Below are 243,793 nucleotides of genomic sequence, written 5' to 3' on the forward strand. Positions count from 1 at the left end.
TTGGTATTTATATTAAACTATTTTAATTTTCCAAAGACACACACTGAATGTCGTGTCTACTTTAGTTTCCAAAATTTGCATATCTTGAATGTCTGCCTACATAATCTATCTATATATATACATCTTATACGTTTAACCTTTTAAAGGTATAGGGCATGCCTGAACCTATGGAATCATCTTTGCATATTCGAAAACAAGCAAAACAAAATAAAAAGGTTCAGATCTCCCTAGTCGGTTATAAATCGTCACAGTTTCCTTTTTGTGTCATCAAAGTGACGTACTCGAAAGTTTTCATTGAAAATTTTTGGTGGCAGTTTTTGACAAATTGTAGCAATTTATCTCCAAACTGTTAATTTTGAGTTGAAATATTTGAAATGAAGTTTGGGTTAAAGTCCTAAGATGATCATATTAAAGCTTAGAGTGAATGTAAGGCATATTGATTTTTGGCATTTGCTGACGAAATCTGTTGACAAATCTTTAGACAAATTGAAGCAATTTTGCACAACGAATCTTTTACACAAATCACGCCCAACATATGTCACAATTTTGTAAAGGGGCGTGGCAAGTTGTTCCCATTTGTTTGGATTTATCGTCTAGTCGCCATAGTCGTTGTCCCAGTGTTCATCATCAACAGCACAATCATCGCCATTCTCATAGTTGATGCCCCCCAAAACGCTCATCTTTGCCTCCATTCCCTCTAAGGAGTTTTACAAATGCGCAACAATTCACTCAAGTGTAAATAAGGTAAGCAGTGGATTCTCTGCAGGACCTGCCTAGTCGTCATTTAGTTGTTGTTTCTGCCAGTTTCTTTACCTTTTCTGTTAGTTTTTTTGTTTTGTTTTGGTGTGTCATCTCGCCTTGATGGCGTCTCTGTGGCGTTAAAATGACAAAACACCTGCATGGCTACTGTTACAAGGCTAAGACGATAGAGTTCTCTCAGAGCGACTGCTGCGATTGTTGATGTTTTGTTTGCAGATTATTTTAATTAGAGTAAACCAGGATAGTCAATTTTGGCTAGAACAACAAAAACTAAACCATCTCAACCAAAATATTGTAATGAGTTCACAAAGCTGCGTATATTATTAAGAATATATATGTTAATATCAATATTTTTAAATGCATTTCAGACAGAGTTGTATTATTCTGCATTATTAATGGTCGACCGAACAACTTCCCTATACTCAGTACAACAATTTTTTCTTGTTTAATGAATATACTGGCGACATGCCTCGCCTCTTTATATGCACACACATTACTATACAGACAGTCATTCAAGTAGATATATCTCTCTAGGTACCAGCAGCAACAGCAGGTGCATTGTCTCTGTGTGTATGTATGTACCAGTCAGTCTACTCTTTTGGTCCATGGCACGGTGAACGCATTTTGGCGCACACGTGCTTTCATTCTCATTCGAACCTCCTCCGACTGGTATATACAATTGTTAATGTATTTGCCCGGCAACAAGGGGGAAACACAACGTTCTACTCATCGTACAACACCGTTGGGATTCAGAGGCCTCCCCCGTCATCTCACCACACCAAATTCTTTGTTGCTGTTGTTGTTGTTGCTGCTGCTGGCTGTCAACTGTCGCCTTTTGCAATTTTGGTGGACTAGGCGGTAACATGTTGCCACTGGAGAGAGGAAGATAATAAGTCTGGCGTAAATTAGTTTGCCATTTTGAGTTATGAATGCGCATTTCAACGTCCTCCCAGGATCCTTCGAGGTGAGGTAAGAGCAGAGGTGAATGGCAAATGGAATGGTAGCAGGCAGTGAATCACAGTGGATTATAACTTTGACTATGCATTACTCAAGAGCTGCAAAGTTTAGGTTTTAGATAGAAGAAACTGAGTTTACCAGTTAAGGTATCACTTACAGAAGTAAGTAAACTTTCATGGCCGGAAAATTTCTTGTTGAATTTTCATCATTATCATCTTCTCGTCCTTCCCACACCTTTTACTTTATGACCTCTTATCAAATGACTATTTTCAATTTTTTTCTAGGCATTTTTGACCTTTCATTTTTCTTCCTTTTTTTTTTTGTTGAGCAATAAAAATATTTTAATGCAAATTTTTTTTTATGGTAAACCATTAAACCAACAACAAACACCAAAAAGTTTGGTTTCGATGGGACAGTGCCAAAGATTTCAATACCCTTACTTGAAGCTATTAGATATCATGATGTTGATAATTTGATATGTCCTTTCATGGACATTGAAGAGTAATAAATGAATGAGATAATTATAGGTCCACTGATATAGTAGACCAATTTTAGAGAAGCTCACCGAATACTATCGATACATCTAATCTAACCGCATATACATATACACCGATGGATATATCTAAAATACAATCTGATACAATTGTACCTACTCACCTTTCCAAAATGATTAAATTTCTTGGAGTAAAGCGAACTTAAAAATTGATATTTGCCTTTGAAAGAGTATAAAAAGGGTTTCAGGACAATAGACAAAAGAGAACATGGTCTAATTCAGCTCGTACATACACATAAACTAATTGAATATTTTGAGCTGGAATGAGAACATTATCTATGCCTTTTATTGTTGCGAGTTTTCCTTTTGGCTGAGTTTCATTTCCAGGTTCAGGAAAAGTATACGAAAAAATATCCCGAAAAAAAACAAAAAAGGGACGCTGATTTTATTTATTCTCTTCCTTTTCTTGCTTTTTCCCATAACGACTTTTTTTTTTTTTTTTTTTTTTGGTCTCTCCTTCTGGTTTTGCTGTTGTTTTCCTAGTTCCGTTTTCCTTGTTTTTCTTGTTGCTGGTGGTCGTTCGTGTTGCTGGTAATCTGTTTGGGGTATATAATTTTTTCCGGCTCCCGCCCTCCATTTGCTTGTTATGTTATGCCATCATCAAATTGGTAAACGGATTTCACTCACCTTACCACCTCTGGCCATGACAATGTTTTCCCCTCAATTTCAATTTCTCTATCCTTTCTTTTCTTCTAGTAGGATTTCAATATAACTTAAGTCGAGCTTTGCTGGTTTGCATTTTCGTTTACTTCTTTTTTTCTGATTTGTTCTATGTTTCACATTTTTATACCCTTGCAAAAAGGGTATATTAATTTTGGTCAGAAGTGTGCAACGCATAGAACGAAGCATCTCCGACCATACAAAGTATATATATTCTTGATCACCACGACGAGACGAGTTCAACTAGCCATGTCCGTCCGTCCGTCCGTCCGTCCGTCCGTCCGTAGGCTTGTATATACTGCAGGCGTTGTATATCTCGGATTTAGCCGGATCGGACCACTATATCATATAGCTCCCATACAAACCCCAAAGTCACGAACAGTGACTTTTCTCAATAACTTCGTTATTTTCTATGCTATTATCGTGAAACTTAATATTAGAGAGTTTACTACGCCTATAAGCGACTATGCCAAATTTGATCAAGATCGGGTGACTATATCATATAGCTCCCATACAAACGGCCAAGTCACGAACAGTGACTTTCTCAATAACTTCGTTATTTTCTGAGCTATTGTCGGGAAACTTAATATTAGAGAGTTTACTACGCCTTTAGGCGACTATGCCAAATTTGATCAAGATCAGGTGACTATATCATATAGCTCCCATAGGAACGATTGGTCGAAAACAGTGACTTTTGTGAATAACTTCGTTACTTTTAACGCGATTGCTTTTAAATTAAACATTTCTTAATTTAATATATATGTTAATGACTGTGCCGAATTTGATAAAGATCGGGTGACTATATCATATAGCTCCCATAGGAACGATCGGTGGAAAACAGTGACTTTGATCAATATCTTCGTTATTTCCTATGATTGTAGGCCTTTCTTTCTCAAGCTTAAGCCTTTTTAGATAAAACGTTCTTCCACATTGATGGCTAATAGGTAAGGATAGAGTTACCAAAAAAGTTGCAAGGGTATACAAACTTTGACGCGGTCGAAGTTAGACCCGGCCCTCTGGTTTTTTTTTTTTGCATTATTGTTTATTTAGCAATTTGTCGACTTTACATAATACTGTTTTATGCATTTATAATTAGATTGCCTCGCGGCTATCTTTTTAATTAGTTAATGCGAAAACGCCACGAAAAGTCAATAGTCAATTGTGTCACAAACAGTTAAAATCAATAATATAAATTGTCAATAAGATGAGTAAAAATATTTTAAATAAGCCCGCTCGTTCGAGTTTACAAAACAAATTTAAACTTGCCTTAAATTTATTTATTATTTTGTGTAAAAATTAATCCTAAAATGAATTTATTTTATATTAATCGAGAAAAATTGTCAGTAAAAACCAAGTAAAGTTACATGAGCAATCTTACTTAACCAAATACATAAATTGATTAGGTTTATAAGACAAAATTTATTTGTGTAAACCGATTTAAGTGGACCAGAATGCTTTAAGCGGGTCAAAGCATTTTTTTGTTTCCTTAATTCGGTTGGCGTAATTTGATTGTGAAAGTGCATTGGGTAAAAGTTAAAAAAGTTATTCAAAAAGATGAATCTATTTCTGAGTTAAAAAGTTAATATATACCATGATTATGATAATGCAAGGGCCAAGAAATGAATATAAAAATTATATTTACGATTGGAAACTTCGATTAAAAAATCGTAATTCCAAAACAATTCCTTATTGTGAAATTATTTCTTATTTGTAGTTGACAATTTTTACTTATAATGCTGGTAAGTACCTGTTGGAAATTTTCTGTTTAAAATCAATTTTGTGTTCGCCAAAGCCATTTCAATGCTTTAGATTAGAACTAATGGACTAAAATAATTAAGCGGGCTGTCTGAGAGACTGAACGAAAGAGACACCAAGCAGGCATAGAGAGTAAGTACTTGTGGGCTTAGCTAAACAGATGATGTGGCTCTCCAACTCCGCAAACTCAGGCTTCCTTAGTGTGTGTGTGTGTGTGTGTGTGTGTGTGTTCGAAAGTGTGTGTGTGTTGGAGGGTGAATATAGCTACTGCTAAAAGGATATTGTGCGACTTACACTAAGTACAGTGAACCAAACCACAGCCAAGTGCAGCAGCCGCACCATCAGGAGCATGAACAGCAGCGACAATAACAAATGAATGTCTTGTCAGACAGGATGACAATGGTCGAACCATGGGAAAGAGGCCAAGGAGCATCATATTGAGCGTAAAACCTAAAGATTTAGAGGTACATGAACAAAGATGATGCCACTTAGACATATGTCTACAATGAAGAGAACGATGTAGCAAGGGCAAGATTAAAAAAGAAAAAAAGTAGTAGAAGGGGAAAAGCCAGAGCCTGGCCCAGCTCTTGGCTTTCATCTATCATCTTGCCAGCTTTTTGCATGGAAACAAACCGAGAGTAGAGTAAAGCAAAGAGTATAAGAAGATGATGAGAAGAAAAAAAAAAAAGTGAAAAACCAAATTTCCATTGTGCCAAGTGGCTGTTTATGATGTTGCAGCTTCTGTTGCTGCTTTTGGCCGGAAGTTATCAGTTGCCGAAGAAGAGTCAAGAGTCGTAAGAGCAGGAGCATCTAACCTAAAATGTTGTTAGTTTTGTTGGTTATTTTTTGCAATTTCCATTGCCTGTCCTGAAGGCTCTCTCTTGGCCAACAACAAATGGTTTTTCCCTTTTAAATTGTTTGCCATTTTCAATTTTTTTTTTTTTTTTTTGGCTTACTCTACACAAAGAGTCCTGGGAGTTTGGGTAAATGTTTGTTATTCGTATTCTTCAACATTTGCGTGGTTGGTAAAGCAGACCCTTGTCTATTTTTCCATAAGAAATGGTTTCTTTATTGTGATCTGAGAAATTGCAACAGACAAATTATCATTTGGCATTAAAATCTAATTCATAAAGCTTCTTCTTTAACTAAAATATGAAATTGGTTATATCTGGTTTGTGAAGTATTACAAAAATGAAAGAACTTTTGTTATTGATATCATCTTTGTTTTTTATTAATAAAGCTTGTCCAAATTTCTTACTTCATCTCTGAGGAAATAACTGCAGACTAAAGGGTACATTAAGTTCTGTCCGCCAATTTAAAAGAAGGGACCTCCCCTTCTTGTTGATGCTTAAACAAAAATGTTTTCCTTTTGGCCAGAGGCTGAGACCAAAAGCCAATCACCTAGTAACAGCACGAGCAACTCTCTCCTTTTCTCTTTCTTCCATTCTGGCTCTGTCTTGTTCTGGCCTTCTCTTGTTCGCTTTAACAATGTTAATAATCTTATTTTGTGCCTCAATGGAGCTACTATACCCAAGCCCAACAAACCCGCCCGTTCTTTCGTTCTCTTTTTCTATCTCTTTCTCCCTCTCCCTGGATGTTGGGCCTCCTTTGTTCGCATCCAGTAAAATGTATGCATGGCATTTTATTGCATACCTTAAATGCAATTTTTGCTGCACAATTTTTGGCGCTACTTTTTTTGGTACTTTGCCCACTGCTGCCTGCTGTCTCATCTTCCCCGTTGGTTCTGTGATTTTTGTTGTGCCTGAATTTCGTTACCATTTTTATTTTTTGTTTATTTTTGGTTCGAGTCTTTCCCATTTTTATCATGGCATGCAAAGTTGCAGCACTCCCAACCACCCGGTCCCTTTAGCTATGCCCTTCCCCCCTTGGCCTACTGTGGAGCTTTTGTAGCTTTGTGTCTTTGCCATGTCATTTGTTGTTTTTTTTCTACTCTCTTTGGAGTTTCTCTTTAGCCTGGTGCTGGTAAGTAGCAAATGTCGGGACATTTTAAATGATTTCTTGCTTATCTTTTGTTGGAGCTGATTTAAATTGCAACAATTTGTAATTTCTACATGAAATTTTATTCAAAAAGGTCTTTGAAACTGGATCAGAGGATCAGAACGAAATATTTTAAGAGTTTAGTAAAGTTTTTTTCAGTTTTTGTGTTTTTTTCGGAAACTTGCTATCACCTAGAGGTGCCAAAATGGACGGTAAGGACAACTCAGTAATAGCGTTTGTTTTATTCGGATGTAAAAAATTTAAGAAATGTTTCATATTTAAACAATGGTATTTATTTTGTTTTACAGTGTATTTACAGTAATTTGACCAGAAATTGTCAAGTTTTTTTTACTTATTTACAAATTTATTTTGTTGCCATGTCTTGTTTATATCATTTATTTTTGTTTCCTTTACTCAATATATCGTTTATTTGATAGAAAATTCCCTTTTTCGCCCTTTAACTTGTCTGCCCTTTGACTTCTTTGACTACAGTTCTTGTGTGTTGAAGTATGTGCGTGTGTGGATAACTTCGGTTCTGAGCAATTTCGATTAAATTGAAATCCAATTAAATGTAAATAAATACAAGGCAAAAATTTCACTCAGGTGAACTGGACGAAAAAACCGACAAAAAAGAAAGTTAAAATAAATAAACACTCGAGTGTTCGTGGTTTTCTTTTATTTAAAAATTTTGTTAGTCATGAAAGGAAAAGAACGAAACAAGTGGAAGAAAAAATAAAACGACATTAACTAATTTATATACACTTACAGTTCAAACTTCATAAGAAGATTGATTTCAAAATCCAATTATCATGGGCAAATCCCTAATTTAGTCTATAGAGAGTAGATAGTTCAAGGGAAATCTACATCCAAAAAAATGGGTCTTATCATAGTCAACGCTTCTAGATTTCCTTGTGACCAACTAAATTTAAGGCTGTTCCTCTAAATTGCGTTGGTGAGCCACAACTTGACTTTATATACTTTATAGTATGACTTAAACTACTGTTTGAATAGAGTCGAAGTTAAAAATATTACTCAAATGAAAATCTGATTGTCAATCGTCGATATTTTTGATAACATAGTTAGCAAATGTTGTGATACTCTAGTAGTGTATAGAGATGAAGGGTCTAAAGTATCTTGTGTGTACCCTCAATGCAATTAAAGTTCCTTTTGTGCGGCGTCTCCATTTTTATACCCTTGCAAAAAGGGTATATTAATTTTGGTCAGAAGTGTGCAACGCATAGAACGAAGCATCTCCGACCATACAAAGTATATATATTCTTGATCAGCACGACGAGACGAGTTCAACTAGCCATATCCGTCCGTCCGTCCGTCCGTCCGTCCGTCCGTCTGGATCAACGCAAACTCCTCCTAGACCGTAAGAGCTACAGAGCTGATTTTGCACGTAGGCTTGTATATACTGCAGGCGTTGTATATCTCGGATTCAGCCGGATCGGACCACTATATCATATAGCTCCCATACAAACCCCCAAGTCACGAACAGTGACTTTTCTCAATAACTTCGTTATTTTCTATGCTATTATCGTGAAACTTAATATTAGAGAGTTTACTACGCCTATAAGCGACTATGCCAAATTTGATCAAGATCGGGTGACTATATCATATAGCTCCCATACAAACGGCCAAGTCACGAACAGTGACTTTCTCAATAACTTCGTTATTTTCTGAGCTATTGTCGTAAAACTTAATATTAGAGAGTTTACTACGCCTATAAGCGACTATGCCAAATTTGATCAAGATCGGGTGACTATATAGTATAGCTCCCATACAAACGACCAAGTCACTAACAGTGACTTTCTCAATACCTTCGTTATTTTCTGAGCTATTGTCGTGAAACTTAATATTAGAGAGTTTACTACGCCTATAAGCGACTATGCCAAATTTGATCAAGATCAGGTGACTATATCATATAGCTCCCATAGGAACGATCGGTGGAAAACAGTGACTTTGATCAATATCTTCGTTATTTCCTATGATTGTAGGCCTTTCTTTCTCAAGCTTAAGCCTTTTTAGATAAAACGTTCTTCCACATTGATGGCTAATAGGTAAGGATAGAGTTACCAAAAAAGTTGCAAGGGTATACAAACTTTGACGCGGTCGAAGTTAGCCCCGGCCCTCTGGTTTTTTTCTTGTTGTGTCTTCCTCTACTGTTTGCTTATACTTAAGGCGAGCGGCAGCATCAGCAGCAACAGCAAGTTAATCTGTTGCCATGTAACAAACCAGCCACAAAACACACACTAATACAATTTGTTTTTTCCGCAAAAAAAAAGAGAAGAAGAAATATAAAAAGGGAGAGAAAACGATAGAAAGTGGCAAGCATTAAGCAGTTTCGCCTCGTTTTTCATGGCGCTCACAAGATTTTGACTGGACAACGAGAAAAATTATCCTAGGGTATTGCAAATTATTTTGGACATTGAGCTAAATTTAATTAAATACATTTTCATTAATGGTTTGGTGAAAAGTAAAACAAATTAGATTTATCTAAGATATAGGTTGGTCAAAGTAATAATTAAGAGGCTGATGAAACGGCTACATTCGAATGTATTTTTGGATTCTTTTTCTAAATTTAAAACTCTGTGTATCTTATTTTGATTATTTGCCAGTTGCTAGAATAATCCGATACCAGGGTAAATTTGAAAACATCATATTGTCTGTAGTTTCTTATAGATCTTTTGTTTTATTTTTTTAGCTGTTTTTGTTTTTGTTGCTGTTGCTAGTGGCTGGACAAGCGAAATTGCTAACGGAATTAGCACACCAACAACATGCAATGGTCACTCCCGATGCCACTGCTTCTACTTTTGGCCTTATTCCTGGTGCCATTTCTCTTCTATTTTGTTTATTTGTTTGTTTCACGTTACGTTTTTGGCTGATGCTGATGCTGCTGCTCACTGCCTCTGCTTCCACTGGTCCACTGCTATCTTTTACAATTTCATTTGACTGTCCAGTTGTGCCGCCGCGTTTTCTTCCTTTCTTTCCCTGCCTTATTCTATCCGTGCCTATATATCTCTTTCTCTCTCCCTTTTGCCTCCATTATTCGCTGCTTCTATTGCTTTAAATGTAACCTCTGAGCCATTTAAAGTTGTCTTCATGCATATTTAAATGTTATGTGGCCATTGGCTAATAATGCTTTTGATTCTCGTGTGCGAATGGAGTTGCTGTTGGTGGTGGGGGGTGGTCAGGGTGAGCAGTGCTTTGAACAATATGTGCAGATAGCATAATTGATTAGATAGGAAGTGCTTATGAGCATGGTGGAACTGCTGCAATTGTTAAAGGCCCCACGGCAATGCCAACAACAGCAACAAACAGTCGCTTAGTGGGTATAAGATGCTTTTTTTTTTTGCCCGTACTGTTGCAAGGTCTGTGTCCTGTGCGCTGACATTCAACTGAAGGGTCCACAGACATTTTGCTTTAAATGACACTTTTCGTTTTTCTCTATTACATTCTTTGTGTTTAACTATACCCTGGACTCTGCAATAACAAGGTATATTGGCGTGGATGAAGTGAAAAGACCTATTTCAATATCTATTTTTACTTACCAACAAATGCAGGCCATAAAAATATTGTAATTTTTTATTGAAAAGCGAATGATATATTTTCTTTGGTGATGGATCTGAATGGAATATCTTCATCAAACATTATTGAGAAGGTATTATTTAGTCCATGTTATGTTGTAATTCGACTTTTTCTTTCTGTTTTTTAAGTTTTTAGTCTTGTTTTACTGTGTAGTTTGTCTCACATTTCGCGAACTGTTTGTCATTTTACAGTGGCATGACGTACCAAGAACAAACCAACGTAGGAACAGAAGGACAGACAATATATAGGACGAACGGACGGACAGACGGTTGGACAGTGCGACATAGACCGGACCAAGAGATGTAAACTGGTGCGGGGCCAAATAAAAACCGACTGATGTGTAAACGCGGGAGAGACTGTCTCTCACATCAGTTCAGTTGGGTTCAGTTGAAGGCTTTAGCTTTAGCTTCAGCTCGATCCCATTCACTTGTTATGCACACGCTGATGAAAGGCGAACGAGTTGGGTTTTCTTTTTTCTTTTGTTTGTTTTTTTTTTTTTTTTTTTTTTGAGTTTGTTTTTTCTACCATTGCTACCATTGTAGTTGTTGTTGGCAATCAAAAGCATGTTTGGCCAACAGCTGGCATGCGCCAGCCATTCATTCATTTGGCTGAACGTAGAACGTCGTAGCATCCTGACTGGGTTCAGGACAAACCCATGCTAGCAATCATTTTTATTAATTTTTGTGCTGCCTCCCCAGAAAAAAGGGAATTTATGTGTTGCCTTCCAAAAACTGTGTGTAAGCTGATGGATTGTACGGCGGTTGGGGGTCAGGGGGGCAACTGCCACTATGGTCATTAGTTATATGTGGGCAGCTCATAAAATCGTATGCAGATCACTTTTTCTCCAACTAATTGGATATTTTAATTACATTGGGCAATAAAATGAAAGCAAAGTGGGTAGTCACACAGCAAGAGAAAGAAAAAGAAAGAGAGAGAGATAGGGAGATCTAACTAGACAGAAAATGGCCAAATAATAACTGCAAAAATACAAATAAAAATACATGTTAAGGAGAAGTAATTTGCTTGCATAATAACAGTTTTCCCCATCATTTTTGATGTTGTTTTTGCGGTTCCTTTGTCTGTGTCTCTCATTCTATGTGCCACAGTGTGAGTGTGTGTGTGAATGTGTGCTTGTGTTTGTATTGTGGGTGTGGGTCTCATCTGTTTGCATATTTCAGTAGATGGCGGAAAATCAGCTGCTCAAATTCACAGACCAACGGAAAAAGCAATCCAAGAAAAAAGAAGTGAGCAACAGAATGTGATGGCAAGTCGAACACTGATTGCCTTAAAAAACGTTTCCGTGCTTCAAAAGTGATTCTTTCTAAGTTTTGTCTTAAGGTTTATAAAATGATGACCACTTCTTCAATTTATTAGTTTACTAAATTGTTCATTTTACCCAATTCTTCAATTTTTTGTCTTTACAAAAATTTCATGTATTTACCTTCCAATTTAGTCCAAAAACTATTTCTAGCATCCTATTGTCATCTAATAATTAAACAGATACTGCTCCGATAAAAGGTTTTGTTCTCGCAAAATTTGATTCACCCAATAATGTTGTCTTTAAGGCTTAACTCAAACTTAAGAGTAATAAATACCGGTTGTGGTTTTAAATATCAGCCACTCGTGGAATTCAAAACCGTTTTCAAGTAACCGGACTCTTATTCCTAAATACGGTTCACGTTTATTTTCCTACTGTATTCTTTTACAGTTCAGAATAACAAACATTCAAAAAAATCTTCACGTCTCGTTTGGTCTCGTCTCATAAGTCCGCGTGACGTTTGTAATTCCAAAATGTTCAACTGGCGACGTCGGCACCAACGGCGACGGCAAAATGCACATTAAAAAGCACACAACAACAAAAAAAAAAATAAGAAATTCTAGCATATTCTTTGTTGTTGTCAGACAACAAGAAAAATACAAAATAAAAATGGGAAATTTTCGAGGGTTAGTTGAGAAATAGATCCCAAGCAATGACTACTTTTTATAGAAGTTATTTTGCTTAAGATTCAGCAGGGCATCCATCTGAGATTTAATAATATATGTATTCAACCTTTCAAACAACCCTCGATTATATACATAGTCGTTAAAACCAAATGTGCTGATTTCCTTAGTGTTTGGAGGCATATTGTGATGTTTCTTTTGCCTCGTGTCTCTTTTTGCCTCTTTGCTGTTATATTTCCTCCCTTGCCCCATGCCACAACACACACCGAAGCGATAAACTTTTTTGTATGAAAATTAATTTGAGCTTTTCGGCTGTTGTATTTTGTTATGCTTTTAGTCCTAATGGCCATAAGTAGGCACACTGAATCTTTTTTTCTTCCCCCCTCAATTCAGAATTGTATAAAAAGACCAAGGACTGAGTCCTTGGTATGAAGCAGCAACCAAAAATAAAACCAACAGCAGGTGTTGACCAAAAGCAGAAACGGGCAAAAAATGAATATAAAATGAAATCTCCGTTCAAATGGGAGGAACTTCACTGCTCCAAACAGAAACAACTAAAGAAAGAAATAAATAAATAATGTATAAGACGTTAATAATGATCATAAGCTAATATCTGAATCGATTTGGTGTTTGAATGAATCATTTAAAGCTTAATGTATAAAATTCTGTAAATAAATACAGTTTTTGCATTTAAACAAGTGAATATTTTCAAAAGCTTTAAGGAAATCATTTTTTGCTCTGAAAAGTATGCTATATTTTTGGTAATAACTATTATTACAATAATTTCTTAACAAATCTTTTGCCTTTCCCATAAAAAGCCTTTTTATGAAAACTATGAGTTTTTTTTGTTTACCTACATATTTACTAATTAACTTAAGCACAGGGGCTAACTAAAGTTTCTTTTCATAAAACACAACTGAACATATGAAACAAATGAAAGTGGCCAAGTGAAATTGCTGCCTTTCAAGTAAATTAACTTAATTACAAGTGAAATGAAATATGTGCAAAAACTTTGCTAACAATTTGCCGACTTGTTTAGATTGTTGTTTTTGTTGTTGTTGTTGTTGCTATTATTGTTGGTTAAGTTTTCCTCGGCACGTTTTACACTTCAACACAAAAATTCCGTAACGCCCATTACAATTAGGCGGGAAGTGAATTTTCGTAAAACAAAACAGCTGGGCACAAAATTTTAATGAGTGGCAAAATATTCATTCGTGTTCATGTCGAGGGCCGCACAACACACACAATTGTGAGCGAGACACAACCGAAAACCATTAAAAACGTGGCGCATGAAAATTTAACCAAAAAAAAAAAAAAAAACGAGATTCACACAGCACTTAATGTTAATGTAATTTTATTTTAAAGGTTAATTATGCAGCAAGCGGAAATAGTTGAGTGACGCGGCCAACTAATTGAAGTGGAGTTTTTGATTTTATGGTTATGAAGCTGAAAAGTATGCAGTACAATATTATACAGACACTCAAATTTAGTTAATTTTGTGTGCGTATGTATGAGTGTGTGTGTGTGTGTGTATGCAAACCATTAAAATTGTCACGCCTAAATTTAGTCGACTTTGATTTGTCTCCCACTCCCAATTTCATTCATCGCGCCGCCGCTCGGTCTCTGTGTCCCTGTCTCTTCGTACTTTGTATTTGATCTTTTTTTTTTTTGGTATAATTTGATTTTTCCCCCACATACATACTTTTAAGTGCCATTTTTTGTCATCAAAGAAAATGTATAAATAGCTTAGTTAAAAGATTTCTCTTAAATCTTTTCTTTTATTCTCAATGACAATTACATTTCAATAGTCTATAAATTCTCCTTCAATTTCCAATTCCATGCAAAAAAGTTTATAAACAAATAGAAGTTATACCTACCCTAACTTTTGTTTAACTCCCATGAGTGGATAGAGCTCCTGACTTAAAAGATTTTAACATAAAATAATGAAATAAAAGAAAAATTATTTAAATATAACATAAATTATAAATTTATTTCGCTCTTTTATTTTTTATTGTCTACATAAATCATAATTAAATACAAATTTTATTTCATTACAACCCATTTAATGGTTATTTTTGGGTCTTTCCTTGGAGGCGTTGCAAAGAGCTGACTTATTTTCTAGGGCCCATTGATAGAGTATTCAAAATTACCGTTATCATTTTAATCAACCGAAAAAAAGCCTGAAAAATAAAGTAAATAAGTAAATCAAGGTAGCAGTCAGACGGGTGCACACACGAATATACAATCCCACACAAACACACAGAAAATACATACACACATTTACAGGCACACACACAGACAAAACGAAAATTATCTTCAGCTTAAATAAATTTGGCAGAAAATAAAATCATGCACCTGGAGGCTAAGTAAAGTTGCCCAGGCATTTGGCTCATCTTTCAAATTTAATGTCTAATTTAAATGTTGTAAATACCAAAAACAGTGCAGACTTTGTTATGCAAATGACTTGTGGCCCTTCTTTCATTGGCACAGTGGGAGAGAACGACACCCCAAGCTCATCAATGCAGACAGTTGGCCAAATTCGATTACAATTACCTTAAACCGGATGCTAAGGGCTTGTAATAGGAAATTGAATACTGGTTAAAGCCTGTCGCATCAAATTATGAAATATGACAACATTTTATACACCGATTTGAATTCAAAGGCTTTTTGTGTTATTGGTTTTATGAAGAATTTGTCTAGTAACTCAATAATAAACGGTTATTAGTCAATAAATATTAAAAAGTAACAGTAAAATAAAACATTCAGCTCTGTTTAACTTTTTGTAGGAATGATAGGATTGTTTCGTCTATAAAAGGACAATTCCTTATCCTATTCAGATGGCTTAAATCTTTGTGGACACAAATTTTGGATTGCCTCAAATCCAAAATAATTGTAATTGAAAATTAAGTCAAAGATCAGCTGGAATGTTGAATCCTTTTGTAGCGATAAGATCAAGTTTGGAAGTCATATTGATACTAAGGATAAGTCAACTTCTCCATAAGAGAACTTTATTTACATTACTTTATGTACATATGTTCTTTATTATGTACTTTTCTTTTTCAATTGTCACACCAGTCAGATAATATTTAATAAAAACCATACATTTTTCGAGTACACTTATCCCAGTGTGCACCGCCCTGAAAAGAATGAAAATCACACAGTTAACACCATGGCAATGAGGGAACGGGAAAGGTAAGCACGAGACGAATATCTATTTGATGGTCGTAAGGGGGGGAATGTTGAAGTAGAAGACACGGGGAAAGGCGCTTCTGGTGTTCTAGTTTCTATTTGCTGCTGTAAATATCATTAACGTGATTTTAAAGCCAGCTCGTAAAACTGCCAGGACAACGCCCAAAAAAAAAAAAAAACAGAAAAGGAAGAAAGCAACGAGATGAGTGTCGAGTGTCGGAAATTTGCTTTTAATTTTGCAGCAGCGGCCAGCTATGGGCGTGCCCCTTGCTCTAAATGCCTTTTTGGTTAATGCAGCAGGCCAGATTCCCCAGTTTGACCCCTTCCCCATACAACTCCTGCGCATCATCCGCACACCACCTGCCATATATATCAAGCAGAGCTTTAAATTATGGCAGGACAAAGGACATGATTGCTGTTGTTGTTGTTGTCTCTTTTTTTCTGCCTTTGCTTTTGCTTTGTTAGCTAAGAGCAATTGAGTCCTACTTAGGGTAGGGTTAAACAAAACAAAACCAAACAACAGTGTTGGGGGGAGGCGGCGATGGCAGGTTTTTCCCAGATAATAAATTTGGAAAATTATTAAAAGCAGCTAAGATAAATCCTTAAATCTTGAAAATGTTCAGCGTTAAACTGAAACTACAAATTGTTGTTGAGAGAGTTGAAAGAGTGAAGCGAAATGTAATGCATTTTTGTACGAATTTGTAATATTAGAATATTGAACCGATGATGAGTATGAATTATAATTGTTTATTACAACAAAACCTTCACTTACGGATAGTTTGACCTCTTTTTTTACCTTTTTTTGCTACTAAGACGTTCGAAGTATTAGAATCAAGTGCTAAGCTTCATAGTAATTAATCATTCTTGCCAATCACATACAGTTTCAGCAAGTGCAAGTACGTTACCCTTCTTGTCAATCAATTAATCATCATTGAACCGTAAAGTCAAAGTGTTGATATTTCCACTGGAATGGCTTGCACATGAGCACACATACAATCTCTAATAGGGCTCCCCCAGGGGTTATGTAAATTCATCCGATTTCCCACACATAAGCTTAAAACAATTGCAATTGAGATCAGCTTACAGGCAGAAAGTGCCGTGCTTTACCCGATTTTTCTTTGGCTTTTATTTTACATGTATGGCATATGCCATTTTAAATTAATTTTTCCTTTTTTTGGTAGAGGGAGGAAACCTTTTTCTTCATTGCTGGCTATCCAATTTCATTAATGAGCTTTTTTGTGCGCAGCTTATACACAATTGCATTCAATTTGTCAGCCATATTACGGGACAATCCGATAAAGCCAACGGACCACCGAATGACCTACACGACAGGAGAGTACGAGATCCCATTTCATTTCTCACCTTCTTCTGTTGTGACAGTTTTACCCCCCCATATGAAATAAGGAAATAACAACACAAAAAAAGTGGTAAAGGAAAAAAACCAATAACAAATTTTTAAACAAGTGTTAACACTACCTCACGACCTTTTTTACCTTTCCATCGTGTTGCCAGTGCGGCGAAGTCTCATGGAAAAAAATATAAATGAAAACAGAAACATGCGAGAACGTTGCGTGTTAAATGCGGGGAAGTTGGGTAAAATGCAAGTGCATAAAGTGCCAACTGACTGACGGTCACCAGAGCCGGGAATAAGCCTGTGCCTTTTCGGTAGGTAGAGATGATGCTGTTACTGGTCCTGGTGATGGTGATGGTGATGGTGATGGTGCATTGTGGTCAGCTCAGCTCGCACAATCAGTGGTGGGTTGATGGGCTTGCTGGTGTGCTGTTCCGTGGATATCGGGAATGCAATCCGAAGGCCAAAAATGTATGCCAACAGAAGTGCAGCCGAATCGAAGTCAATAATCAAGAGCAGCGGCACAGATAAAAACAGAAAAAAATAAAGGTGGAAAGGAATTCTCAAACCTTCTCTTAGGTATATTAAGTACAAAACAACATAAAAAACATAATGATAAAAGAACAAATTAAATATTTTCTTGTGTAGAAACAGTCTTGAAAACAAGTTACAAGAAATATTATTTTTTGGTTTTTGTATTATTGTATTTCATTGATTTGCAAGTGAAAAACACAAAATATAAATGAAATGTGGTAAAAAAATATTATAATAATTGAACTTTTTAAAATTGGAGCATCATAATTTATTACAAGACAATATAGTTTTTAAAATAAATGGATCATCCTCTCAAAGATCTCATCCTGCCTTATCAACCAACACGTTCTATGGCATTATGATAAAAAATCAATTACTTCAGTCATACGAAACAATCTATTGATAAGAATTTTTAAGAAAATATGAATTTCTTCTAGTTTTAATGTGCCTAAGATATCCATAAATTTAAGAGGTTACATTCTATTTGGTAGCTTAACGAATTCATTCATACAAAAAAATTGAGAAAAAAAAAACGGAAATTGAATGGAAAATGCCTTTGGGAATGCGCATTGGCTAGCATTTTCACTCAATCTCTTATCGCAGTTGCTTTCGATAAAAATTTATGAGTTTTGTTCTGCGAGTGTCTTCCTTTTTCGTTTTTCTCTGTCATTTTCGGAAGTTTACTTTTGCCTGTTTCTCATTCCATTTTCATTTTTTCGGCGTCTCTCTGGTGCTTCTTTCTGAACTCGTGATCTCTTTTTTTTCTTCTCCTTCCTTTTGATTGCTTGCCAGTTGCTTTTGCAACTAATTACTCCGTTATAAATTCGAAAAAGAAATTGAAAACTTTTCATGTGTATATGTGACATCATTTAAAAGATACAACATTTGTTGCGACAGATCTCGAAGGGTGTGGGAAAAGAAACCGAGAAACAGACCGGCTATAACAATTTGATTTACTAGCCTTAAAAAAAAAACAAAAAAGAGCTGCCAAAGTCATTAAATTTAGAAAGAGAACACACACGAAGGGAAAAAAAGTTTTTTTTGCGCAACAGAAATAAAATAATTGTGTAACCCACCCGAAAAAAAAAAAACCGAAAACAAAATATAACAATTGAGTAAGAAAAAAATTGAAGGCGAAAACGCGCGAAATTTATGAGCCATCTTTGCGCAGTAACACGCACGCATATAACGAGCCATAACCAGTACACACACACTCACACACATACATCCACTCTAACCCACACACATAGAGAAAACGCTTTTCTAACAGTACTTTGTTTTAGTTTAGGGCACAATAGCCAACACCAATTGCCATAGCCATAGCCATAGCCATGGCCATAGACCAGGACCAGGCCACACTTCAGTCAATAAAACGCAGGCAACAACATAAAATCGCATGGAACAATGGAAACGTCCTCCTTTTCATTTTGAGACTACACTCAGAGAAATAACAAGCATGCGATTAATTAGTTTGCATTATAGCTAGAAGAAGACATATGGTTGATATTCGATAATCCAATTCGAGCTAACTAGCTATGTATCTTATTAGTTGAAACTTTAAAAGATATGTATGTGTAAGTATGTATTCAGTTCCAATGGAAGCTATCTTTAAGTACTGTGAAAATCGAAGAATTTATTTTCATTTACTTTCCCTTTTATCATTTTAATGAAAAAAAATTCCAAGACTTTTTGTTGCAGTGTCTTTTGTAGGTATTATTGTTTGACCCCCGTAAACTTTTCACCAAGAAACTTTTAGCCCCGGTTTTCCTATCTCTATTTGCAGCACTTAGTTGCAGCTGCAAAGAGTTTGAAGCTAAGATGGAGTTGAAGCTGGATGGCAACCAGTTGAAAGAGCGTAGAGTTTTACTCAGAATCAATCATCAAGTTTAAACGCATTACAGTGAGCGTTAAACGATAAGCAGCTTTGTTGCATTTTACTCCTTTGCCATACTTACTAGATCTATCTAATGCCACACACACTCGAACACACACACACGGGGCCCCACAAGTAGACACATACGTATACACACATAGACACATAAACGATAGTCTCTAGTTTCATTTCCCCTCCCAATCTTCTTCTCTTGTCATCAGCATCTACTTGAGCTCTTTTATTGTTGTACAACCTAAAAACTAAAGCAATAATACGCTTGCCTTGGCTCGTCTTGCAATTTATCTATATATATGTATGTACGTAAAAGAATACAAATATATATATATTTATATATATATATTTACGGATTTACGATGGCAAGAAAGAAGAAGCTGAGTTGTCTTTATTTTCAAGTTATTTTCAAGTTGAGTCGGTTTAATGGGAAAAGTGACTCCTAACTGGGTGTAAAAAAAAATTGCTTTATTGGAATTGTAGAGAAAAGAAAAAACAAAGACACAGATTGAGAGATAGAGAACAAGCAAAATGCATTGATGGATATCGAGATAAAACTAGAGAGAAGAAAAATATTGAAATTAAGAATTAAAAATGTTTAATGCATTTTGAAAAGTAAGTTAAAATAGAATTTATTTTCAAAATAAATCCCTTTCAAAAAGCCACATAAAATGTTTTTTTATGTTTAAAGAAAAGGCAAATATAGGCTTGGAAAAGTTTGATCAGTTTTTAGTTTAGTGCAGACAGTTAAGTGCAGATTCCAAAAGTGAAAACAGAAAAAGAACGACACAAATTGAATCAAACTTTATTTTCAAATATTCAACTAATGAAAATGGTTAACTTTTTATTAGACCTAACTCCAATTTGGTTTCGCGAACGTCCTAATGGTGCAGTGGGCAGTGGGATATGTCGGAAAGGGCGAAGAAGGGTTTATATGGTAAGATATAGTTGTATTCTGATGCCTTTTTGTTGGCGTGTCTGTATGTGGTTAGAAAACTATTTATTTAGTTGGTCATTTTGTTGTTGTTGTTATTTGTTTGTTTATTTGTAATAGACAATACTCTTGGCCCCATTCTGCCACCTACTTCCTCTTATGCCTCCCTTCTCTTCTGCTTTACACAGTTGTAAATGCTACATCTATATATATGTATGTCACCAGAGAGATAAAGGGAGAGAGAGAAAAAGGAAGAGAGTGTGAGACATAAAGGTCGAGGGGAAACGCACATCCGTTAGATCTATAAATTTGCTATGTCTCCACTGTTGTGTTTTGGTGTGTGAAAATGTGAGCGTATTTATTTATTGTTGGCACTAACTCGTACAAAAAAGAGATATAGATACAACATACACATACGTATACATATATGTATATAAATAAATACATACATACATATATAGATGTACTAAAAATGATATAAAAAACGCTGGACAGGAAAACGAACCTTTATACGATGCGTGTGCAATGTGTGTATGTGTATATGTGTTTGTGTGTATAACGATTATTGAAAAGAGTGAGACAGCGAAAAGTAAAACACGAAAAAGCGGATATCAAAGTGCGATTTATTTTTATTAGTTTCGGATGTCCAATGTGTGCGGGAAATTGAGAAATTAGAAAATATTATACAAGGCACTTTCTCTCGCTTTCTCTCACTTTCGAAATTTATATACCAATATTTGTGTATATATACTTTTTATTTTGGATTGTTAACACTCCACCAAAAATGCCAACAGTTGTGATTTATTCTGATGGTCATTAAGTATGAGAAATTTTTCGATTTTACGATTTCCTTCATATCTCAGTATTGACATTTATAATTTTCTATAAGAAATACAATAGAAATGTTCTGATTTAAAGCTGGCAAAAGAATAACTATTCAAGGATTATTTTATGCAAACCCAAATTCACGCACTCAAAAGATAAAAGAAAGTTTTAAATATAATTTTATAAATAGCCTAATAAATAGAATTAATTAAAGCAGATTTAAAAAAATACATTTTTTTAACGAAACTTTAATATGAAAGATTATGTAGATGGATTGCATAATCTCTGCAAGACTAAAAAAAGAATTCATGAAAATTAAAGACAGGAGTGAAAAGTTAAGAAGTACACGAATTTTTTAGCTTTAAAACAAAAAAAGAAATTGAACTATTATTTTTGACACAAAAATTTGAAATAAAACATAGATTTAAATTGCATTTAAATGGTTTTTTTTTCTATTTTCGTACATATTTTAATTGAATTTGAATTTACTGTAGTTTATGTTTCACTATTTGATTTCATTTGATTTGATTCTTGTACAGCTTTTAATTGACTTTTGTCACAAAACACGAAAGCTAATTACAAAACTTGTATTTGTTATTTTTCGATTCGAACATTTGTTTATGCGCTAGTGTGTGTTTGTGTATATGAGTGAGTAAGTGTATACAAGTGATTTAATTAAAAAATAATAAGTCATACACATATAAAACAATTGAAAGTTTACCATAATTAAAACAAACAACAAATCACACGAAATTAAAGTTGTCCCGAAAAAAAGAAGTAAAAAAGGTGAAGAAAAAAGAAACAAATTATATGTATTTATGAATGAAAATAAACTGCAAGTTTATTTCAAATCAACTAAAATAACCCTTTACACAACGGTATTCGTAAATATTTTTTTTTTTTTTTTCAGTTGTTTTTCCCATTCAACATTTAAGTCAAATCATTGCACAGCATCAACATTTTAGGCGTTTTTGAAATTTGGTAAAGCATTTTCATTTTAAATTGAAATTGCAATTAGCAATTGTTGGTTTTAGATTTTCTGCAAAGTTTATGCATTTTGAAGCTAATTACAAAACTCAAATGCAACGAGAGAAAATTGAGAAAAAAAACTATTGCCTATTTATTGGGGCTAACAGTATGTGGGCCAAAAACAGATAGAGTAAGGAACGGAGTGGTATAGTAAATTGTTAAGGGAGGCCTTGGGGCAGGAAGGGACGCTGCCTGAATGTGGCATTCAAATTTATTCAAAACAATTTTATTCAAATCGCAAAAAACTAATTCGGGGCACGTACCAAACGGGAACAACACGCGTTTACCAATAAAAGGCAACGTTTGCCCAGCCCCTAAACCATCTTCTCGCTTCCCTCTTTCATAGTTTGCCAGTAAATTCACATATTTACATTTGCGTGTATGTGTGTGTGTATATACATATTTGCAAAAATAACATACAATAGTTTGTTCCCTTTTGCCTTCATCTGCCTCTCTTGGTCTGCTTTCGTGTAACCCCTCGGGAACATGCCTTTACCAAATTATGCCATTTTATTTGTTGTGTTGTAATTATGTTTAATTTTATTGTCTGGTCCGATTTGTTGTAATGATTTCTGGTAATGCGCTAATTGTTTTGGGCACCATAAACTTGATTTACATATAAAAGTCCATAAATTTTGAGCTTAACATGCAATAAAATAATGAATTTATTTAAAGGATTTTAGTGACAAAAGATTTTCTAGTTTTTTCATTGATGCTAAATAGTTAAAACCGTAATGATAGTTGAAAATAATCTCTTAAAACGATTTTAAAATATCCATTAAAAAACATTAAAAGTCTGTAAAAAAAGATTAAAACAAAGATCGTTGGGATTATTAAGTTTTCAGTCTTCGAAATTAAGGAAAGACTCACTAAAGAAGTCGAATTCACAAATCGAAAATCGCCAACTGAGTCGCGCTCAAGGAAGCCTCGGAATACATGTAAGAGTTTTAAGATTTTTAACATATTTACCACTTAGTTAAGATTGTTGACAGTTCCAGTTCCAAACATTTGGTGTTTGTTAAAAGTCCTTGTAGTTTAATCAAATAAAAAAGCTGTATTGGATTCAGATAGAAGATGGTTTAAAGTACTTTTTAATCATACGTATACTGGGTAAATTCCAATAACCACAGAGCTTGCCAAATAAAGCGAGAATTTTGCCTAGTATTTTCCTCGTTTGATATTTTTTTGTCTCAGTTGCCTTTTCCATACATTTCTACTGCAGTAATTGAAGCTCCTGGGGGTGTGGGTGTGCTGAATACCATCAATATTGGCTAGCGAACACTTTTTTAAATACACAGTTACAGATACAAATACCTACACATGTGTATCCTGTCTCTATCCTGGTACTATTCTAGATATCTGTAACGGCAGTTGGTTCGTTTGTTTATCAATTTGCCAATAGAAAATGTTTGGGTCTGGCCGATAAACCGCAATGTAGAGGAAAAACCATGTCAACTTGTTCCCTGTTCCCATCTCCGACTGTATGTGTGTGTGTGTGTTCGGTGTGCGGCTTTTGCTGAATATGTTCAAATTGAAAATCGATTGTTTTTGGTCTATGTAGTCATACTGGCTTTTGCATATTTTCAACAATTAGAAAAATTTAATTACCAAAAGCGAAACCAAAATAAATTTTGATTGTCATAAATAAGAGAGAAAATCCGATTTTCGATTAAGTATGCATGGAAAAGGCAATTTTACTCTTCTATTATCATCTTTTTTAGCCTGTTTTTTTTTTTTTTTTCTCTTCTGTTGTTTAGCATAATTTAATTATGCAAGAGTCGGCGGCCGCGTGCCAAAACTTATAATATTTCAATTTACTAACTGGCAAATGTTCAACATTGTGAGGGAGTTTTTCAATACTCTTTTTAAACCAAGTACATTGGCTGTCAATATGGAAATGTAGATTTATATATGTAATCACTTAAACAATGTAGAATAATTAGTGCGCAACAATTGAAACACACATTGAAGCATAAGTTTTTGCAATTTATTAAGATATTATCAAAATTTTCCATTCGAAAAGAGTTTAATAGTTCTTTTCCCCTGAGGCTGCTTGAAAAAATAGCTATGTACTTATTAAAAATTATTCAATGGTAGTCGAAATTTGTTTTTGCTTACTTTGTAGAATTCTTAATTGAAGTGTTTCAATGTTCTTGAACTGCTTAACTAACTATAATTTGACTTTTCCTTCCGAAAACTCTTTTCTTTCAATTAGATTAGGGTATTACAAATTTTGGTTAGACAAAAGTTTGCGTCTGAGACCTTGGCTTTTTTTGGCCCATTTGATTTACACAAATTTATTTAGGGCCAAAGTCTAAATACAAAATTCAATTAAAAGTTTTTGGGTTAACAAAGAAAGCAAGTGAAAAAAGAAAAACTAAAGATGGTAGTACATTTAAATTGTTTTTTCAGCCTAAATAGTATCTTCCACTTTACACTTCTTTTTCTCTTATAACTACTTCTTTGCGCCTTTTCACTTTTCATCGTCATCTTCCTCATCATCATCGCAATGCCTAAGAGTTGCTGGCACTTAAAGCAAACGAACGACCAGAAATTATGACTTCCAATAAGGCAATGCGCCAAAAAATACTCAAAAAGCATTCGCCATTTCGACCCACTGCAGTGAATCGTAAGTCAAAGAAAACTGACATCAATTTTCAACTGCATGAATGAATGCACTAATGGCACTTGAAAGTCTCCTTCCTCACGCCCCCCTCTCAGACAAAAACCCCGAAGAAAATAAGACGAAAAAAAAGAAAACGAACTTCGGCAAAAAGGCACTTAAAGAAAATTTAAAGAAAGCTCAAATTATACACGACACTTGAGCAAACAAAAAAAACCTAAAACGAGAATTTAAAAGCAAATAAAATTTACGATCGAAAGTTTAAAACGAAGCATATAAAAATGTGTGACAATAGCAAATTAAAGTTGTGGCTTGGCCAGACAGGATTGGAGGAATATAGCTCATTTATTGCTTCAATCTCAGATTGTGATAAAAACTAAGGCCATAAATGAGGAGCAATAATGTGATTTAAGTAAAAATCTAAAGCAACTTATAATAACTCGTATTTTGTTTTCAGAAGTTTTTGTAGTTAATACAGCAATCATAGGCAAATTTACAGTTGATCTTCAATGTTCTTGCCTTTAGGATCAGATACCCTTAATATACCCTTCATTTAACATATTTAATTGTGTCTAATCATTTTAAATGGCTTTTATGTATGAAATTATATACCTACATATCCATATATCCACATCGATGCAAATTTACTTAACACTAATAAAATAAATAATGTTTGAAAAGCCCATACAAAATAGCAATCTTCTTCCAATTGACTAAAAGCGAAATCAAACTAATAATTAAATTTATTAAATTATGTATGAAAAAATTACTCAATAGAAACTATTGTTTATCTGTACAAAAGTTAAGTTGAAAAAATATATAACCAGTATCCATTATCCAACAAGCAAAACCAAAATGAATATTTTTAGCAAAATAGGGAAAATAAAAGTAGAGAGAGAACAAAATGTGTAAAAATGTAAAAAAAAAAGAATCTGTGAAAATACTGCCCCAAAAATTGTTTACCTAACAATACATTGGAGTGGAAAAAATTTTTGTTGTAACAGCAACATTTTTAGAAACATTTAAACACATAAATATTCATTCATAACGAAACAGGAAATACAGGTAAAACAGAAAAACCGGAAACACATTTTTGTGGTTAATAATCATTTTGTTGTTGGTACAACAAAAAATTTAAAAAAAGGTCTAGCAACAATAAACAGAATGAAAAACATAATGAAAAGTGAATTTAGCCTGTAGTATACAATTTATTAATGCAGAAAAAATCTCAAAAGTTGAAAAAGCAATGTATGAAATGAAATTAAAAGACATTGAATGTTAGATACCCTTTTCACACTTGTTTCTTCAGAGCATTCTTCATTAGCAGAAGTCATTTTTTATATTTACATTTTTTTGTTAACCAGATAAAAAATTTATAAATTAGTGCACTTGGTTCTTTAGGGTTATTAATAACCACATTGAAACAGATTTTATTTATTGGCTATCGTATTTTTATTCTCTAGTCCTTGGCATGGTTTACCATTTTGGAAAGTGTATACAAAAAAAAACCAAATTTTTGTGCTGACAAATTTGCATTTTGGGGAAATGTTTTTAACACCTGTCGAGACCAACAAAATTGTAAAATTTCACATACAAGAACAGATTTTTAGTCCAAAATTTTTGCACATTGTGAGGATGTGTGGATGTTTGTATGTATAAATGAATATGTGTATGTCTTGTCAGCCGGCATTTCCATAAAATATAATTAAAAACAACAAGCAACAAGGAGAGTAAGGTAGAGAAAGATGGAGATTTCTTGCATATTTTGCGGTCCCAGTCTCTATCTCTCATTTCTGTTTGCCCTTCTCACTTTCTCTGTGTTGTCACAATTTATTAAGCTCTGCTTCTACAAAATGCAATTATTGTTGAAATTATTGTGTAAATTCTGTAATAGACAAATTTCTTCTTGTCATCTTTTTCCTTTCTTCCGCATGTGGTATGTTCTTTGTCTGTATTCTGTTTATTCGGATTGCAAATTTTGTCTAATTGCTAAGCATCCACACTTGTTTGGTCAAAACCCAAAACCCATGTGAATAAGTAAAACTGCAAATGAACTTAAGTTTCTGACTAAGTGCCAGACAGCAACAGTAGAATTGTGTGGTGCAGAGGGAAATGGCGGGGCGGCAAACATTTATCTTGACAATTTCGCTTTGGTTGTGATTCAAGTGCCAAAATTCCAAAAATTCACGCTCGATTTGCAGTCAGTTGTGTTCATCTAGCCCCCCTTTTAGTTGTCAAAGAACTATCAGGAACAGCAGCCAGGCAGCCAGCATGCATTCATTGAATGGAATATTCAACTCAATGACCCTACTTGTTAGGCTACTCCTTTCCCTATCCGAAATACACATACTTCATTCATGTCTCATTAGCATGCAGACGAGGGCGTTGTAACGAAGCATAATGTCTTTTCACTTTAAAGAAGAAAACAAATCAAACTATTCTAAATATACATAGTTCTTAGAGTCAAAGTTTAATGAGCTGTTTTAGTTTGTTCTTTGTCATTTTCTATTGAAAATGACTATCTTTATTTATCTTTTCTTTGATTTTTACAGTTTTCATTATGTATTATAGATATGAACTTTATTTTCTATGAAAGAAGCCTGTAATTTAGTAGCTGGAAGTAACCAGCCTAATATCAGGAAGTCCTGTGTTTGATTTGGCAGACAACGAAGGAGTCAAAACACTTCCCATATCAAAAATTTAGGCTCATTTCATTATTTATCGATCTATAAACCTAATGGCCATACTCAAAAGTAGTTGAGAGACTTTATTGAAGACAATTCGACACAGTAGATTCTGGTGCCATAGGTCATCATCATTTATGAGATAATCATGCTAAAGAAGTGTTATCTCGAACGCATACGAAACTAGTAATCCCTTTTATAACTGTTCTAGCTGTAGCCTTGAAACACTTCCCACCCTGGTCCTTGAAGGAACTGGACTGGTGACTAACCAGTTTTATATTGTTAGATAACACTGTTAATGGCCACTACTTGCTAAAACTTTTATCAATTAGCTACAACTTAATATTTATACATATTTGCCCCAAGTTATTTGTGTCAAATTTTAAACTTAAAATATAAATACACATTTAGACAAAAAAAAAAGTATCTTTCATCATTGCTTTGTGCTATCTTAATTAAGAATAAACTTTCATCCAATTCATTGCACTTAAGTCAATAGCCATTACGTATTCATAAGATACAAAAATATTATATAGAAAATGTTTTAAATCATTTCAAGTTGCTTGAAAATACAAATGCAAATTGCATACAAATGCAGTTGCAACAAGAGCAGCAACAGCTAAAGGAGTATTAACTAGAGAAGACATGTCCTGGCCATCTTCTTAGTGCTTAGTTTAATGCATTTCCCTGAGGACAGCAATAACAACAGCAGCAGCAGCAGAAGGAAAACTCTCTTCAGACGATCCCAGCTTACTTCCGGCACATTGCCGACATTTTATTTGCAAATATTTTTCCTCTTTTTTTTTGTTTTTGTTGTTTCTTTAGCACTTTTGCTTGTGTTTATTTTCATTTTTCTGAAGCAAAATGGAGTTGCACATCAGCGGACAGTTGATAAATGGTCATTGCTGGGCTCGGCGGGTGGGCGAAGGATGACAAAGCTAAAAATAGACATTTCTCTCTCTCTGTGAGCCCAGCTCAGCTTGACTTGGATTGAACTTAATTAACTTATTGAGAAGTGACAACCGACAAAAGTAAGAATAGTCAAAGGGATACTGCATAAAATAGTTGCCTATAGTACAAAGAAGTTCTTAATAATCTGTTGTCTAGGCAATTAAGCTTACAATGGAATGGAATAAGTTGGTTGAGGAGATCTGCATTTGACGGGGAAAAGAATCTTTTTAAAAAAAAATTAAAAGTATTAAATGTGTAGTGTGTTCTTATTTGAGTCAAATGTTAAGCATAAGAAGACGAGTCGATGTAGCTATGTCCATCTACATTTATTTTCTATCCGATTACTACTCTATTGCCGTCGGGCTTATATGTATTCTTATTAATCCTGAAATCTTATTATATTTTAATATTTTAATATTAGAAAATTCAGCAACTATGACAATAAAAGGACCAGGTTAAATCTGCTCTAGTTTGCCTTCTTTGCGTTGGAATTAATTACAGCTGACAAATTCCAAACACTTTTAAACCATTGGACACATTGGTTAAATTAAAATTATTCAAGTTTAAATATTTTTAGAGTTTTTATCATCGGTTGGTGTTTGCTCTATAATTATTCCTTCTTTCTCTTTCTCCTTTTTCTGTCTGTCCCATTTTATCACATGCAACTTCCTTTTCCGGCACACATTTAAGCCACGCAATTGCAAGCTAAAATTAAAACTAAACACCTACAGACATAAAAAAAAAAAAAACATAAGAGAGCAAAAAATTTCCCAAGAGGATAAGCAGGATACGAGAGAGAGAGACAGAGAAAGAGAGAGAAGAAAAAAAACCCCATCAAGCATAACTTTCCAGTTCGCACTTGCGGCTAATAAATTGGTGTGAAATTTCCATAGAATAAAAGTAAACGTAAAATAGAAAGCAGCAGCCACAAAAGCAGAGCCACTGAAAGGAGGTAAAATATGTTGTGAAAGTATGAGGGCGTGGCATAGGCAGGAAGCGAGAGGCAACACTCTGTTATGTTTAGGAAGTAGTAAAAATCTCTAATAGAAATGAAGGCTGAGGCCAGTAACCACACAAAAACTAATTTCCCCAAGGCGCAGCAAGGGAAAACAACAACAAATGAAAATGGCGAAAAGTGTCTGATAGACAGTGATAAAAAGAAAAGAGGGGGAGACAAATGTTGACTGTGTTCGGCAACATGTAGAGAATGTTAAACGGTTGTCGATCACAGTGTTAAGAAGATATATGCGCATACATAGAGACAGAATATTTATAGCCAGAGCTTCAAGTCAAAATATCAAAGAATAATGTTAAATTGCCTCTCATTTTTAGATTTCTATTTTTTTAAAACAAAAACTATTCTATTTATTTAAGCCGAAACACTTTAAGCATAATCAAACAAAGAACTCAAGTTCAATGACTTGGCTGGAGAATGAAATGAAAAGAGACATAGAGAGATGTATGAAAGCAAAAAAAAAAAATCCTATAAATAAATATAGCCAAGAACTCTTGCCTCTCCATATTCCCCTTTTGTTGCCGAGACTTGAGTTTGCCAACAAAATTACCCAAAAGCTAAGAGCTAAAAAAAAAAAAAATGCCAAATGTAAGCATAAAATTTAATCTACTTGAGGGGAAGATTTCCATTTTTTTCTGGTATCTAGCGAACGATATCACTCGAGAGAGACAAAAATAAAGAAAAACCAAGTAGGAAGAAAAAAAACAAAAATTGAACAGAAAAAAAGGAAAATTTATTATCATATCGATATGCGTAATAACTTGGCAATAAAAATAAATCTCAGCACAATGCTATAAATATACACAAAACGATGGGGAAACGAAATGAAAATGTAGAAAACATCAGCACAAATGCCTTATAAATAATAAGTCTCGATATATGTTCAGATTGCAGATTGAAGTTGAAGATGGCGAAAGTTAAAATAAACAAATATCAGCGGGGCATACAGACACGAAGACGGACGGTGAGGGAGGGAAAAAGTCGAGAAGGAGGCGGGGAAATGTGTTGAGTGCTGGAAAAATCATGGTTCAATGCTTTGGCAAGTTTATTGAGCTCAAATCTCTCAATTGCCGCTAATATGAATATTGTCGTGCAAAACGGAAATGAACAAATGTTCGAAGGTTTTTTTTCGAATCCTGCCAACACCCTAACAATGGGGTCCATAAACTATGATTATCATTATGCTTGCCTAGAAAATTTTATACAGAATGAGATTTTGTAAGGTCTCAATTGAAGAAAATAGTCTAGACCGATCGATTGAAGCCGATATAGATTTTATCGGTATAACAGAAGAAAACGAAATCTTTCATAAGCATTTCACATTTCAGTGTGAAACAAAAAGGATGAATTACTCTGTTTTCAGGAATTTTAAAATATTTACCCATATATTTTTGTTCTGATATAACTAAGATTTAAATGATAAGTTAGGAATATTACAAACGATCGCTGATATAACTTTTTGTAGTCAATTCTTCGACGTTATTATCAGAAAGCTAAAAAGCCGCACCTTCACTGAGAGCTAAGCATTGGAAGAGTATATAAAATTCGTTGAGTGCCAAAATGCGTAAGGCGTTATGTTTTACTCACAGACTTCTTACTCGCTGCCGCTGCCATTTTTATTCTGCCATTTTTATATGCCCGAAAAAAAGAAAAATGTAGCATGCAAGATTTCATAAGGAAAATAAGCGAATTGGGCATGAGATTGCGAAACGGGAATGGGAATGAAAATGGGTACTGGTATTGGTATTGGGTATTGGGTAAAGCGTAATGTATTTCTTGCTGATTGCTTCTCCAACTTGGTCTATATACATATATTGATGGCTAAAAGGCATTGGGCGGAACTTCAATTTCATTTGATGCAGAAAAATTGCTGCCAATGAAATAAAATCGACGCTTCGTTGACCAGCTCAAAGCTGAGAGCTATCTTACACCTTGTCGAAGAGCAAGTGAGAGACAGATATAAGCAGCTACGAAAAGAGACAAGAAAAGAAAGAGAGAGAACAATTTTTTGATTGCATTTGTTTGCGTTAGATTCAACAATAATAGTACTAATTGGTTAGCAAATTGATTTTTAACATTTAATCAAGTGCCCTTTGTTGCAGAAAATTAAATTGTTAAATTTAATTTAATCATTTGTCATATGGTGTAAATAGAAATCGTATGTTTGTATATGTAAGTTTGTTTTCGTTGTGAGTTTTTGTAATGCATTTTATGGCTCTTATCAAATTTGTGTTTTACTTATTGAGCATATTATGATTATTGTCAACCTCTTTACATTTTTTTTTTGCCTAATAACCCATATTAAAGTAAAAAAGCAATAATATTAGCCATTCGTTGGTAGAACGTAACAACAGTTTCAGTTCTAATGAAATTCTTTGGTAAATTTCAATATCACGAAATAATGTTCATTTCAATTCATTTATTTCACTCATTTAGTTTGTTACTGTTTGGCTCCCTTCGCAAATGAAAGGACGAAGAGTCTTTCAATCTTTCTCTTGTGGTACCATGCACAGTTAGTGGGACACACACACACACACATACAGATAACTTCCTCTCACTTAATATCTGGGCAAACTTTCACTCAATCTTTGTAGAAGTTTCAGCAGAAAGCAGACCAGGAAACCGCAATCGCATGTCACCATGTGTGGAAGTGAATTGTGGCGATAACCGCGGGAAACCGCTCCCCGCCCTATACCCTCAAGAAAAGTCCACCAAAAAGTCATTAAACTTGAATTCACACACACACACACACTCACACGAGAAGTTGCAGAAATATCTGTGTGTGTGTGTGTGTGAGTTTGTGACCATGAAAAAGCAACCAAAAACCGAAAAACTTCAGCGTTTTATAAGCTTGGCCCGTCATTCAATTCAATTTCTTGGCACTAAACAGCTGCCGACAATCTAGTGCATCTGCCAGGAAGCAGGACGAACGATATGAGTCTGGCGTATAAGTTTGTGTATGTATGTGTTTGTGTGTCTGCGTGCAAATGGCGCAACAAATTAGCGAGTAAAAACTTTACGTTCGAGCAATTAAAAAAAAAAAACTATACACACAAACTACTAAATGCTTTTGGCTTGAAATGGAAAGTCCTGCGCAAGCAAAGTAATAACAATTTCCAGTGGTTCAGTTGTGGTTTTTTGGTGGTGTGCTCCTTCTCCAGTCAGCATTGCCTAGCATATTCAATTCCGCGTTGCTCTTAATTTTAATTAGAGCCAATTAAACGGAAATGTGCCAGACTTGCACAAAACAAATTGTCATGTGTTTGCTTTTAACTTAAGCAGAATTCTTTTATTTTTGTTAATGTTATAGTTTTCTCCTTCCTTATTTCGTTTCTTGAAATAATTGCAGCGAAAAAAAATTTCCACTCTCATTTTGTGTTGAGGTCAGCAGGTTAGTTTCAGACTTAACGTGGGTGGCTAGCTGTTGGGGGTAGGGGCTGGTCCTCTTCGCAGACAGAAACAAAGTAGTTTTTGCCAGCAGCTTAAAAGGAATGTAATAAAGACTTAAAATTATATTTAAACAGACTACGAAGTGAAAATACTCTCGAATACTCTTTACAGGAAGAAGAGTGATAGAAATAGAAGGATGAAAGTCTTTTTTTTTTTTTTTTGGTTATAACAGATGGTTTCTATTCCCATAGATGGTTAACAGTTTTGGTTATGTAATGGTTGACATTCTTTAATAGAAGCGACTGCTCTCAGATATAGATGGATTCCAATATTCTAGCTATTTTTTCTAGAGCAACAAAATAGCTTCAAGCCACGGCACGAATTCGCATTTTGTAAAGCGTTGTGTTGGTGTTCCTCCTCTGTCTGTGTGTGTGTTTGTCTATGTTTTATGGCTGCGGTGTAGATGTGTGCGTGATGTTTGTCTCTGTGTGTGTGTCTGTTTGCCTGCAAGTGCACAAAGTTAAATGGTTTTTTTATATACTCACCACCAACTTTCTGTGTGTTTGCCTGTATGCTTGTGTGTGTCTGTGTTTGCGAGTTTCAATGTGTGTATAAAATGACATTTGGTTTTTAGTGCTTTAGTTTTCAGTGTTTATTTCACTTTTTCGGGTTTGTTTTAAATGCACATAGTTTTACTATAATTTACGTTTCTTTATTTTTTAAATATTTCTTTTTGATTTTAATATTGACAGCTTATTTATTTTTGTTTTTCTCCAATTCAATGTACTTATAAAGCTTTCCATGTAAAATTACCTTTTATTTACATTTTATACTTGATAAGATAACTTGAAAGGGTTGAAAGCCAATAAAAATATCGTATAGAATAAGAGTGAATTATATTTACCGAAAATTATTCGATTAATATATACTTGCTTAGATTTTGAAGCCAATTAAAAGAAACGGCTTATCTACTACTGTTGTGATTAATAATATCAATTACTTAAAAGGGATTAATTCCATTCAAGTATTCCGATTAAGTTGTTTAAACCATTTAAAGACTCTATTCCTTTTTCGTGTCTTTCTGTTGTCAGATAACGTCGTCACTCCCTTTTGCTTTTGAGCTGACATATCAAACGATAATAACGATGGTTTAAACGCTGTTTATGACTGTGTAAAATTGGGTTTTTTAAGCGACAATTGACAGCCAACACAAAAGTTGCTCCCTTACCAAAAAGTTGTCAATCAATTGAAGGGAAAAAGATGTGAAAGATGAGCAACAGGGAGACAAGCCAGCCGCCAACATGAAGGTCCTCCCCCTCCTGTTGTGTTGACACTCATCGATAATGATGTCAAGTCACTTAAATGTAACATATGCCACGCCCCAAACCAAATAAAAAGCAGCAGCGACCATAAAAGAAAATGTAACTAAGGAGAATTTCAATTGAAGGTGATTAAAGGCAGAACTTGTTGATCGGAATTAAGAGAAACACATTGAACAGCTGTTGCCCTCTTCTTCTTCGACTGCTTCTGTTCATCTCAGAAGAGACGTGACTGTCAGGCAAATCTATTTGCCATTTACACAATTGGCAACATATGTGCAAACGAAGGAGAAGAGGTCCTTAAGGTAAGGATGAAAACTCACAAAAATGAAGAAGAAGATGAAAAAGAGAGAAACCAATGTCAATTCAATTAAAATGGAGCACTTAATTTTATGCCACATTCAAAAACTCACCTCACTGCCGGTGAAAAGAGCACAAGCGGAAGGAAGCAGCCAGAGTTCAGATAGTGAACATCTGTCCTGAGAAGGGTCCTCAATGGAGTGTGTCTGTATATGTGTGAGTGTGTGTGTGTGGTTGTGTTGTGCATGCGATATGAGTCAATAATATTGTAACAGCTGTCTGTTTGGTTCGGCTCCTTTCCTTCTTTTTGCTTCTCGCTGCCAATTTTAAATGGAAATTTAAATGTTTGAAAACTCACAAAAATGGAGAAAAAGGTGAAAACCCTCGAATATAAAACAGGGGCGTCACAGCTTGAGGGATTTCAATTAAAATTGCCTTTAAATAAACGAATATCTCCCTTGCAAAAAGAAGCAGCGGTTACGCCCGAGAAGACACGCATCGAGAAGGCAAAAAGCAAAAGAATGGAGAAGGCAATGGAAATCGAATGGCAGGTAAAATTGGCTGATAATCAAAAGCAACGTTCTCACTATTTGACAGTTGATTTGGCATATGTTGAAAAGCACGAAAGTTTTCTAGGAAAACAACAGAAAGATAGATAGTCTGCTTCTCTGTTTGGCAGGAGAAATGAACGTGATAAACGAAAAACACAGTCATATTTCTAGGAATTTTTAAATAAATTTAGTTCTTTGACTTGAAAGTATGTCGAATAAATGTGAAGAAAAAGTCAATATTAGCTTTCGTGGCCGTTATAAGAAAGAGATAAATTTGCTGAAGTCTTTAAGTTGTGCTAAAACACAATTGCAGTCAACTTGTGGCACTCGGATTAGTTTACACAAGTTGTAGACTCCTTTCAATAATTTGACTTGGATCAAAGTCCTTAATCGTTTACCTTAGTGAATCCAAAAGCGACATTTTTATGTCCAGAATTTAAATTTTACATTTAAATGGGTGAAATTTGCATGCCAACAAGCCGGCTTCTCATTTGAATTATCTTGTTGTTATAAGATATAAATGGAGGGCAAAAACACCAAACTAACTAAGCTGACAGACTACACACATGCATATTAAAATATACACCAACACATACACACCAACAGACATATACACAGACATATGGTACACACATGTCACTTGGCAGATGGAAGATTGAACAGATTTAACAAGCGACGACGACATAATGCATAACTCTCTAAGCATATTTACAAAATATTGTTTGCATTCTAGTGTTTAGAAAAGGGAATATACCAGAAAACACATACGTGCACACAGATACTCACACACACACACACACATCATTGGGTAGACATTCCTTGGTAGCCGTCCTCGTCACATGTGCAGTTGAGCTCTTGAGAAATTAATTTCAAGTGGAAATATTATAACAGAGGAGGCAAACAGGCAAACAAATATACACAAATATGACCAAAAACGTTCAAGCAAAATGATGAAAGGCAAAATCTTCAGAGAGACACGAGTCTGAAGACAGCTCAGAGGAGTTAAAATTTAGAAAGAGAAGAGAGCGCAACAAGGACAATGGGGACGACAGCTGTGAATACTGCGATAAGCCCCTTTGGACTCAGATGATGTGTAACCGAAAATAAATTCAGTCTTGTAATCAAAAATGTAAATGCAAATATAAAATGACAATCATTGCCCTTAATACTGTAGGCCTCAATTACAAAGGTCATGGGTAAGTCTTTAAAACCAATATAACTGAGTCACTGTCACTTGTTTGAGCTTTAGAAAATCGATTAGCAGAAACCTCTAGCATTAGTTTTAGAATAAAGAAGAATCTCTATCAGCCTTTTTACAGTTCCATTACTTACAGTTTTTTAGGGAAACAGTTTTGAAGTCAATTGGCAAGTACCTACTTGCAGTCTATCTTGATTTAACTTGGAATGTAGACTAACAGTCGAGATTCCTACGAGTCCCTGCCTAAAAAATGAAACCATGGCCAAGGTAAAATTTAGTAAATTTTGCCTATTTTCACTTTATATTTATACAAATGTAGGTATGTCCTTTAAGTGCCAAACGAAATAAAAGCAAAGAAAAATGCTGAACCAAAACTAATTTGTCATAGAGAAAAGAAAATAAATGAAGTTAATCTAAACACTTGGGCTATTTGTGGTTGAATAATTTTTGATATGACCCGCCGGAAGGTGTTTATTAGCAACACGGGAATAATGGGGCGTATAAGTAATATTATAGCATAACTTTGCCTCAAGGCATTACTCATGCTCATAACAAACAAACCAAAGAGCAAGGGAAAAAGCAAAAAAAAAACACTTTGAGCATCTTAAGAGGCCACTAAAAGGCAAAAGTCATAAAAGCAAAGCAAAAAGGAAACGAAAGAGAAGAAAGAATGAGCAAAAATGAATAAGTGAAAATGAAATAAACTACAGCCGAAGAAAGCATAAAAAGGTGCAGCAAAGGAAGTCATTGGGGAGTGGGGCTAAGTGGAATGAGACCAGCCTTAAGTAAAGCAACAATTATGCCTAAGATGGAGACAGAATAAAGATAAAGGAAGAAAGGAAAAGAGCATAGAAGAAAGCTTTAATAGACACTTGGGCACAAAATCAAAAGAAACGACAGGCGAGACACTATAGCAGGACCACGTGACGATTCAAGTGCATCTAAATTAAGCCGACGAGTCATTAATTGCTGCCAATTTATATTCTTCTTTTTATAATTTATAGACTCAAGTCGCTAGCGATGTCTGGGTGAAATTCAAAACATGTAATATTTGCAACAAACTTACTATAAATTAAATTGTTAAACATATTGAACTCTACTTGTAAACAGATAGGTACATTCTGTAATTTCGACAAATTGGCATTGAATACATGGAAAGCAGGCAACTGTAGTAAGGAGTGTTTAACTCTGCTTCAAACCTCATCATATGAGATAATAATTCAAACGAAACATCAGGATTTCGCCAGGTGGTCACAGGTCACTTCAAGATACGCGAAGCAAAATTTCATACTTTGTATATGCACACTTGCGGTTGTCCTTTCAATGCATTATTGATGGGTAGCTTTACAGGGACATTTGCTAATGTGAGATTTAACACGAAACAACATTTAAGTTTTTTAAGAACGGAGAACGTTTTTAAACAATTTTACTTGAATTTTGAAATAAATTTTTGAAAAAAAGGCAGATGTTATTCCATCTTCAATTCAGCTCTTTAGCTTGTTCATTTCGTTGGAAGAAATTTTTGTTATACACCCAATAAATTAATTTTATGTATTGCATATATTTTCTATTGCCAATCAATAAGGCCTAAGAACAATGGGCATATTTGATCTACGTATAATTGCCTTGGAAATATAACCTCAAGCTTGGTGGTTGTTCACACATTAATGCACCTAACTCATCAATATATTATACAGTTGCAAAAGGAGTGGACACATGATATAAAGAGAAAATGAGATGCATAGAGAGAGTGAGAAAGAGAGAGAAAATGAGATAGAGACAGAGGCACATACATATGTGATGATGCCTTGACAATTCAGCATGCAGAAATTTATCAAAACGGGACCACATACAATCTCTATCATTCTCTCCCTCTCTCTTTCACCATTTTGGTTCTAGTAAATTTAGAGAGCAACTAAATTTCAATTAAGAGTTAAATGTAAGGAGTACGAGTACTTAGGCAGCTTATGCTAGAGGGCCAGAAGTATTGGCTACCACGTGGACAATCAATTTGAATTAGATAATGTTCAGAATGAGAATATACGGATATTAATGTGTAATTATGCTAACAAGTCAAAAGGCAAAGCAACAACTGGCCCAACAACTGACTCTACCCAAAAGCAATATGTAAGCTAAATCAGTTTAATTATAAAAGATTAACTTGACGGGTCTTAGTAGCGCATAGTCCATAGACTCAGTCCGTAGACCCTTTTTGAGGGGAGCTTAATTGAAATACAACACAGACACATACCCAAAAGTCAATTCAAATCCAATAACAATGTGTCTATGTGTGTGCAAGTTGTGTGTGTGTGCTGTGTGTGCGTGAGTGCGTTTGAATATGTTTGAATATGTGCGTTTCCAGGGCAGGAAGTTTATTTTCGTAACTAATCCCAAATGATTAACGAAAATGCGCGTCAAAGTGTTGGACTTTCTGGCCAAACCGATGGCCTAAAGGCCACATAATTCAATGGGGCTTAGTTGTTGTTTTGTCAATATGAGCTGAAAAAAATGGCAAGAAAGGTAAGGCAAACATTTGTTCGTTCTCTAGAGATGGACAAGTACGTGTCTATAACTAACACAAGAAAGGTGTGTTTAAATATAGTTAGTTAATAACAAATAATTAAGAAATAGTTACCCATTTTCCACCCTCGCAAAGTTTAATCGGTTTAACGTTTTAACTCTAAAAACAAAAGCTGCATTGATAAATATATTTGGCTTACAGGTCAGTAGATGTAGACTCTTTTAGCACTTAATAACATCAGAGCCAACTAAGCATGCAACTAGACTCTTCGTTGTTATCTTAATCACATGCAAAATCACCATCTAAAAGTTTTCTTCTTTTAACATCTCCACTGTAGAGCCATTAACAATAGCAGGCGGTATCGGACTTTCGACTTTGACATGTTGTGCACGGAATTGTTGTAAAATTTTACCTTAATTCTGCATGAGTTTGTCCAATAGGTATCCTAGGTGTTGTTTTCCAATTCCACATGACGGAAAAAAGAGGCCCACCACGTGGCATTCTCGTAAAACTAAAACTTTGATTGCCATCTCTAGTGAATTGACTAATGGTGGTGACTCTGCTGTATCTATTAATGTGGAATGATGTCTGGTATGCGAGAATCTATCGGCCTTTGTATATTTCTTTGTATATCTATATATATATATATATATATATGTAGGTATGTGTGTGGAATTCAATAAAAATTCTAATGGTTTTCTGATGATAATCTCATGGCTGTGTGAAAATCAAATAGCAAATGGCAAATAGCAAAACCAGCTAAACAGGAAAACATTCAGCACTGTGTTGTGTTGTGTTGCGCTGCGTTGTGTTGCCTGGGCAATATTTGCACATTGAGGATTTTGATATTGGGTTTTGGGTTATTTGGGTTTGCTTTTTGGTTTTGGCTTTCCTGTTTTTCTAGCTAAATATTTGCCACGCTCCTTCACGCTGTCAACTAGGTGAAACTTCGATTGAATTCCTTTATCTGCTTTGTTCTGTTGACTCTTTCACTTCCTCACAATTCCTCTTGCCCTCTATCCATCTATCTGTGTTACTCTGTCTGACTTCAACTTCATGCTTCGTTAACTGTAAATTCCTGCAGCACATATACACCTATTCTATTTTTTTTTTTTTTTTTTTTCTTTCTACATATTTGTTAATACCTATATCCTTTGGCCGTGCTTCAGTCTATATATTAGATTGCCTTTAATCCTATTTTCTTGCATTTGCTGCTTGGTTAGTTTATTTTTTCCACTTCCCATGCTCCCATGCTTTCACTTTATCTGCCCTGTGACATTCTGATTGGCATTGACAGCCTCTTTATGTAGAAGGGTTTTCTTTGTTTTTTTTTTTTGCTATTTCTTTTTTCATTTTTGACCCCTTTGTGTTTTTGTGTGTTGATGTTGTTTTATGGAAAATTGAAAAATAATATCAACAACTTAAGCTTAAAATGTAGACTGAAGCATCCTTTTTCAGGTCTAATGGGGCGTATGTGTAACTTTTAATTTATATTGTGTCTCAAGATTTTCTTTCTCGAAATTTAAACAAATAGCTGCAAGCTTCAGACGTCTAGGAATCCCTTTGACGTGGAGCTCAAGTAAAAATAATATAACAAAGGAACAAAATTGTGTAAAAATGGGAGGAGACACGGTTTTAAGTATGATACAACTTTACTCAAATGTGGTTCCTTGTTAAAGCCCAGAAATAACAAATTATTCGGATTTAGAGGACACAGAATTGTGAAAATTGTCTTTTAAGTCCCAAACCTTAAGCTGGCCTTATTCGTGACTTGAAAGGAAGAATGACTTATTTACTATTCAATACTAGTTTAATGTATAATATTAAATATAGATTCACAAAAAATCTATTTACCAACAATTTACCATTAAACATAAAAGTCAGATATGAAAAAGTTGACAAAAGTTATATATAAAGACAGGAAAATAGTGCTTAGTAAAACTTTTTCATAAGGAAGTTCATTTTGGGATATGTTTGTGAAGAGTTTATAATAAACTCATCTAGCTTTCTCTCTGTCTCCCTCAGTGGCCATATGTCGCCAGACACAAGCAACAAATATTATAGAGGAAACTAAAGATGAAATATTTGGACAACACATGAAAAAAAAAAAAACACACGTAGCAAACATCAAACAAATTGCGGCGGAATCCTTTTTAGTCAAGCTGTTTGCACTGTCTTCCTCTGTTTCTGCATTTCTTTCTTCACCCGCTTGGCTGCTTCCGGTTGGCACAACTTCCGTTTTATCTACTCGAGTGTAGACTACAAAAACAAACAAGAAAAAATTAATTCAAGCAGCAAAAATGGCGCTAAACATTTGGACTTTTACCACATGCAGCTTTTTTAAAGCCAACTCAAACCAAAAATTTGTCAGAGGATATGTCTTAAACAGTGACAGAGGGAAAAAATACTCTCTCATGCTGAGCAAAGACAAAGGGGGCACACATAGATATAGAGGAAAGCGACGAGTGACACTAGAGCCACATGTGTGTCATGAACTCAAACGAGCCTTAAAGGCCAAAATGTTAGATACTCCTAGAGCAAGCGATGGATGATGCCAAAGTTCAATGTCTTTTTTACACACACACACACTCAAACACACACGTCGAAGACATAATTGTCTGCTCGTTTTTGGTAGCACAAGTCACCAAGTAAACGCAATGGCTGTTCATTTCGTGTGAGTTATGACTAGAACATTGAGAAAGGCACATAATTATCATCCCAAACATACATACAAGCATATTAAATATTAAACGTTCCTTGGGGAGCAACAAAATGGATCAACAATTCCCCTAGAAATGTATATATGTAGGAATTCATTAGAATTTAATGAAAATGTTCAAAAAGGCTTGAAAGAGAGAGAAAATTTAGTTATAATCTCTTTGAAATTGAATTCTTGCTCAAAACTTAAAGTAATCAAGTAATTAATATTGTTAAAGAGAAGTTTTGAGTTGTTTGTATTAAGTTTTCTACTCTCGATGTCACTCATTTAATAACTTGTGGGGAAAGTATTTCGGCCTAGCATAATTAGAAAAGGTAACTAAATTAACAATTATTAAAATAAAATTCGGCCAAAAATATAAAATTTTTGTGCGATTTCACAACAGTATCAACAAATTTACACTACTCAAAGTCGAGATTGACGCCAAAGTTTTGACTGCCAAAGACTTTTTGTCGACTTGCCAATAAGGAATAAAAAAACAAGGAAAAAAAAAACCGCTTTATCTAGTCCTAAGCCTCATTTGCATAAAGCCGACTGACTTCTGGCAAAGGTTTTACTAAGAGTAAAAAAAGGGAGACACAAGAAAACAAAATGAAAAAAATTCCCGATTAACTTTATGATGGTTGAGGCACTCAAGTGAACCAGCACATATGACTCTCTTTCTCTTTTGTCTCGCCTCTGCAACTTTTTTCTATGTCAGCCACTTAATTAAGGCCCAAGCCATGCAAATGAAGTAAGCGGAATGACAGAAAAGAAAAAAAAGTAAGCAAAAAAATATCATTTTCTATTAGCAGGCAAACAAATTTAACGCTGCAGCATAATAAAATTGCCTTCCGCTTCAAAATAAGAAAAAAATGGTTCAGATATGGTGAAGGATGTATGGGTGGGTGAGTGGGGGGTAGGTACGCTTTAGGAAGAGGCAACGGATAAAAAGCAATAATGGCAAAAATACTTTTAACCCACAGCAGCAGCAGAAACTGAAGTAAAGTAAGTGAAGTGAAAATCAAGCAAAAATGGGCAAAGTGATTTCCTTTTTTTTCTTATATATTTTTTAGTGGCATCTTTACACCCACACACAGCCATTCACCACCCACACTCATACACGCAAAACGTTTAGTATGGAAATTAAATTTGCATAAATAAATGTCGACATGGGGGAAATGCGGCAATGACAGCAGAAACAGCAGAAGCAGCAGCATTTTCTTCGTCCAGGACAATGACAGGACCACACAGACAACATGTCGAGTGCGAGGAAAACCACAAAAGAAACCTCAAATAAACAAAATAAAATGTATTAAAATATATAAAATGCAATGAAAATTACAAAAGAAAAAAATTTCGAAAAAAAAGGACGACGAAATAGACGTAATAATATACATATATTTAAAGGAGGGCCAAGCAATAAGAGAAAGAAAATAGTTAAATTTGTTGCATAATTATTTACTCCAGAGGAGAAAATTATTAAATAAGAAAATAATTAATTGGTCAAGTCAAATAGATGAAACAAATGTTTTTTTTTTTTGGAAGCATTAAAACAGTAATCTCAAAATTCTTATCCAAATGGTTGACATTAAGTGAATTGGAATAACATTATACACAAAATTTTCAGAAAAGGTTTTGCTTATAGCAAATACATCTTCACTAGTTGACGGTTGATAATTTATAATTAACATTCAATTTCATATCCATTCCGTTTCAATTTACTTTTGCTTTAATTTTGTATCAATTAATTCATTTTCGCTGTTATAATAGTTCACAAACTTCAAGTGCGATTGCCAGATTGATTTCGCATTTACAAATTACACAATTACTCAGATTTCAATTGAGTTGGTACAAAAGCAATTATACGCCATTGTGTGAAAAATCATTGAGCGATCATGATGTTGCACCATTTCTTAATTGCTAGAGCAACAAACCAAAACAAGCAGCGAACCAAACATGTGAGCACATCGGATCGAACAATAAACCAACACAGAGGGGCAAAAAACAATAATTTTGTATGTTAATTAAACACATAAATGACTCTGCAAATTTGCCTCTCATCAAAATTGTATGCAGGCTTTATTAATACTTAATCTGCAGCATCAAGTGCTTGCATGTGTGTGTATGAATGAGTGTTTGCTGGTTCCACACACATATATGTATGTATGTACATGTATATCAAATTTAGATATGAACATGTTTGCTTTAGAGATTTTGCTCTTGCTGAATTATGCATGAGAATTTCGATTTCAACTGCTGTTTCCTTTTTTATTTTGGTAAGCTTATAAAATTGGGTTTTGAGTGGAACTGAATGTCTATGTGACTGTGTGTGGTTTTTTGAAATCGAATCGAATCAAAGAAAGTCAGTTACCAAAATTACACCTGTCCCAGAGCCAGAGACAGAAATAGAAACAGGTGAGGCCTAATCCCAAAGGCACAAATACGCAGGCAAACAAAGACAACAACACTTCAATACCTACACATGTGTATACACCTTTCGTAAATGTATATGTACACATATACGACCGCCGCAGACTCATGCAGTTTGTTATATTTGCTAAATGCTTAGCAGCCAATACCCAAAATGCAATGGAGAATTGAACGAAACACTAAAGGGGGCAATTACAGCGCTGCGACTGTTAAGAGAAGTGTAAGCGAGAGAGGAATCTAAAGGGAAAGGGAAAAGGAATGTGGCACAAAAACAGGGCAAGTGCAAGAGTAGGAGCTAAGGTAATTTTCCCACATCAGCCAAAAGCCATTTACACGAAAATCATTCTGTGCCGCCCCCTAAAACATTACACAATGCTTTTGACTTAAGTTCTGCTAAACGTTTTCATTTTATTTCATTCAATTTCAATTGCTTGTTAGTTAAAGCTTCAGTTTCTGTTTGTGTATTTACCGTATAATCAGATTATATGTCTATTATAATGTTATTAATATTTAATATCTTCAGTTTCAATTCACCCATATTTACCTATGTTTTAATTCTCTTTTCTTTTTATTTTATTAACTTTGAAATTTAATAAATTCTCTTCACTCGAATTTGAACTCAACTGCAATTTACTCTTAAGTTAATTTTTATAAAAATTGAGCGAAATTATTCGACAGAATGTCCTTTAATTGCCTGCAAAATAATTTTAACCACGTTTGCTAAATGGCCAAAAAAGCCAGAGCAACATTTTCGTATTTATGTTGAATATTTTTTTCCTAAAATTGTGGAAATTGCCAAATATTTTTGTCTCTTTCTCATACACCTTAGTCACCCACCTCGTCGGAGTTCCTCTTTGTTGTCGTCTCTCGGCGGTTTCATGTTTTTTGTTTAGTTGTGTCCTCTCCCCAGGGGTGGAGGCTGCAGTTGGAGTTTGGAGCTGGAGCTGGAACTGGAGCTCTTGTTTGTCATTTGTTTGCAGATTTTTGTGTGTAGATTCTGTGGCTTCTTGTGGGCGTTTGTTTAGTTTATTTATTGTCTGCTGCTGGTGCTTCTCCACTACCCTCTCTGCCACACCTCGGCCATCTTTGTGAAAATATGTCAAGGTGTGCAAGCACATGCCACCCACTTCATTTCCGCGTCCAAACCTCCCCCCGGTGAAGGGAGAAACTTTAAGCTTGAATAATGTATTTTGTGGCCTTGTGTCGAGGCGTTAAGGCTCAATTTTTTCCTGACAACATTGTAAATAATGAAGACTTTAAGCTGTGTGAAATTAGCGTTATGTTGATGTTGCTTTTATTTACATTTGTTATTGTTGTTGTTGTTTTATGCTATATGGTATAATGAACTTAATACTCTGGCTTAATGACTGCCTGACAGTGTGTTATTACCCACAAACTCAACGTACGGCAAGAACACAAACAGAACCCAACCACTAAGCAAAAGAAAATACATAAAGGAACTCATTCAATTAAAAGAATTTCTCCATTCCATAATAAATTTTGTTTTTTAATGATAAATTATTTATATTAATAATTGTAATTAACGTTATGTATACAGTCAATTGAATTTAGGTAGAAGAAGCAGACAGGGAATTTAAATTCATTTATATTCTACTGGGTGGGAAATTATTTTACATTCTCCCATAGCCTATTTTTATTCGTCTAAAGAAAAAGAGTTTGTCCAATTTTACATTACTTTCTATTTATCTGATAATAATTAGCCTAACTGGTATATGGTGCGTATACGTGATGCTTGTACAACTTGTACACTTTTTAATCCGGCAGTTCAGGAATTTTATTTCGAACAATTCAAAAATTTTTCAGAATTTGCCACTATTTGATATAGATCTAACAAGAACCACATGTTGCCTCTGTTAGGCATAAACAGATGCTGCTAAGTCCTTCAGGCATTTAACAGTCAAAATTATTTCTCCATTTATGCTAACAAAAAGTAGTTAACATTTCGAATACTTCCCCTGCTTTAGCTAACAGCTGGAGACGCAGCTGTGAAATGTATGTTAACATCGACTTCCACTTAAAGTCCACAAGTTCGCCTCGCCGACCGAGATATGGAAGCCGTTTGAATAGACATTTCCCTTACCGCAAATGTCTCTCGGTGGTGACATGTTAATTTCAGTAAGAACTTATTACAAGTCTAGGAGTCAGTAGATTCTCTTCTCCCTTCTTTTGCTGATTTCTATAGAGAGTAGATGTGGCTTTAATTTTAAGCAAGAGGCCAATTTTAGTGAAATTGGTTTTATTTTAAGGGGCGTGGCGACAAAGAAAGGGAGTGAAAAATAGAAACAGTCTAATGGAAATTTATGGTTTAAAGTTGAACATTTTTTTATTGTGTTAACTAACAAAATTTTTCAATCAATTTTAAATTATCACCAGCAAGCAGAAAGCATAGAAGCCAGAGACGACTCAAACGCACACACACGCACACACACGCACACACACACACACACACACACATGTAAACAGAAGGTGCAAGCAAAATCATTTTTACCATAAAATTTATTGCTTTTGGGTTTTTTCTTACTTTTTTTTCAAATATTTGCCACATCAGACCCATAGCCAGAGTGGTGTTCCCTTTAGCCATAACCTGAGGACTCCAGACTGCCAAACAAAAGAAAAAAAAGGAAAATGAAAAGAAGAGAAAAAAGTGTTTTATAAACCTTCAATTGCTGTCAATTTATTGACAACATGTCGCAGCAGCACCGCCAGCTTCAGGCAACAAACAAAAATGTCAAAAAGAAGAAGAGATGTGAGTTAAAAAGACAAAAAGACTATGACCCAAAAAATTTGTTTGCCAACCTTTAGAAAGAAGGAAGGGGGCAAGACGAGGGAAGGAAAAATATTAAGAAGAAGACGAAAATTCACAAACCCCGCTGACTTTTTCTTTCCTTTTCCGTTTGTCTGCTTTTCTTTTGCTTTCTTTTCACTTTTTTCTTTCGTTGCTTAAGCTTATGTGAGAAATGTGAACAATTTACAATAGAAATTGCTGTGTCTGCATTTGGACAACTCGTCGTATGCGCAATCAGCGAGCGATTGCTAAAAGCATCGCCAGGTGATACAAAGCAACAACCGATGAGGGGTGAGTGAGAGCACAAAGGGATGGAGGCAGGAATCATAACAACAAAAAAATAAGAGATTTTATGTTTTTTCAAAAGTGGAAGTTAAAATGCTCTCAGCATACAACTCAAAAAAGTATACTATACTTAATTTTATATTGCTTTAATTCTTAGAAATATTTTCAGGTATAACTTTTACCAAAGGGGCACGAATTTTGAGAAACTTATTAAATGAGTTCTATGAAAAGCTATATATAATTTGTTACCTTTTTTAACCGTGGTTCAATAGGTTAAAGTACTGCTGCATCAATTTAATAGAAGTAATACAAAAATAACCCAGTTCGGTTGAGTTAGTTCTAATTGGGTATTCATTTTTTCTCTAATTGGGCACATTTTAATTTTTTTTGTTGGGGAAAGGATTTTTAGTTGTATATATGATATTTGGAAGCATAAAGAATACAATCAGAAAACAAATTAACTCAGAAGTGTGTCTCACATAACTAAAAACCAAACACTACTCACAAATACCGAATGTCTCGACTGTGATATTTCATGTACATATACATATACTAAATCTATGTGCAATATCTGATAGTGCCAATAGAAATCACTTTATATAAAGGAACTGGAAAAATATATAAAGTTCTTAGATGCTCGAAGCGTATGGAGACACCCATGAATCTAAAATTATTTTAACTATTACTTTGCGATGATTTTCCTGTGAACGACAAGAAGATTTCAATATGGTTTTCTTGAGAATAGGTTGATAACTTAAATCCCAAACTATTTGCCTGATCTCTCTCTCTCTCCCTCTCTGTTTGTCTGCCTGTGTCTCGGTCCGTGATATGAGGTGAACTCACTTTTATCTAGGGTATATACGCGAAGACAGACAGAAACGAATGTTATATTTTACATTTCAATTGTTTTTTATGATTGCGACCAAAGTGCACACGTACACGTACGAGCTGACAATTCTCTACAATTCCCGATTGTTGTTGTTGTCGGTGCCTCTCTGTTGCTTTTGTTGTTATTTTTGTTGTCTTTCCGTTGTCAATTTGGTTGCCGTGCGTGTAAATTGCACAACAGCTGCCTCGATTGACAGCCGCTACTCATCTCATCTCAACCCATGTGTATGTGTGTGTGTGCGTGTTATCAGCATTTTTCTTGATTTTATGCGACATTGCCTTGAAATTGAAAGTGAAAAATGCTTTTCAGGTGCTTAAGTGATGAAGTGGCAATTGCTTGCTTCTGTTTCCTTTCTTTCCTGCTCTTCTTCTTTTTTTTTCCGTTTTTGATTGCGCATTTCGTTGTTGTTGTTGTTGTTGTTGTTGTGATATTGATTTCCTGTAAATTCTATAATATATATATATATTTGTTTTCGAAACGAACCAAAAAAAAAAAAATACATTTGCGTGCTGTTGCCAACAAAATTTTATGGTATGTGGGTTACGCATGAAATGCATGTAAATTATACAAGACATTCGAATTGGGCCACCTTCGACGCACCAATCAATTCTATTTTTATGCTCCATTTTCACTTGGGTGCTTAAAGCTGAGCCTATACATATGTATCTATGCTTGCCAGAACATCTAATCAAGTTTGCTTCAAGAATCTCAGGGCCTCACACGAAAATGTCATATATGTGTGTATAAAGATTCAAAGTTAACTAATTTATTACTAATGTTTTTATCAATATATTGACTAGCTGCCGTGATTTGTTTACTCTAGATTATGGAGAAGGAAAAGAAAATGATCAGACCATAAAATATATGCAATAAAGCACCATCATCCGTTTTATATCAAACTTTGGACTCGTCCCATTCAACTTTGTTTTAGGCGACTAAATATGAGTTGAGATCGAATGAAAGAGATACAAAATCTTTATGCAAATATCTAAAAAATAAAAGGAGCTTTTTGATTTTTACTACTTTCATATCAATTCAACTTTTGAATAGTTAGGTGATATAATCAACAGAAATACCTAAAGAGCATTTGGAAAAGGCGCAATAAAAATAGAAACAAAGTTAATTTCTCACATCACTTCCATAACTCTCTTATGCTACTTATGCGTTTGCCTCTAATGAAACATCAGCCCCATAAACAGCATAAAAATGCAAATTAAATTCAAAGCGTTCTGGCGAAAGCGGTAAAGAGGAGAAAAGGTGCAACAACAGGCCAATATTTCCCCGAAGTACAGTTACGTCTTCAACACACACACACACACACACACAAAGATAGGGAGAGGGACACAAAAACTACTAAATTAAGGCACATGGCAATAAAACAAGCAAACAGCAGCCCAAGCCCAAACAATTTTACAACTTTAGGCGCGGCGTTCGCTTACATAAAAATAAATTTCTTATTTACATAAAAAGAGAGAAACTTTCCTTTTTTTTGTTTTGTTGCCGCTCAAGAGGCAGACAACAAACAACAATAACAACAGCAACAACAAAAAATAAAATCAAAATACAAAACAAACCGCAAAGACCAAACAAAAATCTTGACGAACGTGGCAAGAGGGCAATGTGGCAAGATGGAGCGACAAGGCAATGAGGCGACGAGCCGGCAACAAACATTAACATCAGCATCAACAACAACAGCAACAATAACAACAACAAGAATAACCACTACATTTGCATATTATACTTATTTTTTTCTTTATTTTTCAACTTTAATTTGTTTGCGAAAAAATGTGAGCAACGTTAAAAAGGCAGAGGCCAAATGGCCAACAACAACAGCAACCACATAAAAACAGCTCCAACGTTGTTGGGGAAAAAAAAAACGTCAAGTATGCAACACGCAAAGTGACTTTTGTTGTTTGTATAAGTTTTTAAGCTGGCTTAGGATATGAGCACAAGATGAAAGGCACTCCAAGTGCTACATAAGGAATGAGAAGTATATTGAAATGATTTAGGAAATCATATAACGAAAGTGAAATACTCTTCTTGGCACTCAGATCTGTCTAAGGGCAGCCTAAAGGATACACCCAAAATAAACTCATTTGAATGTGTTAGTCATTGGAAATTGTTATTTCCTTTTCCGGAAGGCATATCAAACCTTGCCTAAGGGTCTACATTGCAATTGGCAGGCAACAGACAGCAATTGAGCAAAAACTGAGTTAGATTTTGATTGCTAGAATTTAATTCTGCTTTATTTTGAAAATTCCAGTAAAATATTTTAGTCAAGATCATCAAAACGGCAGTCTAAATGGCTTAGAAAAAAAAAACAATCGTTTTTCTTATATTGCGAGAACTTAGGAACAAAACATCAAGCACCACAATTTGTCCTTTATTTAATATCATTTCGAAAAATTTATATATTTTAAACAGTTCTCAAATTGTTTTAAGACAAAATACGCAAATGTCACTGTAATCTTTGGTTTCAGATCAAAACATAAATAAAGCACTATTTATAGTAGTAGGCCAAGAATTTTTGTTTAATTGTTTTTTTGTGCGGTGAAAGATTTTTTCATAAAATTATTCAAGTCATTATGTTAGCTTCGTTAGTATTCTTGTATTTATTATTGTGCTTTTTGCTTTATCTACTCGAATATTTTAATTGGCACTTGGATTAACTATAAATAAAACACTGATTCAAATTAAACAACAAAATTTTGAAAGTCATGAGGAGACGCTAAATGCAAAGGTAAAAAAACATGTATTCAATTTTGCTAACTTTAAGCTTTTAGGATTATTTCAGATAAATTGATTTGGATAAAATCATGTCAATATCAAGCAAACATGTGTTTTAACGCCTTCTCACTTTATATCATAGCATACATTTTTGGGCAAACATTTTTGATAGCAATTTTAAAAGAAAACTATTAGAACTACACAATCATTAAGAACTCACAGTTTTAAATTGCACATTGTTGTTTTCTCTAACAACTATGAAATAAATATACCTCAAGATAACCCGTAGACAACACATACACAGAGTCATATCACAATTGCTATAAATAAACTCCTGTGAAAAGAAGAAAATGCAACAAGAAATATATTTATTTCTAACAAGTGCTGACACACAAAATAAACCCACAAGACGAAAATTGAGATGGGGAAAAGATCTTCCAAAAGGTGGAGGAGAAAATACTGTTGTTTGGCTTGCCTCCGGCTTCCATAGGTAGGTGTAGGTAGGAACAGCATTAGCGCTAACGATGCGTGTATGTAGCATCAACACCGGGCCTATTCCCATTGCAGCATTTGGTCCTGTGTGTTGCCTCTTGATTTGCTTACATTTCGCTCACATACAAATACGTACACACATTTAGAAAGCGAGACAGGGAGCGAAAGAGAAGGCGAAGTAGAGATGAAGCAATTTCTGTCATTTTTTTTTTCTGTTTTGTATAGTCATTTGGGCGGTTTTTTGAATGCTCTTACTTTGAGGATATATTCGCTTTTATACTAAAAATACATAATAATTAAAAAAAAAAATTAAGTTTCCAGATCCTTAAAGTCAGTTAGAGGAATGTCTCTTTTAAATTATATATGATATAATTGATCATTTTTTGTGTAACCAATTTAAATAAATTTTAAAATAATAATTTAAAAAAAAGAAAAAGTTTATTTAAAAAAATTATCTTAAAAAAGGGCAACAAAAACCTTTTCTATTCGGTTGAAGAAAAACTGACTTTCTGAACATACGAGCAAGTATATTTTGTTTTTTGTGTTTTTTTTTTCTACACCGTCGTTGGTTTTTTCGGTAGTGCCCATAAATATTCAGTCATTGTTTTGCTTTATTATTTTTATTGTTATTGTTTCGTTTTTCCCCGCAGTTCTCCCCTCCCCATCAAAAGGCATCTTTGTTTCCGCTTTTGTCCTTTTCTCTTATACATATAAAACACTTCAAAATTTATGTTGATTATTTTTATGGCGCGGTCACCAGGCAATATGTCAATATGCTATGTAACCATGAAGGGAAGGGGCGGAGAGCCAGAGGAGTGTCGGAGGGGGAAACGGTTTTGGTTTACCGTTTAACATGACAAATGGCTACGCCTCTTTGGGTTTAACTTTCAGTGTTTTGTCAATGAATAGAGCGATTTATGCATATGAATTTTTTTCTCCTCGCTTACAGCTCACATTTGAATCGAGAAAAAAACCACTGAAAGTAGAGAGAAATCCTAAAAAATGATAAAATAAGTTTTAAAAATAAACTAATTGTAGCAAAAATATACTACACATTTTTTTTAAGTACTTAAACATTTTTAAATTAAATCACTTAAATTGTAAAAAGTTTAATAAAAGTTGAAATAAAAGTAAATTTCTGTCCTCTTCATCTAATTTTTCTTTTAGTCAGTTTCTAATTAATTTTAAAAGAGATCTCATGACCTTCCTTTAGCAGATAGTTTACCTGATTTGAATACAAAAATATATATACATATAGAAATACAATATGATAATATTTGCACAAGTTCTGCTTAACATTCCTTCTGCTCTGCACTCAAAATTCTAGTTAAGCTGTAAATGCGGCTTTAACCTTTAAACCTGATTTTGGTGAGGCATAAAATAACCTACACACAAACAAACGGAGAAAGATTTCTTGCATCCCTTCGCCCACTCACACAATGAGCTTGAGGTTGAAAATCTGACTCATGTTTAGGCCTACGTAAGCCAAGTACTTACCCCAGCTCTAAGCCTTATGCCATTTCTCTCTCCCTCCCGCTCTCTTCATATGCTGCTACTATTCATCACCTCTTTTCTTCAGGACTTCAAGAAGGCAGTAAAAACTCGTTCGTCTTTTGCTATTTTAGTAGCCGTAGTAGTCGAGGCTATTAATATTTTACTTCTTTCTGCTTGTTGGGTTTTGTTTGTTTGCCTTTCGCTTTTCGCCTGTCGTCTTGCCTTGCCTTGACGCCCTTTTATGACTAAGACGAGAGAGAGAGAGGAGGAGAAGGGAAATGTGTAGGTTGCCTGGAGACGTGCCACATCCGATGTCGATGTTGATGTTGATGTTGTTGTCGTAGTCGTCCTTGCCATTAATACGCTTAACATTTGGGGTAACATGATAAGCTAACAAGTGTGTTTGTCTAGGTTTTTTTCTTCTGACTTGATTTTGACATGATTTCGATTTTTATTTGTGATTTTTATGGCATTGTCCTTTTTGACAACTCGCTTAACTCGCCAGTTTACTGTAAATTGGCCTTTTGTTTGTATTTCACAAACTAATTCATTTCGTTTCATTTAATTGCAGTTTATTAAAAATTTCTCCACTCCTTTCAACCGCACATTGAAAATCAATTAAAACAGGCGACGTCAAATGGCGTATAAAAACCGCCAAAATGTAAAATGCAAAACCAACACAAAATAAAAATATTTGTGAAACACAAAATGGAAAATAGGAAATATTATGTCGACCACAAAAACCATTTGCTGATCGTGTCAATAAAAATATACACCGAATAAGCAAAAACCCAAAAATTAACCAAAAACAAAACGATGACAACCAAAAACAAACAAACCAAACAGTTTTCATTAAAATTTACTGCAACAAAAGCATTAGAAAATTCATCGTATAAAACCATCAAACCATGCAAATACTAGAGTGTTTTCCACTGACCTATTTTTTGTCAAATCTTTTAATGAATTGATAGTTCACAATTAGAAAAATTAATAACAAGTTGCGAAAGACTAACATGCATGTAAATGTATTTTGTTGAGAGACCTAAAAATCTCCAATCTAATTGTAAGTGAATTGACCACTACGTTAGAAAGTGAATGCGAATTTTTTGTTGTTTTAAGTGTCTGCTTTAGACATTTTCTGCTTACTTGTATTGAAAGTTCTTAATTTAATTTGCAGTGAAGCAGACAATGCCTTTTAACAATAATTGGCTTATGTGGTAAAGTGAAATCTGTCAAAACTACATTTCCTACTATGGTTTTTATTTGGCAAATTATTATTTGAGAACATTTTTGGCCCATATAGACTACCCTGCCAAAAGTTTAAGGTCAGCTAAAGAATTACTGTCTTTTTCTTTAAGGATACTTCTGGGTTTCTCATGAAATGCACATAGCGCATCGAAAGAGGTAGATAAGCTGTAGAGCTTACCGTAGGGTAAGATAACTCTAAAGTTGGTCAATAATTAAAGAAAATAATTTACTACCACTATGTAATATCGTAAAGTAACTTCATACGTTTATTTGAAAGAATATTTCTTTTAATGACTTAACAGTGAGCAAATAAATAATAAGTGTTATTAGTTTTATCAAAGAAATTTTATATAAAACTGAACCGTAATCTTCAAACTGTAATATAGTACAAATACAAAGCATTCTATGAATCACCCTGTATGAGGATTACATGCCAACATTTTATGTATATATTCCCTACCGTGTCTTGTTAACAATTTGCTTATTCAATGTTGGCGTTTTTATCCCTTCACTCAGACAAAGTCAAACAAAAAATGCAGAAAAAGCACAAACTTCAAAAAATTCGCGACAAATTTGCATTTGATGCGCGTTCTCTTGGTTGGCATATCCACAGGGTAAAAAATAAATGCAAAAGTAAATAAAACTTTCTGAAAAAACTATATGTAAAAAGATATATGTATATTAGGTAGGGTATATTGAATACAACATGAAGCTTTCAATCGTTTTTTTTTGTTTTGTTTATTATTGTTACAAATTGTAGGGTAAGAAATTGTTGTGGCAAGACATCACATATGGTCCATATTTTAAACTCTTTAAAGCTTTAAATGCATCCACTAACCATGACAGCTGCTTGGACGCCACCTAAAGCAAGACGAAAGACAAAACAGATCCAAAGTCCAAAGAACATGGTAATTAAATAACAAGATTACCTCGAAATACACCATGGATCAAAAATTGATGCTCCATTCATCCAAGCTAGGCAACATGGTAATAGTAACGGAGGAATACAAACTGGGCAGGTGGCAAGAGTCGGAAAACTGACAGTTGGCAGTTGGCAACAGGGAAAATGCAGCACTTTAACTTGCACAAGAATAGATTGTGAATATGACACCAAAACGGGAAAGGAACAAAGAAAAGTAGAAAAAAAACTAAATCCAGATCCATCTGCAACTTATTAATCAGCTTTGAAAACAAGTTAAGCCAAAAAATTTAAAAATTGTTTAAATAAATTGGCCACCAAAATAAAAATACAAGAGAAAACGATGAGAATTGGCTTCAATTTTGCATTTGCATGCTTTATCGATTGGAAAATTAAGGATTAAAATATAACAAAAAAAAAAAAAAAAATAATAAGAGTAAAATTAATGAGTGAAAAAAGAAACTGTATACTATTCATTCATTTTATATGATTGTTTATTTTCCACTTTCATTTTTCATCATTGTTGTTGCTGTTTTGTTGCTCATTTTGTTTTTCTCTGTTGGCAATTTACATAATGCAAATTGCAATTATTTTTAATGCGCTTAAGAGAGGCAAATTCTAAATTGATTTCATTGAACAAGTCTCAAAATTGTTCCTTTTTTTTGTAGTTTACAGTTATATATACTAAATAAAACCAAATAAATCAAAAATTAGCATAATAAATTGATCAATTATAAGACAGACACAAATTGTTATTAATATCTTTCAATTTATTTTGTGTAGAAATAATTTGTTTCTATATGTTTTAATTTAATTGATCATTTTGGTGAATCTATTATTAAATTCAAATGACTCGTTTGATTCAAAAAGAGTAAATTGTGAGCTTTGAAAATTAATTCTTTAATTCAACTTATTTCAATTTATTTAATGGGTCATTGAGTCTTGTGATTAATTATTAAGGATGTACTTTTTAAATGTGCCATTAAGTTTGCATTGAACAGATTTTATATGGCATTTGATTTCTGTTTTCCAATTTATTAAAATAATTTTCTAGAAGACTTATAGAGCGAATTTGTCAGTTAAAAATATTTAACACTTTCAGTTTTTGTTCGAATTTTAAATTGAGTAATTTGATGTTTAAGTTTTAAATTTTATTAGAAATGCAATTCAATTAGAATACATTTGAAATTTTAGTAACACTTTTCAAATTTTCATTGAATTTATGTAACTTTTCCCCCCCCTCACCACCGCTCTATGTCCGCTCCCTGACTTACTGACTACCCTTCGCTTAACTAGAGTCAAACTTTTGACGAAAAACTATGTATTTGTTGTTTGGGGAGGAATGGCAAAGCATGGAATTCTTAACGTGGAGGAGGCGTTGCATGTGGACCGCCTTGCCGCATAAATATTTTAGATTTTACACACCAGCCTAGCAAGGTGAGGGGTGGATTTGTGTGGGTGTAGGGGGCGGAACGAAGCGTGGGAAGCCGTGGGAGGCGCCATTTGATGCTGCATATTTTACCAGCCTAACCAGCAGTAGCAAACGGCTGGCAAGCTGGTTCATCCGGCTGACATTTTGGATTGTTAGTCATTCCACTCACCACCCCATTCCCTCCCCAACGGCAACGTCAACCATCCCGCATCCTGCCCTTCACAAACCCATATCCAGTAGCAGTTTCTGCCTAGTTGGCCAACAAAACTTGGCATGCGGCAACTGCAATGTTGACGCTGATGTTGCACCAAAAAAAACTAAAAAAAAAAAAAAAGGTGGGCGCAATTTTTTTGGATCCTTTCAAAATATTCATGCTTGCCTTCTGCCTGCTGTTACTTTCGCTTTACTTCCATGCAACATCAACATTATGATGGTTGGAGGGGTGGTGGAGTCATAGAGGGCGGCATATTAATTTGTTGCATGCAGCAAAAATTGTTTAATAAATATTTTAATTAAGGTGCAAAGACAAAAGCGAATAGCTAGGTGGATGGTATATTGCAGCAGACAGGTAATATCAACAATTGGGTGAACATGTGTCTCAAAGTGTGCAGTCTGTGTGTGTGTGCGTGTAACACTAATCACAATATTGTGTCAAAGAAAATGAAAAGCTTGAAAAATGAAAGTTTAAGTATGACACAAATAAGAGGTTTTACCCACATAAAAAATGGGACATTTATTTTGTTAAAGCAAATTCTTATAATCTGAAAGATGAGATTAAAATGTCGCATAATTAAAAAGACTTTCTTTACAATTTTATCACAAATTTAATTTCTGAACTTCGGCCACATGCTCAGTAATAATTCCCAAGTGGTTTAAGCATGAAAAACTCGCCTTGACACTGACAATTTTTGCAATCATTTTAAAGAGTTTAAATATTTTAAAGAGAAGAGTTTATAAACTCGTATACCTTAAGTAAAGAACACTTGAATTCCTTTGTCACACCTGAATTCATTTTTGCTTATGCATATTTCATCAATTTGTCTTTAAAGAATTATTTTTAGTGTGGGCTAATCAATCAACTTCTCTCATCTCATCGCAGCTCGATTGTTAATGTCTTATCCAGCCATAACCTGATACAACATTATGTGAAAGGACTCTTTGTATCCTGCCGCCAATATTTTGCCAATCAAAAGGCGGCAAGAGGACAGGAGCAGGAGCAACAGACAGGCAGCATATAATACAAGTTGTAAACAAATAAAGGAAGTTCGAAACCCGACCAAACCTCCGACCCCCCAAGATGCGACCTCCAGTCATATGGTTGCCATTGAGATGAGGAAGACAAGAGTACAGCAAGGAAGCAAGTGAACGGAAGAAAAGGACCTTTTGGCCTGGCAACGGCATCAAGGCATCGAATGCCCAACGGAATCTTGCCAGTGAGGGCAAAAGGAACAACAAAAAACCAACCACAACTTTTCAATAAGCAAGCTTCTCTGTATTGAAAAGCAGTGTTATGCCACGAGATGCATAAACATTTATAAGAATTTCCGGGGCCAACAACATGTTAAACATAATTTTATGGGCATATTCCTCTAGGGTCGAACAGGAATGGGCAAGGGGAAAGTGAAATCAATTTAACTCAAGTTGTTATTGTCCGCTGAGGAAACTTCTATATAATTTTTCAAAAGAATCGCATTTACAAAGATTTTAGTTTTCTTTGGAAAATAAACTTAAAATTTATAGAGAGTTACAAATAATAATTGGTCTTTTGAGTTACATTTGTGTTTACGTGTATATGTATATGTAAGTGTGTGTATGTAATTACTGTGCTTTACTTACTGAACTAAGTTTAAGTACTTGCAGAATTAAAAAGAAATTGATTTACCAAGCAAATTTTTTGTCTAATTTAATTTTAGACATTATTTTATGATAATGGTTATAAACAATATCAGTTACAAACAATATATTTTTAATTTTGATGACTTTATTACCATGTGACTTAACAAAGTTAAGTTAATTCCAACACTTTTTGTTGGCCCAAATATTGTTTAAAGGCATTTCGGTTGAACTCCTAACAACTATTTAACTTTTCAGTTTTTTTTGTAGTTTCAACCTGCCATTCCTTCTGTCCTTTATTCATTTCACTCCCTACTTTGCGAGTCCCTTCTTTTTGGATATGCAAAAAGTTGAGCTATAACATGGCTACCTTTTTACTTTAAAATGCACAAAAACACGTCTACCACCTCGCCGTTGCCATATTCTGACTTGGCCTGGTGCGCTGGCCTGGTCGTAGAGCAAATCCAACGCTTTATGTTTGCGTTAACAACGTGTGCGAAAAATCTGATGGTTACACTAACTTGCGGATTTTGGTGTTGAAAATTATGTGTAAAATGTGTCACAGTTAAGCTTTCCCAGAAACAGCAGCAGCGACATGGGCAGGAACTTCGCATAGTCAGCGACGTGGCGAGTGCTAAATGTCGCCCAAGGCCAGAGAGACCGCTAGACTCCAGAATCAAGCCAGAACCCAAATCAGACCAGTAACCCAAACTCATGCCCATACGCAAACCAAACCAACCCATGAAATGCATGGCATTATCTCTTATGCAACCGGGGTCAGGTCACATTTTCAAGTCATAGTTACATGTCGTCACCTCCTACTCCTCCTCCTCCTCCTCCTCCTCCACCAACTCTTTCTCCCATTCTATATGCAGATGAGGCATAAGAGCGAGTGTTGAAAGCGGGAGAACAATGTGCATTCCGCAAATGAGTTTCTACTTGCAAATATTTTAAAGTTCAGTTTTTGTTAAAATACTTTCCTTGAAAATTTTAGACTAGATGGGAGTTTTTTCGTGTATATAAGGATTAAAGATAGTCAATTTAACGACTAACAATTTAAATTATATTCACTTGGTTTGTAGTGAAGGTTTTTGCATTTAAAGAGTTTATTGGTGAAGAAGGGCAAAGGGAGATATACAAGTGACATATTTTATTCACAAGACATTCCAATAGTACTTTAGTTGTTTCACAAGGTACATTCCAAGAAAGCTCATTGCATACTTTAGGGCCAAAATTGCTATTGATTATAATCATTGTTTAATTATAAATTGTAAACTTTAAGTTTACTTGGGTTGATGCCATTCTACTTAAATTAAAAGATCCTAATCTAATCTAATCTTTTAAACCAGCTTAAACAGATAAGGTATGCTTATATACATATGAATATATTTATTCATGGTCAACATTAACAGTTGTTGTAAAAAGAAAGGAAATGACTTTTATTTAACTTAAAACAAATTTAAAATAATTGATTGACTTAGTGCATGGTATACAGAAATCGGTGCGACTTACTTCATTTAGAAATATTTCAGTTGAACAAATGTGATCTAGAGCCACAGATAAAAGTTAATTGATTGCAAGCAATTTAACAAACCGAAGGAGAAACCAGCAAAAATAAGACAAAGAGATGGGACTAAAGAGAGGCCAGTCAGTCATGTCAAGGATACAAAAATATTTGAGATATTCCCATTTGCATATAACTCACATGAAACATATACAATATGTTATATGTGCTGCCACTTGGACATGTTGCATATTTAATTTTATATGTGTTTTTTTTTCTGTCTCCCCAAACCCCTTACCCCTATTACCCCTTGCAACATTTTTATTAATTTCCGTTTTAAGTCCCTCTATCTCGCTGGTTTTCTTCTCATTCCTGGTCTGCAGCAAGGACACGAGCATGTTGGAAGGGTAGGTACATGGACATAAAAACTTTTTGCTTAAAACAAACAAGTGAACAACGTCACATGTATGTATGATGGACGGTCAGTTACTTGAAAAGGAGTGACGAACCAACAGCAGCAGCAACAACTGAGCTTGACAGTGGGCTTTCCATACACAGAAAACATATGTACATATGTAAATCATCTAAACAGATGTGCACAACATTTTGTTGTTGCTAAATCATGGCAAAATGAAAAACTATTATGTTAAAAAAGAAAAAGAAATAAAATTGTTGACCAATAAAGAAAATTAGAATCATGCGAAAATTAAATCATGGTATTGTGAAAAAATAATAGTAGGTATATTTTTGAGCTTCAGTATGGTTTTTCAGGTGACTACTCATGACTACAGAATAAATTTAAAAAGGTCGAACTTTCTCAAACTCAACGTTTTTCGAGTCAAAGTCAATGAATTAATAATGCAAACGACGTCGGACTAAATGGATCTCCAAGCAGATTCAAATATATAGAAACCCATGCAAATATTTTAAACTTGCTTAAAGAGAAGTTTCGAAACTATCTGCAGTGAGAAATAAGCTTACCCGTTCACCTTAAAATTACTTTTTGACAGCGTACTAGCTAAAACATATTTAAGATATAAAATAGAAATCTTCATCATTTTTGGCTGAAGTACAAATTTAGCTTAAACTAGTTGGGAATTACAACAAGTTCAAAACGCATACATAGTAATGCTTTTGGGGTTTAAATAAACGACCTAGAGCTTAATCATTACCTTAAAATAAGTCTAGGTTAGTGACTACTTTAAGAACAAAGTCTTGTAAATTTTAGATATCTTATGTCAAAAGCGAATTACTTTTCTTATTAAACATAAAATTTTAATCAATCTATTGATAATTGAATAGATTTTGCACTTTCCCTTCCTTTTTGCTCAGTCGCCTGGGATACTCTACAGACAGATGAAAATTAACTTGCTCGCCCTCTCTAAGTTTCCGTTGAGATGAAAAAGCAAAGAAAATGCTTTCTAAAAACCATTTAAAGTTAATCAGATTAATTCATATTCGACTACATTTGCCCTAAATTCCCTTTGGCTGGATATCAAATCACCGACTACTTCTCTCTCCATTTCCTCCTCTTCTGATGATGGCTGACATTTTTGTTTGTATAGCCCCAAAGGGCGAATCGTTACAGATACATACATACATATACATAGATATAAATGTATGTATGCCTAATGTCACCATAACTCAATGCAAAACCTATTGAATCACAACAAATTAACATGCAAGGATATATGTACATATACAAATATACATACACATCTCGGGGAAATCGTTATGGGGCCCACAAGGACACATGTCGCCTGCTGGCATTATCCTCCTTCCTTTGCCCTTCCCCTTCTACTCATCCTCTCGATGTTGCTTCTGTTCTGGTTTGGCATACAAAATAAGCAGCAGCAAATTCGATAACAAATGGTTTGGAATTGAAACAACAACAAAAATGAACGTGAAAAGGACATTCATTCGGGAACAAATGACATATTGTCAAAGGCAGCTATGGAAAAAAAAAAATAAAATAAAACAAAAAAGACAAAGTCAAATCTAGTGTGGCGACTTATTGATACCTTACCACACTTAAAGTTAAAGTTTGAAGTTAAACCAGACAAATATCCAAAATTTCATTCCAAATTCCAAAATTTCTTTGGTATGTGCAGGAGGATTTCACTAATCGATGAAGACTTTATGAAACAAATTTTATAATAGAAATTCGCTGGAATATATTTCAAAGTTACTTGCAAAATTAAATTGGAAAATATCGATAGTGGATCTATAAATAGAATTCACTAGGTCATTGTAAGACTCCGAACCACTTTGACATCCAGCCAAGCATACACAACAGACTCTTCAGACGATTTGGCGACGCAAAGAGATAGAGTCATGGAGTCAGTCAGAAAGAGATAGAAACAAATTCAGATGAACAGATCAAAAATTAGGCCACCCCAAGACTAACTTTCGTTAATGATACTTATTAGTTTATATTTAGATGCCTCAATGATTTGGTGGTTTAGTTATACCCCATTGCAATATGCATACAGGGTATGTTACACTAGCATATGGCATAGACAGACTGTAAGTATTTTTTTTTTTTCGGTCTTGTTTTTTTTTTTTTTGTTTTTTGTTTAAGGCAAATATATTAAAGCGCATACATAAATTAAGTCAAACGACAATAAGAAATCAGAAACAGAGCAAACAGAAACAGATCAATTTCGTATTGGTGGAACAAATGGAACGTAAATGAGTGGAGAATGAAGGATATGCAGAGAATAAGGATAACAAAGACGAATTGATGAAGTCCAAATTAAATGAATTGCTAACTGAATTATCTATCGAATTTGTTTTTCTTCCACAAATGCGAAAAAGCTAATTAAAGTCAATTGGGGGGGAACTTTAATTCAATTTATTTGGCTGCACTTTGATACAGTAAAAATAAGTATGTGGAAATAAATCAGAAAGAAAATGTTTTACGTTGCAATCATTTAATCTAATTGTAATAATTTTCACTATTTTCCTTAAGCCAACAATCTTGGAAACGAGATGCAGTAGCTTACTTATTGATTTACAAATTTATTCAATTAATTTGAATAGTATTCGGTTAAACAGTTTTGAATTCAGTCAACATGAATGATAATCTGTCTTTTCACACACTCAACAAAAACACTTTGAATCAATTGCAATTAATTTACAATTAGCCATTTAACAATTAAATTGTATCTTCAGGCAGTTCATAAATTTCATTATGCGAATGTATTCAATTTATCATTCAGTTACTGTTCTCTCTACATAAACAAGTGTTAATTTTCCCAGAAACATTTGAAAAGACGGTTCTTTGAGGGCGAGGTGAGATGGCTAATGCAGTCGCTTTGCCTTAAATATGACTTAATTTTTTGGTTTATACAACTATATGAAATAAGATGAAAATAGGAGCAACTGCAACAACATGACTTTCGATGTATGCAACTTTTCAAGTTGCCAAAGGAGTGAGTGGAGATGGTAAAATAGTCGCAGAGAATCCTGTGCCGAGAGCATGCAAAAAAGCTGGTAAAAAATCCCCTAGAAATGAAAATCCCTGGCAACATGACCAGCAACACAAACGTGAAAAACTTTATGTTTTTGTTCATGTTATTTTCTCGACTTTTTTTCACTATCTCCCTGTCTCTCTCTCACTCTTTTTCTCTGCTGAAAAACTTTTAAGATTCACAACTGCAACACTTCCAAAAGCTGTATGTATGTGTGTGTCGAAAGTGCCTGCACATCCTGCATATCCTGACTGTTTACCAAATGAGTTTTATACTAGTTTTGCTTAATGCCAGGGGCCTTGCCCCAAAATTTATGCGCCTGGGGGTGGTTTGCGTACAAGCAGGAGAGGCTGACCGGGGCAAAATGGGGGGATTTGGGTGTAATAGACAGATAACTGTTGGCTAATTGTTGTGGCATTTATATGAAGGCAAGCGAAAGAGAGTCAGAAAGAGATAGAGACAGAGAGTGAAGTAGGGAAGGAACAAGAATTGAAGGATCTACGGTTGGTTAAACTTTAAAAGTGAGTCCGTACACTTAATGGTTATTAAATTTTATTAGCTTCATTAGCATTTAAAGTTTAAACGAAAGGCCAAAGATGGCCATAAATGAACTAGTTCCATGCATAACCGATTCCCAATTGACAGTTTAAACTTTTAATTGACCCCAGTGTGTGTGCGCAAAGAGGATTAAAATTCATTGTTTTTCTAAGATAATAAGCTTTCCAACTGTATGCAGTCATATTTAGGCATTAGTTGAGATGAACAATGTTTGTTATAATTTTAAAAATAATTAAAGTAACTTTAGGAAAAGCACCCTCGAAACCAGAGAATCTACAATCTTTTTCTTAGCAAGAAAAAAATTTTAAAAAATTTGGTACGAAACCATCTGGATATTCATTAAAACCTTCTCGCCGAATTGCCTACAAAAAGAAGAAACCAATTATAAAAGTTTCCCGGCCACATCGAAGACTTACAATTTGGGTATATAAAAAAGTGAAGTATTTAGTATAATAATAATTGTTGCTGCTTAAAATATTATCAAATATCAACTGTATCTTATAATGAATAATCAAATTTTCTGTTTTTTTTTTATACCCTTGCAGAGGGTATTATAAAATTGGTCAGATGTTTGTAACGCACAGAAGGAGACGTTTCCGACCCCATAAAGTATATATATTCTTGATCAGCATGAGAAGCTAAGTCGATATAGCCATGTCCGTCTGTCCGTCTGTCCGTCGGTGCGTACGCGTTTTACTCAGCCATCTTAAGAGCTATCGGGATGAAATTTTTTTGGGAGCTTTTTTTACCCGGGTGAGATAAAGTATGAAAATCTTTGGGATCGGACTACTATATCATATAACTCTGGAACAAAAATTTTTGCAAAAATTGGAGTATCCCCATGAAATTTACCAATATAATAGAATTTGATATAAAATCTCAGATCCCAAAATTTGACCCTGATCGGATAAATAGAACACAAGTTACAGTCAATATAAATCGGTTCAATCGCTGCCGGCAGCGCTGCTTGCTGCCTACTACGTCATCATCAAGTCAACAGAGTACATGCATACACACACACACGCAACGCTACATGAACTGTATGTGTATGCGTGCGTTGCTTTGCTTAGGGAACGAGGGAAGAAGAAGAAAAATTGTAGTATAAAGAGTAAAATTGTTTTGTTTGTATATTGACGAATTGAGTTGCAGAAATCAAATTTTGAACATGTAAAATTATTATTGTCAAGGACTGCAAGGGTATATAAACTTCGGCATAGCCGATGTTAGCTTCTTTGATATTTTTAATGTCAAAGGAATGTCGTTAAATTGGGGGACTTGTCATTCCTTTCTTAAATTAATTATCTAACTTAGTTTTCTTTCGCTATTTCCTAAGCCGCAATTTCGAGATAACAATAAACCATCTTACCTTCATATGTCATTTTTTTGGTGGAAACCAAAAAGAGATAAAAGAAGAGTTAGCTGATTCAACCTTGACTGTTGCCTGTCATCGTTTCCGTTTCCGTGTTGGCGCCACCTGACGGCAGCTGTTGTCACTTCACACTGACTGCTCACCTACTGGTGGTGTGTGTGTGTGTAAGTGCGCGATAAAGTTAGACGAGATGGAGCAGGGGCGTAGAAAATAAAATTAAATCCAAAGTTATTATTGGATGAATTGGATAAATGATATGAGTAGCAAAGGACCTAGAAATGGATTATAAACAAATAGTTTTCCAAAACATTAACAAATTTTTGTATATAAAACCCAGACACCTTCATTCCATTCGACCAGAGGAATATACTCAGACCCCTTTTTGGCTGATAGCCTTACGTAATGGATAAAACGTGACTAATGTTGGTTACATTTGCAAATCCTTGTCTCTAATTGCTTAGCATTTCGATTACATATGCGAAAGGTCAATGGGAAGCAGCCAAAAGGGCCTCTTGATGTAAAACCACTTCCAGTGTCAGCCTGAAGTAACAAAATGGAAAATGATAAAACCAAACGTTGAATATGAATTTTGGTTACCTTTTTGGAAACCCTCAAGTTACTAGTTGTGTTTGTCCTCCATAGCTACGCCCATGCTGAAAGATGTGCAAAAAAAGGGGGAGAGGAGTCCTTTTTACGTTTGCGAAATAAATTGCATTTGTTTTGGCCTGGCAGGCGCATTCCATATTTTTATGCTGCTTAACCCTGTGGAGGTCGCATTTCCCTGTCCCCTCTTTTTCAGAGGTTTTCTTTTTTTATTTATTTGCGTGCCAACTCAGTCACGTTCCCCGTCGTGAGCGGGGGCTGGCAGTTGGCAAGGGGCAAGGGTAAAAGAGGGGGCACGGCCAGCGGAAGTCTGCAATCAGCGTTTTATGCATTCCTGCGCAACCAATTCAACAAAAGGTGCATAATTTTTGGAACAAAATTTTGTTGGAATTTTATGCACGAGAGCGTTTCTGGTTTAATTTAACGGTTATTTATATATTTTTTGTGTTGTCCTGTTTCGAAAACTTTTGCCCAAACAAATTGGAATTGCTGCAAAGCAATTGAAAAACAAAAAATACAAAAAAAAATAATATTAAAATGCAAAAATATTTAATTAAAGAAAATTTATGTGAAGTCGTTTTTGTAGCTTTTTAAGATACATTTTTCAATCTTTCTTTGTTTCATTCGCTGTAATTCTCAACTAGTTTTAGCTCTTTAGCACAGTCTGTTGAGGAGTCTCCATAATTTAAAATTATAGAAAAACTAAAAATGTTCTCGAGAAATGTTATTGAGAGTTTTCATTATTCTTATTAAACAATTTTTAGTTACAACTTTTGTTTCGGATTTCACTTTTTTATTTTTTATGTTTTTGTTTTGTGTGTTCATTCTAATTGAATAATGTCTCCATAATTTATTAAACAAATTCTGCCTCATAAAATGCTAATTGTTTATTTTATTTTTGGGTCCTACTTCTTTCCTTTATCCTCTGTTTCATCGGCTCCCCTTTATAAGCCTTGTCCTGCTCCCTTTCTGTCTCTCTAATATTAAACATAATTGCTGTAAATTTTCAAAACAACAATTTGCCATAAATGTTTTCAAGATGTCCTTATCACTCTCCACCTTGTGCCCCCTCGCCGCACTGCCTCTGTGTGTATGAGTGTGTATGTGTGTGTGGTAGCAACCCAAAAACTTGTCTTAACTTTAATTAAGTGGCATTATGTTCAATTAGGCAAAAGTTTCATTTCGAATATGCAAATTAACACAATTTTCTATCTTTCGCTGAGAGTGTGTGTGCGTGTGTGTGTGGGTGGGTGTGGGTGGGTGTAAAGTGCTTCTAACTTCTAAATTTATGCCTTTTAACATGGTTTCACATTTAACGAGTATGAAATATATTGAGGCAAAATCAAAGACTAATAATAAATTTTATATATATTTTATGTGTGTATCTACAAACCTTGTTCCATTTGGCAGTTAACAAAAAGAGGAAATTTGCCTAATTTGTTGGCCACAAGTTTTCCAGGACTTGAAGTTAAAAGCAATTTGTGGTTGGAATACTATTTTAGACGATGAATTACTTGGAAAGTGTGTCATGTAGCCATCAGATTAGTCGGAAAATTAAGCGCCTAAACTGAGATTTAGAATATTTAAAACGATTTCAGATAAAAACATGAAATTATCCTTAAATATAATTATATTCAATTTTTATTAGGTTTTTGAGGATTTGGATCAATATTTCAGCACTTATGACTTTGCAGATCTTGTTTGATTAAAACTCAAATAACTTCAGATAAACTTTACAGAAAAATTTCAAACACATCGAATAGATTACTTCACAAAATACAAATCAGGTATCGAAATTTATAGTTATAGTAAATATTAGCTCTAGTAAGTTCAAAGAATTCTTCTTCCGTTTATTGAGTTTTGCAATTTTTCATATAATTTTAATAGTTAAAATTATCTTTAAACAGAAAGAAATTCATTTAATTCTTTTTATTCCAGTGAGAAAGTTTATTAATAATGATAAAACTAATTAGAGTCCTTTGATTATTACAGACAATGAAATTCCATTAGAAATTCTATTGTCCTAATAGAGAAATTAGTTAATCCGCGGCCTTAATCCTGTACAACATCTCGCACTTCAAAGACAATGCCCTTTCCTTTCTCATTGGCCTCCCTCCTGTGCCAATGATTTTGGTTCTTGGTTTGATGATGATGAAATTCGAAATGTTTAATTGGAATTTGATGGATGGAGGAAGGGAGATTAAGGAGGAGTTCGGGTAGTGAATATTGAAGGGTTTACTCAGACTCTTGTGTGTTTGATAAATGCTTGAACTACCAATGTCCAATACAAATCATAGGCATCCTTGCAATCCTAGGCTGCTACTTGCCTTGCCATATTGTTCAACTAATTGCTGTTTGAAATTTGCCTTCACAAATGGTGAAGGATATGAAATTAATTACACTATAAAGCTAATGTGACAGTAACGGTCTTTGCAGATCTGATTTAATCAAAGTTCGTCCATTTAAGTCAAATAAGTTTTAATTGGGGTCAAACAATTGAGAGAGACTAAATATTTGGATTACATTTTATTGAATTCAATAATCCTCTACGATTAGGGCGGAACCAGCCAAAAGGATTTCATCGGGTGTGGATGCCATCATATCTACTGGCAAATAGCAAATTAGTTTATCCCTCTGCGATCGGGTGTACAGGGGTAATTTCAATTGTTCAGAGCCATTTTTTGTTTCGTTGCTCCAGTTTAGTAATTTCGATTGTAGTTTGTCTTCCTTTGGCTTATCGTTAATAATCCGGTAGGTTATGTAAAACGAAGAAGATTTTTCAACACCATTTTTCGATCCATCAAGCTGTTAATGGAAAAAATGTAAAAACTATGAATAAACTTTTGAAGAACAAAAACAAATACTGACAAACAAAAAACATAATTTCAAATTTGAAGTCTAAGGCCACTTAACCGTTTCGTCGCAGTGGCGCCATGTTCTGCTTTCCAGCACGGTGGCGCCGGTATTTCTTAATGTATGGTCTATCGATAACGATAGACTGTGCACCATTCAACTTGCCAAAATTTACCATCCCTAACTTGTAATATAGTAAATAAACTCTAAAAAATTGAAAATTTAAACAAAAGTGCGGCTTAAATAATAACTAAATAGCAATAAATAGAAGGCGCCAAAATGGAAACACACTTTATGGCCAAAATGGGCAAGGTAAGCGTTGGATTTGAACCAGACGAAAACGAAGGGAAAAGAAAAATTTTTTCGTTTTGATTGACAAGCAGAGGTAGAGGGCAGCAGCAGCAGGCAGAGTCGCCGACTGAGACAGAACAGACAGAAAGAACAGACAAAGACGGCGCCAAGGAAAATTCATACACACACACACGCACACACATGGAGTGCAAAAGTATGAGAAAGAGATAGAGCTAGTGAATGATTGATTGTTGGCTAGATGAGAGGGGTAATTGTGGGTGGGTGAACTTACCTTAAGTGGGGATAACTTTAAAATTTTGGCATTGTCTGCTCCGCCACTGCCGCCAGTTGGGCCATTTGTTGTTGTCCCCAATTCCAATTGCTCCACTGATACACCAAAGGCACGCGCTTGCAACAATTTGAGGCAAGCAAAAAGATTCTCACAATTGTAAACATGCAACAAATTTATCTCGCCGGCGAATTCCAGATGCACTTGCTCCTTAAAACGCTGCTCAGCTGCCTGGGCACGCACCATCAATGCCCGCAGATAATCCACGGCACTATTACTGCTTGGTCCGGGCCAGAGTTTAAGCCAATTGGCCGGAACCTGCATTTGAATTTTATAAGAAACAAGTCGATTAAGTGAAGTTTCCTCTCTTTTTCTTTAAATCTCACGAGCTTAATATAAAGTATATTATGAATCTATACTCATCTAAGTGTTCTAACTATTCTATGATCGAAAAAAATATTATTAAATTTAAACCTGAAACCTAAACTATTCTATGATCGATTAGGTTTCAGGTTTAAATTTAATAATATTTTTAAACCCAATAATGTAGCAGAATTAGTATAACCTTAGTGATGTTTAATTTTGAATGTACTGAAGAGTTCCTTAATTAAATATTTTCTAATGTAATCTTACGATTTAATTCATTAATTCCCCAAAATTTTATTCAATGGAAAACTTTCAATAAGCCGATTCTAATAAAAATTGACAAAATCCGAAAATTTTAAAATTTTCATCATTTTCCGAATTTGGAATAAATTTTTTGCCTAACACCTTAAACTAAACGATTTTTTTAGGTATGTACATATATATGGAATTACTTTTGTCTATTTCCGCTTATTAAACTGTTTATACTTTTAGATCAGTAATCCACTTCCGCTGTTTGTGACTCACCTGCTGATCTGCCAAGTTCTTTAGCGTCTGAGGATCCACATCCTGGGATTCCTTGAGCCAATTATGCATTTGAGACAAAGTCTGATGCACTGTCTTAAATAGATTTGCACCCAAATCAAGTTCGGCCAAGACAAACAAAGACCAGGGCGATGATTCATTTGTCTTCATTAGTTTTGCCTCCTTGGCCGTTTGACTGATGGAACTCGAACCAGCCAGTTTACGCCATAGACTAAGTAATGGTTTAATTTGATGTTCCAACTTTTGTCGCCCATTGACTGAAGATGAAGTAACTTCATCTTTTACGCCTCTGTAATATAGACCTCTTAGTTCTTTGATTACATGACGGGCCACTTCGATTTCCCTTTGTTGTTGCGCCTGATTGGCCAAACCGTACATTTTGGGATCATCGATATCGGGTAATTTATTGATGGAATTGTAATAATCCTGCAATTGTCCACTTGTTGGCAATGTTATGCCCAAACCCATGGGTGACCAGCGAGTGCCGAGAACATCGTGACCACAAAACTGGGTGAGATAATAACGTAAAATCTCTAGATCTCTTGGATTATTTATGCGTCCGCCATAAGCTAAATTTTCGCTCAGACGTTGCAATAAAATCCAATCACATTTCGTTGAGTTCAATTGATTATCGAACCATTTGAGTATACCCAAAGCAGCCTTTAGATCTGCCTCACCAAATTCGTAGTATTTTGACCATCCCTGAGGTATATATTGACGTCTTTGCTGTAATGCTGCTGTCAGTATAAAGAATACTAGACGCATCTTTAGGGTCTTAGTAGATTGCCTGATTTCCGCATCATTTCCATAGTTCTGTAGTAAACGTAAAACAATTTGCTTTAGACCACGGGCTGGTTCATAGCGAACTTTAAGGCACTTATCTACTGAAGCCTCATTAAAGCCCAGAGTCGTCTCGCAGAGTAGAAACAAACGAAATTCTTTTGATTTTTTCATCTCAATCAGTTCCCTTTCCATTTGCTCTAACCATTCGGGTACCAAATGCACATTTTTAACACACAACCAGTGACCCTGAGCGGCAGTCTCTCGGATTGCATTGAGAACTTGCCGTTCACTTCCCTTGCCTATTGCCATTTCTTGATATTTCTGATTGCCAGATTTCTTAAGCTCAATTGTGGGATCATTTTCGGCTTGACTTATCATCAAAATGGGACGATCACAGGAGCTCTGCTGCAGCAGTTGATCCACAGTCGGTTGATGAGTGGCCGCAGACTCTGGTGATATGCCCAAGAGATCGCTGCTAACATTGCGTAATTGTCGTAACATTAAATCGGGTCTAAAAATTTGTGTGATAAGCACACGATGGAAAGATGATGAAATCGCCGCTAAAATAAAAACCAGATTAAATTACTGATGAACTAGTTTGAGGTGGGCAATTGTTTCTACTTACGCAGAACATCATCCGTTTGTTGCTCAATAAAACCACGCCAAATGTAATCCTTATCCAGCTGCAATTGCTGTCGAAGATTTGGCAACTGTTGCAACATTATGGCCAGTTTCAATTGAGCATCGCGACTCATGCAATCTGGCAGCTGTTGGCCAAGATTACCCAGCAGGACACTGCCATCAGCTGTGGCCATAAAATTATTAATAAACAATTCCCATTCCTTAGTTTGAAGCTGCTCTGGATAGGAGTGATGGCATATCCACAAGGATAATGATAATTGACTATCCCTGGGTATTGAACGGGCCAAATTCAAATAGACATTTCGTACTAAGAGAGAGTAAACTTGTTTGTCCTCATTATCCTGGGCCAAGGCTTGCAAAAAGAGTTCAATGAACACCAATGAAGATAACTCGTAACCCTGATTGAGACCTGAATAAAATTTAGCCGCTTTTGAGCACAGGTCCTTGAGCGAACCGAATTGAGCTAGTAAAGACTCCTTCACTTGACCACTCTGATTAAGAGCCGCATCAATTTGCTTACTACTTTCCTTCACCTCATTCAAAGTGGCCAAAAGTATCTCATTCTTAAGGATATCACCCTCCGAATTGGACAATTGTTCTAGCAATTTATCTTGCAATTCCATGCGTTGTTTAAGCAAATCTCCTTCACGTTGCAATACATCAATTCTTTGCTGTTCCAATTTGGGATTTTTTAGGACAATGGCCTGTGACATCAATTGATCGGTTAGACCCGCTGCCGTTATGGTAAATCTCAATTGATTTACTTGACTGGCCAACTCTTTGGGCAAGGCCAGGCGTTGAGATTTACTTATCAAAACCAATTGAAAGTTCTCATGTAGATCAATCAATTTCGATCCCACGGCCATTTGTCGTTTATTGAATTTCATATAGATATGTCCCTGGATCAATTGAGCCAAAGGTGGACGTATTTGATCACAGTCGGTGACTAGGAGTATCTTGCCAAATCGCACTGCCAATTCAAGTTGATAGGCCAAACGATCATTGCCATGTGAACTTAGCTCGCAGGCTCGGTTCTCACTCTTCAGATAAGCCATTAACCAAGTGGTCACCCGCTGACTGGGATCCAGAATTAATGGCACTGGGCAAGAGCCAAAGGGTAATTCCAATATTTGCTTTAACAAGGCGGCACTTTCTATAATCTGTGCATCTCTGGCCAAACCTTGACTCTCCCATATGATTTGTTGCTGATCCGTAATTAAAGATTGACGCAAATTAAAATCATCGATGGGTAATTGAAACTCTTTTGCTAAGCGTTTGAGCGAGGAACTGCAAAAGACAAAATAGTAAATTATAAACTGTGTCAATTTGATAAGTCTATGCTCACCTTCTCTCCTCTAGTCCTCTGCCAGCATAATAGTTAATAGCCAAAGCGATTAGTAAAGTTTTAGCATCGAGCGTCTTATGACCTCTTTTCAGTTCCGTCAATTGCTCGCTCCATGTACGATATTCCTCACTTAGTTTGCCCACCAAAAGTTCAGCTGCCTGCAAGTTATTACTTGCCTCCTGCAATTTCAATTCCAAGACAGCTGCCTCCTGGGTATAGGTTTGCAACTTGGCCGATAACTGTTTCACTCGCTTGTCGACATCATCCAAATTATTGGATAGTTCTTGCATCTCATTTTCAGCCACATTGAGATTATCCTGCAGTTCATTTTGTTCACGTTCCAGCGGCTTAATACTCTGTATGACACGAGCATAACGAACACTGGCTTGAACCCAGGCTGCCAATGGAGCTGCAGCAGCAGAAGCTCGCTTCGCATTACGCGGATCGTAGGAGTCCTTTTTGGCGGCCAAAAGACGCTCTACAGCCTCACAGTTTTCGGGATTAATTCGTGATGGATCCAATGAGCGAATATCCTCTTTAACGCCACGCTTGGCCAGAAATGTCTTCATGCTATTCCAAGAAGTATCCCGTATGCCCATTAAACGGAGCACACCCTCTAGGATATCGCGCACAGTCTCGGGAGGAGCTCGGAGTGAGCGTATCTCAGACAGAGCTTCAGATTTGATTTGACCCACAGCATTACTGGCCTCAGCTAAAATTGGTTCCACTTCGGCCAGTTCCTTTTGTATTTCTCTCTGGCGTAGTTTGAGTTGCTCGCTACTGTCTTGTGTCTGCTGTTTTAGTTCGAGCATATTGGTCTTTTGCTCATTGGCATTTCGCATTGTGGCTGAAATCATTTCTAATGCCTCATTGGCCATTTGTCGCTTCTCGCCCAAAGCTTGCTCTTGAGCAGCTGCATTCGATTTTAAAGTGTCCACCAAAGCATGAGCCGCAGCCAGTTTATCGACTCCCAATTGAAGTTTACCCAAACGTTGATCAATCTCATTTGCTGCTTTGCTGTACATATGAAAATAGCTTAAAATCAATTGATAATACCGTGCTGGCGGCTCTGTATCCTGACCATTTTGAGGCAATTCGTCACTTAGATCATTAAAGTGACTACAAACGGGTACTTTACTCTGTACTCTGTCCATTGAGGATTTCTCGTTGAGTTGTTCAATAAACTGTTTGGGCAACATTAAGAGAGTATCCCTGGATTCCGTACGTATATAGAGAATATCCATTTGACGATGCAAAGCCGGACAGGTGTTGAAATAGTCACCTACTTTCGGGTTAGTCGGATCGAGTATAAGAATAATGTGCAGGTTTTCACGGGCTCCTAAAAGAAAAATCATTATCAGTTTAACAGGTTTTATGACTGGTATTTTTTTTACCAAATTCACTTCTAAATTTCCTTTATCTTGATCGTTTGTACTTACTCTTCATGAAAAAGGCACTCATAGACTCCTGATAGCCCTCCAATTGCGCCGATTGTTTCAAAGTGCTAGCCACTGCCTCTAGATCATCGCCGAATAGTTCCAATATTTCGCTTCCCTCTAGCAATGCCTCAATGGGTTTCAATATATCGGGCACATAGCTTAACCACGTATGTTCAATCAACAAATAGGTCAATTGCTGCTCCAATGCAGCCGTTTGCATTGCCAATTTAAGATCATTGTAGAATTCGCCTAGATTATAGTCCGAACCGCCTTGTAGAGTCGTGACTTTGGCCTGCTGGAGAGTGGCAGCGGCATATATAGCATCCAATTGACGTCCACCAGATCGGGCTAAAATCAACAAATGTGAATCATTCCGGGATAGAATGCGAGCTACTTTAGCCGTATGATGGAGAAGTTCCTCGGTGATTGGGGATGCAATGTTATAGCTTTCCGTATCTAATGAAGTAAAACATTACATAAAAAATATATTATATGATCAATAGTATATATGATAGATTTACTATAGTTGTTGTTTTGTTGTTTTCTATACCCGTTTCTCTTGTAATATGTACTTGCAGTGGATGACCCCCGAAGAGGAGGCACGCCAAAAGTTCATCATGCGGGAACGGGATCGCGAACGTAAACGAATCAAACGCATGAATCCCGAATATCGGCAAATGGAACGTGAACGGGATCGATTTCGCAAACAGACGCCCAGACCAAGTGTAGTTATTGCCAATTAATTTATTCTAAATTTTAACCCTAGAACTATCAACCCATTTTATCCCTCCCCTTCCCTTTTATTCTACACTCGATTCTTGTCTTGAAATAGCTGGAGATAAAGTAGAATCTAGGAACTGTAGAGTTCTGTTGTCTGATAGAATCAAACCACAAAAAACAAGTCAAGTCTGTGCCTTTTTCTAGATTGTTAATTGCAATTGTCAATAGTCACATCTGACAAAGTTTCCTTCCATTAAATTATAATTTTTTGCACTAAACAATCCCTTATGAAGGTCTTTTTTAGGAATTTTCATCATCCTTTATAAATTGAGTCTCCTCATCGATATACATATAATAAAATTTAATTTGAAAACTGATCTGAGTTTGAAAATGAAGCAGAAATTATAGAGATTTAACCTGAAAACAGAATCTAAAATTTACAAGGGTTAAATTATTTTGAAACTCTAACTGACAAACTATATGAAAAATATTTTTAGATGTAGAAAATTCTATTTTAAGAGATACTTTTTGCGGGGTTTTTGACTCATTTTAGTATCGAGATATATAATTAATATACTTACTACAAATTGTAATTTGCCTCTGAACCTCATCGAGCCATTCATCATGATTTAGAGCTTGCAATTGACCCTTCGATTTGGGTGATTTGGGTATAAAATAGATTTTCTAGAAAAGGGTATTAACAAATAAAGATAGAAATCATTTGCCATGCAATTCGAATATATTTATAGTTAGATTACCTCTTTGCCTATATATTTTCGCATAGTTTGCTTTAAGATAGTCTCGAATTGCTGGACATGTTCATGGCATATTAAACGATCCCGAAATATGCTTAACAATTCACTAAACAAGGCCTAAAACAAGTAGAAGAATGGAATGGAAAATTCATTCACTGATTAAAATGACAACTTACCTGATTGAAATCATTGGGGGGTAAAAAACTAGAGCATCCAGGAGCTTCATGATGGATTTAGGATTAAATTGATAGTGGGCTGCTGTCAATGCCGTTGTTGATGTCTGCGAAGTGAATGCGTCCTGCAACTAGATGGGCAAAAGGTTCAAAAGTCAATTAGTATTAGTGAGTGATGGAGGCCAGAGAGTGAGAGAGAGAAAGAGAATGATACCTTCTCGAAGCACTCCATTAGACTTTCGCTAACATGCTGCAAATTGACGACGATGCCGCTTCCACCTCCTCCTCCTCCTGCACCCATTGGTGGCCTAAAATGTTCACTTAGCAATGGCTCTAGGCGGCACTGGACGATGGTTAGCATATCCTTGGTAGTTGGTTGCATCACTCGCACATATTGATTTATGGCCAAATAGCGTGGAGCCAGTTTCAACAGATTTCCGCTAATGGACGCACAAATTTGCAAGCCCGTGACATTAATCCACTCAAGATTTTCCGCATTGTAAAAGCCGCCACGTTGTACCAATTGCAACAGTAGCTCAACAATTTCACAACATCCCCAATTGTCCACATAACATAAATCCAAATTCTTCATAAACAGCACTAAACGTGATTGCTTAGCCCGATATTCTCGACCCCTTAGACCGCTCACAGTGACGCAATGGGAGCGTAGAGCATGCAATATATATCCTGGAGTTAATTGTGTGGAGCAGTTTATGGTCACCAATTGATACCCAGAATGTTCTAGTATAGCCTGCTCCATAAGCAATGTCTTACCCGATCCTGTGGGACCGAGTAGAATAAATGGAGGTGGACTAGCAATACTCTTACTGCCATTTGGTTGAGCTTTCAGTATGGTGTCCATTATATTTAAATAGGACTTTACATAGGCCGTTCTTATCAATTGATTGCCCTTCTCCTCGGATCTTTCAATAACATCCAAGGAGTATTGTTCTAGGGAATTCCGTTGCTCATCAAAATATGTTAATTCTGCTGTGTTAGGTTGAGCTATATAAAGATTAGCATGCTGTAGGATTAGCTGTGCAAAGTCACGATGTCGTTCATTGGGTATATAGCCAAAAAGAGCTCTTAAGGTGCAACCACCGTATTCCTCCAAAGATTGTATGCCATGCACTTGTAAGAGTAGAGACCGTATTAGACTTTCTCGGCTTATTCCGGGTAGTTGGCTATTAATAAAGTTTGAATAGAAAATAGTTATTAAATATAATTTTATTTATTTTCATTATTTTATAGAAATAATTTCTAAAATCTATTCGTATTTCGAAAACTCTTCTGATTTAGACGTTTGATACCTTTGAATTTTAAGGTGACAGATATTATAACTTGGCTTAAGCAATCTTTGACCTATTAGCAACACTGGCCTAAAATGGTTCATTTAAAATATATGTAGTTATATATTATTATATATATTATATTATTATATTTCTTAAACTTAAATTGCACTTCAATATCGTGATTTCCTTTTTAACTACTTCTGCAAAGTAATTTCAAAAACTAAGCAACTGAATCCGATTTTCAAAACACGTATAATAAAGATTGCGTCTAGATAACGTATTAGTTTTGTTTTTAAAAGTCATTATCATATTTTAATATAATTGTAGTTGTACGACTTAAAGCGGTAATTGGAATAACTTAACTGCTTTATTTCTATCCTTCTGCACCATTTTTGCTTGTGTCTTCTTTTCACTTACCCCAATAAATGTTGACCTTCCAACCAATCCAAAGCAAATTGAAAGTTTCCATCCAAATAGCTTTGAATGAGATCACCATATGGTTCTTTACTTAGCTCATGTCTTACAATATCCTGTAGGGGATAGTAATCATAGCTCATATTGACAATGCCCATGCGTGAAATGGTAGCTGGTGAGGCATGACGCACATCGTCCGTTTCAAATATAAAGTTAACGTTACTACCAAATTGTATGCGCCATCCGGAGGGTAATGTTAGCAGTCTGCAAGCAATTTCAAGACAGGAAATGTAGTGAGAAAACATAAGTCAAGCACAAAATACTAGTTTCATTTTGAGTCATAAAAACAAAAAAACCAAATCATCCTCTAATTGCAGCTGATGTCCCCAGAGGAGGAGGCGCGGCACAAATTCATGATGCGGGAACGGGATCGGGAGCGAAAGCGTATCAAACGTCTGAATCCCGAATATAGAAGAATGGAGCGCGAACGCGATCGATTTCGCAAGAAGGCACGACGTGCTAACGTAGCATTTTTCCAATATAATTATTACCCTATATAAATAATACACATAAAAACACATACACAAAACACACAGACCGGTTCTAGGGCATAGGCATAAGTAGCTAGGACTGGATGAGACAGTATTTGACATTTGCTTAATATCGTAGTCCGACCTAATACAAACACCCACCATAATCCGATTTGATTACAAATTGCTTTAATAAGTTTTCCACCCTCCCGGTCTTAAAATATTTCTCGTTGCAGTTAACACCAGAGGAAGAACTGCGCCTAAAGATGATACAACGCGAAAGGGATCGTGAAAGAAAACGAATTAAACGCTTAAATCCCGAATATCGTAGATTAGAGCAAGAACGTGATCGTGATCGAAAAAAGGCCAGAAGAGCGAACGAGGCCTTCCGGCAATTGGAGAAACTACGTGACAAAATACGCAAAGAGCGGAAAAAGGGTCTCTTAGTAACAGATCCCACACAATTGCCGCCGGAATTCGCGGCTATGATACCGCCAGTGCCTAATGTCAAGCCTGAGGTAAGTGGAAAACAATATCGAAAAGGGTAGTTAGGAGGGAACTTAGCCCTCTAGAGTCAGTAGCAAAATTTGCTTATGAAAGATAGTTCGGTAATGTCCTGTGGATAAAAGATAATCGGAACAGACATTGTTTATAGACAACTTTTGAGAACAAGAATTTTATAAATTTGTTAAAAGTATTGCATACTTTAAAGGGCAAAGTTCTCCATTTTGCAGCATAGTATTACTCTTTGTAGATATTTACAAAATTTGGAAGAGCATTTCTCTGAACTTATTTGTTTATTTCAGATTTTAACAACATCTCAAGGACAGCCGCAAACTCAAGATCAGCAGCAGCAACAACAACAGCAGCAATTACAGCAACAACAACCACCACCTACGCTTCATCAAAACCAGCAGCAACAACTTTCAGCCCATCAACCTCCACCCCCGCCTCCCCATGCCACCCATGCACATCAACAACAACAACAGCAGCAGCAGCAACAACAACAGCAGCAACAACAGCAGCGACATCGCTCGTTATCAACGCATCCTTCTATCTCCTCGAGTGCCACACTCACACAACTGACGGCCGCTGCCCAGCACGCAGCACCGCCCACGCACACGCATTTACAGCAGTTGAATAAGTTGCAACAATTATATCCGCCTCGCAGTTTCGCCCACCCCGCCCTGCCTATAGCCGGTGTGACTCTAATGCCCCAATTGTGTCATCCCATATTGCATCAGAATCTAAGTGCCACATTATACGGCGGCCCCCCGCCTAATGGCATTAAGCAGGAATATGGACAACCAGATGTGGCAGTTGCCGCCGCTGCTGCTCAGGCAGCTGCCTTGGCCTCGCTGCGACAACAAGATGAGTCTGAGATGGCTTTAAATTTGGAGCCCGAAATTATCTTACAAACACCGCCCGATGTGGTGGTAAATCCCGCCCAACAGCAACAACAACAGCAGCAGCAGCATCACTACAGTCAGCAGCAACATCATCTGCAACAGCAGCAACAACAGCAGCAGCAACAGCATTGTAACATGTTCCAGCACATGGCTCCTCAGGCTCATATGCAACACATGCGCCCAGCGCCACTGCCACCACCGCCGCCTTCTGTGGCTACTGCAGCACCACCGCCTCCAGCACCACAACAGCCGCCACCGTCACAAATGTAACCCCAGCACCAGCAGAAAACAGACCCTTAACAACCAATAGTTTAAAGAAAACCCAGAAAAGCGATATTAAGATACTCGGCCTTTAGTCCTTAAGCTCAACTAGCCAGCAAACAAAACCTACAAACAATCAAAAAACACACTCAAACACTTAAACAAAATGTTAGCAGTTTTAGAGTTGTGAGTTTATTCATTAAAAACTATACCATAATGTGATTATTATGTCGAATTTATTAAACAACCCATCATGTCCCTACGCAATATAAAATTCAACTCCTTTAAAATGTGAATTATAATTGATTTAAGTGTGTTTTGACTTTAATTTTTCTACTTTTGAACCCGTAAAGGGAAAGAATTGAAAAGAGTGTCTAAATTTTGTCATATTGATAAAATTATTTACAATTATAAAAGTTTACTATTTATTTTATCAATTTTGTTAAAATTTTTAATCAATTTTGTTAAAATTTTTAATCAATTTTGTTAATATTTCAAATTATTTGCTTTGATTTAAACGAATGCAATCCTCTACTGATATTAAGTTGCATAACTTATTGATTGAGTTTTACATTATGTTCAATTTGAAAATCTGTAAAATTATTTTCTAACTTAGTGAAAACTCACAACTCTAAATGAATCAGTATTTTGAAAGTTATCTTAACACGGTGGACTTAGCACAACTTTATATTATTTTTGTAAAAAAAAAGAAAACTTTTTGCTAAGCTCAAATGAATCTATGTATGCTATATCCAAAAAACGAATCAAATGTATGTGAATTCTGTTTAAAGAATGTTTCAACTTTTTTCCAAAGAATTCATCATCCTCTTATAAGTATTATCATAGACAACTTAGTGTCTTTATAACATTACTTTGAAATTTTCAAACTAAAAGTCCACCGTAAGACACGCACAATTACTCACAACACACTCCCATACACATACACACACACACACACACACGCACCAGAAGTTCTTGTTCTGTGTGAATTGTAGGAATAGGAATAACTAAAAGAAAACGCCATTTGTAAAATGTCGTTTTATTGTGTATTAGGTATTATGTTACGTTTACCAATTAAGTGGGCTTCCCCTCATTCTAATTATGATAATTATTATTATATTAATTATAATTGTTTCTCGCATTTCTGTGTTTTTATCCCCCTCGCGTTCCCTTCATGCCCCCTGTGCCCCTTTTATATATACAAATCTGTTTGTACTATGTGTTTTTTTGTTTAGTCTTTGCTAAGTGATAGATAGGATGCACATCCTTACAATATATACGATACGATATATATAATATGATATTTGTAATTGATATATATATATATACATATATATAACTATTAGCCGCAAAAAAAAAGTAAAACATGAAAGAAAACAAAAATAATAATAAATTTAACGAATTTATGCGCTAAAAAAGGAAGAAAAACGAAATATAGAAAGAAAGAAAATTGAAAACTCACTTGTTATCATCTAAAACGGAATTAAGAGCCTCTATCCATTCAGGATCAATGCTGCCATCACACACTATCCACGAGTAAATATGCTCCGGTTCCTGATTGACCACCACAGCGGTATGGGTCAGTACACCATCGACCCATTGTCTGGTATCGGCATCGAGGTGGCCCAATAATTGCCTTCGACTCATGCTCTTTGGACTAATGGTATGGATGCGTAATTGCCAATTGGTTTTAGTTGCCGTTAAAGCCTGTTTCAGCAGGGCCATAATGGTGGATTTGCCGCAACCGGGTGGACCTACGAGCACCACTCCCATGCGTTTCTGTAGCTGCTCGTGCAATTGCAAAGCCTTTTCAATTTGCCTCCCACTGGCACACAGACCAAGTGTTGAAAAGGCCTCCCTTAGCGCCTGCTGGAGCGGCATGGTCTGCGGATTCAATTGAGATTTGTTAACAATTTCGGGAAACACGTTTTCCATAAGCATTTCGAAACGTATCACGTCATGTTGAGCCAATTTCGACATGGTGGATGAGCGTAAACATTGCACCACAATGGACATTTCATCATTGGCGGATTGCTGTCCGTTGGCCACCAAACCTTCGCCGCAGACCAGCAGCACTGTCTTCAGTTCACGTAAACCCCAATCGTAATGACGTTGGGCCGACAGCATCTTGCCACACAAATCGAAGAGCTCCACAATGCGCGAAGATATCTCTGCCGCCGCCTTGAAACCCTCCACGAATAACATGACCCTGGCTATCTCTCCGGGTTCTGGCTGTTGCATCACAATGGGTCGGAATAGCGCTTGTATGTTTCCAGGTAGCTTCTGTCGGCCACCATATTCGGCTCCAGCCGGATTTAGGGTTACAAAAATGCCGCAATGCTGATTAAGTTGAACCTTGGGTGTCGGAAAACAAGCCAAAATTGCAAAATATTAGTAAATATTTATCTAGACAACGTTTTAATCATATTCATCTTTAATTTAAATTAAACTACCATACATCAAATAGTCCATGTGTTGAAATCATAGAACGTTAAGTGATCTAGTAATTTTCCTGAAATTTTTGATACACGTTCAATAAGTTCTAAAGCATTTAAAGCATATGACAACATAAGTCATAGTCCAGAGATTTAAAAAATGATTGTATTGTAGGGTATATAAGTTTCGCAGTATAAAAGGCTGCCAGCATTCCCTACTGTATTTATCTTTTTCAATTTGTCGCACTCACCTTTCGTTCTCCAATTTGTACCCATTCGGTCTTATCCTTCAAGGCACTTTGTATGGGCTGTATAAGCATGGAGATAGATGAGAGGGTGGCCTCCTTTAGCCTATTGAACTCATCGAAACATCCCCAGGCGCCGCAACGTGCCAAGCCGGTTAGGATTAAACTCATCGATTCGGTGTCCACATTCTGTGCCAAAGAACAAAACAATTCCCGGACATAATGATAAATCGCATTTGGCTCCTCCATTCCAAACTGTCGCATCACTCATCTTACCTCATCGCAATTGAAAACCAACACAAGCCGTCCCAGCATTGAGCCCAAAGCCTTGACGCATTCCGTTTTGCCAGTGCCAGCTGGCCCGAAAGGATTACCGCCAAGACCCATGTGCATGGCCTGGGTGAGTATAAGATAACACTTGTGGGTCAACCTTGTGTGGACCAATTTGTTGACCTGACCCAGATACTCGTAGGCATATTCAAATTCCGCATAAACAATGTGAACATAAACCTGATGATCTCCAGCAGCAGCAACACCTTTCCCTGTTCCACGGCCTAGGTAATATCTCAGCTGACTCAGCCAATGCCAGTCAGTTGGATGCATCACATTGTTAGCTTGCAGTTCCTCCACAACTCCCTTGTAATGGACCAAATCGAGAAGCAGTGCCCTAAGCTTTAGGTCCATCAAAGTTTGACCTTTTGCATGTTGCTTCAACTCAGATAGATGGGAAATTTCCGCCTGCAGCTGCTGATGCAATTTATCCAATGACATCGACTTAATGGCCTGTTCCACTTGTCGCGTAAAGTGCAAAGCCCGCGATGTGGCTACTACTTGACTAACATATCGATGGAGTAGAGACTCGCTGAGATTTGAGCTCGAGCCATTGGTATTTGTGTAACACTCATGGATCTGACTACGTAGGGTGTCCTTCACGCAGCTCACCAGCTGATTGAGCCATCGCTGGAGAAATCATAAAGAGTAAAGAATTCTATCTGGATTCCAAGCCTTCCAATCTCACCTCAATGTCACCTGTCATGTCAACTGGTTGGCTTAGTTGAAGCTCATCCCCATCCGAGCTGTTCATTGCCAAGATGCTGTAAAAGTCCTTGCCTTCGTTTTGCCTGATTTTTAGGCTATGACAGCCAGGAAAAAGTTTGCGTATGTGACGCTGAATGATGTCCGCATCCTTGCTGGCCTGACCCAATAACTCCAAAAGATCATCATCGCCAAGAAAATAGAAGCGAGGAAATGAGTTGCGTTTGTCCTAAAATAAAACAGATGGGTTAATGTAGTAACACAACATTCCGATGAGATAATATAAGCTTCTTTAGAAAGCTAAATTTATCACCGTTATATAGCTCATTAGATTCTGCTGACATCTGGCCAATTGGGTTTCCAAGGAATTCACTATGGTCATGATATTGTTAATCTTAAGGAGCGAAGTAACCCGAGAATCTATTTCGATTTCTTTCATGACAAAACGAAAATCCTTATCGATGCGTTTGAAAAGGGCTTGTTCCTGTTGCAAAGTTCCTGAACCAAAAACGGGCTCCAAATATACCCAACTGAAAATATATATATTTTTTTAATATCTTTTGAAGATCTTTTTGAAACTTTCTTTTTACCGCCTCTGAGAATTACTTAGGCTAGTCAGAAGTGTATCCAACTGGTTGAGGCGATTCTCCCAGAGTTCTGCCTGATCGGAGAAACTATCAAAGGCTGCTGAATTTTTGGCAGATTGCAATAACGATTGATTATCGCCGATTTTGTTAAGAACTTCCTGATAGTCCTTGATAAGAGAAATATCCGAGGATCGTTTGATCAATTTAAATTGAGCTGTGACTGACCATTGATCCAGTTCAATAAGGGCTTGTCGAACAATTTGTTCGGAACCAGCCTGACGGACGATATTGCCAATTTCCTGACCAGCCGATTGCAAGACATCTATGTTGCTTAAAATATCCTTTAGGATAATGGCATAGAAGGGTTTGGTTGGCTGATGCAATAATTGAAATATCCTAGCCCAGTGTCGCTCACTGAGAGCATCCGATTGCAGTAGTTGCAGTATGGGCAAAGCCAATTGAAGTCTCTCCACTTGTTGCCTTATGCGTTTCGAGGGTAAATCTATGGAACTATTGATGGAAACCTCCCATTTGCTTATGAACTCATTTAAAACATATGGACGTCGACGAAAAATGGTCCATTCCTCCTGTAGAATGGGTTCAAGTTCCGTAAGAAACATATCATAGATTTGCCATTGCTTAGATTGTTCTTCGATTTTGTTATCAATCTCATCGAAATGTTTAAGCACTTCGATTGGGAAATCCATATTAAATTTACCGCATTCATCCAGAAGCTGGCGTTTCTTCTTGATTAAATTCTGCCAATGTAGGCGACGTTCCTTGAAAATCTCTAAGGAAGCATCCTCATTGGCCTCCAATTCGGCTATGGTTGACTCCCATCTCAGAAGGAACTTTTCAGCCTCATTTTGTAGATTTTGCATTTGAGTTTGTGCTTGATTCTTAATCAAATCCACTTGACGTTGCAGTATGACGGCATGATTCTCCAATAGCGGATGCAGTTGTTCCCACTGTTGCAAGATGCTGGCCAAAGCTGTCACCCGTTCCTTACACCAACCAGCCAAACATGAATCCTTCGCCTTGACTCTCTCCAAAGACTCTGCTATAGTGGGTAAGTCACCCATTATCTTGTCATATTTCATTGATGATTGACTAATGCTACCCTCATCGTCCATAGGAACGTTCTTGAGAAATTTCAGAGCATTCTGTAGAAATTCCTGTATAGCGTCTACATCCGTTAGTATTGAGGCTCTAAGACTATTAGCCAAAGCCTCCCAATAGCGTCGACTGATGAACTCTATGTCACTTCTTAGGGGCAGCACATTGATCACTATGCAATCGATTGATTCCTCGGATTGTTGTAATTTGGCCAATTGTTGACTAAAGTGTTTGCAAGAACGAAAATTTCTATCCCAATCTTCAGCCCGATTCAAGTGTATGCCACATAGCTGTTCCACATCCACACAACCCAACGCAATCCAAGGTAGCCAAATCTTTTTAAACTCCTCCAATTTATCGAATAGTTCATTTGCTCGTCTATATAGAGGACCGAAATGTTGGCGATTCAATGTTACCATGGACTTGAAGAGATTTCCGCTCTGCTCGGAGAGACCATGAAAATTCGATGGTCTATCGATAAACCGCCTCAATTGACTGTAGTATATATCCCGTATCTCTTCTTCGGCAGGACTATAGCATAGTTCCCGGTTCCGTAATACTAATTTTATGTGTATATCTGGTAATTTGTTATTCATATCGAGTAAACCAAGTATATATTGATATTCGAGCACTTTGTACAGCTGATGATCCCAATGCAATTTGAAGGCATCCAAGTTGGTATAACCCTGACGCTCTAAAGTCATTATAAGATCCCGCAAATGTCGGAGCTCATCTTTCCAGATTTGATTTTGTGTAAACAAATCAGTAGACATTAGTTTCATGATCTGGAAAATGATATTGAAAATGCTACAACTAGATACAAAACCTAATTTATTTCTGCTTACCGTTCTCTTGGCCTGTTCATGATAGCCTACTAATAGTGTATTATCTGAGGATAGTTTCGACACGGCCGCTTGCAAGGTATTGACATAACGCTGAACCGAGGTCTCTTCCTGCCAGGCGACGGTTTCACTCTGCACGAGACGCTGTAGTTCCAAAGCATTCTTCAGCATAATAGGCCGCTGGCACGGAATCATGCGATCCCCGATGGTATTGTGAAATGTGGCTATTTGCTGTAAGCGACGGGCATAGCACATATATTTGGCCGCATGAGTGGCGGCAGCACGTAACTCCAACGGAACACTGTAGCCAAGGTTCTCGAATTCGCGCACATCCTGACAGAAGGTAACCAATTTGGGATTGAAAGTGACACGCATTAGTTGCCGGCCTTCCTTCTCAAACTTCACTACAGCCTGATCGTCTCGTAACTTCAGTTCACCGCTCTTCACGGCGGTCGAGCACTGACCTGACCAGATTTCAAAATTAGTACGCAACAAGGATTCAGTCTCCTCTTTGATCTCTTGCACTGCCTTGTTGATCTTGTCGAAACCTTCCCGTCCGCTTATCAAATGGCTAACCTTTTCAATTTCCTGAATTTGATATTGGACCACTTTGAGCCAACGACATTCGTTGCATATAACTGACAAGTGACCAGTATCGGGTTCCATATTCGTATCCGTCATGGCTCTACGTAAATCTTGTAGCAACAAATGCAGTGACTGCAGAAATTGCTCCCGTTCTATGGTCAATAGCTCCAGGACAGCAGGACGTTGTATTAGAGTCTCGTATTTGGAGAATATATAGATAACCTGTCGAGGATTACTCAAATGTTGATGTAACTGGTATTTCAATGCCGATGCAATGCGTTCATCAATTGGTTGCAGCACTTGCTCGAAATGTCCCAAAGCTTTGTGCCACTTGGCCTGACCCAGACTAGTGGTATCGAAAATGTTGAAATCGGTAAATGGTGCTTGCTCCTGAAACATCTCCTGCAGCTCCGAGTCATTTAAAAGTGTGGCTATCTGTTTATACAATTGCTTAATATTTCGTATTTCACTAAGACGCTCTTTAAACTGTTGTCCACGTTTGGGTACATGAGGATCCCCTACCCATGGATGTTTCACATAATTGGGCCAAAAGAGTCGTGTCAATGAATCACATAATTGTATCCATGCATCCACAGTGTCGATACATTGGCTCATCAAATTATTCACATGATACGAATTCAGGCTCCAAATGTCTTCCGCCATGAGTTGAGTTAGACAAGCCTCAAGAAGACGTTTCGCTATAATGTCCAACAGATCGGCCATACGTTGCTGGGGATAATTGTAGGGCAAACGCCACAGTTCATCCAAATTATTATGCGCATGATCGAGGAACTCTTCAATGGTTGTGCTGGGATTATTCCCAGTAGTGCCATCAATGGTGCTGCAATAGTTTTTTAAAGTAGTTTTAAAAAAATTGTATCCTTTTATAAACTTTCTATATTTAGATTTTGTGGTTTGTTTTTAATTTTGAATAACTTACCTAATTTTTTGATCAATTTTCTCCAAGACACTAATAAAGACTTGAGCTGTTTCGCGGTCTAAACGCGAACTAGATTTTTGTCCCAGTTTTTGCTTCCAATATTTTATCTCCTGCTTTAGGCTAGTAATGCCTGAATGCAAGAGAATGGGTATTCAAAAATCCTCAATATATTCACAAGAATATTCAACTTACCACTTTGAGGCAAACCTAGACTAGAACCCAATGAGACATGTAAGTTTTCCAGAAGGCCACTTAGTTCAGGAGTGTATTCATGGCGCTGCAATCAAAGTGGGAGAAAAAGAGAATTAAAACTATGAACAAGAGTGACGGAGAGAGGAGGGTAAAAGAAAATATAATACAATTGACAAAATGGAATTTGCTAGAAGAGAAACAAATTGAATTATGAGCAAAAAAAGAAAGCAAATAGTAAAGCAATTTAAGATGAGAAGTAGCAGGAATTATCCATACATATATGTATATAAGATATACAGAGATATATATCTATGTAGGTAGACTTACACGAGCCGCTGCTTGTGGAGAAAATACACGTGAAACAGAATTGTAAATGGATTTAACCAGGCCACCCTCCAGTGTTAATATGCCCAACAGTGGCTCGGCATCTGCGTTTGCTTCTGCGGATGTTGGATTTATACCGGCTCCGGTTGCACCAGTTGCAGCTCCTTGGCCAATGCCAACCTGCGGCACCTTGTAGAATAGCAAACAGACTTCGTCGTTGGGTATACGATGTTGAAATTTGATTTTGCCATCGCTTTTATTATGCACAGCCGAGATAATCGTATGCTCATCTCGCTCCAGAAATTCCAATATAGTTGCCGTTTGCTCATCCAATTCCGTGCCAGGAATGCGGCCACCAAAATAATCCACTGGTACATACAGAGCACACACAACTTGAGATGGGAATTTTTCATTCGATTATTGCATAGAGAACTTACCAGAAGTATTGATAATGAATTTACTGCGTTGACTCATGTCGAACGACTGCAGAAACTTTCAGTTTCAAGCGAACTAAATAATAACAAAAAAAAACCCAACCAACTATTTGTTGTTCTTTTACGCTAAGGGTTGCCACGGGCAACAACAATCGGGCAGTGTGTTTTGTCTGTTGTCAATTCCATGGGGGTTGCTGATGTTGTTGTTCCTACCTTTTGCACCTGTTGTTGTTATGTTGCCCACACGTGTTTGTTGTTCTACCTTTCATGCATCCCTTGGCAATCCCTCAAATCTCATTTCACTTGCTTGTCTAATGGTCATGCATGCCCAGAGCATGGTTGGGGCGTTATAGTGGGCGTGGAGTGGGGCTGGTGCTGTTAAGCACTAAAAATGCCTCACCAGTTTTATATCATTTGAATGTCCAATAATTGAATTGTACGGGCGTGTTGAAAAGTGGAAAATGATGACAAGTGATGAGGAGGCAAAAGGTGGATGTATGTAGTAAGGAGGATGTTTATGAGACTTTGTCACTGTTTGTAAAGACTCAACTTGGAAAGCATGGAATGGAGTAGAGAAGCATGTTAACAGTCTACTGAAAGATATTTTAATGGGTATAAAAAAGCAGGAAAATATCTTATTTTCTGAGAAAAGTTAAGAGCAACTGACTGGGTTGTTGCCTTAAGTCCCAATTAGAGTCTGCTGTAGATGAGGAAATGTCTAAAACTTATTAGACAATACTGTAGTTTAGCCCTCACCTTAGTGACTTTCTATTTATTATCCATAAGGTGAAATATTTTGCACTTTAAAATCAAGTTAAGAAGAAAAAAAAAAGGGTCAACTTTTACTTTCATTTTAGCTTATAATTTTTAGCTTGATTCTAATCACATTTGCAGAAACTCTCGCAGTTAACCTGCAGGGGGGAATTGAAGTTTTAAAGAACTAAAGTTTTAGCCCACAAAAACTAAGTTAAGCTAACTTGCACCACAAATAACTACTATGAAGTGAGATATTTCAGAGACTGGCAAAGCCCTAAATGAATTTTCCACACAGTCGTCCCTCAGGCCCACTAAAATAGAGAATAAGCCACACAAAAGCGAATTTAATAACCGATGCAGGAGGCAGCATTTGCTTTCTACCTTCACATAAACATTACCACATACTCCACTGCCTCGACAGTCCATTCCAGTTTCCTCCCATTTGAGAAAGACATACGCACATACACACTCACATGCATCAAGCCGTCATCCTGCGCTTATCCTGTCTGCATATGTTTGATGCAAATACCAGTAAAATAGTTTGGCAATTCTTTCCTTCCTTCCTGCTGCCTTCCTTTTGGCCTTGTCTATCCATCTATCCCCTAGGGTCACAAACTTTTATAGGCAAACAAAATGGAAATTTCACTTGCTGTGGTATTTTTTCCCCCCCCCATCTTCTTTGCCTTTTTGTTTTCTATTCGTCTCTTTTAATACCTTGTAGTCTTAAGTTAATAAGGGGTATATAATATTCTTCAAGATGTGCCTGGCCAAAATAACATTCAACAAAATAACAAACAACTAAATTTATCTTATGATTTATAATAACTAAATACCAAGTTATTACAAATGGAATTTATATTTACTTGCTCTATTAGTGATGCAGAGTATCTAATATGTCGATGTAGTGACATTCTGAACGCTTTTTATTATAGTTTTTTTTTTTTCTTTGTTTTTGTTTTGCCAACTGTCAACAGTTAAATAGCACTGCAAATTAACTGCATAATAAAATTTAGCCATTTAGCTGACTCTTTTCCACCACTGAAAGACTTCAACAAAATGCAAAGTTTCCATTTTTTCCATTTGCCACATAAAAAGTGGAAGCTTTGATGTTGCCGACATTTTATTATGGCATGAGAAAAATCTCTCTTATAAATTTAAAAAGAGAAAAACCAATTTGGAAAATTGTGAATAATCATAATAAAATCTTTGACTGGATTTGCTGGAAGATTTGTGAGTTTTTGCTATTGTTTTCGGGCAATCATTTAAAGGTCGAAATCAAATCATAATTTAGCATGGCCATCAAAATGGCCCCAAAAAGTAGGCAACTAAATTAATCTATTTCGCTTTGGGTTGATTTAGCGTAAATAGTAGTTGGCTCAGTTTAGGTTAGTTTAGATGATGGCGATTTATGTATTTATGGCCCTCAACATACTTTCGATAATATTTTATGACGATGAATTCTTTTCTTGGTTTCTCCTTCTTTTTTTTTTTTTGGTTTTGGTTTGGTTGGTTTTATTGCCTAACTGACTTGGCTTGCGGCTCTTGCTGGGGGGTAAAGACAATGACAACTACGCCTTGGCAGTGTGTTTAGAGCTTTGGCCAAAAGAATTTATGGTTTATAGCATTTTGTTTGGTTTTTGTCAAATTACACATACATGTACATTCACACAAACGCACACATTGACACACTCTCACACATGGACAACCTTTTGTTCTCTGCTATTCTATGGGTCTATTCAGGCGTATAAATTCTCTCCAACACATAGGAATTCTATTTTTTTTTCGTCATTTTATATTGAAATTGCTCTTTGAGGGCCTGTCTCATCTTTTGTCTCTCTCTTTCTCTGTGTGTGTGTCTTTGTTTATTTGTTTACGCTTTCGTTCCAATAAAAACATATCAATGTGAAAATTTTTATCACACGACAACCAATAATAATAATAATAACCAAAAGACAACCATAAAATTGGAAATTATATCACAGATTATGTTGCTGAAGGGTGGAGGAGAAAGATAGAAGAAATAAATATAAATTGAAAATAATAACATTGTTGATCTTAAGTGTCGATAAGGAATGATAATAAAACAAGTCAATATGTTAATATTAAGCTGGGGAATTGTCAATGAAGATGAAATATGTATTTAGTTGAAAATTGACCAATTTATATGGTATTTTATATAAAAATCTTAATGTAAAGTAATGTTACTCAAAATAAAGCATTCATAAAAATTGTAGTTTAATCAGGATATTGTTATAAAAAAGGGGGACGTTTCCGACACCCTAAACTATATACATTTTTTATAAGCATAAAAGATCGAGTCGATATAGAAATGTCGGTATATCCGTCTTTCGTGTTAAGTTCACTTCAGCTAAATAAATAAAACTTGAAATTTAAGCTTTTTATTATTTGATTGGGATCAATTTTGCCCTAGAAACCATATATCAAAAATCCTACCATATATAGTATATATATTCTTGATCAGTACGACGAGAAGGCCATGTCCGTCTGTCCTTCCGTTCGTCTAGATCAACGCAAACTCCTCTTAGACCATTAGAGCTAAAGGGATACAAATTCAGTCGAGGTCGAAGTTAGCCCTCTGGTTTAGTTTATAAATTAGATTGAAATTTTTTTATTTTTCATGAAAATGAAATAGAACCTTAATATTGGAATATCAAAGCCCAAGGCAATGAAGTCATCTTTTAAAATTTTAAATTCCCACAGATTTGAAAAAAAAGATTAGTCGAACAATTGAACAATTCTTAATTCTTTAGTAACTATTTAGTTGAGTTAAGTCAATACTCAGGCAATACTTTCGCATTTCACCATAACCATAGCTCACAACAATAAATTCTTCTAAAAACCGAGAGGGACTTGTACATTTTTGTGATTGAACTCAAACCAGAAACAAAAAATTCTTCAGAAACAGAGATAACATCTGACCGTTGTGCTTTTTATGGATAACCTCATCATACAAATGAATCTGTATTTTGAAATGTTTAATGAGATAAGTAGAAATAAAAAGTAAACAAAATTAATAAATAAAGACATTTCCTCAGTCGAATAAGTTTTTGAGTGTGCAAAGGTGGAAAACATTTTTTAAATAAATTAAAGTGAAATTTAGTACCAAAAAAATTATATATAAAACCGGTGACAATCTTTCTCATCTTTTATTTGTGTATCAACTTGATTTTAGCTGTACTTTTTTAATTTCTACATTACCAGTTTCTCATTTATCCATGGTAAATAATCCATAAGATTTGTATTTATTGATGCAACACCTGAACTGCATACCTGAGAACCTCTACTTACAATACCGAACTGCACAAAACGCTGAGACCTATAATAATCGGCAGCATATATTAAAGGACCGCCAGAATCTCCATTGCAAGTATCGTTTCGATCTCCAGATACACAAATTGAATTAAATGGAGCGAACATGCTGCAATTTGTTCGATATGCCTTTATCTCCAAGGGTACTTGGGAATATGTGTTGCTCTCGGTCAAGCCCCAGCCAGCTATTAAAAATTCATTCATAGTTTTGCCTATATTTCTTAGTTCCGGTGATGTTGGCAAACAGATCGGAGTAATGTGCTCTAGAAGAAATTATCGATTAGAGTGATAAGACTTACTTAAATCTATGTCATACCTTTCATTTCCACATTGCGATCTAGTTTCACTAATGCTATGTCATTTTCACCATTACCAGAAATATTAAACGTGTTATGAACCATGATATCTTTAACGCCGAAATTTCTGTGACCTTTCTCAGTCCTATGTCGTTTTCTATAATTTAATTGATCCAAGTGATGTTCACCCAACCGAATTTGTTTAATTCTGTGGAAAAATACATCAATAAATCAAATTTTTCATTGTTTATTACATACGGTCTTTGATCATCGATAACACAATGCGCAGCTGTCAGTATGAATCCTATAAATTATTTTTTAAATGATTGATTATAATTAAGATAAACGGATTGTTGCCTACTTTTTGTTATGAGCGACCCAACACAAAGATTCTTATAGGAGCCAGGATATTCTTCATACATGAGCAATGCCAACCAAGGCCTGGAATGTATTGCGATCTCACGGCCGAAACTACTTTTATAGTCGTAAACGTCACCACAATATTCCGGAAGGTTTAATCCCTTTAGTCTCTCAAACTCTTCGGGGCAGCAAACATGGTCCTATTGAACATTTGTTTAAAATCAGAGCTCTTCAATCTTTATTATACTTACCTTAGTTGGTCTGTGGCAACTGTTGTTTCTCATCAATTCGTGTTTTTGGATTGAATCTAATTTTTCAGATTGTTCCATTAAATTCGGGCAAGAAACCAATGGAGCACAATTGCCTTGTTCATTATCAGAAGTAATACAAGTAGCTCCACCTATACACAGTATTATGAGCTTTTCGATAAGTGTGCATTAAGTATGTTAGGTATATTCTCACTTGATTCTCTCAAATTCGGTGCCGAGATTGCAAATTGAACGAAAAGAAGGAATATCAGCTTTAAGACAACCATTTCGTATAATACTTTAAAAGAGACTGACAAAGACTTGTCGCGTCTGTTCAGAGTAAAGGTTCTGTATTCAAATATTTTGTTTTTGTATAATTTAATCTTATCAATTCAAGCAACAACAAAAACAAATTCTTTTATAGCTTTCAGTGATACGGCGATTGGCATGACGATCTTGGCGCAAGAGAAACCCCTCCATCATATGTTGTTTTTGAAAATTATTTATTATTTTTTTGCTCTCCATTAAATTTTAAATTAACAATTGAAAAGCACATGTTTTTATATTCCATTTTTATGTATTTCTTGACAATTTATTTCTTCTGAAATTAAGGTGATACATAAGTTATTGATAACGTCAGTTATTTTAAACGAATGAAAAAAAAAAATTAATATTAAACTCTACAAAAAAAATATGAGGTTCCAAAATCTCTAGATTCGTCAAAATGTATCCCATTTTTAAAGTTGATAAAATTTTCAAAACTTATACTATTCTTCGCCTCGGAACATAGACCCCATTGCCCCAGTAGATTTTTCCTTTCTTGATCTAAAACTGGATATATTAATCAACTGTAAGGCTAATATCAAGTGCAAACGGAGCCACTTGAAACTAAAATAATCTAAACTGAATTGGCTGCTTGGATATCAATAAAAACTAAGTTTATCAAATAAATTTCCTCCTTTTAAAACGATCCTCAAGCCAGTATGGACATACAAGATTCAAAGATTTGCTTATTCGAAACTCTGTATAACATTTGCATAATGATTCAAGGACTTAGTGAACGAAATTGTTATTTTGCTTGATGTTGCTCTCAATCCTCTGGCCAACAAGGGGATAAAAAAACACAATTTAGTTTGTGCACTAACATTCTAATATTTCTTCGTCTATCCACAACTAAGGTACTCCGCCTTACAAGAAGTATGCAAATCACTGATTGGGATTGATGGGGTATTCCACAACATATCCAAACTTCATCCAAATCGGTGCTTGACATACCTGAAGTTCCCCTTGTTAGACAAAACCAAAACTGAAATTTTTAACAATAGCCTAATATGCCTTTGCGTTATTTCATTTTCTTCCATTAAAAACTTATTGCAAATACAATGAAATCTGATTCACCAAAAAAGCCTATGATAAATTTATATAATTTTTCGTTTTAAAGTGCGGAATGCGATAGATAAATTTATGAAACAGGATATACTTATGTATGTCGGGATGTCCATACTAAATTTGTTTTCAATATTTTTCTTTTCAATTTTTTTCTCTATGTATACTAAGTACTAAGTAAGTTTACTAACTTAATCAAAATTGTCAGCAAATACACATAAAAGTAAACATATTTGAACCCAATATAAAAGATACAATTATTCTTTGAAATATTTAGTTCATTTTTCTGCTTGTCTGGCTTTCAATTAGAAGAAAATTTTGAACCGACAAACCAAAAACTATTCATATTTTTATTTATTTGACTTTTTTTTTCTTTGTATGTACTTACATATATATTTTCCGCATTTCCACTAGCTTTATGCATTTGAATACACATACAAAATCGTTTTATTCAAGTTGTAATAAAATATATATATTAGAATTTATGTGATGGCAAATATGTTTGTCATAAATTCATACGCATTCCTTTCGGCAAGGTGTAGATTAAAATATGTTTACGATTTTTATGACTTTTTGGTTGGCCAACAGAAAAAGCGAGCAAACGAAAATTGAATATTTAATAAACTCACACACACATACACATTTCTCTTCCTCTTAATCTGTATGTTAGTGTATGTGTGTGTGTGTGTGTATATTAAATTGTGTAAATTGTTTATGATATTAATATCCGTTCGTTACTGTAAAAGGGGATTTAGAGATTAGCATTTGACTTGACTTGTTTAAGTTTTCGTAATTGATAATCAATTTGTGAGAAGCAAAACGGAAATTATGACTATTAAAATTTCAAAAAAAAAAAAAAAAATTATGAAATCATTAATAACAATATGTTTTCAACTTTTTGGGGTAGTCAAATTTAATGGCCCAATTCTTCGTGTAACAATTGAAATGTGAAATGTTTCTGGAGGCCCTGTCAAAGGTTAAACGGCAACAAAGCAAAGGGAATATTCGAAAGGCCAAACCACATTGTCAATCAAGGAATGTTTTCGTCCTTGTCCCATACCCACTTAACATCACCCATCTCCTTGGGCTATTTGCTAAAGTTAGTAGCGCAAACACTTGGCCACCAGCACGTGCCATGTTTGGTCTTTGGGTTTCTGGCACCGATGGTAGGGGAAAGGGTGGACAAACCAGGTGGTCATTGGAGCTCAAACCCTCTGTAACCTTCTTCACACAATACCCAAAATTTATGCATTGCAGTTGACTTATTTGAGCGGCTTCCCCAACTGGGAATCCACCTGTACCCATACCCATCTTCCCTCTCCCTCTCTCTTTCATACCAGTGTGTATGTGTGTGTGTGTGTGTGTGTGTGGGTGTGTTGGTGTTCTGTTGATTTGCTTTGATTTCTGTATGCCCCTAAGCTGACCAACTGTGAGTCACAGTTACACTTTGCATTTTGGCTTGTTCGTTTACGCCCCAAGGGTTCCAGAATCTGGCTTTTGGCCTCAGTCCCTTAGTCTCATTAATACTTGCTAATTATGTTTAATTAGTCATTTTGAATGGTTCAATCTGTGAATTTGGCATATTGAGAAGAGAATTTCGGGCAACAGATTTTATAGAAATGATGATTAAGAAGAAGTTGTGACCCGAAAGCAAATTTCCATTGTTTAATGCTTTTATACACACGGTTCTAATGTAACTTAAATTTTGCATTTGAATTTCAATTCTGTATATAAAATTTGAACTTACTTTCATCGTTAATTGTCAAATTAGAATATATTCCTATCTTCATGTCAAATATTCACAATATGCTACATATTATTGCTTAAAGAATAAATACATTGATGTTTTCATTTCTGTATTTTACTTTATTTAATATTGGTACTAAAAATTTTAGTTTCAAAATAGAGTTTTATTAATTTTAAACCTTGGCACACTTTTTTTATTTTTAAGTTTATTTTGTAGTTTCTAAAGTTTTTAAATATTTCGCTTCTTTAAGGTTTGCTTCGCACGAAAGCGTTGATTTTTCCATCCTGTGGTGAAAACTAATCCAAAATCGATTGTTAATTTTGTGATATATGTCAGAATATGTCTACAAGTTTATATACCATCCAAAATTTTAATCAAACTCAGTGAACAAAGTGAATCGAAACACATGTAGATGTACGTTATGTGCATAACATGCTGACGGGAAACCTCTTACAAATTCTGGGCGTGTCAAGTTTCTTGCCATCCTCAGCCTTAGCTTCAGCTCCACCGGATACCAAGAGCATAATCACATGCATGTTGCAACAATTTCCGTTGCATATTTTACAGGCGTTTGTCTCCGTGGCGCATTGTTGTTGATGTCGAGCAATAAATTTTGACTTTCAATGCTCCTGTGGCTGCTTCTTGTACAGCTTTTGAATTGTAAGAATTTGTTATTCACTAATTGCCAGATTATGCAACAATCATGAAATTCTACAATTAATACAATCGTGTCAATTTCAAGAAATTAAAACAATTTGCAAATGCTACGTTTTTTTAAATTTAAGTTTTCAAGAATATTTGCATAATTCTTCAGATTTTACTGTCCTTTGGTACGACAAAAAATGTTTTTTTTTCTGTGAATTTCAGACAATTTTTCTGTGGCCACAATAGATGAGTGCAAGTTTTTACGTTGCCATCGTCATCGATTGCATCTGCTTCAAACCCATTGGCATTAATTAAACAGAGATATGGTTATCTGTCTCTTTCTATTCATCAAGTTGGGTTTCCTTCACGAGATGCTAGATATTTACCTTCTCGTCTATTGATGTCATTTGCTTTTTCGTTCATTTTTTTTGCCGTCACGACTGAAGCGTATCACTTTCGCAAATTGAAGTTGGCTTCGTTTCCGTTCCATTTTTTTGTCCTTCCTTCTCTTCTCCCCGCACTCTTCAAATGGTAAGTCATGCATATTCATTGTGTACTTTGGTACACAACAGACACAACAATTTTACCTGATTTCTTTCATTCTGTAAAACCACATGCAGCTCCTTCTCATGCTCCTCAAAAATAGCTATGCTTCCATTTTTTCCGTTCCCAAAATCAGAAATAAACAACAACAAAGGCTAAAATTGTGAAAACCATAAGAATGGTATCTTATAAATGGCAAAGAACAACAATTGTCTCTGTGTGGGTGTGTATTTGTTTTGTGATTGGGAATATATCCTTTTCAAGGACTATTGCATTGTCAAGCGATTGACAATGTCATCTAATTGGTTTCAATTAACCAAGAGCAGAAAGAATGTAAACCGTACTGAGATTTTTTTATGGATTTCTATACCCTTGCAAAAAGGGTGTATTAATTTTGGTCCGAAGTGTACAACGCATCTCCGACTATATAAAGTACATACATATACATATGTATCAAATAATTGACCCGAAAATAAATGTAAAGTTTACAAAAAATTAAACTTGTCGTATTAAATTTCAATTCGAGCACTCTGAGAAATGTTTATAAATACCTTTTTTTTTAATTTGTTAAAGTAGAACTGTAATGTATACAATATTTTCCTCTTCCAAAATTACAAAACAAAAATAAAAATAAAAATATTAAATTTGCTGCAACTTGTTTGTCTATTATCTTCCCATACATAGTTGGGGCAACTTTTGTCTTATTCCCATTTATATTATTATTATGCATTTGCATGCTGATGCTGATGTTGATGTTTATTTAAAACTTTTTATTTCAATTTCTGTTTTTTAAGATGGCAGCAAGCAAACAAATGTATGCAATAGAATTTTCCAGTTTTTCTTTCTGGTTTTGGTTTCATTTATTTATTTTTTTTTTTTGGCTTTGTGCTGTGCCTTTTCATGCACAAAACTTTTGCGAATAAAGCAGTTTATTGTGCCCAGTGGGATTTATAATCCACACAAGCGTTATAAGTGCCAGTTCCTCCCTCTAAAACTGATCCCAGAGAAATCACTTTAAAAAAGAGAACAAACTGGAGAAATGGCATAAAACGTTCTTAAAGTCGCACATTTTGTACTCTCATCAATTGTATATTCCATGAGCAAGGCAGTAATCGAAATCGACTCGAATCAATGGAAGGCAAAGAATATTCCTCTGGTCAACAGTTTTTTTCAGCTGATAAGTGTTTCTTTTCTTACATTATTATTAAACTAATTTGGACCTTATAACCTGCTGCAAACATCTGAACAAACGTCTCCAAGAATCGTTTAAAAAATAGAGTATAAGTAACAAACACAATTCAATCAATGTTTTACCGAATGTGACATTTGCTACTATAGCAATAGTAAGGAACATGTCTGTATTAAAATTTAACTGAATATACGTACTCAGCTAGGTACTCCTTTTGTAAAGAGTAATGAAAGGCAAGGCAAGGAGTTCACTTGGTCATTTCAAATTAAAAGCATTTTCCCGCGTTTTATTGCTGTGCCTGCAGAATTTTTTCCTCCAGTCTTTTCTTATGTTTGTGTGTTTTTTTTTTTTTGGTATACAAATTTTTATGTCCATTTCGCTTTTATTTCACACTTTCTTGTTTATTATTGCTGCTGCTACTGGGCCCAGCCTCTTCCCATAGAGGGAAAACGAAAAAAAGGAAAAAAATTTAAGTATTTGACCTTTTTTGTTTGCTGGTTTCCCCTTTTTTGTTCAAATAATGTTGTTGCCATTGATTTATGTATGCCCAGCGAAAGGATGAAAAAGTAGAGGCGAGAAGAGAGTATTTTAAGCTTTCAGCTTACCCCTGTAACTCGACTAGAACTCGAAATGCTAACTTAATTGTTGTACTAGCACCTAAAATAACCTAAAATAAAAGTAAATCAGGCAATTTGACTTTGTCCATTTGTTGTTCCTGTCCTTTCTTTTTTATAACCTTTTCTGTGTCAGCATTTATAAGGGAAGGCAGTTAATTTAGCGCAAAATGATTAGCGACTTGCATTTTGTTTAAAGAGCGTGTTGCTAAAGTGGGTGCGGATTGGTAGCAAAAATAGCAATTAAAAGAATTAACAATTAACTAAGGAATTTCCTACATATTTAAATAGAGCTATAGAAAAAAATAAACTATTTAACCTATTTTATCATTATTTAAAAAAAACATTTTAAGATTATAAGCCAAACGATCTAAAGTTAATTAAAATCTAATTAATATACATATCTGAATTTCAGAAATTAATAAAATAGAATATATGTATATGAAGTTGAATCAGTAAAGTAGATTTCATTACCACATTACTTTTTGTCGATTTTTGCCATTTTGACTTAAATATTTCTTCTGTCTCTAAGCATAATTCTTCATTATCGTTGAATTTTTTTTTGTACAGTGCTAAAATTTATACCCCTGACTAAATTGTATGACTTTTTTTTCGTTTCTGGTTTTATGTTCTAAACCATAATAAATGTTGTTGCTGACTCTTTCTTTTTTTTTGTTGTTGTGTCTTTTAAAACAAGCAATAAATGTCAGCGCCTCGGGCAGGACATAAACTACGAATGTTTGTACATATACGCAAAACTGCCCAGGAAAAAAAAACTTTATTTAACACTTGCCTAAATGGACAGCTGGGAATGTGGCTTAAAGAGTTGAATTCAAAATTTGATACTTTAAAAAGCTTTTAAATTAAAGTTAAAATTCAAATGGCTGGAAATAAGTAAATATTTAAAACTTTGAAAATATAAAGTTATTAGTCTAGTTGTTAAGGTTTACGGTGTAAATATGTGGGATTGGGTCTGGCAACTCTGTTGAGCGAGGCGAATTGAGCTAAAGACGCGCAGTCGAACCGAAAAGACGAGCGAGAGCGGTTGCAAAAAAGACGAAAGACGAAACGACGCGAAGCTGTAAAGACGACTAATTTCCAACTAAATCTAATTAAAATAATCAAATAAATAGTTTTACATTAAAATAAACTAAAATACTACAAAATAAATATAGTGAATAAAATAAATTCCTACAAATATGGGGGCTCAACCTACAAAATAGGCATGACTCAACCTACAAAGAAAGGCATGGCTCAACTTATGTATAAAGAAATAAAAAGTAGTGAGTGAGAAAGAGACAAACTTATACAAAACGACGCAACAGTGGAATCAAACGACGAGAAAAAAAAAAAAAACAGCGCAAAACGAATAAGAATTAGCATCAAACGACGAAAAAGTGGCGGCTTACGACGAAAAAGCGGCAAATAAACGGTAAAAAATTTTCAACGAACGACGAGAAAGTGTTTGAATACGACGATAACTGTGGTGACGTGGCAAACGACGTATATATACATATATATTAGTGTGTGTGCGAAAGAGAAAGAACTATGAGCAAACTTGAAGACTTTGGGAATGTGCAAGAGGCACTGAAAACTGAAAAGAAATCTAATATTACATTGTTTCACAAGTTTATTTACGAAGAAGAAGGCGATCGTGCAAATCGCCAAAGATTGAGAAAGTTTGAAGGGTTTGATTTTGATTGCAACAGCGATTTATATAAAAGTAAAGTGTCTTATGTGGAAAAGAACTTAACAAATAACGATCTAGTGATTATTTGTAACGTTTTGGGTTTATCGCATGATAAATCGAATCTAACTTCCCATTTATTTCGCAATTTGCAAGTTGGAAATTTGCTAGCTGACCTTGACACAGAGAATGATCAAAACGAAGATGACGACGATGAGTGCGAAAGAGATGGCGATGTAGACGAAGACGAAATGTTGTCAGTGGTGAGCGACGAAACGAATTTTAGAACAGCTGCAACAAACGAAAATATGCGAAACAAAACGAATCGGGCAAACTCTACAGTCGTGGCCAACAATAATGATACGCAAAATGCAGTGAATGTCAACATGCCACCACCGAGGTTCGCTTTGAGTTTTCGTGACGTTGAGGACTCTTTACGACCTTTCCATGGCGATGAAACTTTATCAGTTGAAGTATGGATTGAGGATTTCGAAGACATGGCTGACTTGATGCAATGGGATAGTTTACAAAAATTTGTTTTTGCTAAAAGAGCTATTAAAGGACTTGCTAAAATGTTTATTCTGAGTGAACGCGGAATTAAAAATTGGTCGACATTAAAAGAATCACTTTTAAATGAGTTTAAAACAGTAATAAATAGCGCGGAGTTACATAAGCAATTGTCAGAACGAAAAATAAAGAAAGGTGAAAGTGTTCAAGAATATTTGTTGAAAATGAAAGAGATGGCATCACGGGGTAATATAGAGAACAGTGCTCTTATGCAGTATGTAATTGACGGAATCAATGACTTGAGTATGAACAAAGCAATATTGTACAATGCTAATAACCTAAAAGAGTTTAAAGAGAAAATAAAATGTTATGAAAAAATGCGGGAAAAGTCGAGTAATCAAAAGAGTGAGTCTAAGAACGTTCAAATCAAAAAAAGAAAGTGTAATGAAATACGAAAATAAAGAAAGTGGTATAAAATGCTATAACTGTGGGCAAAAAGGACATATATCTGAGAATTGTGACAATAAGAGTAAAGGAAGAAAGTGTTTTGGTTGCAATAATTTTGGTCACATAGCAAAAGACTGTCCAAATAAAAAGCCTGAAAATAGCACAGACGTTCGTAATACTAATAAAATATCAGCTGATCATATGTTTATGTGTAAAGAAGTGTCAATCAACAATGAAAAGTGTATAGCCTTGCTTGATACTGGTAGCAAATATAATATCGTATCCGAAACAATTTATAATCGTTTGAAAAAACCTAAGCTGGCTAGAGTTGATAAAGTTCTATACGGTTTCGGAGATAAAAAGAGAGTGGTACCTATCGGTTCGTTTACGGGAAGGCTTTCCGTAAGCCAAGAACAGTTTGATTTGGTTTTTTTAGTGGTATCATCTGAATTCCTAGACGTTGAAGTGATTTTGGGAGAAGACTTTTGTAAGCAAGCCGAAATAAAAATCAATCGTGATGGCGTACAAATCGGGAAATATAATGATGAAACGGAATTAAGTTCGGTAATGAGAATAAAGGTCGAAAACGACGAAATTGACATTGACTCAAATGCATCGAAAAGTACAAAGTGCGAAGTGAACGAACTTATCAAAAACTATAAGCCGGAAAAGTTAAAATCGACAAATGTTGAAATGCGTATTGTATTAAAAGACGATAGTCCAATTTATTCGAGACCACGCAGATTCGCTTTTGCTGAACGGTGCATAATCGATGACCAAGTCGATCAGTGGCTGAAAGACGAAATAATAGAACAATCCGAGTCTGAATTCAGCAGTCCGGTCGTATTAGTAAAAAAACGCGATGGCACTCCACGTCTGTGCATTGATTATAGAAGAATAAACAAGGTAATAGTAAAAGACCATTTTCCATTACCTCTGATTGAAGATCAATTGGATCGGCTACAAGGAGCAACGGTTTTCAGCACAATCGATTTAAAGAATGGATTTTTCCATGTAGATGTTGAAAAAGAGAGTCGAAGATTCACCTCATTCGTTACACACAACGGACAGTATCAGTTTTTAAAAGTTCCTTTTGGATTGACGAACTCCCCTGGGGTATTTCAGAGACACGTTAATGCCATTTTTCGTGATTTAACCCGTGCTGGTACGGCTATTCCATACGTCGACGACATTATAATCCCTGGTAAAACTGAAGAAGAAGCCGTCTCCAATCTGAGAAATGTTTTGAAGCGATGTGAAGAATATGGTTTAGTCATTAACTTAAAGAAATGTTGCTTTTTGAAGAGAGAAATAGAATTTTTGGGGCATACTATAAAGAATCAGAAGATATGTATCTCAGACGCAAAGACCAAAGCTGTAAAAAAATTTCCCATGCCGATGAATCAAAAGCAGCTCCAAAGTTTTCTTGGCCTGGTTGGTTATTTTCGCAAGTTCATTGCAGATTTTTCGATTATAGCCAAGCCTCTTACTGATTTATTAAAAAACGACGCAATTTTTAGATTCAACGAGAGTCAGATAAAATCTTTTAATTTGCTAAAAGAATTGATAACACAGAAACCTGTTTTGCAAATATTTAACCCCAAGTTTGAAACAGAAGTACATACAGACGCATCGATTGATGGCTTCGGAGCAATTTTATTACAAAAGTTACCTGATGATAAAGAATTGCACCCTGTATACTACATGAGCAAAAAGACGACTGAAGCGGAAAGAAAATTCACTAGCTACGAATTAGAGATTTTGGCGGTAGTTGAAGCATTTCGTAAGTTCCGAGTTTACCTTCTAGGTATGCATTTTAAAGTCATAAGCGATTGTAATGCGTTTGCAAAGACGATGGATAAAAAAGATGTGTGCACTAGAGTCGCAAGATGGATTCTTGAGATCCAAGAATTTGATTTTGATGTTGAGCACCGTGCAGGAAATCGTATACGTCATGCGGATGCGCTTAGTCGCTACCCTGTTATGATTATATCAGAAGATTACATACACAGTAAATTAAAGAATGTCCAAGCACAAGGCGACCAATTGAAGGCTATAATCGATATCCTTGCTCAGAAAACTTCTCATAACAACTATTTTATGAAAGCTGGCATACTTTATAAGTTGGTTGATGATGAAGAACTAATTGTAGTTCCCTCTACTCTGCAACGGGAAATTATTAAACATGCTCACGAAAGAGGTCACTTTTCTGTGAAAAAGACGAAGGAAATAATTGCAAAGGAGTATTATATCCCAAAATTAGATGAGAAAATACAACACCAAATAAGATGCTGCATTCCATGTATAACACTTAATCGAAAGCTTGGTAAAAAAGAAGGAGAACTGCATCCACTGCCGAAAGAAGAACTGCCCTTTCAGACGTTCCACATCGATTTTCTTGGACCCTTAGAGTCAACTCACAAGCAGTATAAGCACATTCTTGCAGTTATCGATGGCTTTACAAAATTTTGCTGGTTGTACCCGACGAAAACGACATCTACGAAGGAAGTTATCACAAGACTACAACAACAAAGTTTAATTTTTGGAAATCCAGTTCAAATTATTTCTGACAGAGGTTCTGCGTTTACTTCTGAAGAGTTTAAAGAGTATTGCATGGCAGAAAATATCGAACTTCACGCAGTTACGACTGGTCTTCCACAAGCGAACGGACAAGTCGAACGCCTTAACGCTGTTATTATATCCGTGTTGTCTAAGATTTCGATAGAAGACCCTAGCAAATGGTATAAGTTTGTCGGCAAAGTGCAACAAACGATTAACTCAACGTACAGCAGAAGCACACATTCAACGCCGTTCGAACTACTGATTGGTACAAAGATGCACACAAAAGACGACCTTAAGCTGAAAGAAATAATTCACGATGAGATGATTCAGATTTTTAACGACAACAGAGATGATCTACGGAATATAGCGAAGCAGCAGATCCTTCGTATGCAAGAAGAAAATAAGAAGACCTACAATTTACGTCGCAGACCTGCTTCCATATACAAAGTCGGTGATCTGGTAGCTATTAAAAGAACCCAACTTGGAGGAGGTTTGAAGCTGAAGCCCAAATATTTAGGTCCGTACCGCATTACCATGGTAAAGGCCAGAGATACATACGACGTGGTCAAAGATACATTGTTCAACGATGGTCCTAGGCGAACTACGACTTGCGCTGCCTATATGAAGCCGTGGGTTCCCTGTGACATAGACGACCAGGATGCATTCGAGGCGAATGCGTACTAGGATGGCCGAGTTGTGGGATTGGGTCTGGCAACTCTGTTGAGCGAGGCGAATTGAGCTAAAGACGCGCAGTCGAACCGAAAAGACGAGCGAGAGCGGTTGCAAAAAAGACGAAAGACGAAACGACGCGAAGCTGTAAAGACGACTAATTTCCAACTAAATCTAATTAAAATAATCAAATAAATAGTTTTACATTAAAATAAACTAAAATACTACAAAATAAATATAGTGAATAAAATAAATTCCTACAAATATACTTGTATTATAAAAAAATAGATTGCTTTGCTTACTTTGAATATTAATTGGTAAGTATTCAATTCATTTCTCTATTAAGCAGCAAAGAAAGTTAGGATTTATAATCATTATGTTAGTTGAAATGGTGAAAGAACTGTTAAGGACATTTTCATAAGTGTTTAATTCCCTTTCTTTGCTCCTAGCCTTAGTCAAACTTGTCTAACACGAGATTAAATCATTATGTTATTATTTTTTTCTACATAAACAATTTGATTGCCATTGAGCATGATCTTCCTCCATGCATTTTATTGACTTTTAGATGAATGTAGAATAACTCATCCAATGCTTGCACATTTGAAGCTATGTATTTCGAAATCATTTTTTATATGCTTTTATCAGTGAAACTTTGTTCAATTTAATTCAATTCAATTCATTCTTTTGTTATTTTTTTTTTTTTTTACTTTAGTTGCGATGAAGGAAATCAAATAAAATATAAATAAACAGACAAAGCAACAGACACACAAACAAACACCCACAAAAACAGAAACTTTTTCTCTTGATAGAGCGTAAAGCCAGAGAGCTGTAAGAAGCTAGAGGTCCTGTATACTCTTTCCGAATTTGTGTACTCTAAAATCGTAAAATGGTTGGCCTCGTTGGGTATGCCCAAAATGTTGAAGAACCGTTAGACAAACTTCTCACACAAGCCAACATAGCCATTATCTTAGCCAGGGTATTCAACAAGCTGTAAAAAGTAAAGAAAAGGCAGTAACACCAAACGAGAAAAATGCGCTAAAAGGAAAATCGAAAATGCGTCACATTTGCACAGTTCGAACATCTATCAAATTTTGCATTTATTTTACATTGCCCCAGCCATGAAATGAAAAATGTAACCAAGATTCCCTTTACCTCCATCTCAACTTACTCCTTCATCACCCACGGTCAACTTTCTGTGTGTGTGTATTAGATAAAACTTCAACTAACAGAGAACTAGCTTGAGGAGAAAAATAGAGAAAAATCTTATTACGATATGTTCCATATATATACGTTGTTGTTGTTACCCAAAGTCTTTTGATACCCTTAAGTCACAAAATAAAAGATGATAGACAACACCATTTGATTGAAATATATTCAGAAATCAATCACAAACAAAATTTTATATTTTATTCGAACCTTTATCTTCAACAAACTATTGAAATATTAGCAATACTTTATGCTTAATATTGCTTAATTAGGAAACAGACGAAGTACAAGCCAATAACGGAAGATCTCCAACTCAAACTTCATAGTTCCTAAGATAATGCTACGCAGAAATATAAAACGATATTTCATTTCACTTACGTCTACAGGGTATTAAAAAATCGTTTCCACATCTAAACACATTTTATCTTCGTCTTTTGGGTCAGTTGTAAGTCCTTTTTGTTAAGTGGATTTGAATGACAGCTTTTTGGCTTTTCTTGGTGATTTGCCCAAAAAGATTTACGTGGTCATACGTGTATATGTATATGAATTGAAAAGAATATCAAATTGAAACTTTTCCAAACATTTTACAGATTTTATTTCACTTAATTTCCGCTTTTTGTCTCTATAAAATTAACATAATATTCTTACTAACAAAGAGAAAAACAAATAGACAAACAGATTTAGTCATCTCATGTTTATTTCTATTTTTGATTTTACTTGACATTAAAGTGTTTTAATATCACAGACATCAGAGACAATTTACTGACAAATTTGTCACAGTCGTCGCCAGAGTCAGAGTCTAAAAGGTTTGTTTTTTGTATCGAAAAAGCCTTTTAAATTTAAGCTGCTTATTGTGGCCATGATGCAATTGTGTTTATGTTTATATACAATTCAATTGAGTCAATTATCATTTAATCGAAAATCTAACAAAAGTGAATTTTCTTCTATGGCTTACATATAAAAAAATAATAATAATAATATTAAATGTGAAAAGCAGATTATAAGAAACCAGCAGTTGTTGGTCTTTATCTTAGGTATATACATATTAGTTATTATTGTTCTCAAGCTATTAATCAACATTCATTTTAGAAATGTTTTAATTAAAATTGTAGCAGTAAAAGGTTTTGGTTACGACACGTTGTCGAAGTCTTTCGCCACATGCCTTTGACGCTACCAAATATCAATCTTAAATAGCTAAATAATAATAAAAATCTTTATATATCAATATTTTTTACCTTTAATCACCAAACTAGGTTATACTTCCTTTGCTATCAAAATCGAATTACTGTACTATATGGTATTCAAATAAACATTAAACAAGGAAGTCCAACAATTATTAATTAAGATCATCTTGAAGACGCATTCTGTGAAAGAACATTTTAATAAGTTTTCAGAAAGTCATCGATAATTATCTTCTAAGTATTTGATTTTCTGAGAGTTTCTACGAATGATCAGTGGCTACGATCAATTAGATATAACACCCCAAGCACTACCAAGAACTAGTATAGTCTTAAAGTTTCACAAAATTTTGGGTTAATTTGCAAATGTTTTTAAAGGCATTCTCTGAATTTTATCTACTTCCAATTAATTTTAATGGTTTTAGTAACCTAAAAAGTTCTAGTTGTGTTTTTTTCAAGACTAACGAATTATTTTTAGAGTAAATATTAAAACATGTACTTTACTGTTTATAAATATATATTTTTCCTCTCATTTTTTGTTGCCCTACAATGTGTAACATAGACAATGTTGGTGGAAAGTATTGTATATACAGCTCCTCTTACTTACTACTATAATCTTCTTGTCAGTTGGCTGTTTGCAACTGTTTGAGCTGACAGTTGTTGCCCTCTTTATCGCCATACCCTCGAAACAAGGGTGTATGGACTTTTTTCAGAAATATGCAACATATAGAAAGAAGCAACTTCACATAAATAAAGCAAATATGCTCTGTTTTTTTATAGGATTTTATTGTTGGGAAGAGAGATGGAGAGCAAAGTGTGAAAATTGCCAAAGATTGCATGTGTTACTTCTGAAAATATTTATAACCCACAATATATTTTTCTTGCTGTCATTGGTCTCTCTGTGGGTGTGTTTTTGTGTGTCTGTCAGCGTGTCTGTGTGTAATTTTACAAACTGTTGGTTTGTGAAGTGTTTTTTGTGAGTGGCAACTGTTGGTTGGTCGCCTGTGGTCGGCAGCAGGTTGCCTAGATTTATAAGAGATAATTGCTAAACAATTGTTTTATGGGTAAGGAATGTAAAATTTACCGTTTTCCCAAATTAGAATACTATAAATTAGGGTACTATAAAGTTAAAAAGGTGTATTTCTATATATATTTGTTAGGCAACAAATCAATTGCATTTCTGAGAAATTTAAGGAAAGTTATGTGTTGGTCTAGAAAAGCCTTTTTCTTGCCATTCAATGCTCAGTAAGTCTAGAAAATCCTTGCCTAACTTTAATCATTTAATAAAAAAATCTCTTTACGTTTATTTACTAGGAGAATAAATAAAGTGCTCACATCTTTGCCTAATTCTTATTTTCTTTTTGCTTCCTCTTTTTGAAGGAACATAACTTTCAATTTACCAATAACCGTTCAATCATCATCCCCTGCTAATCAAGTGTTTGAACAGAAAGCGGCAAATGGAAATTGTAGTCCCCGTTCCCATTTGTCGCTCCTCCCAACTCCGCCAACTCTCTCCTAGACGTCATAAATCACTTGCAAATTACAGCAGCTGCATGCCCCAAAGAGCAGCAGCAGCAGCATCAAGAAGACGTGAACCAAACAGATACAATACTTTCAGGCCACAGTCATCGACAACATGGCCTATAATAAGCAGAGGACGAGTGAGTTGAATGTAGATGGAAATGGGTCTGGGAATGGGAATGTGAATGTGTATGGGAATGTATTCACAATGTGAATGTGAATGCGAATGCACAATTATGGCCGCTTCGTTGCTCGTAAAACAACAGAGCAAAGAGGAGCTGCTCCATCTCGACTGATGACTTTGTCCTGGTAAGGCAAGGATAGGCAAGGCAAGCCTCGGCTTTTGTAGCGGGCGACATCAATAAAATAAACACTGTCAAGCACTAGAAGGAGAAGGGGGAGAAAAAACGAAGGGGAGCTCAAAGCGGATGAACTGCGCCTGCACAATTGAACACGCGACATTTGGACAATTGTTGTTGTTGCTGTTGTTATTCTCGTTGTCGTTTGCCATCTTCACTTTGACTTTTATCTATTGACATAATATTTTTTTATGCTCCTCATCTCTTCCTCTAGGCGGCGGGCGGAAAATAGACACAGAGAGGGGGCGTGGCTTTAGTAAGTCAGTCAGTGGAAGTCGATTTAATGGCTTAGTGTTGACGGCTTGCTTAGATTTAGGGAGCCAAACATTGTGAAAACGAGAAGATTCAATGTCATTAGATGAAATAAAAATGGCAATAGGACATAGACAAGAAAATTTAGTGCCCTAAGCAAAAATAAAGCTGGTGTGAAGTGAAAATAAAGGTTTTCAATCAAAATTCAAATACCCGAATAATTTATTCATGTAACATTCGCTTTTTGGTCATGTAAATACAGACTCATGTATATTTCGTTGTATTCACATTGAACGGATTATTTCTAATTCTTTTGTTGTCTTCTGATTGAAGATTGCATAAGACAGACAATCAAATCTGTTCTTCAACTTTTTTTTTTTTTCACTACAAATAAGATACATTAAATTAAATTAAAATAGTTCCCTTTTAAGCATTAATTCCTATACTTTAGTTCTCACTGCGAAGCTAATACTAAATTCCAACTAGTAAGTAATTAGATGCCAAGTATTAAAATGCTTAAAAATCATAATTTTATATATATTGATGCAATCATCAGTGCTTATACATATGTACTTGAAAGTTACTCAGATTAGAAAGCTCTATAAATACAATAAACTTAATTAAAATCTATCAAAATCGACAAAGTATTTTAAACCTACTTTGAAACTTTTCTTTTCTTGTTTTTGCAATCAATATACATATAAAAAAGATTTAATTTATGGCCAACAAAATCAAATCAATCTATTTCAGTGATTGCCACTTTTTAGATATGTAAGCTTCTTTTATTTTTTTGTTCTTACCCAATTCACCAATTCCACCCAATTTCCCTTTATCTTCTGCCCAACTAAACAGAGCTTATTGCTTTTCACTCTTCATTGCGCATAAATTTAGCATAAAGCATAATATACAATACGCATGATATGCTATATTCCCATGCCATGACCCAAGGCTGCCCTTTTTATCTGCAGCAATGGTAGTAGTAGTAGTTTTCTCTTGTGCTATGTGCCAAGTCAATTGTGGAAAATTCTCCACACATGCATACATACATATATATACATCTGGTGGCCTGGAAGGCAACAATCTGAAAGTCTCATTAGATGAAATCATCTGCATACACCGGGAACCAGGCAACACCTCAGCTGCATGCCTCACATACGACTATAACAGCTGAAAGTAGACAAAAAAAAAAACGCTGAAAACTGAAAGAGAAAACCAAACAAAGAGGGGAACGCTGAAAAAAGGAAAACTGCATTTAAGGCAAACAAAATGAGCGTCACGTAGACCAAGAAGACCGTATAAAATTATGCATATGTGCGGCAGTAAAAGAAGTTAAGGAAAAGGAAAATTTCCTCTCATTTGCCAACGGAAATAATTCAAGTGCAAGGCAAAAGTGAAAGATGGTGGAAATAAAGGGGAATAAAAATTGTGCACATATTTATATTACATTTAATTTTCAGTGTTGTTTGATAATCCTCCAATTATCGACAAATCTGTTGCCTACATTTGAGGGCCACTTTGTATAATCAGATTCGAGCGTGCTTCTCCCTCTTTATCTAACTACGCTTGGGTCTCTGTGTATATGTGTTTGTGTGTGTGTGCGGTTTTTAATTAGTTTTCCTTGATTGAGGCGTGGCAAGAGTCAACCTTTGCATATCCAATGAGCTGGTCATGAAGTGATTTTGTGCCCGATTTGGTTGACCACTTGCCCAATTGCAATTGCAGTTGCGGTTTCTAATTGCACAAAAGACAACATTTTTTTAATTAAAATGATTAAGTATATAAAGTAAAATTGTGACTGTGACCGCATGCATACATCAGCAAACGGAGTCTCTAATTAAGTTTTTTTTCTCACCATATTTGCTTGGACGCCACAAAAAAAGGAAATGCAAATTGTGAATGAGTCCACATTGAGGTATGAGTATGGAAAGCCATGGCATCATCATAAATAAACAAAACAATGACCGAAAAATTTGTTGAAGCATAAGGCTAACAATTTTTAATAAATATTGTGCATGTGTGTGTGTTTTTTTCATTCGTATGATGTTGTTCATTTTTGCCTTTTTGGCAACAAATAATTTTTTTTATTCTAGTCAGTCTGCTTTGACTCTGCCAACGGTCTAGCTAAAGCCTTGACCCACTAACAATCTCAGCTGGATGCTCACTTTTTGGGCCATAAATAAACTCGTCGAGTCTGTGGGCATTTTAATTGGTTTTAAACAATGCATACCGAAGGCTAAAATTACTAATAGATGCCGCAAGACAGTTACAAGCACAAAAACTGCAAACAATTTCACCTCCTTAGTGGTTTTATTTATTTTTGCCATTTTTTGAGTGTCACCATGTCAATCTAAATAAGAAAGTTTGCAATCAAATATTAGTAAGCAGTTTGGATTACTTAGAAACTTTCATGTTAAAAGATAATCAAGATGTGTAAATTTAGATTTTTTTTTTTGTATTATAACTGAAATCTATCAGTCAGCTGATCTATTGATTTTTTTATTTTGGCTAAGCAAATGCAAATTATCTTTGCATCAGAATAACTTGTTCAACTAATAATAAGACGATTCACTAGGCTTACGCCGTAATCGCATCTTATTCTTAACAGTGGCTTTTCAGCTAAACGCCTCACAAGTAGACAATTTTAAAAGGGACTTTAACTGCGTACTGAGTGCAGTTAAATAGAAGTAATTTCCTATATTATATATCAACCAAATTAGAAATTCTAAATTTATACATATGACATCCATCCATGAATTCAATAACTTTTCAATAAAATGTCTGTAAGCTATACACTTATGTATATACTCTAAAAATATTTAGTATGGTTTAGCCAAAATAGGAATCCTTTTTGGATGAAAAGCGTTAAGGTTTGCTCCTTAATTCAACAAAATCTTCTTGAAGTTGTTTTTTCCAGTCATGTTTATAGGTTTATCATTGTTTTTTTTCTTTTTTTCTGTTATGTACAAAAGGAAAGAGACTGTGGCGTATACGCAGCGTACTCAAATCGTAAAAAAAAAAAAAAAAAAATTTTCATTAAAGAAAAATCGGAAAATTAAATTTAATAGAATATATTAAAGAACTAACTAAGAACTGCTAAGATACCAATCCCAAAAATATTTGCACAACCTCCATGTTCTTTGCATGAAATGACTGAGCCGCGCAATAATCTGAATTTCTCTTCAGTTTGCCATTTCTTCAATCAGAAAACAATTTTACCTTGTTTGCAACATTCATTCGGATGTCCGTGAGAAGAGCGACAGAAAGAATTAAAATGTGTGTTGGGTGTGCAACAATGCGGCATTTATAAGTTGTTCGTGTCTGTTAATTAAATGTGTCAAGTGAAGGCATTTAATAAGCTTCTGTTATGTACAAAAGGAAAGATACTGTGGCGTATACGCAACGTACTCAAATCGTAAAGAAAAAAAAAAAGAATTTTCATTGAAGAAAAATCGGAAAATTCAATTTAACAGAATATATTAAAGAACAGCTACAAAAAGATGCTAAGTTACCAATCCCAAAAATATTTTCACAGACTCCATAGTTAGAAACTTCTAATTTACCAAGGTATAGCAATAATTTATTTAATATAAGCTTTATTTTGTTTATAGGTTATTGATAAGTCGCCATGATTTGCTCACATTTTTCCGCACAAGTTTTAAATTAATTGAAGCTCAAACTGACACACCCAGACATTGTATGAATTTTTGTGTTTCCTTTTCTGATTTTCCACTCTTTTTTCTTTCCCCTTTTGTTTCACACTTTTCTTTGCTTGTTTGCTATTTATGCAAAGTGCGAAAATTCACACCAATAATAAGAGGTCAGGTCAAAGTGCACACACACATGTGTATACATAGCACTTTCAATTCAAATATTTTAAACTTGCATCGTTCCATTTAAGTGTTAAATGAATATCCTTAATATGACATAATTTTCCAAGCTAATAATAGGCATTATTCAACTTGAGGGAGAATCGCAGCATAAAAGCAAAACATTAAAGTTCCTTTGCCCAAAAAGAAGAAAAGGTTGAAGATAGCTGCATAAAGTTGGGTGTAAGTGTGTCGTTGCCTGTTTGTGGCATTAATTTGTAAAGCACAAAACACACACACACACACACACGCACACACAACAAGCGGTTTTTGTGTGGAACCCTACTACAGATTATACTAACATGGAAGAACAGACCGTCCTCTTATACGAAAAGTAGCTAAAGACTAAACACGAATGCTTTAATGTGACTCTTTTGGGTAGACTTTTCTATTTACTTTGGGACACAGCATTTGGAGAGATAAAAACGAGGGTTGTCAATAGAGTTCTATAAAGGAAACCAAGAGATATTTTTTCTATCTTCTATTTGTATACACGAACACACTACGCTTAACTATTCGAATTTCTAACAGATTCAAAAATAGCTTAAACTAAATGTTACGATAAAGTTAAGCTCAATGTCGTCATAAGGTCAGCTTTCGATTCTACTATATTTGCATTATTTTGACCGAAGAAAATGGGCGGCTGTTTTCGTCAATTATACAATCTCTTTAGGATCGTGGGAAAGAATATCTTCAAGATTAGTTTATAGCATGATAAGAAGTTTTATTTTAAGGCACCTATTTAATGAAAGATCAGCTTTCAAGGTTAATTTTATTCTGATCTTTATCTTTATCTTATGTTAAACATGCTAAATTTCAAATGCAAACTTCTTTTGTTGTGAAGCATTTTCTTAGTCATACCCTCGCCATGATGATTATGCAGCTGCTGCATGAATAAATATTTGCATGCATGTTGGAAAATTAGTTAAATAAGCATTTATTGTTAGTTTTTGTTTTAGTTGTTGCCATACTTGTAGCGTTTTGTGTTTTTAGTCTTAATGTTTGCTCCACGCGTGTCCGCAACTATTAACAAAAAAGGTAATTTCCTTGCAAATTGACATAAAAGACAACAAACACACTCACACACACACACAGAGGTGGAAAGTTTGGAAAGTTTGTTGGTGTTGTTGAATTTTAGCGACAACTATCAAAATTTATGTAAATGAAAATTGCATTGGCATAAGTTGCTGTTGCCGTGCCATTGCCATTGCTGCTGCCGCCTCCTCACTGCACGATGAACAAAATGGAAAATGGCTATAGCCAAAAGCCATTTTGCACGTGGTATTAGCGCGTCGCTTAAACATTATTTAGGCCATTCTTTTCGGCCCAGATAAACGGAAGAGGCAGGCCCCAAAAAGAGAGATAGAGCTGAAGGGAGTGCTTTAGCATTAAAATGAAAGAGGCAGCAGGTCTCGAGGTCTCCAGGTCTCTTTTGTGTCACATGGAAAGTGGCTGGGTCCCAAGAAAACAGTTTTCTAACATTTTCTTTATTGGTATCTTATACTTACGACAAGTTTGCCCCTTTTTTCGAGAGACACTCAACTTTAATAGTTTATAAATATGGTGAAAATGTATAGGAAAAACCAAATTCCCTTTGCTTAACTCTCATGATCTCTTTTGTGTTAATTAAAATTGCATATATGCGAGTTCAGAATGTTGGGCCAATTATCCACTTTATGTGGCAAGTAAAGAAAAGCAAACTGGTCAGTTTTTTCTCTCTCTCCAGATTGTTGTATCCGATATCTCAAGTAAATTGCTTCATTTTCGAATTTCTGTCATACTTTCGACGTGCCAGTCTGAAGTCTGTTTCCTCTTTTTCGATTCTCCTCTTCTTTTTCCTCGTTGCCTCCTTACATGTTTGAGAAATCTATTCGTGCCACGAATTTCATTTCATTTCATTTTCAACTTGGCAGCTGCAATGTTTGTTTGTGTTGCGAACAGAAGGAGCAGGAGACGTGCAGTGGCTGCCAGGCAACTTATTAAAAATGTCTGCTGCAGCAGCAAAAAAAGAAAAATACATGGAAAATACTATATGGAAAAAGAAGATGACAAAAAAAAAAAAAAAAACAAGCAAAAGAAAAAGAGATACGAATATCTTGAGTGGTTGTTGTTGTAGTTATGCTGCACCGACTGTAATTGTCTTAAGTAAAACTGCTTTGATTTGCCGACACTCGGCATTGTTACTCTCAAGATTTATTTATTCTTGACACCTTCTATAGGAATATAAAATGAGAGAAAATTAAACTTACATTTGAATGAAAAATAAAAGAAGTTTTTCAAAATTTTTCACCTTTTTTCGTTTATCAAGTCTGCACCGATTAAAAGACGCTTAACTATATCATATTAAACTTGTTCATATCGGTTTAGTCTGTTTATAATTATCTGCGAATCGAAAAGAGCTTATCCTAGGCCTTGGGATATAATGTATGTTATATTGCGCTTGTTATCGTTTAATTTAAAAAGAGGTGCACCAGAAAGAGGTTGGGTGTATACCTTTTTTTCCTTTAATAACTGTATGTTATAGTGGCCGGAATTGTTACGAATGTACCATATAATAACTACAAAATACTTTTGGGTTGACTTAAGCGGATAGACGTAGAGGTGAACAAATAGACAGATAGACAATCGGTTGGGGTGACTAGGCTATATAAATATATTGCATAGTGCTGATCAGAAATATTTATACTCTTCCAGGTCTGAGTAAGACCAAAATGTAAAATGTTCCGACAATACTTAGTTCTTTTTAACTGACATATAGGCTTAATTTTTTCAATAGAACTAGAAAGACTTTTCGTAATAATCAGTGGATTCAATATCTCTACTACTATCATTAAGTGACCTTAAGCATAAGTTATTCAACTTTTCTGACTTCCTTAACCTTTTGATGTTTTTTATTTTATCCATCTCCCTCCCTCCCTTGGCAAATGAAATTGCGTATTTCTTTATTGCAATTATCTTGTTATGTTCTTTCGGTCTCCCATACGAAGCACCATACGCATTATTTCAGTCAATTGGAGTCCCCACTTGCCCCCAACCACTCAGCCTCGGCCTCCCACTTTTGCGTTTCTCTCTCTGTCTCGAGTGTATGGATGGAAGGGCCACACTCCACTTCATCTTGATGAGGCAGCGATACGGCAGGGACCCCTAGTTGAAAATTGGTTTTAATTTTGCAACTTGATGTGGCACTTGGAGCAAAGTTGCCAACGAGCCGGTTTCAATGTCAGGGACACATGCGAAGAGAAATTGTGTTGGGTTCCCCGTTTTAATGAATGAAGATTATAAGCTACGCGTAGGCCTCACTCACTGTGTATACCGGGTATAAGCATAGATTTATGCGTAATGATATTCAAACAGGTTATAAGTATTTATTGACTTAAGGCTTTAAGCTGGAGCATCTAGTTAAATGTGTTTACTTTTGCCAAGCAGCAAACAACTTCATAATTAAAGCATCAAATGCAGACCGAAGGGGAGACATTTGCGGTGGAGACATATCAAATAGGCAAACCAAATGACAAGTGAAAGATATTCAGACAAATTTGATTGACTTTCGAGTTGCTCTTTCGAGTTGATTTTCAAAGACTCAAACTGTTTCATTTGAGTATATGGAATTTACTTTTTGATTGTAGTAATTTAAAAAAAAAATTGTTTAAAAGTAACCATCAAAGTAATGTTATTTCTTATTGAATTAAATGATCATCAGACGACTTTTCAATTTGAAAAGTTTAGGAAGAGAAAGTATTCAGACAATTTCTTATGCACCATATAATTGCTTCCATATTCTCTAAAGTTTCTTAAAGATGGATTAAGTGTTTACATAATTTATTGATTAGGAAAATTTTCTCTAATTTGGTTGAATATTTAGTTAGAAGATAACCATATGGTAGTCCATAATTCGGAAAATATTTTAATAACATTTATCCATTTCTCAGTTCTTTTACTTTAAAAGAGTTGTGGGTTTCACTTTCAGCAGATAAGGGTTAAAAAAATTTGGGAAGTTACTCATATGACAATGTGCACATACTTTTCTTTATCTTAGAGTATGCAGAACAATGGGGTAGTGCCAAGTTGAGATAGAACACATACTCGTAAAAGGCTGCGTCACACTTGAGCAGCAGAACAAGCAGCAAGAAAGACAGAACAACAGATAGACAGCAAAGGAAAGGCGAGAGATCGCTCAACGACCACAACGGACTGCCATCTATGAGCAGGTGTTCCAACTTATTCATTAAAAACAAAAGGAAACAAGACAAGAACAGGAGCAAGAGCATCACCCCGACAGAGGCTAAAGCCAACACCCCAAAGACTTTGCTGTCTTTGCCAGCCAAGTTCCCCAATTCCCTCGCACCGCACCGCAGTTGGCTAAGAACTTTTGCGCTGGTTAAGATTGTGGTCGACACGCAATTGCGGCAATTTCAATTTCAACTTGAATGGGCTTGTTCCCCGAAAGTCAAGATGTGCAAAACGCTTAGAGAAGGACGACGACGACTTGCCATTTCTTGAAGCCCCTTTATCTTACCTCACCTTCTCACGGTCTTCATTCATACATCCGCTGCACTTGTCTGGCAGGAGTCCATCCCATCCTGGTGGCAAGTTTTTGAACTGCCGTCAACTGAAACCGAAGCCGGTTTGGTTTGGCTTCTCTCTGTGTTATCTTGGGTGTGTGTATGTGTGTGTGAGAGAGTGTTGTGTTAACTTTCTTACTATGCCCAGTAGCGGTGATTGCCAAGTAACTAAAAACAGCAACAAGAACGACTGCAACCAATTGATTCAGCAGTCTTTCAACGGTAGCAGCTGGAAGTTTCTTCATCGCTGACTTCTTCTTTTGTGGCTTTGTTGCTTTGCATAAGCGGAATTCACAGATTCCCATCTCTTTAGGCGTTTCCAGTTCGATTTATTATAGAGCTAAACTTTATGATGCCGCCTTGCCATTTAGCGTATTTTTGTCCATAAATTCTCATCCCATGACAACTCTAATTATGCTTTAGGTGATTTTTAATACTTTTATCTGTAAGTATCAATTCATCCATAAGATTTATTCCCACTAATTGAGAATCTTTTATCGGAATCATAATCATGAATTGAACCAACAAGCAAAAAAAGTTTCATGTTCTTGGGTAATTAAAAGATCATTGCATATGAGCAACTTGATTCGAGAAAAGAAAATGTTTTGTTTAATTTTTCAGCTTATGCAACCAGATCGATTGAAATTGGTTTCAAGTGGTGTAAACATCTTTTACTTCTCATGCTAATCGACTGGCTTTCTCAAAATGTCAATTGATGACTTGCAAACGCTAGAGTTTCAAAGTTTCTGTGAAGAAAATAAACAATAACAAATCGTAAACACTTAGGAAACTATTAAAGAAGAAAATCATTAAATTGGTAATCTTGGGCCTAAATTTATAGTTTCGTTTGATCAATAGTTGATTTTGTATGCCAAGAACATGTGACGGAAATTGATGGACACCGCCAGCTAGCCAAGTCCATAAATATTGTTAGAAGCATAGGAAACTATGGTCTATGCTGCCTTTACTATCTATCTCTATCCATCTTCAATATTTCCATTGAAATGGCTATGTGTCGCGTCTATATGTATGTGTGTTTGGTCATGTTTAGTCGCTTTGGTGATGATGTAGTGGGCTTTTTTGTAGAAATACTCTACTAGAAGGGTAGATGTGTTTCATTCTCTGTAGAACAGAACAGAGGAAGAAAGAATGAAAGTAAGGTCAACTACTCTCTCTAATTGACCAAATATTTAGTTTCAATATGAATAATGTATGTATGTATGTACATAAGTGTATAAAATCTTCTTCATATTTTAAATTTGTTTTGGTTCCCTGGTTACTTTTTTTATTGCAGTATCATCTTCCGGTCACTTTGTCATTGCTTCATACAACATATTTCAAACAGAAGACAATTGGCCACCAACAGAAGACGTGCTTATGGAGCAATAAACGGAAGTTCTATAGACGAAAGTCAATTGGCTGGTATTTAAGCGGGAGAATGGATGAAAGAAAACAGAGGGAAAGGGAGAAAAGCTTAAAATATTGAAATCTATGCAGAAACGAGTCTTGAAAAAATGCTTAGTAAATTATTCTTTGTGTCGTCATTCAATACCGCCCAAAGAGCAGCTCTACACAAGTGCTCCAACAGCTAGCGAGCCAGCCACACACACACACACACACATACATGCAGAACCAGACGGGGTAAAAGTGCGTCTTTTCCCCCAAAGCCTTCTCTCTCTTTCTATTTTACCACCATCAGTGGCTATACTCGTTGCTGAACCAATGTAACCCAACGAGGCGCATGCTGACCACCGCCACTTAAAAGCAGTTCGCGCGGGTGCACAAGCAAACCATTGGGAAAGTGCCATGGGGACCAAGCAGAGAGCATAGATCCAACTACGCCTCCAGTTACACCCTCAAACTTCCAATACCGATTGCCCTTCTTTCCCTCCCCACTTTTCCTCTTGCACTCTTCGCTCATACGCACACGCTACATGGCGTTGCGCTTTGAATATAAATTACACAAACAGTGCACACGACTTTGACGCTTCTGCAGCGACATTGAAGCGCCTCTGGCACAGTGTCACTGAATTGTTAAAACTTCATTGAATATTGAATATTTAGTTGCACTTTGTAAACGATAAATCAAGTAAAATGTTACTATATTACTATCTTAATGGGTACTTTTAAAAGTTTACTTAAAATGTATCAGTACTTTTCTTCAGTAGTTACATAACTATTCGAACCATTTGAAGCCCATAATTGTAAATAATTCCATTCCACTTCATTTCCATAGGTATCCCTGGCAAATCGTAATGACTTTGTCCATCTCATAAAGTTGTATTTAACCCTAGTTAACTTAATTGTTTAATTACAACAATTTTCCTTATAATATGTACTTATTTTTGGTCTTTTTTCATTGTTAACAATATTCAATCTCAATTATTTTGATCACGAAACCAAAGTATCATTGATTTTTGGTTTATAACTCTTTTGACATTCATTATAAATTCATGCAAATCTCTTGAATCCTACACTAATAGTTGATCTTTAAATATATCTTAATATGATTTCCCAAATTTGAAAAATTTACCAATTTTTACGTAATTCTATTATAAGCGTATTCTAAGCTTGATGATTAGAAATGATTGGAAATTATCCCACTGTGGCATACTTTCCTTTCTAACTTTTTGTTGTTGTTTTAGATGTTGGCGTTGAAGTATCTGGTCATGTCGTATGTTACCGTTTGATGTTAATGACACTGTCAATGCCTTGGCATCGGAGATTTGAAGCTATGCGTCCATCCATCCGATATGAAAGTCTCAAAGCATTTTGAACTTTGTGGCTAATCAAAAATCATGCTCCTCAATGAATGGGGGCCACATTAACATGCGTGACATCAATGGAAAATCCGTGGAGGTGGTCGAATGATGGTGCATCTGGAAGTGAAGGCGGACAAGTGGTTTCCGCAAAACGATTTCTGGATCGTCATCATCGGCAACATTGTTGATTGATTGATTAATTGACAAAGGAATTGCCGTTAGTTTTCAATTTGCATTTTCATTCATAGTTGGGGAAATGGGGAAGACCCAGTCCCGGTGCCCAAACCCCTCACCACTCTCAACTGAAAGTCGTAAGTATATAGTTCATTGTGTTAGTTATGCAAATGTTGCATTTCCGCCCCCGACAATCGACCTCACTCACAATAGTAGCAATAACGCATAGTGGAATGTCCCCAATGCAATGCTTAATTATTCATTAATTTTCAACTTTAATTTGATAGCCCACCAGCCATTTTTGGCGTAAACACATAGCCAGAGAATGGCCAGACAGCCATTCTCCCTGCGGGGGCTTTCTGCAACGGCTTTTGTCACCCATAAATGGGAAAGTGTTGCTAGATTATGAAATAATTATGAGCATTGTATGGGGACAGCAGGGTAAATGACTGCGGACTATAGAACCGTCGATTGGGGACTGGTGGCAGATTCGAGATTGGGTCAATATGTCTGTTATTCTGATAATTATAAGCCGGCTATGAACCAATCAACATAATGCGTACTTAAATCAATGGACTTAAATTTGTTCGTTAAATTTTAAATCTAGTTGGCTTTGCAATTAAATGTCTGAACTTCTACGTGACTACAGTCCAAAAAGCAGTCTCAGTCAGTCACAACTCACTAAACATCCGAGCTGTACGTGTCTCGTCTAAATTTTGTTTAAAATTCAAAATTTTATTTTGTATTTTCGTTTTATCTAAATCCTTGATCCTTTACGACTTTTTCACCATGCCTGTCATGTTCAATCCGTGTTATATTGGACCCAATCCACCATGCTGCGATACAGACTGCACTGAGGAGGGTAATTGTCCAATTCCGGAATGCGGTCCGTGTCCAGGTCCATGCGGAGGAGGATGTTCATCGAGGCCTGCAGAACTACCGCCAGCTCCGGTCTGTCCACCACCTGCTCCACTCGGTCAATCATCATCCTGTCCACCACAAGCGCCCGCTGCCGAGTCTGCCCAACCAGGAGCCCAGAGGCCTAGCTGTTAGATTATACAATGCTGCAGTTGCTGATCGATTTGGATAAGACGAGTCTTACAAAACGAATGGATTAGTTGAATTTTCGAACACCAATAAAAAGATCCATTTGGCTATTCAAATTTTATTTTCTAACTTATTCATAATGCAATTGTCTAAGGTCTTTCATTAGCTCTAAGGGGGTGTTTATTAAGCATTAAGGCTAAATTTAGTTTTTTTAGTTTTTCTTATTTTTGGATAATGTGGTTTTGCATTTTGGACGTTTGGTGCCATTTTATACACTTGCAAAAAAGGGTATATTAATTTTTGTCAAAAATGTGCAACGCATAGAAGGAAGCATTTCCGACCATACAAAGTATATATATTCTTGATCAGCACGACGAGACGAGTTCAACTAGCCATGTCCGTCCGTCCGTCCGTCTGGATCAACGCAAACTCCTAGACCGTAACAGCTACAGAGCTAATATTTTGCACCTAGGCTTGTATATACTGCAGGCGTTGTATATCTCGGATTCAGCCGGATCGGACCACTATATCATACAGCTCCCATACAAACCCCAAAGTCACGAACAGTGACTTTTCTCAATAACTTCGTTATTTTCTATACTATTATCGATTTTCCCACTTTGAAGACCATAGCTAAGGAAAGAGTAACAAAAAACTTGCAAGGGTATACAAACTTTGTTTTTTTTTTTATTTTGCATATTCAAAATGTCTGAAAAAGTTGAAATGAAAACAATGTCTAAGGCAACGTTGGAGTTCTTATTGAATGGAGTATTATTTCTGTTTAATGTATTGGCATTTTGACGTTTACCATAAAATCTTAAACAATCTAGTACTCATTTAAATGAAAGATGGCAGGACAAGCCTTTCGAATATTCAGTTCAATACAAACCATTGGATTGAACTTATCAAACAAAATTTTAGGCTAACAATCTTTTTTCTTTTCAGAAAGTGAAGCTGTTGAAATTTGAACTTCTCCCACCTTTAAAAGTTATTTCAACATGGATTGCGGCAATTGGTGCTCGATATTTGGTTGTAATGCTGCCCCTAATTGCTGCCAGCAGCCGTCCTGTGAGAGACCACCCTGGTGTCCACTTGTTCCATATAAATCCCGTAATGGTTTGGGACCATGTCCACCATGTAGACCAAATGGCTGCTGTCCCGGTCGAAATTGTTTTTAACCAAGGGGAGCAATAACGAATGACTTTCAACCGTATATGGACGAAGTGGCTTCACTTTAAGGACTAGTTTTTGGCAAAAAACTAGCAGCTGTATACAAAATTTAGCAGTATTTTGAAAAATAATTAGATCAACAAAACAACCATCAAAATTTTGAAATCTAGTTTTCATTTTTTTCTGTCTTTGTCTTCATTAACAAAATTGCTGGGACAAATTTTCAGTTGACTCTTGAAATTTCTACATAAATTATCAAAATTTTGCAGGTCTCAAACCTTTCTAAAAAACTTCCTATTGTCTTTACAAATGGCAGATAATTCGGATGATTCTGGAATAAGCGAGTGCGCTCAAGGTAGTTGGTTACCAGAAAGTTCTGAGCCTCCAGTCGCGGCCGTGTTCAACATTTTACCGATAAATGAATGCCCATTTCCAGGATCTCCAATGCCCGGACAAAACCAAGTTACCCAAATTCCACCTGGGTCGAACAATTCGAAAGGAAATGACGAGCCTCCAACATGTCCACCTGTACCATTTGGTTCGAGAAATGGTTTGGGACCTTGCCCACCACCTTGTCCATCAAAACCTTAAATTGCTTATAGTAGACACAGAGTAAAATAAATAACAAACAATTTAAGTTAAACTTATTTAAATTATTATTAAATAATGGTTTTTAGGGAGGTTAAGGGAATACAAATTAACCTTCAGCATGATTTATGATGGAATTTGTTGTTGCACCTTTCTTTCAAATCTTGAGACATGGCCAAAGGTTAAAGACCCAACTAAACGTATGAACCACATAAGGAATTAAATTTTAAGAGAAATGTTCATTTTCAACACGCAATCTGACAGACCCATCAATTCAACGTTTACCAACACTTTATTAATAATCTAGCCTTTTCATGTGTTTTCCAACATGTACATAAGTCTCAAAGAGCTAAAGATAATTGACTCATCTAGTGTTCATATATTCTTTTGTAAAATTCAGAAAATTCCCAGATGTTTAGTTAACTTTTGACTTTTAAACATAGAAGATCTAAATTTTAGTTGTAGGCGCTGCCAATTATCTTTTGAAAATGAGTGGTCAAAATGGATCTGCAGCAGGAAATGCAAATGGAAACGGCAATCAAGTAGCAAATGATTATCAAGACGCCTGCGAAAAACTTAAGCGGATTGGTGCAGCTTGCGGTATTGAGGTAATTATTGTGGATCCGCCACAAACACCAAACACTACGAATGGTGGACAAAGCGGTGCTGGTTCTGGCCCTGCAAATGGCAATGGAAATGGTCACACTAATGGTCAAGCTAATGGTAACAGTAACGGAAACGGTCACATGAACGGTAATGGCAATGCTAAACCCCCTTGCCCAGAAGTGCCATTCGGCTCCCGCAATGGCCTAGGACCTTGCCCACCCTGTCCAACTAGTAATGCTAATGGCAGTAGTAATAATAATGGAAAGACCCCTTCAGCATTTTCTCCATGTATGCCATCGTGTCCGCCGTCTAATCCACCACCAAATCCACAGGGAAATGGCAATCATGGAGAATGCCCTTAAATCATACAAATGTCAATTGAAAGCGCCTACGAAAGTTCAATAACTCCCATTCGAAACCATAGTGGAGGCAGATCTCTCAGAAAAATTCAGTTGACTCTAGACACAGAAACATCAAAATTTTCAGTTAACAATATTCTTGCCCGGCCTTTTGATTTTTTAAGTACACAATAGTTCTTCAAAATGGACGTACCCAGTAGATCAATCGGGGCAATGGATATGATAAAGTGGAAATCCTTCAATGCACACCTGGACTAGACATCATGTCAATCAATAATGTCCAGTATCCCTGCTCGGCGGCGCCGGAGATTCCCATGCAATCGACACGGAATATGAAATCTTCTGGTTTCGATGCTATACCTTGTTACTCCCCAACTGCCAATGGTAATGGATCGTTTCGTGCCAATGGCCATGGCAATGGATCCGATCACGCTTTTGAAAACGGAGGAGGGCGAGGAGGAGGTGGAAGTGCATCTTCCAGTAAAGGTAATGGCTATCAGAAACCTTCTGTTCAGTTCCACAAATTCCATTCGGTTCTCGCAATGGTCTCGGATTTTAAGCGCCGCCTTGTCCGACTGCAAGCAATTCTGTTAACAATAAGAAATCAAATCAAATTTGTTATTTAATCAGAATACTACGGAGATTTACTTCAAATGCTATGATGAAGGAATTTTCATTTCATTTGTCACGACACATTTTATCTGTATGAAAGCAACACTCACAAGTCACGAATTTTTCGCTTTTTCGGGATTTGTAAAGTAAGTTTCAGCCCATCTTAATTCGCAATTCACAAGTTATTTGAATTATTTTTATAGCTTGTGGTAGACAAAATGTGTCAATCTTCTAATCCGTGCGGCTTCAACCCCTTCTATATTGGACCATATCCGGAATGTGCCTGCAGCTGTTGTCCCTTTGGGTGTTATTCGGGATACACGCCATGCGGTTGGAATTGTGGACCCCGTTGCTAGTGCGAGACATTTTGTATACAACAGCCGACCAAATAACCGATTGAGCGAAAAATACATGAAATGTGTTCCAAGTTTTCTATGGTCAACCGGAAATAAAAAGTCAAAAGAATAACTACATCAAAAAAATCAGTCGAAATATATTGTTTATTTTGTTTAGTTCGTTTTTAGCCTTTCTCTTGCCATTTTTATCTGCGTAATATGCCACCCTTTCTCATAAATGGTGTGGACATCAGGCGAGTTCCATCTCTGGTGATGCGCAATACCCAAGAAATGGTTGCTCCCTTTACCATTTATATCTTGGATCGAGTTGTGCCCTTTGTTAGAGATATGATATGCATATTGCACGACTCCTTCATAATAGATCATCGTGAACCGGAGCCCGTAATAAATGTGCAACTCTTGGTGCCACCTGTCCGCAGTTTGATTGTCATATTCTACGAGTCACATATTGAAATACATCGTTCACCGGAGCCAGTGGTCGATGTGAATATGGTTAGTGCCGTGAGTAGTATTGCCCATCTGGCCCGATCGACGGTCAGTGTATTGGGATCTTTGGCCAATAACAACTAAACTCGTATGTCACAATATACGTAGCATGGCATTTCCCTTCAAAATTTGAGAGCAACAAATTTTCTGTACAAATTTTCTCGCTACTTGCAAATATGGACTTAGTGCATGACTCGATTGGAATATTGGGTGTTTTGGCCTTCCTGATTGTGGTCGCGCACTCAGCCTCCCAGGTGGTTGTGAATTCCTCTGGGCCTCTGGTCACATTTGTTGATCGTGGCACAAATGTTATGGATACATTTTCGCCTGGTGACGGTATGCTGCCACTTCTGGATGGCGAACGTGCGACAACTGCTTTCCATTTTGTGCGCAGCATGTTCCGTCGTTTGTATATACTAATCCAGTATTTCGCAAGTTCCGAAAGTGAGAGTAACAGTGGCAGGAGTACCACCAACAATAGGACGAATAATGGCAGTCGGAGATCATCGCTAAAGAAAAATGAACCCCGAGGCTCCAAAGGGGATATCAATGAGAAGGCACAAGATGGTACAGAAAAGTGACAGAAAATCGATTGAAATTCAGGTTTAGTTTTTCATCATCCAAGTAACCCCTGAATCTAATTTCGACGATGAAAATACTAGGTGCCTTGTGGTTTGTCAGTTAGAAGCTCATTCCATTCCACCTATCCATTTGGTTAACATCAACAAAATTCAGTTTTGCCCAGGAACCAAAAAATAAATAAAATAATAAATAAACCGAAAAAATCACAACAAAAAAATAGTAAAAATCAACTTTTGGCCTATAAATTTACCAGCAAACGATAAAACATGTTCTGCAAGTTCGATCCTTTCTACATTGGTCCCTGCCCGCCTGGCTGTTGTTATCCCGTTGGTTGCAGTCCCTGCGGTCCTTGTAGTCCTTGCGGTCCGTGTGGGGGTTCATGTGGTCCTTGCGGTCCATGTGGGCCTTGCGGTGGCGGCGGCTGCTGCACTTCTGGTCCATGCGGCTGGTAATGAGCTACGCCTGAAAGCCGTAAGGGGAGATTGCAGCCATAGAGGTGAAACTTATGGTAAGATTCATACAAGAAATTTCTTAATGGGGTCTAAATTATATTCAAAATGTTCTCTATCTTAAGATTAACCAAAGAGCATCAAGCAAACTGATGGGTGGATCTGGAACTGTTCATTGGACATACAATCGCAATCGCCGCTTAAGTTACAGAATCCTGGGCAAAATAAAAGTATACCAAACAATTCCTTTAAAATAATAAAATGAGATACAATCAACAGCATATAGCATTTTATTTTTATTTAAACAAACATTCAAAGGAGTTGCAGAAATGAAATTGGCTTCAGACTTGCAGCTTATTAGCCAGAAATAGGTAGTAGGGGGATGGTATAGGAAGGGATAACCAAGTATGTGCAGCTATGTAAACAACATTGAAAACTAGCCTCGAGTCATAATCATTTGGTAGTGAAGCTGCAAGGACTAGATGTAGCAATGGAAACGATACCATGCCCCACACATGCCTCGTACACAAACATATATTCAATGTTGCCATAGGTTAGGACTTGCCGTACAAAACAGCTGTTCCAACTTCCAACGAGAGCGCAGACTCCAATCGAACTTGGACAAACAATGAGAAGAGAGTAAAACATCGAATGTAGAGCATTGTGTCAGGTCAAAGGTTCTGCCTTTATGTTTACCTGTTTGTGTGTGTTTTTTTGGCCAAATGCGATTTATTTCGACCGGCGGCAAGTAGATGATGTCCTTGCCATGCCTTCTGTTTAGGCCTTGCTTAGACTCTCGCGGAATTTATTGCGGTAGGTCGGGTTTTTTCATTGCCTGTGTCTCACCCCTTTTAGTTTTTGTTCATTTTATTTCTGCGATTTAAGTGTCAATAAAAAATGTGAATATATTTGTGTCACATAGTTCGGTCTAGACTCATATAGAAATTTAGTTTATCTTAAATTTTCAAGGCTCCGAATTTGTCTGTTTTTTAAGGTAGATTATTATTTTATTTTTTAATTTAAATTTTTGTGAAAAGAATTTCATTTTCTCTTCTTTAAGCTGATCGCGATGTGTTATATATTCAATCCCGGCTATGTGGGTCCTTGTCCTCCCTGCTGTAGTTTCAGTTGCGGACCTTGCTGCGGGCCTTGCGATGGATCTTCCTGTGGACCTTGCTGCGGACCCTGCGGTTCTTATCGCCGATGCTGCTAAAGAATTTTGACAAATTTAGAGCCTTAAATCTCTTAAATAAAATAGTTATGCCTTCCTCCATATACTGATCGGCAATAGCTTCTAAAAACATCGCCTCGATGCAAGTTGGGAACACACTTGCAACATGTTGGAAGCTCGTACACAACATTTAACCCTCTGTGGTATGGCAAAACATAAACTTCGTATTTATCAGCAGCCGCTTTCATTCGGCCAACTTCAGTATTCGTTTCTCTGTCGGACCGCAAGGTTCGTTTGCAATCCGTTTTGTTAGTCTAGCGCGGGCTCTGAGCCAAGTCAAGCTTTGGCCAATAGAACTAATAGATTTTCGAACGTGATTCAAAAACCGAATGTGGATGAATGAAAGAAAAAACGAAAACATCAGTTGCCATTCATCTGAATGGGCAAAAGTTTTCGTATTTGACTCGAATCTAATTTGATTTCAAGACCGTAGACAGAAAGGGAGAGAGACGTTAAATCTATCAATGCGAACAAAATCAACAGAAATTACGGTTCATTTACTAAATACACGCGTCAAGGCCCCTGCCCGAAAAATTTAGGGCCAAAAAGTCTGCTACCAAACCATCTGCACATCTTCTATGCTAAACTGTGGGTGTGCGTGTCGGTGTGTGTGTTGATTTTGGTGTGTGTGCCAGTGAACCCTACAACAAATTTCATTTATTGACAACGCCAGCAACTGATTTGAATATTCACACTCCTCTCCAACTAGGACTAGATTGTGAGTGAGTAAGTGTGTGCGTCTCACTGTGTATTTAAGTGTGTGTGCGGTGTGTGTGTGTGCGTGTGTTTTTGGTTGTGTACGCCATGATTTATAGCTGCCACAGCAGGCGCGAGATGATGTAAATTGACATATTTTTTTTTTTGCTCTACCGTTAATTTTTCGATTTACATGCCGTTGTGCATAAGGTAAGTTTACAGATGACAACTTATTAGATTACACCAAACAAAATATATTAAATTTAATAAGAGCAGCTACTAAGTATATAAATTAATTATTGTGACTTTTTTCGACAACTTAAAAATGCAATCGAAACCTTACAAAAAAACTGAATTTTTTTTCGACTTGAAAGTTTAGTTATCAACCAAAATCGTATATCTGTTTCAAAAAATCTAAGTTTTTTTTAAAACCTACATATCTTTAAAAACTTGGAACTTGAACTTAAGCTTTCTATTTATTTGTTATTAGCGAACGTTGATGATACATGACAAAAATTTTAAGAAATGTTACTGCTTATAATTGAGACACTTAAAAATTATTAGTTTCTGCAACTTAAAACTATTTTTGTTGTCTGAATTATTAAGGAAATTAGAAAATATTTAAATATTCAAATATATTTTCTTTTCTGTTTCTTAATATATTTTACACATTTTGTTACAATGATGATCTTGATTTGGCAAAGTGAAATCGATCTGTTGTAGTAAAAAATAGACATACTTTAGGTATCCAGGAATTAATCAAGTATGTGTATGTAAAGTCTGTGGTGAATGATACTAAAAAAAAACTCTTTCTGCCAAATATCAATTACCCCTTACAAACTCTGCCCAAGGTGAAGAAGCTTTTATCGCATAATATCTCGCGGCTTCTGTTCAAGATCAAGCTCATGTGATTTAACTGATTTGTACACCTGCAGTGGATAATTTTCCATTGACATCGACTGAGACTCTCGAATTTCTTGTCGCTTTTCTGGTTTGCACTCTTTATGAGATACCGTTTGATTGCTTTATTTTATATGCAAATTTGCATAATTTGTTTTACTACTTACTCAGGTTTCATCTGCTTGCTTATCCCCCCACTTCATTGACTTGTCAATGGGAGGAAAACCTCATTCCAAGATCTCGATTTCAATTTCAGTGTAGTCTCCCACTGCAGTGGCCAACCACATTTCCGGCCTTTAATTTTACTCTACTCAATTCTAATTTTCCTATTATAAATTTTGCCTTTGTGCTGTGAAAAGTCCATAAATTAAAGCCACTTCGCAACAGTGTAGCCCCCTTGCGGCTCTCTCGATTGGCCCACAAAATATTAAGTACATAAATTTGGAGACATTAAGCAAAATTTTATTGGTTTCGGATGGGCGGGCGTGGATATAATATTTTAATGCTTGGTCGGGGATAATAAATTTCTAAACGAGCAAGAAGTTTTTTGGCAAAACTTTCGTCTGCACCTGTGGCTGGAAACAATTTTCATTTCATTTTAATAAAATCAGCCAGCAAAAAAAGTTAAAAAGATAAAGCCCCCAAAAAAAAAAAAAAAGGAAGAACCATAAAAAATAAAACTCAAAACTCATTCGTCATGCTCAAGCAACTAGGGTTAATTTGGTGAAAGAACAGTTTCCTTTTTTTCATTTTTTTGTTGCTAGTCAGCGAACCAGTTTTTATTTTGCTTTTGGCTACTTCATTATACAAACCTGACAAAAAAAAAACTGAAAGGGTTAAGAGCGGACCTTTCCCTCACCATATTTGGCTCACTTATGAGCCGCCAAAGTTAATTTGTAATTATAATATAGAGTTACAGTGCTTGATTATTATAAAAATATGTAATTTATAAGGACAGATAGTACATATTTTTGATGTGTAAGCGAATCTTGTATTATCAAAGAGGCAATTCAAGTTTCAAAGTTTATTCTTAAGTGGAGGAGAGAATTGAAGGTCAAAAGGCTTTTAAAAAAAGCTGGATCCATGATTAACTTACAATTGATTAGAGAAAGGTGTATCAAAGCATAAAGTAACTTAACAACTAAATCAGAAAGTTATTGGTAAACTTAATCTGATATTTAACATTTATTCTTATAAAGTGTTACGATTAAGATCGTGTCCTCAAATTCATGAGCTGCCTAAATTTTGGTAAAGAAAAACTTCGATAAGCGTGAATCAAAAGTAAGCCTTGATTTTTTCTTAAGATGGTCTAAAATAATTTTTCCGTCCCTCTATCATCAGATAAAATAATTTGTTGATCATCAAAGCAACTCAAATAGACTCTTCGATAAGATTTCTCTCCAAAGAGTCCGCCGAATGCTGGGTTGGATAAGCTATTGATATTAAAAGATCTTTTTTCTAAGATTGTGAACTTCACTCTTTGCACTATAAACACACATCTTTATTGCTTAATCATCAAGGATTAAGCAAGTCATGCTTTGTTTGGCCATACCATGATCCTCATCTACTGTTTTTATTTTAAATAGCTCTATCGTTTTGCCACATCATTTGGTTTACTCTTTAGCATAATTTTGAAACATAAACTCTCATTTTCATAAGCATAATCCGCAGCGTTGATGACAACTAAATAGAAAAAATGTTGGTAAACAAGATGGAAAAAGAAAACTGAAAAAAGCAAATGCAAAGTGGGAAAAGGTGTCGTACACCTTGCACTCCATCCTGCTCGCTCTGACTGGTGGATGTGTGTTTGTTTGTTGTGTCTGTGTTAAATGTTCAAAAAATGAAGCGTAGAAAAAGTTTCAAAAGTATTCTACATACGCCATGTGTTGCGGGGCCACAGAGGACGCCGTCATGTATGGGTGGAGGTGGATGGCAGTATGGGTAAAGTAGTAACATTGGATTATATGCTTGATGCTCATATAGTTAATGACCATGCAGCTGCTACTACTATTGCCGCTGCTGCTTGTCTCATCTTACTCCAGTGTTTTACTTGCGGCTTTCCCGCCCAGCCAACAGTCTTGCCACATCCCCTGCCACTCATCCGACTCATCCTGCTCACCAGAAAACAACCTTAAGGTTGTGTGTATTTTGTGTAAATTTCCCCTGACAAACTTATGAATTTTAAGGTGATTCTCATGTCGTCGGGCATTAAGTGTGAGGGAATGAGTTGTCAGGAAAGGGTTCGTTTGTTCGCTCTTCTTCTACACATCATAAATCATATTTCCATCTTAGAGGTGTGGGTGCGAAAAAGGATTTCGAGGAGTTGGAATCGTAATCAAAATCATTTTGCGGCTTTCAACATGCTGTTCCACACTTTTTCCTCTTCTGGGGGGCCTCAATTGTAATTAATCATGGCAAAGTAATTGGTTTTCTGTATATGTTTTGATTTGACATTTTGAAAAATTGCACCAAGCCTGTGACACAACTCAGACCCCAAATACCAAATTGGTTTTATTTAACTTATCTAGATACAATTTCTATCTATTTATGTATGTATAAATTTAATTTGTCAGTTCTTTATGCAATTGCGTTTCATTTTATTTTGATTTTTATTCTTTTTAAATTAAATTTGAAAGCTTTGACTAAATGAAAATTTAAATGCAATTATTCTTTTGTTTGCTCTTATTCAATTGCTTAATGAATTCGTTTCTCTTTAATACTTTATTTTTTTTAGATTGGCGTAAGTTAAGTTGAAGTTTTTTTTTTATTTCAATTAATAGACCACAAAAAAATTGTTTAAACCAAACACAAATAGAAATTTCTTTCTTTCTTTTTCTAATTTTTTGATGAGCTGCATTTACTTTGGCAACAATCTAAATAAAATGAAGAAATAACGAAAATCCAAAAGACAAAGTTGTTGAAAATGTTCACTCTCAGAGTTAAGGACAAGCCAAAGTTTCACCAAGTAGAACTTTGTTGACAATAATAAAAAAATAAAACTGAAAATGCTTAAACCAAAATATGAAAATGAAAACGCGTTAAAGTCTTTAAAAAGAATTATGAGTTACAGTGGCGCAATGGCATCATCCTCATCATCATCTCAATCATCCTCTCCGTCGTCGTCGTCATAATCATCTTGATCATAAACTTGACTTTGAGTTTATTTTACTTAAACAAATACACAAAAATATTCGAGATGCTCCACTTCAAAAGGAATAAAAAAGCGCGCCGAGGCTTCTGTATTTGAGAAACAAACAAAATCCGTTGCGGCATGGGCTGGGACTGAGTTTTTGTTTTCGTTGTTGTTTTTTGTGTGTTTTTTTTTGTTGCAAAAGGGACATGAGGGCGATGTCGGAAAGTGGCTTCTCTTGCGGTTTTTGGACGCCTTTAGCTCAATAATAAAATTTATGTTTTTGTTTTATTTTTGTTTTTGTTTCTGGATGTTTTTTGCTTGTTTTCAAGTGGCATTCATCGTCAGCTGAAGTGACCATTGCATGTGCTTTATTTCAAACAAGAATATTCTCACTTTTGGTTTTCTCCCCCTTATGAGGTATAAGTGGTTTATAATGTAGTTCTTGGCCTGTACAGGAACAGTGGGTAAAAGTCTATTAAACCATCTAAAATTTGTTGTATTAGCTTTAGTTATTGAGTTAGTTACCAACATATATTCGATTTAGACCAAATTACTTTTGAAAAATTAGATTACTTTATTGAACAAATTTTAAAAATCATCTTAAATTTTCAAATGCGTTTCTTTCGAAAGCAAGATTTTGGAATAGAGTTAATGAATACTAATATATTTTTTTAGACTCTAGAGAATATTGCCCAAAATATTATTTAAGAAAGCTAAAACTGGATTACTGAACTAAAATTTCATTAGTCTTCCTTTTTTAGCATTGGGCATCAAAAATTCGTTTCTTTTGTTTTTGCATTTGTTTGTTTATATGGTAAATGTGCTTTTTTCTTTACTTGCCAATTAAATGCCTCTTTTGGCTGTCATAAATGCATTATATACAAAACACAAACAAAATAAATAGGCTTAATCCGGTATATATATCTGTATCTTTATAATATTACTTACGCATGTTTACTTCCCATATACGTTTTTTTGCTTTTGCTGCTTTTGCACATAAATATTTATGCGGCTTTTAATCAAAGAGGCGGGAAAAAAATACGGAAAAGCAGATAAATAAAGCACGGAACGCGCTTAGCCCAAAATCATCATCCGATGGCATTATGTTCTTCGTTATCTCTCAACTCGACCGATTTCATCTCAATTTCATGTTGGTTCTATTTGATGCGTTTATTTAAACATTAAACGAGCTTACATTTGATTAGCATCGACTGTTTATTTTTATAACTTTGCCTTTTTGGATTTACTTGTGAATGAAAAATGTAGAAATAATGAATACCCCGAAACCTTTTATGCGGCTGGACAAATTAAAAATGTTTTCCTTTTCAATGGAAAGCGAATTGTTAATACATGCACAAACGAAATGAAAGAAAATTGTCCCTTTGAAATATAAAGCGCAAAATGTGCCCCAGCAATATACTTTTGCAATTAAATAAATATGCAAATATACACTTAAATGTATGTAAATATGTATGTGTGTGTGTGTGTGTGTGTGTGTGTGTGTGTGTGTGTGTGTGGGATACATTTATTGATTCTTAATTACATGTATTTTTCTGCTCTTCAAAGCCTTCATTCAATTTGAGTTTATTCCTTAATTGTTATCCTCGTATCCTTGAGGCTTAAACAGCTGTAACAACTTTGGTGACAATTTTACATTTGAAATAAATGAACTGGAAACACAATTTTCTTCTGCTTGATTTCTTTTGCATACTTTCTTCACACAAAAACAAACCATGAATATTATGAATATGGTACTGAAATATGATACTTTAAGCCACAATACATTGGCATTTTATGTTTATGTCTTGGTTATATAACCACACAAAAAAAAAAGCCAGAGAGAACGGGTGGTGGTGGGAGGGGCCTAAAAGATATGAGCTGACGATGCTGTTGAGTGAAAAGTTCTTAACATTGATCCATGTTGACAATCCCGCCTTTTGTTTGATACCGTACTCAAATGAGAGAGTCCTTTCATTTAACCATCGGATTGTCAGTTAACCTTGACACGAAAAGATTCATTTGGTTCCAAGCCATGCAAATTTTGAATAAATACTGAATATATTTTTCAATATTTCAAGTTGTAAACTGTTGAAGTTAGTGACAAGTTAACATAATAAAAATGTAATGCTGTAAGCCTTTACCAAATAGTTAGGGTATAGATAATTCCATGAAGATGAAGTTAGATGTGATGTTTCTTTTTTTTATTGAGAGCGACAAAAATAAATAAACATTGGCAAATGTTGGCTATAGCCTGATTCTGTGTATCGCTCTGGCTCTGATTGTGCCAACGTGTGTGGCATAAACCAGCTTTCGCAATTTTTTTCCTTTTTTTTTGTTGTTGTTTTTTCGACTTTTATTTTTTGTCTTTTTTTTTTTTGGTTTTGGTTTTTGTTGTTCTTGGCTTTGTTTCCCATGCTGGCACTAAGATGGAACAGTTTATTTTTATGGCGGCGCGACGACGACTTTTAGGATAACCATATCAAGTGGAGAGGCAAAGGCAAATGATCCCATTTGTCATTTGTGAAAATGTAGCGAAATCCTTTGGATAAAATTGATAGCATGGGAAAAAGAAATACTCTCTCTCTGTCTCTTCTTTCTTCACTTGGCCACAAAGTGTAGCCAAGTCTTTTATTAATTAACAAAAATATTGGCCAAAACACTTCTTCTTTAACTTTTTTGATTACTTTTCGGTAAATTTTCATTAAATTTTTAAGTATTTACCACAATATTTTCACTACACTTTGACCGAAAATTGTATCCACTTGACGGCTTGCCAACAATTCAAAAGCTCAGACGACACACCCACAAACATACATACGTATATATACACGATTTCTATATGTATGTATGTATGTATATATATTCCCATTGTATGAAATGTATTGTGTTTTGGTTGAGTTTTTCAACCGAGTTGCCGTTTTACGTTTTGTTTGCGGCCACCGACTTTACGTTCTTTTACCGCATTTTCATTTTACTCGGCCCCGCCCACTTTTCACTGTGTGCTACCGCCCAAACAAATTGTTAGTATTTATTTTTTGTGTGTGCTTGTAAAAGAGAGTTTTGCCGGAAATGAAATTATTTTAAGTTAAACTAAATATAATAAAAGCCAAATATTGAAAAAAGAATGAAATTGTAAATGTTTTTAAGAGAATTTAGGTTTGAATACTTTTTAGAATTATCTTTAAAAAAAAAACTAAGAAAGTTCTAAAAGTAACTGTAAATTTTATTTCTTTTATAAATTGTCAAATATGTACCAAAGCATTCCTACCACAAAAAAATACAAACTCCATTTCAGTAATCTGTTTGTAGCCAAAAGTATTTCAATATCAATCTGTTAGAAATGTTTTCTGGCCACCGCCGCCTTGACCTGACCACAAACACGCGCACATATACAAACCAATTTGGGCAAGTTTTTTAGCCAAAAAACTAACTCCGCTTGCCAAACACCAAGCCAAATTTAATTAATGCAAAAATATTTTTGGCACTGGTCGAGGAGTAACAAACCAAAGTGTCTCACTCCCACTTCCTTTCTCTTTTGCCGTTCTCTTTCATTATCCTTATTTTATCTCCATCTATGTGTTCAGTGGCAGTTGGAAGACCACACATATCGTAGTTGACTCGAGGTCAGCCAGTTCCTTGCCTCATCTTCGGGGAATGTTGTCTTTGAATATCGATAGCCCACAAAACTTTGTTTACTTGGACATGGACGTTTTTATTTTTTCTTGTGTGCCAGGGAGAAAGTTTTCTCGATAAATATCACATACATTTTCAGTTAGTTAACGCTGAACGCCTGGACCTGCACACTTTGGTGACCTCGATTCACTTGGAATCTGCATAACTGCATAACAATAATTTTGTTTGCATTTCCTTTAAATTTCTATTTTTATTTTGCCTTGAATAAATATTGAATTCATCTTGTTCAGTGCTGAAAAGGTAATCCATTTAAGGCATGCCAAGAAAAATGAAATTCTTCCCCTCATTATTGACAGCTATTTATGATGGATGACCTCCGGGTTTTCCGGCTCTGAACTGTATCTCTAACTAGTTAGCTGCTTGTTTGAACTTTTTAATTAGTAATTTTAATCATCTTCTGCTTCTGATGCTGGTGATGTTGCAGCTGGAGCCCGAGGCCTGTCCATTTGAAAAACGCCCACCATCAACTAAAAAAAAAAAAAAAAAAAATAACACCAAACGAATAGTTGCAAAATTTGCCACAAATGTGCAAAATGCACAAAATTCTAGGTTTTTGTTGCCTTTGTGAGTATCTCGATTTGTGTTTGTTTGTTTGCTTGCGGAAATTGAGCGCCGAATTTGGTTGTCCATATACACATACAACCACACACACATACCATGTGTGTGAGAAGTCCGAAAATGTTCAACTATTTGGGTCACACAAACAAACAAAATTGGTGGAAATCCAATGGTTAAATTGGCTTCTGTGGGTCCATCATTTGAGAGGGGTGAAAAATATGAAAACCAAATTTCATTGAATGTCGCTTATTAGCCATAGATATATGCCAAAAAGGAAAATTTGGACTGGCAACAAGGGAAAAACATTTTTTTTCTACTGCCACAACGGAAAATTTATTCATTCATTTAACAAAAAAAAAAAAAAACAACAAAAATAATATATGTATAAATAATGTCAACCGAAATGGATTTATGATTGGTTTATGGATTTGGATAAACATACTGATCATTGCACAATATGCTAAATTAGACAATAATCTGAATGATGTCAGTATTATCTGAATTACTTTTATACATATGTATGTATAAACCTTCATACAAATTGTAAGTTAATCATATAGACACCCAATTCCAAGAAGTCCCGAGGATGTGAAAGCTAATGCTGAAGCATTGATTAATGTTCTCGAATATCTATTTTGGTCTAACTAATCAAGTTTAAAGTTTCAATAGTAAAGGCTTTTCGCATTGATAGAATTGTAGTGAAAAAGTAAACCTTAATGTCATGTCAACTCATTATTATAGTTAATGTATGTATAAGTTCCCTTTCTGTTAGTTTCGCCCACAGCTCAGAGTAACTTTGTGAACATATTAAGAACTTTGTTCATTTGATTAATTTTCAGCTGTATTCCGGGTTCCAAATTAGTTCAATAAAGTTCCCTAAAAGTATATGCATATAGACTTTAAAGAATCGATATAAAATATCGTGACACTTGTGCAAATAGCGAGCAAAAAGAAGGAAGAGTCTTTAACACAAACATTTATCTCTGTGAAAGTTTGTTATTCTTTCAAGTTGTCCCCATCGTTTGCATTGTCAGCGAATCGGCAGTTTGGCAGTTTATTTTATCAGCTGTGCAGTATACACTGCTATAAAGGAAATAAAGCAAAAAAAAAAAAAAGGAGGGTCACTTTCATCTCTTCAGTCTCTTTGGCAGTGCGAACAAGTTAATTACAAACCAAAACACAAAAGAAAATTTTTACGAATTGCAGAATTGCCAACATTTTCAAGTGCTCTGGCGGTTCCGCATCAAGCATACGCAACGTATGCCACAGGAAAAAAACTTTTGGTCAGTCGTGCTGCACTAATTGCATGACAACACACAACCACACAGACATACAGTAAAAGTCGAAGTGCAGTGGAAAAAATTATACAACTCAATTTACTAATTGCTATCAAAATAATGAAGTCTCTGGGTTTTCGTCTGGTTTGGTCTGGTTTGATTGCAAGCCGCATCAAGTATCATTCGAGTAATTTAAAGTGCACTCGCTGAGAGACAGAGTCAGAGACAAAGACAGAGGCAGAGATGCAAAGGCTGAGAACGAGACAGAGTTAGAGGAAACCTCTTATGCTCGTTTGAGTTCCAATCCAAGCGTAGGGATCTCATCGACTGCAATAAAATCAGCAGCAGTAGCAACAACAACTTCAGTTCGAAAATTCGAGAGGAGAGGGGATGAAAACAAAACTTTGATGCTCTTACGAGTCAAACAAATAAAAGTTCAACTTCAGTTGAGTTGAAAGTTCGTCTTGGGTTCTCCTTCTACATTTGCTCATCTTCAACTTGCTTGAGGTGTTTGCCTCAGAACTTTGTTGTATGAGCAAGTTTTTGCTTTCTTTTTTTATATACTCTACAGTAGAATAGAATGTTTGGATATAGCGCATATGTAATTCGACAGAATCAGAGTTGACAATTGTTCCAATTTGTTTCTAATAGACAGGGGCAGCAAATGTATGTATATTGTGTGTATGGGAAACATCCTTTGTTTTGTAATTATATCAATAATTTACTATTTTAAAAACTCAACTTTTTGATTCACCCAATCATTAAGCCGCTTAAATGTTGCCACGCATATGTGGAAGCAGTTCAAAGATACTGGTAGAGAGTGCAGCATTCAACTTCAACTTCTAAAGTATTGCCAATTTCATTTCGAAGCATTAATCTTTCATATTCAATGATTATAAATTCTTTTAATTGTTACTTGTAACCGTTCTTGTTAAAGGTAAAATGAAAAGTTCTACCTTCAGTACCTTGACTTCGGAATTTTAAAGCTAATATATTTCTATTTGAGTACAATTGGATAAAGTGTTTAAAGTATTTTGTTTGCTTCCACAGAAATCGCTTTATTTCTACCACAAGCGAAGAAAGAGTCTATGACCACAAGAAAACTCAAACGCTTTGCATTTACGTATTCAAGTTTTATGGGGCCATCAAGCAAATTAAGATACATGATAACCTTTTTACCTAAACACACTCTAGTTGGCATGAGGGTGTTGCTGTGGAAAGTGATTGAGTGGAATCTGGAATAAAGATATCCTTGAAAAATACCAATGTGGTAATCATAGTTAGAAAGTAGCATTTAGCAAAGACTCGAACCATTATGAGAGAGAAATTTAATAATCTTTTAAAAAGTAGGGTATGATCAAGTCGACTCTCTAAATTTTGTCGGGCATTTCATGTTTCATGTTGCTGCATTCAATTCTAGCCATTTTGTTTTTTTTTTTTTTTTGCTAGCATTTATGTCTTGTTAAGAGTTTTATATGCTTAAGTCTACATATATTTAGTTGAAGGAACTTTTCTAAACTGCTTGCTAACTAAGCTTTATTTGATTTTGTTTCTACGATATTTCCTCTTTTAATTTTTTTTTTTGTATTTCCCACAAAGTCTTTAAACGTTTTTGGCTATGGTTCGGATTTAACAACTGATTAATTTGAGTTAGCTTATGAATTCAATTTCATATCAGGAAGAAGAACAACAAAAATTGTCATGCAAATTGTATGGCTGCTAATTTGATTTAAATTCACGCACTCATTAACTTGCCAAATATGCGTAATGACAATTTGATTAGGGTAATTTAATGTTGATCTTTAGCATGGCGACAACAGAAACAACAAGGATACAGGACGAGCGCTTCCTGGCAAAGGAGCAAAACACAAAACATATAATCCATTTGGGTATAATTTGGGCTGATGAGACGGCTATGATGAGGCGGCATTTATGTTAAATTAATATGCAGTCTAGGAGCAGAAATTACGACCATAAATTAGATGAGCTGACTGGAATGAAAATATTTGGCGACAAGCACACACACACCCTGACATCTTCCTACACACACATAGACAAATATATGTATGTACAAATACAGGAGGGCAAACGAAAAAGTTAACCACAACTCGAGGTATGAAGTGCCTTAAAATTATTCTTCATCCGCTAAAGAAAAAGCCTTTCTTTTGCACTTTGAATAATTGCACGTATATCTATATTTTTGTTGCTTTGGATTTGCCTCTCACTCTGGCTCATCCTCTTTCGAGCCCTTTGGCTGGCCTGAAGCCTGTCTGGCTGCGTGTTTTGGCAACTTAAAAGCCAAACTCAAATCTGTTTGTTACTACAGCAGAAAACCGAGTGAACGAGCCCACGCTGAAAAATTTCTATGTCGTCTGTCTGGCTTCTTAATTTTATGGTGATGAAAGGCAAGATTTTTCCTCTGACTTCATCCAACAAGTTATTCAATTTTCTCTTTTTCCCTCTACATTTTCTTTTTTTCCGTTTTCCCTTAGGGTTAACTGACTGAAATTTTTGTGAAATTTTCTTTTCGTCTTTCTTGTCATTGCCGAACTTGGCTTTGACTTTACTGTCAAATTGGCTAATTGTATTAAAAGCATGATTGTTCGTTCATAGCACTAACCATAGAACACATAGATGGGACAAACTCATGTTTTTTGATTGCAAACGCTAGCCTAGTCATGGAACCCCAGAGAACTTCGGGAAAACCCGAACATTCGTACTCTCAATGAGGCGTAAAGTGGGGAGAGGGCCAAGCAGCTACGAAAATAATTTAGTGTAGCACAGACTACAGAACGATGAAGGCAGGCCTATGTCGCTTGTGATTTCGTTCTGTCTATGTATGTGTACACTCGTCGGTACATGCTCAGGCTTCGTAGTGTGTGTGTGACGTGAAGTTGTACAACATCGCATTTCAATAGCTCGCTCGACCAAAATTTTTAATTTTCGACAAAACAGCGACAATGCGAATAGGATATGCCCCTGTCGAAAGAATATCAAGAAATATTGGCCTCAGCTTCGTATGTATCCGGTGGCTGTGCCGTAAAGTGCTCGCTTGGCGATCGGAATGTCCTGGTTCGAACCCCAACTCGTACTCGTTAAAAGGTTTTCTTTGCCTATTTTTTTATTTATATAAAAATAAACAAAAAACAACGAAAAAATAAACAAAAAATATTAAAAAAAAACAAACCAAAAAGAAACAAAAAAAAAAAATAGACAAAAAAAACCTTCGTCAACGATAATCGAGTTTATTTCTATTTTGTTTTTTTCCTTTTGTTTATTTTTATTTTGTTTATTTTTGGTTTGTTTTTTTTTTTAATATTTTTTGTTTATTTTTTCGTTATGTTTTTTGTTTATTTTTATATAAATAAAAAAATAGGCAAAGAAAAACCTTTTTAACGAGTACGAGTTGGGGTTCGAACCAGGGACATTCCGATCGCCAAGCGAGCACTTTATCGGCACAGCCACCGGGATACATACGAAGCTGAGGCCAATATTTCTTGATATTCTTTCGACAGGGGCATATCCTATTCGCATTGTCGCTGTTTTGTCGAAAATTAAAAATTTTGGTCGAGCGAGCTATTGAAATGCGATGTTGTACAACTTCACGTCACACACACACTACGAAGCCTGAGCATGTACCGACGAGTGTACACATACATAGACAGAACGAAATCACAAGCGACATAGGCCTGCCTTCATCGTTCTGTAGTCTGTGCTACACTAAATTATTTTCGTAGCTGCTTGGCCCTCTCCCCACTTTACGCTCTCATTGAGAGTACGAATGTTCGGGTTTTCCCGAAGTTCTCTGGGGTTCCATGACTAGGCTAGCGTTTGCAATCAAAAAACATGAGTTTGTCCCATCTATGTGTTCTATGGTTAGTGTTCATAGGTTAACAGAATAATTTTATCAAAAGAATGCGCACAGTTTCTGCTTTGGCCCACGTATAATAAAATATTATGATGGAAAAGTTTGTAAAATGTTTTTGATATGGTATTCTCTTACGGATTTTATGTTAGGCTTTAAAATATTGTCAATATCTTGGTCTTTAAATACTTTGTGAATTGACCTTCTTATCGTCAAAAAAATTAAATATTATAAATATTTAAGTCTTTTAAGAAGAAATATAAGATACAATTTGAAATATTTCCAAAATGAATTCACATCGAATATTGAGAGAACCATTTAAGATTTTATACAAATTTCTAAGCCAAGAGCAACATTTGCCATTAAAATATATGCTTGCAGTTTTAGTGTTGGCCATACAATTTCAAGAGCCAAACCATATATTCGTTTAGCCATAAAAGATTAACAATGCGTGGAGGGAAAACCAGACGATAAAGTTTCCCGTAAAGTCCTTAACACTCCTTTGGCACATTTTTTTTTTACTTTTTTTGGCAGCACACCCCAAAAGAGCTGTGAAATTTTAGCATAAATAAACAAGGATATTCAACAAAAAAACAAAAAAAGAAGGGAAAAGGGAAAAGTGCCTTGGTTGCATTCTCCAATGCCTGCATATGTATTGGCAGAAACATTCCCTTCGTGTGTCCTCGTCTCTTCTCATGCAGCCTCCCCTTTTCGATACGCCTCATTTGCTTACCAGGAAGAAAGTACCGGCAGCTGCTCAGCATCGTTTTGCGGTCACTTGGCTGTGAGACTCTGGGCTTTAAGAGAGCCTCCTATGGCCAAGAAATAAAAATATGCTCTTTGGATCCTCTTGAATTTTATATGTGAAACTTCCACGAGGCCCGTTAGTGCATTTGGTATGAAATGGAATGGGATTATGGGTGGAGTCTTACTTTTCGTATGCTCCTTAATTGTAAATATGTGTTAATGTATTCCCTTTTGCAAGTTAACATTTTATTTCAACATTTAAAATACAAAAAAAAAAGGAAGAAAAAATTGCCTGTCCAAAACTGACACGAGTCGACCATAGAGCATCAGTGAAAAGCCTGAAGGAGAGTGGGCGGCCAGCTTGAGTTGTGGGCGTGACCCAACGTGACATTGAACACGTTTTAACGATGAGGAGGCTTCTGTTCTGCTTGGTCTCATGCTCATAACTTATGCACATAGATAAGCGACTGGCGAATGGCGTCCATGTCCTTGTGGTTACTTCGCCTGCTGTTGCTGCTCTTATTACGGTAACTGTTGTCCGTGTTGTTGTTATTACGGTTTCGGTTGCTCTTGGCTGTTGCTTGGTGGTCTGGCCTGGGTGATTCTTTTTTTTTTTTATTCTTCCTGGTCGGACAGCAGTTTGTTCGGCTTAACGCTCACGGCCATTTAAGGCAATTATGAAATTTTAATAATTTCACATTGTAATTATTTAAAGCCATCTTAAAGTTGAGGTGACTGAGGTTCGGGCAACATGTTTAATTGAAAGGTGACAGGCTGCAAAATTTGTTGGCTTCCAAATAATTAAATAACTCAAGCCCAAGAGGGCTGTCCAGTGGTGACATTGAAGTTCATAAAGAACTTAACACATCTTTAAGAAAAGATACAAATTCATTAACTCTTAAATGTTTAAGACAAACAAACAAAAGTTTATATGATTTTGCATTTAATTGAATTAAGACGAAGTAATATGTTAGTCAGTTAGAGCTACTCTCACTTCTTATGAATTCTAGCTTCTCTTTAATTCATGGATGTATTTATTATCCTTAGTAACATTTGCTTTGAACTTAAAAGTACATTTGGAAAATACATTTTCTTTGAATTCAAAAAAGAGGCCGCAATAACAAGCTTTTGATTAGTTGTCATAAGTAAATAAATAACAATTTAACATACTTTCGAAACATTGGTTTGTATCGATTTCTTTTGAATTCCATGAAACTTAAGGCATACACAAAATGGACCCACATGAAAAGCAAAATATATTCTTTTCCAAAAAATTACAATTAAAGACTTATAAATGTTAAGCTACAAATTTTATTTCCTTTTACTAACGTTTTGTCTACAGATTACTTCAAATGTTTTGCTTCAACAGAACTTTGTTAGCACGAAACTTATTTGCCAACAAAATGTGTTATTTCTTTATGTGTGTGTGTGTGTGTGTGTAAGGAGTCATTGCTCGCTTATTTCTATTTCATTATTTGCTGTTATTTTCCTTTAATTTTTCTTTCGCAAACAAACAAGAGCTGGCAAAAACAGCAAAAGTTGAAAAATGGCTAGGCAAAAAAAAAAAAAGGAAAACACAGAAAATGAAACGAAACCCAGAGAAATCGAAATTGGGTGAATGAAATAAAAATGGCGGAGAAGGGTGAATGAAGGCACTGCAGACAAAACTGAAAAAGTTCGCTCTGTTACTTTTTCATTTTTTCCATTTTTTTGTTCTTTTTTTTTGGGCGGGGGGTTTTCTTGTCCCAACTGTTTTCTTTTAATGCCAAAGCGTGAAAACAAAAACTTTTTCTCTCTCTCTCTCTGTTTTTTCAAATTTTATTTTTATTTTTTTGTGTTTTTTTTTTGGGTTTTGTTAGCTACTTTTAAACGCCGCGACACTAATGGCTGGAAATTGAAATGGCACACTATCACACACACACACACATACACACGTACGCCCAGAGCAGAGAAATTTTTATTTTTCTGTGGGGAAAAATTGCAAAAAGTTGCAATAAGTTGAAATTTAAATAAGTGTTTTTTATGTCATGTTTTTGCGTCCCATTTTTGCAAGGAAAAAAACAAACAAAGTTTAAACTATTTCAGGCATAAATCGACATCATTTATGGTAAATAGCCTCATCGATTTTATGGGAAATTAAATTAAGAAGATTTAATCAATAAATTGTGTATTCATAAGTGAAAACAATTTAAAATTAAAACAAAAAATTTAAAAAAATTAACCAGATTGACTATAGCAGTGTTAAGCAATTTATACTCTTTAGTATTTCTTTACATTTTTCTGCAGTCGAATTGAATACTAAATTAATCCCAAATTCTATAACCCAGTTTTCAGATAGAAAGAAAATCGTTGAAGTAGTTTCAATTCATAAAAAAAATATTTAAAAGATTAGCTTTTGTTGTGTTTCCGATTTTCACAATTTTTCACTAAGCTCTGTGAATTGTCAAATCCTCTTATATTAACTTAAATTGCGTGTTTTTAGTCCAAAAGGTGAAGGATGCGCATTGTTTTTGCTTTGGTATGTTTTTTTTTTCTGGTTTGCTGAGATTTTTTGCTAAATTTTCACCAATTTGCGACTTGTCTGCCCACATAAGTATGCAACTGTTTTTGACTTAACCACTTTTATTTCGTTTTTTGTCTTTTACTCCAATCCCCAAGAACTTTTTGCCTTTCATTTAATTAAAAATATCTTTTTCCGGGCAGAGCCAAAAATAAACTTTATGATAACTAACGATGTGTAGAAGTGGCCACTCCCATTACTATGCAAAAACTATACACTAAGCCACGCCCACTTCTAAGCTTTCAGTAAGCCAACTAACTAGTCATAGAAGCATCAGCATCCACGTGCCGCTGGCCCGACTGAAGCCTTTCTCTTTGTTGCTGTTGGCTCACCCCTCTTCATGTGGGTCAAGTGGGGGGCGGGTCAAGAGGTGGGTGGCTGAAGAGTTGGAAGAGTTGGGTTCTATGTGGTCTCTGTTGTCCTCCTGGTCTGGGTTAAGTGGTTTTTAATGAAAGTTAGCAGCCGTTTTAATGCAACTTGTTGTTCCTAATTGTATTATAGGTTAAGGGGGGAAAGACGGGAGCTCTGAGCGAAAACCTCACCACGTGACCAAGAATCAAAGAGTAACCCAAACCCAAAAGTTTAAGCTGCAAACAACAAAAAAAGACTTTAATTCCTTTAAAGAGGCATCAACAAATTTAACAAATTTTATTTTATTTCGATTGAATTGAATATTCGTTTTGTGTAACCAATTTTATTTTTTGTATACATCCAACTGTTTTTTGTTGCACTTCGCTGGAGCTTCCTGCAATGGTTATGCCGGTATTTCCGTTACGTCCATTGCGAATTTTAAATGTAATTCATATGTCCTTTTGTCCCCTCAGGCGATACTCTTCATTCAAAAGGGTTAACTGGTTAGTTGAACGAAATCAAATTGAATGCTTTGAGCTGTTTATATCCACTGGATCAGCAAGTTATGACCCTTTCATATGGAAAGCAGAGTCATTGTCAACCTTTCGAAAGTTAAACGTTCCACTCGACTGTCCTTTTCGTAGTTCAGATATTTTTTCTTAATACAGAGTATTTTTAATTCAGCAACCGCTTTGAAGTATGAATATTTTGGTTATTTCTTTTCTGGCTTAACTGCGCCTTGTTAATATTTTTTGCTACACTTTTGCATTACAATTTCTTTGGGCTTCAACCATTTTGCCAGTGTCATAATTTGTGGTGGCAAATTAATTTGTTGCCAACTTTGGTAAAATATATGAGCGGCTAAAGGGAAATACCATTTTTGCCCCGTAAACCTCAGATTTCTTCTTAGTGATTTTAATTAACATTTCTGATTTTGTGGTTTACCACACATTACCTCATCTTTGTCTCACTGCGTGTGTATGCCAATCTACTTATGTATGTACGTGTGTGTGTGTGTGTGTGCCTTTATTAGCACACACCTGTGTCCCCAGAGTTTTCTGTTTTACTTGTATCCCTAATTGAATTGCTACTTGTTTAATTAAGTCTACAACTTTTGCTTGTCGTCTCATTTAATAAGTTTAATACAACCAAATATATATGGAAAATGTTTTATTCTTTGCAGACAAACTAACTGAAAGAGAGAGAAGGAGAGAGAGAGAGAGAGACACACACAGACAGTGAGAAGACTAAATAAGAAATACCAAAAAAATACCCAGGGTAAGTTTATATTGCTGACATATTTATTAGCATTCTCTGTCATACCACAGTCAGTTGACAGTTTTGCCATTGCTTTGACAGTATCCAATATCCTTGCCAAACAACTATCACTCAAATAAATTTCAATTGCTTATTTTAAATATAAACTATGCTAACAGATTTACACAAGCATAACCAGACTTAAAGGGAAATCAGTTTTAAAAATGGAAAAAATAAATAAAACAAGAAAAATTTTCTTTAGAACTTCAAGCAATGCAATCTATTTCTTCATAAGCAAAATCAAGTTCTTTTTTGTCCACCTTTCATTTAACCTTTAACAGATGTTTCCTTTCCCTCCTTCTGGTATGTCAAATGGTTTTTCTTAAAGAAAAACCCCTTTTTTCTGTTATTTTTTCTGCCTAACTGATGAAGTTGTTTGAGATGATAACCATCAAAGTAGAAGAAGAGGCGCCTGGGAAATGCCTGAGCAAAGGGAAAGCAAAGGAAAATGACAACAAGCACGGAAGAAGCAAAATAAATTATGAAAAGAAAATTTCACGCATGTGCATAAGGGAAAACGTAGAATCCTTCGCCTTGGTGTTTCTTCAGCCTCATCATCATCATCAACCTCATCGTCGTTTCCTTTCTTTCTTTTATTATTTTTTTTCCCTGTGCCTTTCGTAATTAATTTGATTTCATTCATTCAAGTCAAGAGAGAGAGAGAGAAAGAGCGAAAGAAAGAAGAAAAAAAGTGGTTCGGGACATCGTAAGAAAGCAGTTAAATTCATTGAAAGGAATAAAAGTGAAGGAAAAACGAGTGGAATTTTGAGCTCAACCATTCATAATTTCTCCAACAAGTTGGATCCTTAAAGTGGGCGACAAAAAAAAACAAAGCCCGATTCAACCCAAACAAGAAGTGTCGACATTTCGGTAGTAAAGACCTCACTTGCATTTGTCCAGTATATGTATGTATGTGTGAGAGGGCAAGAAAAACACACATTCTGTCTCTGTCTCTCTTGCTCTATATCTTCGAGCTTGGAATGAGGTTAAGAGCTTAATGAGTGCTGACAAGGCAGCCTGCAGTTGACATATGACATTTTTATGTTGGCATCGGCCCCAGAGGCTGCTGGCATGGAGCTGGGCAAGTGGAAGATGAAGATGAAGTCTCAACGCCCCCAAGGTAAATGCTAAGGTTTCAAGTTAATTAGCACAGATTTGTTGTTCCCCCACCAACACACACAAACGCACAACAACGTGGAAAATGTGATACAATTTTCGGTCATTTAGTTGTGGGCATTGGAATTCTCGTTTAGCCAATATGAAAAGCAACTAAGAGGAACTTAATAAAGTCTTTTAGTATAGATATAAATATTGTTTGTTAAATTAATGAAATATAAATTAATTTGTGCCAGACTGAAATTGATCCTTAATTTTTATACATAAATATTTATGAGTGGTTTTGGAAGATACCTCAAGAACACAAACTTTTTTTGGTTTTCTCTTTTCCTGTTTTTAAAAAGACAGAAAAATATAATGTAAAACATTAGTTTTAAGTCACTCAAATCAATACTTCACCCTATTCTCTAGTTAACAATTCATTTTGTAAACTTTACAATTAGTCACAAAACCCGGTCGACTAACTTGCGCCATAGTTTCTGTGTTTTTATTTACCAACCAATCGCTGAGGATAGCAAACAGTATGCAAAATACACATGCCACACCCCCCAACCAAACTGACAGCAGTCTAAATGAACCCTCGTCCTCAACTAGCCAGAATGGCAACACTTGGCTAACAAAAACACAATGGCATTGTTTGGCATTGTTAGCCAAACCACTTTGAATCATTGTTGTTATTTATCTGACTAAAATGCTTCATGTTGCCAGCTGATGACATTAATTGCTGCAATTTGTTGCCCTTTACCTCTTCCTCTCACTCTCGCTCTCTTTTCTTCTCAGGGGTACCTTTAGAAGCTCACACTAAACTTGAGCAGTTTTAATTAAATTAATATTTCATAATTTCTAAATGCAAACATTTGCAAGGAATACAAAAGAAGAAGCAGGATAAGATTAAGGATTCCTATGAAATATGGAAAATGCTTTAAACAGTTTGTTGCCTCTTCACCTGTTCGGTCGATGGAGGGAGAGACAGGTGACACAGCAAAAAAGCAAGTTTGAAGTCTTTAATGAATTAACTTGGCTAATTAAATAGCCAACAACATTGAAGTTCAGAGCCAACAAACCAAATGAACTGGCCAAACCATTTAAAATCAACAAGTTCATTGAAAAAGTAATTTGAACGGCTTTTCGAATACCTTGTAGTTATGGATTACTACTGCCCATAGTGCATAATTGGACAGTGTTTCTCAGTGTATGACCCTCTGGCGACTTCAATTACCATTTTTTGAAATATATCTTTTTAATACTATTGTTATGTATAGGTTTTAATACTTTAAAAAGAATATGCCATATTCCATTTACTACATTTGAAGATAAAGCTGTGATAATATTCATTTCCTAAAATGAAAGATCTTTATCAAGAGGGACTAAACTCTGAAATAGACACACTTAACTTCTGATTACAGGGTATGGCAAGTTAGCAAAGCAAAACAACAAAAAATTGTCTAAGCGCTTGACTGGACACTAAAGCGAACGGAACCCAGCCAAATGTAACGCTTCACTTCAACTTTTCTGCAAAAATTGTTTTATTTTTTCCCCTGTCTTTGTGTTTTTTTTTCCTTTTTTCCTACCCTTTTCTACTTTTTGTCGTTTTTTGCCCTTCCATTTCCTCATATATGCCATGTTATCTGCACACTCATTTGGTTAGTTAACCTCCTGTCTTTAGACTGCTTCTTTTTTAACAACTCTGCACACCTTCATGGTAATTGCAAAAGTGGAGAAGGAGCAGGGAAAAAAAAACAGAGCAACCAGAACGGAAATGATGCGGCTCATTTGTGTGCGACCACGGAAAAGGGAGAGGATAGCAGACCAAAGAAATATTTAAAAGCTTCGACCTTGGCTAAGAGAAAGTTCCATTTAATGAGCTAAAAAAAACTTTTACATATAATAATTCTGGAATACTGACAGTTTTTATTAGGTTTTGAGGTATGCTAGTACCTTCATCTAAGTAGTTAGACGCTTCTGTTTCTGTAAGGGCCTTAATTCTAATATTTGTAAAGGCATAAGTGATTAAAGTCTTATTATTAGATATTTTTCTCTTTACCAGCTTGTTCTGAGGTTTGCTTTTCCTTGTGTTCTAAATGATGTTTACAATGTTTAAGAGTTAAGCATGTCGGGACTGTCAAACATGGGTGAAGCAGCTCTATAACATCTAATAAGAAACACGATTACACCATTTGACTTGAATTTATGAGTGAATTACAAATGATTCATATCCGGTTTCCCTTGTACTTTATAATCAGCTTGTTAGGAGAGTTATTAATATTGGCAAATCATTCTTAACAGTCCTCTCAAAAATGCAATCATCATTTCGTTCATTCCTTTCAGTCAGACCCCCGATTTTATTCCCCCTTCTTTCCATTGAATAGACATCAAACCGGAAATGACGTTGGCAATTGAATTGTGTGAATTCTGTATACATTTCCTCAACCAAGTCAAGCCAAGTGTGTCCATGTCCGAAAAGGAATCGATGAAAAAATGCAAAAAAAAAGAAGTCGAGTTCACTCCGTTAACATTTGCTCTTTGTTATGCACATGCACAGTGCTTTTATTGTTGTTGTTGCTGCACGGTTTTATTTGCCGGAAGTTTGTGGTGGGAAATTTCATTTATGCTGACACTTGACTCACAGGGTGTGCTCGGAACTTTAATTTGCTGCAAATAAATAATGGCAACAACCGTTATAGTCAATCGACTGTGTGTGTGTGTGTGTGTGTCTGAGAGTTTGATACTTTTGGCCTTGGCATGGAACTGAAATTGGAACTGAAACTGTAAATGTAACTGTAACTGGGTGTCCGTGTCCAATGAAGTGCCATATTATGTTTTTTTTTCTTCTCATTTCCTTTTCGATTGGGGAAGTTCAATGTGTGTGTGTGTGTGTGTATAGTGGGAAGGAAATGTCGGTGAAACAGACATTTGCTCTTTTGTTGTTTCTTCTTTATTTTTTCGCTTTTCTCTTTCTAGTCCTTTGGCAATGACTTGGCTTGCTTTGCTGCTGTTGCCTGTTTAAATGTGACAATTTAATTGTTTTATAATTGTTAAGAAGCCAACTATCTTTGATTTATGAAGTGAATTGAATTGAGTTTAAATTTCTCTTGTTACAGACACTTGACCCAATTTATCGGGCCAAAGGTTAGATCATAAATAATAAAAGAAAAACACAATCATGACTGTTCGACATGAAGTGGACAGTAGAATTTTTTATTTACAAGGCAAACTGAATTTGATTTGGCAGGATATACATACGTACGTATCAAAATGTTCCCTTTGGACGAACCCGAAATAAGAATTAAAACGAATGGTTTAAAATGGAATTCACTTTTATACTGCTTCTGCGCCTGAGCTCCGTGGCGGTCTTAATGAAACAGCTAACAGGAATTTGCCTAACTAGAACAGTTCAACTGAACTATTTGAAACAGAAAATTTATAGACATGTTAAACACAAAAATCATTCAAAATGTTCAATTAAAGTTCTTGTTACTATTTAACCAAAATGAAACCATAAATTTAAATCGAAACATGTTTCCGACAACTGGGTTAATGTGGTTTAACCTAATCCAACCTCCCGCAATTTTCCAGTTCCACAACCTATCCAAATGCTTTTGTCTGGCCATAAATCTCGTCTCTTTTCTCTCCATGCATGCTGCAACATTTATCCTAGGCAACTTTTAGGCGCAGCAGCAGCAGCTACTTTCTCTGAGTGCATGTAAACACACAACTCAATGTAATAGAATGGCAAGAGAGGGGCAGATCCATAGTAGTGGAGGCGTGTGGGAAAAGTTTTTGTAAAGGATTGCAAGTGAATGCCATGAAATTGCCTGGTAGATGAGAAGCTTAAAGTAAGAAGCAAGCTTCCGTAGCATCCTGCCAACATACAAAAAACTTCTTTACGGTCCCTAAATGAAGTTAGTAAAACTGATTAACTCTCGGCAGCTTGGCTCGATTTTGCTACCAGAAACAAGGATAATTGAATTTTCAAGGAAGAAGCTAAAGTTCTTTTACTATCACAACCACTGCAGCTCTCCTTTTCTTCTTCTCTGGTTGAGCTTAAGTCTTTTAATGATGATTTTAATGGCATATTTGTTGCAATTTTCCATTAAATTGCAATTACTTGACCTTTGCCAGTTGTCTACATACACGCATACATATATATATAAATGAATCTAAATCTTCCAAGGTTGAGCAACGCCTTCATTTGCTTTTAAAATGTTTACCCGGGCAAAGGAGATTCCACTCTTGATGCTTCAATGTCACCATACAACCAGTGTCCTTCTCAGTGTTGGCTTTGCCCTGAGCTGTTGTCATACCATTTTAGTTTTACTTAGTGCTAGCCATTTGTTTACAGAAACGCCCTAGAAATGCTTAGACCACTCTATGCAAATGCCACGCCCACAAATGGGGTGGTAACAGACAGCAGAAAGTTGGTCGCTGTTTGCGTTTTTGTTCAGCTAATTCTGGGTTTGCTCATGATGAATGGCCACAAAACCGCAACAAAATTTATAGAGATCTATGCAAACAGAGATAAAAGCAAAGAGGGGTGCACAATCGTTCCATAAGGCGACTATGTGTCATACTCTACATAAACTACTTGATGCGATTTTCAAAGAAAGAAATCTTTGATTATTAATTTTTTATTCGAAAATTCGTTGATTATTAGGAAATGGCCTTAAATTAGTAAATTGTTCTATAAAATTTTCCTTTCATTGAAATGTGTTATATATAAATTTTACCTACTATAATTTGGCAACCCCTTGCCCCACTTTGGTAAACATCTATGAAATTTATTGCTTTTCACTTCTTCCTCTTTAAAGTTTTTTGCCAACTTTTTTGCTTGTGGCCAATACCAGCGACAATTTCTCACTAGCTTGTTTACGGATGATACCGATTTCACCTACATGGCTACATACTTTATGTACATACTATGACCTAAGGGCCAACACACTTGAGCTTGAAAAGTTTTCGTTGCCTTGGAAATTCAACATCACATTGATACCCTGTGTATGCCTAGGGTGAATTTGGTTAGGTATTAATATGTCAGCATCGAAAGTAAAGCATTTTAAGACAAACACAGCAGAAGCTTTGGTAAAAATATTTAAGTTCAAACCTCCTTGCAGTCTAATTAGTAGGTATCTTGAAAAGGACTAACTAACTTTTGTGTAACATTAATATTTGTTCTGTTTACCTGAAGTGACCTCAAGTTGTTGTAGTAGCTAACCTTTTGATACAAATATTAATGTGGTTTTTCTCATTACCTTTTCTTTCAGCTCGCAGAGTAACCATAGCAAAGGTAAGTGGAATTTTATCCGTTTTATTAATATCAATTACAAACTTATTTGTTTAATTTATGTTTTAAGTATTTATGAATTTCGTAGCAGCCCAGAACTGTTTCGTAAAATGCAGTTCTATCTTCAAGTTTTGGGTGAATTTGGAATCAAATTTTGAATAGTTTTCGAATAATTTTAGAAGCCATGCACCTTGAGACGGTCAGCACGAGCCAGGCCAGCCTTGGTTAGCCATTGGCAAATATTTTCACGTTGATCACCCTGTAATTGAATCACCTCACCATGCTCAGGGTGCTCAATTATAGTTCCATTGCAGGCGAATTCCTTTTTGCAAGAACGAACAATTTTCTTTAGATCATATTCGGTGGACAATCCCTGGACAGTGGTCAATGTTTTGCGTCCATTCCTTTGTTGAATGCGTATATGCACTAGGCCATCTTGTATATTATCTTCGTTCCCATTTTTGGCATCCGCAAAGGGATCACGAGTATTTAAATTCTGTATGGACATGCGAATCACTTGAAAATGCTAAATATCCCTCTATAGACAAGCGCTGGAAATCCTTAAAAAGCTCCGTTACACCACAAATTCAATATAACAAAATAATTTTCCTTTTATATAAATTTTACTCTGGGAATATTACTACTCTGAAAACAATACGATTGGAAAGGCAAAGGCTACTTCAAAGAGCTTAGAATATATAAAGATAAATTTAATAAGCCTACTAATGAATACAAATTGCCATCGGCTCATTATTTCATTACTTAGCATTCAATTAGTCATCCAGATTTGCTCAATTTGTGGAAATTATCAATGCGCAGTCATTGAAAATTTAATAAATTTAAATTTAAGAAATGACAATTTTTTGATTTACATTTCTTTCTTTTTTTTTTTTTTCTTTTTGTGGTGCTGCTCTGGTTTTCTGCTTGATTGATTTTGGTGGCAATGCAAACAAAGTTGTCGGGCGACCAAAAAAATTTGCATATCATATGGCACAAAACAAAAAGTTTGTGTTTATTTCGTTTATATTTGATGATGATATTGTATATAGAAGCATAGGCGTCGTTAGAAACTTAAAGAGTTTCGAGATACATGGATTAGAATCAGATTAAAAACTAGTATGATTATGAAACTCTTTAGTCGGGGCTTATATCGCTTAAAGAAAAAGAACTTTCTAATCTTTGTTAACTGATTCAATAATGAATAAAATAATTAAGTTGTCAGTTACAATTACATTTGTATTTTGAAGAGACAAGGAACCAGAGAAAAAGTTTTAGAATAAAGAATTATAGCAGAAGTGATCAATACGAATCTATGAATCTAATCTCTATAGACTTTCTAGAATATCTACGCCGATTTCGTTATACCCTTAGTTCCGGCCATGTTTGATGGATTTTTTCTTGCTTTGATAGCTAAAAATTGAAAAACTTTTCCCATTGGCCCATTGGCCATTTCATTTATAATGAGTTTGTCATGGCCGACAAACAAAAGCAAAAAAAGAAAACTAAAAGAAAGAAAGAAAAAAAAATGTATGAATTTAAAACAAAAACTTCTAAAATAGAATTTGTGGCAGCGAAATTTGTGTTAAATGTTGTATATAGTTCATTTTAATTGCCAATATCTTCCGAATGGAATGAAAAATTCCACACCATGTGAAAGTTTTTCAAACTGTATGTATGTATGTTCGAAGCGTATGATGAATGTTCTCTTTCAAGCGGAAAACTGTGCGGGCAAATAATGAAATATTACCTCCACTCTCTTGCTCTCACTCTTACTCCCCCACTAACATGTACCTTCTCGCTCTCACACTAAATAACTAACAACTGTTGTGCATGCTGACACACACTACAAGGCAAACAAGCAAAATACATTCCCAAATGTTGCCATTGCATACTTTTGGGCGTTGTTAAATATAAAATTCTATGAATTTGTACGTACATCATTTGAAAATCGTAAAACTTGCAAGTGTTTCGCTTGTTTAGTCGCCCACCACTCCACCATCACCCTCTTCAAATGAAAAGTGAAAATGTTTAAAGTGTGGGAAAGTCTGTCATAAACAGAAGCCCAGGCAGAAGCTAAAAGCTGACTAAAAAAAAAAAAAAAAAAAGGTAACTTTACCTTTCGTCTTTTATTTGTTCGCCTTTTTATTTTTATATAATTATGATGATGAAAATGCTGGCTTGATGATGATTACCAGAAAAGCCTCTCGAGCAATTTGTTCGCTGAACGTGTATGTGTGTGTGTGTGTGAAAAGTTTATGACTATGCAAAATAAACATTTTATATACTGCGGCCAGAGCCATGTGTAAAAATTAATCAACTTCTTCACTCAGGCAAATTAAATTTTGGCAACAACGCATTTTCTAAAATAAAAAACAGCGTTTTAAAAACGAAAATTTATATATACTAAATGTATATATCTTTGCAATTTGCCATAAACAAGTTTAGCGAAAGCGAAAATAAAAATCATTTTCTGCAAAAAAATCACCGCAGGCATCGTAAAAAAAAAAAAAAAAAAACAACCCAAAACATAACAAACATAAAGAAGTAAGATGAGAAGAGCTCAACATACCAAAAGATGTTGAAATGTGCAAAACATAAAACTGCCACCAATTGATTGAGATGTAATCAAAAAAGGACCACACCAGGAGAAAAAAAAAGAAACGAAAGGACAAAAGAGCTCGATACTCACAAGAAAAATAAAAAAAAATCAAATACAAATGCAAAGAAGAGAGAAAAAAAGAAATGTCTGGCTGTAAACGCATAAAAATCATGCATGGCTGAAAAACGGAAGGAAGAAACCGAAGAAGAAATGAAAAATCAAATTACGCATACGCAAAAGAAAAGTTTTGGTCCTCTCGTTATGGAAATTTGAAGGCTCCTTTCTTTGTATACCCTTTGCCAAAGGGCTATCTTCATTTTGAGCAGAGGATTGCTATTAAATGTCCAACTAATTTTGTTGTTTTTCTTCCTTTGATCAGGTGAAATTTTTTTCTTTTTTTACGAAATAAGTTTTCCTGGTAATTGACTAAGAAGATTTAAATGTATCATCACTTTTTAATATGTTGCTCAAAATGTAATATTAAATTTCACAAAAGTTTGACTTCTTAAATGCAAATTAAACTTTTTCTTCTCAAAAACCAGATGTAGCAAAGGCCAATTAAACAATTTAAGTATATTTTTCAAGTGTATTGAATATTCGCCTTTTGGCTTGATTAGTCTAGCCTTCTGGGTTTTGCCTTTTTTTTTTGCCAACATATGCATCATTTTACAAATGCTAACTGAGGTTAAATGTGCTTGCTGTTTGGCTTACATACATCAACATGGACATAAATTATATATGAGCATGACTAATTTGGTGACTGGGTTTTGCTCTGCCACATTCAAGTCCTTTGATGCTTAGAAGTTTTAGCATTTCATATTTTATTACCAACAAAGTCAAGTCTAAACAATTTATTAATCAAATGGTCCAAACAGAACTACAAAGACACAAGCCAGATAGACTGAGGAACTGGGACAGAAATACAAAGAGCGAGGTGGAATAAACTTGATCCTTGTATGTGTGTGTATATGTATATATTTATGTATATGATTTATCTTCTTTTGTATGTGTGACAAATTGTGTGGCAAAGGCCAAGTTTGCTTCAAGCTTATACGGAAAAGTGTTACAAATTTATGAGACATTTTCCCTTTTTGTATGTTTCTGTTTTTTTTTTTTTTATTCTGTTTTTTGTTCCTTTTTGCATTCGACCTTTTAAAGCCAAAGCCAAAAGGCACCAAACAGACAAACAAACAAATGAACGTTGAAGAAAAAAAAAAAAAAAAGAAAAGAAAAAGGTCAACAAAATGCTCGAGGTTAGACGACGATGGAGACCATTCAAGTTGCTTGTTGTTTCCAAGGGAAGTAGTAAAAATATTTTTTTCTTTCTTTCTGTTTTTTTTTTTTTTGACTTTTACGGTTTTTGGTTTGAACATTTACAAGAAAACGCAGCGGTATCAGCAGTGGCAGTGGCAAAACCAAGACACTAATGTCGCTCATCTTTTATTAATATTTCTTAGAGATTTTTATGCTGCTGCTGCTCCTGCTGCTGTTGGCGCTTTCGGGTCCCTGCCCTAGGGTAGGGACATTATCTATGGGAATATGTTTTCTTTCTTTCCAAGCCCAGAGTCTGGTAGACATGTGAATGACCTTTTTGGTTAAATATGTTAAAAGTGCTTAGTTAGCAAACGTAATACGATGTTTTTTTTTCACTCCCAAGAAAATAAAATTTAATTTGACACATTTTTCTGTTTGTCAAGATTTTTTTTAAATGTTTTACTAATTGGAGTTTATAAATTCATGCAATTGATTGATTGTGAATTTATAAAAAGTTTCAAGGGGTATAAAACAAATTATTAATTTACTGATATGTCCTTAAATCGGATAATAATCCTCTTTTCTGTTTTTCCAAATCTGTAACAGATAAGAACAGTAATGTGGAATTTCGAAGTCATATTTTTGGAATTTGTTGGGATTTCAATCAAAAACTAAATAAAATGCAAATGGTCTCTTCTGAGACAATTTTCAAAGGATACCATTGCCCAAACGCTCTTCTATGCTTAAATGTTTATAAATGATTGAAAATCAAATCATAATATTAGCCAAGTGCCCGAAGTAAGAGCATTTTCTTACTCTTCTACAATATAAACATTCCATAAACCATTCGCCAAAAAATATGACAACCAAACAACAAAAAAAGGAGGAGAGAGAGAAAAAAAAAGTCGGCGGGGAAAGTAAAATAAACCCTCTGGCACTTGATTTGTTACATAAGGCTGGTCTGCTTACACACTTTACTGTCAGACTTTCGTCGTCTTCGTTTTTCACTTTGTTGGGGTTAAGGAATTTCCGCAAGTGTCAGCTTCCTGTCTTCCCTTCCCCCATTTTATTCTTTTTCACTCATGCTCTTTCACTCGTTGGCCTGAAAAGTGATTTAGCGGAAATTGTTTTTTAATGTGGCAGACATTCTGAAACTATTTAACCTGTGTTTCTGTGTGTGTGTGTGTGTGTGTGTGTACGGAGAGTCAGGCAGATGAGTCTTCAACGATGACAAAAAAATGTCAACCATTTGTCAATGGAAAATCAATAGAGACCTTAAACCTTTTTTTATGCTCTCCCATACGAAAGGTACGTTTAGTATGTGATGAAGTTCCAAAATAAGAAAGGAATTTATTACTTCTTGTAATAAATTGAAAGTCTTTTACCTTTGACTTTCAACTACTTTGACTTTATTATTTTGATTTTATCAGTATTTTTATAATTAATTTTTTTGTTAATTTAAACAATCAACTTAAAATTATGTTTATTTCGTGAAAATGCTCTCAGCAATCATTGCAGTTGGATATAGTCAAAACAATGCTCTAATTTTAAACCAAATTTTACTTAAACTATAACTAAAAAAGAGTATAGAAACTATGTCACAGCTATTCCTTTGGTTTTCCCATTCTTTTTGTACGCATTTGATAGCTGCGAAAGGAGAAAGAATAGGCATATAAGGGCAACAACTCGTGCCATGCGATAAAACTACCAGGTGAACCGCACAATACACCCACAGAAAACACACACAACTCATTGGATACACCCGATGAGATAGGTTAAAGAGTTGTTTCGTTTTTTTTCTCGGCAATGCAATGTTTTGACATTTGCGGATTACAATAAAAACGTTTTTATTTGTTTGCATGACTGACATTCTGAGAAGGGATGAAGGGCGCGGCAGTATAAAAAGACATGGCAATCATGTCCATTGGCATTCATTAGTCGCTGGCACATCGTCAGCGGCCTCAGCTCTCACATGTCAAAGTTCAATTTAACCTGGTTTTTATTGATTATGTCATTTAACTGCTGCCAAGCGTTGTAGGCAACTAAAGGCAGTTTAACTGTTTAACAAGAAAATCAACATCAGCAGCAACTACAGCATCTATTTTTAGAAACATTTCTCTGGGATTGGCTTGATTTCTCAAGGCCACAGTTAATGCAGAATACAGGCAACAACTGTTAATGGGAAGGTCATACTATATTTAAATTGTATAAATATTTAACCAGGAAATTGCTTGAACAAATTTTCTTTAACGTCCAAAAAGAAAACAAAATTCAAAAGAGAGAAATGAAATGGCCCTCGAGCCAAACGTCAGTCAAAATACAATTCAATTTTTGTTTAGGCAAAAGTTCACTGATCTGTAAAACAGAAAGGGGCCCAAGTTATTTTATACAAAATATTGTGTACTCAATATGATGGAACGACTCTCTGATACCTTATACCAAGAAATTCTGCTATATTTCTTTGCGAGCTCTTCTTTAAGTTTTTACTAAAGTCATATAACTTACTTGACTATATTTTATAGGACATGATGAAAATTTTCTGAAACTATTTTGAGTATACCCCAATTATCTTGGCAACTAAAGGGTATACATATTTTTCAGCTTTGGCTCGTGCAGGTCATCTGCAGACTGAGAAGGACTGTTGGCATAATTTTCATTCAATTGCGTTCATTCGTTTAGCTAGGTCCTTTTGCATTTATATATATGTATATACTATATATTCCTAGTTCCAGTCTCAGTTCCATTATTTGTGTGTTTATCCATTTAGAAGGGAAAAAGCCATTTGATTTCATATATATATATATATATATATATTTTTTTTTACCCCAACTTAAATGAGGCAATGCGCATTTTTCCTTCCCCCTACTTAGTCTAACTAATTCTGTTGCAGCATCTTGCCCGTCTGCTATAAAAATATTATATAAACTTTTGCCTCTTATTAAATCTTTTGCTCTGCTGTTGTGGTTCTCACTTTGTAGTGGAAGTGCACTTTTAGCACGAATTTCCTTTTCTTGTTTCGCAGGTTTGCTCTTCACTTCCTTTTGTTCATCTGGCATGAGTATGATGACGCTGTGGATGGAAGATGAGCTAGAGAATGGGCATGGGAATGAAAATGAGGATGGCGATGGGCAGGACGATAGAGATGATGTTGGCGGTTTGTCGGTTGTTCCACTTTTCCACAACACTAAAGTGTTAAATCGCATAATTATGTCTCTCATAGTGCGCACTTCACTAAACTCGCAAAAAAAAAAAAAAAAAATCTAGAGACGGGAAAAAGTTTCTTTCTTTTTTGCCATCTTCTTTCTTTTTGGTTTTCTGGATGCCTTTGGCTTTGGTTTTGTTCTTGCAGGTTTTCTTTTTACTTTGAAGAGTTTCACATAACGGGAAGACTATATTTTGTGCCAGTTGGGACTCAGCAACAAAGAAATGCGACTTGTTTTTGTAATAAAAATGTTTAAATAATAATTTAAATCATTAGACTGGGTAAATGATTTAAAAATCATTTAATGTACTTATGTTGTTTGAGTTCGGATTATTGGGATCTTTAAAAGCAGAAGTAATAAACACAGAAACTCATTTGGGGTTCTTTGGGATATGGAGACAGCAGAAACTTAAGCCCAGTGAAACTTATAGATCCATAGATTAGAATCTGTTTCTAAGGATCCCCTGAACCTAAACATTTGTCGAAAATAACCAACCCATTTGTTTTGTTGTTTTTAATAACTTAAATGTGGGGAACTCTTAAAAGTTTAAGGTATCGCATAGTCGATTCCTTTGCTTTCTTAAATAATATTTTATTCTTTCTGCATAGTTTTTGCTTTAATCTCATATGATGCCACTTTCTTTGTACCATATCCTCTACGTCTTATCTCCCCTTTCCCTTTTTAACTCTTGCGGCATTTTTTCCTTGCACTTTGCGGAATTTACTGAAGCCTTCTCCGTGTGTTTGCCTTTTGCTTGTCGCTTTTGTCATAGCTTTAGCTCGACTTAATTATATTATATGTATAAGTTGACTAAGAAATATTTACCCAAGCTGCAATACTTGAAACTTTATTTTATTCCCTGTTAAATGAATAAAATTGAGAGTAAAGTTTTGAGAAAACTTTTGTAACACATTAAAGGCACATAATTTGCATACTTTTCGACAACTATCTAAAAGATGTGTGGAAAGTGTATAAAAAAGGCTACTTCAATTGTAGGTATCCCAAAAAAAAAAAAAAAAAACGAGAAAAATAATGCCTTGGTAATAAATCTCGGCAATGGGGCGGCATACGAGTATCCTTAAAGAGAGAGATAAGACCCAACTACAGGCGCTTATCGGACAGCGCAAGCAAAAGTAAAATGCCATGAAGCCAAATCCCTTGTTGGCAATTTGAAACATTTAAAGACAGAGACTCGGTGATTTCGGCTTGCTATTATGACCATCATGGACCCCAAACACGGACACTGATGCGAACGCGTACGGTTGTTAATCTATATATACAAGTATAAAGGAAAAAAATTTGCCGAGCAAAACCAAAACCTACACAAAAGTGTGGCAAATCCTGACAACCAACGGGATGATGGTGTGCCTCCAACTGTTGCATGGGCTGTTCATTTTACTTGTTCTTTATTCCTGGAACCGAGCACATTAGAGTTATTAGGTGCTTTGTTTATTTTTAGCATTAACAAAAAACGAGTATACATGTCATGTACACGTGGAAAGTGTCGAGATATTACCATTTAAATTGTTCAACATTTAGCCAATTTGTCGCTCTGTCAACTCAAAAATATTGGCTGGCAATTACGAGATGAGAAAAATCATTTAACCAACTGTCACAAAATACAAAATGATTACTACGTAAAGGAAGATGAAAATGATGATGCCGTCGCTCGTGCGTAAAGTCAAACAGAACACTAAAAATATCTACAGCCAATATTTTAAGGCAACACCCGCTCGGCTCCGCGTTTGAAAAAAACACTCAGGATTCAGTGAATTGTAATCAAAGCGTTTCCTCATACCAATCTAAACAAATTCATAAAAAAAAATTGAAAAAATATAAAACCAAATTGAATAAAATTTGAGATATGGAATTGAAACTAAAATAAAATAAGATCATACAACAATAGGGCTTAGCAGTGATTGAGTATTATTTTTGATAAATTTTAACTTTAAAATACTTAATGAAATGGATTTAGAAGTTTTAAGTAACTCCAATCAAAGTGGATTAAAAACAAAAGTAGGTACAATAATATAAAACTAAAGCTATTGTGGATGGATCATTTTTTTTAAAGATTTTTTAATAATAATTAAATGATCAAGTCACAATAAAAATTAAATTTAACTTGGAATTTTACAAAAATTAAATTATGATATGGGATTTACGAAAATCTAAAACTGAAAGAGCTACCATTGCGAGATTCATTTAACGAATCATGTTTTGTATCAATTTTCGACTCAAAAAAACAAAACCAAACAATTCCGGCCAATTCTATTTATCTGCTCTCAGCTTTTATTTTCATTTTCTGTTTTGCTCTTGTCACAAACTATTAAGATACTTCGCATGTTGGTCTTTGTATGTGCGTCATACGCTTAAACAAACACTACGCCCACTCGCACTCACACTACATATACGTATGTACTTCTACCTGGTGGCACACGCTACGTATACTTAATGCATAAACGTCAAAGTAAATTTTGCAGAATTCCGCTTGAATTGCGCTGATGACGACGCCAACAACGACGACGACAAAAGCTGCCATAGAGAAAGCAAAGGAGCAACAACAATTCCAACTCAGTTAGCGGAAGAATCGTTGAAATTGCAAAAACATGTTAGGAGCCGAGCTAGAAAGAAACAAGAAGAGGCAACTAGACAGAGAAAGAGATATGGGAAGGATGTCTACTATATGTATCTGCCTTTGGAATGACTGATGAATGAGTTAAAGTGCAGCGAAAAAGTTAGAAATGCGAGAGGAGACTGAGTTTCATGTGTATATGAGCTGTGAGTCCTGTCACGGCATGCAAACAATGCCATGAGAGGAGAAGAAGAAAAATGAATAAATGCAAAACGGAAATCCTATCGAGACAATGGATGGATATATGAACGTAAACATTAAATGGTACATGATACATCTCAGCCTTTTGATGTCAGACTTGCCAAAATTTCTACTGCTTGAAGGCAGTCGGGATACCTTTCTGCCTAATTAAAAAATATTTGACAACGCAACACCAAAGAAACAAAAACCAAGAAAATATTAGGGAAAAAAAGGTGAAAAATGCTTGCAAATTTACACAGAAATTTCGGCTGGGATTTTGGCTTAAGAAGTGCGAGGTGTGGTTATTAAATAAGCGAGTTATTGTTAAGTATTCAAGGAAAACTTGAAAACCTCTTAGAAATTTAGAACAGAATACATCAAACTCATTTATGATTCTGAAGTCGGAATTTGGCTGACTTTGAGATAGTAACAAAAAATACAGAGATACTTTTTTTACATCGAAATAAATCTTACTTAGTTCTAAAGCACACCTCGCGAGCAAAGCACAAAGTAGAAATATAAATGACATTGCATTTGTTTTCAAACAAATTTCCCTTGTTGTAAGAAATTCTTTAAATTTTCTTCATCATAAATAATGCCATTTTAAGCTTACAGCGAAATTGAATTTTTAATCATCATTTTCTTCCTCCTCACACATACAGTTGCCTCCCACTACAACTTTAAGAACGTGTGAGTCATAAAGTGAAATAATTTCCTTTGTGATGGCAAAAAGAAAACCTATGAATTGTAGTTTTTAATTAAAACTGAAAGCTGGCTAATGGCCAACAAGCTAACAACCAGCAGCAGCCAAGCAGTTAGAAAAGTGTTAACAGTTTCCCAACCCAACCAACAGCTACTCATCCGCCACCACACACAACTGGAGTAACAAACTCATTTGGCTGAAAACCAGAGATGGCTAACTAGTGAACAGTATGTATTTCAGCGAAGTTTGTTGAATGCGCGAGGGGAGGGTGTAAGCAATATGAGCAATGATATTCTCAGCAAAAGGGGATTTTGTATCTAAGCTTCGCGCTTTGACACAGAACCCACCAGCCATACCACAGAATGGATTATTGGTGTAGGAAGAGGCGCACACATGTCGTATGCGCAACATTTCAAGCTGTTATGATTTCCAAAGGAAGAAAACAAATACAAGTATGTACGTATATATGTATCTGTCCATCTGCACAATACGAGTAATAAATGTGTGTAAATTAGTTATCAAAGTCTATGAGATAGTTCAACTTGAACCGAGAACGAGTCGAAGAGAGATAGCCACACAGCTACGCTTAATCATAAACTCATCTTAATTAATATGTGGGATTTACCATATATGTGCTTTCTGTGTGCGTGTGTGTTGGATTTAGGTTTTGCTTTCAACTTGGTCTGGAAGCCACATTAAAGCTGAAGGGCTTACTCTTGATTAATTTTAGCTGCAATGCGGTTTTTGCCCAAGCGTATGATTAGTTCGAAATGGTTGACAGACTTACTTGCCAAGGTAAATATGAGAAAATGAAAATGAAATTGAACAGAAAATTTGTATATTTTCCACCATAAATTTATGAAAAATTCATAAATTTTTCTTTATCGAATGGCCTACAAACACTTAATACAAGTTATTCATCACATTTTCACAGCCAATACATTTTATTACTGCAGACTTCATCGAATCAATGGCCGTTACTTTGGCCCTCAAACCATTTTTACGGCTGCTTCAATTTCATCACTGTACAGACCCACACCCACACACCCACACACACACACGATCCCCAATACACACAGCCACACATATATCCATTCAATACACACTCACTTTTCCAATATTTATTATTGCCTATTGACTTTGGCACAGGTTGAAGGAGCAGCTGAGGGGTCTCGTATACGTTCACCATCTTCCTTTTTGTCAGGCTTTTTCATCTGGCCAACGAATGCAGTGCAAATACTGCCGCAAATAGCAAACATATTATTGACATTTTATGGTTGAAAATTCATGAAAACAACGACGGCAAAAATAAAAAGAAGAAAATCAAAAAAAAAATAACCAACAGAATTAACGATCGGCTACAATGAAATTTTGGACACATTATTAAAATTGTTAATGTTAGCAAACAACCGATTTTTTTCCGTTTCAGTCTTGTAGAAATTTTTCTATAATTTATTTAAAACGCTTCGAATACCTCTTTATATTTAACTGACAAATATTTCACCATTATTCTGACCAAAGATTTAATGTAATGTTTAATATAAAGTCTTTTTTTTACATACTTATGTGTATTAAAAATATAAATCGACTACATCATTGAATGATCTTTGCTTGTATAGAACAAAACCTGCCTGATTAAATGCTGTAGGCATCACCTAGTCATACTAACATAAGTCCCACAGTGGATCCTCACACTACCAAGTTATCTCAGTTATCTACATTTATAAGATCCACACACATACATGTAACCATTTAGAATAAGCTAGCAATAAGATACTCAATAAATCAGTTCTTGTGCGACAATTGAAAAGTAAAGACGTGTACCACAATTTCAGAAGTGGGATAACAGTGAAAAAAAAATATTTTTTATTTTTTTTTTTCATTGCAAAATCACACAGCCTATAAAGTGTCTGAACTAAATCAAGAACTTTTTTTGTTTTTAAATATTTAAATGGAAACCATTGAATTAAATAAGTACAGCGCAACCCAGTTGCGAAAGTGGCTGGAAAACCTAGGCCTCCAAAAAAGTGGCACTAAAGCTGCATTGGCCGCACGACTCAACCTGGTGCCTCCCGAAGCCCGAGGATCATGCCCACCTCCGGATGGCATAGACGAACCACACCTAGATGTTGAGGAATTCGACCAGCAAGTTCCAGATGAAATCGAAGGCGCCGTTGGTGGCATAGAACTCAGCAACGAGAGTGAGCAGGACAGTGATGACGCGCAGTCCGAACTCAATCACGACGTTGGCGCCTCTGCAGTCTGTAATGAGCGTGAGCGAGATAGCGACGACGCGCCTTTCGCGCGCGAATCTGAATTTATTGGTGAGCAACCGAACGAGCGAGACGGCGAGATAGGAGCGTCACAAAAAAGCTGAAACATATTGCTTAAGAAGTCCAATTCGATGCGAAATAGTGTGACCGCGTCTAAATTGCCAAACTCGGTAACCAACACTAATCACAACAGCGTTGTCGGCACTACACAGCTCAGAAGTGAGCAAAACAAGGTTGCCATATCTGAAGCCGCTAACATCAACCATGCGAATTTATTTTCAAGGGAAAACTCCAAATTCGCCATGGTAAAGGAAATGCTCCCAATATTCGACGGTGCAGGGGAAGCTAAAGTAAATATTTGGATCGCTCAGCTGAACGCCGTGGCCAAGATGTACGATCTCAATGACGAAGTCGTTCGCACACTGATTATGTCCAAAGTAAAAGACCGCGCCCAGGTCTGGCTATACTCGAACGAAACTTTGTTGGCTATGCCGGTGACAGAGCTGTTAAATCAAATGGCAAACGCTTTTCAAATCAAGGAAAGCAAAATAATGTTGCGTCGCAAATTCCAGGACCGGAAATGGAAGACCACCGAAAATTTTTCAACTTATTTCAAGGAGAAGATCCTTCTGGCAGCAGAAATACAAATGGATGATGAGGAATTAATCGACAATATCATCGAGGGAATTCCCGATGATCAACTGAAACAGCAGGCCCACATGCAATGCTTCGTCACGACTCAACATCTATTGCAGGCTTTCGATAAAGTTACCTTGCGTAAGCGCTCGCAGGTTATTCAACGATCGAGGGTGGTTGTCAATGGCGTTTCTTCTAAGGTCGGAAGATGCTTCAACTGTAACGTAATCGGACATTTTGCGGCCGATTGCAACAAATCGAAATGCAGCGAGAGAAAAACGGAGCGTAAAAACGAATTTGTAAGATTGTTTCAGATAAATTTTAATTCTAAGACTAAAAAATGTTTGTTTCTAGAATGCCTAATCGATACTGGGAGTCCAATCAGTTTTATCAAATTTTGTTGCATTGAAAAAATTTTGAATCACGTCAACTTTGAAGTCAATGAAGACAATACCACCTACTTTGGATTAAATAACAGTCCTTTAAATGTGCTGGGAAAAATTTCATGTTTTGTTATTATAAATAAAGAAAGAATTTATTTTGAACTACAAGTTGTGACAAACGGATCGATGGCATATAACGTTGTGTTAGGCAGAAATTTCTTAAGAAATGGTAATTTCGTATTCGTAAGCAAAAAAGATCAAACTTTTAAAAACGATAAATAAAAAAAAGACCGAATTTTTGAAAACGATAGCTGTAAAAATGACCGAACTTATGAAAACGATAGCTGTAAAAATGTGTAACGTACAAAGCCTTCACGTAGCCGATGGGCAGCAAAAATCATTGTATCTAATTAGAATGTGCCCCATGGTTGAGCGGCAAAAATCTCTGTAACTAAATATCTATAACCATGACACCACAAAGGCTTACCAACCATTGCATTCGGCAACTATACGTTATTGTGTGAGGTGTATCTTGGTGTTAACACGATTCATCTGCGGGACTCTTAATGCGGCTAGCAAGACAATCGGCTGGGGTGGTTCTTTGATGAATGTGTTTCACCCACTCACACGTCAGCAACTTTAAATAAAGTCCCTGTGCTGAACCTCAAAATAGAAAAGAGAGAGAAGAATAGAAGAAAATAGTCCTAGTGTTGGCTGTATAGGTGTATTTACAGCCGCGCTCTCTACCCACCCTACCATGATTTTCCTTTCAGCGCTAGGGGAAAATCCCAGAACAAACATCCTTATTCACATTAGATTGCCCAAAAAGAAAGTTCAGAAAATTACCTCATTATAAAAATCATTATTATTCACTTAATTTAATGTATTCTCACAATCATTCATTTCTTAGAATCTAATATTTCATTCTGTAGTATTCTGAGAACAAAGTTAACTCACACTAAAAAAAACCAAAACCCTTCCATAATATATACCTATATAAGAAAATTTACAATTTCATAAATGATCAACAAATTAATTTGTAATTACTAAAATAATATATATAGCTCGAAACTTTAACGCATATCGATTTATATTCAACGATAATTAAATCAATATCCTACAAAAAAAATATTCTAAATACTCGGCATAATTTCATGAACATTAACTTCTCTTTTTTTTTTTTTTTTTTTTTTTTTTTTAAACTTCGACCCACTGTGCAAAAGCAAAACGCAACGCTTACATATGCAGCGTATAAAAATTAACCGTTCAATTTTTTTAACTCTTCACATACAAAATGTTTTAATAAAACAATTATGCATATTTATTCACTCTTGCCTTTTTTTCTTTTGATACTTTTCACTTTTCAGTGCATTCTCTTTTTTCTTTTCTTTACGCATGATTTTATTTGAAACACATTAGAAGCATATAAAATATATAGAGGGGCAAACGGAGTGGAGATAAGCAACGACAATTGTTTTCGCTTTTGTCTTTGCATTGAATACTCTTGCTTAACGTCTCCGACTTCGCTTTATATTTTGGTAACAAAAAAATGTAGTAGAAAAAACTCACCCTTGTAGCGTCCGACGAAGGCCTTCGAGGAATTGCTGTAGAGGCTATAGATTTAATTTAATTTTTTTTTTTTTTGTATTAATTATGTTCACATTTTTCGTTTCGTTACCAAGTAATGCAATTGCTCATGCTTGCTTTTTTTTTAATTTTTTTTTTTCTTTTATATTTTCACTTTCTCTGTTATAGATTTTTTTTTTTGACCTTTCAATTTTGCATTAGATTTCATTTTCTCATTTTTTTGTTTTTGCTCATCATTTTTTTTCCATTTTTAGTGTATGTTACCTCGCGACTAAAAAAAAAAATTTTGGTTTTGCACAATGGCTCGAAATGTTGCTTTGCGTTTCCTTCTTTGTATGCCTTTTTTTTTTTCACTTGCTTAACTCTTTTTTTTTTTTTTTTTTTCTTATTACAAATTTATTACTTGTACACTAACTAGCTTTCGATTATAGTATATTACCTAGGTTTAAACAAAAGAAGAAGTTAAAAATTTTCGTTTTCACTACGGCTTTCTGGCTTAAACCTTTTTTTACTTGATTTTCACTCTGGCTAGACTTTTTCACTATTTTAACTCGGATACAATTTATTCTTTGGGCTGCGTGTTTTCGCTGTTTTCACTTTTCACCGCTTGCCGCGTGTCGTATCGAAATTTGACTGATCAGATGGTCGCCAATGTAATTGCTTCGTCCCCTTTGGTGAATACTTCTTCGCTGCCTGCACTATCCAACATAAATGTCTTGGAATTCTGGCTTTGGCAATCATTGACGCCAAAATTTGGGCTTTACGTTTGTCTAACAAAGAAAATTATATACACATACGTGATAAAATGTGAATGTCGTTAATGCGTTTTTTTCTCTTTTCTTTAGAGCTGTATAATTACCTTCTTCTTATTCAAAGCAATACATTTTAATTTCCTTTTTTTCTTTTCCATCATGAACGAACATACCGAGACTTTGAAAATCTGCGTGCAAAATTTTATTTGCAAAAATTACAAAATTTTAATGATTCAAAGAAAAATTAGCACTTACTCAAGAAATATATCTTTAAATAGAGAACACCAACATCAATGGTTTCTTTTTTTTTTTCAATTCAAGCCCAGGAAGGATGGCTTGTATTTACTCGGATTTAAAATTTACTTGGGTTATTTTAACCACCAAAAAAAAATGAAATATTAAATTTTTTCCACTTCCTGCAAAGGACTGTTCCGCTCGGTTGCCAATTTGAAAAGAATTTATCAAGATCGTTCGCCTATGCTCTATGCCTAGCTTTGATCTTCGTTTAGACCCGAAGTCAATTGTCAAAGTGACATTATCCGCTATTGGCATAATGGGAAAAAGAAATGTACCACTGTGGTGAACTTTCTTTCTGCAATCAAGCAGTGCATTCGCGGGTCTTTTAAATGCTGCCTTCCTTTCTTTTTTTTCCTATTTTTTTTTTTTTCTTTTGAGCTGCAAGTTTTACTCAAGGCACCTCCACAACCACAGACGAATTCTAGAGTTTTCTCGGGGAATTAGTCTGAAAACCTCATTGTTTAATATCCTTGGCATGATATGTTCCTTGTAATTTTCCTTTAAGGTCTTCTAAAACATAATAACAATTCCCTAAACATTCCCTGACTCTAGATTTCACCCATTGAGGATTGAATTTCGCATTCGTATTTTTCTGAAAATTACTCTGGCTGAAGTTTCTTCTGAATACTTCTTGCCCTATCCTAAAATGAATTTGTCGAGTGCGCAAGTTATACTGCTTGGCGTTTTTATCTGCTGCTGATGCAATTTGCTGTTTTATTTCTTTTCTCAACAACTGCAATTGATCGTCTTTCCTAAGGGGATTAAGTGATTCATCTAATAAATTGAACTTACTTAGTAGACTATAATGAGACCCATGTGTGATCATATCAAAGCCAAAAACTGCATGATATGGAGAACAATTAATGCTCACATGATGACCATTCCGCAGAGCACAACTAATTGCTGGAATATGTTCATCCCACTCTCTATGATCATCGTTAAGATAAGCTCTAATCGCTGCTATGATTGATCGATTCACCCGTTCTGAGGCGTTGGCTTGAGGTGAATACAACGCTGTATATACATGCTTAATACCAAGCTTCGTTAGCCACGCGTTAAATTCGACCGCTTTGAATTGTGCTCCGTTATCGCTCACTATGATTTCCGGAATACCAAACATAAAGAAAATATGATCCTGAAGAAACTCCTGTATTAAACGAGATGTCAACTTCTTCAACGGACAAAGCCAATGAAATTTGGAAAAGTGATCCAAAACTATTACCAACCCAATATGCCCTCGCTTACTGCGTGGATATGGACCGAGCAGGTCTATGTATAACCTTTGAAAAGGACGCATTGAAACTGCTGGCTTTCCCAACGGCGGTTTTAAAATGTAATTCGGGGCTTTGGTAGACTTGCAAATATCACAGTTACGTACATAATCTCTCACTTGTGACACCATGCCTGGCCAATAAAAAAATCTCCTTATTAATTCTAGGGTCTTAGCCATTCCTCCATGTGCTGATATAACACTATTATGAGCACTGCCTATGACTTCAGTAGTCAAACCAGATGGAATCCACAGTTTCCATCTCGATTCTTGATTTTCTAAATTTCCATCATCATGTTCAGTTCGTATATAGACAAAACCATCTTCTACTCGTATATCTGGATATTCTCCCAGACTATCTAAAAACTTTTTCTTCAAATTCTGATATTCACTATCACTAAAACAGTTGGAATTTAAATCAACACCAGGATAAACTTCTTCTAGTGCACTTATTTCGTCTGAAAACATTCTCGAAAGCGCATCAGGTACGACATTGTCCCGACCTCTTCTATGGCTTATCGTGAACTTGTAACTTTGCAATTTCATGGCCCATCTAGCCAACCGTCCCTTCAAATTAGGTTGCTTCATCAGCCACAAAAGGCTCGCATGATCCGTAATCAATTCAAACTCCTGCATCTCAATATAGCATCTAAACCTGTCGATTGCTTCTAATGCTGCTAAACATTCCCGCTCCGTTACACTGTAGTTTCGTTGAGCTGAACTCAGTTTCTTGGACATAAATACAATTGGTTTTTCTTCTCCTTCATCTGACATTTGAACTAACGTAGCGCCTATGCCGACATCGCTCGCATCGCAATGCACATAGAACTTCCGTTCAAAGTTCGGGTTCTGCAAAACTGGAGCTGAAGTCAACGCAGACTTAAGCTTTTCAAAGGATTTCTGAGCTTGCTCGTTCCAGACAAATTTCCTTTTCGACGACAGAAGCTCGGTGATTGAAAAACTAATATCTGAAAAGTTAGGTATAAATCGTCTATACCATCCGACTACTCCCATAAACGCTCTTACTTGTTTAACTGTTTTCGGAATTGGCCATGACTGAATCGCGTCTGTTTTTGATGTGTCAGTTGAAATTCCTCCATTGCCTACTATATATCCTAAAAATGCAACTTTTGTGACACAAAATTTGCTCTTTGCGACATTTAAAGTCACATTCGCCATTCGAAATTGCTCAGCTAGCTTGGCTAACACAATAAGATGTTCCTCAAAGCTTTCTGATACTACACATAAATCGTCTAAGTATCCAAAAGTACAATATTTTAATTCAGGGGGTATTATTTCGTCCATTAGTCTACACATTGTTTGCGCGGCATTACACAAACCAAATGGCATAACCACAAAATGATACAATGGACGACCGGGTACTGTAAATGCTGTGATTGCTTTTGATTCCTCACTCAAACCAATTTGCCAAAAAGCATCCTTCAAATCTATCTTGGAGATGATGTTAGCTTTTGGTAGTCTTGCGAAAATTCCATTGATGCTGGGCAGTGGATATGCGTCTTTCTTTGTAACCTCGTTAATACGTCGTGCATCTAAGCATAAACGAACTTTTCCCGGTTTAATCACCAAACGCATGGGCGAACTCCAAGGACTATTTGACTTCTCAATAACTCCTAGCTCTAACATTCTATCGATCTCCTGAAACATAACTTTTTCAACCGCCGGTGAAACTGGGTAAAATCGCTGTTTAATCGGGGTGGCATTGCCTACCTCTATATGATGTTGCAGAAGCTTTGTTCTTCCGAGGCCTTGCCTTTCAAAGTCTGGAAATAGACTAATGATTCCGCCTAAACGTTTTTCTTCTTCTGCTGTCAGCGGAAACTTTTCCTCACCGTCTTTCTCTGGTAATTTAGGCACGTTGCTATTTGAAGTTTCAATCGAGGAAATTACACCCGGGGCCAATTTGAAAGCTTTCCAAAAATCTGTCCCTAATACTACCCTATGCTTAATCGAAGGGATTATAAAGAAATTAATGTCCTTCATCTGCTCCCTATATTTTACGTTCAGTTGTATGGATCCAATAACTGTTTGTGGCTGTCCATCAGCCGTTTTTACTGACGAATTAATTTTGCGAAATTTTGAATTGTGCGACCAGTCTATTTTAGCCAGGTCTGCTCCAATGCAACTAATATTTGCCCCTGTGTCTAATAAGCCTAATTCTAAAAATTGTAAAAATGAAATTGAAGCATAAAATCGGCCATCTACGGCTTCATTAATTACTGAACAAATTAACCTTCTTTTGGTATTTCGTACAGCTTTCCAAAAGTTACGCATACGCAAGGTTGAGCGCTTTGGTGCTCTCTTGACGCATGCGACATTACTATCATCAGAAAATATTCTTTCGCGGACTCTTGCATATTCTTTTAAACGTATGTGGTATGGTTTAATTGGATGTAACTTAATATTCTTTCTATTTGTTTGTAACTCTGAAATGTTTTCTTGCTTTTCTTGTTCAGTGTAATTACGATTTAATCTTTTGTGAGCAACATTTACTAAGGGTCCGTCCGCTTGTTGCCATACGGTGGTCCCTTCCGATAGTTTTCCGTCCGATTTGAACATTTTATGCACTGCGGCTTGTATACTCCTTTTGTTCCGCAGCCGTAACAAAAGATAATCCGATCTTCTAGGCACATGTCCCAGCGATGTCCTTCTACGTCACAGTTCCAACAAACCAAAGAATTCGCCACTCGCTGAACTGCATCTACCTCTTTCACCGACAACTCGTCTTCTGACTGTTCTGTGGCGTCTAGTACTGCAGCTACGGATTTGTAAACGGGTTTAGAAAAATTTACACTCTTGATCGGACGCTTAATTAGTGTCTCTCCCAATAGATTTTCTCTTCTTTGTACTAACTGTCGTAGATGTGACACCGAAACAACTGATATATATAACAATGCTTCACGCACTTCCGGTATCAGGTTACGCTGCAACTGCTGCACTAGTCTATCCTCTTCCAATGGAACCGAAAGCCTACTAACAATGGATATTACATCCTCATAAAAATTATCAAATGATTCTCCAATCTTTTGCTTCCTACTTCTTATTTCTTCAAAAATTAAATCATCATCCTTGTTATCACGATATTGTCTTTTGAGTTTGTCACAAAAATCTGTCCATTCTACTTGCGTGATCTCTTTACGGTATCTCCAATACCAATCTCGGGCTTTTCCAGTTAGGAGAATATGTAGGTTCTTACAGACTACTGAAAAGTCTCCATCTAAACTATCCATAGTTAATGCACGCACTCTGTACAAGAATTTTTGCACGGTACTGCCTTTTTGTGATCCCTCGAACTTTATACCCCAACTCTGGATAATCTGTGTAACCTTTTCGCTCCTAATACTTGATGTAGAAATCGTCGAATTTCTGGGTGAAGATTGTGCTCTAGCCTGCGTATTTACTTCTTGTATGCTGGCTGCTGCTTCATTCGTCTGCAAACTCTCAAACTTCTGATTTATAAGATTCTCTATTCTTTCAAACAATCTTTCGTAGTCGACCGCTGGTGCCGATGTACTAGCTGTGGCGTTGACTCTTGTCTGATGTCTCTCAAAATTTTCTGGTTGAGCGCGTTGTACTCTTCGCTTAGGAGGTCTTCCCTGTCTTTTCGCTTTTCGTAGTGGTTCTACCTCTTCTGATGAATTCATCACCGTATTTTGCGGACTAGTGTCATCAGGTATGGCTGACTGTTCTGGACCAGATAAAAGGAGTGCTTGCCTCTGCTGTCGCGTATTATGGACTTTAGGAACTGCTCCTCGTTTTTGACTGGCTGATAACTCAGTTCTAACTCGTACATCTCTAAGGTGGCATAAAGACTTGCATACCGGACACTCTTGATTTGTCGAAACATAAGTAATTATACAATTTCTATGAAATGAGTGCATACACTTTGTCGTTGCCCTTTCGTGTACGTCTGAAATAGCTTGTGAACAAATGCTACACACTTGTGATGAGGATGATCGTGGTGCCTCCTCGTACTCTCTATCACTGTGTACTACTGACATTTTTAAATATTTGATAGCGTTATCAATTCAACCAAATGTTAATCAAATTCTTATTATTTTTTTTTTTTTTTTTTTTTTTTATTATTATGAATAATAATTTTGAATAATTTTTCTTTTCGGGTTACTCTAAGTGAATTCAGGTGTAATAATTTACTTTATCACTAGGGACTACTCTTGAAATCTGCGTTAGGGATGCTATTTTCTTAGCAACAGGAAATAGAAATTTACATAAGTACACTCATATTTTGGGTAGTGTCTTTCTTTTTAAGCGGTTGGGTTAGGGTCACTTGACTCTACATCCCATAGTTCCATTCTCAAAAAAAAAATCATCTTCCCTCTTTTATTTGAGTTGCACCTACATAAATGAATTTAAAAAGGGATTCGTTACCTGTCTTAATATAGTCTCTCGCTATGCCAATTATGATCTGGGGTTGGCTGATTAAACCATTAATGTTCTCACCAATGTCCTGACCACTCACAATTAAGCTGCTACGGGCTATACTAAAAGGGATAACAAAACTAGACTGACTAGTCTATGTACTCTCTACAATAATACTAGCGGTTGCATTATCCTTGGATGATGTTTCAGCCATTTGTCACAATCATAATTCCAGGTAATGCGTATTCTATTAAAGCAAGAGGTACAGAGTCTAGGCTACCATCATGCCTTCGTCTACTCAACACTTTTCAAACCAGAGTCTAGCTCTCGGTCACATGCCAAAAGTTAGTAGTTTCTGCTGTTTTGACAGTTATTGTTTGACTTGGGTTCATGTTGACAGTTAGCTTTAAAGTATTCGGAACAATTAGTAACCTAGTTGAATATCCGGACCAGATCTCTGGGCATCGCCGGAGACGGTAATTCCAATAATAGTTAACTTTACGATTTTAATTGTTGATAGTATAGAATAAAAATTTAGAATGCACAAAGAAATTAAAAGAAGAAAAGGGGTCAATCTACCAAATGAATTATCTACCTGAGAAAACCTTAAGGAGATAATTATCAAATTAGAATCGGGCCCCTCACGTTGGGCGCCAAAAATTACTGTAACGTACAAAGCCTTCACGTAGCCGATGGGCAGCAAAAATCATTGTATCTAATTAGAATGTGCCCCATGGTTGAGCGGCAAAAATCTCTGTAACTAAATATCTATAACCATGACACCACAAAGGCTTACCAACCATTGCATTCGGCAACTATACGTTATTGTGTGAGGTGTATCTTGGTGTTAACACGATTCATCTGCGGGACTCTTAATGCGGCTAGCAAGACAATCGGCTGGGGTGGTTCTTTGATGAATGTGTTTCACCCACTCACACGTCAGCAACTTTAAATAAAGTCCCTGTGCTGAACCTCAAAATAGAAAAGAGAGAGAAGAATAGAAGAAAATAGTCCTAGTGTTGGCTGTATAGGTGTATTTACAGCCGCGCTCTCTACCCACCCTACCATGATTTTCCTTTCAGCGCTAGGGGAAAATCCCAGAACAAACATCCTTATTCACATTAGATTGCCCAAAAAGAAAGTTCAGAAAATTACCTCATTATAAAAATCATTATTATTCACTTAATTTAATGTATTCTCACAATCATTCATTTCTTAGAATCTAATATTTCATTCTGTAGTATTCTGAGAACAAAGTTAACTCACACTAAAAAAAACCAAAACCCTTCCATAATATATACCTATATAAGAAAATTTACAATTTCATAAATGATCAACAAATTAATTTGTAATTACTAAAATAATATATATAGCTCGAAACTTTAACGCATATCGATTTATATTCAACGATAATTAAATCAATATCCCAAAAAAAAATATTCTAAATACTCGGCATAATTTCATGAACATTAACTTCCTCTTTTTTTTTTTTTTTTTTTTTTTAAACTTCGACCCACTGTGCAAAAGCAAAACGCAACGCTTACATATGCAGCGTATAAAAATTAACCGTTCAATTTTTTTAACTCTTCACATACAAAATGTTTTAATAAAACAATTATGCATATTTATTCACTCTTGCCTTTTTTTCTTTTGATACTTTTCACTTTTCAGTGCATTCTCTTTTTTCTTTTCTTTACGCATGATTTTATTTGAAACACATTAGAAGCATATAAAATATATAGAGGGGCAAACGGAGTGGAGATAAGCAACGACAATTGTTTTCGCTTTTGTCTTTGCATTGAATACTCTTGCTTAACGTCTCCGACTTCGCTTTATATTTTGGTAACAAAAAAATGTAGTAGAAAAAACTCACCCTTGTAGCGTCCGACGAAGGCCTTCGAGGAATTGCTGTAGAGGCTATAGATTTAATTTAATTTTTTTTTTTTTTTTTGTATTAATTATGTTCACATTTTTCGTTTCGTTACCAAGTAATGCAATTGCTCATGCTTGCTTTTTTTTTTTTAAAAATTTTTTTCTTTTATATTTTCACTTTCTCTGTTATAGATTTTTTTTTTGACCTTTCAATTTTGCATTAGATTTCATTTTCTCATTTTTTTGTTTTTGCTCATTTTTTTTTCCATTTTTAGTGTATGTTACCTCGCGACTAAAAAAAAAAATTTTGGTTTTGCACAATGGCTCGAAATGTTGCTTTGCGTTTCCTTCTTTGTATGCTTTTTTTTTTTCACTTGCTTAACTCTTTTTTGTTTTTTTTTTTTCTTATTACAAATTTATTACTTGTACACTAACTAGCTTTCGATTATAGTATATTACCTAGGTTTAAACAAAAGAAGAAGTTAAAAATTTTCGTTTTCACTACGGCTTTCTGGCTTAAACCCTTTTTTTACTTGATTTTCACTCTGGCTAGACTTTTTCACTATTTTAACTCGGATACAATTTATTCTTTGGGCTGCGTGTTTTCGCTGTTTTCACTTTTCACCGCTTGCCGCGTGTCGTATCGAAATTTGACTGATCAGATGGTCGCCAATGTAATTGCTTCGTCCCCTTTGGTGAATACTTCTTCGCTGCCTGCACTATCCAACATAAATGTCTTGGAATTCTGGCTTTGGCAATCATTGACGCCAAAATTTGGGCTTTACGTTTGTCTAACAAAGAAAATTATATACACATACGTGATAAAATGTGAATGTCGTTAATGCGTTTTTTTCTCTTTTCTTTAGAGCTGTATAATTACCTTCTTCTTATTCAAAGCAATACATTTTAATTCCCTTTTTTTCTTTTCCATCATGAACGAACATACCGAGACTTTGAAAATCTGCGTGCAAAATTTTATTTGCAAAAATTACAAAATTTTAATGATTCAAAGAAAAATTAGCACTTACTCAAGAAATATATCTTTAAATAGAGAACACCAACATCAATGGTTTCTTTTTTTTTTCGATTCAAGCCCAGGAAGGATGGCTTGTATTTACTCGGATTTAAAATTTACTTGGGTTATTTTAACCACCAAAAAAAAATGAAATATTAAATTTTTTCCACTTCCTGCAAAGGACTGTTCCGCTCGGTTGCCAATTTGAAAAGAATTTATCAAGATCGTTCGCCTATGCTCTATGCCTAGCTTTGATCTTCGTTTAGACCCGAAGTCAATTGTCAAAGTGACATTATCCGCTATTGGCATAATGGGAAAAAGAAATGTACCACTGTGGTGAACTTTCTTTCTGCAATCAAGCAGTGCATTCGCGGGTCTTTTAAATGCTGCCTTCCTTTCTTTTTTTCCTATTTTTTTTTTTTTTCTTTTGAGCTGCAAGTTTTACTCAAGGCACCTCCACAAATGATCGAACTTTTGAAAATGATAGCTGTAAAAATGATCGACCTAATGAAAATGACAGATGTAAACATGATCGGCAATATGAAAAGAAGAGTTGTAAAAATCACCGACTTGCTGAAAGCGATAGTAAAAAAATCAATCAAATTAATGAAAAGGATAGCACTGAAACGAATAGAATTTCTGAGAATGATGGCATACAAAATGAGAAAGTTAGAAGGAATAATAATGCTAAAGCAAAAGAAATTATAGAAAGAAACGATAGAAGTTATACAAATGTAAAAATAGTAAATAATGATCGTAAAGAGGATGTTCTTAAAAACAAAAAGGTTAGTGATAATAGTGCAAAGCAAAAATGGCAAGAAAATACAAAAAAATCAGTCGAAATTTTAGAGTATGCGAAGAATGAACAATCAGCGCTTGAAATATTGTCAATTGAGTATCCCGAACCAAATGAAAGTAGTTCGCTAAAAATCAACGATAATTGTAACGCTAAGTTAAGAAAGGAACTCATAGATATTTTTAGTCAATTTTATGTCAAAGTCAAAAGACCAGATCATCCGTCAGTTAAATGGGAAATGAAACTAAATTTTGAGAACACGAAACCCTTTAATTATCCCCCGAGACGTTTGTCATTTGCAGAGAAAGCCCAAGTCCAAAACATGCTAGATGAATACATTAAAAACGGAATTATACGAGTAAGCGAGTCAGAGTACGCATCACCAATAGTACTTGTTAAAAAGAAATCCGGAGAACTTAGAATGTGTGTAGATTACCGAACCCTGAACAAGAACATGCTCAAAGACAATTACCCCACACCTTTAATAGATGATCTTATAGACAAACTTTCGGGAAAGAGAGTATTCACCAAGTTAGACTTAAAAAATGGCTTCTTTCACGTCTTTATGCACGAAGACTCTATCAAGTACACGGCGTTTACAACACCGATGGGTCAATACGAATGGCTTCGAATGCCATTTGGACTACGAAACGCACCCGCAGTTTTTCAAAGATATGTTAACAAAATTTTTGCTGACTTAGTTCGAGAAGACAAGGTTTTAATTTACATGGACGACATATTGATAGCAACAAAGGATAGTAAAAGTCATTTAGAAATATTAACAGAAGTTTTCAAACGTTTAGTTGCCAACAAACTTGAATTACGAATTGACAAGTGCGAATTTCTTCAGGAAGAAATTAAATATTTGGGATACGTGATTACAGGAGACGGCATCAAGCCAGATCCAAAAGGATTACAGGCAGTTAGCGATTTTCCAGTACCGGCTAAAACACATGAGGTACAGAGTTTCCTAGGGTTATGCTCTTATTTTCGACGATTTGTTAAAGATTTTTCAACAATAGCAAAACCATTGTACGATCTGGTGAGAAAAGATAGAAAATTTGAGTTTGGTGGTAAAGAATTAGAATGTTTTGAAAAATTGAAAAGAAATTTGTTAGAAGCCCCTATACTTGCTTTGTACAACCCGACCGACCCAACAGAGTTACACTGCGACGCTAGTGCCCTTGGTTTTGGTTCAATGCTTTTGCAAAAGAAGAAAGATAATAAGATGCACCCAGTGTTCTATTTTTCTAGGCGTACAACAGATGTAGAAGCCAAGTACCATAGTTTCGAACTCGAGACACTAGCCGTAGTGTATTCATTGAAACGTTTTAGAATATATCTTCAAGGATTAGAGTTCAAGATAGTCACGGACTGTAGTGCACTTACGTTAGCACTTAATAAGAAAGAACTTTCTCCCAGAATAGCTCGGTGGGCTCTCCTTCTTCAAGACTATGATTATACCCTAGAGCATCGAGCCGGAAAGCGCATGCAGCACGTTGATGCGCTTAGCAGAAACACACATATACTCACCATTGATTCCAATTCGTTCGAAGAGAACCTAATTATTTGTCAAAGTAGAGATGAGAAAATTAAAGAAATCCTAACGAAACTACACAATACAGAACACAAAAATTATGAAATGCGCAATGGCATAGTGTACAGAAAAAAAGATAAGGAATCTCTTTTATTTTATGTCCCGAAAGAAATGGAAAGTCATGTCATGTATAGTTATCACGATCAGTTAGCCCATATCGGAGTAGACAAAATGGTAGATGTTATTTCGAAAAGCTATTGGTTCCCTAGCGTTAAAGAAAAATGCAAACAGCATGTACAAAATTGTCTAAAATGTATATCTTATTCAGATAAAAATGGAAAAGAGGAAGGCTTTCTTCATAACATTCCTAAGCAAACGGTCCCTTTTGATGTCATACACATAGATCACTATGGTCCAATAGATAAGAGCAGATCTAACAAGCACATATTAGTAGTAATCGATGCTTTCACAAAGTTCGTTCGTCTGTACCCAACGAAAACTACAAAGTCAAAAGAGGCAGTATTAGCATTAAAAGACTATTTTAGAGCATATAGTAGACCCAAATGCGTTATTTCAGATAGAGGAACTTGCTTCACATCAAAAGAATTTGAAGATTTTTTAGTCGAAAACGAAGTTAAACACATAAAAATCGCTACAGGATCTCCGCAAGCCAACGGACAAGTAGAAAGGGTGAATAGAAGTTTGGGTCCAATGATCGCTAAGCTGACTGAGCCGGACAAAGGATTGTATTGGGACACAATCTTAGAAACAGTTGAATATGCACTTAACAACACGTTACAAAGGTCAATCAGTCAGCATCCAAGTAAAGTTTTGTTCGGAGTTGCACAAAGAGGAAAGGTTTTAGATACATTGAAAATTAGCCTAGATGAATTAAATAAAATAAGCATAGATAGAAACTTGGATAGAACAAGACAGGAGGCGGGTAAAAGTATAGAAAAAGTACAAACGTATAATAAGTTAAAAGTAGACTCTAAAAGAAAAGATCCCGTTAAGTATAAGGCAGACGATTTGGTGATGGTTAGGAATTTCGACTCTTATATAGGAGTGTCTAAAAAACTTATTCCCAAGTTCAAAGGTCCGTATAGAGTGACAAAAGTGCTGCGCAATGACAGATACGTTTTGGAGGATGTTGAGGGTTTTCAGCAAACCAGACTTCCTTATAAAGGAGTATGGGCCATAGGAAACATACGGCCATGGCTAAGTAATTCAAATAGCTAAGAGATCGGGAGCTCTCTGGTCAGGATGGCCGAGTTGTAGGCATCACCTAGTCATACTAACATAAGTCCCACAGTGGATCCTCACACTACCAAGTTATCTCAGTTATCTACATTTATAAGATCCACACACATACATGTAACCATTTAGAATAAGCTAGCAATAAGATACTCAATAAATCAGTTCTTGTGCGACAATTGAAAAGTAAAGACGTGTACCACAATGCTGTTGATGTTGGTAACCAACTGCTTACCGAAATCAGTTTACTTTTCTCACTTTTCAGAGTATATGGGGGAAAAAAAAGGAAACAATCAGAAAAGGGTTTCAACCCAGAGGCACGCACGAATTGACCTAGAGGTAGTATGAGGACAAGTCGATTAACAGTTTGATTGAGTTGCGGTATTTGCGGTTGATGTATTTAAAAGTCAATACACACACACACACACACACACACACACACACACACACACACAGACACACACAAAAACAGATATAGATACATTTGCAAATGCCTACAAATACACACAGCAAGCAGGAAGTGTGCTGAAAGAAAAATTCATGGTTGGAGTACCTTAAAAAAAGAAATGTAATTAAAATTCTAAGACAATTGGAAGAGAGGGCAAAGTTTAATTACAGGGAAATGACCTTCAAATCGTTGGAGACGCAACTGAAAATTTACAATGTCATAAATATTAAAGCGCGGACACAATAAGCTTTCAATCAGCAAAAAGTCGCAGTAACGAGTCCTTGGCAAGCTTTCAACTCTTTCCAACAAATGGCAAAAGCGCAACGCGGAGGACGAAATGGAAAAATTACTTTCCATTACAAAAAATATTTGCAAGAAGCAAATGGCGGCCATTGATAAATTAGCTGCCGGGCAGCGAGAAGAAAAGTATTTTCTTTTCACACAAACTTGTCCCCAGGACCAACCACACGATGAGGGTCAGGACACAAAGTCCGATGCAAAACGGTTCACTGATTTTTGCCGTCTCCTTGCTTCAATTCAATTGATTGAAATAATAAGCAATGAAACGAACAGACCGCCAGTCATTCGGGTAGCAAATTGATAAATGGAAATTTAAATAAAACTGTTTGTTGGTTTTTTTTTACCATTCGATTTACCCAACTTAAAAGTATGTCATATAGTAGTTCTTTTATTTTGTGTCATCCCATCTGAAGGGTCATCAATGACAGTAAATTGATAAATTAATGAGCAAATATTTGTTTGTTGGATTTCTCTTTTTTCGCTACGAAAGGGAGAAATTTCACGGTTTTGACATTTCAATTGAAAAATCTTCATTTTGAAAATGACAGCGTGAGATAGTCAGGAAGAGGGGAAATGGAATCGAAAGGGATTGGAAACTTATTCAGAAAAAAGTATGATTAATTATGGGTGCCATTTTGTAGGCAATCATTTAAAAATTTAATTGTTCGGATTTGACCCTAAAAACAATTTGGAGAAGTAATCAATTTTAATTTATAATTTTACTCAAAATCAAAAGCTAACCAAGGGTGAAGAAAGTATCTAAGTATGGTTAGTTTTTGCAGAACATGGCAAGATAAAATAATGAATGCAAAAAAGAACTGCTACTTAAATTTATAAGAAGGAACTATTGAATGTGAGGGAGTAATAAAGTAAGTAAGAAAACAATTAAACTATTTAATAATAGTTGTCTACGTCTAAAGGGTAAAGGTGGCCTTCAAATGTGAGCTAAGCACTCGTAATAATTGAATTTAAATCATTTGGACTTACAAGTTCGAATATTAACTACTGTTTTAAATTTTAACAAAGTTACTTTCACATAAATTTAACAATTTTCGTCTTAAATTTAAAGTCAAAGCGGTTTGCAGCTTCTGTGTTCTTTCACAATTTGGCATCACGAGACTCGCTCAACAACTTAGCATTACAGGCTTTAAGCCCCCCATTCAATTTTTCAGTTTTCGTTTTTAGCAGCCTCCCAGGATCTTCAGCTTGGTTGTGGTTTTTAGGTGGGCTGCCATCCCATACGTGGCTAGTTGCGGCTTCGCTCAAAAATCTCATGCATTGCACGTTCTGTAACTAATCGCTCAAGTCTTTTATGGCCAGGCTATGGAGCGTTTCCGTGACCATGTCTATCATCCTCAACTCAAATTCATCCGCCAGCCTTTACCCCTTTGTTACACTCCCTCGTTATGACCGGGGCATAATCACGCGTCGCTTGGCACTTTGCTCAATCCGGACAGCTTACTGAAAGATTGCCTACCGCTCTCTCACACAGCTAGCAAATTGATAAAAATGTTGGTCCTGTTGGTCGTGTCTGGCTACGCCCGGGACATGTGTATGGCTTCTAAATGGCAAAATTGGGGGGAAGAAATGCGGCAAAAAGTTCGTAAATATTTGTGCGAATGGCTTAAATATTTAACTTTAGCTTATTTAAACAATTTAATTGGCATTGAAAAATGACTCATTCAATTACCCTTTCAATGAGAACATCAAGAATGGAGTGGAAAAAAAACTATTTGCACTGATTTATTTTAATGCACTTTATATGTGAAAAAGTATTAAAATATTTATTTAAATGGTTTTAAATGGCACTTCAGCTGACAGGTGGGAAGCACATTACAGTGAATTTTTATTTCACAGCAAAAAAAAAAAAACGAATAAAAATTTAACATTATTTTTACCAATTAATTGAAAGTGCATCGAGGACAACCCAGTAAGCAATTTTCGATATTTACTTAACCGAATGAAGGTTCTGCATTAACGATTCCCAAAAGATTAAAGGACATCGCTAAACTAAAGATACAATCTAGTTTGTGACAAAGCCTAGAAAAGTGGCTTAAACATATAAAAAACTTTAAATCGGTTGACCACAATGTCACAATATGTATCTGAACAATACTCAAAGTTTATTATAAAGTAATACATATATTACAACACTTGCCTGGATCTAAGGATCTAATGATAATTGAGGACGTAAAACTTATAGAAACAAATGGGTTCCGAATATAATGTTGGACTTGTTCCTTTACAAAACATTTTGGTTGTTGCAACTTAATTTCCTATTTAGCTTCAAAGTGTTAACATTAAAATTTCAATTTTACTTAATTTCTATGGAGTTATTTGGTTGAGATGTTTCTCTCAAAAGCACTTGAGACTGTCTGGGCAAAGTTAAAGTTGAAATCATTCATTCTATGGCCAAAAGATGTTTTTCCATTTAAATTTATCATTTTTTAATGAGTCTCTTAATTACAGAATGAGCCAGGGCAAACATTACACAACACAACGCTAATTGTTTCCGCTTGTTCATTTTGGCCAAAGACGTCGACAACGGCGACTCAAAGTTAGACTGAAATGGTCCTTAATGTTGTTTTGTACCTAAAAAGGAGGCAGTCTTCTCTCTCTCTCTCTCTCTCTTTCTCTCTTTCTTGGTATATCACATTGAAAGAAAGGTAGGCCAGAAATTACATCATTGTCTTGTATTTCCCTTTCTCGGTCTGTCTCTATGTGGTTGTCGTGGATAAAGGCAACGTCTCCTATTTTTTTTCTCAACATGCCATTCTAACATGGATACTTCACTCAAGCACACGTGCACATATACACATACATACTTACATACTTCGCATCATACACTCTCAGTCTCTTCATTAGATTCATTTAATTCAACTTATTTTCCTCTGACACTCAGTCAGACATTAAATCACACACTTTAAGTTGATTTCTACTTATTTGGCAGACAATTGAAATCAAAGAGACAGAGATAGAAACCGACAGTAAGAGAAATAGACAGAAACGACTCTTAATTCAATGGGCAAAATTTAATTGATGTCAATTGTTGTAGATGGATGAAGAAGCAATGCTTTAAGGGCAATTGAAAGTTGTGTGAATATGATTGACACTAACAACTATTAACTGATTGGGTGAAGAAAATTTAATTATTTATTAATATGTAGTTAAGAGAACTCTATAAACTATGCATATTCATTTCATCATTATTAAAAATTAAAGAGATAACAAACTCTCGAAAAGCATAAACTGATTTATTGAAATCGTTTGATGGGTAGATAGTTTCAGATTCTTCAAGTTATTCAAGTTATCTAATGGCGATCATTAGATATTGAATTAAAGTGGTACAAAATAAAATATTTGTAAAATTCTTTAAGAGTTTCGATTATTTTAAAATACAAACCACTGAGTAAATATTTCATAATCTATTGTACTGTAAATTTTTAAATTTCTACTCAATACATTAAACAATTATGATTGAATTTTGAAAGCAACGTTTCCTGATCGAAATTGAAAGATACACTGAAATATTTTTTTGTACATGGCTTATCAAATGTTAACCTAATATTAGGAGCATTACGAGGGTCCTGTGATTTCCATTAAAGGTTCTTTTTTCCAAATTCTGATACATACATGATTCTACGTATATATAAGAAATATTTCTTATTCAAAATTGTTTCTGAGTGTAATAATTTTTGTACGAAATTTTTGTAATTGGTTAAAAACATGTTGTTAACACAGGCTTTTTGTGCACTTGTAGTATTTTATTTGATTTATTTCCACACTCAGTAAATGTAAGAGGACGAACATTTTATAGAAATTACCAGGATAAACTTCTCCGCCCCCCACCTTCTTATATGGGTTCGTGTGTGTGTGTGTGCAATCAGCTGCAGATTTTGTCGCTTGCTTTTTTTTGTTTTGGGTCATTTGGTCAAATACGATTAGCTCTTGGGCCACACCCGCCACAAAAGCCGACACACGTATACACACACACGATTCTGTACGGAAGTGAAACGAGCCAGAAGAAGCAGATGACCAGTGGAGTACCAGAGGGAAGAAGGAGAGGTGGAGCTGCGATGAAACATTAAGCCGACATGGGCCAATTAAGTACGGCAAATGAGCAGCAATCTTTTGAGGCATTGATGCCTAAAACAGGCAACAGGCTTACACCTACAACCTGAAAAAAAAAAAATGCTCTTGAATGTAGCTCTTAAAGATGACGGGGGGAAAAAAAAAACACAACCAGAAATATAGCAAGAATCAAATGTAGTTTTACAGAAATCCCTTCACTTCCACTTAAATGTTTCATATTTCAAAGATATTAACTTTCAACTGACCGCCCGTCAAAAAGTAACAAAAAGCAGCAGAAAACGAAAATGAAAAGAAAATAACGTCATCGGCCAAAATGACCAAGAGGATGCGGTTTTCTTTGTCGCCTGTCAACCCGTTTTAGTATCAAGCTGTCCCCTTGCCTTACCTTAGTTTCAGTTACCTCAACTAACCTCACCTGTCCGCGTCTGGTCACGGTCACAATTCGCTTTTGTCTCTTCAGGTTTTTAAACTTTTGTGTTGGCTTTTGATTGCATTTTTAACGCTTCACGCCAGCTTGTTTTCACTTATCCACCACGAAAAAGATATCCAAGCCTTAAAGTGGAAACGTAAAAACCTTTAACTCATCCATACCCAGCCAACAACTAATGCAAATGTATTAAAAATCAAATTTCTATTAATCACAAGCAAATTGTCTGAACTGTAGGTATATAACTTTTCACATTGAAAATCAGAGAATCTGCGAAATCAGCAAAAGAAAAATTCCAAATAAACGAGAATAATTTAACACTTTTTCACTGCCTGAAAACACGTGCAATAGCCATAAATTACGGACAACTTGCAGAAAAAATTCAAATAGAGAATAGACAAGTCTCTTTAACAGTTGCAAAGATTCTATACTCTGTTATTTTCGCAGACTAGACTATCGCAGACTATCGGACTAGAACGAGAAATTTGATTCGAGTAAGAACTAAACAAATGTGTTTCCCCATTAAGAATTTTTAGATAAAATTGTTTCAGTTTTAAGCCCTAGGTATACTTATCTATACCAAGAATTTACAGAGTATTACAGAAACGTCCATTTTATATGATGAATTGCGATCGTTTTATTACTTTACACAAAAAGATTTTTTTGAATAAAAGGAAAGAAAGAATTTGCAATTGGTAGGAATTGTGATAGTTTTAAAAGTTCTGACCTTAAAAAAATACGAACTGAGTATTTGCAAAATGATTAAAATAAATTTGTGATTGGGTACCAAGAAGTGTATAACGTAGCTGAGCAACATCAGAAATTTTAGGATATTTTTTTAAATTTTGCGGTAAAATAATAAAAATACAAATATATTGTAATATAATTTCTCAAGCGTAAATCTAATTTATCAATTTGTGGGTGAACAACAAAATAAAAAAACAAAACCGAGAAACAAAAACTGCCAAATCAAATCAGAAAAAAAATAAAAAAATATATAAACAAAAATCAGAAAAGCATTTGCCGCATTTTGTGTGGGTGTACGTGGCGTATGTGTGACCTGTGGCTCCCTTCACTCCCACTCTGAATTACTTTCTCCTCACTTTTGCTCTATATAAAACGTGCCCCGTTTTTCGGGGCCTTTCCAGTAATTGGCAATAAATGTGTTCATGAATTTTAATGTCGGTCAGCAGTGGCAGCATCCATTCCCCCTACCTCTCCCACAGACTCTTCTACTGAACGCACTTAGAAGCCCCCTTGAGGCATAACTCATAATATTATTCTCGCAGATGTTTCCAGTTCAGGCTTAGCCTTTGCCTTTTTCTTTTCGCTTTCTGATTTACGTAATTTGATTTAGCTCCGTTGGCAAATATTAAGATTTATTTGATTTTGAATTGTTCATTGTTTTTCGTTTTTTTTTCTCTCCGTTTTCGTTTTGTTTTGTTTTGTTTTAGTTGAAGCATTAAATTTAATACAATTTGAGTTACTCAAATGACCAGCAAAATTAGAAGCAACACAATTGCTGTAAGTTGTAATTTGAGATGCAGCAGAACCAACAGTTAAAACCAAAGAGAAAGGAAGAAAACTGAGAACCAGGAACTAGAGATGAATAAGAAACACTGCCAAGGGAGAAATTGAAGCGATGAACGGAAATGTGATAGTCATAAGCAAAAGGTGTTTGGTTTTGAAACTAAAATTTCTCTTTAAAACACAACTAACAAACTAAACAAAAGTTATTGAGGACATACACTGATATTTTAACTTTTAAAGGTTAAAACAATTATTTTTTTAAAAGTTTCGTTTATAATTAATAATCATAAGCACTGTTCTGCCTAGAAAGGCAACGTGTTACTTTTAGAAGTGCTCCGATTTGGAAATCCCATTCTCAATGTCATATTTTGCATTTATTACTTGCCTACGGATTATTTATTACTCATTTTGTTTGTGTCTTCACGATGCCATCTTTAAGTGAAGAGACCACCTTCAGTGGCCTAGTTGAAGCGAATTGAACCACTTCCGTTTGCTGAGTTTCATTCATGCCTGATATGAGTTTTACCCCATGAACTCTTCGTTTGATTTATCATATTCAATTACAAAAGTAGCGAACGTATTAAATGCCACATCCGATGGCTTGTGCGTTTGCTTTGACTTTTTGTCCCAAGTGGCGTATGAGTAATTTAGTTCTGGGTAGATGATTTAACCCACTCTCAGTTTGGTTTTTCTCCTCCTCTTCCTCAGTCCTTGTCCTTGTGTCTTTTGTGTGTTTAAATAGGCAAAAAGAAGGAAGTCAAAGAAGTAGAAGAATGTATATGTTGAAAGCTGATATCAACAACTACTTTTAGTCCAAGTGGTTTTTTCTGTTTTTGTTGTTTCCTTTTTGTAGCATTCCTCCTGTCTTTACTCACGCTCACATTTAGATACACACACACATACACATTGTATATACACACCCACAACTTTTGCCCATTTTCGCGTGCGCCATATGCATGCCCGAATCGAGGAGGCAAACAAAGTTTTTCGTATTGCCAACAAATTCAGAAAATGGCAAGAAACCGTCAGCTGGTCTGGTCTGGTCTAGTTGGGAGGAAGATATTCCTTTTTGCCGTTGCGGTGAGTGGAATCCACGTTTCGCTAGCTGCTTGCCCCATACCGAAATCTGCCACAATCTTTGTCTTGGCTTTGACAGATGCTGATTTTTAGGTTATCATCCATCCGCAAATTTACTTAACTTGGTGAGGAAAAGTTTCCGTTTTTGTGTATATTTAATTTCAGATTTAAAATTTTCACACAAAAATGGCCAAATTTATTGTGAAATTTTGCTACAAATTTTAATTACAATCGTTAAAGTTGAATTTTTAATAACTCACTTGCCTTTAATTCTTTGGATTTGCAATAGGGTGCTTTTTAATTCACATCTCATGATATAACTTCAGGATTATTCAGAGCTGCTCTGAAGCATTTCGCAGAACATATCTCTGACGGATTGTGCATAAATGATGTCTGGAAAACAATGTTTAAGTGCTCCTTAGATAAGGTAGTTGAACCGCTTTATGTTGGCTCACCCTGTCTCCATTTCCAGATGCATTCTTTTCATGGTAGTTTTCTTTCGAATATTTTTTGCTCCCTCAGCGATGAGATTTTATAGTGAATAATGTAGCCAAGTTAAATTGTGTGTGAGAGTTAAGAATATGGCAATATTGCATGAATATGAACACGAGCATACTATGAATATAGTTCTTATATATACACATACATATGTATATTTTTTTTTTTTTTGGTTGGTAGAAGTAATTTTTCACTTTTACCGCAACAACTTTGCAGAAATATTACTCAACTGGTGCGCCCAAAGGCAATATCCTGACAACAAATCCGGCAAGGACACAATGCATAAGGTGACAGGCTTTATGACGCGCGCTCTCTCTCTCTCTCTCTCTCTCTCTCTCTGTGACACACTCTTTCTTTCTTTCTGTCTGTCCTTTTTTATGCACTTTGCCAAAAAATATATATATGAAGATATGCTGCACATAAATCCTTGCGGCTTTCCCATGTTTTTCCTGAGAACCAAAGAAATTTTTGTATTTTGCTTTCAAGCAAATTGAATCCTTGATATAATCCCTCTTACATTAAAGTAAGATTCGGTTAGTTGATTTTTAATTCTTGCTCCTGTAACCTCTTTTTCTCTACTTCTCCTTTTTTTTTTGCTATTTGGTTTGTTATTCAACCACATAGTGCTGCGGCTAATTTATGCAGACGAAGACCACAAGAGACCTATGTATGTATGTGTGTGTGTGTACATGAACATACACACTAAAAGAACGGCCACAGTTTATCGCGGCGCTAGTGGCCAGTGGCAAATGGCGACCACAAATCACCCAGGGTCAACATGGCGCAACATACGCAACAAACAATACACACACACACACACACAGACACACAACAATACACAGTACACATAAACAAAATAGTGGAAAACTCAACTAAACTATGTCGGAAAAAACCACTGAACTTTACTGTGAAAACTAAACTCAAAACAAAATGACCAAAAGAGCAACAACCAAAAGTAACAAGTGAAACAATGTCAGCATGTGACACCACGTTGATTTCAATTTGAATGGCTGTTCACTTACTAAACTGTGGCACTGTGTTTTTGAATGCGTGTGTGTGTGTGTTTATATATGTGTGTGAGGCTTGCTAAATAGATTATCTTGTAGCTTAGCTTTCTTAGCTTTGGCTAACATTTTTAATTTAATCGATTTAAATTATATAACATTTTGGTTTTACTTTATACACACCAATATCCGCTATTCATGATTGGTAACTCTAGGAAATAAATGAATTGTTTTTTATGTTACTTCAATAAAAGCAAAGGGAATCACTGAAATCATCCTTTGACATGAAAAACTGTTCTGACTCTGATTTAGGTCTCACTGAATTTTAAAGAGGGCTACTAATTACAAACACCTCACTCTCGGTAGTCACCTTAATGGCACCTTGTGTTTTGTTTCTCTTCCGAAAATATCCTATATGTTATTCTGAAAATAAACTATAATACTGTTTTTTTCGAAATCAAGCTTTGACCTTCATAGATAGACTAAAGACTGAAGAGTGGCTTAAAAGTCAATAATAACTCTATTAACTCACTATTTACTTTCTTTGAATTTAAATATACAGTGTCTGAGAATGGATTGAATGGACAATTTGTAATTCGTATTTAAGCCAAAGGACACATAGACTAAAAGACCATAGAAACCTAAGTTCTCTTATTGAATAATTTATTGGAATAAAAAATATTAATTATGATTTGCTAATGGCAATAAATACAGTTGAACTTATCAAACACAAACATTTAAATTAAAACATTAACAAAAATTAAACTAGCTACTTTTGTCTTTTTCTTTATCAAATCTTACTAATTTTTATTAATGCCAATTTTAAGATTACGCACAAAAAGAATCTAAAACGAGAAAACTAATTGCAACTTGTCCTTGAGTTGTCGACGTCTGTTCCTACTCACTTTGCTCACCTTGTTTAATTTCCTTCTGTCTCTTGCAGATGCTTTTCAAGTGGCTGCTGTTCAGCCTGTGTATAATGCCGGCAATGTTCAGCAATACAAGAAGGAAATGCCCCATGGAATGCCAGTGTGGCATGGATGATTTGGATCGTTATCAGGCCATTTGCACCAAAGGTAAGTGGCATAATAAATGCAAAAGGCAAACCGCGCATACGCCCATTCGCCCATACGCCCATTATCAATGCAAAGGTAAAAGCGCGGAAAAATTTGCGGCAAATTATGCAGAAAAACGTGAAAAGCGCCATAGAGAGCGCTAGTCTCTAAAGTCGAAAGCAGTCGAGTGGTAGCAGCAGTAATAGTAGTGCGCGTATCATAATGATAGCATCATTCAAAGCGTTTTATTCAAGTTGTAATAGTTCGATTTGTAAATGCTCAGCACACACGCAATGCTTTTGCTTCTGTTTAGATTTCCCCCCATTTATTTCGTTTAAATGTCTGACAATTTCAATTTGTACAACTGTCATTTGCCGTTGTGAGACTGCCGAAGGTCTCTGTGGCAGAAGTATCTATAAAACGAGTTTTGCAATCCAAAAACGAACAAACGAAAAAAAAAAAACCCCAAAAAATTCGTATTTGTTCTGCTCATCTTCAGTTGCTCCTCTCCATTTCTTTATATGTAAGTATTATCTTTTTTCCTCTACTTGCTTAGCAAAAAAATCTATAATTTCAATTTAACGCTTGTTTGGTTAGCACAGACACACACACACACACACACACTTACACTCCCACACACACACATGTTCAGTAATACCCCGAATGACTTTGAATGTGTTTGGTTTTTGTCGTTTTAATTTCGGGCCTGAATAGAAAGAACTGTCAATGGCAATAAGATTTAAGAAATTTAATTAGAATGAAATGTATGTACATACATATGTATATATATATAAATCCAAATGTCATAGAGAAAAACTATTAAAATTCATGAAGAACGTAATGTTTATATATTGAAAGAGTAAATGTTTGAACTGGCAATAAAATAAAACCAAATGCATTCGCAAATTCACTTTAACTGAATGAAAAGCAAATGTGTAGTATTATTTTAATGTTTTAGCAAAGTTTATTTTACTTTTTTTGCATGAGGGAAAACTTGGACATTTATTTCAGATTTCTCCATCTTTATTTCACACTTGGAAAATTTGTGTTTTCTAAACAAAAATTTACTTCAATTTAGGCTAACATTATCGACCTCTTCTGATTCTATTAAAAAAGAGAAAGTTGTCATTTAGTTGACATCTAAAGCGATAATTCAATAAATTTTTTTTTAAAACTCTTTCTGTTTTTTCTGACAATAAGACGCTGATCAGCCCAAGTAGTTTCTTGAATTCCATTCTAATTTACTTATGAAACAAATTATTTCTGGAAAATTAACCATAGAATAGAAATCTTCCCCATGCGACATGTAATAAGGCAACTAATGAGCAAACCTTTAACATTTTTCGTGAATAACCCCATAAGGATAATCGTGGCATAAAAAAAAGAAAAATCTATTGCAATCAGTGTTAATGTTTTGCATTTTTTATGAATAAAATTCCCGCAGCGTGTTCAGTCAACATAAAACAGCGCCAAACAACGGAATTGTATAATAATGCAAAGCATTATAATGCAACTACACACCAACTTTCATACACACACACACACACACCTACACAGAGAGTCATAGGAACACGACCCTGAACATTCATTTATGTATGTATAAGCGGTACTGCGGTTTGTGTGTTTGTGTGGGTGCAGGGCCAAGCGAGTATACGAAAAACACAATAGAAAAGTCGTTGGACTACAACGAGTGCTAAAAATTCTATAGCATACAAATGGGGGCCAGCGTGAAGCGTGAAGAGCGAGTCGTTAACGGTAACTGGAAGAACTGGGAGAACTCATTGCATTTATTTTATACAATTCTTCTTTTTCTTTTTTTTTTTTTTTTTTTTTGTTTACACATCTTCTCCTCGTTCTGCATCCCGTTAGACCACTCAAACTGGCACCGTGTGACTATGCTCGACATTGTTTGCATACAAAAAAGGATAGAATAGATAGAATGAACGAAAGTACATGAATTGAGGCCACAAGTTTTTGTCTGCAATTAATGATCAGGCCAGGCTACGTGAATTTTTGTACAATAAAATTAGTTTAAGTACCTACCTAACCACTTGATAAAGATTTTGCTAAAAAATTTCATTTCATTTTGCAGGCGGCCTAAACTCTCTACCCTCACGCAACGACCTGGACATCAATGTGGAGGTTATCATAATACGTGGACCAAAGAATTCAATTACCATCGGACCGGCAATGCGACAGTTTATGAAATTAAAGGTTCTACGCATAACCGATTCCAATCTGCCAGCAATCGGCTCTGAATCGTTTTGGGGCTTAAAATATCTGCGCATATTAGGTGAGTTTATGACTTGTGACGCCTACTTCAAGAAAAGTGCGTTGGACCATCCTGACTGATATGCAAATCAATTGCGAATGATTGTCAATAAAAATGCGGTTGCTTGCTATAAAAAAAGAGCCAAAGGGGTATAAAAAGAATTTTGTACGAGTTTAACCCATGATAGCAGACAAGGAGTTCAGTTTAATTACCCAATATTCTGTTTGACTCTTTATATCTTTTGTTAATACGCATTTCGTGAAAGAGCATTCCGCTTGTCTACTTGCCATCAGTTTCTGTGTGTGTTTGGGTGTGTGTGTGTGTGTGCGTGTTTGTTTTCTGAATTGGTCTTGTCAATAAAATTGAAATTGATGCGTCAAACCAAAAATAAAATAAGATTGCCGAAATGGTACAAAGGCAATGCTGCTGGATGGACCATTGAATTGGAATTGCTTGGCGGGGTGAAATTTGTGGTAGGAGGCCTTTGAACTTGTTTATTTGTATGCCCTGCTGTTTACAGTTCTGGGCCAAAAATCATCCACCAAACCAACTCTGCATGCCTCCAACCGCCAACCAAAAAAAGGCAAATTTATTTGCTTCTACCAAAAGTCAGAAAAGTTATATTGCAGTTGAACATTTTTCCTTCTTTTTTTATTGTTGTTCTATTTAAATTTAATTTTGATGAATTTTCGTACACAGACATACGTACGTACATGGCAGAAAGGGCAAACAAAGTAGACCTATTTACTGTAATGGGAGTGTTAGTTTCTGTTAAAGTATTGAGCCTTAAATTGAACATCAGCTGCTTGGAATGTGCTTGCAGAAACTGGTTTGATATAAAAAGATAATAAAAATCTGAGCCCAACAGGTGAAAATTGAGAAAATGTCCTTCAGTCACTTGATAGTAGCGACTGCCCACTGAAGTATGCAACACAAAGTTTGCAATCTTTACTAACCTTCGAAGCAAATATTCTTTATATAAGTTATTTAATTTGGATATTTAATTATTGTTCTCTTTATTAGCGGCTAACTTGCCGACTCGAAATATATTTAGAAACTAAACTTATAATATCTTATAAAGACCCAAAGAAGCCCACAGCCAACCAAGAATTGCTGAATCAGCGCCTCGTGCCTCGCTGGTGGCCGCGGTCAATGCGCCTCAGCTGGAGGATCATATTTCGGACGACCGTGAGACCGACTAAATAGCTGACACAGCTACTGTGACTATGTTGCAATTGCTTCCGCTCACTATTTTGCTTGGCTCGTCATAACTCCTCCCTCAGCTAAGTGATGGACGTCCTCGGACTTCTTCAAAGCGGTCTTAAGGTTTGTAATCAGCTGGGCTTGATGTTTTAATTTCCAACGGCGACGAACCTCGTAGATGATGAAGATTGCCACCGCACTTATGGCCAAAGTAGCACCACTACTGATGATGGAACCAGATACCAGGTTGGAGCGAAGTTGACCTATGTTTTGTAGGTTGGTCAAGCTTAGCTCATGTAGAAGTGGCAGACTTAGTTTCTCCCGATGGCTTGTTATGTTGATTTGGGAGATAGCTGCAACCATTGGTTTCTTCTTCAATGCCCCATAGTTGTTAATGAACAGGGTGCCGTTAATGGTTACCTCATCATCGAATGTTGCTAGGTATGTGCCAGCAACCACTTGTGTTTGATTGACCCTGTTGGTGATGGTTGCGGTGACATCATTGATGATTATTATTCCATCATCTACCACTGTCAGTGGATCCAGATGACTGGAACGAGTGCCGCATCTCGCCGGTGTCCCAGATATGAGGTTCTGCGCGCAATTTGGTGTTGGTGATCTTCTGCAGAATGTTGTGCTCACCGCCACATCACACCCAGTAACCGCATACGACTCTGTACCACAGTCCGCAACTATGCTACCCTTTTCAAAATCTAAAACTATATTTTTTCTTTGAACGGGATAAACATTAATTTTCTTACATGCTAATTTTGGATTAGGATATTTAATTAGAAAGTGTAGGATTTCGTTATTTTGGAAAGCCTTAATGCTAGCCACCTCTAGGATATCAGTTACACTAATGTTAGTGAGATGTTTGTTTTTGATTTCCTCAATATCAAGGTCATTAAGAATTACGGGGCTGATTAAATTTGCTTTAGCAAGTGTAATAGTTAATATCAAATTTTGAAGGTCTGAAATTACCATTCTATTTTTTGCCAGGACAGTTTCAAATAAGTGTTCAATATTTAATTCATCAATTTTGCTTATTTCGTTTAAAGAGTTAGTGAGCTTATTTAATCTATCTTGGAGTTTGCTATTTATTTCAATCTGTCTATTTCCTTGTTCGCTTAACTGATTTTGTCTAAATTTTACTTGTTCCCAATCATCAAAATCGGGTGTACCTGCAACTACTTTAAGAGCAGTGCCTAATATGTTTAGGCTCCTAGCATACCTATGATGAACTCTTAATGTCCCTATTAGTGTACTAATTCTATCGATATCTGCTAGTATTACTTTCCTCACATGTTCTTGTTTGAACGACTCCACCAACACTCTCGTTTCTTCGGCGTAGGTTTGGTATGACGTCACGTTTGTTGTATGTCCAAGGTACGCGTAGTCATCCCAGATAGTTACATCTCCGTCCATTACAGGTATGTAATTGGACATCGAGTAATCCGTCAATTTCACCGAAGCCACCAATAAAGCCGTTAGTATCGGCAACAAAAGTTTAATCCTAAATGAAATATTAAAAATTAGAAAATAATGAAAAATATTTTATCGAAGGTTGTCCTTATGGACCACCCTCCCTTTTATGAGAACAGACGTTCCCAGGTCTGCCTCAACCGTACCCTCTGTATAGAGTGGGGTCAGTTTGTTACCTAATCGTTTGTTAGATTTCACCCATACCTTGTCTCCTACTCGATATCTTTTTTCAGCCCTTTTTTTATTCCCCTGTTCCAATTGTTTGATCTGCGTCTTTTCGAGTTTTTTTCGAATAGTCGCCTCCATTTCTGCGGTTGATGTATGGACTATTTCTATCGGTTGCTTGTTTGTCACCGAATGGATGGTTCTGTTATATTCTATTGTTGCCATCAGTATAACATCAACTGTCTCGTTGGTTTGAGAACTAAGTTTTTTGCATCTTGCGATCTCCGTCAGGGTGCTATGGAATCTCTCCACCTGCCCATTCGAAGTGCTATGCAATGGAGGTGCATTTGCAATATGAATATCAAAATTATTTGACAACAATGATTTTATTGTCTCAGAATTTAGTGACCGTTCGTTGTCACAATAAATAGTTTTAATTTTCGGAAAGAGGTTAATTAGCTGGAGTAATGGAGCTTTTATGTCGACAATAGCTCGGGAAGCAATGGGCTGTACTACAGCGAACTTGGAAAATTTGTCAAGACATGTAAGAAAGAGCTTCTTGTCTGTTGAAAAGACGTCGACATGTAGAATTTCTCCTGCAAAAGAAGGAATGGGTGTGACACCTAATATGTGTTTCTTAGGGTGTCTGTCATATTTTGCAACTGAACAAATTTTGCAATTTGCAGCAATCTCTGTTGCTAGCCTGTTCATATTTGGAAAAAAATAATCGCGAAGTACTTGCTTAACATTTTCCTGAGCTGCTCGATGAGCTCTGTTATGCTCAGTGGTTAATATTTCCCTTTGCTCCGTTCGGTCAGGAATATCGCTGACTAGGTACTTCGAATACCTAAAAGTTGTAGTTGGGAACATTTCTACGAGACTATGCTGAATGAAGGCAAGCACTGGAAGTTCGCAGTGAATTGCATTGACTACATCCGCATTTACCACATCTTGCAACGTTTGCATTAATGTGCTCCTATCAGACACTTGAATAACATGTCTTGTTTTTGTCTGAAAAAGTAAGAATGTTCTTACCGAAGGGAAATCTGCTTCTTCAATGATAATTTGATTCCTAAAGCAATTGACCGGTTTGTCCGTTGAGTCAATGGTGTAGGTCAGTGATTCTTCGCTATGTATTGTAGCGATGTCCGATTCTTGAGACTGTAAAGCATTTATATTTTGCCTCGACAGCGCGTCGGCGACTTTATTTTCTTTCCCTGGCTTATAAATAAGCTTCGCGTTGTGATCATCTATAATAGATTTCCATCGTTTTATTTTTGCGTTTGTATTTCGATCGGACACTGCGAAGGTGAGGGGTTGATGATCGGTATAAATGTTTAAGTCCCTAACTCCGTAAATGTAATTTCGAAGTGTTTTCAAAGCCCAAACAATTGCCAAGAGTTCCCTTTCATTAGTCGCCAGGTCAGGTTCGTTGTCCCGCAATGTTCTCGAGATCATTGTTATGGGTCTTCCATCCTGCGACAATACTGCTCCCAGGCCGTGCCCCGAGGCATCTGTAGTTAGGTCAAATGGCTTTTTGTAATCCGGGTATCTTAACATGACATCTTCAGAGGCTAAGATATTTTTAAGTCTATCGAATGTTTGCAGCTGTGTAGCTGTAAGTTCGACTTTGACTTTTCTGGAGTGGTTGGTGCTAACCTTCCCATTGTCTCCTTTAAGAATTTCCGTAAGTGGTCTAGCAATTGCGGCATAGTTTTTTATAAAACACCTGTAATAGCTGGATAGGCCTAAAAATGACCTTAGCTCGTATAAAGATGTTGGTGGTTTAATAGACTGTATAGCCTGAACCTTTTCTAGTGAAGTTTTTATACCTCCCCTAGTAACCACAAACCCGAGGTATTCGACGCTTTTTTTGAAAAACTTCGATTTTTCCTGGGAAACTCTCATGCCCGCATCACCAAGACACTGAAGAATTATGTCAATGTGTTTAACATGATCTTCTTTTGTTTCGGAAAATATAATGACATCGTCCACGTAGACGTGACATATCTTACCGATGTGTTCTCGTAGAACATCATCAATGGCCCTCTGAAAAATACTTGGGGCGTTTTTTAGTCCAAATGGGAGTCGACAAAATTCGTACTTCCCACTGTTGACAGAGAAGGCGGTTTTCTCCCTATCCCCCTCTGCCAGCTCGATCTGGTGGAATCCCGACTTTAGGTCCAAAGTCGAGAAATACTGTGATTTTCCCATGTTCGACAGTATTGTCGTAATAGAGGGAATCGGATATTTGTCCGACACAGTTACCTGGTTTAGTTTTCGAAAATCAATGACCATTCTTTTCTTTTTATGGCCGAGTTCATCAACGCCTTTTTTATCTACAACCCAAATGGGATTATTATATGGCGATTTCGATGGTCGTATAATTTTATCTTTTAGAAGTTGCTTTATTTCCGTGTTAACGAAATCAGATACCCCCAATGGGTATGGGTATGGTCTTGAGAATACAGGTTCTCCCTGTGTTCGAATGGTTGCCACTGTGTTTATATTAAAAGGTAAAGCTATTTTGGGGTCCGCGAAGGAAGAAGCTCTTAGCTTAATCATTTTTTTAAATTTTTCTTTTATAGCAAGAGGAACATCTTCATCATTTATTTCAATGAAGTTTACGTCAGCACATTTGTGCAACATAATATCCTCAGAGCCCCCATTAAAAAAAAATTTTACTTTTCGTAAAATTGATAGTGGCGTTTACTTTTCTTAAAAGATCTAACCCTATAATAGCGTCAAAGTCAGCTAAAGTGGATAAAATGAAGAAAAAGATTTTTCTCCGAAGAGGCTGATTTTACATTTTTTGGTAACAGAAGAGGAGCCATGGATAGATTTAACTTGAAACGGACTCTGCACTGGGACTATGTGTTCTAATTCGGACAATGGTTTAATGTAATTTTTTGATGCCCCAGTGTCTACTAGAATTTTTATTGTTCTCCCGTGCAATTGTTTAATGATGTACGGGAGGAAGGATGCTGGCCTAAAAAATTACAGGCTTCAATGTCGGATTGCTCATCCTCGAAATGTGTTACAGCATCTTCTGCTTTTGATTCATAATCTTCGTCACCGTCTGGCACAACTTGATTATGATTCACATTTTGACGGCTTTGCGTCGAATTTGCGAAAGGCTTTCTTTGTTGATATGCAGTTGGCTGTTTAAAGCGCGATGTAGATGGATCAACATCCATTGGCTCAACAGGCTGAATTGGATTTCTGCCTTGAAACTTGGACTTTGAGCTATTATATTGTCTGGCACTTTGATTCCCTTTGCCATGGTAATTCTGTTTTTTAGTGAAATGTGGGTTTTTGTTATGACCCGAATTTGAGTTACCATCTTGATGGTACTGTGATTTTTTTGATTGTTCTTGGTTGTTAACCGAATTTTTGTTTTTGTCGTCTGCAACCTTTGCAAAGGTTGCAGCGAAATTTGCGTATTCGTTACTGGCTTCAGCCTCTTGTGCCATTGCAAGTGCAATTGGCAGAGTCTTGGGCCTTGCCGGTAGGACATGTGCTTTGAGGGACTTTTCCAGTCCCGAAACAAAAGAATGTAACGCATCCTCGCGATGTTGTTCATTAAGGGTTAAAGCCGTCGATGTATCGTACGTCATTAACGTTTTGTTTGTCAAGAGAGTTAAGGTCTTTTCGATTTCGTCGTAATACTCCAAAAGAGATAGCTCTCCCTGTCTAAGTATACCCAATTTCTGTTTTATAACACGAGCTGGAGTTTTGTCTGCATATGTAAAGTCTAATCTTGAAATTATGGCGTCAAAGTTTAACGCGGTGTTGTAAGAGGAAAGAGTCGAACTTGCTGTACCCCTAATTTTGTTTCTGATTATTCCCACTGCCTGGTAGTGTGTCGAACTCCCATTGTATGGGCGGAACAAATCATAAGCAAATGTTGCTGCTGACCGCCATGCAACATACTCTGCTTGACTACCACTAAATTCAGGGACTGATCTCACTATGTCAAGTGGTTCTTTGCACTCAACTCCTGGTACTATTTTTACTGTTTCAAACACTTCCACTTCCGGTGTGGACATTTTTAACTCATTCACTTGTCTGGTTAAATCTCCTATTTTTTCTTCTAAATGTGTTGAAAATTGTTGAGACTGAGCATTTAAAGCAGATTTCACTGCTTCTTGCATTAAATTAAATACTTCTTGGGCATTCATTTTTGTTTTATTCTCTTCACTTTCAGCACTCGATTTTATTCCTTTACACAGCTCTACCAACTCTTCGTCACTGCAATCACTTATCATAAGGAATTTTTTTCCTATTACACTTTATTAGAGCAAATTTTGTTTTATAACTAAAATTTTAATATATTTTTTTATTTATTATTTATTCCTTTTTTTATTAAAAAAAAAAGGGAAAGGGGGAAAAAAATGGAAATCAAGAACAAAAATCTCACTTACATGAAATACATTGACTGCAATTTAAGATATTTCCTCCTTATTTTAGTTATAACAAATTCCCCAAGTGTCAGTCAGATGTCGGTGTGACGGGCGGTGATGACGTTGTTCGATGTTTGGATTTGTAGTTTTTCGCCTTTAGCTCTCCTAATGGTTTTATGTTTCCACAAAAATTTTTTGAATTGTTGTTATTCACACGCGTTGTGTTTCGTGGATTCGCGTTTGGTTTACGTAGACTTTCACCCACGGAGTTTCGATTATTTATTTTAATATATTTATTTTAAATATTAAATATTTTTCTTATGCCGTTGGGCGCCAGTTATTTAATTTGGATATTTAATTATTGTTCTCTTTATTAGCGGCTAACTTGCCGACTCGAAATATATTTAGAAACTAAACTTATAATATCTTATAAAGACCCAAAGAAGCCCACAGCCAACCAAGAATTGCTGAATCAGCGCCTCGTGCCTCGCTGGTGGCCGCGGTCAATGCGCCTCAGCTGGAGGATCATATTTCGGACGACCGTGAGACCGACTAAATAGCTGACACAGCTACTGTGACTATGTTGCAATTGCTTCCGCTCACTATTTTGCTTGGCTCGTCATAACTTATACTATTTTAAGCTATAAGCCACACAAAAATTTATAATTTGATAGCAATCAATACTGTTCCAACTTATTGCATACTTTAAGTGACAAAGTTCCTCTATTTCATAGCTTTAGATCCGACAATGCTTAAAAGGGGATTTCATCCTCCCTCAAGCTTGTATATTGTTGAATCAATGTCTAATAGATTATTATTGAATTAACAAGTTTTCATAATTTTCTAACCATTGAACATTTTTTCTTAATGTTAAGTTATTATGTAACTAGCGAAATATATGTATTTTAATATTCTACGATTAATAATCAGTAACAAAATACTTTTCTCAACATAAAAACGCAAACATAAAAACATGTCGAGTGCGTAATGTATTTTTGCAACTTTGTAATCCAAAAATCTGTTAACCATACTGTTCGAGAAAAAAGAGCAAAAAAATAAATGGAAACCGAATATTTATATAACCAACATATGGAGAAAACCAATGATGACTTATTTCCATTTTTCCATCTCTGTGTGGTATTTTAATATTTTTCTTTCTTTTCTCTTTTTATGACGAAATGCCATCAACAACAAATAAATAACAAACAAACAAACAACAACAACGATTCCGACCACCATCATCACCATCATTCGGATGATTTTGTTGTTTTGTCACTGTCACTGGCAGACCTGTCGAAGAATAACATAACAAACATTACGGAGAATAATTTTCGCGGCCAGGATAATCTAAATGAATTGGACTTGTCAAAAAATAAAATTTTACGCATGGCCAGCTCAACATTTCGTCATTTGACGGTGAGTATAATGCAATTTAATTATGCTAAGCAGTTCTGTAATTAGCTAGAACAATTGTCACTTTTAATTAAATCTAAATCCAAGCTTACGGAATTGGCTCACGTTGGCAAAGAGAAAGGCAAATTAAATTTTTAGATCACTGCAATTTTTGTAAACCCAAAGGAAGATATTTCGCTTCTATGCCTTTACCGCTTTATCGCCCTTTCCCTTGCCCTGCATCTGTCTCTATCTTCGGTATTCTATCTTTTATGTTTCTATGCAGTTCTGTAATAAATTTTGAGGAATTTTTAATAGCCATGTCCTCAGATTGTAGCCAAAAGAAGCAAGAACGAAAAGTGAAAAAAAAAACGAAACTGAAAGTTCTACGTGCTTGAATTTAAGTTATCCTTTTCATTTTTGGGGGCTTTTTCTCGGGGCCAGGAAGTTCCTGAGCATAGGGAGAAGCAAGAACGTCGAGTATACAGAAAGTTAGTTACTTTCGTTGTCTTCAATTTGCTTTCGATTTTGCTTTTGCCTAGTTATTTCCCCTTTGCCTTTTTTGGCCAGTTTCCGGTCTCGAGCAGTTTTGCCTGATTTATGAATTATTAGCCAGATTGCCATGGATTCGTTGGCTACGTTGTATTCGGACTTGGATTTTGTTTTGCCAATTTTATGTTCATAAACTTTCTAACACAACAAAAAACAAGAAGAAAACGAACACCCAAATTATATGTATATTGTGCATCCTGCAGGATCTGTGTCGTCTTAATTTGGCCGATAATTCAATTGTGGAGCTGGTCCAAAGGAATTTATTCATGCTGAGCAAGCTCAAGTATCTTGATTTAAGCGGAAATCCTTTGCAGGATTTACAGCCGGATGTATTTCGCGATGTTACGGTAAGTGTGTGCCTCAAAACAAAAACCTTATTTTGCTTATCATTAAATGATTTTCGTATTCCTTTATTTTGTTGTTACATTTTCGAAATCGTTTCGTTTCGTTTCGTTTACAGGAACTGAAAGTACTCAAATGTCGCAATTGCCAGTTGAAAAAAATCAATCCGCAATTGTACAATTTATTGCCGCTTTTAAGCGAATTGGATTTGGGACGCAATGAGGTTCGACTTCTGCTTTTCTCTCTCTCTCTCTTTTTCCACCACTCCCCTTCACACACACACACATTTTTCAATTATATACTTTCTCTGTCTCTCCACTCTATTTATTTTTTTGTTTTTGCCTCTCTTTCTCTTCGATACTCTTTGCTGCAGTTCAAATTCCTTGACAAGGATGAATTTCGGGATGTGAAGCGTCTTACAAAAGTTTTACTCGATGGCAATCAATTGTCTGTGGTCGTCGACCAACTCTTTCGCATGCAGAAAAGTCTTAATCACTTGGGTAAATTATACTCATTTAGCTTATTTTGGTTTTTACCATAAAAAAAAATAATTATATGTATACCCACAGATACTATGAACAACTCTTAAACTTTTTTTGCTTTTTGTTCTTTTAGATTTATCGTACAATCGTTTGGCCAAAGTGCCCAATGATTCCTTTTTACAATTGACCAATTTAACATTTTTGGACTTATCCTATAACAAATTAGTCCGTCTGGAGCCACAATCTGTGCGTAGTTTAAGCAATTTACTAACATTAAACATAAGTGGCAATGTCCTCATGGATCTATTGGAGATGCGTGAAACGTTTGAGGTAAGTGGCACTCAGGAATTGAAAGTTACTAAGTAACTTAATAAGTAGTTCTTCATTAAATAGAAAATAAATAACAGTGTGGCTAAGAATAATTATAATTAGTTAAAATTCAAATTTTAAACGAATTTATGTTTGGTTTCTTTTTCTTTATTGTCTTACAGGTTATACCACAACTCACTCATTTGGCCATTGCGGATATGGGTAAATTGCCAATTGGCTTGCTAACTCCTTTCAAACAATTACGATATTTGAATATCTCGGGCAACTCATTGGACAATATGGCATTGCAAGTTATCGATCCATGTCGTGAGCTAGAGGTAAGTTTTGAAACTGACACAAAAATACCAAAGAGAAAAACAAAGCAAAACTGAGAGAAAGAGAAGGATATATATCCAGGATGAAAATGTGCAACAGAAATAATGAAAAAGAACTTTTTGATGACTGACTGGAAGGGTGGCAAAGCATGTTTTTGTCCTATATTGTGTGTGTACGTGTCTCACATACAGTTAAAGACAGAAAATATTCCTTTGTTTTGCACAAGAAGCAACAATTTATCATTTTATAGCCATTAAGCCTTTCATTTTAATTGAATTTAATTGTGTAAATACACTTCAATCCGAACCCTTTTGGTCCAAAGGCAGCTTTTTGGGCCATTGTATTTTGGTGTTTACCACAAAATTGCTGTTTGTCTTGGGCAACTAATTGCCTTTTGATGGGATGGAATACAAATTTAAATTGAATATACACAGTACATATACATATATTTTGTGTTCTACTAACAGTTTTTGGATCTATCACGAAATCAATTACATGGCATCAATGAGGATACAGCAATTCGTATCCAAGGCATTCGAAATGTGCGACTCGATAACAATCCTTTAATATGCGATGAATGTCACATGGGGAAATTAATAAACGTTGTGCGACAAGTAAGTTAAAAACCAAAGAGCTACATGAGCTAAACAGGTCACGCCGAGAATTCTATGCCCTTAAAAACAGCGTAAACAAAATAATGTCATTCCAATTTAATATAACTAATCAAGGTGATAAAAAGAAACCAAACAGAAGTGTATGGAACATACACTTTCACTCGACATGCTTTCTGTTAAAGTGAATGTAGCCCTTTTTAAAGGGCTATAACTGAAACCCAAGAAAAATTCAATTAGTTTGTTTTTTTGCTCGAACCTTGCTCTGATTGATGATTCCAACTGAAATGAAATAAAAAACAGAAAACGAAAATGAAATATATTTTTCACCATTTCCAATTGTTATTTTTTCTTTCATTCTCTTTGCTTTGGCTTGATGGCTGCAGCTGCAATGGAAATGGGATACGTATCCAATTTGCTTTCTACCCAATAGTTTAAGAGGTGCTGAAATAAATAATTTGGATATTGGAGGCCTACACTCGTGTCTGGATTATATCAATGATGAGGAGCAGAATGCTGCAAGCACTTCATATAACTTTCTTGAACATGGTAAGAAGTCCTTGGGCGAAAGTGTAATGAAATTTCGTTTTCATAAGCCCGTCTTGCTCTCTTTTATTGCTCGTAGGTGGTCTTAATACTCTGGCCATTTTGGGTGGCATCATCTTTGTACTAATTGCTGTCATTATCCTGTCGCTGGTGGCTTGCTTCTCAAAAAATCGTGCTCGTTATTATACCAGAGAAGATCATTTAAGTGGCAGTAAGTAAATTCCGTTTATTCAATTTCCCCCCGCCAGCAAAAAAATAAGAAACAAACGAGCAAAGAAACCAAGACGAAAAAGGTAAACGTCTGAAGAAAGAAATATATCTAGCCTAATCCTTCGTCTTTACTTGTAGTAATTTCGTTCCTTCTTTTTTGGCATTTTTCCAAAGTTGAAGGCGCTGAAATGAAAAACTGACTATTCGCCCCCTAAAGACATTTTCTTTCAGTTTTCTACAGAAATTAAAAAGAAATGTACTCTGGCACACTTAATTAATTACAAGTACGTGCTTCATTATGCTCCCTCAAACTTAATGGTGGAATAAATAAAAGTTCACACTGACCAAACCAAACTTGATGTGCCCCCATGAGAAATGGCATAGGTATCTATGGTACATACATACATACTGCTTGTGGGGTACACCTGACAGACTAACTTGGTTACTTCACACAATTGGCCCTGGGGCCTACACTGAGCCATGTCATTCAACAGAAAGCACTCAAGGGAAACCAGCAGCTAACAAAACAAAACGCAAACTTCTGAATTTGCGCAATTGTGCCTAAATTTGTTCTCTTCTTTTTTGTCTGTTTCGCAAAACAATAAAAAAAAATGTCCTTGGCAGGCTAAAACAATCTAGCGGATGTCTCTCCCGGCAACATGTACGAAAGAACAAATACCCTTTCAATGTCATTCTCCCCACTCTCTCTCTTTCTCTCTTTTTTGTAAGCATAAAGTCTGAACAAAATGCTGGTATAGGGTTAGTCAGGGGGGACAAAAGTTTTTTGTCTCCCAGAAATTTCAATTCCTGCTGCCGCAAAACGAAAGTGAAAAATACTTCTCACCGAAGGACAATGTGAGCGAGCAAAAACAAAAACTGCATCGATTTGCAGTGAAAAAAAAATTGGAGCAACAGTTTACTTGAAAAATCGAACCCAGTTTTAAAGAGAAGTGAAACAGACAGCAGAAAAAAAGCCGTAAAAGGATCAATATTTTTGTCAATGAAAATCAAGCTAATATCACTGAAATTTTACACAAATTATCTTAACTCTTATATACAATGATATATACATATGTAGCTTGGAAATAGCTCACCTCTATAATATACATACATATATATTTTGCTGTCTTTCAATCCATTTCGTTTTCAAGGCGATAGCAAATGTTTGGAAAAGAACTTAGAGGCAGCCACAATTACGACTCTGGGGAATGGCAACTCACAAACAACTACAACCACACTGACATTGGCCACAACGCCCACAAATGGAAGTGGAACTGCAACTGGAGCAGTACTTCCGGGTGGAAATGAGGCAGCAAATGGCACATCAAATGGCCACAGCTTGAGTCTCAGTCCATCTAATGTAGGTGCTCAGCCAGTTCAGGTGGCCAAAAGTGAAGATGCCGGCAAGGAAATCAACTTTACATTTCCCATAGATGATCGTGTTTGCACCATTGACGAATTGGTCTTGCCGCCAGCTCCACCGCCTCCGGCTGGCGTTCATCATCATCTTCAACACCAGCAACAGTTACTGCACCCCAGCATGGGAAGTCTTATGTACAGCGTTTCGCCTAGCAATGGTCTAACTGGGACAGCAACAACTTTGGCTGCTGCGGCTGCAGCAGCAACTGTCATACCACCCGGAGCACCATCACCGGCTGAGGCTGTGGTTGTGGTATTGCCACCACCGCCGCCACCACCGGGAACATCGTCGTCTCTGTCTACCCATCAGATGGATGGCAGTCTGGCCAGTTTGCGCGAGGTGCAACAGCAGCTAGTGCATCTGAGTAGCACTCTGGAGCCATTGGTCAGCGTTAACTGACCCAAGGGCTTAACGGGAACAGCAGGAGCGAGCTCAGCAGCCTCAGTTTCGGCCTCAGTGACTGCAGTAGCTGCATCAGCAACATCAGCTGCTTCGGTGGGTAAGTTTGCCAAGCAAACAGTAAGTACGACACCGACATAAGCCGCAGGAGAGTTGCAGCTGTTGAGTCCCGGACAGACTGGAGACTGGATTCTGAATTGGTTGGAGCTGGGGAAGGTGTAATTAATCACAATGCGGTAGCCTAGTTTTCTGGGTTCAAATTGAAGTGCAGTAATTAGGACTTGAGTTTGTATGTAATTAAGTTCATTAATCATGGAAATGAATCAAGAATTTCGTTAGTTAAACTACCTAAGGGAAACTATTAATAATTTCCTTTAGAATTTTAGTAACATTTCCCTTCAACTATCAAACAATTTTGGTCATCCAATTGAAACTGCCATTTTTTACAAACCAATTTTATTCGTTTTTACCTTTAATTTTTTTTTTTTTGTATATAAATTAATAAACAAAAAAGACACATACAAAAAAAGGAACAAAAAAAAATGATTACCAACTTAAGATGTTAAAAAAAAATATATATATATATATATTTTAAGAAAAATACACATTTTAAATGTGATAAACAAAGAGAAGAAAACTTCATCAAATGTATGTAAATAATATAATCTAAAAAAGCAGAATGACAAAACAAACAAAACATAAGGAATCTTTGTATATTTTTGGCCAATGCGATTCAAAATTGAGCAGCCGCTCTTAGCACTTAGTTAGAGGCTTAGATTATCATAAAAGGACACACATAAAATCTAGGAATTAAGTGAAACTTATATGCAGAATACATAAAATAAGGTCATATTACAAAAATCAAAATTAATTATAACACAAATTTAAGTTTCAAATTCAAACAATCAATTCAAAAACCAAAATACACCCAACTTAGCAGCCCAAACGATTTTTATTTTTTAATTTAACAGAATAGTATATATACATATATACAACAATACAAGTATAAGCTCAAATAAACCATAATAAAGTGTGACTGTTAAAAGCAAATTGCAACAATTTGGAGAGCTCAATTATTTAAAAGCATCTATACGAGATGTGCTTGGTAAGTAAAGCAACTTAAGGTTAACCAGAAGACATTGACTATATCTTTAAGTCGTTCCTACTACACAAAGCGTGAGCGTAAACTAATAAATAAGGGCTCAGTAATCAATTATAATCTTAAACAAATATAGAATTCATCAAACTAATTTGATAGAAATCAAGTGTAGCTAACCAGCAATTAAAAGTTTAAAGTTTTCCTTGAACTAAGGACTCTAATCAGATATAAGGATGTCGAAGCCACAGACAAATGGATCCAGAGGATAATTAAAACTTTAGAAAAGCTTTAACGCCTTAATTAAACTTTTTGTAATTTTAAATAATATTTTTTTATTCATTAACCACACCTCGTTGGTTGGAAATTAAAGATGACCACACAAGTAAGTACAAAAGAGACCATATGGGTATTGAATAAAAAATTCATTCATTCTCATACCCATTTCATTTACCACACTCAGTTGCATCATTTGTGGTTCTTCTTCTGGTTGCATGTCGTTGTGCTTCTGTTTCTCCAAGTGCCACTTCCCTACTGCCCTTGTCTACCATTGTGTGGTATTTTGAAATTATGTTTGTAACATGTCGCTAAGCATGTGCTGCCTGACTTCCCTTTTCCTAGCCCAACCACACCACCCCGTCTAGCGATCCTTCCATACATATGCCATTCACACATTATGTAACCCAAAAGTGTGCTCTACTGCTCCTTTTGCTTAGCAGCGACCAACCATTTTAACTCAACGCAAATGAAAATTGCTTCCGTTTCCGTTTTCCGTGGCGGTTTTTTTGGTTACGGATTACGGATTTGGATTGCTATTGTTACTGATTTTCGTTTGTGACTGAATTCAAGCTGCTTCTGGACTTTGATTTAGATTGTCGTACAAATGTAACATAGTGAAGTGGTGAGAATACCAAAAGTGATACGGTTGAGAGAGTATTTAATGGCTGACTGTGTTTTAAAGCCTGTTGAGAGATGGCAAAGATGCTATTTAAGCTCACCTTAAAGATGAATGGGATCTAGCTTATCAATTCTGTGATGGAAATGCGGTATTTAATAAACGAAACTGATCAATTTCAGAGGTAAAATCTCGTATTTCCAGATTGGACTCATCTTTGGGTTTACATTTATTAAAGCAATTTTGGCATGTCTCTTTAAGCCTTTATATATGAATAAGTATGTCTCATAATGAATGTGTATATGGCAAATATGTATTTTGCAAATCTTAATATTAATATCTTTTGTTTTTCAGCAACATTGTGACCAAATATATGTAAACAAGAGAAAACAAGCATTGTAAATTTGGAAAATAATCGTTTTATCCGGTCTTCATCAACATTGAAAAATGGGCAGGCATGTCCTTAAAATTGATAGACAATTTCCATATATTCAAACGTAGTATGCCATGGTCCAAGACCAAGACCAGCTGCCTTAGATGGCTGCCAAGTCAAGTTGCTTGGTCTTTTGAGTTAAGGGAATGGGCAAAACGCATTTGAATTTATGCATGAACATTGGAGGAAAGAGACTTTTCTATGGCAATGGCGTGTACAGTGTTTTGTTGTTGCATTGAAAATGCATTTCAAATTGCAGTAGCAGCAAGGAGGGCAGGATGAGAGGAATGGGTGGGGAGCGTGGGGCTTGGGGCGTGGCATGGAGTGAAGTGGAACGCAAGTGGTCGCCCTCTTGGCCATACAATCCAAGTGCATGCAAATTGAGCAATGCGGTTGGAAGTTCGCTCTTGAGATTGCACACATCAATATTGGCTACACTTGACACATGCCAAGTGGGCCCAGGGATGAGCCTGTCCAGCATTGATTAACATTTGAAGTGAGCAATGGTTGTAGAGAAAAACTCTACTAAATTGGCATTGCATGTCCCCATTCGCCCACCTATCGTTTTTATCTATCTTTCTTTTGCTTTGCTTTCCCAATATATCTTCTTAGCTTAATTCACTTGCTGGCTGACATGAAATTGCTCATACGCAGCGTGTTCTAGGGATTTGAGAGTTGTAAAATATTTTTTTACTACATTCACTTACAAGCAATTGACGACGTAAAAGTAGAAGGAGCTGCACAATATGTGCAAAGCCCCCATCAGCTTGGCCATCAATTGATTTTCCATTTTAATGCTCCTCAACTTCAACTTTTTGTCTGGGTTGTAAAAATTTTCGTTTCTTCAAGCAGCCAACTGTGCTTTTTATTAGGTTTACTTTACTCCCTCTTTTTTATCCCATTTTTCTGATACACATACTTTTTTCCTTTTTGGATAGGGAGCAACAGTTGCGGTTCAATGTGTAAATTTAATCAGCCAGCTTACTCAAGTATGCTGCAGTGCAGCAGGAGTAGGTGCAGCAGCACCATCTGCAGGAGCTCTTCTTGTTTTATCCTATACCTATGTACATATATGTATGTATGTATACATGGATGAAAATGTTGTGGAAATTTAATTAAATGCATTTAGCTTTTCTGCTAGGTTAGGCATGTGAACTACTTTATAGAAGAGCAGCTCATTGTGTGTAAAGCTTTTATTTAGTTTACTTAGGAGAAACTAAATTAGTTTGATGAGAGGAAAACGATTTTTAAAAATTACATGATAAAATATTTACCTTTTCCTACATTTCTGTAAGTTAACTTGCATTTTTATACAAATTATTTAATGCATTTTTTAATTAAAACATTACCAATTAGTCAAACATTTTTGTGCTTTTGCTCATGTGGAATCCCAATTGAATTTTAATTTGAGTTAACTCCAAAAAGTAAAATCTGTATTTTTAAGAACCTTAAACTTGTCGGGAATCTATTTAGGTGATAAGGACATCACAATAAACGTTGTTAGATACAAAATTACTTTAATTTTGCATTTTCCAAATAGTTGTTTAAATAGAGTTTTCGTCCAAGAAATCTGCAACTTAATTAGCTACACCCGTGATCAAAATAATTACTAAAAACGGTGGTAGGGAAATGCAAGGCCAAAATAATGCCCAGTTTCAATTCGATAACGCACAAGAATGTATGCCAACTAATTGACGATATTGCCCAATGTTTTATTTATTTGTTTCTTGCACAATGTACAATAATTTGTTGTACTCTATATGTTCCTAATATAAGGAAGAAAGAAATCAACATGACTGAATAGCTGGAGAAATTTATAAACTTAATGTAGGATTTTTTCTACTCGTTTCACCCCCTAACATTTGTTTCCTTTACAGCTGACAGCTTTGTCCAATCAATGTGCTTGCTAAGTACTTACCAAAAACTATTAACCCTTAAACATTGCTTAGCCAATGACAAATCGTTTTTTCGTCTTAACAGCGGGAGGGTAAAATCTTTAGCTTCTAATTGCTTTTCCAGAGTATTTGGAAAACTTACAAAAACAAAAAGGGCATAGAGAAAGCCTGTCAACAATTAGGAATTTCTCCATGGAGAGAAAACTAAACGAAAACTTGAATAAGAAGAGATTTTTTTCATACATTTCAGTTCGACATTTCGTGTGACAGTCTTTGAATGTGTCTGAACAGGATTCTTTATGCAGGGCCCAAAGCTATAAACTCGAATACAAAACAAAAAAAATGGATAAGGGGAAAAAAATTCAATGTTGCGGTGGTGGAACTATGACAAGAAGAATCAACGAAAAAAAAGGAATACAGAAATCTCAGCATACACGACTTACACACATATGTCCATTCTTTCAAATTGTGTCAGCTCCCTTCGGGTCATAAATGAAGGGAAACCAGAAATCAACCAAACACTGAACCACGCCAAAGTCTGTACACTTTTGAATATTTTGAACGGATCCATGGTATAGAAGAATTAAAGTCCACATCGATTAACGGTCTAAAAAGTCTCAAAGTTAATTCATAGCATCTGAATCAATCAGAACATTTTTATTATAAATATAAATATTATACGATGGTACAACTTAAAACGCTTAATTCGGAATGTGAATTTCAGATTATTAGAAGCAGTCTCTACTGTATTTTGATTACACTTTCAAATAAGCGAATTTAATCTGAGGTCAATGTACCAAACAAAATAAGATAAGCGCAGATTTTTTTTTCTATGGAGCGAGCAAGCTGAAGCCCTAGTCATTGGTTCAGTTTAATTTAAACGCCATGGGAGGAAATACAATATAAAAATGTCATCGCAAATAATTTGGTGTCTGTTAAGTCTAATCTTAGCATTAATAGTAAATAAATCAGTGTTGTCTTTAGATACATCGTTTGTTGTTCCTTTATATATCAAAACGAGTAATTGTTTGGTTCCACAATGCTTCGAAGAAATTGGTGTGGGAACTGTGATCCAACCAAAATTGATTCTTACCGCCAACCAATGTCTTAAAAAAGCCAAATCCAAAGTTGGCGAAAACTCACAACAAATGAATTTATTTATTTATAGTCGGAAATTTCACAGTGTGCATCAAACAAATCAATTCGTGTACGTAATCTAAGTATATTTTGATTCAAAAAACGTAAACTGTCTTAAGAATTTGCGATTTCTGATCAATTTTTCTGATAGCTTAAACAACTGCGTCGCTTTGAAGTTGGAAACTGCTTTAGATGTGTATATACCCAAACCATATGTTATTCGGACTTTCAAGAGGGCTCAAATTTATGAGAAACTTGTTACTTATGGGTTGCCAGAGATTCGCGTAACTGCCACAAGCATTTTACAATTTATTCTCTGGCGTAATAACAGCACATCAAGCGTGAGTGCCGCAACAGGAAGTGGAGTGTTCGTAGATTGTCCAACTGGAACTTGTTTGGCAGGTGTCATCATTAACGAACCCGGACGTACTATAGAGTTTTCCATTGATACCTGTTCCTTAGACTATTATGATGAAAATACAATGAAAATTTACAAAAACCGAGATAAGAATTTGCAAATATTATCGGCTGGAGAAGGTATCTCCCCCACGATCGATGATAGTTTTGTTACAATAGAATGCATAAACGAACACTACTTGATAATGGGGAGCATAGTTACTTCTAGTATTGACTTGACATGCTCTGGAACAAAGTGGCTGGAATTGGAAGGCAATCAGCCGCAATGCATTAGTAAGTGAGCATATACATACACACACATGCAACCTTGTTTAAATTTTGTAAACTTTTTTTTTTTTTTTTTTTTTGTCAGAACTTTGCAATGCAAGCGAACTAAATAAACTATACGCCATGGAACCAAAATGCATTTTAGATAGCATTACCGTTAACTGCCAGGAAAATGCAAAGAATTTACCAGGAACAATAGCAATTTTTTCCTGTGCCATTGGTTTTCTTAGTAATGAAGAACAATCCTCTGTGACATGTTTAAAAGATGGATCATGGGATGGATTACAAGAATTGTATACCACACAAGGGAAATATTGTTCCCAAGATTGCCAAAAAACATATCCACACACTCTCATTTTTAAACAGGCAAATATTCAGCTAGACACAGCTAAAGCCTCATCAACAGTTGCCATTTTTATGAAGTTAAATCGAACTTTAGGTAAGGTATTGACAAATATAAAAAAAGAATGTTCTGGAATTATGATTCGACTTGACTTGGTATTAACTGCTGCACATTGCCTTTTTATCGACGATAAACAAATTGATGAAAATATGCTTTTAATTGGTTACCTACAAGTTAATACTGATAGCATATCTAATCTACATCAACTTCAGGAAGTACAGCGATATTGGCTACATCCGTAAGTTTTCAAAATATTATCATTTTATTTGAAATGAAAGTCACTTTTTTATACCCTAATTCCAGGGAGTTTGATAAGTTTAACAATTTATCGAACGACATTGCCATTTTGCAGATGAAGCACAGAGTGAAAGATCCCATAGGTCAAGGAATCATTTGTCTACCTTGGACCAACATGAATCGTACTGTTTCAAATAGTACCGAAGGAAATGTGAATGCATGGTCAACTAATACTCAAAACCTCCGAATCATGCCCTTTAAAGTAACTGAGATTACAAATCACAGCGATCACTTTAATATATCATTAGCATTCGGTTCTAAGCTGTGTAATGGGGATAGCGGCAGCCCTCTTGTAGTTGGTTGCAATGAAAATTATGGGAGTGCCATGTGTCTTATGGGAATTGTCAGCAAAGCAAAAGACGCAGGGGAACACATTACTAATTGCATACCGGATGTTGTCGCCACAAACTTATTCTATGAATCAACTATGAAATTCATTCAATCCCATTACAAGGACTTTAATGGTAGAATTTAAACGATCAATAAAAGTATTGATATAATTTATTCTAAATTGATTTTACGAGACTTCAATAAAAAAAGATAATCAACTGCTCTTTATTTAAAATTTAATATATATTATGTGAATTCATAGGAACTCGAATAATTCATGAATGAATCATTTTATTTTACTCTAGTTAATACTAAAATTATAAATAGTCCTCTTTGAATTATAAGTATAGCATTACACATTCATCTTATCGCCAGCGATAACGAACAGACGAGAGATGAGGAGAGACAGACGTATATCGAGACGTTACGTCATAGTCGAGCACAAGGTCAAGGCCAGCTGCAAAGTCATAAAGCACCACAAACAGTCGTGTCAGGGAAAACGTAATCAGTATTAAAAACAAGTTTAACTCTACCAGACTGCTAGAATCGAATGCAGTTCTTAAGCTTAAAAGTATGCTATGAAATTTGTAACTTTAGCCTTAAACATAACTATTTAAGTAATTTATTTATATCGACAATTTGTACAAAAATTATGTTTTCTTTGGCATTAAGAGAATAACAATTTTCAATATCGCATCTCCACCTGCAAACAAACTATTCCTTTGGGGGCAGTAATAAAGTTTTATCTGCCACAAAAACAAAATCAATTCATCTCGTTTCAAGTTTTTGTGTGGTTTTCGGTTAAGAAAAAAAGTTTCAATAATTTCCAACACGTTTATTACTTGGCCAATTTCGATAAAGTAGAGTCTTCAACTTTGTAACCAGCACAAGAGACATTAATAAACCAAATGGGAATGTATACATCAAAAAGGAAAAGCAGTGTAACGTTTTTATTCTAGCCGAAAATTATACACCTTATTATTCATTATACTCAGCGATTACTCCCAGTTAACAGCTTATTCAGTATACCCTTATCACGGTAAGTGAAATAAAACCTACTATACAGCTTAAAGAAACCCTGCGGAGATTTATGTTGAGACAAAAGTTGGGCGTGTGTGTGACTCTCCATTAAATGTGTTAATAGGATAAATATGCAAACAAAAAAAATGAAACAAAAAAAAATGGAAAAGTCAAATAGGGAAATACTGTCAAATTTATTTGCCACCCGCTGACAGCAAAGTAAAGTAGAATTTTTTGTTTTTTAAATTTTAAAAGGCTTTAACAAAGCAATGAAATTGTGGAGTTAGATTGAAATCAAGAGAGATAAAAAGAGCGAGGTAGTCAGATAGTAAAGGGCCAGAGGGCAAGAACCTAAACACGTTCGATGCCTGCAAATATTGGTAAATGGAAGAGCCCCATGTCCTAGGTAGTATAACAATACGGATGAACGAACTTAAGCACGCAGCTTTAGTGTATTGAACATGTCATCGACAAAATTTGTGTCAAAAACTCACCGCAAAATACCAGCAAAACCAGTTTGGGGTATGTGGCAATGTTCGGGATGGCGGTGGCAAGTGCAAGTGCATTGTTGTCGAGGCTAGGCAAAAGCCATTTTCACAATATTTTCAGTTATGCTACCTTCACGTTGACTCCCAGGCAACATGGCTTGCCACTTTCGGTTTTTTTTTTCCTTTTTTTTTTTTTTTTTTTTTGTTTTTGCCCCCCGATTTTGTTGGTAGGGGTTTTTGTTTGCTTTACGCTTGGATCGGTTTTGGCTGAGGCTCTTTCATTTTTACCTGGGCAATACATCAATTTAACAAGGCCAGCGTGCACATGGGAAATTAGCCTGCTATTACGTTATTCTTTCATGCCAAATACAGAGACAGATGCCGGCAGGAGCACGTCCTGAAACATTTTTCAATTTATCCTTTAAAGTTGAGGAATGCTGCTAAGTGTTAAACAGTTGCTCAAAAGACACAGCAACTGGTTTAGTCAGCAGTCAGACTCGAGTTAAACAACATCTTGCAATTGGCCAATTAGCCTATTTTGGCCTGTTTCATAGAATTCTGGTACCTGGGACTCGAATTTAGTGCAATTGAGACTTACCTTTGATATGGACGATTAAAATTTCTAATTCATTTCCCCTGCAATCATGACTCAACAACATGGAAAATTGCAATGCATTATCTCAAAATTCAAAAAGAAAATTAATTTTTCTGCCTTAACAAGAAGAGCAATCCAAAGGAATACTAAAAGATAAAGGCTTCTCGATTTTTTAATACCCTACAGAAGTTTTCCATTTATTATAGAGATGTAGAAAATTAAAACTGACTAACATAACTAAGGATTATGTCATATTCAAATGGATCAATTTGTTTTCTTTTGGTTTTCGATTTTTTTTTAATAAAGCGTTAGTTAGTAGAGCTGTGCAAAGTCCAACGACAGGAACATTTTTCTACACTAATTATAGTATTGCTTAACATCTTAGTTTATCACGAGGCTTTCATACTTACAATTAGTATCTATGACTAATATATGTAAAAGTGTTTCTCTTGCGTTTCTTAGTTTATGCTATTTGTATATTCTTTCTTTTTGAATGTAGGTTACAGGGTATAAAAATAAAAGAAAGAAAAATATTGTCAATGACGCCAAAAACCTTCTCAACAAGAAAACGACAATCAATGTTACCGCTCGCTGGCTGACAGGCTGACTGGGTGCCTGCCTGCCATTTCCCGTTACCATTAGACCAAAGGAAGGACATCTCACTCCATCCATAGAAATATAGGAAGAAAAAAAGCTGCTAACGTGATGCATGAGTGAACTTGGCAGTAAGAGAGCTCTGAGACACACAGAAGGAAAAAATGTGGAATGACGCCGACGACAACAGCAACAACGTCGCGACGTTGCCGTTGCCGATGACGACGACGACGACGACGAAAACGACAGCGAGAACGACGACGACGACGATGTGCAAACTGGCGAAGTGACAGCAAATGGCGCGGAAATTCTGTGTGTACGCCAACGTCAACTAATCGTGGGTGAACAAATCTCTCAATATACATACATATATTTGCTTACATATGTATGTGCATATGTACATATATATGTATATTTGTATGTTTGTGTATGTGTGTGCATTGCAAGGTGCTGCTAACGGGACAACGTCACAGAAGGTAACTTGAGTAGCTTCTTGTTGTTGTTTACGTCAATCGTTTTTGCTGCCGATGGAACGATGGCCATGGCGACGCCTTCGAAAAAGAGCCAAGAGGCTCAAAAAGGAGTCAGGAGTGAAGAGGCGTGACACCCATTGGTCATGCATTGATTGCTGGCAAATTTGCATCCTTGTGTACTCTGTGTACACACAACTGTGTGGTGTGGAAAGTGTGTATATGTGTGTGTCCGGGTCAGAGAATCTAAAATTGATTAGTCGTTATTTAATTAGAGAATTTCTAATCAAGGACTAAAAATAACCGTTGAGAACACAGTACAGAACACAGTTGATTGATTTTTTTTTTAATTTGAAATGAAAATCAAGTTTATTTTTTTTTCAAAATTCTTAACCTGAAAATAAATACTAAATGAACCAAAAATTTAAAAGAGATTAATAGCATAAAAGAAATAAAACTCTGAATTCTCTGTTTGGATACAGTTAAGTTCCATGTTTTTTGTAGAAATTCTCGCCCTACTTTTAATTCAAAAATTCTTTCCTTAAGGCTTCATTCTGTAAATAAACTCTATTATTATATCAAAAGAATCAATGGTCAATTCATCCCCATTTCTACAGGGAAATGTTTCAACTTTTAGGCAAAGTTCTTACCTCCTTCAGGTAACTTGCTTAGGCGATAAAGATAAATTATTCACACATCGAAATTAACGATAAGTGTCATTTACTTGGAATAATTTTTACGTAAAAAATGTTTTATATTTTACAAATCCCCACTAAGTGCCCCTTGACCCACTTTTTTATTTAAAGTAGTTACCTAGAGGAAATTACAAATCAATAAGAATTAATATTTGCATGAAGTCTGGGGATTTGTGAGCTTTGTTGAAGGAGGGCAAGTTTAGTCAGGGATGGGAATTAAATAAAGCCAAATACACATATGGATATATTTACAGTATTTTTCATATCAAACTTTACAGATTCTCTCTATTTATTAAGGACATTCTGTAGTCCTTCCAGTCTTTTGCATAATTTCTTCTCTAACTAAGATTGCCTTTTAAATTCACTTCATGGTGACATTCTACTTTGCATTCAATTATGTAAAAATCCTCACATACATTGTTGTTGTAGTTGTCATTGTTGTTGTTTTTGTTGCTGATGCTGGTGCCATTGTTGTTTTTTGTTGAAGTTGTACAACAAAATCACATTAGCATAAAGTAGGCTACTTAACAAAGTCATTGAACGTAATAATTATTATACTCCTGACATTAAAAATATGAACAAAGTTGTGTGAAATATATTCTGCTTTATTGTGTGGTCGTGGTCGAGCCCTGAAGTTGAGGGTGTGTCTATGTGTGTATTCGAGTATGTGTGTGTGCTTACCATATTAGTGGGTGGTGCGGGCAGTCGCCATGGGTCCAACAAAAACCAAGACAATAATGAAGAGGCGACAAAAACTTTAGCACTTACATGGTCGTTGTCATCGTTGGCCCATCTTCATTTCAGCACTTGGAAAAGAACTTGAAATGAAGCGAAAGACATACGAGCATGTCCCATCGAGGTGGGGTAATATGCTGTATCAAGAATTTAAACTCTAATTAAATTCTATTAACTTTTCTATCTCTTGTTCGCCTTATCCTTAGTACATTCGTCTCTAAATCGATTGAAAGAGAGGTCCATTTATTTGTCCAAAGTGCTGAACCTGCAATGCTTTTGTTCGTCTTGCCATAGAAAGAGAAACGATAAATCGTATTTTTATGGTTTGGCTATGTTGCATCACAAAAGGTCAAAAACTAGCTTAATAATGGAAATTTTATTTGTCTACTTGGAAGTTTAAACATTTCTCTGATAATGCAATTTTTTCGCCTTTTGTTGGGTACTATTGATAATTATTGATTAAAAAATGCTTCGATCACGAAACATTTTGATTAGATTGCTGACAAAACTGTCTGTTCACTCCCACATTGACAGTTATGGCATAATTTTATTGCCTCTAATTATAGCCATTGAAATAAAATGTTTTTTAATTTTAACTAGCCACCTGTTGAACAGGAATTGCACTGCAATCATTAAAATGTCATTTCTCGATTAGGTTTAGAGTGCTAAACCAAAAAAAAAAAAAACTAAGAAATTTGAATTAAACTTATGTAGATTGAACTTATATAATCGAAAAAGGTTGTGTATTTCAATAAATATATACAATTATAGATTAATCTTTTTAATAATAATTAACTGACCCAAAAACTAGCTTAGTTGGATTTTTCGGTTTCTCAAAGAAGTTAGACCCTTTGTTAAAATTAAAGGGTTTATTTTCTTTCCTTTTTTTTTGCATACTTTATGAGCTAAAGCTAATGTGACACATGCGAGGAATTTAAAATTTGTTTGCCATTTTTATAGATTTAATTGCTGTCATTAAAATATTAACAGGTCGCTTATCACTGCTTAACACCCAAACACACACACACACACAGCTTACGGGCATAAAATGCCTCAAGGTCAAACAATTAAATTAACAATGAATTACGTAAATGGATATGTCTGTCTCAGCATTTCACAACGTAATAATTTTTCCACGCACAAGCGAAACAAACACACAAGAAAAAACATACATAGAAAATGAAACAAAATACCAATGTTAGAAAGTCAGCTATTTTTACGTTGCTAATACGCCATGTAGTGCGCTTATTATTTAATGGCCAACTATTGATTCACTCGCCAGCACCAGCAATGTCAATATCAAAGACACCATTCGACATATGGGGCGAGGCAAGGAAGCCCTAAAAGAGACTTTCCGACAAAACTGTTTACATACCCCAAGCGGACTAATTGAATTTGCACAATGCCAGGTATAAATGGCGGATTGCCGTTGGCCCTTAATTAAAATCGACGCGAAGAACGCTACGCGCCACACGCGGAACACGGTACACGCGGTACATACAAAAACGAATCAAACGTTAATTTTTTCGAGAAATCAAGAGACAATTTAAATCATCTTCAAAATGGTCGTCAACTTTAAAGTGTTTAAGAAATGTTCACCGAACAACATGATCACGCTCTATATGAATAGGCGTGAGTTTGTGGATTCGGTGACCCAAGTAGAACCAATTGGTGGGTATATAAGGAGATGCTTATTGGTTTACTGAGATTGAGACGACTGAGACAAGAAGTAATATATTAAGTAAAATACATCTAACTAAATATCAGGATTGCAGTCCTCGGTAGATCAGTTGTCTAAGTGGGCCAATCATTTAGGCAACTGAACAACGAGTATCCGTGTTTGAATCCCAGGCTAGTATGTAGTGAATGTAGTTTTCGTCTAACAATAACCCGAAGGACAGGAGTTGACAGTGCTCGTAGTTAGGTTGATAGTTCATTGATTTTACTCAAAACTTAACAACAAATTTTATCGTCTTATCTGACGGATCCATATTTTTAACTACTTTGTCAGTTGTCTTGGCTTTTGGTCCTGAAATAGTCAAAATTCATAGTTTAATAGAGTAATCGAACCATAACGATACAGAAATCTTGAGATTTTTGATTGAATTTTTCAGTCATTTTTTAAATATTAGTTTCAACAGTCTGCTTGAAAATGAGCGAATTCGGATTCAAAGGAAATTGGGATTACCTTTGGCTTCAAAAAGCACATGACATAAATAGGGAAACATAGAAAATTTCCTTAAATAAGAAGCATTGACCATGTATTTATTTATAGTTTTCCAATGGGATTTGAAAAATTAACTATTAGAGTAGATCTCTATCTGTAACCTTCCTTAGAAAATGATGTAATAATAGAAATATTAACGTTAATTAGAGCTTAACTGAAAAAAGTGATGAGTTCTGCTACTTATCCTTGCACGCCATGTAGTATTCGTACATATTGCCATTGGGTGGTTAACCATTTACATGCCTAAGTCGACCTCTAATTGTACTAGGCTCCTAATTAAATTCTCGGATATGTAATTTATGCAATGCGAAGTCTGTTGCATTAACAACAACAAAAGATTCTTATTAGTTACGTGACCTAACTGAAGACATGAACGTGTAACACAGCCAATTAATTACACCCTTAATCATATTGTATCTGGCTATATCTTCCTGTAGATGGCATCGTTGTACTGGATGATGAGTACGTGCGTCAGAATCGTAAAATCTTTGTTCAGCTTGTCTGCAATTTTCGTTATGGACGCGAGGATGATGAAATGATTGGACTGCGTTTCCAAAAGGAGTTAACCTTGGTCTCGCAACAGGTTTGCCCACAGCAAAAACAAGATTTGCAGTTGACCAAAATGCAGGAGCGTCTACTCAAGAAACTCGGCTCAAATGCATTCCCCTTTATAATGCAAATGCCTCCAAGTTCCCCAGCATCGGTGGTGCTGCAACAACGGGCCAGTGACGAGAGTCAACCATGCGGTGTGCAGTACTTTGTCAAGATTTTCACCGGCGACAGTGATTGCGATCGTTCGCATCGTCGCAGCACCATCAATTTGGGCATTCGCAAGGTGCAGTATGCTCCAACCAAACAGGGCATTCAGCCCTGCACTGTGGTACGCAAGGATTTCCTTTTGTCGCCCGGTGAACTAGAATTGGAAGTGACTCTGGACAAACAACTGTATCATCACGGCGAAAAGATTGCGGTCAATATTTGTGTACGCAACAATTCGAACAAGGTTGTGAAGAAGGTCAAGGCTATGGTGCAGCAAGGTGTCGACGTGGTACTCTTCCAAAATGGACAATTCCGGAATACAATTGCCTTCATGGAGACCAGTGAGGGATGTCCCTTGAATCCGGGTTCAAGTTTGCAAAAGGTCATGTATCTAGTGCCAACTTTGGTGGCCAATTGTGATCGGGCTGGGATTGCTGTAGAGGGTGATATCAAACGCAAGGACACGGCACTGGCCTCAACTACACTGTGAGTGTTAAGAAATAAACTACATATGAACTAACAAATTCATTTTTTCACCTCTTACCTAGTATTGCCAGCCAAGATGCTCGTGATGCATTTGGCATAATTGTGTCCTATGCGGTTAAGGTGAAACTATTTTTGGGTGCCTTGGGCGGTGAACTGTGCGCTGAATTGCCTTTCATTCTAATGCATCCGAAGGTAAGTTTTCTTAGCTTAAATAAACTAATTCTTGGTATAAACTTTCTACATAATTATTATTTATTATTTTCCTCAGCCAAGCCGCAAGGCTCAATTGGAAGCTGAGGGCTCTGTTGAAGCCTAAAGGGCGAATCAAAATATATCTAAATATATAAATGGATAAAATGTTTACCTCAACTAAACAAACAATTTCTTAGTGTGCCTAAGCAAACGTAGCTGATTTGTTGCTGAAAATGTTCTGAACTGCAGTCGTCGTACTTTTTCTTATAATATACATATATACACACATATATGTGTATATCTAAATATGTATCTCTACAAATGTATAATTGTGTGTATGTGTAACAAAATCAAACAAAATAGAGGAATTAAATACTGGAGAAGATCAAATGATTTGAGTATTTGATTAAGTCTCATTAGCTTATTACCTGGCCCACAACCACATAGAGATATTATTAATTGATGCAGTGGCATATGCAGCTGTCTCTGTGTGTGTGTGTGTGTCTGTTTGGTAATGGCCAAAAGCAAACTTGCCACTTGATTATATACATCTAATTCCGCACATATTAGCCAAGAGAAACATTGTTCAGTAGATTATGTATTTATTCAAGTGCATTTTGGGAAATCAAGTGAAACATTTCATTCAAAGTTTGAAGTTTGAATTTCAAACACACACATACCCATACAAATAGAAACCGAGGGCCAGACACATAATGTCTTTTGCATAAAATTTACTAATGAAAATTTCATAAATTTCATGGAAAAGTCAAATATACAAGAAGCAATTCATCTACCATAAAGTGAACAAATTTCACTCGACTTGCTGGCAAAGTCAATTGTTTTGTTTTCCAAATTTAAAATGAAAACTTTAATCATCCTTAAGACAAAAAACAACATCTTCATCAGTAAACCGAATTTAAAGTAATTTGTCTTTCTCTGCCAACAAACTGTTAAATGGTTTTGTGGCCCATTCAATTAGCCTCAAAAGAGATTTACATTTTTGTGGAAAGCCGTCGGTAAACTATTTATGGTTTTTTTGTTTTTGCAAATTTTATTCACAGATTATCTTTAACCAAACATTTCCATAACGATAAGATTAAAATTAAATGGTTTTATTGGCTAACTTTTATTGAAGTTTGACAAAAAATTGCATACAAATCATAAATGTGAAATAGTTTTTAGATAAGCTTTAATAATAGCTATAACCCAAACTAAGTTGAGTGTTCACGAACAAGTAACATTATTAGTCAATAAATAATCAGTTAACCGTTACCAGGTCAAGCAATAATATTTCTCTTAGATTAACCAGACCTAGACCTAGACAGATTAGTCATGCAAAGCCATCGGAAAGATGTGAAAAAAAACATTTGCTACTAGTTTTAAATTTAATTTCGACTACTTATAAAGATAAAGTGAAGCATGATACAATAATTACTTAAGTACTGAAGGGACTAAAAAGTGTTTGTAGCCAAGCAATACACTTATCGAGAAATTTTTGGTGCAACAAAATGGGACACAATAATGGAAAAATATAATGAATTAATCAAAAATGGGTTTGAGGTCAATAAATCTTACTAATTCATAAGATTTTTAATCAGCCTTAGGTCGATAAATCTTACCAAGATATATACAAGATTTTAAATATGTTGAATGAAATTCTAAACTACAAATATGGAAAAACATTTCTTCTATTCTAAATTGTGTATTTCATGATGAACTGAGGAAATTTTAATTAAATATCTATGTATATTCTAATAACTGAACTAATTGTACTTTCACCATATAAAAAAAAAAAGATTTTTTGAGCAATTTAAGTAAAATTTGATTGTCTAAAATTTTAAAGATGGTTCTTAGTACAAATTAACAGTATTAATCATCATGTTCTTCGGCATCTTATTATGGTAATTTTTAGTATAAACTAATGTAATTCTTAAAATCGATTCAGAAATCTGCTAATTAGAGAACTGAATAGACCTCGAAATAGCGATCCGCAGATAGTTTGCGGATTTTTTATTTGTTTTAGGTAGAGGCAGCTAATTCCAAAGATTGAAATAAGTTAGATTTGCAAAATATTGCATATACTAATAATTTTTCCCGTTTCACTAAATGGCTCACTTCCTATATAGAGATTAATTATAATATGCTTGATTTTCTCAGAGTATTAAATCGCTCGTTTCATTGAATGCTAATCTCGATTGGCCTTTTATGCAAAGACCCAGTTGCAGTGTGGCCTGATAAGCTGCTGTTCAATTGGGTTATAACTTATAAACAAACGCACAAAAAGAAAAAAAAACACAAAAAGATTGACAAACTGGCGAGTGCTTCTTGAGACTAATATGGTTAATCTATCAAAATAGCAAGATTATAGCTTTAGAACACCAATATAAGCTAAGCAGTCGTGACTATATCTGTAGTATTCGAAAAGAAGTTGCCGTCGGGGAAAGATGTGTTGTAATTGCTGCAGTGTGACCCAGCAAAAGATCTGGGTATTTGGAAGTGGAACTTTTTTGGCCGTATTTGGATTACTATGCATAATACTATGGCCAAGTTTCATAGACACACAGATCATGAAGGTGCGAGTGCAAGTGACATAACTGAAATTTGTAGATAAAGTGGATATTTTTTTTTTTTTTGTGTATTCTTAGGCCTTGCCGTTGACGCCCACTTCAAAGACTTTTGAAAAATGGGAAGAGCTGCCCATACCAGTCTATGTGTATATGTATCTATGGAATTGGACCAATGCCGATGACGTGTCCGCCAATGGTGTAAAACCGATGTTTGAACAACTTGGGCCTTATGTCTATAGGGAGGAACGCAAGAAAATGGATTTAGAATGGCATGATAATAATACAGTGACATTTAATCCACAAAGAACTTGGTTCTGGGAGGAGGAACTATCGGGTGGCAAGCAAAGTGATATCGTTACAGTGCCTCATTTGCCCTCTCTAGTACGTTTCATGTGTAACTTTTATTCGTCTAAATTTTAAAGTGTCCCTTTTTCCACCTCTTATATAGGCAGCTGCAAGTCAGATGCGCGATAGCCCTAAATTATTGAAAATTTTCTTCAATCAAGCTCTGAATTCCAATGGAGGTTGTCTGGCAGCCACTCATACAGCAGCCGAATGGCTCTTCGACGGATTTTACGATGAATTTTTGCACTATGCCATGGAACTGAATAATCCTTTGGCTCCAGCAATTGAGGATGATCATTTTGCCTGGTTTTTGAATCGCAATGGCTCAAAGGATTTCGAAGGAGCATTTACTGTGCACACGGGGGTAGGAAATATCAAACAAATGGGCGACATTCAATTCTGGAAAGGACAAAATCATACAGGCTGGTATGAAGGTGACTGTGGACGACTAAATGGCAGCACCACCGATCTCTTTGTTCCCGATGAACCGTTAGAGAAAGCTTTAACCATATTCATACCAGACACTTGTCGAATTATTAATCTCGAATTTACTGGGGAAAGTTATGAAATTGAAGGCATTACAGGATGGAAATATGAAGTGACTCCAAACACCTTTGACAATGGCCAACTGAATGGTAATATGAAATGTTATTGCCCCTTGGAGAGGCAACCAGATAATTGTCCACAAACTGGAGCCACGGACTTGAGCCCGTGTGCCGAAGGTGTTCCCATGTTTTTGTCAGCTGATCATTTCATGTATGCCGATGAAAGTTATTCAAATACCATCATCGGTTTCCAGCCAGACTATGAAAAGAATAATTTCTTTATCATTATGGAAAGAAAACTTGGTGTGCCAATGCAAGTGAATGCAGCAGTTATGATCACGTTATACATGGAGGAAGATAAGGATATTGAGTAAGTTGACTACAAAGTAACAGAAAAAAAAACAAATCCAATTAAAAATGAAGCAAGTAAGTCGACTCGTCGACTTGGGTATACCATACACCTGGTGAAACAAATATTTCAAATTTCGAAGACCAAATGTATGTATGTCTATTAAATTGTTTTTACATGTTTTATACTATGTGCTATCTCGCTCACTCTACAAACACACGAGCACTCTAGCGCCGCCACTAGCCAACGTCCAATTCTGGCCTTGTGGACCGCGTAGTAAAATACGTTCATACGCATATTTTACATGTTTCTAGTCCGATTTCAATAAAATTTGGTAGTTTGATAGAAATAGATAAGAATAATTAGTCTGCCGAATTTGAATGCGATAGTCAAAAAAATACAGGAGGAAATCGGTTTTTTCTAAATTATGGAGGCGGAAGTGGGCGTGGCAAAATGTGAAAATATCTAAATTCTCCGCGCATACTATGCCAGTATACATACTAAATTTGGTGACTTTAGCTTTGTCAGTTTTTGATAAAATCAGTTTTGTTTAATTTACGGGGGCGGAAGTGGGCGTGGCAAAATTTTTAAATAGCCAATATCTGCGCGTCTATTAAGCTAGTCTACATACTAAATTTGATGTCGGTAGCTATCATAGTGTTTAAGGAAATCACTTTTATGTAAATTCCGGGGGCGGAAGGGGGCGTGGCAAAAAGTTTAAACAATTAGTTTCTGCGCGCTAACTAACCGAGCATATAAACCAAATTTGATGTCTCTAGCTATTATACTTTTTAAGAAAAACAGTTTTGTGTGATTCCTGGGGGCGTAAGGGGGCGTGGCAAAAGTTTGAACAGTTAATTTCTGCGCACTAACTAATCGGGTATACAAACTAAATTTGATGTCTCTAGCTGTCATACTTTTTTAAGAAAAACAGTTTTATGTGATTCCTGGGGGCGTAAGGGGGCGTGGCCGAAATTCCAATTAATGCTGAACATGTGCATACTACACGAGTATACATACCAAATTTGGTGGCTCTAGCTCTTATAGTCTCCGAGATCTGCGTGTTCATACAGACGGACGGACGGACGGACGGACGGACGGACGGACGGACGGACGGACGGACGGACGGACGGACGGACGGACAGACGGACATGGCTAGATCGACTTGGCTGTTGATCCTGATCAAGAATATATATACTTTATAGGGTCGGAGAAGCTTCCTTCTGGCTGTTACATACATTTTGGCGACTTTAATATACCATTTCACCCTATGGGTGTATGGTATAAAAAATCTTTTCTATTTATTAGCATTCTCAAAGGCATCCCCAGTTTCTATGCTCCTCTATTTACCACTGCCAGCCGAGCTGTTATCAACAAAGAATTGGCCAAGGAATTAAAGGTTGGTCGAGTCATACATTCATTCTCATTTTTAATTTACATTCCTTTTCCTTTTAGTTGGCTCTTAATTTACCCACAATTGGGCGCTATACAGGAGTGGGTATGCTCTGTTTGGGATGCATTTTAATTGGTATTGGCATTATTCTTACATGGAAACGTAAGTGGCATGGCCAAGGTGCGGCCGATAAGGCAGCTCTCATATATCATCAAAACGAGCCAGAAACGGGTGGTATACCGAACTATCCTGAAGTTGTAAGGGGGGCAAAATTAAGTATTTAGTTATTTATATAAAATTATCTAAACCTACGTATAATAATAGATTTTTTTTTTTGGTAACATGTTATTAGGATTTTTTAAATTCCAAAATTGTGATATTTGTTAAATGAAATTCAAAAGAAAAACGAAATATACAGCTAAGATCTTAGCTAAAAAGTATTCCCTAACTGAAGTTTTCAACAAATAAAGCTCGGCATATACATATTTTGAAAGAATTTCACCATGAAAATAAATTTTGAACATCTGTTTTATCTTTGTTATCAATAGCAAATGTCATTGGCAGCTATCTTTGTGAGTAAAGATATATTTCATATGTTATCAGCAATTGCTATAAAAGTCAGAGTCAGCACTAATATTGAAATCATATCAACTTTAGCAATAAAAATGAATTGTACCTCTTTGTACGTTGTGTACCTCGTGCTCTGCCTTTACTTCTGTCGTGTCTGCCACTGTCAGTTGCAATGTAATTCGGGGAGAGCGCAGCGCCAAAAACGCATTGTCATCCACAGTCCCAGTGGCATTCAACTGAGCGGATTGGACCATTGCCAATACGAGGTGACACCATGGAGCAACCAAGTGTGTCAAGTGCGCATCGATTTCGTCCGCCTGGAGCTGGAGCAGCCTCAATTGAATGCCACCAGTCAGATGCTAGAATGCGTGGACTTTCTGCAGGTGCAGCAGCGTTTTCGCATTTGCGGCAAAAATAGCGGCCAGCATTTCTATGTGCCCCTGCAACGTGGTCAAGTGCTGCAGTTGCTCTTCACGCTGGCCACACGTTCGCCACAGTCTGTGTGGCAGTTGACGCTGACCCAACTGGAATGCCCAGCCTCAATGCTGCCCTCCAGCAGGGAGCTGGAACCAGCAGTTATTGCCATGCCTGTCTCAGTATCTGGTTTGCCATCCCTGCAGAATCTCTTACCGCGCACCATTTTTGGCGGCCAATCTGGCATTGGTTCTGGCAACGGACCAGCTGCCCAATTGATCCAGACACTTAGATCACCTTCCCGTAACGATTTGGATATGCTAGCGCCTCTCGGATGTGATCAATACTGGCAGCCTACAACTGGCAAGATTGTTAGTTTTAATTTTGGCAGTGAAAATTACGTGCCCAATATGAAGTATTCCATTTGTATCAAGGGCATGGCCAATAATGAGATAAGGTAAGTGTGACATTTAGATAAATCGTATCTCTAGGGTTGGAACACCAATTTTCGAGAATTCTTATGTAGATTCGGATTACTCCTAAATTATTTTGAAATATTTACAATACAAACAAAATTCAATTCAATTGATTGTTAAAATATATGAGAAATTTGTTCCTAGCTGTTTAAAATACAACGTGAGATGTGAAATTTACTTTTAAAATCAAAATTCACTTAATGGTGATGTAACTTGACTTCTCAACTTATAAGTTGCCAGTTGGTTTTTAGACACAATTTAATACCTTATTGTCTTACATATATCTCAACTCTTACATTACTTATATTGATGTATATTTTTTAAACTTTATTTTCCAGTTACACCATCGATCATTTATCTTTATCAAAGACAAATAATATCGATGTGGCCGGCGTCGGATACGATGCGGATTGTCAAAGTTTGGTATCAACAGTTGGACATTCATCGGACTATCTGCTTATACCCAATTCATATATGGTAAACAATGCAGCATTACGACCAACTTATTACTGTGGCAATGGACTGACTGGCGAGAAACTCATTGCACGTCCGCCATTTGTCATTTACTTCTCCAGCGATGCGCAGACAAGTGCATCCGAAACAGGCTTCCAGCTGACCTACACGGTCCAACAGCGGCAAGTGGAATTGTAAATGCAACTCAAATTGGCATACATATACACACATACATTCATACGAATACATGTATTAAATAAAGCCTTATAGTCTTAACTAAAATCAATGCACATAAGTAAAGTGAAATTGACATTATTAAATGCGACCTCTTGGTCCGGCTCTTTCCCTCTCTCTGTCTCTCTCGTTATCCGATATATAGCAGCAGGCCCAGTAAGCTGGAGCCGCACCAAAGTCACGTAGCAGGACTTAATTAAATAGCTACCCATATGAATAATTGAAAACCGAAATAAACATAATGCTACCGAAATGGTGTGTCTCTGTATAGACTGGGCAAAGTGCAAAATAGCCCATCCATTGGTCAGACTTTATACTAAATTGCCATTGCAAATGATTGCACAGAGGTAGTCAGTGTTGAACTAACAATAGGTTAATACATATTTTATAAATTTTAAGTCAAAAAGTTTGGATTTTAAACATTTTTTTTTTAAATTAAAAAAGTAAATGTAACCAATTACCAGAACAAATTAATCTTTGTTTACCTAAGACCTTGTGAGACATTAGTTTTTATACCATACACCCATAGGGTGAAATGGTATATTAAAGTCGCCAAAATGTATGTAACAGGCAGAAGAAAGCTTCTCCGACTCTATAAAGTATATATATTCTTGATCAGGATGAATAGCCGAGTCGATCTAGCCATGTCCGTCTGTCCGTCCGTCCGTCCGTCCGTATGAACACGCAGATCTCGGAGACTATAAGAGCTAGAGCCACCAAATTTGGTATGTATACTCGTGTGGTATGCACATGTTCAGAGTTAATTGGAATTTCGGCCACGCCCCCTTACGCCCCCAGGAATCACATAAAACTGTTTTTCTTAAAAAGTATAACAGCTAGACACATCAAATTTGGTTTATATACTCGTTTAGTTGCCGCGCAGAAACTAATTGTTTAAACTTTTTGCCACGCCCCCTTCCGCCCCCGGAATTTACATAAAACTGATTTTCTTAAAAACTATGACAGCTACCGACATCAAATTTGGTATGCAGACTAGTTTAATAGACGCGCAAAAACTGGCTATTTAAAAATTTTGCCACGCCCACTTCCGCCCCCGCAAATCAAACAAAACTGATTTTATCAAAAACAAACAAAGCTAAAGTCACCAAATTTAGTATGTATACTGGCTTAGTATGCGCGCAGAGTATATATATTTTCATATTTTGCCACGCCCACTTCCGCCTCCATAATTAAGAAAAAACCGATTTTCTCCTGTAGTTTTTTGACTATCGCATTCAAATTCGGCAGACTAATTAATCTTATCTATTTCTACAAAACTACCAAATTTTATTGAAATCTAGAAACATGCAAAATATGCGTATGAACGTATTTTACTACGCGGTCCACAAGGCCAGAATTGGCCGTTGGCTAGTAGCGGCGCTAGAGTGCTCGTGTGTTCGTAGAGTGAGCGAGATAGCACATACTATGAAACATGTAAAAACAATTTAATAGACATACATATGTACATTTGGTTTTCGAAATTTAAAAAAATTTGTTTCACCAGGTGTATGGTATACCCGAGTCGACGAGTCGACTTACTTGCTTCATTTTTTAATTCAAAAGTTATACACCTTTTTTTGCTTGAACATTTCCATTGACCTTACAAAAGGGGCAACTATTCTCTGGTTCACCCTTCTCATTACATCCATGACAGAAAGTTTATATGTTGCTGTTTATAAAATAGCATTTTATACAGAAACGTATTCGCTTCCTACATTTACTTCCCAATCTCACAGTAAAAAAGAACAGTGTCAACTGAATATTTACATATATAATTGCACACTCATGCCATATATTTGCCAACTATTTACCACCCTGATGCCCTTTCAAACTGCATAAACGGATATAGCATAACATTGCACATGGATTCCACTAGCTGACATTTCGATGTTGCAGCTGTTGCTACAAAATTTCCACATGTATATTTAATGGGGGCGGAAAAAATGCTTAACAGAATTCTCTCTGCGGTTGAAGTGCGAAAATATTGCGCATTGATGATTAATAAGAACAAAAAATAACCCCAATAAAAAAAAAAGCCAAAAAGCTGTGAACGGAAGTGAAAATTTTACGTTTGAAATGATTGGCAATATTTTTACTGAACATCAAAGTAACAGCTGTTCATTTTATGAAGAAGAATGGTTAGCAGGTGTCCCAGACCAAGTGTATGAATAAAAAAGAAAATTATGTATATATTCTGTCAAGAGGGACAGTAAAATGAAGTGATGGATGGCATGAGGTAGAAGGCAAAGGGAATGCGGCCAATGTAAATTGTGTGTAAACACAATGAAATTGCATTTGCATCGATGACCCTTTGAGAACCCAAAGACGAAGAGCCGAGGGTTGAGTACCCAAATTGCCTTTCAAATATGCATAGTCATATGCCCAAGCATACAGAATATGCTCGACTTCAATTTATACGATAGACATGGTCAAGCATAATGGTCATGCCAGAAGGCCTTTCTAATATGGTTGAAACACAGCTGCATTTTATCCTTGGGCTAGATGGGAAATTTTCCAAATTTTACTGCATATTCAATGTATGTAATGTTCATTTTTGGGAAAGGCACGCAGCGTGGCAATTAAAACTAGCGCATACAACATTGCGTATGCGTATTATATTTCTCACTACCGCCAAAAAAAAAGTTTATATTACCAGCCAGCTGTTGTCCTGTTCAGTTGGAATTTTAATTACGAAACATTTTCGAAACTTTCACACTCACACATTTGATTGTTAGTTGAACTGAGTTAACAGTCAACAAAAGCCAGCGATACTCGTATGAACTAGCAAAATAATAGTTTTCAAATGTTAAGAGAGAACTCAAAAATGTAGCATACTTTTTGGATGATTAAATTTCAAATTTTCCAGTTGTTATTTTAGAGTTTTAACCCAACTGTGGCATTTTTTGTGAATTGCATTTTTAAATTCATCTAAGGCAAGCGACCCCATTGTGCTGGAAATATAAATTCTTAACTACTTTGTTGACTCTCTTTCGGCTCGCTTGTCTATAGTAGTAACTACATTTTGTATTTTTATTTTCTATCTCTGTCTCTCTCTCCATATATGTATATTTTACGTTTACTGGGGTCCCATAGCCAAGGCCCAATGCAATTTTGTGCTTTTTCCATAGCAAAATGTAAAACTAAAACACAAATTTTCTTAGGTCAACTAACGACTATGAGTTACCCAGCAGCAGGTTTAAGTTGAATTGAATGAAATGCAAAGTGTGGTCTTTAAAGCAACCAAATGCCACTCAGCATAATCAATTAACTCAGCAATGAAAGAAGTGAATTCTACAGCAATTGTTCTTATCTTATCCTATAAACAAAGCTAAATATTGAAATTAAAAGTTGCACCTGGAAAGGTCTTTAAGATGAACGATAATGTTTTCTAAAGTACTTCCTTCAGTTTTTTTTTGTCATTCTAGGAGTGATACTGCAATATCACAGACTTGATTATATGTAGATTGCATTTTATTATTTAAAAACAATATGGGAATACCAAAACGTATAATCTATGTCTGCTTTGAACACTCAGACTTTAAGCACTTTTGAAATTTATGACGAGTTTGCTTTGAAACAAAAAGAAGACGGAACAATTGCTTAAAAACAATTGAGACCCGAAGAAAGCTAATCGAAAATATGGCTCTATGGATTTTATTATTCATCAACTGGAAAGGAAAATTTTGGGATTTATTCAACAAGAGATTCAGTATAAAAGCAAGACTGTTGAAACGTAACGTCAATGTCATATTGACACCTTGTCGATGCTGTCGAAGTATTTAAAACATATTGGAAGTTGGAAATGGGTCAAGATTGAATATTTTTTAATATTTTAGCTTAAACCTCCTGAACAGATTGAAATGGGGGGTTTGATTTTGTTCTAAGATTTGTTACCTTTGCAGTTAAAAACACCAAAATAAGTAAGGCAAGAGGTTCTAGGTTCAGCTATAGTTTTAGTAATCTTTTCTACGGGCATACTTCAATCTCAGTGTCAGATGTTTTACTTGTCACATTCGCAAATAATATGCCCTTTCATCCTCTAAATAAAGGATATCAAAGTGGCAAACATTTATTCAAGAAATAAAGAGAGAGAGAAAAAAATTGTTCGTTTATAGAAAAGGTTGATTGCATTGACTTTGTTAGCAAACATTTTGGCCAAAAAAAAAACAAATTGTTGTGATAAACTTTAAAATTATTTCGCCTGCCAATGTCAGAATTAAATTTAGACTTAAACCTCAATTTCCACCCACCTTATTATTAAATTAGTTGTCAAATCCTTTGAAAGCAAAAACAAAAATAAAATAAATAAAGAAAAAAGGTTCAAGGACATCTTGAACTGACGTGGGGATCCAAACAAAAACAACACAAACAATTTTCATGAACTTAAATGCCAATTAAATAACATTAAATTGTGCGAAAAATGAACCTAACAACAGGCTCTCCAAAATCAACAAGGAAAGGGAGCAAAAAAATACAGAAAAAAAGGGAGAAACGGCGTGTCCTTGTGCCGAAAGGCTGTCAACATGACAAAGGAAAAAATTAAGCAGCTAAACAAGGTTTTATAGACGGCCAGCATAAATAAGCAAACAAGAGAGAAAGGGAGAGGGATAGAGAGAAAAAGTAAGAGAGTGAAAGAGTGAGATGGTCGATAGGAATGCATAAGCCAGGACAACACATACTTGGCCCCATGGATGCCTCAATCCTTGGATGCTTGGCTACTTGGACATGGACAACACACAAAAGCCAAAGCCAACAACATAATCTACGAGGTTGTCAGCCAAAAACCGAACTTGAGGCACACAAAGAAAGAGACAAAAAAGAGAGAGAGAAAGACCATAAAGGCAACCCCAAAAGGAGGAAGAGAACAGTAGGAACGAACGGAGGCGAGGGAGAACAAACAAATTAGTATGCAAGTCAGCAGGCAGCAGATTAGGACACCAAAGTTTCTCGCGACATAAACCGGACAAAACAGTCCACCAGACCGAAAGACAGACAGACAGACAGTCAGTCAGACGGATAAAGGGACAACGGGCTTAGATCATATTATTTTTTACAAAAATTTTTGGCTTTCTTTTTTTTTTTTTTTAGTTTCAAAAATAATGAAGTCGCCGAGTAAAGCGCAATCTGTTGCGGTTACTAAGAATATTAAAAGAACATTTTTCTTCTTTTTCTTAACAATTCAAACTTTAGCACTAAATAGTAAACTTTAAAGTTTGCCCTTTACTAAGCAGATTAATTTAATTATCCAAGTGCCAAAATTTCAATTAGCTAATTGACCTACCCACAAAGGTTGTTACAATTAATGAGATCAAACTAATTAGCGAGCCACCTTCAAACGCTTTAACTAACCTCAATAAAGGCATTTCAATGTCAAATGGTAATTTAAATCCCTTCGAACCATTCACTTATACATATGTAATTGCCTTAATCCATAGGCTACTAGAAAGTAGTCCTCACATATTTGAAATTAAATTATTATCAGCTTACCAACTTTTTGTTATCCATTTATTTAAGACTTTTAATTTTATTCCAAATCTAAGAAAGGAAAAACGTTCCAATCGTCTGTGGTTGGAGTTCAATAATGTGAATAATGTTTAAGACGAATTGTAGACTGGGCGGGATTTGACCCCGTAAAGTGATATTTTCGAGTTTGATTTTGTACAAACTGCAAAGATCCACCAAAGTGATCCATACAACACAGCCAGAGATACACCTAGTCGGTGGCTCATTGGAGATCTACTAAAACTACCATAGCCAGAGATTAGAGTATATACTTTCTTAAACGATTAAAGTGCGAATCTTAGGTCCAAATGTTGAGAGTACTCCTAAGAGGGGTACCTACTATAGGAAAGTACGACTTTTGTTTAAGATTAATAAATTTAATTCACTTAATTTTTTTTACATATGCCAGACCTCAAACTGAAAAATTACTAAATATCTGAAGCCTAAAATCTATTATTATTTTCTAGGTCTGTTTATAATTGCCAACTATCTTTTGAAAACAGATATTGCTTTGTGTAATGTCAACAACACTGTATTAAGTGAATATAATAATACATATATTATTCTCTTCTAAGTTGTTTTTGTGTTGTTTTATTGAAATTGTTCTTGCCCAGGTCAAATTCAAACTACAAGAAATATAAAAAGAAAGAAAAAATGCCATTATATTCAGTTTTGTGTGTCGTACCTTTCCCTGTGATGCTGTCCTTCAAAATTGAGTTGTTTTTTTTTGCCATGGTATTAAGAGAGTTTTTTCGTTTTCTCGTCTTTCGACCTTGTCGCCTACCTGGCTTTAAATTTTGTTCATTCGACTCTGTTTTTTTTTTCTCTCTCCTCTCTTTTTCTTTTCTTTATTGTTTTTCTTGTTATGTTTTTATTTTTGTCGGTTTTTGTTTTACATTTATTTTGTAGGCTCTTTTGGGGCGTTTTTGTTAAATATTTCATTAAAAATTCCTCCCACACACACACACAGACGTTGCTGTTGCGGTCACATGATGCTCAAATCCTCAAAGCCTCAAAGAAGCAAAATAAAAATATCAAGAACAGAAACAGAAATGAGAGAAGAATATGTTTTGAAAATGGCTAAGCTCCTCAGGTATGTTTTGTATGTGAAATTATAATTTTAATTTAGCAAAATTTAATAAAATGAAAAACATTAAAATTTAACCTTAGAATAAACATTTTCAGCAATTATTTTTATCAGTAATCACCTATTTTAAATTGGCTTGCCAAAATTGTTAAGGTGCAAAGTGAATTTTTAAGGAGAAAAGCGAAAAATTTTTAATTTCAGTCTTTGCAGAATTGTCTCTTCAAAAAGTCATCTTTAAGGTTCATTTGACCCTATATAGATCTCGAGGAAAAAAAACAGTGGAAAAAACTTTACATTAGCTTAAAAGTCAACAAATCGAACTAACTATGGGATTTGTGATTTAAATTTAATCAAAAAATGCGGAATCAAAAAAAAAAATCAAAATTTAAAGTTTTTTCCGAGGCCAACAAAAGATGTTCTTAATCGAATGGTTTATGCTATGTAAATATACATATATACAAGATTTAAAGATATACGATTTTATATATAATATCCCTATACGATTACATTATTCTTAGGCACTTAACTTTTTTGGGGCATATGTATGTATGTCACATATTTTTCCATAAAATTTATAGATAAGCAAAAACCATTAATATTAGTAAATTCCGTTTAATATGTTTAATATTAAATCATTTTAAATCATCATCACACATAATATACAATATATCTGATGAGTAAGGAACCAAACGGAAGCGCCAACAGAAATTTTAAAAGTATTTTGGGATGTAATTTATATTTGGATAGTGTACATTGCATACATATGATTATGTGTTTGTATATTTATAGCGCTCAATCAAGTAATAATAAAAACCGCTTAGAGAAATTTCATAAAAACTTCAACAACTCGACAAACATATGACGTGCATAATTAAAGATTATAAACCGCTTCATGCAAATGCAATACCTTAGGGCAACAAAATAAATCAGATCAACAGACATACATACATATAATATATTGCATAAACGCTTTTTTTGACAGCTGAAATCTTGCTACATACCAAAGGCAATATGTTAAAGGTTGAATAATATGTTGCAAACATTTATTGATTCAAATATATGTACATACACATTCATACATATGCACATATGCAGCCAACTGTTTTTGAAACATTGTTTATTGATTGAGTGCAACAAAAATGTTTTTGTTTCAATGTATTTTAATTTAAAGCATAATAAAATGGTTATCCACTTAAGCTTTAACAGTTTACATTTCTGCTTACTGATTTTTGTTTTCATTTTTGTTTTGGACTTCCCTTCTCCAACCCACTCCCGATCTTACTTGGCCAATTTATTATGAAAGTTATGGCCAACACATACTTGCTATATAATTTTCATATTTTCATATTTTCTTTTGTTTTCCTTCCATCCCCCACTCGCTTGCTGTGTGCAAAACGTAAGTTTGCGTGCCAGTTGCATATAAATTAGTCGCTTATAATATTCTTTTGGCATTTTTTGAAATTTCTCCAACATTTTGCCCAGTATGTGGCGAAAGAGTTCGTACGTTATAAACAATGTTTATATATGCAGAGTGGGCAGCGTGCTCAAGGTTCTACCTTTTTGGTAGCATTCTTCCTCTCCACTGCTTAGCCATAACAACAAAATACAATTATTAACATATTAATAAATTTTCACCATGGTATTTGAAAGGCCATAATTTAATGTAATATTAGACTATGCAATCTGAAACTAAAGGAAATAGGATAATCCCTTAGGTGTAGTAATTTAATGAGTTTTTCAGAACATTTTAAAATATTTGGCTTAATCTATTTGGTTATCTTAGATCATAGTGACTAATCAATGAAAAAATTCACATCAAGTGCTTTTGATACTTTTGTTGCCGTCTACAATTGATTCTTTATCATTCTTGTGCCATTTATTATGTCTGGTTAGACACAGACCTAAAATTATAAGGGCCAGACCTGCTATAAGTATGCCAATTCCTATATATCGTCCTATGTTAAAAAGAGTTAAGCCAACCTGTAATAGATATAAACAGAAAATTAAGTTTTGAAAAATGTTAATTTGTTAAATTAACCCTTTTAAAAAAATAAAAACAATATATAAATTTGTTTTTGTTTTTTTTTTTTTTTTGTTTTTAATCAAAATAGAATAACAAACTTTTTAAGCGTAATCTTTTGTTAAGTATTTTATTTATGAGTATCAGTTCGATTACTTTTGCTAATCGGTGAAAAGATTAAATGAAATTCTTTAAGAGAAATTAAGTAGAATATATAGAAAATTTTAAATACTTTTATTTCAGTTCATCAGCAAAAATTGGTTAATGGCTAAATGTTCATTTTACATTTAAAATTACATAAGTCTTAGGAAACCTAAAAGAAGCTTAGACTAAGTCAAAAAATCGTTTCTGTACTCACCTTAATCAGAGAAATCAAATCATCATCGAGCTCGGCATGCATTTGCAGGACAAATAGTGGAGCATAATGATTATAGGCCACATTGTTTAGTAAACTGTTGAAGAAAAACATAACATTCAATAGCAATCTCATTTAAAAATCTATGGTGTCCAACTCACTCGATGTCCTCATCTCGTTGCACTAGCACACTGACCATGACCTGACCCATTACCTTCAAGGGTATGCCAAGTGTTGGCTCCATCACCAAATACATGCCATGCTCAGTGGCATTTGGTGATAGACCTGTCGTATTCTCTCTATATGAAGGATCCGTCAGATAGAAATGTGGGTGCGACATATAGATTGGAGCATGATAGGCAGCTGGAGAATAGTCCACGACTCCATTCATAGGACAATCTCTCTTGGTAACACAAAAGCATTCTGTATCAGGAGCCAATTGTCCATTATCAAAGGTTCTTTCGTCGGTCTCATAACGCCAACTATTTATGCCACGATGGCTCATTTTCTTTTTGGCATAGAAATTAAAGTATCTAGCTGCATCCGATAGGAATATGGAAATAGTTTCATCCCATTTACGAAATGGAGCCCAAAGCTCACCGGTGCTGCCATTGACACGACCACATTCACCTTGATAGTAGCCAGTGTGATCAGAGCCATTCCACTTTAACATCTCACCCATCAGACTGAGATCTTTGTGACCCGTGTGTATGGTAAAAGAACCTTCAGCTGTTTTCGAATTATTTCTACCATAGAACCAACCAAAATTACTGCTGTAAAAGGGTAACAAGGGCGAATGCAATTGCTCTGCAAAATCAATGAGTGAATCATAGTAACCATCGAATAGACTTTCGCCAGCTGTGTGTTTCATATATGTGCCACCACCCTCCCGATTAACGGCAAAGTTGATAATCTTCCGCACAATACGACGATATTTGCGAGCATATTGGGCAGCCGTCTAAACTCAAAATTTAGTTTATGTTTGGATTTCATTTAATTTTTGCGGTACTTACCACAGTGGGAAAATGCGGTGTAATAATTATATCGTCCAACGATTGACCCGGCGATTTTTCACTTATAAAATGCCAAACACGTCTACCATAATAGGTCACTTGCGGCTGTTGCCAATCCAAATCCTCTTTGACCTTATAATCACTGAATGTATAAGGACCAACTTGTTGAAAATTTGGTTTCACTTTGTCATTATTTAAATCCTCGGGATTAGTCCAATTAAACAAATAGAATGTAGAGTAAACTGGTGCCGGTGTTGTCACCCATCGTTTGTACATAAACGAATTCGGTGCCAATGGCAAAAAGCTATACATAAAAGACTTGGCTATGCTTGGCCAGGCCGTGATCATCACTAGACCCACTATGCCGGTAAATGCACCTAGGCCAAAGACCCATATTTTTTGCTGCCGAACACTGCAGCAATTGCAGCAACACATTCTGACGGTCTAACTCCAACTGAACTGACCAATTGTAGGAGCCTTTCTGATTAACCAAAATTTTGATAAGATTGTAAAAAGCTAGAATAGCTTTGTATAAGCAATGCTAATCAAGCGATTACCCCCCATTGACTTAAGCTGTTTTAATTTTGGATAATTTGTTTACTAAAATTGGTTTTGTTTTATTTTTAGTTTAGATCATAAGCGATTAGATTATTGACGTCGTTATTCATTTCCTTAGTAAAGTCAAGGTGAGTACTTTGAAATCTCTCTTCTTTTAAACCAATTGAACAAATTTAAAATCATTTTTTATATTTTTTTAACGATTTTCTAACGTTTTTTAAAAAATTTGTGTTGTTATTCTAAAAAAAAAAAAAAGATCATTGCATACTTAGAGGCTGCTTCTGTTCTAATCAAATTCCTAAGTTGATTAAAGTAAAAGTTTAACTAAAAACGTAAATAAATTAAACGATTTAGATCACTTAATGTAAATCTAACCCAACAATTTAAGTACTATATTTTTTTTTTATTTAGCCACTGGTTTTTGTTAGCCTTCGCAAGCTTTTTCTTACATCTTTTTTTCCCCCTCAAAGTTTGCCTTAGTTAATGGGATTTTAAGTGAGAAAAAGTAAAGAAAGTACACAAAAAAAAAAGGAAAAGAAAAGGAAGTTTACCACAAAGTTTCAACAGGTAAATTACTCAACATTTCATTTAATTTCAATTTTTCCTTTTTGCCTGGCAGCTTTTCAAACAAAATCAGCACAATTAACCAAACTACACACAAGCCACACTAAACGAGTCACACACAAACACACACACACACACACAGACACATTTTCCATTTCCACTTTTCAAAGTAGACAAAGTAATCATGCTGAAACATACCGCAAAACGCAGTTAAAATTGCTACCAGACCCGAAGATAGTGTGAAAGAGTGGGAGTTGGGTGCTGGGAATTTACTTGAACAAGAAGGGGGAACACTTTTAATTGCAAAACGCTCTACAAAATGAAGTGCAATGACTACACGAAATAACACAGGAAAGACAGGGAAACCCAAAAAGAAGCAACCAAAACAAGCAGCAGCAACAAACCATTAAAGCCAAGTGCAAACATGACAATGACAAGGCGACAGGCGACAAGTGACAACAACTAAAGATTATTCTTGATGCTAAAAATTTAAGGCACACATCTTGCCCCAAGTGCTGGGGAAAATCTCTAGGTTTAAATGTGCGTGTAAGACGCGGGAAAAGCACGCCCTCACTCTAATGCTGATTGCACAATCAGTCTTTGGTCTTAGCTTGGCTTTTGAGCGATAGTATCATAACGCTTTCGCTTTGTGTGAATTGTAATGGGCTTGAAGTGTTCTTTATAGAAGCATTTAACTAATTTAATATCAATCATAACTGCCAATTTAGCAGTTACTCAAATTTATTCATGGATTTT

The 243,793-nt window shown here is 35.6% G+C and overlaps 12 protein-coding genes and 2 long non-coding RNA genes across 18 annotated transcripts; 10 read left to right on the plus strand and 4 right to left on the minus strand.

Annotated features, from left to right (window-relative positions):
- Positions 1 to 67,783: 67,783 nt before the first annotated feature.
- On the minus strand, positions 67,784 to 88,156 carry btv (beethoven). Its single transcript, XM_068289321.1, is given in 24 exon segments — positions 67,784 to 68,081; positions 68,713 to 69,027; positions 69,601 to 70,961; positions 71,027 to 72,330; positions 72,389 to 73,727; positions 73,828 to 74,283; positions 75,129 to 75,231; positions 75,306 to 75,419; positions 75,479 to 75,495; positions 75,498 to 75,606; positions 75,690 to 76,659; positions 77,185 to 77,445; positions 80,844 to 81,736; positions 82,068 to 82,250; positions 82,338 to 83,021; positions 83,080 to 83,325; positions 83,410 to 83,626; positions 83,687 to 85,584; positions 85,645 to 87,067; positions 87,167 to 87,296; positions 87,359 to 87,443; positions 87,686 to 87,798; positions 87,853 to 88,050; positions 88,120 to 88,156. Coding segments are annotated over 24 exon segments (12,726 nt in total). The 3' UTR covers positions 67,784 to 67,811.
- On the plus strand, positions 68,302 to 79,603 carry LOC137576311 (basic-leucine zipper transcription factor A). 5 transcript variants are annotated; one of them, XM_068289333.1, is made up of 5 exons: positions 68,302 to 68,441; positions 74,406 to 74,552; positions 77,559 to 77,705; positions 77,948 to 78,229; positions 78,518 to 79,603. In XM_068289333.1, exons 1-5 carry the CDS (start codon positions 68,409 to 68,411, stop codon positions 79,388 to 79,390), a joined length of 1,482 nt encoding a protein of 493 aa, XP_068145434.1. In that variant the 5' UTR covers positions 68,302 to 68,408; the 3' UTR covers positions 79,391 to 79,603. The 5 variants fall into 5 exon arrangements, with proteins under 5 accessions (XP_068145434.1, XP_068145442.1, XP_068145450.1 ...); XM_068289341.1 differs by having other exon boundaries at positions 77,559 to 77,690; XM_068289349.1 differs by lacking the exon at positions 77,559 to 77,705.
- Positions 88,157 to 92,757: 4,601 nt separating the features above from the next.
- On the minus strand, positions 92,758 to 93,223 carry LOC137575169 (uncharacterized). Its single transcript, XR_011032124.1, has 3 exons — positions 93,110 to 93,223; positions 92,860 to 93,058; positions 92,758 to 92,802 (listed from the first exon to the last, which is right to left on the minus strand). It is a non-coding gene; the product is annotated as an uncharacterized lncRNA (long non-coding RNA).
- A 30,962-nt stretch (positions 93,224 to 124,185) lies between these two features.
- On the plus strand, positions 124,186 to 125,876 carry LOC137577307 (uncharacterized). The gene is made up of 2 exons (XM_068290742.1): positions 124,186 to 125,510; positions 125,568 to 125,876. The coding sequence occupies exon 2, from the start codon at positions 125,583 to 125,585 to the stop codon at positions 125,718 to 125,720; it is 138 nt and encodes a 45-aa protein (XP_068146843.1). The 5' UTR covers positions 124,186 to 125,510; positions 125,568 to 125,582; the 3' UTR covers positions 125,721 to 125,876.
- On the plus strand, positions 124,276 to 124,755 carry LOC137577385 (uncharacterized). Its single transcript, XM_068290841.1, has one exon. It carries the CDS (start codon positions 124,276 to 124,278, stop codon positions 124,753 to 124,755), a length of 480 nt encoding a protein of 159 aa, XP_068146942.1.
- On the plus strand, positions 125,869 to 126,334 carry LOC137577287 (uncharacterized). Its single transcript, XM_068290719.1, has one exon. The coding sequence runs from the start codon at positions 125,919 to 125,921 to the stop codon at positions 126,288 to 126,290; it is 372 nt and encodes a 123-aa protein (XP_068146820.1). The 5' UTR covers positions 125,869 to 125,918; the 3' UTR covers positions 126,291 to 126,334.
- Positions 126,335 to 126,830: 496 nt separating this feature from the next.
- LOC137577298 (male-specific sperm protein Mst84Db-like) lies at positions 126,831 to 127,518 on the plus strand. Its single transcript, XM_068290731.1, has 2 exons — positions 126,831 to 127,296; positions 127,363 to 127,518. The coding sequence occupies exon 1, from the start codon at positions 127,055 to 127,057 to the stop codon at positions 127,238 to 127,240; it is 186 nt and encodes a 61-aa protein (XP_068146832.1). The 5' UTR covers positions 126,831 to 127,054; the 3' UTR covers positions 127,241 to 127,296; positions 127,363 to 127,518.
- A 626-nt stretch (positions 127,519 to 128,144) lies between these two features.
- On the plus strand, positions 128,145 to 128,510 carry LOC137577567 (uncharacterized). Its single transcript, XR_011032426.1, has 2 exons — positions 128,145 to 128,231; positions 128,298 to 128,510. It is a non-coding gene; the product is annotated as an uncharacterized lncRNA (long non-coding RNA).
- Positions 128,511 to 128,696: 186 nt separating this feature from the next.
- rdo (reduced ocelli) lies at positions 128,697 to 209,714 on the plus strand. The gene is made up of 15 exons (XM_068289042.1): positions 128,697 to 129,374; positions 147,432 to 147,526; positions 153,943 to 153,965; positions 192,926 to 193,058; positions 195,130 to 195,330; positions 203,851 to 203,978; positions 204,710 to 204,853; positions 204,967 to 205,071; positions 205,222 to 205,348; positions 205,464 to 205,660; positions 205,822 to 205,977; positions 206,443 to 206,589; positions 206,973 to 207,135; positions 207,212 to 207,343; positions 208,494 to 209,714. The coding sequence occupies exons 4-15, from the start codon at positions 192,926 to 192,928 to the stop codon at positions 209,159 to 209,161; spliced, it is 2,301 nt and encodes a 766-aa protein (XP_068145143.1). The 5' UTR covers positions 128,697 to 129,374; positions 147,432 to 147,526; positions 153,943 to 153,965; the 3' UTR covers positions 209,162 to 209,714.
- LOC137576139 (eukaryotic translation initiation factor eIF1-like) lies at positions 153,971 to 154,602 on the minus strand. Its single transcript, XM_068289057.1, has one exon. The coding sequence runs from the start codon at positions 154,468 to 154,470 to the stop codon at positions 154,138 to 154,140; it is 333 nt and encodes a 110-aa protein (XP_068145158.1). The 5' UTR covers positions 154,471 to 154,602; the 3' UTR covers positions 153,971 to 154,137.
- Positions 209,715 to 222,367: 12,653 nt separating the features above from the next.
- On the plus strand, positions 222,368 to 224,982 carry Arr1 (arrestin 1). The gene is made up of 4 exons (XM_068289910.1): positions 222,368 to 222,599; positions 223,593 to 224,400; positions 224,463 to 224,592; positions 224,669 to 224,982. The coding sequence occupies exons 1-4, from the start codon at positions 222,491 to 222,493 to the stop codon at positions 224,714 to 224,716; spliced, it is 1,095 nt and encodes a 364-aa protein (XP_068146011.1). The 5' UTR covers positions 222,368 to 222,490; the 3' UTR covers positions 224,717 to 224,982.
- A 2,023-nt stretch (positions 224,983 to 227,005) lies between these two features.
- ninaD (neither inactivation nor afterpotential D) lies at positions 227,006 to 230,231 on the plus strand. The gene is made up of 5 exons (XM_068289528.1): positions 227,006 to 227,165; positions 227,238 to 227,540; positions 227,608 to 228,419; positions 229,707 to 229,797; positions 229,854 to 230,231. The coding sequence occupies exons 1-5, from the start codon at positions 227,037 to 227,039 to the stop codon at positions 230,073 to 230,075; spliced, it is 1,557 nt and encodes a 518-aa protein (XP_068145629.1). The 5' UTR covers positions 227,006 to 227,036; the 3' UTR covers positions 230,076 to 230,231.
- Positions 230,232 to 230,403: 172 nt separating this feature from the next.
- LOC137577395 (uncharacterized) lies at positions 230,404 to 231,902 on the plus strand. The gene is made up of 2 exons (XM_068290853.1): positions 230,404 to 231,232; positions 231,590 to 231,902. Exons 1-2 carry the CDS (start codon positions 230,457 to 230,459, stop codon positions 231,900 to 231,902), a joined length of 1,089 nt encoding a protein of 362 aa, XP_068146954.1. The 5' UTR covers positions 230,404 to 230,456.
- An 8,267-nt stretch (positions 231,903 to 240,169) lies between these two features.
- Positions 240,170 to 242,350, minus strand: LOC137577403 (protein croquemort). Its single transcript, XM_068290866.1, has 4 exons — positions 241,916 to 242,350; positions 241,064 to 241,860; positions 240,906 to 240,999; positions 240,170 to 240,507 (listed from the first exon to the last, which is right to left on the minus strand). Exons 1-4 carry the CDS (start codon positions 242,348 to 242,350, stop codon positions 240,343 to 240,345), a joined length of 1,491 nt encoding a protein of 496 aa, XP_068146967.1. The 3' UTR covers positions 240,170 to 240,342.
- Between the last annotated feature and the right edge of the window lie 1,443 nt (positions 242,351 to 243,793).

This window comes from Drosophila tropicalis, unplaced genomic scaffold (genome assembly GCF_018151085.1).
Source record: "Drosophila tropicalis isolate 14030-0801.00 unplaced genomic scaffold, ASM1815108v1 contig_1187, whole genome shotgun sequence".
Lineage (NCBI taxonomy): Eukaryota > Metazoa > Arthropoda > Insecta > Diptera > Drosophilidae > Drosophila > Drosophila tropicalis.

Excerpts from the sequence above, each read along its gene's own strand:
- LOC137576311 (XM_068289333.1), top strand. The coding sequence starts at position 68,409 with ATGGAAACACACTTTATGGCCAAAATGGGCAAG. Across the intron at positions 68,442-74,405 it reads TTATGGCCAAAATGGGCAAG|TGGATGACCCCCGAAGAGGA; the intron begins GTAAGCGTTGGA and ends ATGTACTTGCAG. Across the intron at positions 77,706-77,947 it reads AGAAGGCACGACGTGCTAAC|TTAACACCAGAGGAAGAACT; the intron begins GTAGCATTTTTC and ends TTCTCGTTGCAG.
- LOC137577385 (XM_068290841.1), top strand. The coding sequence starts at position 124,276 with ATGAGTGGTCAAAATGGATCTGCAGCAGGAAATGCAAATGGAAACGGC.
- LOC137577307 (XM_068290742.1), top strand. The coding sequence starts at position 125,583 with ATGTGTCAATCTTCTAATCCGTGCGGCTTCAACCCCTTCTATATTGGA.
- LOC137577287 (XM_068290719.1), top strand. The coding sequence starts at position 125,919 with ATGCCACCCTTTCTCATAAATGGTGTGGACATCAGGCGAGTTCCATCT.
- LOC137577298 (XM_068290731.1), top strand. The coding sequence starts at position 127,055 with ATGTTCTGCAAGTTCGATCCTTTCTACATTGGTCCCTGCCCGCCTGGC.
- LOC137576139 (XM_068289057.1), bottom strand. The coding sequence starts at position 154,470 with ATGTCCATACAGAATTTAAATACTCGTGATCCCTTTGCGGATGCCAAA.
- rdo (XM_068289042.1), top strand. The coding sequence starts at position 192,926 with ATGCTTTTCAAGTGGCTGCTGTTCAGCCTGTGTATAATGCCGGCAATG. Across the intron at positions 203,979-204,709 it reads CAACATTTCGTCATTTGACG|GATCTGTGTCGTCTTAATTT; the intron begins GTGAGTATAATG and ends TGCATCCTGCAG. Across the intron at positions 207,136-207,211 it reads ATATAACTTTCTTGAACATG|GTGGTCTTAATACTCTGGCC; the intron begins GTAAGAAGTCCT and ends TATTGCTCGTAG.
- Arr1 (XM_068289910.1), top strand. The coding sequence starts at position 222,491 with ATGGTCGTCAACTTTAAAGTGTTTAAGAAATGTTCACCGAACAACATG. Across the intron at positions 222,600-223,592 it reads GACCCAAGTAGAACCAATTG|ATGGCATCGTTGTACTGGAT; the intron begins GTGGGTATATAA and ends ATCTTCCTGTAG. Across the intron at positions 224,593-224,668 it reads TCATTCTAATGCATCCGAAG|CCAAGCCGCAAGGCTCAATT; the intron begins GTAAGTTTTCTT and ends TATTTTCCTCAG.
- ninaD (XM_068289528.1), top strand. The coding sequence starts at position 227,037 with ATGTGTTGTAATTGCTGCAGTGTGACCCAGCAAAAGATCTGGGTATTT. Across the intron at positions 227,166-227,237 it reads TAGACACACAGATCATGAAG|GCCTTGCCGTTGACGCCCAC; the intron begins GTGCGAGTGCAA and ends GTGTATTCTTAG. Across the intron at positions 229,798-229,853 it reads AATTGGCCAAGGAATTAAAG|TTGGCTCTTAATTTACCCAC; the intron begins GTTGGTCGAGTC and ends TTTTCCTTTTAG.
- LOC137577395 (XM_068290853.1), top strand. The coding sequence starts at position 230,457 with ATGAATTGTACCTCTTTGTACGTTGTGTACCTCGTGCTCTGCCTTTAC. Across the intron at positions 231,233-231,589 it reads ATGGCCAATAATGAGATAAG|TTACACCATCGATCATTTAT; the intron begins GTAAGTGTGACA and ends TTTATTTTCCAG.
- LOC137577403 (XM_068290866.1), bottom strand. The coding sequence starts at position 242,350 with ATGTGTTGCTGCAATTGCTGCAGTGTTCGGCAGCAAAAAATATGGGTC. Across the intron at positions 241,861-241,915 it reads CACCGCATTTTCCCACTGTG|ACGGCTGCCCAATATGCTCG; the intron begins GTAAGTACCGCA and ends TTTTGAGTTTAG. Across the intron at positions 240,508-240,905 it reads ATTTGATTTCTCTGATTAAG|GTTGGCTTAACTCTTTTTAA; the intron begins GTGAGTACAGAA and ends TATCTATTACAG.